General features: G+C 42.2%; 6 protein-coding genes across 8 annotated transcripts; 2 read left to right on the top strand and 4 right to left on the bottom strand.

The window, feature by feature from the left end:
- Positions 1–25251: 25251 nt before the first annotated feature.
- On the bottom strand, positions 25252–26190 carry LOC127229858 (olfactory receptor 10K2). Its single transcript, XM_051194909.1, has one exon. The coding sequence runs from the start codon at positions 26188–26190 to the stop codon at positions 25252–25254; it is 939 nt and encodes a 312-aa protein (XP_051050866.1).
- Positions 26191–91951: 65761 nt separating this feature from the next.
- On the top strand, positions 91952–119016 carry Scoc (short coiled-coil protein). The gene is made up of 5 exons (XM_051194712.1): positions 91952–92130; positions 112520–112740; positions 115381–115452; positions 115909–115992; positions 117490–119016. Exons 1-5 carry the CDS (start codon positions 91952–91954, stop codon positions 117630–117632), a joined length of 699 nt encoding a protein of 232 aa, XP_051050669.1. The 3' UTR covers positions 117633–119016.
- A 7291-nt stretch (positions 119017–126307) lies between these two features.
- Clgn (calmegin) lies at positions 126308–161597 on the bottom strand. 2 transcript variants are annotated; one of them, XM_051194896.1, is made up of 15 exons: positions 161441–161597; positions 155247–155399; positions 154028–154104; positions 148444–148502; positions 146089–146230; positions 138444–138525; positions 137026–137218; positions 136319–136508; positions 132621–132734; positions 132353–132503; positions 130829–131044; positions 129301–129426; positions 128848–129010; positions 127982–128085; positions 126308–127154 (listed from the first exon to the last, which is right to left on the bottom strand). In XM_051194896.1, exons 2-15 carry the CDS (start codon positions 155388–155390, stop codon positions 127074–127076), a joined length of 1842 nt encoding a protein of 613 aa, XP_051050853.1. In that variant the 5' UTR covers positions 155391–155399; positions 161441–161597; the 3' UTR covers positions 126308–127073. The 2 variants fall into 2 exon arrangements, with proteins under 2 accessions (XP_051050853.1, XP_051050854.1); XM_051194897.1 differs by lacking the exons at positions 154028–154104; positions 161441–161597 and having other exon boundaries at positions 155247–155382.
- A 9089-nt stretch (positions 161598–170686) lies between these two features.
- On the bottom strand, positions 170687–204569 carry Mgat4d (MGAT4 family member D). Its single transcript, XM_051194915.1, has 11 exons — positions 204387–204569; positions 192331–192489; positions 191220–191357; positions 188957–189090; positions 187390–187433; positions 183874–183978; positions 181589–181664; positions 179971–180085; positions 177273–177403; positions 172705–172812; positions 170687–170714 (listed from the first exon to the last, which is right to left on the bottom strand). Exons 1-11 carry the CDS (start codon positions 204478–204480, stop codon positions 170700–170702), a joined length of 1119 nt encoding a protein of 372 aa, XP_051050872.1. The 5' UTR covers positions 204481–204569; the 3' UTR covers positions 170687–170699.
- Positions 204570–208464: 3895 nt separating this feature from the next.
- Positions 208465–228561, top strand: Elmod2 (ELMO domain containing 2). 2 transcript variants are annotated; one of them, XM_051194911.1, is made up of 9 exons: positions 208465–208608; positions 209713–209860; positions 211646–211674; positions 217980–218077; positions 219311–219440; positions 222049–222182; positions 223911–223979; positions 224617–224750; positions 225095–228561. In XM_051194911.1, the coding sequence occupies exons 2-9, from the start codon at positions 209719–209721 to the stop codon at positions 225238–225240; spliced, it is 882 nt and encodes a 293-aa protein (XP_051050868.1). In that variant the 5' UTR covers positions 208465–208608; positions 209713–209718; the 3' UTR covers positions 225241–228561. The 2 variants fall into 2 exon arrangements, with proteins under 2 accessions (XP_051050868.1, XP_051050867.1); XM_051194910.1 differs by lacking the exon at positions 208465–208608 and adding an exon at positions 208830–208966.
- A 5346-nt stretch (positions 228562–233907) lies between these two features.
- Positions 233908–242058, bottom strand: Ucp1 (uncoupling protein 1). The gene is made up of 6 exons (XM_051194913.1): positions 241824–242058; positions 240932–241130; positions 238205–238405; positions 237999–238100; positions 236925–237105; positions 233908–234101 (listed from the first exon to the last, which is right to left on the bottom strand). The coding sequence occupies exons 1-6, from the start codon at positions 241947–241949 to the stop codon at positions 233987–233989; spliced, it is 924 nt and encodes a 307-aa protein (XP_051050870.1). The 5' UTR covers positions 241950–242058; the 3' UTR covers positions 233908–233986.
- Positions 242059–257241: the final 15183 nt, after the last annotated feature.

Here is a 257241-nt window from a genome sequence, read left to right as displayed (position 1 = left end):
CCAAACACGTTTTATAGGGGTGTTGGTGTGCACGCACGCACCTGTGGAAGTGGGCATATGAGTGCATTTGATAGTCGCAGGTCATTATTCTGGCATTGTTCATCCTGTTTGAGACACTGGGTTTGAACTCTCCAAGTAGGCTAGGCTGTCTAGCCTGGAGATTGGAAAGATTTAACTGTCTGCCTGTCTGTGGTTCTGGAATTGCAAGTATGTGCCACCACACCCAAACTTTTCTTATGTAGGGTTTGGGAACTGAATTTAGGTCTTTGTGCTTGCAAACCTATCCCAGTAATGACTGGGTTCTCCTCTAAGTTATTGTTCTAAAAATAATACCGTTCTGATCATGTTCTACCACTCACACCCACCCTCAGAGTCAAATACCAAGGAAGGGCCAAGCAGACCGGCTGGTCTTGGAAGCTAGGATCTTCCCAGGGCTTCTGAAGGAACCACACTCATCCTTGCTCCCAAGTGTGGATGGAACCTTCTATTGCACCACCTGTCAGTGTCGGCACGCCCCCCCCCCTCCGGCCCGTTATCTGGGATTCAGACTAAAGTGAGGTCCTGAGACAGGGAAGCTTTGCCTTTCAGAGCTTCTCCTTCCTGAGTCCAGACCAAGTCCCCAGGCTGGCCGGTCAGTAAGCCTCAGGGACTGCTGTTTTTGCCTCCTCTATGCTGGGGTTTTGAGCATGGGCTGCCTTGCCCGTTGTTGTTGTTTTCTTTGAGACAGGGATTCTCTATGTAACAGTCCTGGCTGTCCTGGAACTCACTCTGTAGACCAGGCTGGCCTGGAACTCACAGAGATCTTCTCGCCTCTGTCTCCTGAGTTCTGGGATTAAATGCATGCAACCCCTCACCCCCGCCACGCCCCATGCCCTGTGTCTTTTTTACATTATATCTTAGTTAGGGTTTCCATGGCTGTGGTGAAATATCACAACCAAAAGCAAGTTGGGGAGGAGAGAGTTTCATTTTACAGTTTGTGCATCATCCAGGGAAGTCAAGACAGGAAGACAGACGGGCCAGGAACCTGAAGGCAGGAACTGCAGCAGAGGCCATGGAGGATGCTGCTTACTGGCTTTCTCAGCCTGCTTTCTGCCAGCACCCACGATGGGTTGGGACCTCCCACATCAATCAGTACAAACTTTGGCCCTCAGGCCAATCTGGTGGGGGTATTTTCTCAATTGAGTTTTCCTATTCCGAAATGACTCTAACCTGTGTCAAGTTGACGTAAAAACTAGCCAGCACACCCTGGCATCTTGAGGTCACACATAGGTCCAAGGTCCATGTGGTTGCAAGACAGTGCATTGACTGAGCCATTCTCTGTCCATGTCTCTTTGTCTCAATAAATGTTGCCCGCAAACACAACCACAGTTTTTCTCTCCATGCGAAGCTTTTCTCTCCCTGTTTCTACACACACACACACACACACACACACACACACACACACACACGAGTCTGGGCCCTTCCTGGGTCACACATATACACACACTGTCTTCTGTGTCCACACCTTCGTCTCTGTGTCACACTCACTCTGTATTTCTGTTTCATATATTCTGTCCCTGTGTCACACATATGCTTTGTTTCTCCCTCTCTCTCTCTCTCTGTCTGTCTCTGTCACATGCACACATCCTGTCTGCATGTCACACATATACTCTGTCTCTGTGTCACAATATGCTTTCCTTTTCTATCTTTCTTTGTGTGCATCACCACACACAATTCCTGTGTCTGTCTCTCTGTGTCCAACATACAAACATGCGGTCTTTCCCTGTGTTTCTGTTTGTCTCTGTGTTACACATACTGTTTCTTTGTCTCATACTCTCACTTTCTGCCTCTCTGTACCACACACATACTCGTATCACATACATACTGTCTCTGTCTATCTCTGTTATACACATCCTCTCTCTCTCTCTCTCTCTCTCTCTCTCTCTGTATCTCCGTTTGTGTCATACTCTGTCTTTTTGTGTCACATACATGCACATGCACACTTTCTGTATCTCTATGTCTATTTTTCTTCCTTTTTCTAAGTTTGTTCTTTAATTTTTTTTTCAAGACAGGGTTTCTCTGTGTAGCCCTGGCTGTCTTGGAACTCACTCTGTAGATCAGGCTGGCCTTGAACTCACACAGATCCACCTGCTTCTACTTCCTGAGTGCTGGGATTAAAGGCATGCACTACTACTGTTTTTAATTTTTGACTTTCTATTATAATTACATTTCTCCCTTCCTTTTCTCTCTCCAGAGCCTTCCATATACTTCTCAATACCCTCTTTCAAATGAGTGGGGTCATGTAGCTCTGTCAGGTCATTTGAAGTAGGGACTAGGACTTCTCTCCTGTCTCTAGGTTAAGGCAGTTATCCCTCCATGGGGGATGTGTTCACAAGGTCCTTTTGTGCACCAGGAATACATCCTGGTTCCACTGTCTGAGGTCCCTTAGACTGCTCAGTCCTTCTGGCTGAGACCCATATTCAGGGGGGCCTGAGTCAGTCCCATGCTGGATTCCCAGCTATCAGTCTGGGGGCCGTTAGCTCCTCCTGGTTCAGTTCAGCTGTCTCTATGTGTTTCTGCAGCCTGGTCTTGTCTTCTCCCTCTGCATCTGGATTCTAGTTTGACTCAGTGTTTAGTTATGGGTGTTTGCTTCTGTTTCCAACAGGTACTAGATGAGGGCTCCATGATGGTGGATAAGTTAGTTGTTGATCTCACTACGGGGGAGGGCATTTATGGTTGTCTTTCCATGGTTGCTCCAATGTTAGTTGGTGGCAGTCTTTAGGTCCCTAGACCTTTCTGCCGTTTTCTCTTCAAACCAAAAGGCTCCCTCTGTTTGTTCTCTCTCTCTCCTTTCTCTCTCTCTCGTCTTCTACTCCTACCCTGACTCAATCTCCCTAGTTCCACGTGTTTTCCTCTCCCCCTTTCTCTTTCTCCTACTTCTCTCTCCATTCACTGCCCCCCCCCTTCCCCTGAGCTCTGGGAGACTTGTCCCTTCCCCCTTCTGTGAGGGATTTTATATGAATCTCTTAGAATACACCTTGTATCCTAGTTCCTCTGGTGGTATGAATTAGAGGCTGGTGATCCTTTGCTCTAGGTCTAAAATCCATATATGAGCGAGTACATACCATGTTCCTTTTTTGTGACTGGATTACCTCATTCAGGATGGTTTCTTCAAGTTCCATCCACTTGACTGTGGATTTCAAGATTCCGTTATTTTTTTCTTCAGAGTAGTATTCCATTGTGTAGGTGTGCCACATTTTTTTTTTCTGTTCACAACACTTTATAACATAAAGGTTCTTTTTTATTATTTATTTTATATAACCAAGTCCATTTAAATGAAAACAAACATTTATAGACAATATTTGGGAATTTGGGCATCGTTCTTTCCAAACTACTTCCTGCTGGTAAGGGGCGCTGTCATGGGGGATTCGAAGAAGATTCAGAAATCCTGGCTGTAGTCTGTAGGGCTGCTTTGTTCAGCTGTTTTGAATGTAGAATCACCTTGTACTCTGTTTCAGGCAGTCTGGCTTGATCAAACCACATTAGTCTGGAAGGAATCCACAGCTTTTCATTTTCTGTGGAAACAAAAATAGAAATCCTTTTCCCCAGTAACTTGTCCTTGAACTTAAATTTTGGAGTCAAAGCATTTTTTAAATTTAATTTATTATTTTACATGTTGATCCCAGTTCCCCCTCCCTCCCTCCCTTCCCCCCTCCCTCCTTCCCTCCTTTTTACCCTCTCTGCCCCCTCACATGCACCCTAACCACCCTCCCCTCCCATCCCCCACCCCAATTCCATATGTAGGGAAATGCCATCCAGTTGGGGTCATGTAGATCTGACAGGTCATGTGAAGTAGGGACTAGGGCTTCCCTCCTGTCTCTAGATTAAGGCAGTTATCCCTCCATTGGGGATGTGTTCCCAAGGTCCTTTTGTGCACCAGGGATACATCCTGGTTCCACTGTCTGAGGTCCCTTAGACTGCTCAGTCCTTCTGGCTGAGACCCATATTCAGGGGGGCCTGAGTCAGTCCCATGCTGGATTCCCAGCTATCAGTCTGGTGGCCCATTAGCTCCTCCTTGTTCAGGTAAGCTATCTCTTTGTGTTTCTGCCGCCTGGTCTTTTCCTCTCCATCTGCATCTGGGTTCTAGTTCGACACAGTGTTTATGTATGGGTGTTTGCTCCTGTTTCCAACAGGTATTAGATGAGGGCTCCATGGATAAGTTAGTTGTTGATCTCACTATCCGGGAAAGGCATTTATGGTAGCCTTGTTAGTTGGCAGCAGTCTTGTAGTTCTCTAGACCTTTCTTTGTGTTCAATTTTATCTTCAAACCAATATTGGCTCCCTCTTTTATATTCTCTCTCTCTCTCTCTCTCTCTCTCTCTCTCTCTCTCTCTCTCTCTCTCTCTCTCTCACTGTCTTCTATTCCTAACCAGGCTCAATCTTCCTGGTCACACATGTTTTCCTTTCCTCCCCTCATTTTCTCCTACTTCTCTCTCCATTCACTGCTCCCCCCACTTCCCCTGAGCTCTGGGGGACTTGTCCCTTCCTGGTTCTGTGAGGGACTTTATATAAATCTCTTAGAATATACCTTGTATCCTAGTTCCTCTGGTGGTGTGAATTATAGGCTGATGATCCTTTGCTCTAGGTCTAAAATCCATATATGAGTGAGTACATACTGTGTTCCTCTTTTTGTGACTGGGTTACCTCATTCAGGATGGTTTCTTCAAGTGCCATCCACTTGCCTGCGAATTTCAAGATTCCATTATTTTTTTTCTTCAGAGTAGTATTCCATTGTGAGGATGTGCCACATATTCATTAACCATTCTTCAATTGAGGGGCATCTAGGTTGCTTCCAGGTTCTTGCTATTACAAATAATGCTGCTATGAACATAGTTGAACAGATGTCTTTGTTGCATGGATGTGGATCATTTGGGTATATGCCTAAGTGGGGGATTGCCGGGTCCTGTGGTAAACTAATTCCCATTTTCCTGAGGAACTTCCATACTGATCTCCAAAATGGCTGTATGAGTTTGCACTCCCACCAGCAGTGGAGGAGTGTTCCTCTTTCTCCACATCCTCTCCAACATGAGTCATCATTGGTGTTTCTAATTTTAGCCATTCTGGCAGGAGTAAGATGGTATCTCAAAGTTGTTTTGATTTGCATTTCCCTGATAGCTAAGGATGTTGAGCACTTTCTTAAGTGTCTTTCAGCCTTTTAAATTTCCTCTATTGGGAGTTCTCTATTCAGTCTGTACCCCATTTTTTAATAGGGTTATTTGGTGTTTTGTTGAGTAGTTTCTTGAGTTCTTTGTATATTTTGGAGATCAGCCCTTTGTCGGATGTAGGATTGGTGAAAATCTTTTCCCAGTCTGTGGGCTGCCGTTTGGTCTTGTCCACTGTGTCCTTTGCCTTACAGAAGCTTCTAAGTTTGAGGAGGTCCCATTTATTAATTGTTTCTCTCAGTGTCTGTGCCCCTGGAGTTATGTTCAGGAAGCGGTCTCCTATACCAATTTGTTCAAGGGTACCTCTTACTTTCTCTTCTAAGAGGTTCAATGTGGCTGGATTGATGCTGAGGTCTTTGATCCATTTGGACTTGAGTTTTGTGCATGGCGACAGACATGGGTCTATCTGCAGTCTTCTACACACCACATCATCCAGGTGTGTCAACACCCTTTGTTGAAGATGCTTTCCTCCTTCCATTGTATTCTTTTAGCTGTTTTGTCAAAATTCAGGTGTTCATAGGTGTGTGGGTTAATATTGGGATTTTTTATTCGATTCCACTGGTCTACATGTCTATTTTTTGTGCCAAAACCAGGCTGTTTTCAGAACTATAGCTCTGTAGTAGAGCTTGTAGTCGGGGATAGTGATGCCTCCTGAAGTTCTTTTATTGTACATTGTTGTTTTTGCTATCCCGGGTCTTTTGTTTTTCCATATAAAGTTGATTATTATCCTTTCAAGGTCAGTGAAGCATTGTGGTGGGATTTTGATGGGGATTGCATTGAATCTGTAGATTTTTTTTTTTTTTTGGGCAAGATTGCCATTTTTACTATGTTTATCCTACCTATCCAAGAGCATGGAAGCTCTTTCCATTTTCTGGTATCTTCTTTAATTTTTTTCTTTAAAGATTCAATTTTTTTGCTATATAGGCCTTTCACTTTTTTGATAAGTGTTACCCCAAGATTCTTTATGTTGTTTGTGGCTATTGTAAAGGGTGATGTTTCTCTGATTTTTTTTTTCTCAACCCCTTTATCATCTGCATATAGTAGGGCTACTGATTTTTTTTTTTTTTAATCTTGTATCCTGCTAACTTGCTGAAGGTGTTTATCAACTGTAGCAGTTCCCTGGTAGAGTTTTTTGGGTCATTTATGTAAACTATCATATCATCTGCAAATAGTGACAGCTTGACTTCTTCCTTTCCAATTTGTATCCCCTTGTTCTCTTGTTGTTGTCTTATTGCTTTAGTTAGGACTCAAGTACAATATTGAAGAGATATGGAGAGAGCGTAGGCAGCCTTTGGCTTGTTCCTGATTTTAGAGGAATTGTCTTTGTTTTCTCTCCATTCAGCTTGATGTTGGCTGTTGGTTTACTGTATATTGCTTTTATTATGTTTAGGTATGCTCCTCTTGTACCTGATCTATCCAAGATCTTTATCATGAAAGGGTGTTGGATTTTGTCAAAGGTTTCTCTGCATCTAATGAGATGATCATGTGGTTTTTCTTTTTCAGTTTGTTTGTGCGGTAGATTACATTGATAGATTTTCATATGTTGAACCATCCCTGCATCCCTGGGATGAAGCCTACCTGGTCTTGGTGGATGATTTCTCTGATACGTTCTTGGATTCAATTTGCCAGTATTTTATTGAGTATTTTTGCATCAATGTTCATGAGGAATATTGGTATGTAGTTCTCTTTCTTAGTAATGTCTTTGTGTGGCTTGGGTACCAAGGTAATTGTAGCCTAGAAAAAAAGAGTTTGATAATGAACCTTCTGCTTCTATTGTGTGGAACAATTTGAGGAGTATTGGTATTAGCTCTTCTTTGAATTTCTGGTAGAATTCTGCACTGAAGCCATCTGGCCCTGGGTTTTGTTTTGGTTGGGAGGCTTTTGATGACTGCTTCTATTTCATTAGGGTTTTCAGTCTATTTAAGTTGCTTATCTCTTCTTGATTTAATTTTGGTAAGTGATAGCTATCCAGAAATTTGTCCATTTTTTTTGAATTTTCACATTTTATGGAGTACAGGTTTTCCAAGTATGACCTGAAAATCCTCTGGAGTTCATCAGTGTTTGTTGTTATGTCCCCCTTTTCATTTCTGATTTTGTTGATTTGCATGTTCTCTCTCTCTGCTTTTTGGTTAGTTTGGATAAATGTTTGTCTATTGTTAATTTTCTTGAAAAACTAACTCTTTGTTACATTGATTCTTTGTATTGTTTTCCTAGTTTCTACTTTATTGATTTCAGCCCTTAAATTGATTATTTCCTGGAATCTACTACTCAGAGGTGAGTTCTAAGGCTTCCAGTTGTGCTGTTAATTCTGTAATGTGACTATCCTCCGTTTTCTTCATGTGGGATATGAGTGCATGAACTTTTCTTGTAGCACTGCTTTCAAAGTGTCCCATAAATTCGGGTATGTTATGTCTTCATTTTTGTTGAATTCTAGGAAATCTTTAATTTCTTTATTTCTTCCTTGACCCTAGAATGGTGCAATTGTGCATTGTTTAGTTTCCATGAGTTTGTAGGGTTTCTGAAATTTGTGTTGTTGTTGAATTCCAACTTTAAAACATGGTGGTCTGGTAAGATACAGGGGGCTATTCCAATTTTTTTGTATCTGTTGAGGTTTTTTATGTTGCCTAATATGTGGCCAATTTTAGAGAAGGTTCCATAGAAGGTTCCATGTGGAACTGAGAAGAAGGTGTATTCTTTTGTGTTTGGATGGAATATTCTATAGATGTATGTTAAACCCAATTTGGACATAACTTCTGTTAGTTCTCTTGTTTCTTTGTTAAGTTTCTGTCTGGTTGTCCTGCCTAGTGGTGAGAGTGTGGTATTGAAGTCTCCCACTCTGAGTGTGTGAGGTTTTATGTGAGCTTTGAGTTTTAGTAGCATTTTTTTTTTTTTTTTAATGAGTGTGGGTGCCTTTTCATTTGTGACATAGATTTTCAGAATTGAGACATTGTACTGATGGACTGCTCCTGTGATGAATATGAAATGGCCTTTTCCATCTCTTTTGATTGATTTTGGTTTGAAATCTAACTTCTTAGCTATTAGAATAGCTTCACCTGCTTGCTTCTTGGGTCCATTTGATTGGAAGATCTTTTCCCAACCCTTTCCCTGAGGTAATGTCTGTCTTTGAAGCTTAGATGTGTTTCTTGTATGCAGCAGAAGGATGGATTCTGTCTTCGTATCCATCCTGTTAGCCTGTGTCTTTTTAAAAGCAAGTTAAGACCATTAGTGTTTAGGGAAAGTAAGGACAATTGATTGTTAATTCTTGTTTGTTGTAGATTTGTTGTTGTTGGTGGTATTGTAAGTATATTTGCCCCACTTTTTCTTTTTGGTTCTAGTAAAGTGGGATTATCTATTGCCTATGTCTTTTTGAGTGTAGTTAACTTCCTTGGGTTGGAGTTTTCCTTCCAGAACTTTCTGTAGGGCTGGATTTGTGGATACGTATTGTGAAAATCTAGCTTTGTTATCGAATATCTTCTTTTCTCCATTTATAGTGATTAAGAGTTTTGCTGGGTATATTTGCCAGGGTTGGCATCCGTGGGCTCTTAGTATTTGTAGAACATCTATCCAGGACCTTCTGGCCTTGAGAGTTTTCATGGAGAAGTCAGGTGTAATTTCGATAGGTCTGCCTTTATATGTTACCTGGCTTTTTTTCTTCTCGGCCCTTAATATTCTTTCTTTATTCTGTATGCTAGGTGTTTTGATTATTATGTGGTGAGGGGACTTTTTATTTTGGTCCAGTCTACTTGGTGTTTGGTATGCTTCTTGTACTTTCATAGGTATGTCCTTCGTCAGATTGGGAAAGTTTTCCTCAGTGATTTTGTTGAATATGTTTTCTGCTCCTTTGAGTTGGGCTTCTTTGCTTTCTTCTATGCCTATTTTTCTTAGGTTTGCCTTTTCATGGTGTCTCACATTTCCTGGATGTTTTGTGTTAAGGATTTGTTGGATTTAAGATTTTCTTTGGTCCATGAATCTATTTCCTCTAGTTTATCTTCAGGGCCTGAGATTTTCTCTTCGATCTCTTGTATTCTGTTGGTTATGCTTGGTTCTGTAGTTCCTGATCGTTTACCCAGTTTTTCTGTTTCCAGCACTCCCTCAGTTTGTGTTTTCTTTATTGTCTCTATTTCAGTTTTCAGGTCTTAAACTGTTTGAATTGTTTCCTTCATCGGTTTGATTGTTTTTTGTTGGCTTTCCTTACTTTCTTTAAGAGATTTGTTCATTTCTTGCATTTTTTTGGCTTGGTCTTTTCCTCTATTTCTTCCATTTTTGTTTGTTTGTTTTTTCTTCCATTTCTTTGAGTGATTTTCTCATATAATCTTTGAGGGCCGCTATCATTTTTATGAAGTTATTTTTAAGTTGTTCTCTTCTTCATCTGCTTTTGTGTGTTCAAATCTAGTTGGTGTAGAGTCCCTAGATTCTGGTGGTGTCATACTTATCTTTATATTGTTTTTTTTTTTGGTATTGTTGTCTTCCCATTGCTTCTTCCAGTGTGTGCAGGTGGAGTCTCTCTCTCTCTACCCTACTCTACCGGTGGGCATAGGTGGGTAAGGAGTTCAGTGTCTGTAACTCTGGATGATCCAAGCTGTCTTGGAGGTCTCTCCTCTGGCAGAGGGCCAGCGATGGGGTCCAAAGATCAGGCGAGTGTAGCCTCAGGGTTGTCAAGAGTAGATAGGTGGGTTCAGTGTGCTTAGAGCAGACCCAGGAAGTTTCATGGAGGTGGAAGGGTTGTTGGACCCGAATTCTGGCCAAGTGCTCATCTGGAGCAGTGGGCCGGCAGGACAAAGGGTGGGGGGATGGCAGGGTCTGGGTGGTGTATGGAGCAGAGTACTAGGACTGTACTATCTGGGGCCAGGATACAGAGGGGAGCAAGATGCAGAGCTAACCCAGGGAGTTCCCAGGAAGGATATGGGGGGAATTCAGCCTGAACTGGTCCCAGACTCACCTCTGGCTGAGTGCAGAGGCAATGGGGTTCAAAGGTCAGGCGAGTGGGGCCTCAAGGTGGTCCCGTGTGGATAGGTGGGTCCAGTATGCTCAGCACAGACCCAGGAAGTTCCATGCACATGGAGGGGTTGTTCGATCTGCACTCTGGCTCAATACTCACCCTGGGCAGGGCCCCAGCAAGACAAAAAGTGATCATGTGTTTTTTGTCTTTTAGTTTATATATGTGGTGGATTATATTAATTGATTTACATATGTTGAATTATCCCTGAATGTTTGGGATCTAGCCAACTTGGTCATGGTGGATAGTTTTCCTCCTCCTCCTTCTCCTTCTTCTTCTAATATGTTGTTGGATTTGGTTTCTAAATATTTTATTGAGTAGTTTTGCACCTACCTTCTTAAGGGTTATTCATCTATAACTTTCTTCTCATTCTTCCTCCTCCTCTTCTTTTTGGTTAGGTCTTTGTGCTAGGTGGTGGCGGCACATGCTTTTAATCCCAGAATTTAGGAAGCAGGGACAGGTGGGTCTTTGAGTTTGAGGCCATTCTGGTCTACAGAGAGAGTTCCAGGACAACCAGGGCTACATAGAGAAACTTTGTCTTGGAAAAAAATTAGGTAATGTTCCCTCAACTTCTATTTTGTGGAATAATTTGAGGAGTGTGTTAGTGTTATCTCTTGGATGGTATGGTTGAATGCTGCCCTGAATCCATCTGGTTCTTAGTTTAGTTTGTTTGTTCGTTTGTTTGTATGTTAGACTTTTAATTACTGCTTCTGTTTCCCTAGGGGTTGTCTGTTTAAATTGCTAATCTGATCTTGATTTAATTTTGGTGAATTGTATATATCAAGAATTCATCCACATGCCATGGTGGTGCATGCCTTTAATCCTGGCACTTGGGAGGCAGACAGGCAAATCTCTGTGAGTTCAAGGTCATCCTGGTCTACAGAGCTAGTTCTAGGACAGGCTCCGAAGCTACAGAGAGACTCTTGTTGAAAATTCAAAAAAAAAAAAAAAAAAAAAATCATCCATTTCCTTTAGATTATTCAGTTTGATGGAGTATAGATTATTTTCTTTTCTTTTGAGACAGTGTTTCTTTGTGTAGCCCTAGCTGTCCTGGAACTTGCTCTGTAGATCAGTCTGGCCTCAAATTCACAAAGATCAACTTACTCTGCTTTCCAAGTGCTGGGACTAAAGGAATGTGCCACCATGCCTGGCTGGAGTACAGATTTTTAGTGTCTACCCTAATGATGGATTTCCTCTGTTTCTGTTGTGATGTCCCCTCCCCTTCTCTAGTTTTATTAATTTAGATCTTCTCTTTCAAATTTTAGTTAATTTGGCCAAGGGTTTGTCAGTCTTACAGATTTTCTCAAATAATTAACTCTTCATAGATTCTTTGTACTTTTTTTGCTTGTTTCTATTTTGTTGATTTTAGCCCTGACTATGATTATTTTTTGAATGCACTCTCTTTGAGTGCATTTCATTTTAGAGCTTTCAAACATTAGAGAGACCTCCTATTAGCAATGCTTTTATGTAGGCACTTAGTGGTAAAAAACTCGCCTTAGCACCACCTCCATTGTGTCTATAGGTTTGGGTATGCTGTGTTTTCTTTCTTCCCCCAGAGACAGGGTTTCTCTGTGTAATGGTCCTAGCTGTCCCTGAACTCACTTTGTAGACCTCAAATTCAGAGAGATCTGCTTGTTTCTGTCTCCTGAGTGCTTGGATTAAAGGAGTGTACCATCAATGTCCAACTGTGTTTTCTTTTTATACAATTAAAAAGTTTGTAATTTCTTTTTGAATTTCTGTTTTGACCCATTTCTCATTCAGCAGTAAGTTGTTCAGTTTCCCTGAGTTTGTATACTTTCTGTTGTTTCTGTTGCTGATATCCTGCTTTAATCCACGGTGATCAGTTAGAATTTGGAGAACATTCTATGAGCTGTTGAGAAGAATATATATTCTCTTGTGTTTGGCACATGAGTGAATTGTTCTGTAGATATCTGCTTGATCCATTTGATACATGAAGTTATTTAACTCCAGCATAACTCTGTTTAGTTTTTGTCTGGATGACTGGACTATTGAAGTCACCACTATCACTGTGAGAGGTCAATATATTATTTTAGTTGTAGTTTTTGTTTCATGAACTAGGGTGCCCTTGTGTATGGTGTTTGCAATTATAATATCCTCTTGGTGAGATTTTCCTTTGACCAGTGTACAGTGTCCATTTCTCTCCCTTTGGATTAGTTTTGATGTGAGGTCTATTTTGTTAGGCACTAAAATTGCTACACCAGCTTTCTTTTTAGGTCTATTTGCTTGGGATACCTTTTTTCATCTGAGGTGATGTCTTTTTGTTTGCTTGTACATTTTTGAGACAGGGTTTCTTTGTGTAGCCTTGGCTGTCCTGGAACTCACTCTGTTGACCAGGCAGGCCTTGAACTCAGAGATCTACCTGTCTCTGTCTCCTAAGTGCTGGGATTAAAAGTGTACAATCACCTGGTTCTGAGGTGATGTCTATCCTTGATGGTGAGGTGTGTGGATGCAGCAGAAAGATGTATTCTATTTTCTAATTGTAATCTGTTACCCTCTATCATTTTATTGGGAAATTGGACCAATTATATTGAGAGTTATTGATAAATAGTGTTTATTGATTCCTGTAATTTTGTTGTTATGGTGTAGTGTTTCTTCTATCCTTTGATTTGCTGTCTTGGGATTATTTATTCTTTGTGTTCTCTTGGGTGTGGTTAACCTCTTCAGAATGAAAAATTCTAGCTAGTGTCTTCCATAGAGCTGGTCTGGTAGATAGAAATTGCTTAAATTTGGTTTTATCATGGAATATTTCTCTTTCCTCTGTTGATTATGGGGAATAATTTTGCTGGGTATAATAATCTTGTGTAGCATCTGTGGTGTCTTAGAGTTTGTAGAACATCCATCTATCCAAAACCTGTGGCTTTCAGAGTCTCCATTGAAAAGTCAGGTGTTATGACATTGTGAAAATGGAGGGGGAGAGTCATAGGAAAGACAACTGGAATCAGGGATACCTCTGGGATGAGCTAGAATCCTAGTGCAATGGAAACTCACAGGAATCTATGAAGATGAACCTAGCTAAGACTCCAAGCAGTGGGAGATACAGAGCCTGACCCAGCCATCTTCTGTAACCAGGTGAGACTTCCAGTGTAGGGATTGGGACCCCAACCCCAACCCACATAACCTCTGACCTACAATTTGCCCTGCCTACAAGATATGCTGGGTCAAAGGTGGTGCAGAAATTATGGGGGTGGCCAAACAATGACCAGTCCAGCTTGAGACCCATATTATGAAAGGGAGTCCACCCCTGACCCTGACAATGGCTGGAGGACCAAAAGCCAGAGACTGGACAGCCTGGAGACCTAGGATAGAAATGATTCCTAATGCTATACTCATAGATGGTTGCCTAGTCCAATTGTCATCAAAGAGGCTTCACCCAGCAACTGATGGAAACAGATGCAGAACCTCAGCCAAACATCAGATGGACCTCAGGAAATCCTGTAGAAGAGGGGGAGGAAGGACTCTGGGAGCCAGAGTGGCCAAGGACATTACAAGAAAATCCACAGAATCAACTAACCTGGGTTCATGGGGACTCACCGAGATTGAACCACTAACCAGAGAACTTACATGGGATTGATCTGGGCCCTTTGCACATGTGTGGCTTGCTTTTCTTGTGGGACTCCTGGCAGAGGGAGTGGGGGCTTTTCTGACTCCGTAGCTTGCTCTTGGGACCCTTTCTTCCTGCTGGGTTGTCTTGTCCAGACTTAATAGGAGGAGAGGTGCCCAGTGCCCAGTCTTGCTGCCGCTTGATATCCCATGGCTGGCTGATATACACGGGAGGCCTGAGCATTTCTGAAAGGAAGGGAGAGGGAGTGGATGGGGGAGAGGGGAGATTGGAAGGAGGAGTGGAGGAGAGCGGGGAGGGAGGGGAGTCTTATTGGACTGGGAAAAAATGAATTAATTGATTAATTAATGAAAAATCAATAAAGAGAATTTATAAGAAAAGCCAGGTGTTATGCAAATGTGTCTGCCTTTACATATTTCTTGTTTTTTTTTTCCTTGCAGCTTTTAGTATTCTTCCTTTGTTCTGTAAGGTTAGTGTTTTGATTAATATATGTTATGAGGAAATTCTTTTATGATTATTTCTGTTTGGTGTTTTGTTTGCTTCTTGTACCTTGATTGGGACATCATTCTTTAGGTTGGGGAATATTTTCTTTGCTTTTGTCCTGGGTTTCTTCTCCTCCCCCTACTACTACCATTCACAGATTTGTTCTTTTCATACTGTCCCAGGTTTCTTGGACAGTTCATGTCTGGATTTTTTCTTTAATATTTTCTTTGCCTGAGATTCTCTCTTACATGTCTTGTAACTTGTAGGCAAGGCTTACATCTGAGGTTTTGTTTGACATTCTAAACTTTTCATTTCCGAAAATTTGCATTTTCTTTGGTGATTCTATTTCTTCTTTCATGTCTTGAGCTATTTTCATTATTTCTTCAAAAATTATGTATTTTTAAATTATGTGTATGTATGTGTAATGAGGGGAATCTGCACATCAGTGTGGGTATTCATGGAGGCCAGAGGCTAAAGTGCCACCTGATGTGGGTGCTGGGGATCAAACTCAGCTTCTCTGGAAGAGCAGTGCATGTTCTTAACCACTGAACCATCTTTCCAGCCCTCTTTATTTCATTCAACTCTTTCTTTGTGTTTAATTATGGCATTTATTTGTAGCATCTTTAAGGTCTTTAAACACATTCGTAATTGCTATTTTGAAATTCTTATCTTATAATTCAGATATACTGCATTTCCCAGAGCCTACTGTAATAGGTTCACTGTGTTGTGGTGGAGACATCCTGTTTTGGTTGTTCAGGTTTGTGTTTTGGGGCTGATGTCTAGACATCTGGAGTTAGGATGTTTGAGGTGTTTGTTGGTGTTGCTAGCTGATCTTTTCTTTCTGGGAGGGTGTTCATTCTCTGGTTGCTGTTGACCTCTTGGGATCATAGACAAGTGTGGTGGTTGTGGGGTTCCTGGTTGGGTGTTTCTGTGGGTTGGATGGTGGCAGAACTATGAGGAAAGTCCAAGAAGGGCTGTGGGAAGGAGCTGGTGTCGTATGGTATTTTGATCATGTTCTGATAATAAAGCTTGCTTGGAGTCAGAGGGTGAAGCTACCCACTAGCTGAACAAAATTAACCATGGATGTTTGGAGGACTTTGGACATATAGGAGACAGGAAGCTGTAAGGTGGGGCTGAGAGAGGATCTTGGCCTCTTTTGGAGGAAGGAACAGAGTCGGTAGGAGGTGACTTGTGGCCTCTCTGTTCACGGATCTCTCAGGTTCTTATCCCCATATAATCTGACTCCCAATTTTTTATTGATAAAGAATAATTAGATTAAGGCTTCAAGCTAGGGGAACCAAGAGGTAGTCACAAGGGATGTGTGATGGGAGGAGGGGCTTCTGCGAGCAGGTTGCAGTAGGTCTTAAGAGACAGGGAGAAGAGGACTAGGAACCCTGGGTCCTCACCAAGAGGTGAAGTTCCCAACGGATAGAGTTGGGTGGGGATGAGGGACCCCTGCAAGCAGGCTGCTACAGGACTAAGAATAAATCTATACAGAGTATGATGGAGCACAGGAAGGACAATCAGGATCTCCTACCTAAATACCAGCCCATTGTGGGCACTAGGGTCCCTGGTAGAAAGTATTTCTGGGTCTGGATTACCTCAATCAATTTGATCTCAAGTTTCATCCATTTATCTATTAGTTTCATGATTTCATTATTCTTTATAGCTCAGTAGTATTCCACAGTGAAGTAACTTATTTTCAATATTCATTCATTGGATGAAGGGCATTAGGGTTTTTCCCATTTTCTATAGAAAATAGAGTATGAATATGTCTGAGCAAGTATCTCTGGAGTAGGATGCTCCAGAGGTATGGTTGGGTTATATGGTAGATTTATTTATAGATTTTTGATAATTCTCCACACTGATTTTCAGAGTGGAGATCAGTTTGCAATCCCACCAACAATGAATAAGGGTTTCCTTTCCACCACACCCCATATTTCTTTGTGTAGAATATAGGTCACCCAGGCATTCTTCCATCTGCATTAGCATGTCTATTGTTCTTGTTCAGCTCATGTTTAGGCAGTCATGTTGGTGAGACTTTATGGGTGTGGCATTATTGGGAGACACAGTTTCACAGCAAACTCCCCCATACTCTGCCTTTTACAGTCGTTTTTGTCACTTCTTCTGCCTCCCTCTGAGCCTTAGATGTGGGAGCAGTTTTGTAGTTATAGCCATTAGGACTGGATACAAAATACAACTTTGTATTTTGGTTGGTTGTGGTTTTCTGTAGTAGTCTCTGCCTGTTGTAGAGAAGTTTCCTTGATGAGGAGTGAAGACTTCACTTATCTGAGAGTGAAAAGATAAATATTTAAATCATTGTTAGGGATTGTGCTGATTTAGTGTAGTGGCTGTAGGTTCTCTGGCAAGGTCCATGACTTCACTAATCCTGGGTGGTTGGCTGGTTTCTAGTACCTGGCACGTTTTCCCTTTTATGCAGTGGATTTTTTCTTATTATTATTTGGTTTTTCAAGACTGTTTCTCTGTAGCCCTTGGCTGTCCAGGAACTCACTCTGTAGACCAGGCTGTCCTTGAACTCACAGAATTCCACTTGCCTCCGCCTCCCAACTGTTGGGATTAAAGGTGTGCACCACCACTGCCTGGTGGATGTGGTTTTCTTTAGACTGTTTATATGGTGGAAATACTTTCCTTCTCTCTTGGTCATGGTGAATGGTTTTCTGTGTATGTTGCTCTAGGCTGATCTTTTATGGCATGGAGTTCACTTCTCCAGGCTCTCCTGGCTCTCATAGTTTCTGTTGAGAAGTCTGCTTTCTCTGATGGGTTTCTTTTTATGTCGTTTTTTCTTTCTTTCCTTTTCCTTGGAGAGTTCCATATACTTTCTTTGTTCTGTATACTTAGAGTGTAAGTTGTGATATGCCAAGGGGATTTTTTTTTTCTAGTTTTGTCTGTTTGGTGTGCTGTGCGCTTCTTGAATCTGTATGTTGTGTCCTGCTTTAGTTTGGGGAAAGTTTTCTCCTATGATCTTGTTGATAATTTGGCCTAGGCCACTGACTTGAAATTCTTCTCCCTCATTTATGCCTACAATTTTGAAGGTTTGGGTTTTTTTTCATGATGTCCTACAGTTCCTGTTACTTTCCCATGTTGATTTTTCTTGCATTCTTTGCATATTTCTTGTATTCTTTGCATATTTGCTCTAGATGCCCTACCTTACATTTTAATCATGATATTCTGTCTTCTGCTTAATTTATTCAGTGTGTAAGGTGTTCCTACGGGTTTTAGAGTTGAGCTGTTGGGCCTCTAAATTATATCTTCATTTTGCTTGAGGCCTTTCCAACGTTTCTATCTCCTTATTGAGCTTCATTCTTGGTTTAGATTGTCATTGTCATTTCTATCAGCCCCATGTTTGTGTTCTCTTGGGATCACTCAGGTGTTTATTCTCCGCAATCTTTTTCTCCTTAATTTTACCCAGCTCTTTTTTTTGTCTTCTTTAACTGCTGTCTTCTTTAACCTGTTGATGAAGTGTGTCACTGTTCTTTTACATTCTGTGTCTGAGGTTTGGTTCAACTAGGAAATTCTCACTATCAAACTTTTCTACAGGACTGGTAGGTTTGGAGAGAAGATGCCCAAATGACTTTTCACCTTATTGGTATTACTGCAATGAGATATGAGCATGTGGATTACTTGACAGTTTTCAGGCTGATATGGATACAGCAGGTTGAGACAGAGAAGAGGATATGAGGGTTGGTTGGGCCTAATGGTTGGAAATGGCTTATATGAGATGAAGTCAGCTTTGACGGAGGCACAGGACTCATGTACAGGATGTGCCTCCATGTCTAAGACTGGAGTATGGGAGTGAACCTGAAGGGAAGGAAGATTGGATGTGTCATGGGAGAGGCCTGCTGGATTGGGGATAGAGAGGGAGGCTCCTGGAAAAGGAAGGTTGCAGTACAGGAGGGGTGACCAGTCTAGGCCAGAACACTGGATAAGGGTCTCAGACTAGTTCTGGTGGGTTGGGGAGGTGCGGATGATCCTGGAAAATGACATCAAGATCTGGCTGGGAGCAGAGTTTGGGTGGGACCTGTGGGTGGTGGCAGGTAGCTAGTGGTTGGCTACAGGGTAGTCAGGGTATCCAGATTGGCTGGGACACTGGCTGTGGGATCTGGGGTAGATGCTGTGGGTTTGGGGATAAGGAGAGGATGGGGAGAGTTAAGGAGACTCACCAGGCTGGACTCTTAAGAAGGATGTAGGAGGTCTGGCTGGTGGAGAGGTTGGATGCAGCACAGATGGAACCTGACTGTCTCTTAAAATAGTTGTCTTTTGTAGGAGGCTCTGAAGTCCTTTGTGTACATGCCCAGGAGTGGTATATGGTCATGTGACCATTCTATTTCTAGTGTTTGGAGCTCTAAGATGGATTTCCAAAGTGTCTGCACTGGTGAACATTTCTCCCAACGGTGTGCAAGTGCTGCTTTATACTCTCATAGACCCCAGGTTGCTAATGTTTGTGTTCCCAGTGATGAGTGGTCTGATTAGGTGAGATGGCGATTAGTAGAGTTTTAGCCGGAATTTCCCTGATGACTAAAGATGCCGAACACTTTTAAAAAGTGCTTATTAGACATTTGTTTCCTTCTTTTGAGAATTTCTGTTCTTTTACATAGCTCATAATGCTGGCTAGGCTTAAGTCAACTTGATACACAAACTAAAGTCATTTGAAAGGCAGGAACTTCAATTGAGATGTCTCTATGAGACTCAGCTATAAGGCATTTTCTTAATCAGTGATTGATAAGGAAGCACCCACCCCTGGACTGGTGGCCCTGGGTTCTACAAGAAAGCAGATTGAGCAAGCCATGTGGAGTGAGCCAGTAAGCAGCACCCCTCCATGGTCTCTGCATCAGCTCCTGCCTCCAGGTTCCTCCCCTGTTGGGGTTCCTGTCCTGACTTCCGTTCACAATGAACAACAATATGGAAGTGTAAGACAAATAACCTGTTTCCTCCCCAACTTGGTTTTTGGATATGGTGTTTCATCACAACAATAGAAATCCTTAGACACTATTTTTTCAGGGTTGTTTATTTCCTGATGTTTAAATTTTGTGGACATTGTATATTTGGGATGTCTAAATCTGTCAATCTGTGGTCCTGTGATGACTTACAGTTGCTCCAGCATAAACGATTTCACTCCCTCTGAAGTGAGAGCTGTTTTATTTTTTGTGTCCACACAGCCTTACTATCCTCCTCAGAGGGATAAGCCTCTTGCACATCATCCTCCTGGGTAATTTAGGGTCCTTTCCTGACCCCATTGGGTATTTCTCATTTGTCATTTAATCAACTTGATCAACTGCCAAGCTCTTTCCCCTCCTGAGATCTTCCAGTGTTAGATCTCCAGAGTCTCTCCATTACCTACCAGTTTCTAACTTGTTTCCTCATTAAAGTGTGAGCATTGCAGCCCATCCCTTTGATTGTAAATATGTATTTCTTCCTTGTTCTTCAGAGCATCCATGCCCATACAACCATTTCCTGGTGCTGACTGTTTCAAGGCGCTGACATCTGTGGCTTTCTTAGCTGAATTACGAGTGCAACAGCCAACAACATACCAGGAAATAACATGCCATAGCCTCTTGAGTAAATATCTGAGACCTCTGTCATCCTATGGGACAGACAGAAGACTCACTCTATGACACTGTGCACAATAGAGTAGAGATGTAGAGTCAAGAGAAGTAAACACACAGCAGGCTGAAAGACCAGAGAGTGGCAGTCCATATAAAGAAAGAAATGTGAAATAATGTTTGTAGCAGATGACTATATTTCCACAATATGATGTATGTGTGTAACTGTTGCCACCCCTGCTTGTTCTAACTGAGGTGCCCTGATTTGTGGATGGCCATGGAGGGTTGGCCCATTTCTGAACAGAAACCGAGGAGGAGTGAATGGGGGAACAGATGGGAAGTGTGGGGGGGAAGGACTGGGAGGAGAGGAGGGAGGGGAAACTGAGGCCGGGATGTAAAATAAATAAGTTTAAAATAAAAAATTGGAAACAAATTAAAACACTAAAACAATAACCCATTAAGAAATAGGTCTAAGACCAGAATAGAAAATTTTCAAAGAAACAAAAACTAAAACACAAACATACAAAAACCTGTCTACAAAATATCTCAAAAAAGGGTTCATTGTATTTAGTCATTAGGGAAACGCAAATCAAAACAACTTTGAGATTTCATCCTACCACCATCAGAAGAGCAAAGATCAACAGAACAACCACAACAAATGCTGGAGTTGATGCAGGGAAAAGGGAACGATTGCTCACTGCTGGTGGGCTTGCAAACAGATGCAGCCACTCTGAAGCCAGCATGGAAAATTCTCAAGAAGCTAAGACTATGACCCAGCTACACCAGTCCTTGGTGTATGACCAAAAGCCTTGACATCCTACTCCATGGGTCCGTGCTCAAGCCATGTCCATTGCTCTGTTCCGGTAGCTAGGAAACGGAAGCAACCTAAATGACCTACAGCTGGTGGATGAATACTGAAAATACTGAGTGAGGCAAGCAAGACCTGCAAAGAGAAACGATGTTGCACGCTCTCTCTCCTCTGAGGCTTCCAGCTCCAGATCTTCAGACACAAGAACACAGCCCAGGGCAACTGCAGAACCAGGAACAGAAAACAGGACCATTGCCAGGATGGGGGAGGTGAGGAGCAATATGGGGTAGTGACAGAGGAGTTGGGGTGGATGGGGGTGGCAGGGGCTTGGGGTGCCATGGGGGGGGTGACAGGGGCTTGGGCTGCCATGGGGGTGACAGAGTATAAGTGATTGATCAGAGAGGTGAAAGGGTGGCTTTTTAGGGAGGGTGGGGAGGTAAATACAGAGAAGGATGCAGGAGGGGAAATAACAAGGATCTCTGAAAGAGCATCAAAGAGTCACACTGTGAGTGTTACAGCTCTGAAGGAAAGGTGTCCTGGCAGCCAGAAGTCAGGGGTACCCCAAAGTCACACTGCACAACAGACCTCACACAAGGCACTGGGAGGGAGACAACCAGGAGGGCGGCTGCCTCCGCTTGGGAGACAAGCAGCAGCAAACTGAACAGATACAGAGCTCATACAGAGCTTCTTGGGAAGGGGAGGAAGTTTTGAGAGTGGAGCTTTCCAGGGTGTGGATTGGTGGGATTTCATGCCCAGAGACTGGGCTTTTTACTGTGTAGGGTGGGGGCAGGGTCCTGTCATTAGGGCAGTTAGAGTGTTATGTTGGTAGAACCTGGCAGTCAGAGGTCCTTGGGGGCGTGGCCTGGCCATTCTGGTGGCTAAGAGGGGCTTACACAATTAACTGTTTACCTAAAATAGTAGAATCCAGTTGTAGAGAGGGAGGAGTGATGAGCAAAAAGGTGGAGACCATGCTGGGGAATCCCACAGAGACAACTACTTGAGCACGTGGGAGCACAGGGAACCAGACTGGGAAACCAGCATAGGACTGAACCACGCTCTCTGAACGTGGATGCCTGTTTGGGGGCCTGGCAGTCTATGGGGCCTCTGGCAGTGGAACCAGTATTTATCCCTAGTGCACGAACGGGCTTTGGGAGCCCATCCCTTTGGAGGGATACTCTCTCAGCCTGGATACACAGGGAAAGGCCTAGGGCCTGCCCCAAATGAGGTGACAGACTTTGATTGTCCCTTATTGGGGGCCTCACTCTCCCTTGAGAGTGGATGGTGGTGGCGTGGGATGGGGGTTGGTATGTGAAATGGGAGGACAGAAGGGAGAGGGAACTGGGATTGGTATGTAAAATAAGATTATTTTTTATTTAAGTAAAAAATAATAAAATGCTATAATACACATAATTCTTTGTGTAATATATAAAGTTTTCATTGACTTTTCTCATCTTGGCTGCTGGTACTCCTTTTTAAGGGCCAAATATCACCAGTTTTAGTTAGGGTTTGTATTGCTGTGATGAAACACCATGACCAAAAGGCAAGTTTGGGAGGGAAGGGTTTATTTCCAACCACTACTTTACGAAGCCAACATACTTACTTAACAGCAATATAGAGCCTTGCAGTGGTGGTGCACACCTTTAATCTGAACACTAAGGAGGCAGAGGCATGTGGATTTCTGTGAGTTCAAGGCCAGCCTGGTCTACAGAGTTTGTTCCAGGACTACACAGAGATTACACAGAGAAACAGACAAACAACCTACAATATAAAACAAAAAAACCCAACAGCAATATATAAATATTTTTCCTCATACCTACAGAGAAAAGTAGTCCTCATTCTTAATCAAGGATACTTCTCTTTGCCACAGACAGAGACAATTACAGAAAATCATAGCTATCAGTGATCATGTCAGAAGAGGTACAGTTAGCAATGGAGCTCATGGAATACAGCAACGCTGCTCTGCTGGGGGCACCCTGGAGAGGCAAAGCCCTATGAGGATGATTTCCAGAATTCTCCTTGTTTTGCTGTGCTTCCTCTTGCTTGCTGCTGCTGTGTTCTGTGTTTTGGCATGGTGTGACAACTATGTGAAAGGACCTTACTGTATATAGTATAGTATGATTGTTTCTTGGGAAAATTCCTCTCCTCAGTAGGCAATTCACTTGCAGATCATAATGGGTATGATTTTTGTAAGAGCAATGATGATTAGCTAGAGCTATGATTTAGTTAGCCCAAAGTATGTAGGTGGCTAAGACAGTAAAGATGACTAGGGAAATGGTTTAGTTTATTCTTCCAATTACTCAATACAAAAAAGACAAAAATAGTCTAAAACTCACCTTCCCCTTTGTTGGATGTGAGATTTGCAGAGGATGGAAAATAAGAACAGGGAAGTTTCATGCATTATAGACCCATGAATTCTGCCCAATTATGTCCCTACACTCAAGATTAGGCCTGAGTACCTTGGTCATGTAGCTTACAAAATTAACCATAGGCCCTGGTATGTACCCTGAAAAAACAAAGTTGTGAAAGCAAATTAAATGGCCCTATTGTGTATAAAGAAATTTGCTACATTGTAACTGCAAATAACTGCCAGCCAGTACAAAAGAAGTGGCTGAAATACACTTGGCTTGTTTATTGTTAATCATTGCTTGGGGGTGAAGATATTATGGTGGGGAAACTAATACAAAAAATGTTTAACTACTTGTGGGCTTCTAAGAAAAACATGTAACTTGGGATTATGTGATTTCTTCCTTTGTAAAGATTTTAATTTGTTTTTGGAAACTGCAGACTTGTGGTTGTGAGATAATCTTTCCTTGCATAGAATTTTTTCCCTTAGAAGATATAAAAGGGATAAAAAAAATAAGTGAAGAAAAGGAAAATGTCGGGATGATATAGAAGGAAAACACCAGGAAAGATGAGGAGGAAAACACCAGGAAAGATGAGGAGGAAAACACCAGGAAAGATGAGGAGGAAAACACCAGGAAATATGAGGAGGAAAACACCAGGAAACATGAGGAGGAAAACACCAGGAAACATGAGGAGGAAAATGGAAGAAACAGAATGGGACAACAGGGTGAAAGAAGAGAACAGAGACAGAAAGAGTAGGAGCAGAAGGAGAAGAATGAAATGAAGAATTAAGCTTGGCCCTCAGGAAAGGTCTGGTGGGTGTGTGCAGTTGTGCCGAGCAGTAGTTCACCTGCTCTGCATCTCCTCTCTAGTGACTCTGAGCTGCTGAGACCATAAACAATTGATATATTAAAGGGATTCATAGTAAGAGTTATGAATCCATTTTCTTTTCACGAGACAACTTGAAAGGCCAGAAGAATGAGGTCATTATCATGCAAAAGAAAGGAAATCACTTAGCAGCTACATAAGTTAATTGGAGTTTGCTTTAATACTCATTTTCTTCAAGCCCTATCCATATACTGTCTTAAGCTTTAAAGATAAGGAAGAAATGAAGTTGGCTGACACCCTAGCAGAGCTAGCAGAGTGGAACAAAAGGAAAGCAGGAAGAAAAAAATGAATTAGAAACCTTTATTCACAAGCTGACCCCAGAAAGAAACATGAACAGACATCTGTATCACAGAGCTCCACGTGTTTTCCAGTCCTTCATAAAGAGGTAAACAAGATGGCCTTCTCTGGTTCAGGTCCTAACCCTCTGTGGACCCCTGACTCACATGAAGAACAGACACTCATGACTCTGCCAGAGCTTTCCACTTGGTGAATGTTGAGTAAAACAGGTTTTTAACTTTGATTTGTCCCAGAGCATAAACATTAGAAAAGAAAGTCTTATTCACTAGATACTTTGACTGGTAGTTGTCCAATTACCTCATTAAAGTTGTAATTTAATTATATTGGAATAACACAATTCAGAAATTACTCAGAAAGAGCACAGCCTAGAAATAAAGCGCTTCCCAGTGCATCAGACAGGGTTCCCTGGGGGACAGAGTCACTGGAGTGGTCCACACAGGAGGGACTGACTACATAGTTCAGTAATGGCTGTGTGCATATTGCAGAGGCTGACAGCATTAGAGGTGCTCATTCCATGAGACTGATTTCTCAGCAGTCAAAAAGTGTGTGCTAAAGGCCTGGAAGGTCCCTGGAGATCCACTTGTCCTCTGTCTGTGTTGGGATTCTAAAGCAACCATCAAGGGTGGCAGCAGCAGCAGCCACAGCAACAACACATATAACAGACATAGATGTACTATGGGGAAGCAGGCAGGCAAGCAACACCTCTTTACATCTGGGCTACGTGCTGAAAGGTTCTGCTCACTCTGAGGGAGGGTCTCCCCTCAGCTAATCCCTTCTGGAAATGTGTTCACACATCTGCCCAGAAGTATGTGTCTTAGCTGACTCTAGCTCCTGTTTGAATCGCCAGTTGAGATCAGCCGCAACACTGGCCTCCTAAAACAGAAATGGTTTCATGTAATATTCTCCAGTGGCCAATATTTCATGTCATGAAGGCAAGAAACTGTGTGTTTCTGAATTTTATATCGGAAGTGAGGGGAAATATTCTCTTATTTGTGAACACGATGCTCAACTGCTTATTTATTTCCACATAGAGAATTTCCCTCTGTGTGCATTATTTTTAGTTATTTGAAAAAAAGTCAGGATACAGATTAGCATTATCTTAGGGTAACTGTTCTTCCTATAACTCTATGAAGAGCTGATTTGAACTCTTTGTTTCTTAAGCTGTAGACAACTGGGTTGAACAACGGAGTCAGGATAGTGTAGGATACTGATATCAGAGCATCCTGGCTTGAAGAGTAGTTGGACTTAGGCCTTAGGTAGATAAAAGAGGCGCATCCATAGTGGACTACGACAACAATGAGGTGAGAAGCACAGGTGGAAAATGCTTTGTACCTGCCCAATGTGGAAGGAAACTGGAGGATGGCGGAAATGATGTGAATGTATGACGTCAAGATCAGCAGCAGAGGGATAACTAGGACCAACGCACAGAGCAGGAAGATGGTGATCTGAGTGAAGTGGGTGTGGTGGCATGCCAGCTTGAGAACAGGGGAGATGTCACAGAAAAAGTGACGGAGCTGGTTGGAAGTCTGGAAGGGCAGGTGAAACACCAAGGATGTGATAATCTGTGCCACAGTGAAGCCACAGACACAGGCAGCCACTACTAGCCCTACACACACCTTGTGTCCCATGAGCACTGTGTATCGCAGAGGGTGGCAAATGGCCACGTAGCGATCATAACCCATGGCTGCCAGCAGGAAGGAGTGGGAACAACCAAGGAAGAGGAAGGTGAACATTTGGATGGCACAGCCGAGGAACGAGATGCTCTTCTTCCGAGCCAGCAAGTCAACCAGCATCTTGGGCACAATGACAAAGGTGTAGCAGGTCTCGGAACAGGAGAGGACAGAAAGGAAGAAGTACATGGGGGTATGAAGGGCCCTGTCTAGCACAATGGTGGAGATAATCACAGCATTGGTGCTCAGAGTAAACAAATAGAGGAGCAGGAAGACGATGAAGAGCAGCAGCTGCAGCTCGGCCAGAGATGAGAAGCCAAGGAAGACAAACTCCTTCACCACAGTCTCGTTTATACACTCCATGAAGGACCTATCATCAGGGTTCAGTGCCAGGCAGGGAGGGGGGGGGAATGTCCTTACACGTTAGCAGAAGCACAGAAACTGACAGGGGCACTGCCTGTGCTTCCAGGTTTTATTCGAAGCTCGCCATTCCTCCTTCTTCCTGTTGTTCCATGCATTGCAAGCTGGAAATCACGCTGTGGTCCATGAGAACTCTCTTCACAGTAGTTCTGGTAACCCAGCCCCAGGGTTCTTAAGTTTTGGGCCGAATTGTACTTTTATCTTCATCCTGTTGGTAAGGCTCGTGTTTGGATCCTTGGCCATGGTAGCTCTCATCCACCTGGCAGACTTGCATCCAAACTCTCTCAAAGAAATCTTTCTACAGCTATAAAATAAGCTCCTGGAATCTCCGTGCTGGTCTATTGTTCATGTAATGCTCGCTGGTTTTTTATTCCGTGCACATCTAAACTCCTACTCCCGATACTAATTTTTCCATAACACATACCTACATACTCCCTATTTTGTTTGCCTTATTAATTTATAGTAGAAGCCATAAATTCTGCCATCGCATGCTTTTGTCATAGTGATCCTTTCTTCTGTATTTTTATTCTGCTCCAAAGTCAAATTCTGGCATGGATTTTCCTCCTTCTCTCTGTTTATCCATTCCAAGAGAGGATGTTCTATCCACACTTCAGTCCTTGTCTGACCTTTTCTCCTTCAGAGAGAACCACAGTCTTTTTAGAGGGTTCTGGCCAAACTCTACACTTCTCCCTGATTCTCCGAGTCACTCCATGACTGTGTTTCATATAAGTCTTCACCACATTGTCCTCCTGTGGCAGATTAATCTTCTTGTATATAAGATAATACAAGTATAAAATAAAAATATAACATAAAAGCACTACAATATCGCTACCCTCATAAAGATTTTACTCATGGCTACTGCATAGCTCAAACTCCTTACACATTTCAAAGTGTTTAATTTGAAAAGGCAAAACCTCTGCTGGCCACGCTGTTCTGAACATGTGTATCCCACAAGACAGCAAAGAGGGATGTGCATCCTTGCTCTATTATATGTTTAAGTTAGCTCATTCATATTTTTATTCATAGGTGCTTTGTAGTTAGGCTTCATTCAAATCACACATTCAGGAAAACTGGTTAATTTCTGATAAAAGGAATTGTTTCTTCCTTAGAACGCATGTAAAGAATTGAATGAAAAACTTAACATGGCATTCCCTTGATTTTGAAATACTGTATTGCATTGTTTTCATAGCTTTCTTCAATACATTAGTATCCTTGAGACAAAGATGTGAATTTGACAAATATTGAACCCTATTTTCCTGTGTGTCTAGGACCACATTATGCACTTAACAGCTTCTTATAAGTCATTGTTAACTATCTGCAAGGCTAAACTGTTGCCAGTGGCCTCAGGTCTGGATGGGCTCCTATAAGAACCTAGAGTCACAGCGTCCTCAGGGTTATTTCTTCTTGGGCACGACGATTGCTTACTTCATTATATTTTAAGGATTTCTTTGCCACATGGCCTAGATGTTACCCATGCAAACCTTAAAGACAAATTTAGTTTAAAAATTAGGAAAGCTGGGCAGTGGTGGCACATGCCTTTAATACCAGCACTTGAGAGATAGAGTTTGAGGTCAGTCTGGTCTACAAAGCAATTTCCAGGACAGCTAGGGCTATACAGAAAACCTGGTCTCAAAAACAAACAAACAAACAACAAAAACCTCAACAACCAAAAATCAAAAACCAACCAAACAAAAAATCCCTACAAATAAAAATTAGGGAAAAGAGGGGCTGGAGAGATGGCTCATGGTTAAGAGCACTGGCTGCTCTTCCAGAGGACCTGGGTTCAATTCCCAGCATTCAGACCGCAGCTTGCAAATGTCTGCAATCCAGATCAAAGTGATTTGACACCCTCATACAGACATAAATGCAGGCAAAGCACCAATGCACATAAAATTAAAAAAAAAATAAAAGTAAAATCATCTTAAAAATGAGGAAAAGAACCGAAGAGAATCTGGGCTTGGAATTGTGTTGTCTAGAGTTATTCTAAGCTTGAGTGCACTTGCTGTTCTCTAGATCATAGGAATCTAAGGAAGTGAGAAAGGTATACAAATATGTCATTGTGTGTATCACATTTAAAAACAATTAGAATCATTACTTTAACTAATATTAATAATAAAAAGGTTGGCAATATTGCCTACCTTAGGAGGGATATCAATCAAAGCCATCAAATAGTAACAGGAAATACCTAGCTGTGTGATTACAATAATTTTTTTTAGGCACTAGATGTGCAGTAGTAATAAATACATAAACAGGTTCAAGGCTAGACATCTGTTTGCTTAGGGTGGAAAGGTAAGACACACTCAGTAGAAGAGATCATTGTTAAAGTTGTGATGATTGAAACATAGATACATGTTGAAGCACTGGTTACTTCTTGGAAAACAATGTTTTCAACTTATCTCAGATTCTTTTCTTTGTTATATGACCAAGGCACTTTGGGAACAAAATTCATGAAACTGGGCACTTTTTAGTATTTATAATTTTAATCCAAGCAGACAAATAATTCTAGTGAACACCATGGCTTCCCCTTGCTTCCAGAGGAGAGCTATCTTGCTTCTGGTACATTTTGTTATGTATTTGTTCTTAGCCTTCCTCAGGCCTGGGAAGGGACAGACATCCTTTACTTCCCCCCACTTATTCTTCTGGTTATTTGCCCAAAGCCTCACATAAAGCATTTACTGACTGATAGTCTGGTAAAACTAGTCTCAATTCTAAGTCCAGTTTTTAAATTCTTGGCCTGCTTGTGATTTCTGCATGTCCTCATGTGAAGTTAGATAACATTCAGGCAGATATTGGCTTTACTTTTGATGCTGACCTGTTGGATGTAAATTCTGTAACTGATTTTTTTTTTTTTTTTTTTTACTGTTCTGGTGAAGTGAGCAATTACTGCTTCTGAAGGCTATTAGGGGTTAATAGAGATCACAACACACACACACACACACACACACACACACACACGAAGCTAGTTCTATAAACAGAAAGTAAATAAGTGTGGGTGAGTGATGTGGCACACACCTGCAATCCAAACACGTGGTGTGGTGGATAGGCAGAGGCAGGAGGATCACTACAAGTTCACAGCCATAGGGAGCACCACAGAAGCTCAGCACAGGCGCACCATAGTGAGACCCTGCCTCCCACACAGGCCATGCTAGCTGAAGGTGTGTTTGCTTCCCAGGTATCCCTGCTCTGCATTGTGACAAGGCAAGTGCTCCCTCCAGCCACCAACATTCTTTATCTGCTCAGAGCCACACATGCAGGTTTTCTACATGTGGTAGACAGCAAAGGAGGTGTCCAGGTTTTCTACTTGGAGGAAGGAGATGGAGATAAACACTGAAGATCAAAACATAGATGATCTTGAACATACATACACATCAAGTTAGAGGATTCTCATTAAGAGTGGCTTATAATCCTTGAACACATATATGATAAATTATGTGTCTTTTTATGTGTTTACTTCAATAGTGTGTGGAGCTTTTAAAGACGGGGAAAATTGCTTAATAATTATAATAGTTTATCATCACCTCACCTATCATGTCATATTATAGATATAAATATTAATTAAATTTATGTTCCTTTCTCAGATAAGAGAGTACAGCTATAAACATTGTGAGATAGAGCATTATAAGAATTTAAAAAGACATTTCAAGACAAAATTCCCTGAAATATCTTGAGAATACAGTAATTAATTTCAAAATTAGCAGTAAGCATGTAGACATTTTGATTGAGCTATTTAGCTATTTCCTTGTTAACTGGCCATTGGAAATTTAAAAGAACTCTAATGTGTTGCTGTGTACACATGGAAATAGCACATTTACTAAAGAGAAATAGATTGAGATAGGCCTGTAAGACAAGAGGCAACTTTCTCCCCAAATTTTTTCTATTTCCTTACAATAAACTTCATGGTGAGGTTGTAAAATCACAGCAAGCATCAATACTGTATTTTAGGAAATTCTAACAGTATTATATACATCATAAAAACAAAGCTATGTGAAATGGTACATATTAATTATCTGTATTGATTACTTTGCAAGTATCTTCAAGCTATTATTTTTGTACATAATAAATATAATTTGAGCTTTCAGCTCACAAAATAAATAAATAAATAAAGCAGGCGATGTGGCACACTCCTGTGATCACAACACTGGGGAGGCAGAATGTTAACTACAAGTTCAAAGCCATCCAGAGCTATGTAGTGAGACCATGTCTCAACAAAAAAAGAAAAAGATAGATAGACTAGCAAACAAGTAAACAGCAACAACAACCAAACCTCAAAATATGAGTCCAATCAAATCTCTGGCAAATATCACCCCAAGGCTATCAGTTGATCAATATTATTTGTGATGTTTCCAGAAAGAAAAATTATAGAACTCAATTTTACTGTCACTTTCTCTTCCTTCCTTCCTTCCTTCCTTTCTTCATTCCTTCCTCTCTTCCTCCCTCTCTCCCTCTCTCCCTCCCTCCCTCCCTCCCTCTCTTCCTCCCTTCCCTTCTTTTTTCTTGTTTTTTGTTTGTTTGGTTTTTGAGACAGGGTTTCTCTGAATAGTCCTGGCTGTCCTGGAACTTGAGCTGTAGACCGGGTTGACTTTGAACTCACAGAGATCAACCTCCCTCCTGAGTGCTGGGATTAAAGGCCCTGGCCACCATCACTCAGTGTCATTTTCTTAACCAGGATTTGTATCTGTCTTGTAGCAATGAAACAGAATTGGTGTTTATTATGTAATCTCACTTGGTCCCTCACAACAGCCATGCACATCCAATATTTCCACATACAGATGAGAACTTGGAGAACCATCCAGGTTCACTCTCAAAGCTAATGGAGCCAGGGTTAGACTATGCTGTATTTTGTGTGAGTGGCGCCATGGGGGAGGGGCCAGGTATTCCTTCACTCTCCTCCATTGTATTTAAAGGAAAAGGCACCCGTGCAATCTGTCGAGATATCATCTCATCCATTTTACCTTGAAAGTTAATGCATGCTGGAGCTGGGACTAGGGTCCAAACAAATTTTGGCAGATGTCCTTATCTGTAAATCTCCATCCAGAGGGACAGTGAAAGGGTACTGCCTTCTTGTCTTGACAAAATACCAGCATGGAGAGGGGAGGTGGGCACAAGTCGCACCTCTAGCCAAGGAGGTATTGAATTAATACCTTTTGGGAGTGAAGGGTCAGTTTTAAGAATGAGGCCTGTGGTGGCTTGACCGTCCCCCAGTGAGGGTCACACATCCAAGAGTATTTGGGCAGCATAAATTGGAATTGATAGGTTAAAAAGTGGCATAGTTGGGTGGGTTGGGAAGAGGAGTTAGATCTGGGGACAGTGAGGTAAAAGGTGAACACAATATGTTGTATGAAATTCTCAAAGAACTGATAAAAATGAGAAAGGTCAGGGTAGGAGAGCTGACAGCTTGGAGAGTAACTTGCACATTGCCTTTTGCATTTCTGTTGGTATGAGAAGAAAACCGACAGGGTAAGCTTGATGGTTAATCTTCACAGCCTCCCCGCCTAATCCTCTTCACTTACCCAGAGGCTCTCTAGGAAGTCAGCATTGTAAATGTCACAGCTGTGAACGATCTTAAGGATCTAGCCCAGAAGACTTGGCTGATAGACAGAGAACTGGAAGGTAGTAAGGCCAGGAAGCAAAGTGAAGGCATTGGCAACAGCTCTGTGCTTGGGGGAGTGTTACCCATCAGTATGGAGATAGCGCTTTTTACACACCAGTTTCTCTTGTGTTTTATAGTTGTCTCCCTGTTCTCTATGTGTTTCTGCCACTGTTCTTGACTGTTTGTAGTTTTGAATCTCCAGAATGCAGGATTTCCTTACACCCTTCAGCTGCAATTATTTGTACATTTACTGAATTATCAACTCAGTGTTAAGTATTGTGATTTTTTTTTCTAACTCTTACTTAGCACCTCTTAGTTTTAGTTCATTATTTAACTTTTACGGTTAAAATGCTATTGAGTGACTTGCTGAATTAAATCAGAATTGAATGAAGAGATCTATGTAAGTTTAGGCAGAGCAACAATTAAGTTAATTTAGAACAGTTATGAAATGTAAACATATAGCTTTGTAGATATTCACTTTAAGCTTAGCTATTCCTGACTGATGTTGTTTGGAACCTGTGACCTTAAGTGTGGCTTTCCTTTTTTGTTATTGGCAGGGCTCTAGGTTGGGCCCATCAGCCTTCTCTGTTACTTACCTGAGTTATGAAAACCTATGTGCTGTTGGAGGTAAGTGTTTCCTCTTGCTTCCCAGTGCTAATAATATCAGTTGAAGGTAGACATCTGCTTTCCATGGACAAGCTCCTCTTTCCTTTTTCTATTTTCAAGAAAGGCCAGAGACACAGAGACAACAGGATAGAGACCACACTAAACTGCTAGAAGGAGAGAACCGCTGAAATGAGCTAAAGTCTGTGTACACTCAGAGTCAGACATGGAATCGTGGTCTAGAGTCTGTGACCCAGACCAAAATCAAACGTAATCAACCTTCTTATGCCCTTTTATATTAATTAACCAACTAGCACAGGCACGGCTAATAGTGACCATAAAGTAGTTACTTTTTTTTTTTTTTTTTTTTTTTTTTGGTAGTACAAGGTCTTCAATGGGTCTCCTGATGCCAAAGTCATTACCATGGAGATGCTGCACTGGGTTTAATTAACACTTGGTTGATTGTAGAAAATAGACACAAGTCACCAAACACTAAGTTGCTCAAAATTGGGCCCAGGCATTAGGGCTCAGGGCACAGAGTCCTCTGAGCTACTCTCAGATGCAACAGTTTTAGAAAATGCAATCAATTTAGTTTGCTGCGTGTAAAACCACAGAAGATTTATGCATATAACAACCATTCCAACCTCCAAGTTAATGTTGTTGCTCTGCTTCTTCAGACATAAAATAATTGTGTGTCCTTATATACAGGAAACACTGAATATGTGCTGAGTGCTAGGAAAGTAAGTGATTACAGGTGGCGATAGTCATCTCAATGAGATAAGCATCCCTAGTCTAGGCATCTACACACTGCCTTGTTGGGTCTGACTCAGGACTCTAACTCCATGCCACCCTTGTCTACTCCAAACCTCCAGGCCCAGACTCAGGTGGAGTCACATTTGCAAGCTCTCTCCTCTCAGTTCTGTCTCTCACAGAGCCCAGCTACATGTTCAGTCCCACTTAGGATTCTAGTTCAGGATTGTCATTCATCCATGTCTCCCCTCCAAGCCCAGACAGGAGTGGCATTGTGGGCTCTCTTGCCCCAGGCCCAGGCTGGATCCAGATCTGTGTGCTCTTTGGCTGAGTTTGACCAAAGTCCTTGGACTTCTGCTGCCTTCCAGTTTTCCCTTATATCCATTTACCACCTTTGGATCTCATAGTCTTTCTGCCTCCTCTTCTATAACGATCCCTGAACCTTTAGGAGTACGATATATATGTTCCATTTAGGGCTGAATGTTCTATAGTTTCCTGTTCATGGCCAGCTGTGGGTCCCTATGCTAGCTATCATCTACTGCAAACAAAAGTTCTTATGATGAGCACAGAGATGTGCTTGAATCTAGGGATGAAATGATAATGCATGAGGTTTAATATTTATGTCCATTTAGCAGAATAATAGTAGTATGTGCATGGATAGAGCTATTCTAAGGTACTTGTATAGTAGTTTCCAAATGACTTTTTTGAAAAATCTTTAATGTTACTTAACCCTTTCAGTTCCCCTCTTCTACCCCGTCCTCTCCTCTTGCACACTAGTTTTCCCTTCCTGTTCCACAATTCCCTTTTAACTCTTTTAAACCAGTACATTCTCTCCTCCCTTGAAAGACCCTTACCATGGCCACTTTGTGATTTCCTGACCTCTATGGGTATTTCAAATCCAATAGTGTATAGCTAAAGAGTCAAAGCCCACACCACAAATGAGAAAAGGCATGCTGTTTCTGTCTTTTTTGGGTCTTGGCTACCTCACTTGGGGTGAATGTTTCTAGCTCCATCCATTTTCCTATGAATTTCACACTTTCATTTTTCTTAATAGCTGAGTAATTGTATAAATGACATTTTCATGATCCATTCATTAGTTAATGGAAATCTATCCTATTTTAATTTCCTAGCTATTGTAAACAAAGCAACAATGATATGGATGAGCATATTTCATACTTTCTAATCTGTCCAATTTAGGGTATCAGGTCTTATGTTGAGGTTCTTGATTTGTTTGGAGTTGACTTTTGTGCTGGGTGAGAGATGAGAATTAAGTTTCATTCTTCTTCATGTAGCTGTTCAGTTTGATCAGTACCCATTTTTAATGATGCTATCTTTTCTCTAATGTGGATTGTTAGCTTCTTGTAAAAAAAAAAGTAGCTGTAGAAGTCTGGGTTTATATGAGGTCATTCAGTTGCATTCTGTTGGTCCCTGAGTATATTTTTATGCCAGTACCATCAGATTTACATTTATAGTTCTGTAATATAGCTTGAAATCTGGAATAGTAATACCTCCATCAAAACTATTCATGCTTTTCAGAATTGTTTTGTAGCTGGGTAGTGGTAGCCCAGTGCTCTGGAGGCAGAGACAGGCACTCTGAGTTCAAGGCTGGTCTGGTCTACAGAGCAAGTTCCAGGACAGCCAGGGCTACACAGAAACCCTGTCTCAAAGCAAAAAATTGTTTTGTCTGTCCTAGATTTTTTTTGTGTTTCTATATGAAATTAAGATTGTCTCTCTGTTGAAACTGATTACCAAAATAAAGCTTAAAGTTTTTGTCAAACCATGAACAGATAAAATAGATTTGACATATTGAATTTTGTTTTAGAGTGGGTGATTTAAAAGTGATGTTATTTAAGTGCTAAAAGAAAAGGGTTTAGACTTTGAATTTGAGTCAAACAACCACTTTGGCAAATAAACATGATAAAAATACTTAATAAAATACTGGCACATTGAATCCAAGAAAGCATAAGAGAAATCATCCACCATGACCAAGCAGGCTTCATTTCAGGGATGCAGGGATGGTTCAACATATGAAAATCTATCAGTGTAATCCACCATATAAACAAACTGAAAAAGAAAAACCACCTCAATAGATGTTGAAAAGGCCTTTCATTATAAAGGTCTTGGATAGATCAGGGATAACAGGAACATACCTAAACATAATAAAAGCAATATACAGTAAACCAACAGCCAACAACAAACTGAATGGAGAGAAGCTTAAGGCGATTCCTCTAAAATCAGAAACAAGACAAGGTTGCCCACTCTCTCCATATCTCTTCAATATTGTACTTGAAGTTCTAGCTAAAGCAGTAAGACAAAAAAAAAAAAAAAAAACAAAAAACAAAAAACAAACAAACAAACAAACAAAAAAAAAAAGGGATCCAAATTGAAAAGGAAGAAGTCAAAGATGATATGATAGTTTATATAAGCAACCCAAAAAAACTCTACCAGGGAACTCCTACAGCTGATAAACATATTCAGCAAACTAGCAGGATACATCATTAACCAAAAAAATCAGTAGCCCTACTATATATAGAGGATAAAGGGGATGAGAAAGAAATCAGAAAACAACACCCTTTACAATAGCCACAAACAACATAAAGTATCTTGGGGGTAATGCTTACCAAACAAGAGAAAAGACCTATATAATAAGAACTTTGTGTCTTTAAAGAAAGAAATTAAAGAAGATACCAGAAAATGGAAAGATATCCATTCTCTTGGAAAGGTAGAGTAAATATAGTAAAAATGGCAATCTTGCCAAAAGCAATCTACAGATTCAATGCAATCCCCATCAAAATCCCAGCACAATTCTTCACAGACATTGAAAGGATAATACTCACCTTTATATGGAAAAACAAAAGACACAGGATAGCCAAAGCAACCCTGTACAATAAAGTACTGCTTTCAAAGTGTCTCATAAGTTTGGGTATGTTGTGTCTTTATTCTCATTGAATTCTAGGAAATCTTTAATTTCTTTCATTATTTTTTTCTTGACCCTGGAATGGTGCAATTGTGCATTGTTCAGTTTCCATGAGTTTGTAGGGTTTCTGCAATTTGTGTTGTTGAATTCCAATTTAAAGCATGGTGGTCTGATAAGATACAGGGGTCTATTCCAATTTTTTTGTATCTGTTGAGGTTTGTTATGTTGCCTAGTATGTGATCAATTTTAGAGAAGGTTCCACGTGGAGCTCAGAAGAAGGTATATTCTTTTGGGTTTGGATGGAATGGTCTATAGATGTCTTTAAATCCAATTTGGACATAACTTCTGTTAGTTCTTTCGTTTCTTTGTTAAGTTTCTGTCTGGTTGTCCTGTCTAGTGGTGAGACTGGGGTGTTGAAGTCTCTCACTATGAGTATGTGAAGGTTTTATGTGAGCTTTGAGTTTTAGTAGCATTTCTTTTATGAGTGTGGGTGCCCTTGTATTTGAGGCATAGATATTCAGAATTGAGACTTGATGCATTTTTCCTGTGATGAATATGACATGACCTTCTTCATCTCTTTTAATTTATTTTGGTTTGAAGTCTAACTTGTTAGAAATTAGGATAGCTACACCTGCTTGCTTTTTGGGCCCATTTGATTGGAAGATCTTTTCCCAACTCTTTACCCTGAGGTAATGTCTGTCTTTGAAGCTTAGATGTGTTTCTTGTATGCAGCAGAAGGATGGATTCTGTCTTTGTATCCATTCTGTTAGCCTGTGTCTTTTTTTATAGGTGAGTTAGGGCCATTAATGTTGAGGGAAAGTAAGGATCATTGATTATTGTTTTAGATTTGTTGTTGGTGGTGGTATTGTGAATACATTTGCCCTGCTTTTTCTTCTGTGTTCTGGTGAAATGGGAATATCTAATGCCTATGTCCTTGTGAGTGTAGTTAACTTCCTTGGGTTGGAGTTTTCCTTCCAGAACTTTCTGTAGGGATGGATTTGTGGATATGTACTGTAAAAATCTGGCTTTGTCATTGAATATCTTGTTTCCTCCATCTATAGTGATTAAGAGTTTTTCTGGGTATAGTAGCCTTGGCTGGCCTCCATGGACTATTAATATTTGTAGGACATCTATCCAGGGCCTTCTGGCCTTGAGAGTTTTCATGGAGAAGTCAGGTGTAATTTTGATAGGTATCTATCTGGCCTTTTTTCTTTGGTGCTCTTAATATTCTTTCTTTATTCTGTATGTTAGGTGTTTTGATTATTATATGGCGAGGGGACTTTTTTCTTTGGTCCAGTCTATTTGGTGTTCTGTATGTTTCTTGTACTTTCATAGGCATGTCTTTCGTCAGATTGGGAAAGTTTTCTTCAATGATTTTGTTGAATATGTTTTCTGTACCTTTGAGCTGGGCTTCTTTGCTTTCTTCTATGCCCATTATTCTTAGGTTTATCTTTTCATGGTGTCCCACATTTCCTGGATGTTTTGTGTTAAGGATTTGTTGGATTTAAGATTTTCTTTGGTCCATGAATCTATTTCCTCTAGTTTATCTTCAGGGCCTGAGATTTTCTCTTCGATCTCTTGTATTCTGTTGGTTATGCTTGGTTCTGTAGTTCCTGATCGTTTACCCAGTTTTTTCTATTTCCAGCATTCCCTCAGTTTGTGTTTTCTTTATTGTCTCTATTTCAGTTTTTAGGTCTTGAACTGTTTAATAGTTTTTTCTTGGATTTCCTTATTTTCTTTAAGAGTTTCCTTCATTTCTTGCATTTTTGGCTTGGTCTTTTCCTCTATTTCTTCAATTTTTTAAAGGATTTTTTCATATCATCTTTGAGGGCCTCTATCATTTTTATCAAGTATTTTTGAAGTCATTTTCTTCTTCTTCATCTGCTCTTGTGTGTTCAGGTCTAGTTGGTGTAGAGTCCCCAGATTCTGGTCATGTCGTACTGGTCTTTCTATTGTTGGGTGTTTTCTTGTATTGTCATCTTCCCATTGCTTCTTCCAGTGGGTGCAGGTGGAGTCTCTCTCTCTCTCTACCCTACTCTCCTGGTGGGTGTAGGTGGGTTAGGAGTTAGATGTCTGTAACTCTGGATGATCCAAGCTGTCTTGGAGGTCTCTCCTCTGGCAGGAGGCAGGCAATGGGTCCAAAGATCAGGCAAGTGTGGCCTCAGCATGGTCCCGCGTGGATAGGCCAGTCCAGTGTGCTCAGAGCATCCCCAGGAAGTTTTACGGTGGTGGAGGGGTTTTTGGATCCACACTCTGGCCTGATGCTCACCTGGAGCAGTGGGTCAAACAGGACCAAGTTCGAGGGGAAGGGAGGTTCTGGGTCCCAAGGGTAAGGGGAAGGAAGGCTCTGGGTCCTTTTTGTACTTTCATTGGTCTTTTTTTAGGTTGGGAGTTTTCTTCTGTGATTTTGTTGAATATATTTTCTGCACCTTTGAGTTGGGTTTTTCACCTTCTTCTATACCTATTATTATTAGGTTTGGCCTTTTCATGGTGTCCCATAATCCAGGATATTTTGTGTCAGGGATTTGTTGGACTTAAGATTTTGTTTGGTCGATGACCTATTTCTTCTAGTGTATCTTCAATGCCTGAGATTCTCTCTTCCATCTCTTGTATTCTGTTGGTTATGCTTACACCTGAAGTTCCTGATCAGTTATCCAGCTTTTCTATTTCCAGCATTCCCCCAGACTGTGTTTTTCTTATTGTGCTTTCAAACCTTGCACTGTTTGAATTATTTCTTGCAAGTTTTGGTTTGTCCTTTCTTCCATTTCTTTAAAGGATTTTCTCATTTCCTCTTTTAGGGTCTCTGTCATCTTAATGAAGTTGTTGTTAGGGTCATTCTCTTCTGCTTCATCTGTGTTGGAATGTTCAGGTATTGCTTGTGTGGAGTCCCTAGACTCTGGTGGCGTCATATTGATCTTTCTATTGTTGACTGCATGTTCATCTATCCATCTCTTCTTCCAGTGCATACCAGTGGGGTCTCTCCCTCTCCTGGTGGTAGGGGCCAAGGTTCTCTTCTGGTTTGGGCAAGCAGGTCCAATACTCAGATGGCTCTCCTCTTCCAATGGGTGGTGGCAGGACTAGGGTGCTGGCAGACTTTGGATGGGCTGGTCCACTGGGACGGGTTACCTAGTGGGCAGTCCCTAAGCCTCAGGAGGCTCTGAGCCGGGCACTGGGAGGTGGGCCAGAAACAGGCCCACGCTTACCCCCTTCTGTGGTTGGAGGTGGGACTAGGACAGGCTCCCCATGCACAGTCCCCAGTCCCAAGGAGACTACCATCAGCTTATTGTAATTTTTCTAATGTCAACAACTTTTATGGTTTTTTTCTGTAAAATTTGTAATTATAAAGGAAAACCTAAACATATACTAATGATAATTATGGAAGTAAAAATAGGTTGTTTTTCAATTTCTCTGAAGAATTGTATTGTAATTTTAAAGATTATGTAGAATCTGCAGATTACTTTTGGTAAGATGGACATTTGCACAATGTTAATCTCACCAATCAATGAATATGAGAGGTCTGTCTGTCTCCTGGTATATACATCAACTTCTTTTCCAGTGGCTTACAGCTTTCACTGTATTAGTCATTGGCATAACATTTACACCATACCACATTGACTTATAAGGCGAGTGAGTACTCACATAAATTAAAACTGTTAAGCTAGCCACAATTCTTTTTAGTTCATATGTACTTAAAGCTCTAAAACAAGTGGTGTTGGTTCTAGCAGCATCCCCAAACTCAAGCTTTGCACAATATACTAATTAATGAAGCAGTAATGACAATAAAAAAAAATTGTTTAACCAGTTAGGCTGACTACAGATCTTTTCTTCTCCCTCTGTTCTCCCAGATCCAATTTGTGTGATAAAAGGGCCAGCCAGAGAACCCTACCTTGACCAACTGACACTAGAGTACACTATGCCCCTAACCAACTGAATCACAGAACCAACCAATCCTTAAGCACCTTGAGCAGGAAACCAACCAATCCCTGAGTACCTTGACTCTGAACCCAGAACCAGTGAAAGAAACACACTCTTTTAGAGCCTAAGGGCTAAATTTAGAGCCAAAGGGCTAAAAAGACCAGTGAAAGAAACAGTTCTGCCCTGACACCAGGGCCATTTCTTCTGACCAACTAAACCAACCCTGAGAAGGAAAACTAACCAATCCCTGAGCAGAAAAACTCTCCCTGGGAAATCTCTGTCCCCAAGAAGCCCTATATAACCTCCTCTGCTTGTTCAGTTGTGGGCTGTCCTTTCCCACCCTGGCAGAGGAAGCTGCTCTCTCGGACTCCTCCTTCCCAAATAAATCTCTTTTTCAAAAGAGTCTTGGGTGAAGATCTTCATTGTTGAAGAAACTTACTGGGATGTTTCTTTGGGGGACTGAGCAAGGCTGAGAACAGAATAAATTTTCTGGGACATTTGGGGGCTGAGTAAGTCTGTAGCATAAATGTAACAACTTTTTGCCGAAGCCAGATGAGACTGCTACGTTTCTGCAGTAGCTTCACCTTCAGCAGACTGTAGCAAAAGCAGCAGCGGCGGATAACTCTGCTAGGACGTTTCTTTAGGGGAACAGAGCTCAGCTGTAATGGCTCTCTTGGAGAGCAGGATTGCTACACCCTGCCGGGAGACCAGGGTAGAATAATCTTTTTGTACACTGTGGAGGTGTGTCACTCTGATTAGTTTAATAAAAAGCTGAACGGCCAATAGATAGGCAGGATTTTCAGGCACAGAGGACTCTGGGAAGAAAAAGAAGGGACATTCCAGGACACAGCAAACAGCATGAGAACTACAAAGTGAAGCTATACTGAGCCACATAAAGTACATAGATTTAAAGATATGGGTTAATTTGTTATAAAAGCTGGTTAGAAACAAGCCTAAACTATGAAAGCCAAGCTTTCATAATTAACAATAGGTCTTCATGTCATTACTGGGAGCCAACAGTCCCAACAAAAAAGTCTGATTACAGGTGAGCTTTTACAAATGAGGGTGCCCCTGTATTTGGTACATAGATATTCAGAATTGAGACTTCATCTTGAAGGATTTCTCCTTTGATAAATATGAAATGACCTTCTTCGTCTCTTTTGACTAATTTCAGTTTGAAGTCTAATTTGTTAGATATTAGGATAGCTACACAAGCTTGTTTCTTAGGTCCATTTTATTGGAGAATAATTTTTTCTAATGTTTTTTATTTAAATTTACAACAAGCATGTTGTAAATTTCCCTCACCCTTCCCTCCTCCCCTGGCCCTCTCCCTACTCCATCCCATCCCCATTTTGCTCCCAAGGGAGGGTAAGGCCTTCCATGGGGGATCTTCAAAGTCTGTCATATCATTTGGAGCAGGGCCTAGGCCCTCCCCCATGTGTCTAGGCTGAGAGAGTATTCCTCCATGTGGAATGGGTTCCCAAAGTCCATTTGTACACTAGGGATAAATACTGATTCACTGCCAGAGGCCCCATGGACTGCCCTAAATAACACCTATGTCCAGGGGGTCTGGGTCAGTCCTATGCTGGTTTCACAGCTATCAGTCTGGTGTCCATGAGCTCCCCCTTGTTCAGGCCAGCTGTTTCTGTGGGTTTCTGACCACTTTGCTCATAATTCCTGTCTCTCTGCAACAGGATTCCAAGAGTTCTGCTCAGTGTTTAGCTGTGGGTGTCTTCTAGTTCCATTTGCCTGCAGATTTCAGGATTCCATCCCCCCCCCCCACTGAATAGTACTGAATAGTACTCCATTGTGTAAATGCACCATATTTTCTCCATCCATTCTTCAGTTGAGGGGCATTTAAGTTGCTCCCAGATTCCGGCTATTGCAAATAATTTAGGGCTGAAATCAATAAAATAGAAACAAAAATACAAAAAAAAAAAATTAATGAGATAAAGAGCTGCCTCTTTGAGAAAAACCAACAAGATAGAAAAACTTTTATCCAAACTAACCAAAAGACAGAGGGAGAATATCCAAATTAACAAAAGGAAATCAGGTCATACTTCAGAAACCTGTATTCTAGAAAATTGGAAAATTTTCTGGATAAGTACCACATACCAAAATTAAATCAAGACTGGATAAAAAAATTAAATAGACCTATTGCTAGGAATAAACCCATATTGGGTGAGGGTGACTGAGGCGGAGGGACAAACATGCCAGGCAGACAGAACTTAAGTGAGAAGTTTTATTAGAAGGAGGAGGGACTGGGAAGGAAAGAGAAAAGAGGTAAAGACACACACACATACACACACACACACACACACACACACACACACACACACGAGAGAGAGAGAGAGAGAGAGAGAGAGAGAGAGAGAGAGAGAGAGAGAGAGAAGATAGAGGAGAAGAGGGAGATAGGAAAAGTCCTGTCTGCCCCAGGGGATGGGAAGAGAGAGAGAGAGAAAGAGAAAAGCAGAAAGAGAGTGGGAAAGAGAGCATACATGGGCAGAGATTTTTCTTTTGAAGGGGTCATTTGCACTTGAGTGCAGCTAGTAGTCATGGAACTCTGGGCTGACCAGAACACTTCCTGAGTGCATTCTGCCAGGTGACAGGGGCAGGCCAGCATAATGTCTGAAGCCTTAGTCTCCCAACTAAAATCACCCCAGGGCTAGATGGTTTTAGCACAGAATTCTACCAGAACTTCAAAGAAGAGCTAATACCAATACTCCTCAAATTGTTCCACACAATAGAAACAGAAGGAACACTGCCAAACTCTTTTTACAAGGCTACACTTACCTTGATGCCAAAACCACACAAAGATACAACTAAGAGAATTACAGACCAATCCACCTCATGAATATAGATGCAAAAATACTCAATAAAATACTGGCAAACTGAATCTAAGAACACATCACAAAAATTGTACTCCATGACCAAGTAGGCTTCATTCTCAAGATGCAGGGATGGTTCAACATAAGAAAATCCATCAGTGTAATCCACCATATAAACAAACTGAAAGGAAAAAAACTACATTATCATATCATTAGATGCTAAGAAAGCCTTCAACAAAATTCAGCACCCCTTCATGGTAAAGGTCTTGGAGAGAATACAGATACAAAGAACATTCCTAAACATAATAAAGGTAATGTGCATCAAGCCAACAGGTAACATTAAACTAAATAGAAACTCAAAGTGATCTCACTGAAAGCAGGAACAAGACAAGGTTGTCCATTCTCTCCATATCTGTTCAACATAGTACTTACTATAACAATAAGACAACAATAGGAGACCAAAGGGATACAAATTGGAAAAGAAGAAGTCAAACTTTCACTATTTGATGATAATATGATAGTCTACATAAGTAACTTGAAAAACTCTACTAGGGAATACCTACAGCTTATAAACACCTTTATCAAAGAGGTAGGATACAAAATTAACTAGAAAAAAAATCAGCAGCCCTCTTATATGTAGATGACAAATGGGCTGAGACGGAAATCAGAGAAATAACACCCTTCACAATAGCCACAAACAACATAAAATATCATATGGTAACTCTAACCAAACAAGCAAAAGACCTGTATGACAAGATTTTTAAGTCTTTGAAGAAAGAAATTGAAGAAGACATCAGAAAATGGAAAAATCTCCCATGTTCTTGGATAGGTAGGACTAACATAGTAAAAATGGCAATCCTATCAAAAGTAATCTACAGATTTAATGCAATCCCCCTCAAAAATCTCAGCACAATTCCTCATGGACCTGGAAAGAATGATACTCAACTTTATATGGAAAAACAAAAAGCACAGGGTAGTCAAAACAACCTCGTACAATAAAAGAACTTCTGGAGGCATCACCATACCTGACTTCAAACCGTATCATAAAGCTGCAGTAATGAAAACAGCTTGGTATTGGCATTAAAATAGTCAGATGGACCAATGGAATGGAATCAAAGACCTACACACCTATGAACACCTGATTTTTGACAAATAAGCCAAAAGTATAAAATGGATAAAAATCATCTTCAACAAATGTTGCTGGCATTACTTGATGTCGGCACATAGAAGAATGTGGATGGATCCATATCGATTGCCATGCAGAAAATTTATGTCCAAATGTATGAAAGACCTCAACATAAAACCCAGCACACAAAACCTCTTAGAAGAGAAAGTGGGAAGAATCCTTGAAGACATTAGCACAGGAGACCACTTCTAACTATAACACCAGTAGCACAGGCACTGAGATCGACAATTAATAAATGGGACATCCTGTAACCAAGAAGCTTTTGTTAAGCAAAGGACATAGTCAACAAGACAAAATGGCAGCATACAGAATGGGAAAAGTTCTTTACCAACCCTACATCTGACAGAGGACAGATCTAAAAAATATACAAAGGACTCAAGAACTAGACATCAATAGACCAAACAATCCAATAAAAAATGTAGTGCAGATCTAAAAAGAGAACTCTCAACAGAAGAATCTCAAATGGCTGAAAGACACTTAAGGAAATGCTCAACATCCTTAGTCATCAGAGAAATGCAAATCAAAACAACTCTGAGATACCATCTTACACCTGTCAGAATGGCCAAGATCAAAGACTCTGATGACAGCTTGTGCTGGAGAGGATGCAGAGAAAGGGGAATACTCCTCCATTGCTGGTGTACAGCTGTTTTGGAAGTCAGTATAGCGGTTTCTCAGAAAATTGGGAGTCATCCTATTTCAAAACCCAGAAATACCACTTTTGGACATATACCCAAAGCATGCACACTCACACCATAAAGACATTTGCTCAACTGTGTTCATAACAGCATTATTCATAATAGCCAGTACCTGGAAACAACCTAATATGCCTCTCAACTGAAGAATGGGTAAGGAAAATGTGGTACATTTACACAATGGAGTACCACTCAGCAGTAAAAAAAAAAAAAAAAAAAAAAAAAAAAACAAGGACATCTTGAAATTTGTAGGCAAATAGACAGAATTAGAAAAAGCCATCTTGAATGAGGTAACTGAGACCCAGAAAGACAAATATAATATGTCCTCACTCATAAGTGGATATTGACATAAAGCAACAGACAACTAGACTCCAGCTACAACACCAGAGAACCTAGGTAACAAGCAGGACCCTAAGAGAGACATACATGGATCTTCCTAGAAAAGGGAAAAAGACAAGATCTCCTGAGTAAATTTGGAGCATGAAGGCAAGGGAAATGGTGGAAGGGAAGAGGGGAGGAGGGAAGGTTAGTGGGGATAATGTATAGCTCAACTTAAAAAATTCTCAAAAAATATCGTTGACTTTGTTTTGTGTTGTAGATCTACTGCTGGGCATGAGGCCTGCCCTTAAATGTGGTTTGTATACCAAGTGAGATACTATTGGAGAAACTATTTTTTTCCTATGTGAATGGTTGTAAATTGGAGACAGCATTTTGGTAATAGATTGAAGCTTGTGCCCACCCCCACATCTGGCTTGTGACCCCATCTGTGCAGGCCGTATATATGTTGCCACAATCTCTAAGTTCACATCTGTATTAGTTCTGTTGTGTCTAGAAACACTTTTCCTTGGTGTCATCCATCACCTCAGGCTCCTACAAATTTCTTATCCCCTCTTATGCATAGCTTTTTGAGCCCTGACGGGAGGGGTTTTATGTAGACATCCCACTTAATTGAACATTCCTCAGTATCTTGCTCTCTGTCTATTGTGGTGGGTATCTGCTTTAGTCCTATTTGTTACAGGAAGAAGCTTGTCTGATGCTTGCTGAGTGAAACACTGATCTATGAGTATAAGAGAATGTGGTTAGGAATTGTATTAGTCAGGATTCTTTAGAGTAACAGACTTACAGAATGAAGGTCTCTATATAGAAAAAAGGATTTATTAGAATGACTTACAAGCTAGTGGTTGGCTATGAATAGAAAGTCCAAGAATCCAGTAGTTTTTTGGTCTATGAGTTTGGATGTCTTAACTGTTGTTTAGTATACACTGGAATCCTGAAGAAGTAGATGCCACTGTCAGTGAAGGAATGGACTTGCTATCAAGACAAGAGCAAGCCAACACAGAGTAAAAGCTTCCTTCTTCTATGTCCTTGTACAGGCAGTCTTCCAGCAGAAGGTGTGGGCCAGATTAGAGGTGGGTTTTCACAACTCAAAAGACCTGCATTGAAGGTGTGTCTTCCTACCTTAAAGATTGGATTAGAAGTGGATCCTCCTAATTAAAAAAAAAAAAATAAATAAAAACTAAAAAATCCCCCACAAGTGTGCCCTCTGTTTTGGGGTTTTAGTTAATTCCAGATGTAGTCAAGTTGACAACAAAGAATTTTTTGTCATATTATTGCTATGTCCCCTTAGTAGAACAATAGTATTTAAATTTCCTCTAGCTCTATGGCCTCTCTTGTCTCAGGTTCTTGGCTACCCAGATAGTGTCAGGCATGGGTTCCCTCTCATGGAGTAGCCCTTAAGTCTGATCAGATAATGGTTGGTTACTCTCACAACTTTTGTGTCACCCCTGTGCCAGTGTATCATGCAGGCAGGTCCCTCTTGCAGATCACAGGGTTTGTAGCTGTACTGGTGTTTAACTTTTTTTCTGGTAGCATGTGGGGTGTCTTCCAGTACCATAAACCCTAGCAGTAGGAGCAACATTTCTAGTTAGGTACCAGCTTGACTTCTCAATATTCAGTGAGTAATGTAAGGTGTTGTCTTCAGCAATAGGACCTTACTATCAGTTTGTGGGGAGCAACCAATAGCCGTGGTAATAGACAGTGACTTTTCATAGGGCCCCTTTGATCAACTCAATTAGATGTAACTCATTTCTAGAATTGGAGGTCTCAGTTGGTGGTGAAAGGTATGTAATTGGGGCTTTGTCTCCCCTGTTATTTGATGACTTCATTTAGATCTCTTTCATGTGTGTATATATTTTAAGAAGCTTCTACTGTAATAGGTTTTCATATGACCCTCAAATGATCTTTAGCGTTAGCTATATATCCCCAACCTCCCCTATCCCCCCTCCCTTCCCATTCCCATTTAATTCTTACATTCCCAACTGTCTCCCCTGTCTCTGCATAACTATATATCCTATTTTTCTACCTTAACAGTTTCTTCACTCCATCCTAGTACACCCGTGGTTATATGGATTATAGCAGGCCTACCAAAGACTGAAAATCTAACATCTACATATAAGAGAATATATGTAATATTTGTCTTTTGGGTCTGGATTACGTCACTTGATGATTTTTTTTCCTACCCCCATCTATTTACCTGCAAATTTCATAATTTTGTTTTTTTAAACAGCTGAGTAATATTCCATTGTGTGTAAATAAACCACATTTTCATTATCCATTCATGTGTTGATGGACATGTAGGCTGTTTCCAAGTTCTGGCTATTATGAATAGAGGATCGGTGAACATGGATGAGCAAATGTCTCTGTGTAACATGAACAATAAAAAAACAGAGACAAATATTGGGGTTCAAGCTGAAGATGAGAAAAGCAAAGCAGCCGCCCACTAGCTCTCACCTCTACCTCAGACTGAAAGGGCTGTCCTGTCCTCAGCACGGATGGAGAATCAGTCTGAGACTGAATACTGACTGCCTCTCTAGAGCTAGGATTAAAGGGGTGGGATCCCGAGTACTGAGATCTCCTTTGTGTGAGCTGTTTCTCTTTAACACTGATTCACTCTCATGGAACCCTGGGTGACTCACAGAGATCCATCTGCCTTTGTCTCTCCAGGCTTGGATTAAAGGTGTGTGCCACCACTGCCCAACTTCTATAGCTAACTAGTGATGCTGGTTGGATTAAAGGTGTGTATCACCCTGGCTCTGTGTCTGTGGCTAGCTTTGCATTTTGATCTCCAGTGGCTTTATTAAGTCATAAACAATATATCACTATACCTCCTCTTTGGGTATATGCCCAAGAATGGTGTAGCTGGATCTTGGGGTAGATTGATTCCCAGCTTTCTGAGGAACCCCCACATGGTGTTCATAGTAGTGGTATAAATTTATACTCCCACCAGCAATGAATGAGTGTTCCCTTACACCATATCCTCACAAACATGATCTGGCCATTGTGACTGGTATATTTGCATTTCCCTGATGACTCAGGACATTGAACATTTCTTTAAGTGTTTCTCAGCCATTTGTGTTTCATCTTTTAAGAATTTTCTGTTTAGATTTATTTACCATTAAATTATATATTTTCTTGCAGTCCATGTCTTACTTAGTTCTTTATATATTTTAGATATTAGTCCTCTATTAGATGTATGATTGCAAAGATCTTTTCCCATTTTGTAGCTTACTACCCTGTCCAAATGATGGTGTCATCTGCCATACAGAAGCTTTTCGGTTTCATGAGTCACACTTATTAATTTTTGGTCTTACTGCTTGTGCTATCAGTGTCTGAGAGCTTATCTGATTTTGATTTAATCAGATAAGGTCATATATATCCACAAAGAGATTTATCCTCTTCTTTTAGGTTTTTCCAGTTTAGTGGAGTGCAGATTTTTAAAGTATGTCCCAACCCCCATTCACTCCCCAGGGAGAGTGAGGCCTTCCATGAGGGGTCATCAAAATCTGGTAAGTAATTTGGGGTAGGGCCTAGGCCCTCCCTGTGTCTCTAGGCTAAGAGAGCATCTCTCCATGGGGAATGGACTACTGAAGTCTGTTCATGCACTGTGGATACATCCTGGTTGCACTGCCAGAGGCTCCATAGACTGCCCAGGCCTCCCAGCTGACACCCACGTTCAGGGGGCCTGGTTTGCTCCTATGTTGTTTCCCCAGCTGTCAGACAAAAGTCCATGAGTCCCTACTTACTCAGGTCAGCTGTTTCTGTGGGTTTCCCCAGCATGGTCTTGACTCATGGAACCCTGGGATGACCAGAGTACTGCTGTATGCATTCTGCCAGGTGACAGGGGCAGGCCAATGTAATGCCTGATCCTTACAGTGACAACCTCCCTCCCACCTCTCCCATGCTCCCAATTTGTTCAGGAGCTGTTGTCCTTTTCCCCTTCACCAGGGGATTGTGCATGTCTCTCTTATTTCCTAGCTTCCTGGAGGTGTGGATTGTAGGCTGCTAATCCTTTCCTCTATGTCTAATATCCATATATGAGTGAGTACATACCATGTTTGTCTTTATGTGAGTGGGTTACCTTACTTAGGATGGTTTCTTCTAGTTCTATCCAGTTACCGGAAATTACAAGATTTTATTTTATTTTTCCCCTGATGAGTAGTACTCCATTGTGTAAATGTACACATTTTCTTTAGCCATTCTTCAGTTGAGGGGCATCTAGGTTGCTTTTAGGTTCTGGCTATTAAAAAAAATATGAACATAGTTGAACAGATAGATGTCTTCGTTGTATGAATGTGCATCTTTTGGGTATATGCCTAAGAGTGGAATTGCTGAATTTTGAGGTAGACTGAGTTTCATTTTCCAGAGAAGGAGCCATACTGATTTCCAAAGTGGCTGTACAACTTTGCACTCCCACCAACATTGGAGGAGCATTCCCCATTCACTACATTCTCTCCAACATAAACTGTGTTTGGTGTTTTTAATTTTAGCCATTCTGATGAATGTAAGATGGTATCTCAGAGTTGTTTTGATTTGCATTTCCTTGATGGTTAAGGGTTTTGAGCACTGTCTTAAGTGTCTTTCAGTCATTTTAGATTCCTCTATTTACAATTCTCTGTTTAGTTTTGTACCTCACTGTGTCATTTGCTTTACAGAAGCTTCTCAGTTTGAGGAGGTCCCATTTATTATTTGACAATCTTAGTGTCTGTGCTACTGGTGTTATGTTCAGGAAGCAGTCTTCTGTGACAATTCCTTCAAGGGTACCTCCCACTTTCTTTTCTATGAGGTTCCATGTGGCTGGATTTATGTTGAGGTCTTTGATCCGTTTTAACTTATTTTGTGAATGGCAATAAATATGGATCTATCTGAAATCTTCTACATGTCTGAATCCAGTTTTGCCAGCACCATTTGTTGAAGATGCTTTCTTTTTTCCATTGTATAATTTTAGCTTTTAAATCAGGCGTTCATAGGCGTGTGGGTTAATATCAGGGTCTTCAATTAGACTCCATTGGTCTTCCTGTCTGTTTTTGTGCCAGTACCAACCTGTTTCCACTACTATAGCTCTATAGTACAGTTTGAAGTCAGGGATGGTGATACCTTCAGAAATTCCTTTATTGTACAGGGTTGTTTTGGCTATCCTGAGTTTTTTGTTTTCCATATAAAGTTGAGTATTGTTCTTTCAAGGTCTGTGAAGAATTGTGCCAGGATTTTTATGGGAATTGCTTTGAATCTGTAGATTGTTTTTGGCAAGATTGCCATTTTTACTATGTTGATCCTACCTATCTAAGAGCATGGGAGATCTTTCCATTTTCTGCTATCTTCATTAATTTCTTTCTTTAATGACTCTAAGTTCCTGTTGTAGAGGTCTTTTTCTTGTTTGGTTAGAGTTACCACATGGTATTTTATGATGTTTGTGACTATTATAAAGGGTAATGTTTCTCTGATTTCCTTCTTAGCCACTTTATTATAGTAGGGCTACTGATTTTTTTGAGTTAATCTTGTATCTTGCCACTTTGCTGAAGGTGTTTATCAACTGTAGGAGTTCCCTGGTAGAGTTTTTCAGGTCACTTATGTAAACTATCACATCATCTGCAAAGAGTGAAAGTTTGATTTCTTCCTTTCCAATTTGTATCCCCTTGATCTCCTTTTGTTGTCTTATTGCTTTATCTAGAACTTCAAGTACAATATTGAAGAGATATGGAGAGAGTGGAAAACCTTGTCTTGTTCCTGATTTTAGAGGAATCACATTGAGTTTCCATTTAGTTTGAAGCTGGCTGTTGGTTTACTGTATATTGCTTTCATTATGTTTAGGTATGTTCCTGTTATCTCTGATCTATCCAAGACCTTTATCATAAGAGGGGTGTTGTGTTTTGTCAAAGGCATTTTCAGCATCTAGTGAGATGATCATGCGGTTTTTCTTTTTCAGTTTGTTTATGTGGTGGATTACATTGATGGGTTTTCTTATGATGAACCATCCCTCTCCTCTCTGGGATGAAACCTACTTGATCGTGGTGGAAAATTTTTCTGATGTGTTCTTGGATTTGATTTTCCAGTATTTTATTGAGTATTTTTGCATCAATGTTCATGAAGGATATTGGTCTGTAGTTATTTGTCTTAGTTGTGTCATTGTGTGGTTTGGGTACCAGGTAATTGTAGCCTGGTAAAAAGAGATTAGCAATTATCCTTCTGCTTCTATTGTGTGGAACAATTTGAGGAGTATTGGTATTAGCTCTTCTTTGAATTTCTGGTAGAATTCTGCCAATCCATGTCCTCTGCATCATCTCCTGCCTCCAGGTTCCTGCCTTGTTTGAGATCCTGTCGTGTTCAGCATTGTTGAAGTGTAAGCCAAATAAATCCTTTTCTCTCCAGCTTACTTTTTGGTAATAGTGTTTTATCAGAGCAACAACTAAAACAGGTGATATTTGGTTCTTAGAAGGAGCACCAGCAGCCAAGATGAGAAAAGTTAATGAACATTTATATGTATATTACATAAAGAATTATGTATATTATAGCTTCTTAGGGAAACAGTTAATAGTGTGTGTAAGCCCCTCTAGCCACCAGAATGGCCAGGCCACGCCCCCAAGGACCTCTGACTGCCAGGATCTACCAACATAACACTCTCACTGCCCTAATGACAGGACCCTGCCCCCACCCTACACAGTAAAAAGCCCAGTCTCTGGGCATGAAATCCCACCAATCCACACCCTGGAAAGCTCCACTCTCAAAACTTCCTCCCCTTCCCAAGAAGCTCTGTATGAGCTCTGTATCTGTTCAGTTTGCTGCTGCTTGTCTCCCAAGCAGAGGCAGCCGCCCTCCTGGTTTTCTCCCTCCCAGTGCCTTGTGTGAGGTCTGTTGTGCAGTGTGACTTTGGGGTACCCCTGACTTCTGGCTGCCAGGACACCTTTCCTTCAGAGCTGTAACACTCACAGTGTGACTCTTTGATGCTCTTTCAGAGATCCTTGTTATTTCCCCTCCTCCATCCTTCTCTGTATTTACCTCCCCACCCTCCCTAAAAAGCCACCCTTTCACCTCTCTGATCAATCACTTATACTCTGTCACCCCCATGGCAGCCCAAGCCCCTGTCACCCCCCCCATGGCAGCCCAAGCCCCTGCCACCCCCCATCCACCCCAACCCCCTGCCATCCCCATCCACCCCAACTCCTCTGTCACTACCCCATATTGCTCCTCACCTCCCCCATCCTGGCAATGGTCCTGTTTTCTGTTCCTGGTTCTGCAGTTGCCCTGGGCTGTGTTCTTGTGTCTGAAGATCTGGAGCTGGAAGCCTCAGAGGAGAGAGAGCGTGCAACATCGTTTCTCTTTGCAGGTCTTGCTTGCCTCACTCAGTATTTTCAGTATTCATCCACCAGCTGTAGGTCATTTAGGTTGCTTCCGTTTCCTAGCTACCGGAACAGAGCAATGGACATGGCTTGAGCACGGACCCGTGGAGTAGGATGTCAAGGCTTTTGGTCATACACCAAGGACTGGTGTAGCTGGGTCATAGTCTTAGCTTCTTGAGAATTTTCCATGCTGGCTTCAGAGTGGCTGCATCTGTTTGCAAGCCCACCAGCAGTGAGCAATCTTTCCCTTTTCCCTGCATCAACTCCAGCATTTGTTGTGGTTGTTCTGTTGATCTTTGCTCTTCTGATGGTGGTAGGATGAAATCTCAAAGTTGTTTTGATTTGCATTTCCCTAATGACTAAATACAATGAACCCTTTTTGAGATATTTTGTAGACAGGTTTTTGTATGTTTGTGTTTTAGTTTTTGTTTCTTTGAAAATTTTCTATTCAGGTCTTAGACCTATTTCTTAATGGGTTATTGTTTTAGTGTTTTAATTTGTTTCCAATTTTTTATTTTACATCCTGGCCTCAGTTTCCCCTCCCTCCTCTCCTCCCAGTCCTTCCCCCCCACACTTCCCATCTGTTCCCCCATTCACTCCTCCTCGGTTTCTGTTCAGAAATGGGCCAACCCTCCATGGCCATCCACAAATCAGGGCACCTTAGTTAGACCAAGCAGGGGTGGCAACAGTTACACACATACATCATATTGTGGAAATATAGTCATCTGCTACAAACATTATTTCACATTTCTTTCTTTATATGGACTGCCACTCTCTGGTCTTTCAGCCTGCTGTGTGTTTACTTCTCTTGACTCTACATCTCTACTCTATTGTGCACAGTGTCATAGAGTGAGTCTTCTGTCTGTCCCATAGGATGACAGAGGTCTCAGATATTTACTCAAGAGGCTATGGCATGTTATTTCCTGGTATGTTGTTGGCTGTTGCACTCAAAATTCAGCTAAGAAAGCCACAGATGGCAGCGCCTTGAAACAGTCAGCACCAGGAAATGGTTGTATGGGCATGGATGCTCTGAAGAACAAGGAAGAAATGCATATTTACAATCAAAGGGATGGGCTGCAATGCTCACACTTTAATGAGGAAACAAGTTAGAAACTGGTAGGTAATGGAGAGACTCTGGAGATGTAACACTGGAGATCTCAGGAGGGGAAAGAGCTTGGCAGTTGATCAAGTTGATTAATGGACAAATGAGGTATACGCAGTGGGGTCAGGAAAGGACCCTAAATTACCCAGGAGGATGATGTGCAAGAGGCTTATCCCTCTGAGGAGGATAGGAAGGCTGTGTGGACACAAAAAATAAAACAGCTCTCACTTCAGAGGGAGTGAAATCGTTTATGCTGGAGCAACTGTAACTCATCACAGGACCACAGATTGACAGATTTAGACATCCCAAACATACAATGTCCACAAAATTTAAACATCATGACAATAAAAAACCTGGAACAATGTGCTATGGAAATGAATGCAAATTCTTAAAAGAAAAAAAGAACTGAATGGCTAATAACCACTTTTAAAAGTGTTCGGCATCTTTAGCCATCAGGGAAATTCAAGCTAAAACTCTAGTAATACCCATGTCGTCTAATCAGAACAGTCATCACTGGGAATACAATCATTAACAAGTTGGGGTTGATGTGAGGATAAGGCAGCACTTGCACACCATTGGGAGAAATGTTCACTAGTGCAGACACTTTGGCAATCCACCTTAGAGTTTTTCTAAACACTAGAAGTTGAACAGCCACATGACCAGATACCACTCCTGGGCATGTACACAAAGAACTTCAGAGCCTCCTACAAAGGACAACTATTTAAAGAGACAGTCAGGTTCCATCTGTGCTGCATCCAATCTCTCCACCAGCCAGACCTCCTACATCCTTCTTAAGAGTCCAGCCTGGTGAGTCTCCTTAACTCTCCCCATCCTCTCCTTATCCCCAAACCCACAGCATCTACCCCAGATCCCACGGCCAGTGTCCCAGCGAACTACCCTGTAGCCAACCACTAGCTACCTGCCACCACGCACAGGTCCCTTCTTAATCACCCAAACTCTGCTCCCAGCCAGATCTCCATTGTCATTCTCCAGGGTCTAACTTCATTTGTCTGACTATCTACACCTTCTCCCCAACCTACCAGATGTAGCCTGACACCCTTATTTAGTGTCCTTTTAAGGTCTGTAAAGAATTGTGTTGTAAATTTGATGAAGACTGCCTTGAATTTGTAGATTGCTTTTGGTAGAATGTCCATTTTTACTATGTTAATACTACAAATCCATCTTCAATGGAACACTCCTCTACTTCTGATGGGAGTGCAAACTTGTATGACCACTTTGGAAATCAATATGATGATTTCTTGGAAAGTTGGCATTCTCTGCCTTATGACCCAGCTGTACCACTCTTGAGCATAAAGCCAAAGGATGCTTGTTCATACAACAAGGACACTTGTTCAACTATGTTCATAGCAGCTATATTCATAATGGCCAGAAACTGGAAACAACCCATATGTCCTTCAACTTAAAAAATGGGTAAAGAAAATGTGGTACATTTACACAAAGGAATATTATTCTGCCTTTAAATAATTACATGAGATTTTCAGGCAAATGTATGGAACTAGAAAAAAATCACCCAGAGTGAGGTAACCTAGATCCAGAAAGACAAATATGGTATGCATTAACTTATAAGTGGATATTAGTTTTTAAATAAATAATCTACAGACCTAGAGAGGTTATTAAAGAAGAAGGTTAAAGGCAGGAGTGGTGGTGGTGTGTGTTCATGAATCTCCATGGGAAGACGAAATAGAATAGATTTTGTTGAAGGACTGGGAGTGGGTGGGGTTGGAGCATAAAGGATTGGGGGTAAGTGATGGAGGGAGAGAGTTTGGGGAAAGATAGCTGGAACTGGGGACTTGGAGGGTAGTGTGTAAATACAGCACAGTAGAAACTTCCTAGGATCTATGAAGGGGACATTAGAGAAGACTCCTAGCAATGGAGGATATATGAGTCTGAGCTCGGCACTTTTGTAGACAGACAAGGCTTCTAATTGTTGAATTGTGTTGCTTTTGATTGAATTTTTGATCAATGTGGTCCCTTGGCTGATGCTAGGACAGAGGGTCACTCTGTAAACTGACAGCACAACTCCATTGCTGTGGAAACATCCACATAGCTCATAGAATGTAGAGATATTGAGTAGGTACCTGCTTGCATGGGGCCTTCATCCCTATTTTCTAATCTCTTTGGTAAGAGAATATATTCTTCAGGCTAAAGAAAGAGGAACCTGAACCAACCCAGCCTCAAAACTCTCCACCTACAATCTGTCCTGCCTGCAGGGGCAATGGTGGCACAGAACTTATGGGAGTGTCTTGTTAACTCGAGGGCCAAGCCACAAGAGGAAGCCCCATGCCCTATACTACCTGGATGCTCAGGAATCAGAGGCTGGGCAGCTTAGAGGTCTAGGGTCCAAATCCAACTGGAAAAAAGAAAAAGGATTCCTAATGAGATTCTGCTATACTCAGTTTAGTTATAATCAGAAAGGCTTCTTCTGGCAGCAGATAGGAGCTGGTGCAGAGACCCACCTGTCAGACATTATGTGGAGAGAGCGTCTAAATTGGAGGTTTCCATGAGGCCCCTCCCTTCAGAGCTGGAGAACCTTGTGGAAGAAGGAGAAGAAAGATTGAAGGAGACAGAGGGGACGGAGGACACCAGGGAAAATGGCCCACTGAATTAACTAAGCAGGGCTCATAGGGGCTCTGAGACTGAAGCAGCAAGCACACAGAATGTGTGTGTCTGTATCAGGCTCTCTTTCTCTCTCTCTCTCTCTCTCTCTCTCTCTCTCTCTCTATATATATATATATATATATATATATATATATATATATATATATATATGCTGTGCTGTTAGCTTGGTGTTTTTGTGGGACTCCTGCCAGTGGAGGTGGGAGTATCTCTGACTCTTTTGACAGCTCTTGGGACTCTTTTCCTCCTATAGGGTTGTCTTATCCAGCCTCTATTTAAGGGTTTTAGCCTTGTTGTATTGTGTCTTGTCTTGTCTTCTTTGGCTGTTGTCTCTTGGAGACCTGATGTTTTCTGAAGAAGAAAAAGAGGGGAAATGGATCTTGGGAGTTGGAAGGTGGGGGATGTCTTGGCGGAATGGAGGAAGGTGAAATTGTGGTTGAGATTATTGTATGATAGAAGAACCTATGGGAAAAAAAAGAAAGAAAGAAAAGCCAAGCCAGTATCTTCTCTCCAGTGTCCACCAGTCTTGTAGAAATGTATGAGTCCCAATGTAAAAGAATAACCATTAACTTTACCAAATAATACAAGGAGTTTAAAGAACACCCCCATGCCCCCCACAGAGAGAGAAAGAGAGAGAGAGAGAACCAAACTAAAACAACAACACCATGAAATTAAGGATAATGAGCATAAGAAGAATAAACATCTGAGTAATGCCTAAGGATACACAAACACGAGGCTGATGGAAACACCAAAGACAACCCAAGATTAGAAAATTGCAGTTTACTAAGGAGATAAAAATGCTGAAGAGGGATTAAACTGAAATTAAGATGGAATAAAAACCCAATAGTTCAACTCAAAGGGAAGCCTTATACATAGAATAAATCAAGCAGAAGATAGAACATCACAACTCAAATATAAAGCAGAGCATCTAGAGTAAATAAGCAAGGAACAGGAAAATATTAAACACAGGAAAGGAATATACAGGAACTGTGGAATATTATGAACAAAAACAAATCTTCAAATTATTGAAAAAGCTCAAATCAGTGGACTAGACCAGATCTTCAACAAAATCACAGGAAAAATCTTCCTCATTCTAGAAAGACACACGAGATAGAAGAAAGCATACAGAAGACCAAATAGATAACAACAGAAAAAAAAATCCCAAAAACATATCATGTTGAAAACACTAAGTATACAGAACAAAGAAAGTGTGTGGAAACCTCCAAGACAAAAATGCAGATGACTTAAAAGAAAACCCATCAGAAAAACAGCTCACTTAACAGAAACTGTGAAAGTGGAAGAGCCTGGAAAAGTGAACTCCAAGTCCTAAAAGACCAGTCTAGAGTAACACACCCAGAAACCCACCCACCATGACTGAGATAGAATGAACACAAGCTGAAAAATTTATATCCAAAACATCCAAACCTAAGGAAATACAAGCTGAAGAGATGAAGGAGCAGAATACAGAGACTGTGAGAGAAATACAAAATCATAATTATTAAAACACAGGGACACAAATAACAAGTCAAAAATCAAAGACACAATGACCATGATTAACACACACACACACACACACACACATTTCAATTATCACATTATCAGTGGCCTTAATTCTCTAATCAAAAGAAATAGATGGATTAAATTGATAAAGAAACAAAAATCTACTGGTTGGCTACAAGAAACACATTTTAGCTTTAAAGACAGACACAGTCTTATGAACACAAGCACTTCAATCAAATGTGTCTAGAAGAAAAGCAGTTATCACTATTCTAATATTTCAAATTAAAACCAACCAGAAGAGATAAAGAGGAACATTTCACCATCAAATGGTGTTGGTAAAACTGATGGCTGCATGTAGAAGTATGAGAGTAGAACTCTACTTAACCACCTACATAAGACTCAACTCCAGATGGAACAAAGACCTCAGCATAAGGTCTGACACACTGAGTCTGATAGAAGAGATAGTAGGAAATATTCTTAAACTCCTTGGCACAGGAAAGGGCTTTCTGAACAGAACACAGGTAGTGTAGACACTGACCAATAATTAATGGGATCTCAAGAAACTGAAAAGCTTCTGTGTGGCAAAAGACATCAATTCTGAAAAAGTGGCAGGCTACAGAATGGGAAAGATTTTTACCAACTATATATCCAGTAGAGACTAACCAGAACATATAAAGATAAAATCTTGAGCATCAAGAAAACAAATAACCCAAATAAAAATGTGATACAGAACTAAGCGGAGAATTCTAAGAAAAGAAAACTCAACTGGCTGAGAAGCACTTAAAGAAATGTTCAACATCCTTAGTCAACAGGGAAATGTAAATTAAAAATACTTTCAGGTTTCATCTCACACCAATCAGAATCCAAGATTGATAAAATAAAAGATATCTCACGGTGGTAAGGATGTGGAGTAAGGGAAATTCTGATGCATTGCTGGTGGGAATACAATGAGTGGGAGTGAAAATCAGTGTGGCTAATTATCAGAAAGATGGTAATGGATTGACGTTAAGGTCCAGCTATACCACTCTTGGGTATATACTACATCTCTAATAAACATATAAATTCATCCTTTAATCCCAGCACTTGGTAGGCAGAGGCAGGCAGATCTCTGAGTTCAAGGCCAGCCTGATCTACAGAGCAAGTTCCTGGATAGCCAGAGCTACAAACAAACAAACAAATGAAAACATACAAATTCACAGAGATTAAGCAATTCATTACTGAATGATGAATGGGTCAAAGAAGAAATCAAACAAAAAACTTCCTGAAACTAAATGAAAATCAAAAAAGGACACAATAAAAGCCCTGGGACACGTAGAAAGCACTACTATTAGGGAAGTTTATAGTTCTAAGTACTTATATCCAAAACTTTCTTCACAAAAAGCACAAATTAATGGCTTAATAATACAGTACAAGAATTTGGAAAAACAAGAGAAACCATATTCAAATCCAGTTGATGGCATGAAATCATGAAAATAAGAGTAGAAACCAAGGAACCACTATAAAGAATTAGTAAACTCAAGAGTTTGTTCTTTGAGAAGGTGAAAGAAATGGAAAGACCCTTGACTCTAGTAACTAAAAGAAAGAAAGGAAGGAAGAAGGAGAGGACCCAAATCAACAGACTCAGAAATGAACAGGGTCAGATGAATTCACAGCAGAATTCTACCAGACACTCAAAGAAGATATACAGTAAACCTCTCTTAGATTATTCAAAAACAGAACCAGAGGCAGCACTCCCAAACTCCTGTGAAGCTAGCATTACTCTAATACCAAAACCAGATGACGATACAAACAACCAACAACAAAACCCCCAAAACTACAGGCCAATATCCTTGATGAACATAGACTCAAAACTGCTCAAATAATACTTGTATACAGAGTACAGAATACATCAAAAAGATTATATGCTGTGACAAAGTTGGTTTTATCCCTGGAATGCAGGGATGGCTCATCATACATAAGCCAATAAATGTATTAGAATTCATAAATGGACATAAAGACAAAAGCCACATGGTTATCTCAAGTGTTGCAAAAAAGCCTTTAACAAAATTCAACATTTTGCATTATTAAAGTCCTAGAATGTAGGACTAGAGGGACCCTACATCAACATAATGAAAACTATATATGAAAACAAACAGCCAAATGAATGTCACTCTAAATGGTGAAAGGCTCAAGGAAACCTCACTGGAATCAAGTGAGACAGAGATGTCCATTACCTCCAACTCCTTTTCAATAGTGTGCTTAAAGTATTAGCTAAAGCAATACAACAAGAGAAGGAAATTAAATGAATACAAGACTGGAAAGAAGACATCAAAGAATTCCTATTTGCAAGTAATGTTATACCATACATTTACGGGGTTCTCTAACTCCCTAAATTTACCAGAAAAGATTTAGAAATTATAAATCAATTCATCCATATTACAAGATACAGAAAACTTGCATATAAAGAAGGAGAAAAATAAAATATCTAGGAATATACATAACTCAGGAACTGAAGGGCCTCTATAATGAAAACTTTAAACCCCTGAAGCAAAAGATTGAGATATTTATGGATTGCTAGAATTACTATTATGAAAATGACCATCCTTCCAAAAGCTATTTACAGACTGAATGCAGTCCTAATCAAATTGTCCATTTTATTCTTCATAAGAATAGGAAAATATCCTAACAATCATGTGGAGCCACAAATGACCCAGAATACCAAAGCCATCATGAACAAAACAACAATCCTAGATCTTAAGCTGTATTACAGTGCCATAGTAGTAAAGACAATATGGTACTTGCACAGACTGAGCTGTAGATCGCTGGAACAAAATCAAAGACCCAAACTTGAGTACGTGATGGGAGATGTCATTCTGTAAATATGTTTCTTTTATTGGTTAATGAATAAAGCCCTGTTAGCCAATAGGATAGCAAGATAGGCAGGACTAGGAGACAAGGTGGATACTGGGAGAGGTAGGAGGAGAATCAAGATGTAGAGACTTGAAAGAAGAGGTCTGGACCCTCTCTCTGGTAAGATAAGACCACATGGAAACATTTAGATGGATAGAAATGGGTTAATATTTAAGACAGAGCTAGCCAATAAGAAACGCTAGTGACAGGCCAACAGCTTTATATCTAGTACATCATCTCTGTGTGTTGTTGGGGGTTGATACAGCTGTGGGACCAGGTTGGGGGGAAAACTTCTTGTAACAAATACATATAACTTCAGCTGCTTAATATTTGATGAAGTTACCAAAAACATAAGGTAGAGAAAAAAATGCATCTTCAACAAATGTTGCTGGGAAAATTGTATGTCCACATGCAGAAGAATGAAATTAGACACATGATTATGAACTTGCACAAAAATTAAATCCAATTGGACCAAAGACCTAAATGTAAAACCAAAACACAGAAACTGCTAGAAGAAAACATAGGCAGTACCCTACATGATTTAGGTGTAGGAGAGGGCTCCATTTGTCCAAGAATTTAAGACAACAACTGGCAAGTGGCATTTCATAACACTAAAAAGCTTCACAGCTAAAGAAAAGAAATTATCCAAGTGAAGAAGAACCCTGCAGATGGCAGAGGATTAATACCAGAATATACAAAGTATTCAAAAAAAAAAAAAAAAGTAAAAAAAGACAAATGACTCACACAAGAAATAAGGCCTGCGACCAGAATAGAGTTCTCAAAAGAAAAAAAAATGATTAAGAAAAATCTCAAAAATGTTCATCATCCCTAGAAATTAGGAAAATATAAGTTAAGGCAAAAGAATGTTCAGATTTCATCTCATACCAGCAAGAACAGATAAGATCAACAAAACAGTGGACCACAAATGCTGGAGGGTGTGTGAGAAACCGTTGAGATTACACTGTTGGTGGACTGCAAACCAGTGCAGCCACAAAACAAAACAAAACAAAACAAACAAACAAAAACAAAACAAAAAAAAAAAAACAGTGTAGAGAATTTCAGAAAGCTAAAATTAAATCCACAGCATGCCAAACGACTTGACATCCTGTTGTACATGTTTTTTTTTTTTTTTTTTCCTTTGGGCTGGCATCTCACAAATAATGATACGGGGACTTGTTAATAATGAAAGCTTGGCCTTAGCTTAGGCTTGTTCTTAACTAGCTCTTATAACTTAAATTAACCCGTATTTAAAATCTATGTTCTTTTACTCTGTACTGTCCTGCTTCTTCATGTCTCACTGGCAACCCACCTTTCTCTGTTCCCAAGTCCTGCCTAACCCCTCCTTGCCTAGCTAATGACCATTCCGTTTGTATTAAACAAACCACAGTGGCACATCTTTACACAGTTTAAAGAAATATTTCACAACATCCTGCTTAATAGCTACCATGCTAATGGACGCCCTACTGTGATAGCTAGGAAATGTATATGGAATACTAGTAAGCTGTAAAGAAAGAAGAAATCATGAACTTCAAAGGTAAATAGATCGAACTAGAAAAGATTATACTGAGTGATGTAACCCAGACCCAGAAAGACAAACATCACATGTTCTCTCTGATTAAACCCTTCTAGCTTCAAATCTTCAAATGTGAGAACATAGTATAGAATTACTGCTAAAAGCAGTAATGCCAATTGGGACCATTGCTGGTGTAGGGGGATAGGGGAATGATAGAGAGTGGAATAGCAGTGCACACATGATCCGATTAGGGAAATGGAAAAGGGGGTGCTCTAATTAGGGAAGGGGAAGGAGATAACAGAAGGAGGAGAAAGAAGGTAAAATAACACTAAGGATCTCTGATAAAGTCACAAGGAATCATTCTATTCAATATTCACACCTTAAAATACATTTAAGTCTCTGTATAAATATACACATACAGTATATATAAAAATTTCTCCTCTGACCTAACAATGCTCCCTCCAAGAGCAAAAGACCACCTAACAAACCCCCAACACCAACCATGACAAGCCCTCTTTCGAGTTGTTGGTCAGAGTTGGTTGTCCAATAGATTGTTAGTGCCCTGCCAGGACACCTGCTGAAGGCCCCATGCCCTTCAGACACAGGGCTCAGAGGCCTCTTGGCTGGAAATGATCTGAATACTCTTTCTTCAGGACTAGATTTTGTAGTACTAGGAAGTTCCACATAAGCTTCCAAAGGAGGGGAGCAAGCAACAGTCCTACCCAGCCATGATGTCTGTGAGCCACATCAAACTCCAGCATAGCCCCACAATCCTAATGGTGCAGTAGTGACATGCATACCTTAGAAGAAACCAACACCTCTCTAATTGGACTTAAGACTCACTTAACAAGAAGAAATACATGCCTGGTACTGGAAACCCAGCTAGCTTCCCAGAGCTAGTGAAGTCTTAATCACCAAGGAGAACCTACAACCACCACTTTAGTAAGCCAGCATGATATCTAACTACACTAAATATTCATGCTTATGTCCACAGATAAATGTAATAACCCTCATCCAGGTAATCTCTCTTTGCAATAGATAGAGACCATTACAGAGACCCACAACCAGTCAGAATGCAGAGTTGTGGAGCCCAGCACTGAGTTTTGGTGCCCTGTCTCAATAGAAATTTATCTACAAATCATCCCACACCAGAGACTCAGTGAACATTGCAGAAGAGAGGAAAAAAGAGTAAGGGTCAGGGGGATGGGTCAGAGAGTTTTCAGTGAGACTGTGTCTACTAGTAATTCCAGAAACAACACCCATAAACTCTCACCAACCCGACTGCTTAAACATGAACTGAACAAAAACAACAACAGACAAGTAATGTTGACAGGGAAAAGCACATGAGGTCTTCACAATCCCTAAAGAACTACAAGTAAATAAGGAATGCTCCAAAATGGAGAAACCGTCTTCCCCCAAAAAGGGCACATCAATTGGTTGTCCAATAACAAATGGTGATCCCTGAAAACATATACAAGTAACATTATACAGACTGAGCAGGTTATATTCAGGAATGTATATGTATATATACATAACTATATGCATGTCACAACAATAAATGAAAAAATAGACCGTGAATATAAAAGAAGGAGTATATGGGAGAGTATGGAGAAAGGACAGAAAGGAGACATAATGTAATTATAATCTCAAAAATAAAAGAAAAAATTTTTACTAAAATGTTTTTACTCCCCTCAAGAGCAATTCCCTGACACAAACAACACAGAGCAATGTAATGACATATGTCCCAACAGAACAAAAAGCAAGAAATAATCTGCATCTCTTGATCAGTTTTGTTTTGCAATACTCTAAAATTTAGCAACAGTGAATATTGGCTTGCCCAGGGCTCTGCCTCTTGGTGCATACCCAGCCCAGCACTTCCTAGCAGATCCTCTCAGTCTTTCCTTCTAACCCATCTCTACTCCCTTTTGTCAGCTGCCGATCCTGGTAGAAATACTTTCTACCAGGGACCCCAGTGCCCACACAAGGCTGGTAGTATTTAGATATGAGATCCTGATTGTCCTTCCTGTGCTCCGTCATGCTCTGTATAGATGTATTCTTAGTCCTGTAGCAGCCTGCTTGCAGGGGTCCCTCATCCCCACCCAACTCTAGCCATTGGGGACTCCACCTCTTGGTGAGGACCCAGGGTTCCTAGTCCTCTTTTCCCTGTCTCTCAAGACCTACTGCAGCCTGCTCACAGAAGCCCCTCCTCCCATCACAATCCACTCCCTTGTGACTACTTCTTGGTGTTAGATCTTCCTAGCTCTTTCCCACAGCCCTTCTCAAACTTTCCACATAGTCCATCTCCATTACTTCTGCCACCATCCAACCCACAGTAGCACTGTACGGGGAACCCTACAACCACCACACTTGCCTAGGAGCCAGAGAGGTCAACAGCAACCAAAGAATGGAACATCTTCCCAACAAAGAAGAGATCAGGTATCAACACCAACAAACACCTAAAAAAAATCATAACTCCATATGTCTAGACCCCAGCCCCAAAACACAAATCTGAACAACCAAGACAGTATGTCTCCACTACAACACAGTGAGTCTATTATAGTAGGCACTGAGAAATATAACATATCTGAATCATAAGACAAGATTTCAAAATAGTAACTATGAATTATCAATATGTTCAAGAACCTTAACACAATATGATTCAATCCCATAATAAACACAAAGTAACAGCTGAATGAAAGAAATAATGAGGGCTGGAGAGATGGCTCAGTAGTTAAGAACATGCACTTCCAGAGAACATGGATTAGATTCCCAGCACTCATGTCACATGGCTCGTAATAACACACAACTTTATCTTCAGGGCATGTGTGGCCTCTGGTCTCCTTGAACACTTGCACTCATGTGCAACCCGCCCCCTACACACATACATATAATAAAAAGATCAATAATTAAAAAGAAGTAATGGAAAGAATTCGACACACGAAAGAAGAAATGGAGTTGCTAATGAAAACCAAATCTGAAATAAAACTAGAAACGAAAAATTTAGGATGTCAAGCAAAAAAAAAAAATCTCAGAGATAAACCTCAGCAATAGGTTATAAGACATGGAAGAAATCCTCTCAGTTGAAGGGAAGATAGAAATAATTGATAACCCAGTTAAAGAAAATGCTAAAGAAAAAAAATTATATAGGCACAAAACATCCAAGAAAGCTGGCACAAACAGAAAGATCAAATCAATGAACAATGGGGATAAAGGAAGAAGAGACACAGGTAAAAGTAAAGTATTTTAAACAAACTCATAGAAGAAAAATTTCAGAATCTAAAGAAGGAGGTCACAATTAATGTATGAAAACACAGAGAACACCAAATAGATAGGATCACTGTGTTGTAGTGGAGACATACTGTCTTGGTTGTTGAGATTTGAATTTTGGGGCTGGGGTCTAGACATCTGGAGTTACAATTTTTTTAGGTGTTTGTTGGTGTTGATACCTGATCTCTTCTTTGTTGGGAAGAAATTCCTCCACAACACAATAATTAAACCACCAATTTTACAGAACAAAGAAAGGATATTAAAAGTTGCAAAGCAGAAAGAACAAGTTACACATAAAGACAAGCTCAGTAGAATTCTGACTCCTCAATAGAGACTCTCAAAGCCAGAAGGGCCTTGACAGATATATCCCAAGTCCTAAGAGACCACAAGTGCCAGGCTATTATACCCAGTGACATTTTCAGTTACAATAGTTGGAGAAAGACATCCCATGATCAAACCAAATTTAAGCAGTATCTATAACTCTAGTCCTATAGAAGGTGCTAGAAGGAAAACTTCAACCTTAAGAGGCTAACCACACCCAAGAACACTAAGTATAATTTATCCCAGAAGAATAAACTAACAGTGCATGGTGGGGAATGTATACCATAACAACAAAATAACAGGAATCAATAAACACTACTCATCAATAAATCTCAATATCAATGACCTCAAATGTATTAAAAAGACACAGACTACACAGGCAGTGGTGGCACACACCTTTAATCCTAGAACTTAGGAGGCAGAGGAAGGAGTTCAAGGCCAGCCTGGTCTACAGAGCAAGTTCCAGGACATCCAGGGCTACACAGAAATACCCTGTCCATGAAAACCAAAAGCCATAAACCAAACCAAACCAAACCAAAACAAAACAACCCTCTGCCACAGACTATCATATTGAGTTAAAAAATGGGAAACAACTTTCTGCTGCATACAAGAAACACACCTCACTATCAAGAATTGACATATCCTCAGTGTAAGCAGATGGAAAAAGATACTCCAAACAAATGAACCCAAGAAGCAAGCTGGTATGTATCTATTTTAACATCTGACAAATTAGGCTTCAAATAAAAACAAATTAGAAGAGATAGGGAGGGACACTTCACATATTGACCCTCACATAGGGATAGTAGATGGTTTTTCCACAGCTCACTCTCACCAATGGACAGGTCATCCAGACAAAAAGGGTTCTGAAAAAATGCCAGAGTTAAATAACATCATAAATCAAATGGACCTAGTTGACATTTACAGAACACTTCAACCAAACACAAAAGAATATGCCTTCTTTTCAGCACCTCATTCAATAGGCCCCCTAGGTTGCCAGAGCACACCAGAGGATATATAGGAATAGGTAGTGTGTGATATAGAAGAAGCTTCATATCAATACAGGTCAGCTATGCCTGTGTGATGGCTTGGTTTGCTAATTGCAGTACCCTTTGACCCTCAAGAGTAAGCTATCTAGGAAAGTAGGAGTCATTACCCCGCCCTTAACATGGAAAATAGAGGAGTCCAACCTTTTGTAGTAAGTTCCGGGAAAGGTCTAAGCTAATTAATGTCTCCTAGCATCTTTTGAAAGCTGTTAAGTGTTAGCAGTTGATCCATGTACCTTTGTTGGCATATGGTGCATTCTTCTGTGATATAACCTAAATAAGAAAATGGAACTTTAAGTTGTATTTTTTTTTCTGGAGAGCCTGGGGTGAATGAAGCTGCACAGTGAGAAATAATTGAATTAAGACCAGAGAGTAGTGGTGCACATATTTAATCCCAGAACTTGGGAGGTATAGGCATGTGGGTCTCTGTGAGTTCAAGGTCAGCTTGGTCTACATTTTGAGTTTCAGGACAGCCAGGATTATATAGGTGTAGAATGATCCTGTCTAAAAACAACAACAACAACAAACCCCTGAGTTAATAAACCCTCAGTAGGTGCTAGTAAAGGTAAATCACCATGTAATGAACAACCATAAGAGAAGGGTGCATTTCTCCAACCAGGAGGAAAATTTGAGCAATACATTTTTGACATGAGGTGAGGCTATTGGCTGTATTTTGTGGCAGCATCTTCCATTGACAACTCTTTTGTGGGTTCCTGAAAGCTAGAAGAAAGACTAAAAGCAAAACAGGGAAGATCCAGAGGACCAAGCAGAGTAGTAAGGAACACATCCTTCAAGTCTGATATCATAAGGTGCCAAGGAAAAGGGACAGCAGAGGGAGAAGGGAGACCAGGTTGTAAAGCCAAGTAGGCTGTATCACCTCATCGACAGACCTTTCCTTAATGAAACACATAGCATTTCAGAGACTAGAACTAGGCTTACAATGTTCAGTGAAAGCTGCCCTTCAACCAACCATGTAACTGTAATGGGAGACTTCTCTGTCTATCCTCCATCTAGTCTATTCTTCACCCACTGGGTCCCACAGCCACTATGAAATGACCACTCAGAGACTTAATACATATTTATATTTGTTTGGCCATTGACTCAAGCTTCTTACTGGCTAGCTCTCTCAATCAATTTCTATTAGTCTGTGTGTCACCATGTGGCCTTGACTTACCTAGCTGATGTCCTGGCATTCTGCCTTCCTGGTGGGTACATGGTGTTTGTTGTTGACTTCCTTGTTCCTGCCACATTGTTCAGAATTTCTACCTGGCTAAATTCTGCCTGTCCATTGGTCAAAACAGCTTTTTCATTGACCAATAAGAGAAACACATAGTCATGTGGGACATCACCAATCATGTAGCAGCTGCTAGTTCCTCCCATGTAAGTGGCCAGTGATTCACCCCAAATGGCTGTTCAGTGAGTCATACAATAGGCTCTGCATGCTGGGGTGGTGGAGATACAGGTGCCCCATGGGAAAACCTGAGCCTTCTCTAATAGGATTGGGGGAAGGCATAAGGAGAAATCATTTCTTTACCTCTGCCCCACCCTGCACTGGGGTGAGGGGGTATGGTGGGGGTGTGGTTGGGGGTGTGGTGGGGCGTGGGCACATATCCTTGCTGGAGCATTTGGTGAGCAACAGTAGGCACTTTCCCCATCAATTCTTAGTTGCTGCTCAGGATTTTGCAGCCTCATCTGTTATATCCAAAAGGCAGCATCAGAGGAACCAAAATATTTTGCTCCCCTGGGAAAAGGGGACTATAACCAACATAGTTATAGGTTAATTAAAGCAAACTGTAGAAATTCCTTGAGGAGAGTGAGACATAACTTTAATTGCTAGACATGGTCACAGCTAGGCCTGCATTTAGTTTCTTACCAGGGGTGGTCCTGAATCATCAGTCCAAGAATTCAGGAGCCCAGATGGTACATGTGACCTCAGGAGTGCTCACTCTTTCCTATCTGGATGTTTAGAGGTGACATTCTACCAAATATCTGTGGCATAATTAAAGCACCATGCCTTCTAGTTGCCAGCATTATTCCCCATTTTGTACTGATGTTCTTGTATTATTTGTTGAGGTGTCAATCCCTTAAAAGCCAAGGCAATAGCCTCCCCTTGCATGTGAGAGGGCCCAGTGTCCAAGCACAAGCAAATATAATCAGATATAAAGGGCCATATGGTGGCCTGATGCATGGTATTGGCATTCTCATAGGCCAGCTGTTGGACTAGTCCTGCTTGTGAATAACAAGCCTGCTTCCATCTTAAGCTTAAAAGCCATCTTACAGTAAAGACAAACTAGGTTCACTCCTGTTTGTGATTAAACCTGTTTCTCAAGGATTGGGCTATGCCCCACCTGTAACCTCAACCACAAATGGTTCTGTACTGCGTGTTCCAGGAATGGCAATCATGTCTTTGTTTCAAAAAGTTGTTTATAGCCATCCTGCAACCATACCTTTGTTTCAAAAGATTTTATGATCATCTACAACTGCCTTGTTACACCCACCTTGCCACCCTATCAGGAGTCTGTATAGGATTAACTTGTTATGCTTATGTTCTGCCTATACAGCCCCACCTATTTTCTCCACACACCCCCCCCCAATTTGGAAACTCTTTACCCCTGAGCCATAAGAGCTTTGTCTTCTTCACATCCAATATTGACCTCTCAAGCCCCGCCTTAGGGGAAGCAGCCCATGTACCTGAATAAAACAGTTTGCTTTAATTCATTTGGCCATGATGATTTGGGTTAGTACTCTTTCTCCTCCCATCTTTGGGATTAACACTTCTCCATTAATGATTCAACTCGCTGCCTGTAAGAGGCAAGAAACAAAGTCTTGAGAGGGCTCCCCTGGACCCTGATAAACCTTTGAAAGTTCCTCAGAGCCACTGGCCTGTGGTGAACAGTCTCTGTTGAGCAATGACATTAGTTGAGCATAGGCAGCCAAAGGGCAATTCAGTTGATTATTAATATCTGGAAAATTTCCTTCCCTATGTACTACACCTACCCTGACAGCTTCGAGTAGAGCATTACCTAAATTTCTCTGAGTCTGTTTTATGGCACCCTCCATAGATTCACTTTTCCATAACAGATAATCACCCTCACATAAACAAACTTGGGGAGTTTGTCACAATCTGCAGAAATTGTCCAACAGGGAAATAATAAATGGTGCAGTGGATCCACACTGTGAAACCACCTGTTTCAACTTTTCTATTGTTTTAAAAAGCATAGGCTGATAAACATGGTTAGCTCCTTACTGTTCAATGACAGGAAAGTAGTGAAATTCTGAGGTGTTCTCCTTTCCCCTCTTTGCCTGTTGTAGTGGGTTAGGTATAAAAGGACTAGGACAATTTTTAGCCTAAAATGCTTTACAAGGGGGCTCAAGTTTACTTGACTTCTGTAAATGAAGACCAGAAGGATTTAACAGGTGATCTGACAATCTCTTATATGATAAAAGAGGAGAGGCTTTTGGTTCAGTTAAACCAGTAGGTGTCACTTCAAGCAAGTTTATAATTGCACCATCAAAGAAGAAGAAAAAGAAGAGAAGGAGAAGAAGAGGAAGAGGAAGGAAGGAAGGAAGGAAGAAGAAAAAGAAGAGGAGAAGAGGAAGAGGAAGAAGGAAGAAGAGAAAGAGGAAGGAAGGAAGGAAGGAAGGAGGAAGGAAGGAAAGAGGAAGAAAGGAAGGAGGAAGGAAAGAAGAATAAGATGAAGAAGTATCATCTTCAGAGGCATCATGAAGCAAAAGTCATTCCAGAACTGAAGCCGTTTCTTCATCCTCAGCACCTGTCTCTATTTATTGACTTTCTTTTTCTATCTTTTTTTTTAAATTTTATTTAATTTTATATAACAGTCCAATTAAATGAAAACAAATATTTATACACAATATTTGGGAATTTGGGCGTCGTTCTTTCCAAACTACTTCCTGCTGGTAAGGGGCACTGTCTTGGGGGATTCGAAGAAGATTCAGATATCCTGGCTGTAGTCTGTAGGGCTGTTTTGTCCAGCTGTTTTGAATGTAGGATCAGCTTGTACTCTGTTTCAGGCGGTCTGGCGTGATCAAGCCACATTAGTCTGGAAGGAATCCACATCTTTTCATTTTCTGTGGAAACAAAAATAGAAATCCATTTCCCCAGTAACTTGTCCTTCAACTTAAATTTTGGAGTCAAAGCATTTTTTTTTTTTTTAGTTTAATATATTATTTTACATGTCGATCCCAGTTCCCTCTCCCTCCCTCCCTCGCTCCCTTCCCCCTAGCCCTCTCTCCCTCCTTCCCTCCCTTTTGCCCTCTCTGTCCTCTCACATGCACTCTAAACATCCTCCCCTCCCATCCCCCCACCCCAATTCCATATGTAGGGGAGTGCCATCCAGTTGGGGACATGTAGATCTGACAGGTCCTGTGAAGTAGGGACTAGGGCTTCTCTCCTGTCTCTAGATTAAGGCAGTTATCCCTCCATGGGGGATATGTTCGCAAATTTCTTTTGTGAACCAGGGATACATCTTGGATCCACTGTCTGAGGTCTCTTTGACTGCTCAGTCCTTCTGGCTGAGACCCATAATCAGGGGGGCCTGAGTCAGTCCCATGCTGGATTCCCAGCTATCAGTCTGGTGGCCCATTAGCTCCTCCTTGTTCAGGTAAGCTATCTCTTTGTGTTTCTGCCGCCTGGTCTTGTCCTCTCCATCTGCATCTGGGTTCTAGTTCGACACAGTGTTTATGTATGGGTGTTTGATCCTGTTTTCAACAGGCATTAGTTGAGGGCTCCATGGAGAAGTTAGTTGTTGATCTCACTCTCCAGGAAGGGCATTTATGGTAGCCTTTCCACGTAAGCTCAACTTGTTAGTTGGGAGCAGTCTTATAGTTCTCTAGACCTTTCTTTGTGTTCAATTTTATCTTCAAACCAATATTGGCTCCCTCTTTTATGTTCTCTCTCTCTGTCTCTGTCTCTCTCTCTCTCTTTCCTATCTTCTATTCCTAACCAGGCTCAATCTTCCTGGTCACACGTGTTTTCCTTTCCTCCCCTCATTTTCTCCTACTTCTCTCTCCATTTGCTGTCCTCCCCCACTTCACCTGAGCTCTGGGGGACTTGTCCCTTCCCAGTTCTGTGAGGGACTTTATATGACTCTCTTAGAATACACCTTGTATCCTAGTTCATCTGGTGATGTGAATTATAGGCTGGTGATCATTTGATCTAGGTCTAAAATCCATATATGAGTGAGTACATACTGTGTTCCTCTTTTTGTGACTGGGTTACCTCATTCAGGATGGTTTCTTCAAGTGCCATCTACTTGCCTGCGAATTTCAAGATTCCATTATTTTTTTCTGCAGAGCAGTATTCCATTGTGTAGATGTGCCACATCTTCATTAACCATTCTTCAATTGAGGGGCATCTAGGTTGCTTCCAGGTTCTTGCTATTACAAGTGTGCTGCTATGAACATAGTTGAACAGATGTCTTTGTTGCATTGATGTGAATCCTTTGGGTATATGCCTAAGAGGGGGATTGCCGGGTCCTGTGGTAAACTAATTCCCATTTTCCTGAGGAACCGCCATACTGATCTCCAAAATGGCTGTATGAGTTTGCACTCCCACCAGCAGTGGAGGAGCGTTCCACTTTCTCCACATCCTCTCCAACATAAGTCATCATTGGTGTTTCTAATTTTAGCCATTCTGGTCCGGGGTAAGATGGTATCTCAAAGTTGTTTTGATTTGCATTTCCCTGATAGCTAAGGATGTGGAGCATTTTCTTAAGTGTCTTTCAGCCTTTTTGATTTCCTCTATTGAGAATTCTTTCTTCAGTTCTGTACCCCATTTTTTAATAGGGTTATTTGGTGTTTTGTTGACTAGTTTCTTGAGTTCTTTGTATATTTTGGAGATCAGCCCTTTGTCGGATGTAGGAATGGTGAAAATCTTTTCCCAGTCTGTGGGCTGCCGTTTGGTCTTGTCGACTGTGTCCTTTGCCTTCCAGAAGCTTCTAAGTTTGAAGAGGTCCCATTTATTAATTGTTGTTTTCAGTGTCTGTGCCCCTGGAGTTATATTCAAGAAGCGGTCTCCTATACCAATTTGTTCAAGGGTACCTCCTACTTTCTCTTCTAAGAGGTTCAATGTGGCTGGATTGATGCTGAGGTCTTTGATCCATTTGGACTTGAGTTTTGTGCATGGTGACAGACATGGGTCTATCTGCAGTCTTCTACACACCCTCATCCAATTGTGCCAGCACCATTTGTTGAAGATGCTGTCCTCGCCCCATTGTATAATTTTAGCTGTTTTGTCGAAAATCAGGTGTTCATAGGTGTGTGGATTAATATCAGGATGTTCAATTCGATTCCATTGGTCTACCTGTCTATTTTTATGCCAATACCAGGCTGTTTTCAGAACTATAGCTCTGTAGTAGAGCTTAAAGTCAGGAATGGTGATGCCTCCTGAAGTTCTTTTATTGTATTGGGTTGTTTTGGCTATCCTGGGTCTTTTGATTTGCCATATAAAGTTGATTATTATCCTTTCAAGGTCGGTGAAGAATTGTGGTGGGATTTTAATGTGGATTGCATTGAATCTGTAGATTGCTTTTGGTAAGATTGCCATTTTTACTATGTTAATCCTACCTAACCAAGAGCATGGGAGATCTTTCCATTTTCTGGTATCTTCTTTAATTTCTTTCCTTAGAGTCACAAAATTCTTATTATATAGGTCTTTTACTTGTTTGGTTAGCGTTACACCAAGATACTTTATGTTGCTTGTGGCTATTGTAAAGGGTGATGTTTCTCTGATTTCTTTCTCCGCCTCTTTGTCGTCTGAAAAAATTAGGGCTACTGATTTTTTTGAGTTTATCTTGTATCCTGCTAGTTTGCTGAAGGTGTTTATCAGCTGTAGGAGTTCCCTGGTAGAGTTTATTGGGTCATTGTGCATAGATATTAAGAACGGTAATGTCTTCTTGCTGAAGTTTCTCTTTAATAAGTATGGAATACCCTCTAACTCTTCTGAATAATTTTGGTTTGAAACCTATTTTGTCAGATATTAAAATGGTCACACTGGCTTGCTTCTTATTTGTTTGAAATAATTTTTTCATTCTTTTTCTCTGGGGTGATGTCTGTCTCTGATATACAGGTGTGTTTCTTGGATGCAGCAGAAGAATGAGTCTTATTTTCTAACCCAGTCTGCTAGTCTGTGTCTTTTTATTAGGAATCGAGTTAAGAGTTATCAACGAGCAGTGTTTGTTGTTTCCTATTGTTTTGTCATTATGACATAAGGTTCTTCCTTTTGATTTTCTGATCTGGGTTAATTTATTCCTTGTGGTGTTTTTGGTAAGGTTAACTTCTTTAGGTTGAAATTTTCCTTTTGGAGCCCTTTGTAACTCTGGATTTGTTCATAGATGGTTTTATTGTGGAATATTGTTCTTTCTCTATTGACTGTGATTGATAGTTTTTCTGGGTATAGGTGTATGGGCTGGTATTTGTGGTCTCAGAGTTTGTAGAATGTCTCCCTAGGCCCTTGTGACTTTTAGAATGTCCATTGAGAAGTCAGGTGTTATTCCAATGCGCCTGCCTTTATAAGTGACTTGGTCTTTTCCATGCAGGTTCTAATATTCATTCTTTGCTCTGTATGTTTAATCCTTTGACTGTCATGTCCTGAGAAGAATTTCTTTTCTGGTCCAGTTATTTGTTGTTCTACATGTTTCTTGTACCTTGACAGATACCTCATTCTTTAGGTTAGGGAAATTTTCTTCTTTGATTTTGTTGAAAATATTTTTCTGTGACTTTAACTTGGATTTCTTCTTCCTTCATTCCTATTATTCATTGATTTTTGTCTTTCCATGGTGTTCCAGATTTTTCTGCATGTTCTGTGCTTGAAATTTTTAGACCTAACATTTTATTTTACCAAGATCTTCTATTTTTTCCTCGATCCCTGGGTTTCTGTCTTCCATGTACTTCTTGTACTGTCTTGGTAAGGCTTTTACCTCCAAGGTTTTTGTTTGATTTCCTGAATTTTTCATTTCCAGATTTACCATAATTCAGGTTTTCTTTAGTGATTCTAGTTCTACTTTCATGTCTCAAACTGTTTTCATCATTTTATCTCACAGTTTGTTTGCATTTCCACAGCTTCATTGAGGGATTTAGTCATATTCCCTTTGAGGTCCTTGAGCATATTCATTATAGGGATTTTGAAATCCTTGTCTTATACTCCAGCCATACCATATTTCTCAGGGCCTACTCTAACAGGGTTGGGTTCTGGTGAAGAAATACTGTCTTAGCTGTTAATGACTGCATTTTTGTTCTGGTATCTACCACAGGGCTTTCAGTGTCTTAGAGTGTGGTAGCTGTGGGTTGCCTGGTAGGGAGTGCTTCTGAGTCCCTGAGGGATGTGCACACTGGGATTTCTAGGTGGAACTTGTTTCTAGGTACTGGGTACTGGCACAAATGGGCTGGCTTGAGTGGCATGGCTCAAACTATTTACAGGAAGAAGGAAAGCTGAGTCTGCCACGAGGTTCACTTGAATCTCCCAGGAGTGGATTCAGAGATGGAGGAGGACAGATCCATGCAAGTGATCTGTTACAGAACTGGGGATGAGACTGGGGGATTTGAGAAGGAAGACAGGAATCAGAATGAAGATCACCTACTTGATCCCCATGCCAGAGTGGCCAGTGTGTTCTGGGGTAGAGAGTGCTTCCAGGTATGGGCAGCTGATGCACAGGTTCGGGGTGAGGAAAGGAGGTTGTGTCCCCTAAGAGGATCTGTGGAGACCCCAGGAAATGGAGACAGAGAATAATGTAGTGAGATATTCACCTTGTCCACACCTGTGGCATAGACCACGCCCATTGGGGGTGGAGACAGGGCTGGATGTGACCTGGGGGAACGAAGGCTGAGGAGGGGGCTCAGAGAGCTCTCTTGCTTGCAGTACAGGGACAGGAGAACATCCAGAGGCATCCTTGGGAGCAGGAACCTGCTGGTATTCATCTGTCTATGTTGTGAGTTATTTCTCCCTGAATAAACATCTATTCAGTCTATTTGTTTCTCCTGATCCTTCTTAAACATCTATATCTGGTGTCAGAAGCAGGATCTGGATTTTCACTGGACCTGGTTTTCACCCAGGCGGCAGACACCGCTCCCTTCCCCCACCATTCCCGAACAGTCAGGGACTCTTGCCTAACCAGGTGGACACACCACAGCTTGTGGGACATTTGCCTCTGCCCTACAACTCCTTTACCTCCACAGCAGCCCTGAGAAGGCACTCGCTGCTTCTCATCTTTTGCCCATTTCCCCACTTTGCATTCGCACAGAGCCGCATGGCACCTGCTGTGCTTGTGTGTTTCCTGCAGCCCAGTGGAGCCAGCAACACCTGTTAACCCTGCTCTCCCAGCAATTTGCACAAGGCTCCTTTCACTCATTCATTTAACAAAATTTCGCTTGCCATAGCTTGTTAAGAGCTATTCTACAGGGACCAAGATTAGAAAGATTGTCTGCTGCTGGATAATATTTGGTGGGACCTCCGGGCATAACTACCACAAGTTGAGATCTACAACTAAAACTATCAAAGTTCCAGGACAGCAGAATTACACCTAAGGGAATTGCAACATTCTCCGCGATTTAAGTTGATATAATATCTGAGATCAATAGTTCCATACCTATGGCAGATAATCTTACAATGCAGGACTTTAGGAATTCTTTTACTTCATATATAGAAGGAATTTTAACAGAAGAAAATCATGACTTAACCAATATATACATTTTTTAATAGCAAAGGGTTTCATCATTATTATGATATTTTTAAAGAAATGTTTTGAGATTAGATCAAACTATAAAGAACTTGTACAAACCATAAGAGACTTAGTAACAAGGATTCAAAATATAGAAAATGACAATAGAGAGCTAAAAAACAGAATGCAGAATATTGAAAATGACAATGGAGAGCTTAAAATTAGAACGCAAAACAGAATGTTTAGAAAAAAAGGTTCAGAATACTGAAAATGATAATGGAAAGCTGAAAATTAGAACACAAAACATAGAATGTTTAGGAAAAAAGGTTCAGAATATTGAAAATGACAATGGAGAGCTTAAAATTAGAACACAAAACATAAAAAGCTTAGAGGAAAAGGTTCAGAATATTTAAGATGGCAATAGAGAGCTGACATGTAGAATGCAAAACATGGAACATAAAAATGACCAAGTAGAAAACAGAATTTGTTCCATGTCTGATGCCTCAAAAGCCAAAACAGAAACAATGCAGTGCATTAACATGCTAGCAGAAATAGCTCGTTCCTGGTTGGACGAATCTACTAATAAGGTTAAAAAATGGAACATCAGATGGAAAGATTAGCAGATAGAATCTGTTCCATGTCTGAGGATAATGGCAAGCTAGTGGATAGAACATTGTTTCTGCAAGGCAGTTTACATGCCATTCGGATAATATCTAAGGATGAGAATCATTTGTAGTTGGAGAAATCAAGAGAACTGACTGATTCAATGAAGTCCCTAGAAAGTTATATGAGTCAAGAAGTTCAGACACTCTAAGAAACAATGGTGAATAGATTTCAGGCCTTAGAAGACCTTCAATCTGATACATCAAAAGAAGAACTACAGGGAACAGGGCATGAAAGAGACTTAAATTTTTCTACACCATTTAGGGTAAGGGGAGGTTCCCTATATCTATTAGTGAAAAACCAGCAATGAAAAAACACCCAAAAGGTGTCATTGCATATCAGTAGGAACCAATACGTATGAAAGATTTAAAAGGTATATAGGAAGCAGTAGTCTCTTATGGCATGCACTCATCTTATGTGAAGCAATTAGTAGAATCATTGGCAAGGAATAACAAGGTAACCCCTAAGGATTGGGGTCAATTAATATCAGCTGTCCTTGAAAACGCCTTTCAATTAGAATGGAGAGCTTTATGGAGAGAGGAAGCAAAAGTTCTTGAAATATGGGCTTAAAGAAAGGTTATAATCTGTAAGGTGTAAGGTTTTTCTGCCTGCCGCTGCTGGTCTTGTCCCGCCGCCGCGCCAGCCCCAAATAACACACAGAGACTCTGTATTTGATACAATGCTATTGGCCAGATACTTGTTTCTCATCGGCTAGCTCTGTCTTAAGTATTAACCCATTTCTGCTGATCTATGTATTTCTCTTACCGGGGAGCCGGCCGGCATACTGCTTTCTCCAGACTCTCCATCTTGACTCCTTCGTCCTCCTTCCTATTTCCTCCTTGTCTCCTAGTCCCTCCTACCTTCCTTTCCTATTGGCCAACAGTGCTTTATTCATTAACCAGTATGAGAAACATATACAGAATGACATCTCCCATCAAAGCTCCCCAAGATAAAATTCTTGGTGAGGGTCTTTATGCTGACCCAGAAACTCAAGCTGACTATGATGACCACACCTTGTCTCTATGCAGTACAGCAGCCTTGAATGCTTGGGATAAGGTTCATGAACTAGGAGAGAGGATAGAATCCTATACCAAGATAAGGCAAGGACCAAGAGAATGCTTTTGTGTATTCCTAGAAAGATTGTCTAGGGCAGTACAATTAGAGGTAGCAGACCCAGATTCTAGGCAAATACTCATAGAATCATTAGCTTATGAGAATGTGAATCCACAGTACAAACAGGTGCTTTGGCCTTTAAAAATCAGATCAGCACCCTTGGATGAATGGGTCCTATATACATCCAACATTGGGTATAATGACAATAACACTGAAGCTTGGGTAGGAGAAGCCATATCTAAATGTATGAGAAGACATCAAGATAACAGAGGTCTTAACTATGGTGACATAGAAGCTTGGGTAGGAGAAGCCATCTCCAAAGGTTTGAAAAGATATCACAATGTCAGATGTTTTAACTGTGGTAGGATAGGACATCTAAAAAGAAATTGTAGGCAAATTGTTTCTAGAAATAACACTCCCAGGAATGAATCAAACAGAAGGCCTCAGCCTTCTGGGTTATGTAGAAGGTGTGGCAAAGGCCGACACTGGACCAATGAATGTAGATCGACCAGAGGCAAGCAAGGAAACCCTTCACAATCGGGAAACTCCTTGGGGGACCTCTCGAAGGCCCCCATGTCAAAGGTGGTCCAGACATTCCCAGTCACAGTGGAGGACAATCTCCCACAGGATGATTAGAAAATCCAGTGCGTTTCCTCTCCTCCCCTTCTCTTTCTCCTATTTCTCTCTCCATTCATTGCCCCACACTTCCCATGTGCTCCGAGGATCTTGTCCCTTCCCCCTTCCGTGAACGACTTTATATGAATCTCTTAGAATACACCTTGTATCCTAGTTCCTCTGGTGGTATGAATTATAGACTGGTGATCCTTTGCTCTAGGTCTTAAATCCATATATGAGCGAGTACATACCATGTTCCTCTTTTTGTGACTGGGTTACCTCATTCAGGATGGTTTCTTCAAGTGCCTGTGAATCCACTTGCCTGTGAATTTCAAGATTCCATTATTTTTTTCTTCAGAGTAGTATTCCATTGTGTAGATGTGCCACATCTTCTTTATCCATTCTTCAGTTGAGGGGCATTAGGTTGCTTCCAGGTTCTTACTATTACAAATAATGCTGCTATGAACATAGTTGAGCACATGTCTTTGTTGCATGGATGTGGATCATTTGGGTGTATGCCTAAGAGGGGGATTGCCGGGTCCTGTGGTAAACTAATTCCCATTTTCCTGAGGAACTACCATACTGATCTCCAAAATGACTGTACGAGTTTGCACTCCCACCAGCAGTGGAGGAGTGTTCCCCCTTCTCCACATCCTCTCCAGCATAAATTGTCATTGGTGTTTTTTATTTTAGCCATTCTGGCAGGAGTAAGATGGTATCTCAAAGTTGTTTTGATTTGCATTTCTCTGATAGCTAAGGATGTCGAGCACTTTCTCAAATGTCTTTCAGCCTTTTTGATTTCCTCTATTGAGAATTCTTTCTTCAGTTCTGTACTGTAGGGCCCCAAGGCACCTTGAGCTAGCCTGAAGCTGTTGGCGGGAACTCCTTGCCCCAAGGCTATTGTTGGTACTCTTCTCGTGACACACACCTCGTGACAACACATCTTGTGACACACATCTTGTGACACACATCTTGTGACAACACACCTCGTGACACACACCCTGTGACAACCATACCTCGTGACAACACAGGGAGGAGCTAAGCCAAAAAATTCCTGTAATTTTCCACTGTGCTATAAGTCGGTATTTAAGCCCATTCTTGCCCCTCAATAAACGGCATTCGGCATTTGGTATTCCGACTTTGCCATTGAACAAATGACCCGCTGTCTTGTCTTTATTTCAATCTCTAGGCCTTTGCCCGACAGATTGTAGTGCGGGCGCTACACTGTACCCCATTTTTGATAGGGTTATTTGGTGTTTTGTTGACTAGTGTTTTGAGTTCTTTGTATATTTTGGAGATCAGCCCTTTGTCGGATGTAGGATTGGTGAAAATCTTTTCCCAGTCTGTGGGCTGCCATTTGGTCTTGTCCACTGTGTCCTTTGCCTTCCAGAAGCTTCTAAGTTTGAAGAGGTCCCATTTATTAATTGTTTCTCTCAGTGTCTGTGCCCCTGGAGTTATGTTCAGGAAGCGGTCTCCTATACCAATTTGTTCAAGGGTACCTCTTACTTTCTCTTCTAAGAGGTTCAGTGTGGCTGGGTTGATGTTGAGGTCTTTGATCCATTTGGACTTGAGTTTTGTGCATGGTGACAGACATGGGTCTATCTGCAGTCTTCTACACTGCCAGCGCCATTTGTTGAAGATGCTTTCCTCCTTCCATTGTATTCTTTTAGCTGTTTTGTCAAAAATTAGGTGTTCATAGGTGAGTAGGTTTATATCAGGATTTTTTATTTGATTCCTTTGGTCTACCTGTCTATTTTTGTGCCAATACCAGGCTGTTTTCAGAACCATATCTCTGTAGTAGAGCTTAAAGTCAGAGATGGAGATGCCTTCTGAAGTTCTTTTATTGTACAGGGTTGTTTTGGCGATCCTGGATCTTTTGTTTTTCCATATAAAGGATCACGTTGGTAGATTTTCATATGCTAAACCATCCCTGTGATCCAGGGATGAAGCCTTCTTGGTCATGGTGGATGATTTCTCTGATGTATTCTTGGATTCGGTTTGCCAGTATTTTATTGAGTATTTTTGCATCGATGTTCATCAGGGATATTGGTCTGTAGTTTTCTTTCTTAGTTGTGTCTTTGTGAGGCTTGGGTACCAAGGTTATTGTGGCCTCGTAGAAAGAGTTTGGCAATGAACCTTCTGTTTCTATTGTGTAGAATGATTTGAGGAGTATTGGTATTAGTTTTTCCTTGATTTTCTGGTAGAATTCTGCACTGAAGTCATCTGGTCCTGGGCTTTTTGTGGTTGGATGGCTTTTGATGACTGCTTCTATTTCATTGCGGGTTATAGGTCTATTTAAGTTGTTTGTCTGTCCTTGATTCAATTTTAGTAAGTGGTAGTTATCCAGAAACTTGTCCATTTCCTTTGAATTCTCAAATTTTGTGGAATACAGATTTTCAAAGTATGACCTGAAAATTATCCGGATTTCCTCTGTGTCTGTTTTTATGTTCCCCTTTTTGTTTATGATTTTGTTAATTTGCATGTTCTCTCTCTGCTTTTTCATTAGTTTGGATAATGATTTGTCTATCTTGTTGATTTTCTCAAAAAAACCAACTCTTTGTTGCACTGATTTTTTGTATTGTCTTCCTGGATTCTATTTTGTTGATTTCAGCCCTCAAATTGATTATTTCCTAGCATCTACTCCTCCATAGTGAGTTTGCTTCTTTTTGTTCTAAGGCTTTCAGTTGTGCTGTTAATTCTTTAATGTGACTATCCTATGTTTTCTTCATATGGGCACTTAGTGCAATGAAATTCCCTCGTAACACTGCTTTCAAGGTGTCCCATAAGTTCGGTATGTTGTGTCCTCATTCTCGTTGAATTTTAGAAAGTCTTTAATTTCTTTATTTCTTCTTTTTGCAAACCACTATAAATAGTCATAGGCTTAGATTGATAGTTAAAATGAATAACAGACTGTTTGGAGGGATTGTATTTTTAATTGTGATTCTTATTTAATAACTGTTGTGTGATATATTTTGCTATGTTAAGGTTAAAACCCTTCTTTTTATTTATATAGAAAAGAGGAGATGATGGGAGATGTCATTCTGTAAATGTTTCCCTTATTGGTTAATAAATAAAGAACTGTTGGCCAATAGGAAGGCAAGATAGGTGGGACTAGGAGACAAGGAGGATTTGAGGAAGTAGTAAGGAGGAGTCAGCATGGAGAGAGCAGAACACCAGCCCCTCTCTCCAGTAAGATGAGACCATGTGGAAATACTTAGATTAGTAGAAATGGGTTAATAATTAAGACAGAGCTAGCCGATAAGAAAGTAGTAACTGGCCAACAGAATTATATCAAATACAGAGTCTCTGTGTGTTATTTGTGGCTGGCGCAGCTCTGGGCCCAAGTTGGCAGGAAAAAACCTTACTCCTAATATACTTTAAAGGAAATGCTCCATAAACAGGCAGGAGGAACCAAGACACTCAAACACAGATTACATAATGCTTTATTAACGTTAAACTTTCTTAATGCTAATGAAAAAGGACAAACAGCTGCAGAAAGACACTGGAAAATAGAAAAAACTTCTGAACTAAATCAGCCGGTATACTTCAAGGATGTATTGACCTCAGTATGGAAACCAGGATATGTGTTACGTTGGGGGCAATTAGCTAGCTGTTATGGTGCACCTACTTATTACATCCTGACCAGAATTTCAGATAGAACTCCAGTCAAGCATTTCCTGCACACAATGACTAGCTACGCATGTCACAGTTAGTCCTGTAGAAAATTTGTTGCTAAAAATTTAATTCTTACAGGATCCCATAGAGCAATCATTGTCCCAATTCAGCAGGAAGTAATCTTAAGATAACAACGCCCCCTTTCCCTACTCTTGGCATTTAGGGATAATATTCATCTTCTTAGGGTTGAGTATGGAAGGTGATGCTTAGACTCAGGTATCTCTTTTAGACAGGGATAGGGTATGGTTGGGAAAGGTATGGTTTAGATGGCATATGCGTTAGATTAGCCTATCTTCTTGTGAATTATTTAGTAATAGTGAGATATTAGTATTATATAGCTTACATTGTTATATTTTCTTATTTGTGGTAAACTATGTAAAATTAAGTTTATTCCTTTCCCAGAATTGTGTATAAACTGTATATTTTGTCATATTGTGAAAATCTTTCCAGTTATGATGTTTTTGCACAATATCCTTACCATATTCTATGTATGTATACTTTTACTTATGTTCAAGACATTTTTGTATATCAATACAATTTAGGATATCTTTATCATCCTGCACTTTATAGTTCTACCTCTGGTCTAGACATTTCTACTCTACCTCTGCTTTAGGGAGTTACATGTATATATATTCATACATAGTTATATCGCTTGGGTATATGTCCCTGCTTTACTCAGGGAAGTTTCAATCAGTATTATAGCTAGGTTCCTGAGTATTACAGATTATCTTCATCCATGTTTCCTATACCTATGAGATTAGTCAGAGATAGATACTAAATCTTCAAAGACTTCATAGACCTGCAGAACATGGCATTTAAAAGTTTTAATATTAGTACTCCGTTGACATGAGACACTATTGCTCCTGACAGCACCATGCACCTTCCCGAAAATATGTTGGACACTGTTGTCGCTCCTTCTGAAGTCCATCCTCGCTTCGGCTAATGGCCTCTCAGGCAAAGAACTGCCCCCACCTTGACCACTGATTTGGATGTGCAGTCCTATGTGCTTGCAGGAGACAAACATAGAAGACTGCTGAACCTTGCCAAGTCAGGGTAAGACAGCCTTTCTACCTCCCTGTTTTTGTTATGGTCTGTCAGGTACTCTAGGCCTTAGCCAATATTGGCTGTACCAATGTTTCTGTGAGACCTTGGGTGACTGTCCAGGTAGCATATTGTTTCTGTCCTTGCTGCACCTTTTGGAAGTTGCCCATCTGCACTTCCTGTCTACCCTTGTATTATTATTTTCCTTCTCAGGTTTTTGATGAGGTTGAAGATTAAATTATCACAACTATTATTGTCTCTTCCTAGTTAGGTATATTAGGTACTAGACTTAAGCTTTCTAGCTTAGGACAACTCTATTGTAAATCCCGTTTTGACTTCACCCTAGGACTAGATAGTTAGGTCTTAAGTTTGTATGTTCTCGATTTTCCTTTTCTTAGAGCACACTTGTTATTCACTGTTTTGTATATAATTTTTGTGTCTAGCCCAAATTGTTTCTTTAGACTAAAATGAGAATTGTAGTGAGATATTCACCTTGTCCACACCTGTGGCATAGACCATGCCCATTGGGGGGGGGGATGAAGACAGGGCCGGACGTGACCTGGGGGAACGAAGGCTGAAGAGGGGGCTCAGAGAGCTCTCTTGCTTGTAGCACGGGGACAGGAGCACATGGGGAGGCATCCTTGGGAGCAGGAACCTGCTGGTGTTCATCTGTCTATGTTGTGAGGATATCTGTTTATCCCTGAATAAACATCCATTCAGCCTATTTGTTTCTCCTGATCCTTATTAAACATCAATAGAATAACAGACCCCTACAAGTGGTCTCCTACAGTGCTGGGGATGAGACTGCTTTTCTTATGTGCATATTCATTTTGTGTTCATAATCAAGTGTGTATTCATTTGTGCACGAGTATTTTTCATTCATATCCTTTTTTGAGCTTATGCTCCCATGTGTATGTTCATATGTGCATGTAGTCTTTTTGTGAATGGATATATCTGTATTAATATGTTCATGTGTGTGTTTATATAAGCTTGTGTATATATGTGTGTGTTTTAATTCAAAAGTATATGTATGTGGGATCATACATGCATTTATTTCTGTGTTCATATGTGTATGTTTGTCATATATGATTATGTGTCCATATATGGAACTGAATGTCTTTGCATTTATATATACATCAGTTTGCACATTCATGTATTGAAGTGTTTGTCCATATGTGCATGTGTGTGTTCATATGTGCCTTGCGTGTATATTATTCAGTTCATGCATGTGTGTATATGTGTGTGCTAATATGTGTATGTGTGTTGTTATATGCATATGTGTATGCATAGGTGTGGTGGTTTGAATGAGAATGTCGCCCATAAACTCATAGATTTGAGTGCTTGCTCACCAGAGAGTGCACTATTTGAAAGGATTAGGAGATGTGTTCTTGTTGGATGAAGTGTGTCACTGAGGGTGGGCTTTGAGGTTTCATACACCCAAGTCCAGAGTCACTCTTTCCCAGCTGCCTGAAGATCTGGCTGTAGACAGAACTCTCAGCTACTTCTCCAGAACCATGTCTGCCTGTGTGCTGCCATGCTTCCTGCCATGATGCCAATGGACTAAACCTCTGAACTGTAAGCCAGTCCCAATTAAATGCTTTAGTTTATAAGAGTTTCCATGGCCACAGTCTCTGTGCAACATCAGAGGAACGTCTGAGCTTCAACCCCAGAGCAGCATCAAGGGAGTCATCAGCCCCAGACCTGGGAACAGTGTTGGAGGGAGGCCCCAGCCTCAGGCCCAGGAACAAGGAATGATCCAGGGTTGAAACAACAGCAATGGTTTCCAGCAGTAGCTTCCAGAAAACTATTGAAAGAAATTTCTCTGGGAAAGAATACCTGTGTCCCAAACAGCATCCACTTCCATTTCTTGGTTGGTGATACCCCACTACTACATTGACTCAACCCCACCTACACCTCCAACAGGAGGAAAGTCCACCAGAGCTGTAGCCCCACCTGCACCTCAGGACTGACCACCTGAGCATTGGGCCCCCTTCCACCAGGACGAGTGTTCACAGGAAGCTCTGCTCTTCTTGTGCCTAAAGGAGCCATCAATGGAGCCACAGCCCCCAACTATACCAATTGGAGGAAGAGAGACCTCCTGAAGCACAAGCTCCACCTACACCAATCAGAGCAAGAGATGCATAGATAACAAGGTAAGGACACACTCAACAATATAAAGAGCAATATGGCACATGGAAATTGAACAGTGATCAACTGAATTACCACTGAGTCAAGGAAGAAATAAATAAAGAAAAGAATTCCTAAAATTTAATGAAAATGACCACACAACATACCCAAACTTATGGCACACAATGAAAGCAGAGCTGAGAGGAAAGTTCATAGCACTAAATGTCTACATTGAGAAACTGGAAAAAAAACCACACTAGTGAATTAACAGAACAACTGAAAGAGCTAAAACAAAAAGAAGCAAACTCACCTAGAAGGAGTAGATGGCAAGAAATAGTCAAATTGAGGGTTGAAACCAATAAAACAGAAACAAAGAAAACAATGCAAAGAATCAAAGAGACCAAGAGTGTTGGTTCTTTGAGAATTTCAACAAAATAGACAAACCTTTATCCAAACTAACGAAAAGACAGGGAGAGAATATCCAAATTAACAAAATCAGAAACAAAAAGGGGGACATAGCAACAGACACTGAGGAAATCCAGAGAATCATCAAGACATACTTCAAAAACATGTACTTCAAAACACTGGAAAACTTAAAGGAGATAGACAATTGTCTAGATAAGAACCACATACCAAAATTAAATCAAGAGCAGTTAGACAACTTAAATACACCTATAACTCCAAAGGAAATAAAAATAGTCATCAATAATTTCCCAACCAAAAAAAGCCCAGGCCCAGGTGGATTCAGTGAGGAATTCTACCAGAAATTCAAAAAAGAGCTAATACCAATTCTCCTCAAATTATTCCACACAATAGAAACATAAGGAACACTGCCAAACTCTTTTTATGAGGCTACAGTTACCCTGATACCCAAACCCAACTAAGAAAGAGAATTGTAGATCAATTTCCCTCTTGAACATACATGTAAAATACCCAATAAAATACTGGCAATCTAAATTCAAGAACACATCAGAAAAATCATCCACCATGACCAAGTAGGATTCATCTCAGAGATGCAGGGATGGTTCAACATATGAAAATCCATCAATGTAATCCATTATATAAACACACTGAGAAAAAAACACACACATTATCATCTCACTAGATGCTGAAAAAGCCTTTGACAAAATTCAACACCTCTTCATGATAAAGTCTTGGAGAAGAGAATAGGGATACAAGGATCATACTTAAACACTATACTGGCAATATACAACAAGCCAACAGGCAATATCAAACTAAATAGACAGAAGCTCAAAGTGATCCCACTGAAATCAGGGACAAATTAAGGCTGTCCACTCTCTCCAGATCTGTTTACTATAGTACTTGAAGTTCTGGCTATAGCAATAAGACAACAAAAAGAGATCAAGGGGATACAAATTGGAAAAGAAGAAGTCAAACTTTTACTATTTGATGATAATATGATAGTATACATAAGTGACCCCAAAAATTCTATGAGGGAACCCCTACAGCTGATAAATACCGTCAGTAATGTAGCAGGATACAAGATTAACTAAAAAAAAAAATCAGTAGCCCTACTATATACAGATGACAAACAGACTGAGAAGGAAATCAAAGAAACATCACCCTTTACAATAGCCACAAATAACGTAAAATATCTTGGGGCATCTCTAACCAAACAAGTGAAATACCTATATGACAAGAACTTTAAGTCTTTAAAGAAAGAAATTAAAGAAGATACCAGAAAATGGGAAGATCTCCCATGCTCTTAGATAGGTAGGATCAACATAGTAAAAATGACAAATCTACTCAACATCTTTAGTCATCAGGGAAATGCAAATCAAAACCATTCTGAGATTCCTTCTTTGATCAGAATGGCTAAAATCAAAAAACACCAATGACAGCTTATGCTGGAGAGGATGTGGAGAAAGGGAACACTCTTGCACTGCTGGTGGGAGTGCAAACTTGTACAGCCACTGTGGAAATCAGTATGGCAAGTTCTAGCAGAAAATTAGGGATCAACCTACCTCAAAACCCTGCAATACTACTGTTGTTCTTATACCTAAATGAGGCACATTCACACCACATGGACATTTGCTCAACTATGTTCGTAGCAACTTTATTTGTAATAGTCAGATCTTGGAAACAATCTAGATACCCCTCAATTGAAGAATGAATAAAGAAAATATGGATATTTATACAATATATATTTTGTATATTTATAGTATAGAATGATATACTACTGTAGTAAGAAACAATGACATCCTAAAGTTCATAGGCAAATGGGCAGAACTAGAATAAACCATCCTGAGTGAGGTAACCAAAACCCAGAAAGACAAATATAGTATGTACTCACTCATAAGTGGGTACCAGACATAAAGCAATTGACAACCCCAGAGAAGCTAGAACTCTCTTCCAGAAAAAGATGGAAGCAGATGCAGAAATCCACAACTAACCATTGGGCCAAGCTGCTGGAAGTGAGGGAGGAGCAAAAATATGAATATAGGAGTCAAGACCATGATGGGGAAGTCCACAGAAACACCTGAGAGATCACTGACTCAGGTCTGACAAATGGGGAACCTGCATAAGACTGAACTAGACTCCCATAGGTGATAATAGTGCGACTGGGACAATATATAAGGCAGTGGGTCTAAGACTTAACTTTAATGCACAGCTGACTTAGTGGAGCCCATTCTATATAGAGAGATACCACACCCAGCCTAGACACAGGGGTGTGGGGATGGAGAGATGCCTTAATCCTGCCTCAACAAGATGATGGGACAGACTTAGTAGACATCCTAGGGTAGGCCTTATCCTCTTCGAGGAGCAGATGGGGGGAAGTGGAGGGCAGGAGCTGGAGGAAAGGATGGAGGGGGGATCTGGGATTGAAATGTAAAAAACAAATTAATAAAAAATTTAAAAAAAACAAAACAAAACAAAAAAAGAGTTTCCTGGTTTATCTGTGTCCATATGTCCATGTGTACATTTAGAGGTGCATACACCTCTATGTGTGTTTATATGCTCATGTGTGTTTTTATATGTGCAAATGCCTCTGTACATACATATGGGAATGCGTGTGAATGCATTTATATGTATTGAGAGCTGGACCAAACAATCCAAGTCTCTCTCAAAGGCCTCTATGAAAGGACAAAAGGAACCTAGTTCTGTGTCTTTGCTCAGATTGAACTTGGCAAGGACAGTCTGGGACTGGGGCTGGGCTGGGGCTGGGGCTGGGGCTGGGGCTGGGGCTGGGGCTGGGGCTGGGGCTGGGGCTAGGGCCTCAAATGAATTAAGGTTTCAGTTCCTGAGAACTTGGTCTTTCCCCTTTAGAGAGTGGAGTTATCAACTCCATGGCTCAGTCTGTGACGCAGTTAAGGTGTCTCACGTTTCCTTGTGTACCATTGCTTGATCAGCCTCCAGTTGTGTGATAGAGTCCACGGACTCTGCCCATTTCTTTCCTGGAAACAGTGCACAAGGTGCTGTACTTCTTTTTAATGAATGAAAGGTTTTTACTTTTTATTTTAAGCTTAATTACACCCCAACTTAAGTTTTCCCTCTCCTCCCAGTCCCCTCTACTTCCTCTGCCTCCCCTACATCCTGTCGTCTACTCCTCCTCTGTTTCTCTTCAGAAAAGGGAAGGTTTCTTACTAGTATCAGCAAAATATGGTATATCAAGTTGCAGCTTAATACAAGCACCTCGCCTGTATTAAGACTGTGAAGGTGACCCAGTATGAGGAGCAGGGTCCCCAAAGCTATTGAAAGAGTCAGAAACAGCCCCTGCTTCCACTGCTAGGAGTCCCACCAGAGGATGAAGCTACACAACTGTCACACATATGCAGAAGGCCTAGCTCAGTCCCATGCAGGCTCCCTGGTTGTTAGTTCAGTCTCTGACAGTTCCTCTGAGCTCAGGTTAATTGATTTTGTGGCTCACTTGTGATGTCCTTGAGCCCTCTGGCTCCTACAATCATTCCTCCCCATCTTCAGCAGGACTCTCTGAACTTGACCTAATGTTTGGCTGTGAGTCTGCATCTGTCTCCATCAGTTGCTGGATGAAGCCTCTCTGATGACAACGGAGTGAGGCACCAATCTATGAGTATAGCAGAATTTTGTTAGGCATTGCATTGACTTTATTTTTCTCCAGCCATGTTTGACTCCGTCCTAGGTCTCTGGGCCACCAGCCTCTGGGTCCTGGCTCTCCAGGCAGTGGGCTCACTCTTATGGCATAGGTTTCAGGTTGAACCAGTCATTTGTTGGCCTCTCCCACAATCTCTGTGTTATCCTTACCCCGGGTGCTATACTTCTTAAGGTTGCTTGGCATAAGGTATAGCTTGAACAAGATCTCCCAACCCCAAACGTTATCTTCCCTGTCTTCCATTTTCTTATCTTCTGACATCCTGGTGCTCTCTCTAAGAGGAATGACCTGCTGGTCCAGGTCACATATGTGTGTGCATATTGACGTATTCACATCTGCATGTAGATGTGTGTGTTCATATGCATGTGCTTGCATTCATATGAGCATGTGTCTTCATCTGCACATGTGTATATCCATATTCACATGTTCATGTATATGCTTAGAGCTGAATCTGCATGTGTGTGTTCATATGAGTATCTGTGTCCATATGTACACATGCATGTGTTCACACATGTGCATGTATAATTGTGTATCTATATGTACATGCGTGTGTTCACATGTACATGTTTGTATTCACATATGAATGTGTATGGTCATATGTGTCTATATGTGTCTATCAACATTAATATGTGCATTTGTCATATGTGTGAGTGTATATGTGTTCATATACACAAATGTTTGCACTCATAATACACATCTACATTCATATGCACACGTATGCATCCACATATGTATGTATGTTCATATTTGCCTGCTTATGTGTGTGTTCATATGTGTATGTGTGTGCTCACATATGCAAATGCATGTTTATATGTCCAGGTAGTGGCTTTTCCTGGGCTGCCTGACCTGCCAAAGGATTGCTCCCCAAAAGGATCAAGCATTGTCTTAAGTTCCCTCCCCATGAATTTGTCAACCAGGAAAGGACAGGAGGCTAGAGGCTGAACCCCGCCAAGAAGGACTGACCCTTCTTCTGGGGACTCTGAAGACTGTGTGATGAGACCTCCAAGGCCACCATCAGTCACCAGAGAGTTCTTCCTGTGTCCTCTGATAACTGGGGCTATGCCATTCATCCCCAGTCCTCCCATGGTTCAGGCACTATGTAAGTATCATCGTCTAACTCTTTCTGTGTTGAGTCTTGAGTCTGTGGGACTTCAAGAAAACATGTAAATCTAGTATTTAATTTGTGTCTTGGCCAGAAAATCTGGAAGAGTAGAATGAAGCCATTTTTTGTTGTTGTTGTTGTTATTGTTGTTGTCTCCCTCACTGGTGACACACTGAGAGGAAGGTTAGCACGAGAAGAGTGTGGATTATACCGTTAGTTCTTGTTACCGTCATTCTTAGTCGTTAGCTTAGTCACTCATTTCAAATTTTTGCTTTAAATTCAACTAATTTTCAAGTTTCTGAGAGACAAGTACCACAATTTACTTATCTGTATTCAGGCCAGGACTACTCTTGGTTGTCAACTTGACTGCATCTGGAACTAAGACCCCCAAATTGAGGGCACACCTGTGATGGAGTTTTTTTATTTTTTATTTTTAATTTGACGTAGGAAGACTCACTTCTAATCTGGAGCTTTGAGGAGTTATGAAGATCCACCTTTAATATGCGCCACACCTTCTGCTGGAAGAAGGAAGCTTTTTGATTTTGACTACTTGCCCTCACCTTGCTAGCAAGTCCATTCCTTTACTGGCATTAGAGCCCGCTTCCTTGGACTTCCCAAGTATACTGAAGATGAGCTGAGATATCCAGCCTTGTAGACTGAACAACTACTGGATTCTTGGGCTTGCTGTTCATAGTCAGCCATTGTTAGATTAGCGAGACTGCAGCCTGTAAGTCATTCTAATAAATATCCCCCTCTCTATAGAGATTCATCTTTAAGTTCTGTTATTCTAGAGAACACTGACATTCAAAATACTGGCTAACCCTTCTAGCCATCTAATGGGTTCCAGGTAAAAGACTCTGCCTTAAAAACATAGGATGGAGACAGATTGAGCGCATATGAGCGCTCCAACATGACAAATGCCATGTATCAATTTCATGTTGTGTATCAGCCACTTTTAATCCATTCCTTACAATGGATTTAGCCTTTTGCTACATGCAGGTTAAGTTACTTTTCTCCAGGTCAGCCACATTCCTTGATCAGGCCCTTGAGAAGTTTATGATAGGTATCCAAAAGATGTCAATCATATAAGCTCAGTCTCTTCCCTTCAATGTCATCCCAGTGCTTTCTGGATAATTTCTGTAACCAACCCACATAAACTGTGAGTGGGGACTGACGGCATGGCGCCATTGGAACCAGGCTACAGCAGCAGCGCCTGTCAGCATCGGGTGAAGGGCTGTAACTCTTTAACTTGGGTCCGGTCTCTGGCTGAGAATACAAAGCTCAAGTGGTACAGAGAGGCTCACAAGGGTGGAGAGCCAGATAACACCTGCTGGCTGCTCATTAATGATTCAACAAGGTGAGCACGTAGGGCAACCGCCACTCAGCACAGGCACGGCTCGTGAACAAGATGGACGGGTTGAGCACAGAGGAGGAAGATGGCATGTTCACCAGCATTTCTCTAGCAGACATAGGTAAGGAAGGTGTGGATGGATGCTCAGACAGTACTGTGACTGCCAGGTGGTTGAAAATAGAATCTTTATTATTATCTTTATTATAACGACAAAACTTATATTTGTTGGAGAAGATTTGAAAAAAATATAGCTACAAACGCCTTTCCTTCTTCCTTTTAAATTGATAGCCAAAGTTTCCATGGTTACATTAGATAGACTTTTTAAAAACTAATTCAACAAATAAAAATATAAAGTGTTTATTTTCTAGTTCAGGAAGCATGACCTCAAAGTTGTTGATAAATCTATGGTATTGATCTTTTTGTTCATTTCTTCTCTACTTTATCAAATAGTTTGTATTTTTTTTCCTGAAAAATTACCTAGAATATGCTCCAGCTAGCTTTAAGACCTGTGTCAGAAATTTTTATCTTTAAGCGAGGATGATATTTACTGAATTTAACATGGGAGAAGGGAACCCAGAACTTTCACTCATCCAACATCTCAGAGAAAACAGACGTCACTGAACTTCGAATTGCCAGTGTGCGTGTGCGCGTGCGTGTGCGCGCCCTTATGCCCTTGTGTTTGTGTGATGGTTTTCAAAGTCCCTGTAGCACAGTCAGGACCACAGCTAAGCCAGGGCGGTTACTGCATGGGAGCGAAGCATAACACTTAATGTCAATTGTCTTTCACGCAGCCAAACTTCTCTACTTTCTCCCTGAATACTCAAATTCAGAATGTGTCTTTTTCTGATATGTGCATCCAGCCAGCCAGTTAACACGAACTGCCAGTGGCCTGCGGCGTGGGGGGAGGAGGGGGTAGGGGAAAGGGAACTGCGTGGGGGGGGGCAGCTGTAAATGTGCTGGGGTCGTGAATTCAAGGAGTATTTCCAGCCTGCTTATGAGAGGAAAGGGACAAGGTGAAGGGATGGGACTGACTGGGTCCTGCTTGCTGCCTTTCACAGCGCTAGGGCAAGTAGCTAAGGAAACAGAAACAGAGGGGAAGCCCATTTCTTGGCTTCCCGAAGTCTGGATGACAGTGATGGTGGCCAAGTTCTCTGTTCCCGGTTGGGGGAGGGCTGCTTTGGAGAGCCTGGACGGAGCCAGGCTACACTCTAAAGTGTGCTGTGAAGCAGGCTGAAAGAAGGGAGGCTTTCTGAAACACCCTCTCTCTTTATTTGCCTACTCAGCCACACTCTAATTATGTACAAATAAAACAGTACATAAACATGTTAAAAACTTCAGATCCTTAGTGTGTTTTTATTATGAGAACACTTAAAACCCACCCTCTTAGTAATTTGGAATATATAATATGTTGCTATTGACTACAGTCAGCATGGTCTTCCCTAGACTTCTTGAATTTATTTGTCCATTACTTACATTTTTTTTTTTAAGCTTTTAACCAGCATCTCCCCGAGCCTTCTGGCTTTCAGTCTCCGTTAACTCCCATTTCTGTTCTCTGTTCCAGTAAGCTTGACGTTTTTAGGTTCCCTCTACAAGTAAGAGAGGGTAGCATTTGTCTTTTTGTGTCTGGCTTATTTCACTCAACACGGTGACCCCCAAGCTCAACCGTGTTCTCACAGTTGGAGGACTCTCCTTCCCTTCTCAGGCTGAACACCGTTTCATTATTAATGTGTGTCCCCTTAATTAATTTGGCTGCCAACAGTCCTGGCTGTTAACTGGTCCTCATCTCTCAGGTCCTTTCTCAGTTCTGACACTAATCCTGGCAGAGGTCTCCGCACGTCCTCAGCCACCCGCTTCTGCGTAGACACACTTTCGGCTGTCTGCCCCAGTTCAGCTGTCTGCCCCGCCATCCCTGCCAGCTGAAGTTCAGCACAGTGAGTTGTTTCTCAGTTTCTATTTCCTGGCTCCATCTGTCCCGTCAGGGTCATTTCCTGCCACTTTATATGGGCTCAGTGGATACTTAGTATTCCCTGTACACAACGCCTATTTCATGTCTCTAGTAGTTCCTCTCACTGCTTAAAACAAACCACCTGCCTCTGTCTTCCCGCCTCCTCCAGTGCCTCCTCCAGAAAGACCTCCTTGATCTCCAGCTGGCTGTTTTCCTCTTTTCTCTGTAAGGACCTTGCAGGCACCTTAGCATTGCTGAGTAGCATTGTGACAGCCCTGCCAGGATCTTGACCCACCTGTGAGACAACCCTCCAGGCATCCCTGAGGGAGTTTCTAGATTGGGTTAACTGATGTGGGAAATCTACACGTGGTGGCAGCATTCCACAGTCTGGTGTCCCAGACTGGAGTCAAAAGGAGAAAGTGAGCTGAGCACCTGTCTGCTCCCTGACAGCAGGTGCCACGTGATCAGCTGCCTCCTGTCCCTGCTGCTCTTTCTACCATGGTTTGCTCAGAACAGTAAGGAAAGTAACCACTGTTATGATGTACTGTGTATCCCATGCAACAGGACTGTGGGCATCTAGAAGACAACCGGGCTTTACGAGTCTGTCCCTCAGGCATGTAGTACAGTGCCTGGCACTTAACGGGTACACGTGTCTGCCACGACATTCAGAATGCACTCCTGTGTGTTCGATTGAGAAGTTAGGCAGACAGCCATCCTAAATTATTTCTGTAATTTTTTTTTTTTTTTTTTGAGCTTCTCTCCTATGCTTACGTTTGGATCAGTTTGGCTCTGCTTTCAGGAAATACTGAGTATCTCATCAGTGGATGGGACCCGCTTAGCTGAAGAGCTGGCACAGGCTGGCGCTGCTGGGAGGGTCTGTGCTCTGGAGTAGGCCATGCCAGGGTTTGACTCTGAGGCTCTGAGCAGTCGGTGAACATTGCCAGCTCTTCGGATGCAAAGTGACCCTGGGAAGATGCCTCAGAATCCCTTTGACGATGGAGGAACCCATGGAGGTGTCTTGAGTTAGCATGTCACCCAGCATGTCAGCTCCTCTGCTCCCACTTCAAGGAGCTCTCAGCAAAGTTCCCCAGCTCTCGGGGTAACCTTGGTGTGGTATGGACGTTGTATCGTACTCTAAGTCTGGACTGGTTGTGACTGGTCCTGATAAAGAGGTTTGGGAAGGGACCGAGGAAAGGGGCATGAGCTCTCCACACAGGAGCTCAGTTCTTTCCCACAGCCCTCTCCCTCTGCCCATCGCCATCCTCTGTGTACTTTCTCTGCCTTCCTTTACCCCTAGGCCTGCTTTCTGAAACCTCTCTTGAATCATATTCAAAGCTGCTTCCAGCATCAGCCTATGAGCCCCCAGCGCCAGGTTGCACTGTGCTTCTCAGACAGTGACACAATAGCTAGGTGCTTTTTATTCCGTGCCGCTTCCTGCCACCCTGCAGAAAGAGCTGCTATAGCTCCTCAAGACTGTTCAAAATAGCCCCGTTTTGAAAGCTTTCAGGTCACCTGCTGTCTCCTTGGTCAAGCAGAACAGACATTAAAGTTCCAAGAAAAAGGCACCAAGGGGTCTGGGTTCCTTTTCATCTCCTCTGCCATTATAATACAAGCTAAAGAGGGAAATGGATTTGTGGCTGTCCGGCCTAGCACGATCCCGAGCCCTAACAGGAGTCCTGCTCACCCGGGGACCCCCCCTTCTTCCTGGTGCTAAAGGGGGACAGTATTTGTGCCAACATGTCTCCCATGTCTGTTGTGTGGCTGTAAATGGCTTTGCTGGGTTACAATGGGCATCCTGGGAGTCAACTATGAGGAGGAGAACTCTGGAGTGAACATATTATTGAACAAGTACTTAAGGGTGTGGAGAATGTCATCCATGTGCATGCACATGCACACGAGTGTGTGACAGGGTGGGATGCTGCCAGAATTAGTGGAATTCCAGTGTGTTGCCTCTGTTTATATCACATTGTGAATTTGGCTTGAACAGTAACTTAAAAGATCATTCAGCCGGGGAGATGGCTCAGTGAGTAAAGCGATTGCTGCATGTGTAGTTGTTAGGTTTTTGGTCAACTTGACCCAGAGTCACCGGAGAAGAGGGACCCTTAATTGGGGAACTGCCTCCATCAGATTGGGCTATGGGCATGTCTGCAGGGGCATTTTTTTTTTTTGACTAATGATTGGTGAGGGAGGGTCCAAACCACTTTGGGAGGGAGGTCCAGACCACTGTGGGTGATGCTCCCCTTAGGTGGGTCAGCAAGCTGTGCACTCCATGGAGAACAAGTCAGTAAAGCCCCTTCCTCTGTGGTTTCTGCTTCAAGTTCCTTCCTTGAATTCCTGCCCTGACTTCCCTCAGGAAAGGACTGTGACACAGAAGTATAAGCCAAGTAAACCCCCTTTTGAGTTGTTTTTTTCTCAGTGCTTTATCATAGTAACAGAAAATAACTAATACACCATGCAAATATGAAAGTCTGAGTTCTGATTCATACAGCTATGTAAAATACCCATGGTACTGGAGCCTTTAATTCCAGTTCTCAGGAGACAGGCGGATCTCAGTGAGTTTAAGGCCAGTCTGGTCTACATAGTGTGTTCCTGGGCTACACAGTGAGACTCTGCCTCAATAAAAAATAAATAAAAAATAAAAATAAAAAGCCAGATAAGACAAGGCAGCATGGACTCATAACCCCAGAGCTGCAGAAACAGTGGGGTCCTTGAGGCTTGCTGGCCAGCTAGTCTTACTGAATAGTAAGACCCTGCCTCAAAACATAATGTCTAACATTGACCTCTGACCTTTACACTCATATGAGCACACATGTGTGTACACATATATGGAGATTACCCAGATATCCTTAAGGGTTTCAGAAAGACTTTCTGTTCTATGGGGGAAATGCTCTCTTGGAGACAAATGAGTATATTCACGCATCCAGCATGGCAGAGAGTCTCAGCATGCTCAACTGGCATCTGAGTCCCTCTTTGTATGGATGGTGACATCACCACAGTGAGACATTTGTCCCTCCAAGCTGAAGATAATATGGACAGTGGATTAGGAATTCCTCCCCAAGTCTGGAAAGAACATGTCTAAGAGACACAGCACAAAGCATTTAAGGAGTTAGCTGGCTGCCAGCAGCTCTGAGGGCACCCTGATCTGGGTCTCTGATGCATCACTATGAGCTGTTACATTCTCTGCAGAAACATCTTCAATCAGAAAAGTTCTCGTGACTGAAACAAATGAGTTACACACACACACACACACACACACACACACACCAGCTTAATAAACAGGCTTAAGACACAACATCTAAATGTTTTCAGTAATCTAGAACATTCCCTCATCTTGTCACCAAAAGATAAATATTAATATTTTGACTTTTCCTTTAAAAGACAAAACCACCCATCAGTCCCCTCACAGCACAGGGTCTTTTATTCTTCACTAGATTAACAACAACCAACAACAAACAGAAGCAGAGCTTAGATTTCTTTTCATGTTGGTTTATTCAGACTCTTTGACAATTGTGGGAGATCCCCACAGATTATAGTTTTATTTACTTCAATATATCCACTAACCATGCTCCTGGGTCTTGGGTGGAGGGACAGAGGGAGGGAGGGAAAGACAGACAGACAGACACACACACACACACAGAAAGAGAGAGAGATGCTAAAAGTTTCTTCAGAAAGTGTTATTTATTTATTTATTTTTGGCTTTTCAAGAGAGGTTTGGACGGGCCAGGTTTTGTGTGTCAACTTGACACAAGCTAGAGTTAACCCAGGAAGGAGCCTCAGCTGAGAAAATGCCTCTGTGAGATCCAGATGTAGGTATTTTCTCAATTAGTAATCAATGGGGGAGGGCTCAGCCTACTGTGGGTGGGTCCATCCCTGGGCTGCTGGTCCTGGGTTCTATAAGATGGTGGGTTGAGCAAGCCAGGGGAAGCAAGCCAGTAAGCAGCACCCTCCATGGCCTCTGCATTAACTCCTGCTTCCAGGATCCTACCCTGTTTAAATCCCTGTCCTAATTTTCTTCAGTGATGACCAGCAATGCTGAAGTGTAAGACAAATAAAACCTTTCCTCCACAACTTGCTTTTTTGGCCATGATGTTTTGTTGCAAGATTAGAAACCCTAACAAAGACAAGATTTCTCTGTGTAGTCCTGGTTGTTCTCACTTTGTAGGCCAGGCTGGCCTTGAACTCACAGAGATCTGCCTGCCTCTGCCTCCGGAGTGCTGGGATTAAAGGTGTGCACCACCACTCACTACCCAGTGGAGAAAATTGTGTTTTGCTACCGTAGATTCTATTATTCATTATGAACCCTTAACCGAGACACAAAGGGTCTTTTGACAGCCAGCAGAGTGGGATTCAGAGAGCCTCCCACTCCCCTTTCTGCCTGAATGAACACATGCATGGCTCCCTTTGCTTTTTATCTTGAGCGCTATGGAGGCAGTTAGGAGTATCTTATGCTTTTCCCTATCCTACAGAGGACCTTCAGTGCCTCTAGGGTAGACAAAGGGCTCTGCAGCTATTCACTCTTCTGTGTTAACATTTAGTGCAGCTTCCTGCCCAGCATCACCATCAAGGTCATGCTAGGTACTCAGAAAGCTTCCTTTGTTTAAAAGAAAAACTACAAGATTTTTTTCAACCATGTTTCTTATCACTGTAATATTCTTTTGAAGTTCTAAGTGGCTTGTATTCCCTGCTATTTCAAACCCCCTTAAATAGCACCTCCTGGTGGATTTCTGTTCTTGCCTTGAGCCCTTTCACAGATATGATTCTGCTGTCTCCGAGAGACTCTCCAGTAATTAGTGACTGTTGATCTTACAAAAAGCAAATTTCCCAGCCAGTATGTGTCTGGAAAACTGCCCAGGGTGAGGGTATAATGGGACCAGTTGCATCACTTGCCTCACCATGATGGGCTTCCCCTTGAATCGAGAACTGAAATAAACCCTTGTTCCCATAAGTTGTTTCTTATCAGATATATGGCCATAGCAGAGGCAAAGTAATGAGTACAACTCCTGACCTCAATCTTCCCAGTGCTTCAGGCCTTTAATACCCCCTTAATACAGTTCCTCTGTGTGACCCCCAACCATAACATTACTGTAATAATTACTGAAGTAGCGACTTCATAACTGTAATTTCTCTAGTTGTGGATTGTAATGTAAACATTTGATATGCATGATATCTGTTGTGACCCACAGGTTGAGAACCACCGTCCTAAGGTATTGATGGTCCCTAGACTTAGGAATAAAGAAACACTGGACTGATCCCAGAGCAGTAATTTTGAGGAAGAGTTTTAAATTTATTTTTTTAAAGTGCTGGCAACTAAGCCCATTAGCTAGTCACATCACTCCAAGGCAGATGTTTCCACTGCCCATCGTTTGGTTGTGGGCTATGCCTTTCTGGGGGAATCACTGAGTAATAACAATAAATACAAGAGCTGAAGTCGGGGTCCTTGGAAACAAATCCTGCTCCACTAGCTGTGACAACTACTGTTGGGAAGTTACTCAACTGTTCCTTATGGTAGTTCCTTTGTCCAGCTGACAACAGAGTTTCATGGCGTGGTTCTTCACCAGTGTCTTCTAGTCCCTCTCCCTCCGACACAAGTGCGGAGTAAGCCCCTCAGTGGCATCAGCTGTGTGCAATGGTTTAATTCTCTTGTTGAACCTAGGAGGGTTCTGGTTACACAGCACCCCCTGGAGGTGACAAAGAATCGTTTTCTGTCTTTGTGATTTGTTTGGTGAAAGCTGATTGAAAAAGGATGTGCTGGCTATCACACAATCCCAATTAGAAACTGCAAGGAGTCCTCTCTGCCAGCTTTCCTAAAATGATGAGTCCATCTTAAGAGGGAAGAGAGGCAGTGAATTAATTTCACTTACAGTGTCTGTCTATTCAGCCAGATCACTTATATTAAAAGCTACTATTACCTATGATTGGATCAACAGATTATGCTAGTGTTTGAGAGGCATACATCATTCTGCATTTTCATCTGGTATGTTTACAGAACGAGGGAAGTTTTGTTAATGAACTTTTTTTGTTCTGAATATTATTTCTGTGTAGCAACATACTATTTTATGTATAAGAGTATGAGTTCCTTACTATTATAAAGCAAAACCACTGCAGGTAGCATTCAGAGATCTGGGAGCTGTTTAGCTGGACAATTCTCTCCAGCCAGTGGCTGCAGCCCTGGCTATTGTTATCTGAAGCTGGATGGGCATTCATGATGGCGTATATACAGCCAGCAATGGATGCTGATGTTGCCTGGTTGTTGATCTGGGGCTGTCATTCAGAGCCCTAAACATGGCCTCTTCAGGACAATGGTTTCTGGGAAGTCCTGTTTCTTCTTTGTTATGAGTCTTCCCCACAGTGAGTCCATGGGAGGAATAAATCCAAGCCTGTTCAGATTCAAAGCTGACAATGCTTGAGAGGATGCCAGAGAATTTACTCTCCTATTTAGTTAGTTGGTCCTCTAAACATGCTGAAAAGGCTGTTTCTACCCTTCCAAATTCAGAATGCACTCAGCCTCTTAAAACAGCCTCCATCTGAAGTCTCAGGTAGTGTGATATCATGTGCAGGCTCAAGATGTTGGGCCGTGGGTGCATGGCCACTGGCATGCACACTCCTCGTGGCTCAGTCCAGACGTGTTAGTTTATCTACCAGAGGATCTGTGAATTAGAGAAACAGATTTGTGCTCCACTCACACATACAATAGTGCCACCAGGAAAGGACAGTGGCAATAGGCTTGCTTAGAGCAGACCTAGAAATAAGGTCATTCTCTCCAGCAAGCATCTTACAGTAGCTGGCAAGTGTTAGCCACAGTGGAAGAATGGTTAGACTCTGAAGGGCTTCAGTCTTCAGTCTCAATCCTGAAGAGAGGGTCAGGAACTTTATTCCTCTGACCTCCTTTACACAGGACAGATAACAGAAACAAAGAAGAAGAAGGAAGAAGGAGAAGAAGAAGAAGAAGAAGAAGAAGAAGAAGAAGAAGAAGAAGAAGAAGAAGAAGGAGAAGAAGAAACCCAAACCCCACAAATCTTTTTGACAATTCTTCAGCTAAAATATGCTATGAGAAACGACAAAATCATTGTTTTTCAGCATAAAAACCTGATTTTGAATAAATTTCACCACTAGAGGTCACTAGTGTACCATCTCGAGAAGACAAACAAGTGGCCTTCTCTAAATTGGGCGCAGTGGAGCACCTATGCGGAGATCATAGGGATCTTCCTTTCATCGAGGTTATCTGGTTATCTTTTTGCGGTTGTTAGAGACTAGCATGAGGAAGTGCTGCTGGTTGTCGCTCTAGGTGCCCTTCCAAGAGTGCTCTGTGATGTGTGGAGAACCGTCACACTAGAGCCACTTCCGCGGGAGCTCTGCCTCTGCCAGATGTGATGAGAAGCAATGAGATATTGGTAGAAAGAAGTTTGAACGCCGAGGTGAAGACACGATGGTAACCCAGGGCTGTCCTTTCATGGCAAACACATCTGCTTCTCTCAACACAGAAAAGTGGAGATCCCAGGGAGGACTATACAGCCAGCCAGAGATTACATCTGGGCATGGTGCTGGAGCTTCATTTATGGTCAAAAACAGTTGCTATCCTCAAGGAATACAAGAAGTCAAATGCACGGAATTTCTACTCAGCTCCAATCGGTACTTATGCAAGCCAGAACCTTTCCCTCCTGCTGGTTTTTCTCATTGTCCTGCAGACTCACGGGGCAAAAGCGGAATTCTGTTTTTGTAATCAAACTCGCACAGTGCAGCAAAGGCCAGTGAGCTTCTTGTAAGCCAGGGTCTCATGATGCAGCCCAGGCTGGTCCTGAGTCTGCTCCCTCCCTTGCTCCTGCCTCCCGGGTTCTGGGGTTACCTCATGTGTCTGCCTGGGGCTGTCATTCTCTAATATGGTACTAAGGGACATCACAGGCCTTTCACACCAAATCTAAAAGAGAACCACAAAGACATTTACATGAAATGTTAAAATGCTGACCTGACGGTGGTCTATGAGGTCTGTTAGGATATATCTATTAATATTTTTTTTTGGCACAAAATTGTCTGGATGGAAAAGATCCACGAAGATGTCCTCTGAAGGGACATCTGTGAATGCAAGAGGCAGAGCTCCAGTGTGCTTTGGGAACTTGTGTTAAATTTCTTCCCAATGAGAGCTACTTTTTTTGTAATCTACTTCATGCCATCACAAGGAAAGTGACTGTGGTTGGGATGGAATCAGAAACATACCTGGCTCTGTGTATAACCTCAATAGTTGTATTTTCTCATAGCCTAAGGTCCCTTAAACCACTGAAATTAGTTGCCACTGGCTTTTAACCAGCTCAGTCCCCTAGTGGCAAGGCTTTTCAGAATGCTTTGCCTTCCCAGGACAAGCCAAGGGGGCTTTGGCCCTGCTTCCCTGTGACAAATGCAATTATCTTAGAAAATACCAATTTAGCCAATTATTTCCCCCACCGTGTGTGTGTGTGTGTGTGTGTGTGTGTGTGTGTGTGTGTGTGTGTGTTGCACATGTGCTTGCAGAGGCCACAGGTCAACCTTGGGAGTCCTTCCTTAGGATTCTTACCCTACCTTGTACTTTTGGGACAGGGTCTTTCACTGGCCTGGGACTCACCAGTTCAGTTAGACTGACCTACAAACCCTGGAGTTTTGGTCATCTTTACTTCCCCAACAAGGGAATTATAAAAGCATTCACCAACAACCATATCTGGATTTTTTTCACCTGGGTCTCAGGAATTGAACTCAGGTCCTCATACTAGCACAGTAAATGATCACCTGAGCTCTCTCCCCAGCCCTTGCTCTTACTGGGAACTGTGGAGAAGTTAGGTTAAATGGTAAAACAAAAGGTCTGGAGTAAGCTGCAAAACACCCCATTGATGCCGTAGACATCCTTCAAGTGTCCCAACTCCTTCAGAGGCTCATCAGCCTGCAGTTGTGGAGTTTTCTTCTCTTTTGATCAGAAAAAACTCCCAGGCTTCCTGTGACATTTCCCTAGAGATGTTATATAATGAAGGGGGTGGGGACAGGAATTTGCCCCAGAACTGAAGACAACACAGGTAGGAAGTTCCTGAGAGAGACGTTGCCATGGACCCTGGGGGGGGGGCTGTATTTTTTGTGGGCGTGCCAAGAGTGTGAACCCCTTTCCTGGATTTGATGGAGTGTGATTTCAGCACACCAGTCCGTGCTTGCATAATTCTGGTCCTGGTCCAGGAAAAACTTGCTTCACTTTCCATAGAAGCAATAGATTTTCAGTCTCCACATTCTGCCCCTTTATCACAACATGCTGCATATGTAGGTTACTGCAGCCTCCCCACACTCTGGGACTCAGGGCAGGGCGGGACAACACTGAATGAAGTTCATGCAGGAGTGAGGTGTGAGTGGTAGAGGCTGAGATTCTGACCCAGGCATCTCACCATCTGTCAACATCTGTAAAACAAGTTATACATCGGCTTGCAAGTGCTTGAAGATCCCAGATCCTGACAGAAAAGGAACCTAGACTGATCCCTTTATCTTAAAGGGTTACTGGGAGACAGACAACTACCAGAGTTAGGGCAATCTGAAGAAGACCCTTTAACAAGGTAGTGTTTTAGAGCTTGCTACACTGGAGGCCATTCTGTTATAAAACTGGAACTCTGGCTTCTCTGTGCTCTTCAAAGCATCACTTCCTACTTTTTGTTTGATTTTCTCTGTGTAGCCCTAACCTTCCGGGAGCTGGCTCCACAGACCAGGTTGGCCTCAAACTCAGAGATTCAGCTGTTTTTGCCTCCCTAATGCTGGGATTAAAGGCATATTCCACCACTGCCTGGCTACAGTTTATGCTTAGTAAAAACAGAATTTCCTCTCTCTCTCTTTTTTAGAGACACAGTTTTTCTGTATAGTCCTGACTTGTCTTGGAACTCATTATGTAGACCAGGCTGGCCACAAACTCAGAGATCTACATGCCTCTGCCTCCCGAGTGCTGGAGTTAAAGGTGTGGGCCACTGACAAAACAAAACAGAAAACCCAGAATTTACTTAATGCTACTATACTCAAATGATTAATCTTGACTTTAAAGCCAGATTATTTCTATAAGACTCAATGGAATGTGCTACCCTCCTGAAATTATTTGTATGTTTGTGCGCACATGTAATTGTGAGAATTACAGGGTCATGAAATTCTGAATTGTGGAAGATAACTTTCTGAGGAGGAAATATGCTCAGGCTTCCAGGCTGGACTGGAACTTATTATGTAGCCCAGGCTGGCCTCAAACTTGGAGCCATCTTCTTGCCTGTGCCTCCCTCTGTGGGATCACAGACACACAATACCGCAGCAGCTTTGTTGCTATGCTAATCAAGGTTTTTCCAAATCATCTATTTGAATTCAACATTGACATTATTGTAATAATATATTAACCATTGAAGTAATTAATGAATTTGGCTTTGTCCTAAGCAGGCATATCTGCAAATGAAGGAGTGATTATGTTATTTTTATATTTTATGCTATAACAAAACATGTTGTGTTTGTTATACAGATAAAGGTAAATAAAATAAAATCTGGTTAGAAAACACGTGAGGAAAAGTCAACATAACTGTATATTATTTTCTTTCCCCCCCCCACTAAGGTACAGAGTTTAATGCCATTAAAGATCTTGAGATCTTTAATTCTTTGAGAAGCTCTCTAAAAAACACAGTGGCAACCTCTATACATGTCCAGAAAAAAAGAAAGAAAATGACTCATAAATTAGCCAAACTTGAGAAAAGTACACATAACTAACTTAATTTACCAAATGGCAATATGGCTCATGCTAAGTATAGTACTCTATTCCAGAAATGCTATTAGGTCTAGTTTAGAAATCAACTTTCAGTAAGCAGGACACAGTCTTCAGTCACGAAGTTCAAGACAGTGCTCATTCTCCAGAGAGTTCAGTAACCTTGCAAGGGACAAAGAATTAGCAAAAGAGAAAATGTGAGTTCTTATCGAGAAACAAGATGAAGCAGGGTTTGGGAACGCATGAGTTTAAAGTATCAGGGAACACACCAGGCTCCATTTAAAAGTACCAAAATGTTTCCCTTTAGCATATTTCACTTTAAAGCATCCAGCATAGTTAGGATCCCTCTAATTAACCGAAGGCATGTTTTTGAGTGCATCTTGAGAGTGCATCAGCCTGGCAGGTCAGAGTGATTTAAAAACAAAAGATTAATTATTTTTGTATATGAGCATTTTTCTTGTATGTGTGTATGGGTACTGCCTGCATGAAATGTCCATGGAGGACAGAAGCTAGTGTTGGATCCCCTGGAGCTGGAATCACAGGTGTCACAGGCAGTTGTGAACCTTCTGCAAGAGTGGCCAGTGCTCCTAACTGCTCAGCCAACTCTTTAGCCCCTGATGACATGAGCTCGGAACTTGTCTGTTTGATTCTGAATCATTTCTTCTTCATAAAGCACATGATCAGATCCTGTTAACAGCTTCAACTTTGGCTTCTTCTATTGCAAACTCAAGCTGTACGTTACATGATATACTGCAAATATTTTCAACACTGTGAGCTTTCATTTTCATTTTCCAATTGGTATTTTTTCTATTTTTTCCAAAGAGCAAATATTTTAGTTTTTGTCAAGTTAATTTCTATAGCATTTTATGATTTTAAAAGTATTTGCCAATTCAAAACTGATAAAGATTGTTCTGTCTAACCTTCCATTTTAGACAATGTTCATTTTGTATTAACACTTTGTGTATGTTGTGAAGTCAGAGTTCAGGTTTATTCCCCATGTTCATATCTAGTTATTCAAACACTGCTGTTGAAGATAAACTACTCTCAATGGTACCACAGTGAAAAATCAGTTAGCCATATGAGTCAATGTGTGGGCTTCTTCCCAAACCTGTCCTGTTTCAGTTAACTGTGCGACCTTCTTTATAGCAGCACTATTATTGACTTATTGGTTTGGCTTAAAAGTAAGCATTGAAGTAATATTGGGTATTCCCTCTGTTCCTTCACAAGTTTCTACTTTGTACCACAATAAATAAAGAACCCAGAGACTGATATTGGGGTTCAAGCTTCAAGCTGAAGGTCAGAGAAGCAAAGTAGTAGCTGGTCACTAGTTCTTACTGCTACCTCAGGCTGGAGGCCGATATTGTTGCTTCTCTTCACCACTGCTAGAGAATCCTGAGACTGAATGTCTTCCTATCCTCAATGTGGCTGGAGAATGAATGCCTGATACTGAGACCTTGCTCCTGTCTTCTATACCTCCCTAATGCTAGGATTAAAGGCTCGTGATCCCAGGTGCTGAGATCATCTTTGTGTGGCTGTTTCTCTTTAGGATTGGATCAATCTTGTGTACATCTCGGTGGCCTAGAACTCACAGAGATCCATCTACCTCTTAATCTTCAATCCTATGATTAAAGTTGTGTACCACCACCTCCTAGTTTATGGCTGCTGGGATTAAAGGTGTGTGCCTGGCTTCTATGGCTTGTGGCTGACTTTGCTTTCTGAATCCTCAGGCAAGCTTTAATAAATCATAAATAATATATCACCACAGCATGCCCTGGCAGGAATCCCAGAGGTTCTGACTATCTACCCGCAGGACTTCCAGATCATTTGTCAAGGCCTTTTGTGTCTGCTCAGCTTTGTGTCTTCCACAGCAGTTCTTAGAGGAAGGCTGGCCTTATAGATTAGTTGGATCATGGCCTCTCCTATTGTGTTTCCTGAAAAAGTTTGTAGAGAATTGAGTTTTACTAAAATATTTGGAAAATGTTACCACAGATCCTCCTGGATCTTGTATATACTTTCCTTAACTATGGGAACAGTTTAAAATAGAGATAGATGCTCTAGATGTCATCTGTTAATGTGAGCTTTTGTATTGTGTTTTCTCACAAAGAACTGTCAGCTTCCTAAGTTCTGCACCTGGTGCTAAGGCTGCCATAGCCTCTGTATAACCTCTAACGTCTATAGGACAGACAGTGAGGCCCTGTCTTCCATTCTTGATGTTGGTGATTTGCAATATTCTCCTCTTTCCTTCTGGATAAATATTCCTTGAGTTTAAACTTTACCATTCTTTTGTTTTTTGATCATTTTTAAATTAATTTTTTTTTACATTACAATCCCAGTTCCCCCTCCCTTCTTCCCTCCCAAACCCTTCAGTCCCCCCTCCTCTCCTCCCATCTGCTCCCGAGAGAGGGTAAGGTCTCCTCTAGGAAGTCTACTAAGTCTGTCCCATTGTCTAGTTGATGCAGGAACAAGGCACCTCCCACCCCCACACCCCTGTGTTTAGGCAAGGTATATCTTTAAAGAGAATGGGCTTCACTAAGTCAGTTTGTGCATTAGTGTTAGGTCTTGGACCTACTGCCAGTGACCTCTTTTTGTTCCATTCACACCATTGTCACCTATATTAAGGGAGTCTAGTTTGGTCTTATGCAGGTTCCCCATTTGTCAGACCTGAGTCAGTGGTCTCTCATTAGCTCAGGTCAGCTGATTCTGTGGGTTTTCCTATCATGGTCTTGACTCCTTTGTTCATATTATCACTCCTTCCTCACTTAAATTGTACTCCGGGAGCTTGGTCCATTGGTTAGTTGTGGATTTCTGCATTTGCTTTCATCTGTTTCTGGAAGAGGGTTCAAGCTTCTCTGGGGTTATGGATTGTAAGCTGGGTACCTTTTGCTTTATGTCTGGTATCCACTTATGAGTGAGTAATACTATATTTGTCTTTCTGGTTTTGGGTTACTTAGGTTGGTTTATTCTAGCTCTGTCCATTTGCCTTTGAATTTTAAGATGTCATTGTTTCTTACCACTAAATAGTACTCCATTGTGTAAATATACTGCATTTTCTTTATCCATTCTTCAGTTAATGGACATCTAGGCTGTTTCCAAGATCTGGCTGGCTGTTACAAATAATGTTGTTATGAGCATAGTCCTTGTGGTGTGAATGTGTCTCCCTTGGGTATATGCCCAACAGTGGTATTGCAGGGTCTTGAGGTAGGTTGATCCCTAATTTCCTGAGAAATTGCCATACTGATTTCCATAGTAGCTGTACAAGTTTGTACTCCTTCCAGCAATGGAGGAGTGTTCCCCTTTCTCCACATCCTCTCTAGCATTAGCTGTCATTGGTGTTTTTTATTTTAGCCATTCTGATCAGTGTAAGATGGAATCTCAGAGTGGTTTTGATTTGCATTTCCCTGATGACTAAGGATGTTGAGCATTTCCTTAAGTGTCTTTTTGCCATTTGAGATTGTTGTGTTGAAAATTCTCTATTTAGATCTGTAACCGATTTTTAAATTGGATTATTTGGTTGTTTGATTTCTAGTTTCTTGAGTTCTTTTTATATTTTGGAGATCAGCCCTCTGTCAGATGTGGGGTTGATGAAGATCTTTTCTTATTCTGTAGGGAGCCCTTTGTCTTATTGACTGTGTCCTTTGCTTTACAGAAGCTTCTCAGCTTCAGGAGGTCCCATTTATTAATTGTTGATCTAAGTGTCTGTGCTACTGATGTTCTATTTAGGAATTGGTCTTCTGTGTCTATGTGTTCAAATATATTTCCCACTTTCTCTTCTGTGAGGTTCAGTGTGGATGGACTTATACTGAGGTCTTTGATCCAATTGGACTTGAGTTTTGTGCATGGTGATAGATATGGATCTATTTGCATTCTTCTACATGTTGACAGCCAGTTATATCAACACCATTTGTTGAGTATATTTTCTTTTTCCATTTTATATTTTTAGCATCTTTGTCAAAAATCAGGCGTTTATAAGTGTGTGGGTTGATATCAGGATCTTCATTTAGATTCCATTGGTCCACCTGTCTGTTTTTATGCCAATACCAAGCTGTTTCTGAGACTATAGCTCTATAGTAGAGCTTGAAGCCAGGGATGGTGATGCCCCCAGATGATCCTTTATTGTACAGGATTGTTTTGGCTGTCCTGGGTTGTTTTTTTTTTTTTTTTTTTTTTTTTTTTTTTTTTTGGTTTTCTAGATGCAATTGAACATTGCTCTTTCAAGATCTGTGAAGAGTTGTGCTGGGATTTTGGTGGGAATTGCATTGAATCTGTAGATTACTTTCGGTAGGATTGCCATTTTTACTATGCTGATCCTTCTTATCCAAGAGCATGGGAGATCTTCCCATTTTCTGGTATCTTCTTTAATTTCTTTAAAGACTTGAAGATCTTGTCATATAGGTGTTTCATTTGTTTGGTTAGAGTTACCCCAAGATATTTTATTTTATTTGTGGCTATTGTAAAGGGTGATGTTTCTCTGATTTCCTTCTTAGCCTATTTGTCGTCTGTATATAGGAGGTCTACTGATTTTTTTTTAGTTAATCTTGTATCCTGCTACATTATTGAAGGTGTTTATCAGTTGTAGGAGTTCTCTGGGAGAGTTTTTCGGGTCACTATCATATCATCAGCAAGCAAATAGTGACAGTTTGACTTCTTTTCCAATATCTATTCCTTTGATCTCCTTTTTTTGTCTTGTCGCTATAGCTAGAACTTCAAGTACTATGTTGACTAGGGATGGAGAGAGTGGAAAGCCTTGTCCTGTTCCTGATTTCAGTGGTATTGCTTTGAGTCTCTCTCTAGTTAGTTTGATGTTGGCTGTTGGGTTACTGTATATTGCCTTTATTATGTTTAGTATGGTCCTGTTTCCCTGCTCTCTCCAAGACCTTTATCATGAAGGGGTGTTGAATTTTGTTGAAGGCTTTATCAGCATCTAGTGAGATGATCGTGTGTTTTGTTTTCTTTCAATTTGTTTATATGGTGGATTACATTGACAGATTTTTGTATGTTGAACCATCCCTCTCTGGAATGAAACTGACTTTGTGATGTGGATTATTATTCTGGTGTGTTCTTAAATTTGGTTTGCCAGTATTGTATATTTTTGCATTTATGTTCATGAGGAAATTGGTCCGTGATTCTCTTTCTTAGTGGTGTCTTTGTGTGGTTTGGGTATCAGTGTAATTGTAGCCTTGTAAAAAGAGTTTGGCAATATTCCTTCTGTTTTTATTGTGTGGAATAATTTGAGGAGTCTTGGTTTTAGCTCTTCTTTAAATTTCTTATAGAATTCTTCACTGAATACATCTGGGCCTGGGTGGCGGCAGCAGTGGTGGCTTCTTCTTCTTCTTCTTCTTCTTCTTCTTCTTCTTCTTCTTCTTCTTCTTCTTCTTCTCCTTCTTCTTCTTATCTTCTCTTTTTCATTTTTTTTTGGTTGGGAGCCTATTGATAACTGTTTCTAATTCCTTAGAGTTTGGAGGTGTATTTAAGTTGTTTATCTGTTCTTGATTTAATTTTGGTATGTAGTACTTGTGTAGAAAATTGTCCATCTCCTTAAAGTTTTCCAATTTTTTGGAGTGCATGTTTTTGAAGTATGACCTGATAAGTCTCTAAATTTACCATTATTTAAAATAACTACCTTTGCAATTCAGTGGTAGAGGACATGTTTAGCTTATGTGAGGCATTCACACAAGTAAGTTCAGCATCAGGACACACACACACACACACACACACACACACACACAGAGAGAGAGAGAGAGAGAGAGAGAGAGAGAGAGAGAGAGAGAGAGGAGAGAGTCTTTGAATGAGAATGGTCTCCATACAGTTGGTGGACTGGTTTAGAGAATTAGGAGCTGTGTACTTGTCAGAGTTTTGTCACTTGGAGTGGGCTTTCCAAAAGCCTCTTGCTGTCCTCAGTGCATTAGCTGCTCAGCCTTCTCTAGTGCTATACCTGCCTGCCACCATGCTCCCCACCATGTTGGGGATGGACTCCTACCCTTCAGGATCTGTAAGCTCCAGATAAACTCTTCCTTCTATAAATTGCTTTGGTCATGGTGTTTTGTCATAGTGATGGAAGTAACTAAGATGCCATCTTTCTGTCCCATATTTTCCCCTGTTGATGTTATGGTTTTCTCATAGGAGTCTGATAGGGGATCCTGAAACAGGATCTATGCAGCCCATACTGAGCTTCTTCAACTCACCAGCCTCTTCCTCCATCTCCTGGATGCTGCAAACTTAGTTGTATGCCAGCAAATCTGCAACAAGAGGTTTGACTTTAGATTATTTCCTTTTATCTGCTTGTTCTCAAAATGTGTTCTTCTTTTCCTAATTTCTTAAAGAGAATACTTAGTTTATTGACTTGAAATCTTTCTTAACTTCCCAGATAAGCCTATAATAGTAAAAAAGTTCCTAAGCACTCCTCCAGTTGAATTCACAAATTTTGATGTTTACAATTAAAATATGTTGGTTGTTCACATTAAATGTTTTCTCTTAATTAAAATATTTTCTCATGACTGTCCATGTGATTTATAGTTTGTTTGAAGTAGTTTGATTTCCAATTATTTAAGAATTTCAAAACATCTTTGCCTTACTGATTTCAAATTTAATTTTCTGGTGGGTAGAGAAAATAATTTGTATAAGTTTAATTATGTAAGTATTTTAAATTTATTGATGATTCATTTCTGGCAAGAGACCATTTTTGGGGTCTGAAGAGATGGTTAAGAACTGGGCTGGAGAGATGGCTCAGCGGTTAAGAGCATTGGCTGCTCTTCCAGAGGACTTAGGTTCAATTCCAAGCACCCACATGGCAACTCACAATTGTCTGTAACTCCAGTTCCAGGGAACCTGACATCTTCACACCAATGCAACATACCTCTTGTAGAGAACATGAGTTTGGGTCACAACACCACAGCTGAACCCAACAGCTCACAAGAACCTGGGAGTTGTAGAAATGGTTCAGCACTTAAGAGTATCCACAATCAATCAGCTGCGCGCACACACACACACACACACACACACACACACACACACACACACACACACACACACACACACGGGTGGGTGGGCGAGGGAGGCAGGGTAAGGGGGGAAAGGTAGAAAAGGAATAAGGAGGAGGTGAGGAGAACCGGACAGAAGTATATGTAAGCTTGCCTCAATACTCAGGTTTTGTCAATGTCAGCTAACTGCAAGATACTTTGTTTCAAAGTTTAGGTTAGAATGAGAAGACCACAAGGCAACCGAGTCAGGTATGTAGTCTATTTGTCCCTGAATAAAAAACACGCTTTTAAGTCTCAGGTTTTCTGTGAGATCGAATGAGATCAGGCGATGATGACCTAAGGCATCACAAACTGATCGGGCGAACTGTGAGCTTAAAAATCGTTCAGGATTCAGGGGTACGAAGAGAATCATCCATTAATGGTACATGTTTTATGCGTTTTCTGATTTTAGAAATTAAAAAAAGAAAAATGTGCTTTTAGAATCGAGGGACGGCAGACTGTATTGTTCTGCTCACTCTGTTTTGAATGTGAACGAATATCTTTCGTCCCGAGTCTGTTTGTATCAATCTCCAGTATATTCTATCACCTAGAACGGCTCAAAATCACTTTCCAGGCTCGGGGCGAGACAAAAGCTGCTCAGCCAGGTCCGCTTTTTTTGGAGCAGCATCTCTTCTACGTTGTGATTGGTCATTGCTTTTCCAGGACACACCCAACAATCCTGATTGGGCGTCAATGCCCTTTTGTTAGGGCGAAGGTGAACCCCGGTGCTCCGCCAGGGGCGGGGTTGGAGCGGCCAGCAGCCAACGCGCAGGCGTGCGATGTCGCATTAGGATTGGTGGGAGCCCGCCTCCTCGCTCAGCGCACGCTCCGTGGGCGGGAAGGGCGGAGCTGCAGCTGTCAGTTGGTCCGAGAGCCGCGGCCTGAGGCGACTTACCCATTCCGCCCCCTCCCGGTGCCTCAGACGCAAGGTGAGGCGGCCCAGGGTGGCATGGGCCGGGGTCTCGGGACCGCCGGGGTCCTGCAGGCGGGGCGGATCGGGGCGGGGACCGGGGCAGCGGTCTGGGCACTGGATCGCGGGGCCGCGAGGCCCGATGCCCCGCCGAGCCCTGCGCAGCCACCTTTCTGGCTGCACGCAGCGGGACCAGTGCGAAGAGCCTGGCGGTGCCGACCTGCACCCTGTGGGGCAGTAATGGGACCCAGGTGGCGGGAGAGGATGCACTGCAGCCCGAGCTACCTTTCAGCTCGCAGCAATCCTCCTGCCTCAGCCTCCCGAATGCTAGGATTGGATTACAGGCGTGGTGGCCCAAGCCTGACTGGGGTGGGACATCCTTGCTTGCGCCTGGGTTTGTGTCTTTGTCAGCTGTTCTCGAGCATCCTGTGGAACAGATATTGGGGAATAAGGTTTGGGAAGGAGAAGGCACACGTTCCCGAAAAGCCACGCTTTCTGTTATATACTGCCAGACTCTGATGGTGTAATAGCTGTAAGGACAGATGTTCCCAAACCGTTACCTGTTTCTGAGGCCCAAAGCTGTGCTTAGGAATCCTGGTGCCTGTATGCTCCAGTGATAAACTGGATACAGCTAGCTCGCTGGAGATCTAACTTAAACTTGAGATCCTTATTGACCGTATGGTCCCTCGATTTCCATAGAATTTGAGACCCAAAATATGTCAAAGCAGAACATGGACAGATAGAAACAAATCGAGTGGATGCAGCTTGAAGCAAATGACATTTATCTTTAGTTGCTTAGTTTTTGGAAATGCCAAAGAATCAGGACCTTAATTATGTCTTGGCTGTGAAATGGGAGGCAAGGCCCCTGACCTTTATAAGGCTTAGTATCCACATCTGTGAATTACAGTTTCCTTCTGTTTTGATAAAACTATATATGTGAAGTGTTTAGCTTGTTAATTTAGTGCAACACTAGCTCATTGGTAAGTAGACAGCAGATGAAAAACATCAATTGCAAAAGCAGAATATTCCCGTGGTTGTGTTTGGAGGTGAGGTGGAATGGCAGGGGAATACAGACTGGACATGACTGTGGATTAGATTCTAGTGATGTGGATTAGACCATTCTCAGCACTGGCCCTGAGGTATCTTGGCTACCTGGATTTTCTAAAGTTTCTTCTGTGGTCCAAACAAGAACATAGAAATGGGAGGGTAACAGTGAACATCTCTTGCATGCTTACTAAGTATACAAACACATTTGAATTAATTAAATACTCAGAACCACGAAATGCACAGTTATTAGCTCTATTTCATGGATGAAAATACTGTGGCTGAGACTTTTAAACCTGACCAGAGTTCTGGAGCTTGTGATACAAAGTGAAGGTATAAGTAGTGATTAGATCTGTGTCTAATCCACTGTGCTAAATATCTTCCTGAGAAAAGGTCTTAGAAGGTGCAGTGTGAACATGCAGTGGTTGTTTAAGTCAATCCTGCCTACTGTTTGCCATATCCCCTAAGCCTTATTCTCTCTATTCTTTCCACTCCTGGATTTAAAGTATAGAAGGTTACAGACTAATCACTAACCAGCTAGGTGCACATAGGCACTGACATTTCCTGTGCTTTTCAAAGAAAAGTTTTTAAAAACTCTGACATGGAGAATCTCAGAGCTAGGGCAGCTGGTAAGTCAGAAACTAACTGTGTAAGGGGTGCGTGTGCATATACATGTGCTGCCTTCAGTGACCCTACAATTCACAGGCTTGACACTGTGCATGTATTCCCAAGCACAGTGCTTGGGAGGTGGATTGGACTTCTGGAGCTTGCTCTAAAACCACACTGATGGACTCAGTGAGTTCCAGGTTCAACCAGAGGCTTTGTCGAAAGAAAATAAGGTGGAGAGGAACTGAGGGGAACACCAGAGTTGACTTGTGGCCCCCACATGCACATGAAAATGCAAACAGACAGACAGACACACAAAATAGCTTTATGCCATTTTAAAACTTGAACATGTTTAAATGGAGAGGGATATGTTTTCAAGAATTACCATGCAGTGTAGTTTTCTTACATTGTCATAAATTTGTTTGGTTGATGAGAATTTTTATTTGTTTGTTTGAGACAGGTTTTCTCTGTGTATCTTTGAAGCCTGTCCTGGAACCTGTTTTGTAGACTAGGCTGGCCTCAAACTCACAGAGACCTGCCTGCTTCTGCTTCCCCAGTGCCGGGATTAAAGGCCTGCACCACCACCATGTGACTTCTTAGTCTTCAAATACTATATAACAGCTTGAATAACTTTTAAAAAAGAATTTTGAAAAAAAAATCTAGTAATTCACTTTCTCTGAAATGCAGACAATCTTTGAAAACCATGATGGAAAGCATGAGAAAGCAGGCTCTCCATGCTGCTCAGTAGCATGCTCGGTTTTCCTGTTCTGGAGTAGTGTCATGTAAGGATACTCAGTAGCTTTCATACTGAGAGCTTCAGAGAGTCTGCTTTTCCATTTGTACACTGGGCATTCTGTCTCTGAAAGATTTTTTTTTTATGTGTGTATCTTTTCTCCTTTTTAATTGTCCTTAATAAAAGGATTTGCAGTGTTGCTTATCTACCCATGAGCACTTCTATGCAACAAGGCCTGAAAAACAAGCTTACATTTAACTGTTTTTCTTGTTGCAGACTATTCATCAAAGGGTGTGCATCCAAGAGCTGAAAGTCTGTTACCCAAGATGATGAATGCTGACATGGATGGTAAAGTCTTTAATCTTTTTTGTGCATGCTTATGCCTTTCTGTATGCTTTTGCTTTATTAAGCAATGGAAAGAGCAGAGAAACAGTCTTTAGAAGGTGTAGGTTAGCTGGGCAGTGGTGTGCATGTCTTTAATCCCAGCACTCAAGAGGCAGAGGCAGAGGCAGATGGATCTCCAAGTTCTAGGCCATCCTGGTCTACACGGTGAGTTTCAGGACAGCCAAAGCTACACGGAGAAGGTTTAGGTCTTGATTCTCATTTTCCCATTTGCTGTAGAAAGTTGCCAAGGTGACTTCCATTCTGTAACTGTATGGCATGCTCAGCCCCATCTACCCCAAGGTATAGGTTCTGTACACAGAATTATTAAGACAGTGGTTATAAAATGTTCTGCAGAATTTTAAGTGCTGCATGTCAAAACTGGCATAGTGTTTATTAATAAATGTTAACACTTTCTTACAGCAGTTGATGCTGAAAATCAGGTGGAGTTGGAAGAAAAGACTCGACTCATTAATCAGGTGTTGGAACTCCAACACACGCTTGAAGGTAGAGTAAATTTGGTGAATGACATACAGTTAACTTCAAAGTCCATGTCAATACTTGGTGGGTTTTTTTGTTTCGTTTTGTTGTTACTTTGTAAAAAAGAAAAAAAGTCACTGTTTTTGTAAGTGTGGGTGGTGTTTGTGCTGGGGCACTCTGTGGAAGCCAGAAGCTGATGTGTGGGAATGTCTTTCCTTCACAGGGACCTTGGAACTGAACTCAGGTCATCAGGTTTGGGTTGCAGGTGCCCTTACCCAGTGAGCCATGTTGCTGAACCCAGTCGGTTTCTCTTTCTGGCTGGTGGTCTAAAGGACAAATAAGCCTCAGATGGGTCACTCAGAGCATCCTCTTTAAGGTGTTCACAGGATGCTGGCTTAGCATGGGAGCTCTTTTACTCTGGTAGGGTGTTATTGAGCATGTTTCAGGAAAGCTCTGTTAAAATGAAAAGAAACATGACCTCCAGAGATTCCAACTGATCACAGATTTATTTTTTGTTTTCTGACTTCCTTCCATACAATTTTACTACCACTGACATGGCTTCTGATGTTCAGTGTTATTAAATATTGCTTTTGTTATTAAATATTGCTTTTATTGCACAAAGTGTGCAATAGCTTCTCATTGACAGTAACTGTCAACTCTACCTCAGGTTACCTGGTGGTTCCCTCTGATTTAACTCTCCTGCTTTAGTTACATGTCTGTGGCTCATTTCCTCAGTTCCTTCAGGCCTTGTGTCAAATTACCCTTAGCAAAATAGTTAACTCTAAAAAAGCACTTCTCATCTGCTTTTATGACCCTTAGTCACTGTGCTTTTTTCTCCAGAAAAAGTGTGACATATTGTATATTGACATGCTTAATGTTTATTTCTGATACCTGGGTGCCTGTGTTACCGAATGCATATGTTCCCACATATAACCTTGTTCGTTATTGCTTCTAGAATTGTGTCTGTTCCTGTTGATCATTAGAGATTTTTAAATGTGTGAATGGAGATAATTTTTTACTTGTTCGTGAGGACCTGCGTCTTTTGAATTTTTAAGTAATGCTTAACCACCGCTTGGATCTCATATCCAGCGTAAGAATCCAGTTGTGTTAAGATGCAGATCTTAAATATTTGTGTAAAGACATTGTAGTTTCATGTGATAGGACATGGACCCTTTATAAATACAATGTTTTCTAACCATTGTAAGAGTTAACATAAACGCTTTATAGACTGAGTCCCATGGGAAACTCTGTCAACATTCACCATCTTTACTTAATCCTTTACCACCACCACCCCTCCAGTAATCTGAACTGAAAAAACAGAAAATTTGCAAATTGTGATATTTATTTATTGGTAGTGCTCAGTGTCAAATCCAGGGTTTCTCACTTGTAGGCAAGGGCTGCACCACTGGGCCACACCCTCAGCCTGGTCTCAACCTTTTGAATCTTTTGAGTGAATCTTGCATTGTATAATATGGAATCATTGCATGTTTTTATTGATAATTGCATTTTTTGTTTTTTATGTAGATCTTTCTGCAAGAGTAGATGCAGTTAAGGAAGAAAATCTGAAGTTAAAATCGGAAAATCAAGTTCTTGGACAATATATAGAAAACCTCATGTCTGCTTCTAGTGTTTTTCAGACAACTGATACAAAAAGCAAAAGGAAGTAAAGGGCTCACCCCCCTCTCTTCTATGGGGTTGCTGCTTTTTTTTTCCTTAAAGCTTGGATATGATCCAAAAGTTACAGTATCCTTTGCTTCCTTGAGTATTTTATAAAGAGTATGTCAGATCTAGGTAATATTAACTGCTTAACAGGAAACATACCCGCATTAATGTTATATGTATTACATTAGTCTATGAAAATCTGCAAATGTAGAGACTTTATAATTAGAATGACAGATATTTATGAAACTTGAAGATGAATGTTTTGCCAGTTTGCTTATATATCTATAGGTTTAGCACTGTCTTTTATCATATGCCTAACTAGTAAACTATACAAGAGAATAACCATGTGTGAAAAGTGACCAAAACCATGTACTGAATGCATAGCTTCTGTACCTTGTCCACCATCGTGTGCCTCTCCTCCACCTTCCTCTTCCTCCCCATCTCCCTGACAGTAACTTCAGTAGTTGTCACTTACCAGAGTAACCTGAACTGTAAATGTTGACACTTAACCAAAACAAGATACTTTCTTAGCTAAGGCTTGCCGTTTGTGATATTTGTAATAAGATAGGATCGATGGTTTCTCTTTAATCAATTGAAGATAAATTGAAGCTATCAAAAACCAAGGGTATTCTTTGAAATGTAAATTGTCACATTGAGAAGCTAAAAACTCCCTTTTACACAAAATAGCCCATTTGGTGTTGAAAAGTGCTGGTCACATGTATGGAGAAATAGAAAATCTTGAAGAAAGATAGAAATAGGGAGGGAAACTGGATAACAGAAGTAAACAACTCCAAATGTTTTTCCTCCAGATGTGTTACCTCTGGCCCAGAGCTGCACTTTTAGGACAGTATGAAATCGGACTAAGTCTGATATAAGCAGGTTAAGTAACATGTCAGAGGGACCAGTTAAGAGCTTGGTCTCAAGGTTTGTACCCAGGAGATAAACTTTTGCAAAGTTAATTGAGAGTATATTAGTTTATGAATCATGAATATAAGAGAGCTTTGTATATGTGATAATTGTTAACCTTAGTATTTTATCTCAGTTGTTTTCCCAGAATTTCTGTAAATAAAACTACTTTGTTTGCAGAATTTTAGTCATTTCTTTTAACAATTTTAAAATTGTTTGGTTTGTAGCTTCCATTTGATAAAGGAGTTGATATCAAAAATAATATTAAAATGTTACAATAGGAATGGTCCACTAATGCAGCTGATGACTCTTAGGTTGGGCTGTGTTGACATGTGGGATCATCTAATGTATTAGTGACATTAGCTACATGGACATGTAATCCTCACATGGCAGATATTTTGCAACCCGTTTGTGACTGTGTTACAAATATTTAAAATTGTGTTTGAGTTCTGCTTTGCTGTTTAATAAAAAGCTATTTCAGAAGATGTGTGTGTGTGTGTGTGTGTGTGTGTGTGTGTGTGTGTGTTTTGATACAGTTGCTAAGTAAATGTTCAGTTTAGGTATCCAGGGTTTGCAGCTTCACAGTGTGTAGTGTATCTTATTTAAGCATCCAAGACTGCTACTGTAGGAACCTTTTATTAACATAATGTTGCAGGAGCTTACTCATCTGGTTAGAGTCCAGGGAAGGGACTGTGTGTGTGTGTGTGTGTGTGTGTGTGTGGATCAGGCTCCTCACCCTCTATTGTCCCCAGGCTAGTGGGCTCTAATGCATAGTTTGCTCTGTCATTTTCAGCCATGGTTTCTGCATCACCAGTTACACTATTCTGTCTGCAGGGAAGCGAATGGGAGTGCAGAGTCTAGGTGTTATGGGCTCTGCCTTGAAATGGCCCAGGCCTCTTTACATCCAAAGCCTAAGATGACTGGTAAATGTGATTTCTTGCCTGGGAAGCCACATGTGCCTACAGCTTATCCCCGTGGAAGGAGGTGAAGGACTGTCACTAATAAGAGCTCCAGCCACAGCTTGATCTTTTACTCCGAAGTATCTGGAACTACTTTCCCTCGAAGAGAACACATTGCAGCTCCACCCCCACCTCCCATCCAGTTGAACAGTAAGCTCGAAATCCAAGATCTCTCTTGAGGTCGCTCAGTTTTCCCTTATTCCCTGGTCTAGAGTATGGTGGGGCAGGATGGCCAAGAAAATGTTCTCAATGTGGAAAGTTGAGTAGAAATAAAATTTCAGGTTTGAGACAGTGGTGGAATGCGACTTGGAGACAGGTCCCTGGCTGTAGACCCTGACTGAGCAAGGTTTTCCTCTTCTTTCCACTCCTGTGCTTCCCCTCTCAGAGGTTACTCCATACCCACGCTGCCTCTACCCCTCAGGCCGTGGAAACAGCTCACTGGCTGGCAGGAGCTTGGTGCCATTATTTTAAGTTTTGTTTTCTTTTTGCTGCTTCTTTTTTTTTTTTTTTTTCTAGTATAACTTTTTTGTTTGTTTTGTTTGGTTTTGTTTTTTGAGGCAGGGTTTCTCCCTGTAGCCCTGGCTGTCCAGAGATCCACCTGCCTCTGCCTCCCTGAGTGCTGGGATTAAAGGTGTGCACCACCACTGCTAGGCATATAACTTTCTCAAACAAACAACTCCAAAGCCTCTTACCTAATTCACACTTACTCCATCTGTGTGTTTGCTTGCACAGAGGTCAGAGGACACCTTCGACAGCAGGCTCGGGGTCAGGTTGTGGAGCCACAAGTCCTGTCCCTTTGGTGCAACAAGTACCAGAAAAATACTTTTCCTTTTCTTTCCATTTTTTTTTAAATCTTTTAGATTGAAAACCCATACAATATATTATGATCACACAGTTTTTTTTTTCTCCCCCACCTCTGAGGTCCTCCACCTCCCCACCCATCCAACTCCATACCTTTTTCTTCAGAAAACATTTTCAAAACAGGCAAATAAACAATCCAGAGTAGTAAAACAGCAAAAAAGAAAAAAAATAAGTATGAATAAGCATGGAGACCTGAGTGTGGAACCCTAGTATCCATGTAAAAGCTAGACATGATCAGGCATGTCTATAAGCACAGCCTTACCGGTGGGGGACTGAGCAGACAGAAACTGTTAACCCCAGGCACCTGGGTCAGCCAGTCTATTCTAGCCAATAGACGGGTTCTAGGTTCAGTGAGATAACCTGTCTCATAAATAAGGAAGAGAGTGATAGAGGCAGACACCAAGCATCGACCTGTGGCCTCTCCACATGCATGCACACACTGCCACATGTACATACTTGTACACCACCCACAACATAGGAGGGAAACCATAGAGTATTTCTCACCCAGACTTTTTTGGTTCAATGGCCAACAGACCTTCTGAGTTCTCATCTAACTTATCGTTTTTCTGCCTAGTGCAGCAGGAATTCTGCTAAGTCAGTTCAGAGAGACTCCCTCACCTGCCATAGGTAACCACCCTGGCCTGTCAGATGCCTCTGTTTAGTATGTTTCCATTCGCGAATCCTCCAGCTCATCAACCTCTGTGTTTGCCTTGCTAGTAGCTGAAGGTTTTTCTTAGCAATTGCAACACAGTCTTGACACCCATCGCAGCAAGCCTGCACACTTGTGTTAGAATAACATTGTCTCTGCTGCTTTCTAGCTCTCCTTGCTGCTGGAGTGATGCCTGTTAAGGACCAAAATGTGTCCTCCACAAATACACTGAAATCCTAACACACAATGGGATGGAATTAGGCCACGTGGCCTTGGAGAGAGAATCACATGATGAAGGTGGAGTTTTCACCTATGGGATTATAAAAACACCGACCCCACCGAAGGACCCATTTGGGAGGAGGGCCCTCATCAGAACCCAGCTGCAAGGCACCTTAGCCTCCAGAGCTGTGAGAAATTTTTGTTGTTGTTTTTGTTTAGAAGCCACCTAGACTGTAGTATTTTGTTATAGCAGCCAGACAGATGGTTCTTCCACCCAGGTCCCAAAGAAGAGCTTCCTTTAAAACCCACACTGTCACTCCACTATTTTTGTAGGATATTTCAGCCCCGTATTTGGACCTTATAGGGCCAGATGCTTCAGAACTTGGTATTTTTCAGATTTTATAAAATGTTATAATTGATATACTGGCACAATTTGGGGCAGTTTGTTTATGCATCAGAATCTATGAGAATTAGAGATAAATGGAATGCAGAGTGAGCATAGTGCATGCAAAAGCTCATTCCCCCCCACCCCCTTGGAGGTCAGGTTGGCCAATTGAATTTTGGTGTCAAAGTGGTAAAGTTCCTTGTGCAGAGATTGACTTTTCCTCCTGGAAAAGAAACACACTCTTGTTTTCTAAAAGCAACTGATGTAATGAGCATCTCCTTCCACAGCTCATAACGCCTTACCCTTATTCCTGGCCAGTTCTTTCCCCTTTAATATGTGGTTCTTTCATAGAATAAAAGTGAGACTAGAATTTTAGAACCTAAGATTGATTTTATGGTCAGAAGCAAAGAAGAGTAGGTCTTAATTCTTTAGCTGTAAGCTTTACTTTGATAGTGCTATGAGTTAATCTGGAGTTAACGCTCACTCCTGATTGTCGCCAGGAACTTCTTAATGCTGTCTTAACCAAGACGACCAACAACTATGAGAGGTTGTTTTCATAAGATTGCTTGTGAAGATAGACTGTCACATGACAACTGTTTAAGACATTGACAAAAGAATGATACCATTGCCTCTCAGCTACTTCATCCAAAAAACAAACTACAACTGGCTCCACTAAAACCAGAGATTAATGGAATTCAAGTGACAAATTTACTATGACAGACTTATGTTGACTATGATAGGGTCCATCTATGTAGTCTTGGCTGGCCTGGAACTCACTGTGTAGACCAGGGTAGCCTCACATGCACAGAGATCCACCTGCCTCTGCCTCCCAAGTGCTGGTATTAAAGGTGTGTGCCACCACACATAGCCCAGAGTTTGTCTTATGACATAAGAGGAGTTTTGATTAGTGATGACAGGCGGAGGCCATACACTAATCAGTTAAACGGTGTTTATCTTTTTTTAAGTTTTCCAGAAGACTTATCAAATATTTGCTATGAAAACTTGAAAATACCCAGGAGATCTTGTCTATTTCCCCTTCTGGGGTGGGTATGTCTATGTATGCCTTTCTTAGAGTCCTCCTTGTTTCCTGGCTTCTCTGGGGACTGTAGGCTGGTTATCTTTTGTTATATGTCTAATATCCATATATAAGTGAGTACATACTGTGTTTGTCTTTCTGAGTCTGGGTTATCTCACTCAGGATGGTTTCTTCTAGTTCCATCCGCTTGCCTGCGGATTGTAGGTTGTCATCCCACCCCCCTCCCCCACCCCCATGAAGTAGTACTTCATTGTGTAAATGTACCACATTTTCTTTATCCATTATTCCGTTAAGGAGCATCTAGGTTGCTTCCAGGTTCTGGCTATTACAAATAATGGTGCTATGAGCATAGTTGAGCAAATGTTTTTGTGGTATGAGTGTCCATCCTTTGGGCATATGCTCAAGAATAATGCTATTGCAAGATCTCCTGAGTAAACTGGGAGTGTGGTAGGGGAGTGGGGAGGAGAGAAAGGGAGGGGATAGGAGAACATTAGGGGTCAGGCAGGTAAAGTTGGGGGAAGGACAGAGAGAGAACAAGGGAAGAGATACCTTGATAGAGGGAGCCATTGTGGGGTTAATGAGACACCTGGAACTAGGGAACTTCCCAGGAATCCACAGATGACCCCAACGAAGAATCTAAGCAATAGTGGAGAGAGTTCCTTAACTGCCCTTCACCTATAATCAGATTGATGACTACCTTAAACGCTATCAAAGAGCCTTCATCCAGTAACTGATGGAAACAGACTGCGGAGATCCACAGCTAAGCACTGAGCTGAACTCCTGGAGCCCAGTTGTAGAGAGGGAGGAGTGATGAGCAAACAGAGTCAGAGTCAGAAACAGCTCACCTGTGCAAGTGGGAGCTCATTGACTCCAGACTGACAGCTGGGGAACCTGCATAGGACTGAACTGTGTACGCTGAATGTGGGTGACAGTTGAGAGGCTTGGGCAGTCTGTGGGGCCACTGGCAGTGGGATTAGTAATTATCCATAGTGCATGAACTGGCTTTTTGGAGCCCATTCCCGATGGAGGGATGGCTTTCTCAGCCTGGATGCAGGGGTGAGGGCTTGGTCCTACCCAAAATGATATGACAGACTTCGATGATTCCCCATGGGAGATCTCACCCTTTCTGAGGAGTGATGGTGATGGGGTGGGGAGAGAGTGAGGCAAGTGGGAGGGGGAAATGGGATTGGTACGTAAAATAAGATTGTTTTTAAAATAGCAGAAATAAATATAAAACAAAAAACTTGAAAATAACCTCAAGTTTTATCAAAACATATATAAGATACTGTGGCAGGCATGTAGAGATGGTTTTCTAGTTGTCCTAGTGCCTATGATCATAACTGCTCTTACTGTTCTGTGCACTGGGATCTTAGAGATAGAATAAATGTTCCCAAAGGGGATGGAGAGAAGGTTTAGTGGTTAAGTTCACGCCATCCTTGCAAAGTTCCCAGCACTTGCATGGGATCTCACAACTTCCTATATCCACAGCTCCAGGGAGTTCCCAGGTACATGTTACCCCATGCAGACACACACATAAATATGTTTGCAAGTTCATGTTTTCTCCCATCTGGTTGCCTCATCTAACCTGTGGTGGTTTAAGTGAGAAAGGCCCCCATCAGCATTCATGTTGTAATAGTTGGTCCTCCGATGGAGGATCTCAGAGCCTCCACTGAGGAAATGCTTCGATGATCTAGCCGTAAAGTGTTTTCTCATTTAGTGATCAATCGGGGAGGGCTCAGGCCATGGTGTGTAGCTCTATCCTTGGCTGCTGGTCCTGGGCTCTATAAGAAGGTATGCTGAGCAAGCCCTGGGAAGCAAGCCAGTAAGCAGCACCCTCCATGCATCAGCTTTGCATCAGCTCCTGCCTCCAGCATCCTGCCCTGATTTCCTTCAATGATGAACAGCAATGCCAAATAAGCCAAATAAACTCTTTCCTCCCCTACTTTGCTTTTTGGTCACGGTGTTTTATCACAGCAATAGAAACCCTGACTGAGACATGTGCCATTCCCAGTGTATTCTAGGCCTCCAACTTGCAGATCAAGATGTAAGTTCACAGCTGTTCCTACTGCCATGCCTTTGCTTTGCCATCATGGACTGTAACCCTCTGAAACCCTAAGCCCAAATTAAATTTTTGTAAGTCTCCTTGATCATGTCTTATCACAGCAGCAGAAAGAAAATGAAGACAGCTTCATTTCTTAAACTCCTTACACCATAGGAAAGTATGGGACCTATATGCCTATACGCTTTGGGATTGTCTGGATTATTTGGAATGATTGGATTGTTTGAAATACAAAGAAATTGTCTAAGCCACCTGATATCTCATCTTTTCATCTTGCTAAATGTAAAACGGACAAAATCTAAAAGAGACCTCACAGGTGGGTGCCCAGAGTGTAAGTAATATTGACTGTTCTGAACAGTGTCTACTGCATACTAAATCTTTTCACACACACACATTCATGAACACACACGAGCATGCCTCTTCGAGGGACAACTTTGGAGCTCAGATCTCTCCTCCTCCTTCCACTTTTAGATCCTTGGTTGGACATGGGTCGACATGCACACATGGCAAGCACTTTTTACCCACTGAGCCATCTCCTTGGCCTAATGAAACAATTTTGAGAATTCCGGACTTTCTGGAACACTGAACCCATAGCAGTGGTTCATCACACTAGCACATCCACTTGTGTCCCTCCAGATGGAGATTGACACTAATCCTAACCGACACTGACATCACCCAAGAGAAATGGCCAATGGAAGTGAGCCTCACAGTAGAGTGTTTTCAAGAAAAGGAACCAGAGGCTGGAGAGCTGGCTCAGCCATGTACTGTGTACAGTTGCAAGAGGACCCAAGTTGAGTTCCCAGGACCAACATGGGAAGCTCATGACCTCCTTTAACTCCAATTCCGGGGCATTCAGTTCCCTCTTTGGGTTTCCATGGGCACCTGAACACATGTTAAAAATGCACTAAGAGTTTATGAGCATGGCCATGGGGGAAACAGTCACTCCACTTTCACAACACTCTGAAAAGTGCAAGCAATCTCACTGGCTCTGCTCAGTCTCCTATAGGAGGTGAAGCTAGGGTATATTTCTAGTGTGTGAGTTCTGAGCACACCTATGCAAGGGAACTGTCGAAAGGTGGGGTGTGTATGTCCAAAAAACAAATCACAACTCATAAAAACTTCCACAGGGTCTCAGTATTAAAGCCATTCTCTAGTCTTCACGGGACTTGAATGGCCTTTCAAAGGGTTGACACATGTCACTTAAGTGTAAATGTTCTTCAATAAAACATTTTAAGTGGAATAATGCCGATGCAAAGGTAGCTTATTTGGGCACTCACTTCAGATGCAGCTGTAAGGGTAACAACAGACTCACAATACACCTGACCTCTTAGTAGAAAATCATGGCGGAAAGACAGAGTTGAAGAATTGGATTTAACCATTAATAAACGACACCTCCCCAGCAATGATGAATATAGAGGGTATACTTTAAATGAGAAAAATAGTGTTGAGCAGTGGTGGCACACGCCTTTAATCCCAGCACTCAGGAGGCAGAGGCAGGCGGATCTCTGTGAGTTTGAGACCAGCCTGGTCTACAGAGCTAGTTCCAGGACAGCCAGGGCTACACAGAGAAACCCTTTTTCTTTTTTGAAAAACAAACAAAAAAATGAAGTGAGAAAAATATTTAAATTTTATTTTCAAGAGCAGTGTGTGCACACAGTTTTGTGAATGAGGTAAGCCATTTGGGCATGAAGTGGCTACAAAAGCTTGAAAAAAATCTATACATTATTTGGTTTTGACAAGCCTATTATCTTGTGTTCACATGTAGAATATGCTTGAAAATTACCCAGTGATTGCATGAGTGACACAGTTGACACGCTTGTCAACACAGCACCTCTTCAAGGAATCTCTAAGCGAAGTGACCCTAACTATAGTGGAACACAGGCAAGTATGTGTGGGTCACATACAGCACGTTAAAGTGCTGATGGCATCAAACGATCATACACAAACTCGGTGACCTTCAGTCTGTACAACAGAACATACCTGAATTTTATTATAAAACTAACCTGTATCGGGTGAAGTGGGAAGTCCAAGAGTTGATTTTTTTTTCCAATAGCAGGTGTGATGACTACATGCCATTTTGCGGTACAAAACCAAAACTATCTTCCAACTATTAAAACTGTAACCTCTAAGGATATTAATCTCTTGGATCTCGTGTAATGTGCCACTTTCCTTTTATTCTAAATTCAAAGACCAGTTAATTTCAAAGTTACTTTTCCCCCCCAAAAGAAAGAAAGAAAGAAGTATCTGAAAGAGTACCATTGCTAGATATGTAGAAAGGGTTTCTGCAGTTGGAATCACTGTCCTCCCGGGCACACTAACTTTAGAGTGCCAGGCCTCTCTCTCAGGGGCTTGCAATGAATACTTGTCACACTTCAGTCCTTCCGCACCCTCCTCTTGCGTAACGACTTCGCTGGTGCATCTCCAGACCCTGTGCTCTCATCAGCTTCTTTCATCTGGAAAACAATGAAAGGCAGCACGTTCCCTGTCATGTAACCTTAGCTGGCTTATTTCTCTTCCTTTAAGCCCTGTGCTCTACCCATCCAATGCTGTTACTCGACTCCTGCACCTTGAGAAGCTGCCATGATGTCTTATTTATTTACAGCTGGTCTGATGGCATCTTCAAAATAACCCTCCTCATCAAATAAGCATGTGGCAAAGACCACTGCTGTCCACCCTGCAGCATTGTGTTTGTGACTCAGAAGACGGTCTCGGTCTCCTCGAAAATAGTGGGATTCCCACCATGGGAGAAAACAATTCATTCCACCACTTCTGTGAGTAATGACTCCTGAGCTGGTTTTACAGAGACTATTTCAGAACTTCTGGAATGAAAGCCTCCAGGAAAATTAGAAGAGAGGAAAAAACAAAATGTCCCCTCCTTTCTTTACCTTTCAGAGTGCGTTTGTCCCTAAAAGCAAACTTTAAATGCATGCATGAAGACATTATGCAGCTAAAGTCACGTCACAGCTATACATTCAGCAACAAAAATAATTTGGCTTGCTGACTAGAGTGTGGATGGAGACAACAGACTTTTCAGCAGGAGGAGGCCTGCATTTTAAACCCTCAGTGACCTCTGTACATCTTCACCACTAGAGTTAGACTGCTTTTGTCAATGCAGTCTACCTTTACATTGTGAGTGGCTCAGGTGACGCGCTCCTCTATCAGATGTGATGACAACATGTCTTCTGCCTTCTCTATCAGTTTGTCTAAAAGTGTCATGCAGGCACTTACTCAAGGGAACGGAGGGAAGTATGGCGGAAGCCCGTCCCTGTACCGAGCTTACCTCGTCCTCTGATGCAGACTTACTCAACTTGCTCACTTCTTCCTGCCCTTCTATGGCTTCCCCTTCCTCTTCACTCTTTTCTTCCGGCTCGCCAACTTCCTCTTCTAGAATGCAGATTTTATTAAAGACAGAGGCCCCATAAGTTAGGATTTTGCTACTGAAAAGTATTAAGAACAATTAAGGGAGATTAATTTAAATCCCACAATTAAAGCAACTTCTATTCTTCAAAACTGAAATGAAAAAAACCTAGCTCATTGCAAATACTTATTATTTTTCACATATAAAAAATCAGTTTTTTTGAAGCAAAGGGCAAGTTCCTAAATTATGATTATATAATATACAAAGTCCCAACGATTCTCGGCTCTCTGGTATTCACAGTGACACACCTCCACTTAGCGTAACCTCTGTATTCTCCAACCTGTATTGCCATTTGTCCTTCCTTTTTCTCTGACTCTCCTATGGCTTCTCTTTAGCCAGATCTCCAACTTTGTCACTGTCTTTATGAAACGACAGGGAGGGAGTGGGGAGAGAGGGGAGGAAGATGGCCCATCATGCTAGACTTGGGGGGATGTTGTAGAGGCCCCAGTGGGATGAGGATATGTTTGGTCACACCGCAACTGTGTATAAACTGCAGCTCATTTCTACTCTTGGCTGTGGCCTAGGGACAGCAATGTAGACAGGCTGGCTGTTCACAGGGCTGGCCCTCTCAGAACACTGACAATCCACATTGCGGAAATCACGTGTTCTTGGCAGTTCCCAAGTGCAGGTCAGACACTGAACAGGGCAGGAAACTGCAGGTCGGGGCGGGCGGCTCTCAGTCAGTGCCGGAAGGACGGGACTGTCACAAGTCACCAGCACAGCCTCACCCTTTTCCACGATGACTATGTCACTGTCACTTGGCTTTTTCTCCTCTTCCAAATCTTCTGGCTTCTCTGGAGCCTTCTCCTCCTCTACCCCTTGTTCCAGAGCTGCCTTAGTCTGTGCTTTACATATGTCAGTTGTCTTAGGACCCATGTCTTCATATTTTTTCTGTGGAAGTTTAACAAAGGCTGTTTTTACTAAAAGCAAAACACTATTTTTACTTTATTGTTTTAGTGCACAGACACTATGCATTGAAATGGACAACAATGCATCCTCTTCATCTTAACATCTATCTGCCATTTTTTTTTTTACACTCACTGATAAGGTACATAATAAACTCTCAGTAAATCTTACAGGAAACTGAATTAATTGCATTTACATTGCATTCATTACACAGTTTGATTCTGGAAAACAAGCAAATCTGAAAAACAAAGTTGAAAAAAGTGTGTTTTCTTTACCTTTACTTTTCTTGGCCAACAAAATGAAGTAAGTAATGCTATGGGCAACCCAGCCATCACAAGGTACATAAGCCAGAGCCATGGTCGCTCCTCTGCTGCTATCGTTAGCTGTCTGAATACACCAGGCTGTGGGAGAAATCAGCACAGAACACTTACCAACTTCCACTGGGAAATACAGATTATGTACATTTTATACCGTACACACACACACACACACACACACACACACACACACTCCTAATACACACTACACACATACATACACCCAATACATACCACACACATACACATACTACACACACACTATACACACACACCCCATACACACCATACTCACACATATCCCATACTCACTACCCACACACACACCAAAAATGAAAAAGAAAAAAAAGACACCTTTGATAATATGTTAATAATACATTCTGTTATTTAAAGAATTTCCTAATAAAATCACCCAGGGGTTATTGTTTTTTCTTCTTCTTTTATATGAGCAATTTCATAAGTGGCCCTTGTGCATGAATTTTATTTTAGTAACATAAAATCTAAGGCCACAACATATTTTACTTGTAACAATCAAGTGTCTAAAGAAACCAAATGGGGGTAGGTGAGTGGTTTTGCAGATAAAGGTGCCTAACATGCAGGTCCAGTGCTGGCACCCACAAAACGCTGGCTGTAGTGGCCTGCCCTACAATCCCAGAACCCCCATGGTGAAGCGGGGTGAGGTGGGAGGGAAGTAGAGACAGTTGGGAGGCTCTCAGGCCAGGCCAGGCCAGGCCAGGCCAGCTAACCTGGAGTGCACAGCACTGCAATTGAGGCAAACAATAACGCTGAGTTCTTGGTATTTCTCTAAGAGAAAATATTTGACATGCATAAAGGTCACTGTTAAAACTCAGGCTTGCACTGCCGACATGAAAACACAAAGTATTTCTTACTGCTATGAATCACAAGTAGGCTTTGGAGCTCATTAAAGCTACCATAATTTAATGAATGGGATGAGATCATAGGCATCTTGATGCCGAGTTCTGATGGGAGATGTCATTCTGTATATGTTTCTCATACTGGTTAATGAATAAAGCTCTGTTGGCCAATAGGAAAGGAAGATAGGAGGGACTAGGAGACTAGGAGGAAATAGGAAGTAGTAAGAGGAGTCAGGATGGAGAGCCTGGAGAGAACAGAACCGCCATTCCTTTGCTCTCGGTAAGACCACGTGGAAATACATAGAAATGGGTTAATAATTAAGACAGAGCTAGCCGATAAGAAACTAGCACCTGGCCAATAGCATTGTATCAAATACAGAATCTCTGTGCATTATTTGGGGCTGGCGTGGCGGCAGGACAAGACCAGAGGCGGCAGGCAGAAAAACCATACTCCTTACAGAGTTCACCATATAATATGCAGAAAAGCTAAATAGTCTGCCTGCAAAATGTATTCCAGTCCATCTTCCTGGCTTTTAGGAATCATTGCATCTGTGCACACCCCACAGCCGAGACTGGGGTCCCATGACTCCCACCTATAGTAACTATCATACCTCATTAGCATTTGCCACTATTATCTTCAGTCTCCAGCCATCCGCAGCCCAGCGATCTGCTACCTCCTTTTCTGAGCAGATGATAAAATTATCGAAGTAGATGTTGGGAGTCATGGACCATAGCTCTAAGCCCAGAGCACTGAAAGAAGTCAGAAGGAATGGGTGGTCATCCTCAAAATAATCTGGGTTAGGGATTTTCTGAGGGCTCCAGATTCCCTGCAAGAAACAACAAACGAAGCAGATGTTAGATGAAGTGATGACATTAAACAATTAAAAAGGAATACAAGAACCTTTTCTAAGGGACAGGGAGATGGCTCGGTGGGTAAAGAGCTTGTTCCTGCGGAAGATCTGAGGGCCTGAGTTCAGTCTCTAGCACCACTTAGAAAGCTGGCCTGTAATCCCAGACCTGAGGAGATGGGCATGGCCACCCCGAGGTTTGCTGGCAGCCAGGCTACTTGAATCAGAAAGCTCCAGGTTCAATGACAGGCACTGTCTCAAAAACAATAAGATGAAGGGCCACCTCTCACTCTCACATACACACATGAGCTCACTCATGCACATGTGCACACCCTTTGTAATAAATGCTATGAAGAAATGCTACAGTGAAGAATTAATATAACCACATTTGAACAGTGCGAGAGACATCAATGAATCATTACAAAGGCACACTAGAGGGTAAGATGACTAACGGAAGCAAAGCCAGATCACCCCCAAAATGTTTGCCAGCCTAAAAATTTTGAATTTTGACAATGTTAAATAAATAAGGAGTTCATGAAACACAGACACTAATTATTGAAATGGACAGCGTGAGTTCTCATTGAGAGAACTTAAGTTAAATCAGACACTGGTTGGCCACTCCCATAAGTTTTGTGCCACCACTGCCCTAGAGTATTTTGCAGGAAAACAGATTTGCAGGAAAACAGATTGTAGGTCAAACGTTTTATGGCTGGGTTGGTATCTTTGTTTCTCTTTCAGTACCATGCAGAGTACATCTCCCCACCCAGACCAAAGGCTCCGTGTAGGCAGCAGCTTGGCTTCTCCATGTTCAATGAGTTGTGTGGGTGTTGTCTCCATATTCCCCTTGGCCAACAACTCAATTGAATGTAACTTACACTGGAAGTCTTGCCTGGCCACAAGGGATGACCATTTAAGACTCTGTGTCCCCATTACTAAGAGTCCTTATTAGGATCACTTTCATACATTCTAGGGAGTTTCCATTGTACTAGGCTCCCAACCCTCCCCCCCCACTACCCCCTAATTCCAGTGGTCTCTCCCTGAATGTTCTTCCTCTACAGCACCTCTGTCACACCATGATCCCCAACTCCCATGCCCATCCACCCCCAGTCACTCTAAAAATCTATCCTACTTCCCCCTCCCAGTGAGACTCATGCACTCTCCCCATCCCTCCTTTTTTACCTAGCCTAAATTAGACGACTTTCTTTGACTTCATAAATTACAAATTGAACTTCTAAAAATAGAGAAAGCAACTTGACCTGACTACGGAGCCAGGACAGTGATTATTACCTGGTAGCTAGGATTATTGATCATTGGCGGTTTCCAGACTCCTTTGTATTTTGGGTTATCTATCATAGGAGGTTTCCACTTGCCACATCCAATTTGACAGGCTGGATTAGGCATGTGTGGTGCCTCCCATTCTCCATCCATGTCGTCATTCCTGAAGTTATTGGGGTCAGAGGTAATATATTAGTCTCCAGTCTTTGCAGGGCACAATAAAAATTCATAAATAGTCAGGATACACTTGGGACCTTTCCTGGAATTGAAGAATGCTTACCAATCATCAGGTTTCTGAGCACTAGGATTGGGGATAAATTTTGGTTCATCATCAAGCCAGCCATCAGGTTTAACAGCACTTGAGTCTTCTATTTGGGCGGGCTCATTTTCATCCCTGTAAATGCATTATTACAGTGTATTTATTTACTGTTTTAGGAAGTTCTTAAATACATATGTCAACATGTCCAGAAGGTTCTGCAGCACTAAGTCCTATTATTTGGTTTATGTGCCTACTAAGGTCACTATATACCCCCCCCCAACATACACACTTCATTTGCCTGTCATATGGTCTCGTGCTCTATGAAGATATGTACACAGACTTTTTTTTTTTTACATAAATAATAGCATTGCATACATGGCATGCTGAATCTTGTTTTTATCATTTAAACTCAGTCAATAAAAATGATGTACTGGATGACTGCTGATATGGTTTGGACTTTATGTGCTGAAGGCTTGGTCCCCACTGTAGCTAAATTCGAGTGAGGTCTCGATGATGAGGGCTTTGGTTTCATTAATGAATCCATTTCCAGATTCCCAGCCTAATGGATTTCAAGCCGGAGATTCTGTTATAAAGTTATTCCCCTCTGTTTCCAGGCTGAAACAATGTGGGCAGCTTTGCTTCATAACATGTGCCTTTCCAAGGCATCCTGATGGCAGGTGCTGCCCACCGGCAATGGAGCCAGGTACCATGGATGAAAGAAACCTCTGAAGCCGAGCCCAGTCTTTCTTCTTATGTGTTGATTCCTGGGGGTTTTCTGTCACAGTGAAGGAAATCTAACACAGAAACTGGTACCAAGGAATGTGATCACTTCCATGACCAACCCTGGCCATGTGGTACTGAGGCCTTTGGAACTTTTATGTGTGGGGGAATAGCTTGGGAAGGTCTGGAGACTAGGACTACAAAGATTGGAGGGGGCTGGAAACAGAGCTCAGTGGGCAATCCTGGTGATATCTCAAGTGAGGCAGGAGCTGCCGAGAGGAACACGGACAAAAGGCCTGCCTCCAATAGCCAGGAGTTGGGTATCTCCATCCAAGCTAGGCATAGACAGCAGCCCAAATACACATGCAAACCATTCACATCTCTTTTGGTAGCTTACTTCTTTTACATTAAGAAATTAGCCATTTGCTGGTAAAAATCTTTCCACTTTCTACTTTCTCAGGGTTTAAAAGATTCCCATTTGTTTACCATTTCTTTCCCTATGTGCATGCAAACACATATGCACATGTATGTGCATGTGCTCTTAGCCACAGCACACAGGAGGTCAGAGGACAAATTGCAGAAGTTGACTCTCTCTTCCCTATGGGCTTAGAGGTAGAATTCTGGCCATCCATCAGGTCTACTGGCAGGCACCTTTACCTGATGAACCATCTCACCAGCCTCATGTGTTTTTAAATATATGGCTACTATTATTTATGTATTTATTTATTTTCTATGTAGCCAAGATTGTGACACTCTAACACTCCTGCTCACATTTTCCAAGTGCTGAGCTACAGGTTTCCAACATGATGCCTGGCCTTTAACACATGTCTGCTGTTGTTCCTTTTGCCATATGCAAACCTCGGGATGTCCTGACTTCTGCATAGGCATTGTGGGCCTGGCACACACATACATACAAAATAATGTAAAAAGAAATTTCTAAAACATTTGACAAACTTAAGATGATACTTCAGCAAGGAAGTGATATAAACGGAAGTAAAAAGACCAGGTACTAAGTGAGAGTTGGGAAATGTGAGTTAAAACAGTAGGATTCCACTGCAAACCTTTTAGAATGGCCAAAAAGACAAGAAAAATGGGAATAAAATGTTCTAAATGAAAAGCAGCTGAAACCCTTGTATGAGGCTTGTGGGGATGCAAAATAGCATGGACCTCAGGAAATTCTGGCAGCTTCTCATCAATTCACCCATATATTTCCTGAACAGGACAGTAAATCCATTCCTAGGTATTTACCCACGATGTGGGAAATTTATGTCCAGCCAATATTCTACCACATCCAGTATGTCTACCACACATTTACTTGTAATTACAGGAAACTGGAAAATCTTGCAATTTCCCATCAGTTTGTGAACAGGTGAACCAGTAATGACACAGTCCCAGCACTGTGCAACTGCTACAGTCGAAGGCACCAATACAGGGTACAGGGCAGGCTCGGGAGGCGGGTGGAGAAGCCAGATCCTATGAGTCCATTTTACACAGTTTTTGCCAAGCTACAGAAATGGAAGCCTCATCGGGTGTAGAACGTGAGGTCCTCCTGGCAAGATGGAAATGCTTCTGATGTCTGTGTGTTCATCAGAGCCCACTGAAGTATGCAAACAGCAAGTGAATTTAGCAGCAAAAAATCTACACTTCAATGAATCTGAAAAAAATCCTAAGTAGAACCCAACAAAAGACATAAAAAAGATAATGATAGTGCCGAGCAGGTGGACTGTAAGTCAACGTTAGATAATCAGCCACTATAATTCACTGTACTAAGAAAACAGGAAGAGGGCAGTCATTTCAACAAGTGTGTAAAACCATTTTATACTCTCATAGGAGTCAAAGAATTTTTTTTTTCTCCTGGTATTTGTATCTACACCTTGGTGAAGTCTCCGTCTAGCTAGGATAGCAGGTGGCAGCATGCTATTTCTAGACCCAGTTATAAAATATCATGCCAATTTCAGGGGGGCTGTCTCCCTTTTTAGATCACTACTTCTGAGGTGTGATCTAAGATGCCATGAACACACCCAAAGGGAGCCTAGGTAGGGAAGGATGAAAACCTCCTGGGATCAGACACTTGAGCTGGTTAGGAAGTGGCAGCATCTCCTCAAAGTCAGAGTCCCTCCACTGGGCCACCTCTACATCCCTGCCTCAACCCAGTGAAGTGATAGGCAGCATGTGTTGCCTGTAAGCTTGGGGATATTTGTTACACAGCATAACCTAACATGGTGGTTAAATACAAAAAGAAATATATTTAGCAAACCTTAATTAAGGGTTATGCAGCCAGCAAGAAAATGTTTTGTAGGAATAAAAGTACATGGTCTTACTGTAAAAATCACAGAGCATATCTGAAGGACAAAGACTAATTCAGCAGAAAGACATACAATGGCTTTCGAACCACCCTACCTCAGCCTGTACAAGGACTCATCAACTGAATGCATTTCAGTTAAAGAAAACCTCTAGTCCCCACAAATGGAAAACAACACAAATACATGGCTTGTAAAGAGAACTAATGCTTCAGGATGATGACACCATGAATCCCACAAAGGCTTTGTAAGATGCTGACAGTAAGGCCACCTAAAGCCAAGTCATTATTAAACAAATGATCAAACAAACAAAAACCACCAGCCAACCAAATAAACAAACAAACAAACAACAACAACAACAACCAAAAAACCAATCTGCACCTGTAGAGAACACCACACACATATGAAGAATAAGACAGGAATTAAGATGAAAGTCATGATGTTTCAAACTCATGGATCTTCCCATAGAACTGCTATCATTAAAATATGAACACATGATGAAAAAAAGGGAAACAAAGTGAAAATATTAAAGAAAATTTAAAATTGAGAGAGAGAGAGAGAAATGCAACATCCATTTCTGAAGATTATTCCATACTAAATCATCAAAGCAAACAGTAAGCTGTTAAAAGTTTCATTGGCTGTAAGTGTCACTGACCCATCCTGGGACCGTTCAGGCCAGTAGCTGAGCTCTTGGCTTACCAGTCCTCTGGCTTGACTGCGGTGGGGTCGGGGATTTTGGCTCTGTCATCCCACTCATCTGGCTTCTTATCACTGGGATCATCGATTTCCCTGGGTGGATTGACAGGTGGGACCACATCCTCTAGCAAACTCCCTTGGTTCACAATTTTCTGATCAACGAATATTTCAAATGTATCATCTGGATTCATCACTAAAGAACAATGTCAATATATTATAGTTAGTATTCAGACAGACATTGCAGAGATAATCTTCTAAATACTAAAATGACCTGAACTGTATGGACACAATTTTCTCCTAACGAGGAAAAACCAGTGTATTGGATCACTAGCTACATATTTTCTAATGATAAAATTTATTTTAAACTCATTTTTAAATAGTAAAACTTTACATTATTTCCATGGTGGGGACTCATGGCTACAAAGTGTCCCCCTTTACAGTTACAGAATATAAGCCAATCTTCCTCACATTAAAACAAAACCCTCAAACTTAGAAGGTTGCAAGAATATTACAAAGAACTCAAGCTGTTTTAGAACCACTTGAGAGTTCCTGACCCAGTATCTATCATTTGTAAAATTGGATTTCCTACACTCGTATTTTCTATGTAAATCCCACTCAACAAAGTAGAATCACTGCGTGAATTCCATTTCTCTTCAGAACTCCCCCCCACAATTGGGCACTTTTTCTCCCTGTGTTATGGAATGGTATACCAAGGGTGTAGAGGTGAGTCTTCCTGTCTGTAAAGAACTCTTTCAGATCAACATCTGGAGGTTTGGCATGCTTTTCTTCAAAAACTCCAGTTTTGGGATGTTTGTGTCTGAAGATGAAATGAAGTTTATAATCTTCTCCACACTTGTCTGGTCCAAACATGATGGTATAGGATGTTTTATCATAAAAGTTTTCCTTCAAAGAGAGATGACAGTCTAATTAGTCCAGAGTCACACCACAGTCTGTGACCCTGTTCTGTCCAGTGTGTGGCGTTCACAAACGACATCAAATGCCAACTTAGGAATTAACACAAATGACAATAAAGGATACGGCAAAGTGAAAACTTTGGTTTGGGAGTCATCTGTTGTTCCTTTAGAAAGTCACATGCTGCTTCCCTCCTGAAGGTACAGGAGGAGCAGGGGCCTCGGCATCAGAACACACTTTGCCCTTCTCCCAAATATGTGCCAACAGTTCACAGGAAATGAAGCACACATACGACCTTAGACTAAAGTGACTATTCATTACCACTGTTCAGGAGCAAACGGGAAAATGACCCTTAGTAAAATGTGCTCGACAAAGAGAGGAACGCCCAGTGTCATTCCCTGTGGGATGTAATCCTCCAGCACGTAATTCTGCACTCAGATACTGCAGCTCCGAAGCACACACCAAGCGTGTGTGGCTGAGAGAGTTTCTGAACCCTCTGAATCCCTATGCCATCACATCTCAAATGTGGAGGTGACAGTTTCTACCTCAGAAGGGTTCTCTGAGGATTCATTGAGTCCAATGAAGTACTTAAAGGAATTCAAGGCCACCCTGCCACTGAGACTCACAAGATCTTCACTAACTATGTCCTACAAATGGCCTCTCTTTCGCCTGATCCTAAAGCCAGCAGCTCAGAGGACGACCTCTGATGTCCACCTCACAGCTTGCCCACAGCAAAGCCATTTCAACAATAGGTGATGTCTCTACAGAGCTTGCACTTTTCCTTTGCAGAATGCTATAAGAAACGTCCCCAACCTATCAGAACTATAAACTTCAGTTTTTTTCTGTGTATTGGTGACATTTGAAACAGCCCAGTCTCTAATGTGGGCTTCAGGCCACGTTTACTTGTGCTTCTCTTAACAAACTTGTGAAGAACTTCAATTGACACATTCCTCATCAGTATCTCTAAGCACCTTCACGTCTATTCTTATACAGGACTCAGTTATTAATGTTACTAAAGAGTACAGAATTGATGTTTTCATCAGGTAAGGCAGCTGTGTTATAAACCTTGAAGGCATGTAAAGATCATGTAGACTCAAGTTGGAAAAAGACATAGTTACTTTTTTCAATTGAAAATGAACTTTTCAGTTGTGGTCAACCACTCCTTAAAATACTTACTGACTTCAATAAGGTGTTCTTAGATATTAAAATGTCATACCAGAATCAAATCATCAGTGTCTGCTAGCAGTTTAATGTATGCACCTCCACAATCAATACCATCTTGAAAATTTACTTCATATCTAAATGGAGGGAAAAAGAACCATACTGCTGATAAATACATTACTTGTGACTCTGTAAAGTATAACAAATTACTCTCAATTCCTTTAAGCAGAATTACTTTATATTGCTACCAAACTCATTCATATAAAGAATATCCACAACTTATAGGAAGTGAGCAGAAATGCTCATCTAATACTTTAAATCATGATGTTAAAATATGAAAGTATTTAAAAATAATTACAACCAACTATAGACAACCACCTCATTTGCATATTTTCCCCAGACAGTATTAAGGTAAGAATAAAGAGATTTTTAACTAAAACTGCAACCATGACTCCAAACAAGCCGGGGAAGCACTCCATGACTGAGCCAATCCCCAGCCTTTGTGTACTGAATGTTTCTAGAAACGGACAGAGATTCGGAACCCAGCACTAATATTTATTTTAATTCAATGACACCAAACCATGCTCAATAGTTTGAATTTATTGATTAAATTTCTCTAAAGAGGTTTCAGATTTTCACTCAGTAACTTGGGGTAGTTCACACCAAAATAGCCATGAGGAAGGTAAACGTCCACTATTTAATGTGACAGCTAAACACGTAAGTCTGTCATAGATTTATAACATACTAGAAGTCTCAGCCAAAATTTTTTCTGTTTTAGGTTGTTTTTAAAGAAATAGTAGCCTAAAAATGATAAGAGCAAAGCTTAGATGTCCAATAAATTAATTACTCGTGTGAAAAAAAAGTAGTTGCCAAGTGAAAAACGGTAAAAAAAAAAAAATATGGAGAAAAAGGTTTTGTTATGTTAGGTGAAAAAAATATAATAAGAAACCATATGCAATGCTGGTTATTTCATGAGTGACTATAGCTTTAAATGTCTCCCAACGACTTCAGGGAGAAGATGGAAAATAAAAAAGCATATACAACCTGCCAGCTTAAACTCAATTGGTACACACATTTGAATCAAAAAGAGAATAAAAAAAGAAGGGAAGAAAGGAAGGAGGGGGAAGGCAAAGTGTGAGTGATTCTGCAAAGCCTGGGGGCGGGCAATTCCTGCCTTGGCTCTTTCCCACTGTCCACAGAGGGCTCTAGGCACAGACTTTTAAGTGGGAAAGCCCAAACTGCTTCTTGACCCTTCAGGCTGCCCCACTGACATCCTGTGTGAGCACAAATCATTTACTAAGTGTTGCTTCTGTTTGCTCACCTATGATGTGGAGTGTGGCCCTCACCTACTTGTAGAACTTTAGGTGATTTTGATGATAGGGAAATAAAGGCTCAAAAATGTCACATTCTGTTATGGAACTTAGCAAAAACATTTTTTAAAAAGTTTAAAAATAAAGGAAAATTTATTCGTTTCCCCTAAAGCACAAGTTTTACTTAAAATACAAGTTGACGGTTTCCGCATGGGGCTCACTCATATCTTTGAAGAAAAAAACAGAAGACATGGTGCCTGGTGCAGCTTAAATTTTTAAAAGACATTGCTGTATTTCAGGTGACTTAAGGATGAAGGGTCCTCCAGGAAGTGTAAATACTGGGAGAATGCCACAAACTGGCTCTGTCAACAGGAGCATGGCTCTGCTGTCCCACCGTGCTGAGGGTCAGTCACTGTTCCTGTCTTAGCCTGCAAACTTTCTGTTTCTGAACACCAGCTCTGCAGGGCCTGCCTGCAGAGGCTGTAGTCTCAGATACTTGGGAGGCTGAGACAGGAGGACCCTGAAGGGAAGTTCAGCCTGGGCAACTTGGTGAGACCCTGTCGAAAAATGAAAAGTACAAACAGGGCTGGGGATCAGAGGCAGAGATTTGCCCCAGCACAAGCTAAGGCCTGATTGCCTTCCATCCCCAGGACCATGAGAAACAAACCTACAAGCAAAGCATACATTAACTTGCTAGTATAATCATACATAATGCATTGGAGGCTCAGCAAAGCATCTCTCGTCACATAAGGAGACTGCTGCTAAACATTAAGCCAACAGGAAACCAGGATACAGACACCATCTGTGCTAACTTGGGTTTCTCAGGAGAATGTTACTACACTTTCTAGGAAACAGTTAATGGGAGAAAACTAACTTACATGGTCAAGCACACTTGGGGAAAACAATATTAAAGCTACAGATGTTTTTTTTATATGTGGGACTTCTTAAAATCTTTCATGGGCTAATGTTTTCTTTGAGAGCCATGCATGAACTTTACTACTGGGTTTCCTCAGTCTGAGATCTGAAATGCTCTAAAACCCACAACACTTTGAGAACCACTTGGTCAATCAAACTATTTAAAATTCCAGAGCAATAGGTAATTGTAGGCACTTTCAGAACGGAGAGAAATTTAAAACAAACCAATAAAAAACCCCAAACAAACAACAAAATTTATTGGAGTTTTTTGAGGGATAGTGTGGATTATACTAAAGACACAATAGAAATGCAAGTAGAGACGTTGGGACAGCCTCAGGAAGGGCTGAAGCACACAATGTCCAGCATCCCACCTCTCAAGCCAACACCAACTTAGAATCCAAAGGGGCTTCATAAAGTGGAGAATGAGGCAGTAGGAAGCTTCCAACAGTGCCAACTAATGCTGTGGGCACTGACCTGTTTGCCACAGAAGCCCACACACAGATTTCATGACCCCAGCTCAGCTTAGGTCACTGACAAGAAACCCACACCACTGAATTATCTTAAAAAGGTGCCCAGCTCATACAGTGCTGGGCCTCGCCCAGACTCCTGCTGAGCAGCTCCATCCTAGAAGTAGTGGTTACACAAAGCAGGCTACCCTCATCCAGGGAAACATAAAGAAGCCTGCCTTATAAGGGTTGGTCCACCAAGGCTCCAAACAAGAAGTTGAGGCAAACAAAGCAATCCTCAGATCTTGGAAGGACCCTGGTTTTCCTATCCACAGTAAGCACCCACCTCAGTCTGCCAAGGACTTTCAAAGGCAATGGTCAAACATGGACACTGGTGAGCATTCTACACCATAGCCAAGAACATCCCACTAGAACCTTCCAGACCCTCTAGACTACAGACTCTGTATGACCTTCAGATATCCACACATGAGCATGACCTATGCTAAGCCCCCAGAAATCAATGTTTCCCCTGTCCCCACTCCTGGGAGTGCTATACCATGCCACCCTGGACAACCCCCCACAGCTGCATGCAGTGACAAACATACTCCATCTGAAAGAGCTGCATTCAAGCTGATAGACTGACCTCACAAACCGCTGTTATCTGAGTCACTGAGACACCTGCAACCACCGGTTTTATAGCTAAACATGCTGCATGATAACACACTACTATGTCCATGTAGGACTAAAGCTAGAGTGGCCTACCCAACCAGCACCTTGGGATTCATTGCCAGGAAGAAGTAATTTACTGTGAAAGACACTGCATAAAGCTGATAGAGGCAGCTGATCTCAATTCTAGAATGCTCATACGACTCCAAGAAAATCCAACCAAAGAAAACCATGTCTGAAACATGTGATACTTGAATTCTGAAACATCTGAGGAGGACCATGAGAGAAAAGTATTGTCCATGGCAGGAAGCAGATATTGTAGGAGAAACCATACAGGTTCAGAAAATAAATGGGAGAGTGAACTCACAGAGGTTACAGAAATAAAAATTAGGGGACTGGAGAGATGGTTCAGCAGTAAAGAATACTGACTCCTCATCTGGAGGTCCCAGGTTCAATTCCCAGCACCAACATGGCAGCTCACATCTGTCTGTAATTCCCATTTCAGGGGATCCAATATCCTCACACAGACATATATGCAGGCAAAATATCAATGCACAAAAATAAAAATTAAAAAAAGGAAATAAAAACTAAAGACTGGCAATTGAGAACACCTTAGCTAGCAAAGGTAGCCTTTTAAAACAAAGGAAAAATAATTTCTTCCTAGGGCAAGTAAAACCTCTGTCAATTCAGCACCAATAGACTAGCCTTGCGAGAAATTCATAAGGGGGTCCTACTTTCAGAGGCAAAAAGGACAATAGCTACCAACACAGAAGCACATTAAAACATAAAACTCAGACCACACACACACACACACACACACACACACACACACACACACACACACACACACACACACACACACCCCATCAGGGATGAACACTGAGAGAGAAATCAAACAATAAAAAAACTTACAAAACAAAAACATAGTGATAAAATTAGAGAATCCCCTGAATTAACAACATTTTAAACTAAATAAAAGTTATGCTGGCTGAGTGAAGTTAAGAAAAATGAACTAAATAAATAACAACAAACCCCAACAATACAAGAAGAGGAGCCAATCATTTTTCTGTATACAAAGAGATTCACAGAGGTAGGATGTGAAGTGACAGACAAAGACTTGTCATTCAAATCCGGTAGAACAGACTTGGTCAAAAAAGGTGAGAGGCCCAAATCACTAGGATGATAAAGGGGTCAGCAAAGAGGATGCAGCCCCAGTGCAGGTGGGGACCTGGGAAGGGAGCACCTGTGTGTGAGAGGTGAGCATGACTAGACTTAAAAGGAGATCCAGCCATCATGGGGAACCCAACACCCTCCAATTCAACAATGAACAGACCATTTAAGCTGAGAAGCACTGGATTCAAAGTATTCCAGGTCAGCCAACAGGCACAGAGCGCATCCTCTGCAGGTGCACCTTCTCCCAGGGGGACCCAGGAGAGACCACATGCCAGCACAAAGGAAGTTGCACAAACTAGAAATAACTGATTAATATTCAGACTATATGAAATACTTCAGCAAAAAAGAGAAAAATCTCAAAAGTCCTATTAGAAATATGTGCAGCACTGGGGAGGCAGAGGCAGGTGATCTCTGAGTTTGAGGTCAGCCTGGTCTACACCAGTCAGTCAGGGCTACACAGAGAAACCTTGTCTCAAAAAACAAGAAATGCAATAGGTTTACACAGACATTTCTCAAAAGGCCATACATATGAACAAAGTGTATTAAAAGACATGTTCTATCATGAAACAGAAAACACAACCAAGCTTTACCCCAGGTGCAATGGTTTTAATAAAAGAAAGAAAGAAAAAGACAACCAAATAAAAAACAAAAACAAAAAAATAACACCCTCAAACAAACAACAACAAAGCTGCTTATGATGTCAAAAAGGTAATTCTTATATATTGATGATGGGGCTATAAATTAATACAGCCATTATGAGGAATGGCAATAGATTTCTCAAATGAAAACCAGAAGTACACTCTGAGCCATTTATCAGCTCTCCCAGTATTAGAACATATCCACGGGAAGTATAGTGGTCCATGAGATGCCTGCACTTCTGACGTTTACTCAACCCCATTCTCAACTGCCACGATGTAGAAGTAACTGAGGTGACCACTGAGGTTTGGATAAGGAAGAGGTGGTCTATATGCCAAATGCAACCCTGTTCAGCCTCTTAAAAAAGATTAAACTTTAAATCATAGAGACATGGCTGAGGCCATGGAACATTGCATTAAGTAAAATAATTATAGCAAAAATTCTCAGGACATACACTACGTGTTCTCACTCCTTTTGGAAGTAAAATACTGACGTTATAAAAGTGAAAAGGAGTCATTAGAGGGTTGGAACTGAAAGGGAGAGAAAGGAAGAGAGGGAAGACAAACATCAGGGGGCAAAACTACACTCAGGAAGGAGGGACACTCTCTAGCGCCCTCAGGAACAGCAGGTGACTACAACAATTTATGTTCTAGAAAGTGCCAGAAGGAAGGGCCTCACACAAAGAAAGATGTGATAAGCATTTAAAGAGACAGAAATGTGAATCTCCATTACACACGGACAGTAACACACATACTAAAATATCAAACACCACACAGAGAGTACATATGCAAAATTAAAATCGGAAACAAATACTGAACAGAAACAGTAGTACAAAATTGTTGTTATATGAATGAGTAGTCACAAAGGTTGGAAAAATGTTCCAAATTTCAAAGCATTTCAGATCTCAGAATAGGTGTGCTTAACATTTTTTGACATGTACACAAACTGGAAAAGGCACATAAAAACCATGTGCCAATTATAGCATTTAACATATTTTCACTTCAGCCCATTGTTAAGTTCTTGATTCTCTTTATTTTTTCAAAACAATCATTTCACAGTTGTTTTGGAAATTTTTGGACATATTTTTCGGTTTGCTTCTCATTGGGCAAGGCATCGTTTTCTTATTAGTGGCTCCCAGGGAAACGCCACATTTATCTTATCCCTGACAACTTGTATTTTGTATTGGTTTCCTGCCAACCCTGTTCAAACCAATAGTACACTTAGAAAGTGACGCTATACACACCGAGCTTTTAAGAGAATAATAGTAAGTTTCAAGGAAGGACTGGGAGATGGCTCAGTAGCTAAAGTGCTTGACACCAGAGTTCAGACCTCCAGAACACATGCAAAATGCTGGGTGAACACAGAGGCCAGCCTGTAATTCCAGCCTCAGAAGATGGAGGCAGGGGGCTCACCGAGCAAGCTGGCTAGAGAAGCATGTTGTAGATTGAGAGACTGTCTCAGTGAATAAGGTGCAATTACATCCACATGTACACACACACACACACACACACACACACACACACACACGTACGCGCACACACACGTATGCATGCACGTACGCATGCACGCGCACACACAAACACACAGCATCAACCTCAGGCCTCCACATGTACACATACATACAATTGCACTCAACGACCCTGACCCCGGCCACCTCCACATACCACAGACAGGAAAAAAGAAAACAAAGAAATTATCAGCAAAACAAAAATCAGACCAAATCCTAATTAGCAATAAATAATACCAATGTGGATATTGGTCCCACTAAGTATTTGTAATGTTATTTTAATTATTTCAGATAACAGGGAACCCCTCCTGTCTTTACTTGGTATTGAATAGCCAATAGCCACTGAAATGGATTCATCTAGAATACGACTAATCCCAGGAAGGAACGCTGTTCACTGGGTTGGCAGAGAACTGAGTGTCTGGCAGGGCACTGCTGCTATTTCTGTAGGACACATTCACTCGGGGCGGTTTCAGACAAAATGTAACTCCCCAGTAACACACGCACATGCCTTTCTTTTATGGGAATCATTTTGGTTTCACAGCTCTACAGATGAGAGAAGGCTGGGAATTTATACCTGACCTTGGGGCAGTGTACATGCAGACCACGTGGGAGATGTATGTGCAGGAGAAGACATGACAGCATGGGGCTTTTAAAAGAACTCCCTGCTTGAAAGACCCCAGCCTGCAGACACAGCTTAGGTAGACTCAATCTGCCTCTTTGAGTGGCTAGGCATGAACAGAACTATAAACTGGCCATGTTTATGGTTCTGCTCTGAAAGTCCTGAGGTGATTATCTTATCAGCAAGGAATGAGAAAAACTAAGGTTTCATGGTGACAGACTTGAGCATATAAGACATGTGATGTGTAGTTTACCACTAAGCTGTTGGCCCCCAAGGCCCGGGGTGTGGTTATGTATATGGGCATTTGTATAAGAACCTGGAAAGGGAAATGTGGAATTTTTTTTTTTTTGTACTCAGCACCAAAACTAACACATATTCAGATGCCAAAGTGATACCAAACTAATTCAAATTAAAGTCTTAACACTTACTGAATTATCAAAGGTTTATCGGAGAAAATAAAGGGCTTTTCAAGGATGGCAGATATTGCGTGGTGCTTGGCTTTAGACTTCAGAACCAGGCCTCGGTCGCCAGGGACCTGGTCTTCCTTCAGCTCTTCTATTTCCCATCTTCCTGAAAGAGGAAGCAAAGCAAGTGAGCTAAAGAGAAGTCACAGAAAACCGCAGCCCAGCAGTTGTTAGCAGTGAATTTTGCCATGAGAACTGAAGAACACATCAGGAAATAATATCTGCTCCTTGTATTTCCCTTCCTTTGCCCTCTCCTTCCTCCCATTCCCCACTTCCCGTTTCCATCTTTCCCTCCCCCTTCTCCCCATCCCTCCTCTTCCTTTCTTCCTCTCTCCTCTCCCTCTTTCCTCCCTGGTCTCCCCTGAGCCCCCCTTTTCTTTTCCGTTTCATTTTTCAGAAACTGATTTCATTTCCTTAACCCAAACTCAGAAGACTAATAAATAACATGGGAGGTACACTTCTACAATAGATGCAATTAGGTTTTCTGGACATATTTTCAATAAGATGAATTAACATGGTTTGTCTCATCAATTCTATCAATGCTGACTTTAAGAAAGAAGATATAAAAGCAGTGCCCTTCCTCTCTGTGGAGTCACTCTTCCAAGTGCACCCTCTTGACCAAGAGCAAAGTTTACCTTGTCCAGACACTTAAAATAAAATGAAATAAAAACAAGATGAGACAGTTAAAAATGCATATGAGACAGAGTGCATCTTTAACATAAAGTCTGCCCAGTAGGTTGAGTTTACTAGGAAATGTAAGCACTCTGCAAGGATTCTCACAGCATTCGGTAGGTACTTAATTTGCATTTGAAGACTAGCTCATCACACAAACCTTTCTGCTTTAAGCCTCATGTCTGGGAGAGCTTTGGGCCAGGAAGCAGCCACACCCCAGAGAAGCACTAAAGCCATGGAGCAGCAAAGCCTAGGTCTCTGGGCTGTTCCTGCAGGGAGACTGTGGGCCACACAGGCTGTGAGCCAGGTGGGCAACTGGAGACCCAGAGTTCTGTGCTGGACATCACTCTTTTAAAACAGGAAAAAAATCAACTTATGTTTATTTCAAAATTATGTTTGAAAATTATATATGTGTGTCTAACTAAACGCAATCCAGCAAAAGATGGTTATTTTGCCATGATGTTTCAACTCACAATTATTTTTACAGGCACATTTAAATCACTAATGCTCTAGGCTGCTTTTTTTTTTTTTCTAAAAACAATGAAGTTATCACAAGTCTTATGATGAAAGCAGCTTGAGTTTCAGTCTGTCATTTGTGACACTATTGGGACTGCTGCCTTCACTGTAATCACATTGCCACTCGGATAGCTAAGGCAGAAGGATGACAGGATTGAGGGCCACCTGGGCTACATAGCAAGGCCCATCTTAAAAATAAATAAATATTTGCAGGTTTCCATAAAGCATACCCCATGTTATATTTTTTCTAGACTGAACATTTTACTTGGTTTAAAAAGAAGACTGAAGGGCTTAAATCAAACATTCTGGTTCTTAGCGGTACAGGGTTTATTTGGGTCAATTTTAGCAGTATATTCCTTGGACTCATTGTTTCTTTGAGGTGAAGAATTCTGTAAATGGCTTTACACTGGTCCACACATGGTCTCATGTGGAGTGTATACACATGTGTGGCAGGAGGACTTGCTGGGAAGGAAAACATGTAAAGAGGAAGGCAGGTGGGTGTGATCTCTAGCTTACACAATTACAGAGGCTGCTGGGCTGTGGCCTCCAGCTGAGTCTGAGGTCTCGGCCTTACTTATGCTTAAGAGTGTGAGGACCTCCTAGACAATGAGTTTCCCCTCCTGGTTCCCTGCAGCAGTGGATATATGATGCTAGAGGAGGCAGCTTTTAGACCAGAAGGGAGACATTATTTTGTCATTCTCTAAGGTGGTCTTTCTAGGGAAGAAAATATACCCTCAAAGTTACTTCCATAGCCAAGCCTGAAGACAACCCCATCAGGGTCCTGTGGATAATGGTCAAGGCCTGAGGCTGTGGCTACAGAGGTGGCCACTATCTTACAGTGCTTATTAACACACCTCTGCTCTTATCTATGAGTGCCCAGGCTTGGGGGAATCACCTAGAACAGCAGAGCAAGCTAACGCCCTGGGGTCAAAGTCCAACTATGATTTAAGAGTCAGAAAACTGGCTCAATCCGGCAATCCCTGAAACAATGAAGAGGAACAGGGTGAAAATGGAACATTTCATGGTGATAGCTGGTTGGTCCTTCTGGTCAACGTAATTTAACAAAAATATAATCTCAGAGGCTAAGTGAACGTGAGTTATTGTTATCTAATATTTGAGTAAGTATTTTACCATCATACATGGAAAGCTCTGAATCCATATCATCCTTCTTTGCTTTTGACAAGACCCACCTGTAAGTAAAGATATTGCCATTGAAATAATATTTGCAATTTACAGATAAAATGAAAGTAAATATACAAGAAGATACCCAACATAATCAGTTTTCATTAAAAAATGAATTCGTGCCAAGAAATTAATCAGTTAATCTAGCCTTGCACAATCCCAGGAGGCTCAGAATCTATCCTTGAGTATTGCTGTGGGAGTAAGTTTGCACACTAGGCCACCACTTCTCAGGGAGGAAATGAAGTACATATCTAACCACTAGCAGAGGGTCTGGAGCATAATTGTCAGTAGGTGTTAACTGCTACAGATAGGCATACCATCACTGGCTGCAACATAACTCAGTTGTCTTGTGCATTCCCACTGTTAATATTGTAAGGATGGAAAAATACAGCCTAACTCTCCAATGACCCCAGGAAGCTAGAAGTTTAAAAATACTCAATATCTTAAATTCCAGAACCTGCCCTCAGCCAGTAAATAGGCTATAACCCTATAAAAGCTGTCTCAAGTCTACTCAGGGTCCTCAGTCCTCTACCCCTGTGTGGCACACGACTGTGGACCCCAGTGCACTTGGAATATAAAAGACCTCATGCTTTTACATCAAGACCCCTTCTTGTGAGTGATTTGGGGGTGTCACCTTTCCTGAGTGGGAGCCTGAAGGTCCACGCTCTGCAGGTCTTTCATTTGGTGCATTGGCTGGGAATCTGCCACCACCCCTCTCACCATAGAACTGACTTGGAGGTACGGGGATCCACACTGGTGTGTGTGTATGTGTGTGTGTTGGCCGGTGTCTCTGTTTTGAGTGTCTGTTTTCTGGTATCTGTATTCTGGAACGCGCATTCTCGGTTTTGGTTTGCATTTGTCCTCTTGGGCCCTAAGGACCAGAGGACTGTGATCAGCAGACCTGCTAGGGGGATCACAGGCTGCTGCCCTGAGGGACCCCTCAGGGGGGGTATGGGAGCCACGGGGATGCCTGTGGGCTCCTTCTGCCCATTGGTAGGACCGAACTTTGTTGTTGAAGTATAAGCTTCCTCCGCGGCCATTCAATTCTTTAGCCTGCTTGTGGAAGACGCAGATGGGTCACCTGTGTCTGGATCTGTTAGTTTCTGTTTCATGCATTTTCATTCTGTGTGTCTTTGGTGTCTTTGTCTGATGACTTCTCTTAGTTTCACTCTTGACTACTAGACTGAAGTTAAGTCTCAGGCCCATAATTTGTCAGTTGAGGTTAGGAAGAGATCTGGCAGACTTTTTGTACCTCTGAGTGGCCGACATGGCCACCAGAGGAAACCCTTTTAATTCTGAGATTATCCAAGCTGTTAAGGCAACTGTGTTTTCAGACTAGACCTGGCTCTCATCCTGACCCGCTGCTCATGAGCACTGGTGGGGCCATCTTCAGGGTCAGGAGCCCCAGCGAGACTGTGAGCAGATGCATCCCCTGACAACAGGAGTGGGGTGGGGCTACCGGAGCAGCTGCAGCCAATTGGCCATGGGCTGGGGCGGCAGGGCGGAGCCACGCCAGAATGGACAAACAGGGTTATGACCCTGCGGCTGCGCACATTTGGCCCCCCAGTGTCGGATGGGGGGCCAGTACTGGTCCTTCTCCTCCTCAGATCTTTATAATTGGAAAACTATCCACCCCCCTTTCTCAGAGGATTCCCAGTGCCATACAGGGTTGGTGGAGTCCTTTATGTTTTCTCAACAGTCAACAGCTGCTGCGGACACTCTTCACAACTGAGGAGCAGGAGAGAATACTATTGGCTTGGGATTCCCCTTGACTCTCCCCATTTGGGACTTCAACAATGCTGAAGGTAGGGAGAGCTTGAAAATCTATCGCCAGGCTCTGGTGGCGGGTCTCCCAGATGCCGTGAGATGGCCCACCAATTTGGCTGAGGTAAAGAGAGCACTCCCTTTGACCCTACCTCAGAAGCCCAGAGAGCTTCAATGGCTCTGGCCTTCATAGGGCAATCTGGCCCCGGATATTAGAAAGAAACTCCAGAGATTGGAAGGGTTACAGGAAGCCGAGTTATGTGATTTAGTGAAAAAGGCAGAAAAAGTGTATTACAAAAGGGAGACCGAGAATGAGAAGGAGAGACAGAGAAAGTGTACTGAAGGGACAGAGAAGAGAAGGAGAGAGAAGAGAGAGAAACAGAGAAAAGAGACAGAGAAGGTGTATTGAAGGGACAGAGAAGGAAAAAGAGAGAGAGAAAAGGCGTGACAGAAGGGAGGAAAAGAATTTGACTAAAATCTTGGCCGCAGTGGTTGAAGGAAAAGATAGTAGAGAGAGAGAATTTAGAAAATTTAAAACAGGGGACCTGGGCAGCAGGACCCCGCTCGACAAAGACCAATGTACATATTGTAAAGAGAAAGGACAATGGGCAAAGGACTGCCCCAAGAAGACAAACAAGTGATGGAAGGTCCTACCTAACCCTGGGGAAAGATAAAGATTAAGGGAGATGGGGTTTGGACCCCCTCCCCGAGCCCAGGGTAACTTTGAAAATGGAGGGGAAACCAGTTAAACTTTTGGTGGATACTAGAGTGGAACATTCTGTGCTGATACAGCCATTAGAAAAATTAAAAGACAAAAAATCTTGAGTAATGGGTACCACAGGGCAACGGCAATATTCATAGACTACCCAAAGAACAGTGGACCTTGGCGTGGGCCAGGTATCCCACTCATTCGAGATTACATCCCACCAGCCAACCGCTTTTTGCCTTTGAATGGAGAGACCCTGACAAGGGCAGAACTGAGCAGCTCACCTGGACCCGACCGCCCCAAGAATTTAAAATTCCCTGACCATCTTTGATGAGGCCCTTCATAAAGATCTAATACCCCTAGGTGACCCTCCTCCAGTATGTAGATGACCTACTTCTAGCGGGAGCCACCCAACAGGACTGCTTGGAAGGAACAAAAGCACTGCTGCTGGAATTGTCTGACCTAGGCTATTGAGCCTCAGCCAAAAAGGCCCAGATTTGCAGAAGAGAGGTAAAGTCCCTGGGGTACAGTCTACAGGATGGGCAACGATGGCTGACGGAGGCTCGGAAGAGAACTATAGTCAAGATACCGGCCCCAACCATGGCCAGGCAAGTAAGAGAATTTCTGGGAACATCTGGGTTTTGCAGGCTATGGATCCCGGGTTTGAGACCTCAGCAGCTCCACTCTACCTGCCGACTAAAGAAAAAGAAAAATTCTCCTGGGTGGCAGAGCATCAGGAGGCATTTGATGCCATTAAAAAGGCCCAGCTGAGGGCACCTGCTCTGGCCCTCCCTGATGTAACTAAATCTTTTACCCTTTATGTGGACTAGCGTAAGGGGGTCGCCTGGGGAGTTTTGACCAAATCCCTAGGGCCATGTTAAAGACCCGTTGCTTATCTGTCAAAGAAGCCTGATCCTGTAGCCAGGGGATGGCCTGGCTGTCTAAAAGCTATCACAGCTGTGGCTGTACTGGTCAAAGAGGCTGACAAGTTGACTTTGGGGCTAAAAGTAACTATAATAAGCCCTATGCATTGGGGAGCATTGTCCAGTAGCCCCCAGACCGATGGATGACCAATGCCTGCATGACTCACTACCAAAGCCTACTTCTCACCAAGAGGATTACATTCTCTCCACCAGCCACCCTCAACCCCTGCCGCTCTTCTGTCTGAGGAGACTGAAGAACCAGTGACTCATGACTGCCATCAACTGTTGGTTGAAGAGACTGGGGTTCACAAAGATCTTATGGACATCCCACTGGCCGGGGAGGTGCTGACCTGGTTCACTGATGGGAGCAGTTACGTGGTAAAGGGTAAAGGAAGGGCAGTGGCAGTGGTGGATGGAACCTGTACCATCCAGCAGCCTATGGAAGGAACCTCAGCACAAAAAGCTGAGCTCATGGCTCTTATGCAAGCCTTGTGGCTAGCCAAAGAGAAGTCCATAAACATTAGACAGGCAGCAGGTATGCTTTTGCAACTGTACATGTGCACAGGGGCTATCTATAAACAAAAGGGGCTGCCTCAACCATGGTGGCTAAAAAAATTACTGAAGAAAAATTTTCATAGATTTTAAATACCTAAGGTAGTAAGATCAGATAATGGTTTAATTTTCGTTGACCAGGTAAGTCAGTGATTGGCCAAGATATTGGGGATTGATTGAAATTACATTATGCATGCAGACCCCAAAGCTCAGGTAGAAAGGATAAATAGACCTTCACTAAATTGACCGCAGACACGGGCATTAATGATCAGCTAGCTCTCCTACCCTTTGTGCTTTTCAGGGTTAGAAACACCCCTGAACCATTTGGGCTGACCCCCTATAAATGGCTCTATGTGTGGGGGGCTCCCTCTACTGGTGGAAATTGCCTCTGTACAGAGTGCTGATATGCTGTTTCCCAGCCTCTGTTAGCTAGGCTCAAGGTGCTGGAGTGAGTGAGACAGCGAGCAGAAGCAGCTCCGGGAGGCATACTCAGCGAAAGGAGACTTGGAAGTTCCACATCGCTTCCAAGTTGGAGATTCAGTCTATGTTAGATGTCAACACACAGGAAACTCGGTGAAAAGGTCCACTTTGCGGCCGTTCCAGAATATGTCCTCTTCCCCTGGACCCACCCCCCCCCCACACACACCACTCGAGGTTATAGGACCCAGGGACAGCCTCTTACAATTGCTCATTTTTATTGCTCTCTTGTTGGTTACTGTTGAAAAATTGTTACTTTTGTTAAGGAACAAGTGAGTGCAGTCCAGATTATGGTATTTACAACAGTACAAGAGCCTTCTGAGTCAAGAGAAGGCTGCCCTTTAGTCCTCCCAGTTCTAAGATTAGAACTATTAACAAGAGAAGAAGTGGAGAATGTAAGTATAGCCTAACTCTCCAATGACCCCAGGAAGCTAGAAGTTTAAAAATACTCAATACCTTAAATTCCAGACCCTGCCCTCAACCAGTAAATAGGCAAAAGGTCACGCTTACCTGATTTTGTAAACTGTTTGGGAAACCCTGCCCCAGTGACCTAACCTAACTGCCATTTGTCACCCCACCTAGGAGCCCGCACAAATGCAGACCTCCAGGTCTATAGGAAACTGATTGGTCTATAAAGTGTGGGCTTGGATGGTTTAAATTGATTGGTCCACACCATGTGGGCTCTGGATGCTATGAGATGATGATTGGTTTACGATGCGCGGGCTTTGTTGTAACCCTATAAAAGCTGTCTCAATTCTGTACTCAGGGTCCTCAGTCCTCTACCCCTGTGTGGCACATGACTGTGGACCCCAGTGCACTTGGACATAAAAGACCTCATGCTTTTACATCAATACCACTTCTAGTGAGTGATTTGGGGTGTCACCTTTCCTGAGTGGGAGCTTGAAGGTCCATGCTCTGTGGGTCTTTCAATATTTACCCTAGAGAATAAGGAAATGACATGTGCTTCCTTTGCATTCTGAATTTGTGTCTGTCTTTGTATAAATACATAGCTTTAAACTATTTCACAATCACAGGAGAGCTAATTCTCACAGATCAATAGCTTCAGAAAACCCATCAAATTGAAGAAAATGTGCTTTGCAGGAGTACTCACCCAGCCAGCCTTCCACTGTCAAATGTTTCTGTAAAATATACTTCTCCTATAGGTTGAGGTGTCTTATATTTAATTGTCTAGAAAAGAGATTTTTTTAAATCCAAAGTTACTCATTTTTGCAAATATCTGAAGTCACCATGATTGTTCAGAACCTAATACACAGTGCTCATGGGCAGGAGAGATCCCGGATGATATGGGCTCTGGTTGCAAAACTCATGTCTTAGTAATATCATAATGAAACCTGTTATTTTGTACAACTGATGTCTGGTAATGAAATTTTTAGTGTTATTTCCAACTACTTGTCATCTCACCAAATATACTTATGAATGGTGAGCATGTGTCAGTTTTTTTAAGTGTGAACTTTTAAAGACCCCTGTAATGCCCCAGATGACAGTTTATCAAGCATTACTTTATAAATCATAGAACTAAGTTTCAAAAGAGATATCTTTGTGGAGATTGAAATTTAAAGGGGAAGCAAAATATTCACTGCAAACAGATAACAACATTTATCTGCATATTAAAAACCCAATGAGATGAGATGAAGCAAAGGAATCTGTGAGAACTTCCTATGTATTACTTGGCCCTTTAAGCAGAAACTAGGAAGGATGAATGATTTCTACTCATCACACTATTAGATGTGAATGCACTCAATATGGAGGCTCCAGAGGATGGTTAAAATAGATCAACCAAAATCTCTGTAAAGTTCCCGGGTTCCCATCAGTCACCTCTCAGGACAGACACCCACACTGCTGAGCCAGAGTCCTGGTTCAGCCCAACTAAAGCCAGCCTTGTCATGTTGTCCGTTTCCAATCCATTATCCTTGTGTGCATTTTCTACCCACAGAGAAACAAACAAAAGCTGCTTCCTTTACTTCTCAAAGAACCACAAGTTATGGCATCTTCCATTTTGTCTGGAAAAGTCTGATATTATCAGAACTAGGACTAATGGCCTTTGCCTTTGTGAAAGTACTTGGTCCTCTTTAACTAGTGAAGTCCTGCTTTGGTAGCAAAAACTTCCCACATACAGAGCACAACCAGAGTATGTGCAAACAATCGTTAGCTGTAGGTGCTCTAAGAACACAGTTGAAAAAAAAATTTTTTTTTCCTATGCATTGAGAAGACTAACCCTGTCAGAGAGGAAGAAAACCTATCTTGAGGGACCTGTCACTCCTATGACCATGGGAAAGAATAGCTTATAACTCACTTCTCAACCGTCTTACCCCCGAGGAAGGGTCGTCTTCTTTAATAGAACTCTCTTCTGGATTTTCACTCAAGTCTTCCACCTCAACATCATCATTCATAAACTCTGCATTAACGGTGATGCACAGAAGACCCAAGCATAGTCCAACACCTCGGAAACGCATATTGACTATCTGTGGAATTAAAGCAGTCAGCAAAAAATCAGGCAAGGGTACCGTGTGATAAGAACCATAGGGAGAAATCATTTCTCCTTTATTCTGGATGTTTGCATCACCAGCAACATTATATAAATTAAGCCTTGAACAAGTAAAACACCAATTTAAAATCTGCAGTTTTAAGTCTTCTTCCAAAACCAAACAGTTAATGGTATAGAGACATAAAGATGTCAGCAACAAAGTCTATCAAATGCAAATAATGTTGACTCATTGAAAAGAAAAAGAAAGCTATCATGATCCCTGTATTTTCACTTGTATTGTTTTAAATAATGTAAATTAAGTATATACAAAATTAGACATTTTATAATTATAAAGCTAGAGTTCACTTACATCTAAACACCAAAAACTAAGGGATTTTTAATCATACATTTAACATAATAATATTTTGCCAAATCAAACCCCATGCTGTAGAAAGCTTTTACTGGAGCTCATGTTCTTATGAACTCATTGTTCCTATAATTCCATGAGCATCACATGATTATCCAACCACATGTCTTTTCAAACACTGCATAACTGTTGTTCCTTGTGCTAGAAGAAACGCCAAATACAACCAAGTTGTTGTCCTCTTAGCAGAAATGATTTATTCAATTTAATTAATATGTTCTCACCCACTCTTATTAGTATATACTAAGTCAAGATCTCTCCTGTGGTGCCAACAGACTTTCCAGTAGTGTTGGGCACTGAAACAGTTCTGTATCATTGGTTCAAAAGTGGTCATATAATAATAACACACCATCATCATCATGTATGCTACTCTTTCCCCAAAGCTAACATTAACATGGGAACTTTTTTATATTTATTATTTTTTCTTATTTTACATATCGATCCCAGTTCCCTCTCCCTCCCTCCCATACTCTCCCACCCCCTTCCTATAACTCCTCCCCTCCCCCCGCCCCGACTCCACAGGGAGAGTGATGCCTTCCAGCAGGGATCATCAAAATCTGTGAAGTCATTTGGAGTAGGGACTAGGCCCTCCCTCCTGCCTCTAGGATAAGGGAGTATCCCTACATGGAGAATGTGCTCCCAAATCCTTTCACGCACCAGGGATACATCCTGGTTCCACTGTCAGAGGTCCCTTAGACTGCTCAGGCCTTCTAACTGAGACCCACGTTCAGGGGGTCTGAGTCGTTCAATGCTGGTTTCCCAGCTATCAGTCTAGGGGTTCATGAGCTCCCCCTTGTTCAGGTCAGCAGTCCCTATGGGTTCTGTAGCCTAGTCTTGACCCCATTTTCTTATCACTCCTCCCTCTCTGCAACTAGATTCCAAGAGTTCGGCTCAGTGTTTAGCTGTGGGTGTCTCCTTCTGTTTCCAGCAGCTACTAGATGAGAGCTCTATGATGGCATATAAGGTAGTCATCAATCATATTAAGGTAGCCTTTGCACTGTTGCTCAGATTGTTAGTTGAGGTCATCCTTGTAGGTCTCTGGACATTTCTCTAGAGTCACCTATAATGGCTCCTTCTATTAAGGCATCTCTTTTTTTTTCTCTTGTCTATTTGTCCCCCAACTCAATCTTCCTAGTCCCACATGTTCTCCTCTCCTCCCTTCTTTCTCCTAACTCCCTCTCCACTCATTGCCCCACTGCCCCCACTCCCAATATGCTCAGGAGATCTTCATCAAAATCCCAGCACAATTTTTCACTGAACTTGAAAGGATAATACTCAACTTTATATCAAAAAAACAAAAGACCCAGGATAGCCAAAACAACCCTGTACAATAAAGGAACTTCAGGAGGCATGACCATCCCTGACTTCAAGCTCTACTATAGAGCTATAGTCCTGAAAGCAGCCTGGTATTGGCACAAAAATAGACAGGTAGACCAATGGACTCAAATAAAAAAATCCCGATATTAACCCACACACCTACGAACACCTGATTTTTGATAAAACAGCTAAACGTATACAATGGAAGGAAGAAAACATCTTCAACAAATGGTGCTGGCACAATTGGATGATGGTGTGTAGAAGACTGCAGATAGACCCATGTCTATCACCATGCACAAAACTCAAGTCCACATGGATCAAAGACTTCACTATAAATCCAGCCACACTGAACTTCTTAGAAGAGAAAGTGGGAGGTACCCTTGAACAAATTGATACAGGAGACTGCTTCCTGAACATAACACCAGTAGCACAGACAACAATAAATGGGACCTCCTCAAACTGAGAAGCTTCTGTAAGGCAAAGGACACAGTGGACAAGACCAAACGGCAGCCCACAGACTGGTAAAAGATTTTCACCAACCCCATATCTGACAGAGGGATGATCTCCAAAAGATACAAAGAACTCAAGAAACAAGTCACCAAAACACCAAATAACCCTATTAAATGAGGAGTACAGAACTGAATAGAGGATTCTCAATAGAGGAATCCAAAATGGCTGAAAGACACTTAAGAAAGTACTCAACATCCTTAGCCATCAGGGACCATCATGGAAATGCAAATTAAAACAACTCTGAGATACCATCTTACTCCTGCCAGAATGGCTAAAATTAGAAATACCAATGACAGCTTATGCTGGAGAGGATGTGGAGAAGGGGAACATTCCTCCACTGCTGGTGGGAGTGCAAACTTGTACAGCCATTTTGGAGATCAGTATGGCAGTTCCTCAGGAAAACGGGAATCAGTCTACCACAGGACCGGGTAATTCCACTCTTAGGCATATACCCAAATGATCCACATCCATGCAACAAAGACATCTGTTCAACTAGGTTCACAGCAGCATTATTTGTAATAGCAAGAACCTGGAAGCAACCTAGATGCCCCTCAACTGAAGAATGGATAAAGAAGATGTAGTACATTTACACAATGGAATACTACTCAGAGGGAAAATAAAAACAATGGAATCTTGAAATTCTGAGGCAAATGTATGGAACTTGAAGAAACCATCATGAGTGAGGTAACCCAGTCACAAAAACAAAAGCATGATATGTACTCACTCATATATGGACTTTAGACATACAGCAAAGGATCGCCAGCTTATAATTCACACCACCAGAGAAAGTAGGATACAAGGAGGAACCTAAAACATTCATACAAGGTCCCTCACAGAAGGGGAAAGGGACAAGATCTCCTGAAGATTAATCCTTAATGAAGACAACACTGCCCCAGGCCAGGGCCCTGGACTGAAGGAAAGGAGGTAGTGGGCTGAGCAAAAGCATGCTTCTCTCTCTGCTTCTTGACTGCAGCTTGCTCTTCCTGCTGCCATGCCTATGCCTTCCCAGTGACACGGACTGTGTCCCCTCAGACTGTAAGCCAGAATAAGCCTTCTCTCCTTAAGCTGCTTTTATCCAGTGTTACGTCTTGGCAACAAGAGAATTAATAAAACGGGTATACTGATCACTTGGTCATATAACAATTCTGTTTTTAATTTCTGAAAGCCTCCATAGTACCAAGGGATCCAGGGGTTATCTCTGCCTCCCAGCACTGGGATTATACACGCACACCACCACATTGCATTATCTTCCTAAACATACTTTTTGCTTCTTCCTATAAAAGCTATCTGAGGATTTCCAGACCTTACAGTTCAGAGAATACTCTTCAGTTTTGAGGAATTACTTACTCTCAAAGATGACCCAACACCTTCCTTAATTTAAATTTTCCCTTTCCTCTGAATTGGAATATGCTTATTATGCCCATCAAGATGGCCTAAGGAGCTAGGTTAATCCCCAGGACTCACATCAGTGAGAACTGATTCCCAAAAGTTGTCCTCTGACTGACACATGAATGCCTTAGTGTTTGACCATCCCAACCACAAATAAATAAATATAACTTTTAGTTTTTATTTTTTTGAGACAGGGTTTCTCTGTGTAGCCCTGGCTGTCCTGGATCTTACTATGTAGACCAGCCTGGCCTTGAAACCACAGAGATCCACCCGCCTCTGCCCTCCCTAGTGTTGGGGTTAGAGGTATAACCACTATGCCTGGATTATTTCCCCTTTCTCTTAACATCACCTCTAAGTCAACCACAGTGGTCCTAAGTGTATGGACTTGGGCTGGGAACAATACAGTGCCTTAACACTAGCCTGGCATGCCCAAAGCCCTGGACTCACTACCAGAAAACAAAACACAGCTAGACTGAGCCACTGGTCCCCTAGAGTCTCTGGTAACTAAACTCATTAGGAGGGCTTTTACGGAATGAACACATTTTCACCCCTCAGCCTTCATTAGGGACATGACCTTCCTGACAGATGTTACTAGTTGTCACTGTGTCACTTCTACTCTGGTTAACTGTCACAACTGACCCTTGCCCTCTTGCAAGCCTGGTATTTTCTAACAACAGCTCTTAGCTTGGAAACATTTTCAGCAATTCTTACCATAGATTGCTTCTTCTGCATATTTTTAAAGGCTTTATGTATATGTGTGTTTTTCCTGTGTGGTTATGTACACATATACGTGGGGGCCAGAGGAAGTCAGAAAAGGGCATCAGTGCCCAGGATCTGGAATTACAGGTGGTTGTGAGCATCTGGTGTGGGCGCTGGGAACTGGATCCAGGGCCTCTGCCAAAGCAGTGTGTGTTCTTAGCCACTGAGCCATCTCTCCAGCCACAGTATTTCCCTTGTTAACACACCCACACTCCTGTAAATAGCTCCTCTGATTACTGAGGACTTTTGCCTATGTTCAGGTCTAACACTGACTGAGGTATCAGATGTCATGAAAGTGATGGCTGAAAACTGATTCTTTCATGTGGCCTCAGAAGCTCAGCTACAGAACAACAGTGGTCAAAACTTCCTGAGCTCCTGCTTTCACAGTGGCCAGAGCTGTTGCCCAGAGGTGAACTGAACTGGGCAATTGCTCTGGGCTTCTTCTCACCTATGAAGTGAGAGAGAGGGTTGAGTGACATGAGCTAAGTCCCAACGAAGCTGACAGGTCCAGTTTTCTAATTACAGAATTAAGAAGGAAAACATATTAGGCACCAAAACAAGCCCGGGCACTATTTATAGCACCCATCAGTGCCTGTATATCCATCAACGCATGCCACCATTTACCACAATAAACCATCCTGAGCAGATAGAAAAACAGGACAAAAGAAGACTATTTTATGTGCCTAGTTAGCCACACCAACAAAATGTAGACTAGAAAGTCATCACAATTGCAATTACCAAAAAGAGGGCTACCTAGAGAGATGTAAAACTTCAAGGCAAGCAAGTCAGCCAGCCAGCCAACAAACCAACAAAAACACGATTTACTATTTCCTGCATCAAAAAAGTTTTAACATAAATTGATCATGTTCCACAATGTCTTCCCATTAACTGTGTTATTTTGCCTAACTTGTTTGTTTCTGTTTATACCTTTTGTCTCCAGTTCCCAACTTCCTAGCTATTTTTTAGCTCCAGCAAATCTCTGCAGAGTCTCTTCCTCCTGGGTGGGGCAGATGCCATTTAAATGCACTAAAGTATCCGACTGATTGTAAACAGGCTCTAGATAATGAGTCTCTAGTCATTAAGGTTTAGCTGAATTCAACACACTTTGGCTCCATCCCCAGTGGCGCCCTCTAGGCTCCACCCAAGTGTCTAGGGAGTGGCGGGACTCTGACTACCTTCGCCGGTGATGGTGGAGGAGGGCGGGAGTCCTTTTGGCTTATCAGAGATGGATTGATTGCACAGGGCTGCTTATGAGGAGCTCAAGTTGATTTTGTTTGCGTTTTCTATAAAGGTGAGAAGTACTCTCCTAGGAATATATGGTCGGGGCTCCGTGGAACGGGGTCACAATGGCAACCGCTGGGATAACGGACTCCAGGGGCTCTAGGATGAGCAGGGCACCCGGCCTTACCCAGCGTTAGCGCAGCAGGTGGAGGACCCAAGGGACTCGAAGTGGCGTTTCCCTCCACTGATCTGTCCCCGAGGCTGGCAAAGCCCACCCAGGAGGTGCTCGTTGCACCTCCACCCTTGAACTCAGCCTCCAGCCTCACCTGGCCGCACCCAGTTGAACCTTCTAGTCTCAGGATAGGGTGGGCCCGGGCATCCGGACCCGTTTCCTCACCCCGGCCCCGCAGTCCACACACCTGTCCTACGGGCTTGTGTCCGGCAGCGGCAGCTCAGGTGTCCGACTGGCCGCTACTCGGTCCCCGGCGTCTCCCCAGACCGATCCCGCCGGCAGCCGCCCAGCAGCCACTGCTAACTGCGCATGCGCGAGCGGCCGCCGGAGGCTGCTGTGGCCGCCCAGGTGCGCGAGCCACTGGCTCAACTGCCGCTGGGGACCCAGCGACCGCGCGGAGACCCTGGGGATGAGGTGCTCCCAACGTCAGTAGCTTCTCTGGAGCGCAAGCTGCCTGCTTTGCAGACTGCCCGGGTCTACGTGTCACTCCTTAATTGGCTCCTGGATGTATGGGATGGGATATATGGATGTATCTAACTTAGTTTTCTTTTTCTTTCCTTTTCTTTTTTTCTTTGTGGTTATTCTGTTCTATGAACAGGGTGGGGAGGGGGGTCCTATCTAGTCCAGTCTGGCTTCAAACTGGTTGTTTAGTCAAATCTTCTTTCCTTTGCTTTCTGACCTTTGGGCCACCGTACTGTTAGTGCAGCTGTGTACTAGCCAAACTTTATATCCCCTGTTCCCCGAATTTTAGCTCAATCACGGTTTTAGAAGATTGTCAAGATAGGCGTGCCAAATTTCATACGGTAGATATTTTTTTCCATATTTTTGTATTTTAACAGCTGAATGCTCATGATTACCAGTCAGGAAGCTTCCTATTTGACATGAGACATGTTAAATATTAACATTATGAATGAAATTATAATTTTTTTTCATTTTGGCAATATTAATAATTTTCCAAAGACACATAATTGGTTTTATTAATATTGAACACCCCTTGCTAATTTCTTTCCCTTCTGTATGCTTCCGATTCTGTATGTTGTTTGTATCCAGTATTAGTAAATGTATGGTTTTCTGTTAATCTGTGCTCATTCTGCCCCCTTGATTTAGAATGTATCAATCAGTTTTGCTTGAATCAATTTTACTAATGGTTTCAATACAGTAACTTTAACCCATTTTCATTCTTTATTAGGCACAAGCAACATTATATTTTAAAAAATTTATACATCTCCACCCACAAATCCATTCTATCTAAGCATAAATTCATACTGTTTAATTCAGTCACCACGCTCTGTTATTGCAGTACCCAATTGCCCTAGGTTTAACTGAAGGATGCGTCTTCAAGTCGCTTCTGCTTCTCTTTGGACATCGTTATATCATTTTTTAATTGGTTCTTTGGAGTATGTTTTGTATACAATTTGCTGACTTGTGGGATATGCAAACACCCGAAGAACACAACAAATAAAGGAACATGTCACTTCCAAAAGCTTTATTGACACCATCCCTAGCAACCATAGGCTTTTTGTGGAATGTGATAGAAATGGCACTTACACTGCACTTTTTTTCCTGGCTCCCCGCCAGCCAGCGTGACTGAGATTCATCTGGGTGTCTGGACACAGTGTTTTCACTTCCTTACTGCTGTACTTAACTGTACTTAGTGATGTACAGCTGTTTACAAGTCTACTTTTAGGTGGAAGCTTGGATAGCTTCCAGTTCAGAACTAATGCAAATAAAGATGCTAGACAAGTCTCCTCTTCAGTAGCTATGAGCAGAACTGGCGAGAAGCTGGGCATCTGTTTAGGAAGATTCTTAGTTGCTTGTTGCAGTGTGGCAATTGTTACAACAAGAGTTGTTACCCCATCACTGTTGAGCATGGTCAGTCTATTCTGAGCCTTTTAGGTGGTCCTTAACACTCTCTCACAGCTGTTTACTAAATCTGTTCTGTTCTGTCAGTCTATTTGTCTTGTTCTCATAGGGAGTGTAGGGGAGGAAGTACATGTCAAAGAAGTACCAGTGTACACATGCGCTGCAACATCACACCCCTTTTTTTTTCTCCTGCGGGGTCATGGATTTTCTATGGGGCTCTGCCCCTGAGCTCTATCTCCAGCCTCTTTCATGTTTGTATGAAAGACATGTTGAATTTTTTCAGATATCTTTCTAGCTTCCATGAAAGTAATAAAATGATCTTTTACAAAACCTGATCATTCAATGTAATAAGTTTCCTAACAGGTCCCTGGGGTTCATACACCCTGGATGTAAACACCAGGGCAGTTTGCTGTGGCTTTGGTGTATGTGGACAGCTAATATTGAGGAGTTTTCCACCAGTCAGCATTTATTGCTATGCAGTGTGTGTGTGTATGATCATTATCCAGATTAGAAACTACATTTACACCATTAAAGAATTTGGAAATTTTCTATGATCGGAAATAACTCAGAAATAGTGGACTATAACTATTTGGGTTTTTAAAACTTTACCTTCCTCGTGGAAGAATTATATATCAAATCTAATTCCCTTACATAATCATATGATCACCTGATGGTGCTTTGTGCTTTTTACTTTCCATCAGTTTTTTTCTGTTTTTCTATGAAAACTGTCTGGCTTAAGCTATATGTCTGACATCCATTTTGATGAACTTTTTTAAAATTACACATTTTATCTGAGCTTATAGAAAAAACCCTAAAATCAGCAAAATAAAAATAACTCATATAAATGACTACCTCATTAAATGGCAGAAGTGGCTAGTAAAATCAACAAAGCATCTATAAGTTGATGCCAATAGTATTTTTTAAATGTTTGAGAAACAAAAATTGTGTTCTCAGGAAAAAACAGCTGTCTAGATTTGGGCATCCATTATTTGTTGTTTGTTGTTCATTATTGTCATAATTCTGTCACAGAGTAGGAGGTGTTTAAGTATACAATCTCTTGACAGTTTTCCACACCAATATTAATGCAGGCATCTCTGTCTCCTCTATCCAAGGACGAAGAGACATTTATTCTCACTATTCATATGCAAATACACTACTACTAGACTCTGCTAAAGCTTAAATCTGGACTGTTCCCCTAGAGGTCCAGGTGTTGCAGGTGTGTGAGGGTTCCTGCAGGTGTCCCACAAGGAAGCAAACCACACAAAGAGATGGGAACAAAAACCTGGTGTGGATGGCTCCATTAACTTGGATCAGACTTCGGGGAGTCTAATGCCAGGCATTTCACTGTAGGCATATTTGAACACAATAGAATTTGGGAAAGGGTCTCTAGACAACAATAATTCCCATAATTATTCCAATTCCAGGCGTTCAATAAATAGACAAACATAAGAGAATTATAAGAATAATTAACAAAGGACCCAGGAAAGAGAAAGGCCATCTTTAATTTACCAATCTCTTAATTTTTGCTAACATTTTTTGCTGTGAGCAAAGTGGGTGTAATATGGCCTATTCCACATAAACTTTATAAACAACCCTTAGCATGGCAAAACAATATCCTATGTGCCCCCCCCCCAACAAAAGGCATTTGGATTCCCATGGACAAGGATTAACATGCAACACAGTCATTAAACTTAACTGTCATTTTGGGGTTAACTGTTGTTCTTTAAAGTCTCCTCAAGTTTTCAGCTTAAACTCCCTCTTGGGCTATCTCCTTTGGATGGATTTGTCTTATAACTCACTTATGCATGCCTATATTAATTAGATGAGCCACGGAGACAATGCATCCTGCCATGACCTCTATCAATGGTCACTAATTTTTCCTTAAAGATTTAGAATTGGAGATGTAAGGGCACAAGGGTCTTGTACTCATAGAGGAGCACTAAGAGGAAAGAGTGTGGAATAATCAATCATTCTGGGGAATTAGGGTGAGGTCTGTCCCTTCAGAGAGTACAAATGTCACCAGGTTGGTAACAACCTCCACTCTCAGTTTTCTGGATGGAATGCAGGTGTTGGGTTTTCTCTCCCCCATTGAGGAGACACCACTGTGTGATTAACATTCCTGGTTCTCTCTGTGTTTGGTGTATGGAAGATAGAGGAAGTTTTAGGAGCTGGGACCCAGTGGGAAGCCCTCAGATCACAGGGACAATGTTAGGAGTTGGGACCCAGTGGGAAGTCCTCAGATCACAGGGTCAATATTAGAAGTTGGGACCCAGTAGAAAGTCTTCAGATAACAGGGGCTTGCCTGTAAAGAAGACAGTGCCCCCTTTTCTTCCTTTCTGTCTTCCTGGCCCTGCGCTGATAAGCTCTGTTCTGCCATACACTCACACAGGGATGTGATGCCACAGCCCCCGCCCCCAAGACAGCCCTGGACCAGGAGCTCCATGGTTATAAGCCACAATCGCCACATTGTAAGTTGATGGCCTTAGGTATTTGTAGCAGGGATGGAGAGCTGACTAACATTAGTAGCAAAAAGTGCAGTTGGTGGCATTTTATATCAATACTTGAGAGAAGTTTGGGCAACAGGAAGCATGGCACTCATATTCCCACAGTCTGTAGAACTTAAGGAAGAATGTTTGTTAAAGACCCAGCAAATCTAGTTTCTACAATACCTGCTGCAATACTCAGCAGTGATTTTAATAACATAGACTCAATACTATTGCTCTAAAGCTAACTCCCAAGCCACCAATGAAGCAATATGTGTTCTTTTATGCCCCCAAATTGGCACCAGAATCCTAAAGTCTCCTGATACCCTCTGAGTCTGAGATCCTGAGTGGTGAGCCTGGTCCATGACTCCTCCCCCAATTTGTGAGCAAGAATGGACACTGAGGGCACTCCTCCTCAGTACCAGCACCCCAAACTTTGCAAATCATTTCTTTAAGGACAGGGTAACTAGTTTTGTTTGTCTGTTTTCTTCTTCCTTCCTGTTTCCTTCTAGCTCCTGCATGTTCCCGGGATCCAAGCTTGGTTCGAACGGCCCTTTGAGCATCAGGACATCTGCCTTCTGCCTCCAACTGGGCTGACTATCAGTCATTTGGTGCCCATAGCAGCATCAGGCCCTAACCTTCCAACCTTCTGCTTCAGGCTTGGATGACTGGTTTACTGGTCCCAATAAGCAAGGTTTGAGGAACCTTGCTTCTTGAGAAAAACTGCGCTTTGACATTTTGTGCTTGCTTGGCAAAGGCATGAGGAGACAATTTGAATCCTAGTGTATCATAAACATTTATGAATATCAAGTAAAATATTTAGTTAAGACACTACAAAAGGTAGAATTTTGAGCTCTTTGGAAGCTCTCCATGCCTGGTGTTCTTCTCAAAGGAGAGGGGGAAATGGATACAATCGCTCACTGTCTGCAGTCTTTTAAATTATTGTGTCACAGGTCATGCTGAGGTGAATGTGTGTGGACTAGCTAGAAAGCTTAGCCACCTGACTAAATTGAAGAACCCCAGGTCCCAGGTGGACGGCTACTGAGGAATGCTGCCCAAGGTTGACTTTTGGCCTCCACACAAATGCACATATATGAGCATACACACCTGCACATACATGGGCATCTGCCCACACAAGACCATGCACATGTGCCTGTGTATAACTTATACACACAAAATTAAGACATAACATTTGGTTAAAGTATAAGAAAGACAATTATTTGTTGCTTAAACTATATAAAATAAATGGCATATTATACTATTGAATAACTGACTTAAGAGATGCCTATAAGAGCTAGTGGCACACACCTTTAATCCCAGCACTCTGGAGCAAGAGGCAGGCAGATCTCTGTGAGTTCAGGGCCAACCTGATCTACAGATTGAGTTCCAGGAAAGGCTCCATAGCTACACTGAGAAGCCTTGTCTCAAAAACAAACAAACAAACAAGCAAAAAGGTGCCTATAAGAAACTGATGGATGCAAAAAATTGTGAGTAAAAAGACTTAAATATCAGAGAACTCTGCATCCAACAATTCAAAATACTGTAAAAAGGCATTTTTACCGGGCGTTGGTGGTGTACACCTTTAGCTCCAGCACTCTGGGGGGCAGAGGCAGGAGGATCTCTGAGTTCAAAGCCAGTCTGGTCTACAGCATGAGTTCTGGGACAGCCAGGGCTACACAGAGAAACCCTGTCTCAAAAAACAAGCAAGCAAGCAAACAAAGAAAGTATTTTTAACTTACAAAATCAGCATCCACAGAAACAAGTGAATGCAATGTTTGAAAGGGCAAGTTCAGGGAGCACACATTCTTGTCTAAATTACAGAACTCTTGAATTCACAAGAGTCCTTAGATATTACCACATGGATAAGCTCATCCTCACAGCAATGCAATAGGAAATCAAATAAAGACAAAAAGAGAACTTGTTCCCCAAATAAACACTCCCAACAATTCATAGATGCCATACCATGACAGAAATTATAAGGATGGAAAAATACAGCCTAACTCTCCAATGACCACAGGAAGCTAAAAGTTTAGAAATACTATCTAAAAAGCCCTAAAAACCTCAAATTCCAGGCCCTGTCCTCTGCCAGTAAATAGGCAAGGTCACATACTCCTTGCTGTTTACAGCAAGGAGTATGTAATCTTGGCCTAGTCAGATAACAGAAAATGAGCTAACTAACTGCTTGTCTGACTTCGTAAACTGCTTGTGAAACCCCTGCCTTTGTTGTAAACCCTATAAAAACTGTCTCAATTCTGCCCTCAAGGTCCTCAGTCCTATGACTGTGGACCCCAGTGCACTTGGAATAAAAATTCCTCATGCTATTTGCATTGAGACCGCTTCTCTTGAGTGGTTTGGGGAGTCACTTTCCTGTGTGGGAGGGTGAAGGTCCACGCTCTGCAAGTCTTTCAAAATGAATGTCAATCAAAAATATGTCACATATCAAGGTATGTGTGATTGATTCACATGGCGCTAGGGTGGGTTTATAGCTGAAATGTATTTATTAAAAGGCAGCTATAAGACATGGTGGGACAAGCAGACCCAGGCGGGTTCTATGCTTGATCACAGCATACATGTCAGTTCCCACAGAGCCTGTTCATGAGAGCAGAACACTTCTGAGCGGTTAGCTATTTCTGTGTGATGGCCTTGCTATATACACCAATAAAATACAGTTCTTAAATGTTGGTAATGTCTCTAATTGTATTGTTTTAAAATTCAACTCTTCAGACTAAAATTATCCCTGACAAAGCTCTGTTTTTGTCTTGCGATGAGAAGTCACTTAATGCCTTCAAGTACTGTGTTCACTGTTCTTTCCTCTTCTAGATAATTTATTTATCCTACTCTTCTGGCTTCTGAAAGATACCATTAGAAACCAGCATATCAGAGGATCAGGCATGACAAAGCTTAGTCTTGTATTGTATTATCTTCAATATTCCTGAAATAAAAAAGAAACCTGTAACATCCAGAAAGAACTTTTTAATTGGTGAGTATATAATCACTTCTGCATTAATTTCCTGACTTACTCACACCACCTCCTTGAAGCAGAAAAGATAACTGGGCACCGACAAAGCCTGTAATTCCTCACTCGAATTGTAGGTAATGCCAATGTTAATTTGTTTGTGCTGTTAGATTAGTGAATGTAGACTTCATCTGTAGGGCTCCTGGGAAGCATATGTATGAATGATCATTGCAGCTAAAGGAACCCTGTGGGCCATGTGAAGTCACTTTGATATGTGTCACTAAACTAGAAAAGAGACCATGAAAGGACAGGAGTGATTGGGGGGAGAGAAGATTATGACCACGGGTGACGTGAGAGCAAGAGGGAGGGGCAGGGGGAAGTGGGGAGGGGGCAGCAGGACCAGCCCGGGGCAGGGGGAAGTGGGGAGGGGGCAGCAGGACCAGCCCAAGGGCTGCAGGGAGGCTGGGGAGGAGGAACACAGACAACAAAATATGTGTAAGATGCCATAATAAAAACCATTATTTTGTATGCTAAAGAAAAAGAAGGCAGGAAAATCACATTTAAAACGTAAATATATCTGTAGAAGTGCCAGGGTAACCAAGAGTGAAAGCATACACGACAAACCTTTTATAATAATTTATGAGATTCTGAGATTGAATATAAAATTTAATAAGCTGCAGAAATTTAACTATCAGTATAAGATAATGTAGGTATTTCCTTTCACATAAAAATAATTTTGAGTTGGGTGGTGGTGGCACACACGTTTAAACCTAGCACTTGGGAGGCAGAGGCAGGTGAATCTCTGTGAGTTCGAGGCCAGCCTGGTTTACAAAGTGAGTTCCAGGACAGCCAGGACTGTTTCACTGAGAAACCCTGTCTTGAACATCCCCCCCCATTTTTTTTTTAAATTTTGTGTAATAGTAGCAAAAGCAGCCCATGGGCCAAAAGACATGCCTTTTTTTGGGGGGGGGGATAATTTTTCTACCCTCATATTCTAAGAAAATGTTGTCATACATATTTTTAAATATAAAAGAAAAAGACAAGGCAGTTTTGAAGGAAAGACAAAAAAGTACATGGTTCTTTAATAAAAGTCAAGAACAGAGTTGTAAATAATTATTCAGCTAATTCACTTTCATGGGATATCCCTTCCTTCCATTACCTCCTGCCTGTAAGACAGCAGCAGCCACAGCAATGCACGCAGCAGTGCGGCCAGAGCATCTCTTTGAAAGTTATTGTTGGTCTGGACAGATGGCTCAGAAGTTAAGAGTGAGAGCTGCTCTTCCAGGGGACCAGCACCCACATCATTGTAACAGCAGCTCTGGAGGGGCCTCAGGCACCCGCACTCTCTCTCTCTCTCTCTCTCTCTCTCTCACACACACACACACACACACACACACACACACACACACACACTCCCTCTCTCCCCACAATGCACATAAATAAACGTGAAGAAATTTGAAAAGTAAAATCACAGTTGTTGCTAGCTGCACACGATGATGCTGTCCTGCAACCCTGGCACTCTGCAGACTGAGACAGAGGGATTGGACTTTGAGGTCAGCCTGGGCTGCATATTGAGACCCTGTCTCAAACAACAATAAAATCATTGCTGAGTGCAGCACACGGCACAAGAATGAGAATGGTTTCCCACAAGCACCACATTAACAAATTATAGAAAAGCACTCGCCTGTCCACCAAAAGGCACACTCCCTTCTGAGTATTTTGTAGTAATTTAAAGAAATTGCCATTCCATTAACACAAAAGAACAGTTTTTGTTATAAACATATTATAGGACATTTATTAAATTTGAAGGCCTAGTCAAATTTTGGACAATTTCAAAACTAAGGTTCATCATTAAAAGGACATGATAATTTTTTTGTGATATAACCTGGTGACCACAGGTGAGATGATTTCTTAATAAGTCTACAGTGTAGCTCTATTGTACATAGTGTGCTTTGGGAACTTACTTCATAACTGTGCAGACAGATCAGATTGGTACACTCACTTTATTACTGGAGGATTGATTTTAAACAATATGACGTAGTCTCTTATCCAGTGTGATCTGAGAAAAATCTGATTCTTGCTGTGCCTTTTCCCCAGAAACGAGTCTGATAATTTTTGAAGAAACTGTGAGATTTAGGAAAATCCTAGTAAAAAATATCCTGTCAGAAATGTAAAAGAAAAAATTAATATACTCACAGAAGGTTGAGGGCTAAATTGTTACTTATGTCTGTCTTATTGCTGTGAAGGGTAAGAGAGACAATACCAAGATTATCTAAATATAAGATATTATACACTCACTTATTTTAATCCAACATGATTGACCAAGGTTAGATTAAAATATCTTTTTTTTCTTGTGCAGCCCTGGTGGTCCTAGAACTCACGCTGTAGACCAGGTTAGCAATGAACTCAGTGATTCACCTGCCTCAGCTGGGTTTAAAAGAATGCACCACTACGGATCGGCTGAATTCAAATATTTTCCCAGGCAAAATCCATAACCTGAGGAAAGGATCCCATTATCACTCCACCCAAACCGAGATCGCAGAGACAAGTTTCCTTCTGTGTCCCTGCTGCTGGGCTTTGTGTATTTGATGGTGTTACCATTTGCATATGGATTCACAGCACACCATTTTTGTTGTTCCGGGATCTTCTTAGTGTGGTCTGGTCTTGATTTTAGATTTACCTTCCCTGACAGGTGAGCCCCAACACTGTCCAAGTCCACTCCCTGCAACAAGTGTAGTACAATTCCTTGCCATAGATAGCGAGAGAGAAGGACAGGCCTGAACGATGGCTGGATAGATGTGTATACTTCTATTTCAGCTGACAAAGAATCTGTGTAATAATCTCCTTTGGTGTGAAGACACTAATGGCAGAGATGCCGGCAGCGTTTCAGTGGTAAGGAGTCTTCTGGATGATTTACATTCTTGGGTTCATAGATGAAGGAAGAGGAGTGTGATGCTCCCCAGGATCACACATCCACTCTGCAGTTGCCACGACTAAACTCATGCTATTTGGGACCTGAACTGTTTCTCCTTAGCTATCTAGAAGCCATGATGGTTTGGGTAAACACCCACAAAGACGTGCTGGGAACTGGGAATCTCCAGCCTCAGCCCCATCCCAAACCCTGGCCAGGTGTTCCACTGGGAACTCAGCCCCAACTCCTCCCATTCCAAGCCTTGATCCTCCCAGAAAGTCGCCAAGGGCCAGCTCCTGCCCTGGAACTACTCAGGACCCTGCCCCTAGACTCCCGGAGAGTCTCCTGTTTCTGGGAATAGCTTTGTTCAGATTAAACCCGGTCTTATTCATTCGGCTTGATTTGATTTATTGCATCCATGGGGAAACCCACTATTAGGGACTTCAAAATGTTTATCAGTGTGAAGCTTTAGTCACCAGGCCCTGGCAGCTAGAGAGTGGGGACCTATAACACACAAAACCCAAGGGAAGAATTTGGTATACTTTTGACCTTCTCTCTGCGCTCAGTTTCCCTGCCCTCTGTTTTGTATCATAGCATGTTTGCACTGTGGACCCAAAGCAAGAGGGTTGAGCAAGCCTAGACTGACCCTGCTGCAACTGTGAGCCAAGATAAACCTTTCCCTGGTGTTGTTTGTCTCAGATGTCATGTCACAGTGACAATAACTGTTTCTAAAACTGATGTGAAAGTTAAGAATGCCTAAACACTACACGATGATGACTTTTCCCCTCTAGTCAATAGTTATTTCAATAAACATACTGATTACATTTACAAGGACTTTCCATTTCTGAAATATCCTTGCTAATGATGTTTATTTTCAGACTAAAATAGTGACATCTGCTGTGTTCCTTCCTTCTTTCCTTCCTTCCTTTCTTCCTTCCTTCCTTCCTTCCTTCCTTTCTTTCTTTCTTTCTTTCTTTCTTTCTTTCTTTCTTTCTCTTTCTATTTTCCCTCCAAAACACTTCTTGAGTCTTATTTGGATTGGACAGCTAAAAAGAGTAAATGCACATGGACCAAATTCTTTTTTACTGTAGTAGATGAGTTGGGACCTTGGAAGATATCTCTAAAATCTTCACAATGACCGACTTCACAATGACCGAATCACAGTTGTCACCTCCCTTTTCCAAAGGTCTCTAAATTCATTTAGGCTATGTCACTGCAGTCCCATTTCAGAGCCTTACCTTGAGCTGCTGTTTCCGTTCAGGAAATGATGACTGAATACCCACGTGCTGAAACAGAGATGGTCTGTACTGAACCCGGGCTTCCTTCTTTCGATACATACAGTGCCTCTGAGGAAAGAGCAAGCAGACATCTTCACACAGACCACCTTCTACCACCTTCTATCACGTTTACTACCCAGAGGGTCTTTTTAGATTGCTTTTGTTCAGATTTCTATATTAGTATTTAAAATTTGGCATAAAATATTCCATTCTGGGGTCTTCCTACATAACAATAACCCAGCAGAAGAGAAGGGTATGGAAAAGCTTCGTGGAGGTGTGTAGTTTCACGAACTCACACAAAGCCAAGCTATTCTATCAGTTTTCATTTTCTCTTCCTCTCTCTTTTTAAAGGACTTTTTATTTTTTTTGGGGGGGGGTGTAGTTGTTTGATATTTTTGAGCCAGGATCTCACTACTCCATAGCCCAGGCTGCCCGATAACTTACTATATAGCACACCGACGCTGAGGTCAAGACAGTCTTCCTCCCTCAGCCTACTGAGAGCTGGGGTTGTGGGTATGAGTCACACAACTGGCCCTTCTCTCTTTTCATTTCAATAGCTTAAATGATTTGGGGGGAGGGAGTCTCTTCCTGTCTATACAATCCTGTCAGAGTATATTATCACACCTTCGTCTTCCTGTATTCATTAATTCTGTATCAAATTAGATCCTTCAAAATCTCTTCAAAAGTGGAAAAAGAATGTGATTACAGTACAAAGTCTATACCATACTTAATGGAAAACTGTTTAAATGACCTTCGTAAAAATATACTCAAAACAAATCAGAACTAAGGCATGGCCCAGAGGTGGAGGGCTGGGCTGGCATGGGCCAGTCTTGGATTACATCTATCCCCCCAGCATCCAAAAAAAAAAAAAAAAAAAAAAAAAAATTCCAAATGATCATGACTATGAGTCTATGATTTGAGAATCATTTAATCATTTATTGTCATTTAAGTTAGAAAAGTCAATCTCAAATTTTCACATACAAGTGAAAAAGAATCTAGTAACTTTACTTAAATATGTTTCTACCCAATACTACTGTATAAGAAAATACTTTATCAAGGAATCTAACAATAATGGAGAAGCCATTTAATGATCTGTTACTTCAGCTTGAAATTAAATTAGCGTGGAATAAAATTACTCTAATAGTTAAAAATGTTGACAGATATGAAATATTTGACGTAGTTTTAGAAAATTTCCAGTAGGAAAGCAATGTGGCTTGCCTGCCTCCTCCCCACCTGTCCCTAATCCCCAGCACAGCTTGCTGATAAGCAGGGCTGCATCTGTTACACAGGTAGTAAGAGAGAGTAAATGTCTTGGTTACCTTGGGCTTGTCCACGTTTTCAAAGATCTGTTTTATTTTACATGTCTGTTTCAGATGCAGGTGCATGCAGTGCCCAGGGGGGCCACAAGAGGGCACTGGATCCCTGGACTGTTAATGACAGGCCATGTGAGACTCGTGGGTGCTGGGAATCAAACCTCTGCAAGAACAAGTGCTCTTGACCCTGAGTCATTCCACACCATCTCTCCTAAGCCCTAAACCTTTTTTACAAATAGACTTTTTATTGAACTGTTATTAGCTTGTAGGAGTCCTTTATATATTGTGATATAAGGGAGGCTTTCTGGCTTACAGAAACCTTCCTGCCACACCCTCCTCTGGAGAGCCCCTTTTTATAGCACAGGCATGTGTCGTTTCTCATTTGCTGAAGCCCAAACTCTGCTCCACTCCCATTTGTCTGAAAGCTAATCTTATCACGTGATTTTTGCATGTTGTTGGACATTAGCATGTGCCTTTGTTCCTTAAGACTGCTTTTTGTTTGGTTGGCAAATTTTGGATTTTGCTGTGTTGTGTGGCAGGGTTGGTAAGGAACCTAGGGAGTTATACATGCATGGCAAATGGTCTGTCACTGAATTATTTTGCCAGCCCCTCCTTAAAAATTGAAATACATAGATTACATTGCATGTAGTTTTAATTTAATTTAAACTCAAATTCACCAGTTTGTTTTAATTAGCTTAATTCACTGTCATTTAGTTGGGAATTTTTGTAGATATGCTTGTGTGGAATTTACCATTTTTATCTTGGTTCACCACTGTCACTGTGTGTGTGTGTGAGAGAGAGAGAGAGAGAGAGAGAGAGAGAGAGAATACGTGTTTGTGTGTGCGTATGTGTATGAATATGTGTGTGAGTGTGTTTGTGTATGAGTGTGTGTGAGTGTATGTGTGTGAGAGTGCATGAGAGTGTGTGTGTAAATGTGTGAGAGTGTGTATGTGTGTGTGTGAGTGTGGGTGAGAGTGTTGAGTGTGTGAGACAGTATTGTGTGAGTGTGTGTGAGTGTGTAAGAATGTGTCTGTGAGTGTGTAGGTTTAAGTGTGTATATGTGTGTGAGAGTGTGTATGTGTGAGCTGTGTGAAAGTATGTATGAGAGTGTGTGTGAGTGTTTGTGTATGAATGTGAGTATGTGAGTGTGTGAGAATGTGAGTGTATATACGTGTGTGAGAGTATGTGTGTGTGTCAGAGGATTATGTGAAAGAATGTGAGTGTGTGTGAGTGCATATGTGTATGTGTGTATGAGTGTGTGAGAATGTATGAGTGTATGTTGTGAGAGTGTGTGTGTGTCAGAGTATGTGAGTAAGAATGTGAGTGTGTATGAGAGTGTGTGAGTGTGTATGTGTGACAGTGTATTAGAGGGTGTGTTTGAGTGTGTGTGTGTGTGTGTGTGTGTGTGTGTTTGCCTCCAAGTCGTGGTCCTCCTGCCTTGCCCTCCAAGTGCTGAGCCCCGGCTTTCTTTCCTGTGTCCCCTTCGGTTTTTATGTCAAGCTCATGCTGGCTGTGCCTCCTCTTACTCCGCTTTTTAAAATCCTGGGGCTGATGTGTCTCTGAGTTCAGCTGAGCACCGCCTGGGTCCGGCACTCAGCACATCATTCAACGTCCCAGGCGCTTCTGGATCCACAGACTGCTCTGCAGACATGGCCAAGAACCACACCACACATAACCAGTCCCCAAACAGCACCGGGATCGCATCAGGAAATCCCAGTCACTAAGAAAGGAATCCCTTAAGGAGGTTGACCCCAAGTTCCTGGGGAACATGTGCTTTGCCAAGAAGCACAATTAAGGCCTGAAAAGGGGGCAGACAAACAATGTGAAAGCAATCAGTGCGTGTGCAGAGCCAGAAAGGCCCTTGTGAAGCCCAAGGCAATCAGTTAAGTCCACGATACTGAAGAGCCCAACGTAAACTCGGCCATCTTGTTTTCATCGCTCATCCCAAGTTTGGGAAGCAGATTTCCAGCTACTGGCCAAAGGTTTCAGACTCTGCCAACTAAAGCCCAAGACTCAAACAAAGGGTGGGGCTGCAGGTCCAGCTCAGGTTCCCAAAGGTGCCCAGGTCCCTTCAAAGGTCCCATAAAGGCTTCTGCTTGCAATGTGAAGACAAAGTGGGTGGTGTGACATACCTGCACACTCTCTGCAGATTTTTGTGCTCTGTGGTGTTTTTACAAATAAACTTGAGGCAAGATATATTTTTTAACAAAGTAGAAAAATGTGAAATTCATTTGTTATTATTTGTTTGTTAAGTGTTTAGATAGAACTTACTTATAAAACCACCAGGACTTGGCCATTTCTTTCTCAGAGGGCTTCTATATTTTTACTGAACTTTCTTACATGTAGACCTACTCAGGTAATCCGTTCCATCACAGATGAGTTTTGACAGCGTGTGAGGCTTGCAAGCAGCCATTTACTTTCTAAGTTGAGGCTACATGTATGTAATCGTGGCATTCACTTTCCTATTAAGGCATGTGAATTCTGTCACCACATTTTCTCATTCTAAGTCTGGTGCCTTTTGTCTTTTCAATTTATTGGAGTTGTTAGTAACTTATCAAGATTAGTTCTCTTTTTAAACTGAAGTCTGGCAGTCCCCAGCGGGACATCCGTGGGACCATGCAGGGCACTTGATGATCTGGAGCAGCATTCCTGCTCTGAGGTGCACTGTAGAACCAACTTTCCTGGGTGGCTTACACTATGCGTCATCTGCCTTTTCCCACCTATGACTTAATCTGCACCCTACATTTGGACTGAACACACACACACACACACACACACACACACACACCACCATCTGTAATTTAAAAAGATTCTAATAATCTGTTTTGGTACATTTGGACAATTTACACTTAACACAGATATTGAAATGTTTGGATGTATGTCTTATTATTTTTTAGCTTACCTCTGTTCTTTTTGTTGTTTTGCTTTTTTTTGTCTGTGTTGTAGCTTTTCCCAGCATTAGTTTGGATCCTCACTATTTCATTTAATATTATGGAGATGTCAGCAAAATTCAGCAGAAGCTTAATGTTTTGGTACATTCATCAGATCATTATTTTTGTTAATAAAAATATTTCAGTGATAGTGTGACAGGATGGTATTTTTTCAGTCTGGTGTTTCTGCAGGGACACTCACACAGGGTGTACCCCGTTCCACACCCTCACCGGGGACACTCACACAGGGTCTCCCCCGTTCCACGCCCTCGCCGGGGACACTCACAATATGCTCTCCCCAGCCGCACATCTTCACCAGGAAAATGTCGTCTAAAAGTATATCTATGGGCTTCACTTTGTAGAACATCAAGAAAAAATGTACGAAGTCAAACAGGTCCTTTGATTGAAAGAGTTTTCCTGTGGAGAAAAATAAACTCATGGGCATGTGTATGACGTGAGCCTTGTGTGTTCCATTCAAAGGAGCAAGCAGAACTTAATCACATCACCTAGGTTGGAGACCACAAAGCATCTTGCTTGCTTCAGACTGCGGGTCTGTGAGCAACTTCACACTGGGCCACTCTCTCTGGGAAGCATTTTGAACTCACCCTCACTGCTAAGGTGACAGACCACTCTCTCAGTTCTACACAAAGGATCTTCACATGACCTTGGCAAGCACTCAATGGACCTACTACACAGTAACCTTTAGTCCTAATGTTTTACTAGAATATTGAATGTTTCAAAATTTGAAAATTGTTTAACCAGGCATTTATAAGATAGACTACTATTTTAGGTTCATGTTTCTTAAAGACATATTGTATTTTTAAAAATATGATCAACTAGTCCCAGTTAGTTTTTTCTTTTTAAAACTCTGAGTCCTGAATTTTAAAATGAAACTGAATGGAAAAGATTCAGTTGGATGCTTGATTTAAACTATGTAACATAAAATAACTTGTCCTATTTAGTAAGTTAGATGGACACATACAGTTTTCCCCCCTTTGGATTTTGAGGCTATGTGGGTCACTTAATATGAAATGTACAGTTGTATTTTAGCTACTTGCTGATGTTGAGATGAATGATGAAAATGATTATGTCCTCTTCTGTTACAAGCAAAGTCCTATTTAGCATGGCCATGCTTCTGGCTGCTGGAGTAAGGAAAATTGAGGCCCCATGAAGTAAAGGTCTTCACTGAAGAAAGGTCTTCAGTGTCACACATGTGAGTCTTTCTCTCTCTCTCTCTCTCTCTCTCTCTCTCTCTCTCTCTCTCTGAAGACACTTCCCCACTCAGCTCTCTCTCTCTCTCTCTCTCTCTCTCTCTCTCTCTCTCTCTCTCTCTCTCTCCTGTTCTAGCAGAGAACTGTCAACAGTAAGAAGCTGATTAGCTGATCAGAGATGGGCATTGATCAAGATTTTGAGAGTTTAGAATGTAGCCTTGAAGGTAAAAACTGTAAGGAACAGAAAAAGGCTAATTAATTATATTATGTGAAAGTAAGAGCCAGGGCAGGGGCAGATTCTCTACTCAGATTTGTTTCAGTTTCCAAGTCAGTTCTGAACCTGTCACAATCTAAAACTAATTAGACAGTCAAAGTTAAAGTAGAAAACCGGGATTTCTTTTTTTAAGAGTAAAATAAGACAGAATGTCCATCAGACTAACTAATGTCAGGCCCCTGGAAATGAGAGGTAACCCAGCTTGAGACCACAAAGCTCAAAGGAGCTAAGGGAAAGGTTGTGAGGAAGGAAGAAAAGGGGGTATCTAAAATGGCTGCAGGAACTGAATTATACCGTAAGCACTGCCACGGGAACTTTTCCGTGGCCGGTACAATTCACACACCATTTCTTTTTTGTGTGTTGTGTACATGTGTGCCTATGAGTTATGCAGTACACATGCTTCCGAAGGCCCAACGTCAATATTTGGGTGTCTTCCTTGATCATTCTCCACCTTACATTTTTCAGAGTGTCTCCCACAGCTAGGTTGGCTGGCCAGTGAGCTCCAGGATCTGCCTCTCCAGTTTCCCCAAAGCTGGTCTGGGTGCTTCCACCATGCCTGAGTCCCTGTGCTTACACAGCAGGCTTTTTACCGTCTGAGCCGTCTCCCGGCCACGAAATCATTTCTATTAAGAGTAGCAACTTTGACACATTGGACATCAGACACTCAAGTACCACAGCCCTGAATTCTTTTTCCCACAACTTCACTTCTCTGAGAATCAGCTGGGTTTTTTCATTGGTCAGTTTGTTGGTCGAAGTATCAGGACAGGATTTGGAGTCTAGCCTGTACTGAGCATTTACGGTCCAACTAGGGTATAACAAGGGCCCCTTAGTTCTTCTACATAAAGAAAGGATAGTACACATCTGTCACCGTACATGTGCATACTCATAGCACCCAATTGTATGTTTTTATAATGTGCATGTATACATTAATTTGCTCACTTATATTGTCTACCTAGAAAAAAAATGATCAAAATATGTTACCTGTAATTCAAGTGCACAAATTTGGCTTTTCGAGACAGGGTTTTTCTGTATTGCTTTGGAGCCTGTCCTGGAACTAGCTCTGTAGACCAGGCTGGCCTTGAACTCTCAGAGATCTACCTGCCTCTGCCTCCTGAGTGCTGGGATTAAAGGTGTCTGCCACCAACGCCTGGCCCAGTCTGGCTTTTCTAGGTCATATTATCCACACAGAAATCAGGCTAGGTCTTTCCACTAAGTATTATAGCAAACAAATTATTTGATATGTTCTTAAAAAGTTTTAAGACTATGCTCTGCTAAACAGACAGACAGACTGACAGAAAAACAAATTCTTACTCTAAGCAGAGGATGTTGGCATACCCATAATCTCAGTACTTGAGGATGAGGCAGAAGGATTAATATTTTAAGGTGGAGTCTGAACTTAAAAGAAGGAAGGAAGGAAGGAGGAAGAAAGGAAAGAAGGAAGGAGGGAGGGAAGAAAGAGCTTAATCCAATGTGATTTAACACAATAGACTATGGCTTACCTATAAGTCCAAGTACTGAAAATTCAATAAAAAGCCAATTTTTTGAAGTGAGGCTGTTTACAAAATCTTTCATTTTTGTAAAATACATTTTTCTTGCTATGATATCATCTTCTAGCTAGAGAAAAAATCCAAATACAAAAAAATAGCATTAATACCTCCAGTTATTCCATTAAATTAACATTATATCAAAGACAAAAAAATACTACCAATAGAACACACTGGAAATGTCTTTGGCAAGATGATAATCTTTGGTCAATTCACTAAGGCTATTCTCGGTCAGATTTATTCTCTGACTATGATATTAATAAAACCTAAAGTGTCTTTTATTTCTCCTAAATGCTGACTAGAACATCCCATTTAAGTCCTCTTCGAGATTCCATTTAATCCATTTTAATTGTCATCAACATTTCAGCTTTAATTAAGATGACGGCTGTCTAGCCTGGTTGTTATAACAGGATTCCACAGGCTGGCTTATCCACATCAGTGAAGTTGGTGAATTCTAACAGTTCTGGACTCTGGGCCGTCCAGCATCCAGGTGCTAGTAGACGAGGGGTCTGCTGAGGCTCAGTCTTCATGGAGGTCTCTCTGTGTTCTCTGACAGAGAGAAGAGGCCTTCTGTATGTAAACACTAATCCCAGTCATCAGGACTCTGTCCTCAGGATCAAGCCACACCCAAAGGCCCTACCTCCTCAGACCACACATCTGAGAACTAGGACTTCCACATGGTAATTTAGGATGGAAACACAAACATCAAGAAGACAGCAGACAGACTTGCTCTGCTCCTCAGGTAATGCTGCCAGGTTCTATCTGTAGCTGCTATGGTCCTTGGTGAGAGGTGGCAGGAAGGAGCTGGCCATTCCCACCCACACCTGGCTGGTCAGAAGGACCCTTAGAAGGAAGCTCCCTAGGGAAAGGGGTGAGGGTGAGAGCCGTCCTTGATTTATGTACAGGATGTGATGTCCTTAGACTGTGGCGCTTCCCACATCAGCCACGTCCAGGGGCACAAACACAAGACAGAGCTGGGAGGCAGCTGACATCCCTCTACTCCTCTGAGCTAAAGGAGTTGTTTGTCTTTCAGTCTTGGGAAGAGATCTTGCTTTCAGCCTTTCTCGGCTTTCTCTCTGCCCTCTACTGGTAATTCTGAAAACTCCATGAGGGCACATTTTTCTTTGAAGTGAGGTGTGTTGCTTATTACAGGAGACACACCACTCTCATCTGGTGATCTGAAGGGACCGAAAGGAAACCAACACCTATGATGGACACATTCTACAGCTTCACTATGCAGTAGTGAACAGCGCCACTCACAAAGTGAGAGGCAGTGAGGGATGGCAGTCTGCGTAGGTCCACAGCATGACCTACCATGAGGCTTAGACATGGACACAGGGCAATTTCTATGTACTTCCAGGAGCTTTATTTTAGATTTTCTTTTCAGTTTGGACTTCTCTCTGCCACAGTGAACACAGCAAGAAGATACATTCAATCTTAAGCTTCAGCATATTGATTCATAAATACTTCCCATTTGTTTGGCCATAGAGCAACACACGGAGAAAGGAAGGGACTAAAGGAAGGATTGAAAAAGTAATACTTGGCTTAAAATTCATGTATACCAAGTTTTTACCTGTAAATAATACGTGGCCTTGGGTTGGGCATACAACATCAAAATACAAAAATCCAATGTTTGCTTCATTTGCCAACTAAAAAACAAAGAATAAAATCTCTTAATATTCATTATAGCACATTCACTTATAAGGCTATTTCAGTAATTAAATAACACTTTTACATTTTCTGACAGAATGGTATAGACAGTAAATAAAAAGGAATGTGTTTATACTAAAGTTATACTAAAGAGCTTCTCTATTGAGTGGGCAGTACCTGCCTCGGCTAAACTAGAACAAGCATGGACTAGGTGTTTTGCATTTCAGCCAAATTTTTATTGAAGTAATAAGTTACCATCTATGTGGCTAGTTTATTGTCAGCTTGACAAAAACTGGAGTCACTTAGGAAGAGGAGCCCTCAACTGAGGAATTGTCTCCATCAAATTGGTCTGTAGGCAACTGTGGGGGTCTTTTCTTGGTTAATGATTGCTGCTGGAGAGCCCAGTCCACTGTGGGCGGTGCCACCCCTGGGCAGGTGGTCCTAGGCTGTGGAAGAAGGTAGCTGAGCAAGCTTTGGAGATGGAGACAGTAAGCAGCATTTCTCCATTGGTTACAGCTATAAGCTGCTGCTTTGAAGTCTTGCCTTGGCATGCCTTGGCCATGGATTGTGATGTGGGAACCATGAGCAAAAGTAACCCTTTCTTCCTCTAAGGTGCCTTTGGTCAGTGTTTTATCACAACAACAAAGAGCAAACTAAAGTAGCCTTTCTTGATCACATGAAAGTGTTCAGAAATCTTATTGTACTTTATCAGCAAATAGGACACTAGGCCATGTGCTGGAGATACATAGAACAGGACACGGCAGTTCTTGCCCTGGGGTCTCACTATTAAGAAAATACACACAGAAATGGGAAAATTAGAGCAATTAGATTGTGTTGGGTAAAGTCGTCAACAGCGAAGATCATTATACAACAAGATGGGGAGGGAGAAAAGTGGGACAGAAAGATCCAGGGGACTTGCAGCTGTAGCTGCAATCCAGTGCCCAGGCCTGAAGCCTGCAGGAGCTAGACACCTCAGCTACAGAGCAGGGGAGCGGGGCCAGGGAAGCGGGGTGCTGGAGACCAACCATGGCATGAAGGACGTCGTTTTAGGACATGTGGGCCACACTGGACCTAATCTCATATGAAGGCAGAGACTTCTGACCCTGGAAAGTGAGTCTAAGAGAAGGCAGAGTGAGCCAGCCCACGGCCGTGGAGTTGGGGTAGGGAGAACCGTGCATAAACCTCAAGGGACAGGACAGAGGAAGAATGGCTGCAGCACAGCAAAGGTCTGGGGCAACTTCCTGAGCACAGAGTAGGACACTAATGCAAGGATGGACAAAAAGCCTTATGTAGTTTGAGATTCAAACACACCACATATGATATATGTTCTCAGGCATATAATAGGTTCTCAGGCAAGGGATCTTCCCTGGGATTTCTGGCAAGCCTTTCTTTTTATTTTTTTATTAACTTATTTAATTATTTCACATCCCGACCACAGCCTCCCTCCTCCTTTTCCTCCTGCTCCTTCCCCCTACTCCCTCCCCCATTCCCTTGTCAGTCCACCCCTCCTCTACATTCACTCAGAAAGGGGCAGGCCTCCCATGGGTGTCAGAATTTTTTTTCAATAAATAAACTCAATACATTCCCCACAACAGCATATTTACTACCAGAAACATATAATTATTTGTCTGCATATAAAGGTTTCAACATTCTAATGTTCTTTCATAAATACTGCCATGTTTTGGTCTTATAACTTCCAAATGATCTGGTTTGTCTATTAAACATTGTGTATCTATACTATTTCATTAAATGTATTGGCAAGGTTGAGGAAATCAAGGAGAAAAGGCCAATTTACCTGTCTAACATGGCTAGGGAATAGGAAAGCTGGGAGTAGCTTCCAGGAGGAATGAGCTCAAATCCAGGCTCCCCCCACCTCCTTCACTGTGTCTCTACTAATCATTGTCTGTAAACACAGAGAAGCATCTTCAGCAGTATGCTGGCAAAAGCTGCCAACCTACTCAGCATGGTAAGGACGATAGCTCCTCATATGTATCTTCTGCCCATTGTCATGGAATAATGCTTTGACTGATTTCATGCTACCAGTGAAATGTCATTGGACTAGGACTCAGAGCTAGGACTCTGATGACAACCCGAGTGAGTCAGCAGGAGCGCTCCCCCATGTTGCTATATTGCAGTTATTATTGCTGAGGTCCATGTCCCAGAACATCCTCAGGATGCAGGCTATTTCAGGTCCATTCTTTGACCTACCTGTCTGAGTCCTCTATTGTTTTCTTGCCCAGTAATACACTTGGATAGAAAAAGGTGGGTATTGAAATGACTTCCAAGGACCCAGACTCCACCTGTCTTTTGAATCTAGAAACAGAAGTAAAGGGAGGCTGAACACTGATATAGTTGAATATCTAAACTTACCAAGCTAATGTAAATACTTAAAAATACCTTCTTTGTATGTGTCCACATAACATATTAGTTTGGATTATCTCACAGTTTGCTACCTGATACCAAAAACATGTAAGTACTATTTCCTAGTCAAAATATTTATAAAGTAATGAAATATACAGAAAAAACAAACAAACAAAAAACCAAAAATCAAAAACAAACAAACAACAAAAGACTAAAATATATGGGCCAGCAAGATCGCTCAGTGGGTAAAGATACTTGTCCCACAAGTCCAGTGATCCAAGTCCCATCTCTGGAGCGCACATAAAAGTGGAAGAGAGAACCAGTTACCACAGAGTTGTTCACTAATCTCTATGCCCAAACTGTGGCATGCATGCCCCCATATCATGAACACAGGAAAATAAATCAAACATTTAAAAACTAAAATGCAAATTGTTAAACAAATTTCTCACAGGATTTTATATATACTGTGAATTTTCTTAAGATAGTCAAAGGCATCTTTTGACAGTCAGGAGGAGAGAGAATAAGCTAGATACAATATGAGAGCAGCTATGAGAAAACAACTTTGTGAGATCACTTTCCGAATGGATACATTTCCATTTAGTCGGAGCCCTGCTCAACAACAGTAGTTTCTGAAGTTAGGCTAAATGGCTAGCTAGATGTGGCCTGACTTGCTTCTACTGCCCACTGAACAGTGTAGATGTTTTAACAATAACTATGGCTTGATGGGAGATGCCATTATGTATATATGTTTCTCATACTGGTTAATGAATAAAGCACTGTTGGCCAATAGGAAAGGAAGATAGGAGGGACTAGGAGACTAGGAGGAAAGAAGAAGTAGGGAGGAGGAGTCAAGATGGAGAGTCTGGAGAGAGCAGTACAGCAGCCGGCTCTCCGAGGGTAAGAAGAGAACACGTGGAAATGCGTAGTTTAACAGCAATGGGTTAATACTTAAGACAGAGCTAGCTGATAAGAAACAAGCAACTGGCCAACAGCATTATATCCAATACAGAGTCTCTGTGTGTTATTTGGGGCTGGTGCGGCGGCGGACAGACCAGCGGCGGGAGGAAAAACCTTACTCCTTACAATGGCTGGCCCTCCTGCCTCTGTCTCCAAGTACCAGGATTATATAGTCTGCTGCTCCACTCACCTTCTACTGTAAACTTAAAAGAATTAATTCTAGTATCTTCTCAAAGAGTGCAAACTACTGGTACAGGAGAAAAGAGTGGGGAGCTACATTTGGCTGGAAACAAAAATAAGTAACAGAGTAATTTTAAAATGAAAATATATAACTTAAAGGCATATATAGGCATTGAGTACAGTAGAGGCAAATAAAGACCTGCATCCACACTCATGGAAAATCTTGGACTGTGGTGATACAATTTCCCTTTACTGATAGAGACAGATTTTGCGGTCCTGGGTGGTGACAATTTTCTAGGATTCTTTGAAACATTTCTGGATTGTTACTTTATGTTATTCCAAAATTGACAGTCACTATTATAAGTGAATAGTCTTCTTCATAGTGATATGTAAGGGAAAACCTTGAAGCAATATGGTTTTGTATAAAATACAGTTATGTTCAGTCCCAATAAAGTTTTATGTATAAATATTAGTGCTTTAAAAATTATCAAGCAGTTCCAAATTTATGGTCAATTCAAATCTAACACACTTCCTCATTACTCTGGAAGGTCTGGACAAGATGCTTCAGCTAAATATTATGAAATCAAACGTGGATTGAAATTTATACATTTACGTTAACTGACATATAACACTGGGAAACAATCGCTTAGACAAATTTTAGGGTTAGAGATTGAACCTAGGACTGCCAACAAGACACAGTGCTTGTCTCATCACTACATGTCTGAAATCACTTATTCTTTAACGTGTTTGTCTGAGGCTATGGAGTTGAGCTGGGGGATGGATGGTTCACAGGGTAAACCTGCCTGCTGTGCAAGCGTGGCCATCTGTTCCAGAACCCACGAAAAGCCAGGCATGGCTGTGGGCATCCCTGTAACCCTGGTGCTGGTGGAGGACAGAGGCAGGAGCATTTCTGGCCTTCCTGGCTGTCAGTCTAGCTCCAGGTACAGCTAAATGCCCTGTGTCAAAAGGAATAAGGCAGAGAGGACAAAGCAGGGTACAGCAATCCTCTCCTGGCCTCTGTACTCGTACACACACACACACACACACACACACACACACACACACACTCACTTTAAAAGTAATTGTTCAAAGTGCCCTCTGTTAACATCAACACTTTTTCAACACTCTGAAACATCTCACATAATTTTCTCATATTCCTCATTTTCAGCTATAAAATACAGCGATTCCTAAAGCCACTGATTTTTACATGTGTATGCTGTGTTTGTGTGTATTCATGTTCCTATGCTTGTGTGTGTTAGTTGGGGCCGATGTTAGTTGTCTTCCTTGGTTTCCCTCCACCTTATGTATTGAGGCAGGATCTCTCTTAATCTTAGAGAACTCACCAGCTCAGCTAGTCTGGCCAGCCAGCTTGCTCAGGGTTTGCATCGTTACCTCCGATGCTGGATTATAAGTGGTTTGTGGGTTACTATGCCCACATGGCTTTTTTTTTTTTTTTTTTTTAACGTGGGATCTGAACTCTGGTCCTCAGCCTTGCAAGGCAAGTGCTTTACCAGTCCATCCATCTCTGCTGGCCCCCACTGATGTTATCTGTGAAACGATATAGCAAATCCCAAGGGTTTGAGTGCATTGTGGATAATGTTTTTCTTTTTTCTTTTCACTCCTGATCTTGACAAGTCCCTGTCCACTTGTTTTTGCCTTATCCACTACTGAGTAAACCAAAACAGAATACATCACTGCTGGCTGCACTCCCATTAGCCAGACCCAGTTCAGTGGCCAGGGTTACCACCCTGGTCATTAGAAAATTGCCAACTCCTTCCTACAGGTCTCTGCATAGCTATCATACCTCCCTTCTTAACTTCATGGATCTATGCTCCAAATAGATTGGAAATTCCAGCAATCCTGCACATTGCCCTTTTGACCTCTGTGTCTTTCCGGAGGATTCTGTGCCAGGCATGAACTTTCTACTCCTGTCTACCCCAGGAAGTCCACTTACACCATAGAGCTGACTTATCCCTGCCTTCCACTATCTGCAGGTGAAGTGTAAGGAAATACAAATTCCAAAAAGAAGTCTGCAGACTCAGGAAAAATTCTGTGCTATACATGTATCTGTGCTAATTCACAGATTTAAAAAAGCCACAGGCTCATTTTTCATGGCTCAGATTCACTAAAGAGAGTAATCAATACACAATAATACTATTGGACAGAAAAGTGCGTAACATAAAAATAAAGAGTGGCTTATGTTGAAGTTTATCAGAAAGTACTTACTTTGTTTTAACCATGTCAACAACATAATTTAAATAATCATCAGTCTGAAAAGAAGAAGAAAAAAAAATTACTGAAATTAAGGATACCTAGTGATCTTATCAATACAGCACTTTTGCTACATGGAATTTGTGTGTGAAATGTCATCGTGATCTAATAACATCTCCGCAGTTATTTTAAAGAACACTCACTTGAATACAGAAGCTACTGCACACTTCTCCATGTGTCAAAGTATGGGACATTAGTACATTAATCACACACATTTAAATGAAACCGCTTAGAATGAGAGTGTCTGACACTCACTCAGCCCAGTAGCACTCCAGGAACAGACATTTGAAGTGCTTCAGCCAACACCAGCCTCACTCCGATTTTACATGAAGTGTGGCTCAGAATTGCTCACTGAGCTGCCAAGGTCACGTGGCAGGAAGCAGAGCAGCTGTTGCTGGAGATGACCACACAGGTGCTGTCTGTGTTCTTGACTAGCCTTCTGTGTCACTGTGTTCAGACACTTGCCTATCTCTTAAGGACAAGTTCTCAGAATTTAAATTTTAAATTGTGATACATGCTGGCAGCTCCTTCCCCCAAAAGTCTGATTCTAATACACAGTTCTATATGGTTTTACTCAAATTTTCAAAATGATGAGTGATTACCAGTATGTGTTGGGATGAAAAAGAGAACGGATGTAGCCATTGGAGAGACCTACACCTGAATCTATTAATTACTGAGCAAGATGTCTTCTTTAAGCTCTCATTCTTTCGTTCATACCCCTCCTCAGAGCTCAGAGGTTCCTTCCCCGCAAGAGGAGGAAAAGGTGTACAAGCCAGAGAGGATGGAGGACAGCAAGGAAACAAGGCCCTCTAAATCAACACGAGCAAAGTTTGCATGAAGTCACGGAGACCGAGGCAGCACGCACAGGGCCTGCATGGGTCTGGACCAGGTCTTCTGCGTGTATCTTACAGCATCCAGTTCAGTGCGTTTACAGAACTCCCTAGTGTGTGAATGTGTGGGTCTCTGACTTTTGTGCCTTCTCTTGGGCTCTTTTCCTTCTGTTGGTTTGACTGGTCCAACTTTAATGTGATAGTTTTTGTTTTATCTTATTATATTTTGTTATTTTTTTTAAATAAACGAATGAACGAATGAAAGAAAACCTAGTGACTAGGGTAAAGGTTAACAGCTGAACTGTCATGTTTACCTGATGGGAAAGGTAAAATCAGTTTTCTCCAATGAAGTGACACTGGGTATGTAAACCACTCCAGACCAGGCCCCATGTTCAGGAGTAATTGACCAGTATATTATGGACTACATATAGTGTGTGTGTGTGTGTGTGTGTGTGTGTGTGTGTATACGTACATATGTGCACATGTGCGTGTGCACATGCTTTTATTTGATGTTATTTATTTTGGGGTGGTGGTGTTTTATTTTGTTTTCTTGGTTTTGGGGGTTATTGTTGTGTTGGGCTTTTTTCATTTTTTTGAAAAAGCAAAAGCAAAAGCATGATGGAAAAGTGGCTGCTGTTGAGGGTTTTGGAGGCTGCAGAGAGGTATAAGGGGACCTTGTTTCTCATACATACATCAGCGACAGAGACAATCACCACAGAGTCCTCCTCTTCTTCTGGTGTCATCCTGGACAGAATGGATGTCAGCGTTTGCTTCAGGTAGGTGTGGTTCCTTCTGTCAATGGTGGTGATTCCCAGTGCGAAAGAAACTGCAGGCGGGGCACAGACATGGAGCAAATGTGCCTCACCATCAGACCACGCTTACCACTGCCAGTGAGTTATTGCGCTTGCTCTTGCCAAAAAGAGCATTTTGAGCCATGCTACCAAAATACTACACAGTGTTACTCTGAGTCCTGGTTTTCATTTTCCGTTGTTTGCAGTACACTGAATATGTGCACTAGATTCCAGAGTATTCTTATGGTGGAGAATTTGGTTGTAGAGAAAAGAAAGTGAAACATTTTCCATTCATTAATACAGCATTTGCTTATCTATCTCAGTACACATCACCCCATAATAGCAGGTTCTCTCATCTTCTTCCTGAAGAGGTGCTGGGGTCCCAAGCTGAAAAGACACTCTGGAAACCATGAATGAAGTAATTTATAAATGGTTTGATGGAATAAATATTTATCTCAAATGTAACAAGTAATGTATCGAGAGTCACAGGCCCCACATAATCTAGACAGGAACTAAGCTTCCATGGGCATTTTGTTCACCCTAGTGTCTGGCTGTATAAGTCCCATAACTGTGGTTTCCTAACTTGTTTATTTATATATATATATATATATATATTTAGGTTAGACTACCTTTATTCTTCATGCCTAATATCTTATAGTTCCTATGTATTTTTACTGTTGCCTTACAACTTCTACTGTAAACTATAGTTTACACACACACACACACACACACACACACACACACACACACACACACACTGCTCTGAAGGCTCTGAAGGGGGATCCTGATGGAGTTAGAGATATTTTCAATTTGAGCTCAAAACCCCTTTCAGTGTCTCTCAGCCTCCATTTCCTGGTCTAAGGTAAGGTAGATGGTAATCAGCCTCACTGCACTGGGTTCTGGGGACTAAGCAGAGTAAGAAAAACACATGCTTAGTTTGGGAAACACAGTAAGAATTTAGTAGATGTTAAACGATGCTTGGAAGCACCACTATCTCCACACTCCAGGCGTGGGCAATGTCAGGAGCGTACGATGCTCACTTATTTCTGAGGAACTAGCTTGTCCAGGGACTGGCAATCCTTTTCTTCGAAGGGTCAGACAGCACAGACTTTTGACTGTTGTGACACACTGTCTCTGTTGCAGCTACTCAACTCTGCCAATGTAGTGCAAGAGCAGACATACATGAACATGGCCATATGTAGCACCTGGCAGCCCAGGAGACTGACCCCAGGTGACCCTCTCACTGGAACAAAAGAGACTTGTGTCAGACATTCTAAGATTTGGCCCTGTGTCTCTGCTTCTAGCTGCATGACTGTGTTTCGGTCTGTTATATATGATGAGCCTGAACTCAAAGCTGAGCTTAAATGGGCCCTCTTCTACATGGGGTAGTGATGCATGGCTGTAACCCCAGTGCTCAGGAGGTAGAAACAAAGGCATTATGAGTTCATAGTCAGCCTGGGTTACATAGTGAGACCCTATCTAAAAAGAAAAGACCTGAAACCACAAATAAATTAATAACCATCCTCTTTTCCATCTTTTGCTGATATTGGTCATAAGAAGGTGGGAAGAATATGAGGATCACCAGGTAACAACAGGCTTTTCCACGCAAGGAAAACCCTTTGCCTGGCATTAGTAGATGCTTTATGTGTACTGGACATATGTCATACAGGCTTCATATATGCTGGACATATGTCATACAGGCTTCATGCGTGCTGGACATATGTCATACAGGCTTCAAGTGTACTGGATATATGTCAATTACTTTTCCAAGCATCTGAAATGAAATTGAACTTAAATTCAAGTTATTAAATAGAATGGTTATTTTCTTCAAAATTTATACCTAATGGCTAGAAGTCTACATATTACTTACTATCTTGAAACTTCAAACCCAAAAACTTGACCATGAAATTTCTTGACATATTAATTGAAGGAAGGGGAAGGTGGGAACTGCTGAGAAGGGGGAGGATGGACAGGGGACAAATATGACCAGATAGAGGTGATAAGCGCACATGCATACACACGTACACACACAATGACACACATATGCACACACACATATCTCACGATGAAACCCATGATTTTGTGTGCTAACTGAAAATTTAAGATATAGATCCCCCCAAAGATAAAAATACTTGAACTTTTCCCCAGTTCTAACTGTTCTTACCGCCTGCTTTCCCTCTGCCAGTGGCTACATCGGGGTAAATTTTTCCTGTTGTCTTTAGATGAGGAAGGAAGAACCTTAAGTCTTCAAATCTGTTAGGAAGTATTTCGTTCTCATTCAGTGAGCTCGCTTCCCTCTCAGCTGGGAGAGAAAGAAAGGAGGCCCCTAAGTTCACAGCAATATGCTTTACATTTTTATTTGTGAGGCACAAGTGGGGGATGGCACACCCTGGCAGGCATGTGTGTGAGGTGCCTGCTGGGACCTTAAGGTGGATATGGTCCCCAAGCTGGAGTCACGGCTCCTGAGGCAGGTGTTGGGGACAGAGCTCTGGTTCTCTGGGAGGACAAACAGCACATGAACTACTGAGTTAGCTCTCCAGCCCGATACAACTTTCTTTTTTTTAAGTTTGTGTGAATTCATCCACAAACTTAGTGCTCAAGGAAACATGTGCAAATAACTGTTATCATGATTCTATATGTCACAGTTCAGTGGTTATTGATGAGTATCTATTTTTAAGCCAGTGTTTAATTTCAGCCCTGCACTGTGAGCTGTACCAGAAACCAGCAGAACTGCCAGTCCTGGATGGAGGAGCATGGAAAGGTAAAGAAGTGTTGGGACTGGTGCTCCTGCTACTTTGATTGATGACAACCTCATTAAAATTTGTAACTTCATAATTTTTTTTGTAGCCCCTTAACATCCAGCAACTCTATTCACATCATTCCTAAATGATTCCTTCTACAGTTTTGAAAAAGATACACAGAGTAGGGCTCACATTGATTGATAGCCCCAGTGTAGTAGAGATGGTAAGGGAACACTGGGATGGCCCTCCGGCACAGGGTGATGAAGGCGAAGAGGCGCGAGGGATGATGCCGGGGATAAGGGATGCTTCTACTGAGTTGCTCATGGAGATGGTAGAACTCAGAAAACGTGGGGGTTGCTGCCATGGTGTCTTGCCCGAGTGCTGTGCTGCGTATCTCTCAATAAAACACTGCGCTAACTGGACTGTTTGCTGGGGGGGGGGCGAGTAACCTAGAATCAGAAGCACCTACATCTAAGTCTCCAAGTTTATATAAACAGATGACAAACCATTCACAAAGGTAAAAGCAACACGCACCTACATTTTCTGATGTGCTAGCCGCCTGGGTAATTTCATACTTCATTTGATTCATGACTTGCACTAGATTTTGATGATAATTTTCACTTTCGTTTTTTAATCGTAGCATATTTTCCTTAAGCCCCAAAATATGGTTTCTGCAATTATTCAGCTCACTGCCTGCAAAGGAAACAGAAATATCTAGTTTATGCATATAGTGGGCAAAATGAAGTCTCCCAATAACAAAGGATTGTATGTAGCACTATACATGAGGTTTGTACATGTATGGTACTCTATATAGGTTTATACATATATGACATTATATGTATGGGGCTGTAAGTGAATATATATCATAATACACATATAGCATATATAAATGGCTAAAAGAAGAAAATGTTATAAAACAGTCATGTGTGGGAAATGATATCAATGATAATTTTTCTCTTTTACTTTGTATTCTATGTTTTCTAAATTTTCCTTATTATGTGACATTCAGTTTGTAATTATAGAGAAAACTCATTGATCTTCTTGTAAATGGATGCTTCAGAATTTATCTGTGGGAAAGTAAACAGAGAGCCGAGAATGTAGCTGAGTGGGGCTTGCCTAGCATGCACTGGGCTCTGGATCCCAGGCCCAGCATTGCCAGAGCAAACAAACATCTAAAGAGAAGTCTGGCACTTGGGAAATCTCCAGAGATCCACAAGGATGACCCCAACTAAGAATCTAAGCAATAGTGGAGAGGCTACCTTAAATGCCCTTCACCTTAAATGCCATCCTAGAGCTTTCATCCAGTAGCTGACAGAAGCAGAAGCAGATACCCACAGCTAAACATGGGCTGAACTCCTGGAATCCAGTTGCAGAGAGAGAGGAGTGATGAGCAAAGGGGTCAAGACCATGCAGGGGAATCCCACAGAGACAGCTGACCTGGGCAAGCTCATGGACCCCAGTCTGACAGCTGGGGAACCTGCATAGGACCAAACTAGGCCCCCTGAACATGGGTGTCAGCTAGGAGGCCTGGGCAGTCTATAGGACCTCTGGCAGTGGAACCAGTATTTATCCTACCTAGTGCACAAAGGGACTTTGGGAGCCCATTCCCATGGAGGGGTACTCTCTCAGCCTAGATACAAGGAGGAAGACCTAGGCCCTACCCCAAATGACTTGGCAGATGTTGATGATCCCTTATGGAAGGCCTCACTCTCCTTGGGGAGTGAATGGGGGATGGGATGGGGGGATGTAGGGGTGCATGGGACAGATGGGAAGGAGAGGGAACTGGGATTGATATGTAAAATAAGATTGTTTGTAATTTAAATAAAATTCATTAGAAAGAAAGGAAGGAAGGAAGGAAGGAAGGAAGGAAGGAAGGAAGATAGATTTGAGGATGTTCAATTTTGGCAGGCATAGAAGCCGGTTAAGGAGACTGAGGTGGCTTAGCTATGGAGGAGGGAAACATTCCAGGCACCATGTGAGGAGGGTGCCTCATGTTGACTAAATATCTTATTTAAGGTGACGATTGCCTTGATGAAACACCATGACCAGAGTAACTTATTTGGCTTGTGTTTCCACATTGCTGTTCATCATCAAAGGAAGTCAGCACAGGAACTCAAACAGGACAGGAACCTGGAGGCAGGAGCTGATGCAGAGACCATGAAGGGGTGCTGCTCACTGGCTTGCTGCCCATGGCTTGCTCAGCCTGCTTTCCTCTACCAGCCCAGGAATGACTCCACCCACAGTGGGCTGGGCCCTCCCCCATCAATAACTAATCAAGAGGATTCTCTGCAGCCAAATCTTATGCAGGCATTTTCCTAACTGAGGTTCCCTTCTCTCAAAGGACTTTCGCTTGTGTCTAGTTGACATAAAACTGTTCAGTACACTAAGAGTCAGTCAGGTGTTGACAGGTGGACTGGAGTGGGCCCTGGCTCTCTGTGAGGAGATGAAGGTGAACACCGTGCTGTGGATTCAGAAAACAACAGAAGGGGAAATATGACAGGAAGGATGGACAGCCCTCTCTGGGAAGTTTTCCTTGAGAGAAAGTTTTAGAAGCTATTGTGTATTTGTGTGTGTGTGTGTGTGAGAGAGAGACTTTTTTTTTACTTTTCTTTAAGAAGAGAAAACCAGCCTTCGTGTGCTGATGGATATGACTCAGGAAAGATGGGGCAAGTGATGAAGCATGTGAAAATAGACAAGAAGCATCCGAGTGAAGAGGTTGCTTCCAACAGGTGCGGCTTTTGCACAGGACAAAGCATAGGCGAGACAGGCACTTATGGGATTTAGGCTTTCTGTTAGGGATTGGGCATTTAGAAGCTTTTTTTTTTTTTTTCTTCTTTCCTGAGACAAGGTTTCTCTGTGTAACAGCTCTCTGACTGTCCTGGAACTCACTGTGTAGACCAGGCTGACCTCAAACTCACAGAGATCCACCTGCCTCTGCCTCCCGAGTGCTGGGATTACAGGTGTGCACCACCACCGCCCAGCTAGAAGCTCTCTTTTTAATGTTTGTGTTTCCCAGTGAAATAGCAAGCCTGCCGTAGTCTGAGAATGAGGTCCTGGAGGCTAGAAGAGATGAAGGAAAAAATAAATAATTTTCTAAACTGAAAGAAAGGTGACAAGTGACATGATCTTAAAGAAACAATGGCTGTGCTATCGTGCTTTAATTATCAACTGGATACACCCTAAAGCTGTCTGAGAGAGGAATGGCCTAGATCAGATGGACCTGTGGGCAGATCTTCAGAAAATTATTTTTATTACTGATTGATGCAGGAGAAGCCCTGCTCACTGTGTGCAGAATCATTACCTGGCTGGGTAAGAAAGCCAGGTGAGAAAGGGTCAGGGACTGGCCCAGCATCCTGCACGATCCCTGCTGCACTCCCTTGGCTGGGAGGCTGCATGGGATAGGAAGTCCTACCTGACTTTTCTCTTTTTTCAGTAATAGACTATTATAACCCAAAACTGAAACAAAGCCATTCCTCTTCCAAGTTGCTTTTGGCAAGAGTGCTTTATCACAGCAACAGAGAGCAAACTAGGACAAGGTCTTAAAGCTGAGGCATCTTTATAGCGGTTCTTTCCATCGTTTCCAGTCACCAGGTACAGGTTCTGGGAAAGGAAGAAATGGATGTCATTGAGGCAGGGATTCGATATGAGCAGGCATGTGCTCTTTCTAGACCCCACACTTAAAGACGGGTACCAAGATTTTCCCTTCTTCCTTGTATCTGTCCCTCTGTTGTGAGCATGGCTGACCCACACTGGGTCATGCGGGTGAAGATGGTACCCTGGAGTAAGAGGGTATCGATTGGGAAGGAATGCAAAGCCACTGGTTAAATCATCTCATGTAAGCCATCATTCTACATCCTTCTCAACATTAACACGTCCACATGCATCCAGGCTGAATGAGCTTCCAACCACAGCTTTCTTGTTACCATTGTTAGATGTTAGTCGGGAGTGATTCACAGCTGAAAAAAATCTTACAGACATACAGAAGAACAAATATTAATTGAAATTCTGCTTTAAAAAATCTCAGAATGCAGAGGCAAGGGGATCTTTGTGACATGAGTCCAGCTAGCCTGAACTACATAGTGAGTTCCGGGTCAGTCAGGGCTATGCTCCGAGGCCTTGTCTCAAACATCCACCACAGAGTGCTTAATACCTTACATTATATGCTCCAAGCATTTGCCTTCTTCTTTCTCATTTTGCCACATAAGTATCAGGTAAGTACAGGGAAGTAATTCACTGAGTGGTTTGCTTTATATCAGAAAATGTGAATTTCTGTGATAAACAATTCCCTCTTCTTTCTTTCTTCCCTTCCTTCCTTCCTTCCTTCCTTCCTTCCTTCCTTCCTTCCTTCCTTTCTTTCTTTCTTTTTTTCTTTCAGCCAACATGATGGCTTAGCAAACAGAGAGTTCTCTAGAATATAAGCTTAAGAACAAGATATTTGGGGTGTGGGTTTATTAAATTCCAGGTATCTGAAACAGTGACTTCCCTCTCTCACACAGATGCATGAATGAAGCAAATGGAGTTACCACATAAGAAGGGATTTTAGTGATTCTTGGTATGAATTGTGTTTTAGTCAAAAGAAATGAACCACCCATGTTCATTTCATGAATACTGTCTGAGGTGTGGCCTCAGTGTACACTGTGTGTGATCAGGGTCCCCTGCATAATTCTTTGCCAAATGAACATGTGTTAGAGTTGCTACATTGTGGGTGATGCAATCTTCCTGAGACAGTCCCCTAAAGACCAATTTGGTACACATGAAAAGAATGTTCTCTGGAGAGCACTCCTCATAGAAACAGAAGTGTTCACAGACACAACTGACAGTTGGCCCTGCCTCTTGCATGACCTCTGTGATGAGTCGAGGTACTCAGCTATAGTAAGAAGCTCGTAGTACTAACCCATTCACTCAGGCAGTGAGTAGGAATAGTGTGACACAGAATTAATGTGGGAAACCTGAGTTTAATAGTAATTATAGACGTTGGCCTTCTGAGCATCACTGTGGAGCTGTGGGGGGAAAAACCCAGTTTATATGTAGAATGAACCAAAGTGACTTTTATTTTTGATGCAGATTCTCTCTACATAGCCCTGGCTATTCTAGAACTCCACAGTCTAGGCTGACCTTGAACCTCTAACCCACAGAGATCTGCCTGCCTCTGTCTTCCGAGTGCTTGGATTAAAGCCATGCACCACTGTGCCTGGATGGTGACTTCTATCTACTAAAAGCAAGCAAATAAACAAAAACACCAAGGGGCTGGCAGGAAAGAACACTTGCCACAAAGCCTGAGTTCAATCCATGGCAGAAGAAGAGAGCTGAACCCTGAAAGTTTTTTCTGACCTCCACGCCTGCACCATGCCTCCCCAATAAATAGATGAATGCAAAATAATTAATATAAGGTCCCAGAGCTGAACTACAGCTCAGTGGTAGATTCCTTACCTAGAACAAATGCTGCAAAAAATATTTAAAAATGTAAAAAGCTACATTTTTTTTGTAGGATATGGTCCTAAGTATCATTGATTCTCACAGAGCTATGAATTGCTCTCAGATTTTTTTAAAAGGATAAAACTAAGTGTGGGTGCATACAGTGAGTACCCAGGATGTTGTGGGATATTTGTACACTGTGTGAAGATGAAGTGCTGTGATTGGTGTAATAGAAAGTTGACTGGCCTGTCGGGGACCATTACCAACCTCAGGTATCTGAGATAGAAAATTACTCTCTCCTAAGAAATAAACAGGATGTTCAGCAGAACATTCCAAAGTACAAGCTTGTAGTTTCACAGCCAGCTGAAGACACAGCTCAGGGCTATCTCTTCTGCTGCAATTTACAGCCAATTACAGATTAGCTAAACAACTTAGGGCATTCCTTCTACTGACCTTCTCACCCTGGCTACATGCCAGTGCCCATGCCCTAGCTACGTGCAAACCCTGCTCACATCCTGCCCACGGTCCTATATAAGCCTCCCCTGAGAAAATAAAGTTTGTCAGCTTGATCAGGACATTGTCTTGCTGTCCATTCTTTGTATCCCTCACCCCCATTTTCTTCTAGGTGTTCTCGGGTTCGTCGTTGACTGCCCCACAGGTCGGGGCAATGGCCAATGACTAGATAGGAGGTATAGGCGGGACTTCTGGGCAGAGAGAGAACTCTGGGAAGAAGAAAGATAGAGTTGCCAGCCAGATATGGGCAGAATACAGGAGGTACAAGATGGAAGAGAGGTAATGCCATGAGACAAAGTAGATGAATATAAATTGGCTAATTAAATTATAAGAGCTAGTTGAGGCAAGCTTAAGCTAATGGCCAAGTTTTCATAATTAATAATAAGTTTCCATGTCATTTGTGAGCTGGTGGCCCAAAGAAAAATCCGACTGCATCAGAAGGTGAGGCAGGAGGGCTGTGGGATTCAGGCCAGCCTGGGCTACCTAGCAGACAGTCTCAAAAAGGGGAAAGGGACCAAAGGAATCCACAACCATATGCTTAAATTTCCTCATAACTGCATTTTAAAAGAGAAAAAAGAAATAAGTAAAAGTAATTTTACATGTTATTTAATTTTGAAGATAACCAGTGGGATATTTTTCTTTTTTCAGTGAGGTCTAAGCTGTGTGTGTGTGTGTGTGTGTGTGTGTGTGTGAGAGAGAGAGAGAGAGAGAGAGAGAGAGAGAGAGAGAGAGAGAGAGACACTTTTCCCTCACAGCATCATTATTCAGATGCTGAAGATGGGTAATGAACAGAAACACTTCCACAGCCAAACAGGAAAGCTTGGCAGAGAGATGGTACACACTACTCAGACGGTAAGTGTAAACCGAAACTACTTAAGGTTAAGGGACAAGTGTGGCCTCAGTCTCACAGGTCATATTTTATGGCCACAGGACTGCAGTGTCAGGCAGCGTGAGCCTCCGTCATCAATTGTGTACTCATTGGAGTAGATGTCTCTGGGACCTTCCACCCCAGGCTCACTGAGTTAGAAAGGGCATTTAGTAAGACTCCCAGCCCATGGTCACCTTAGGACCTGGGAAGACTGGTCACTGGCCCCTGCCATAATTTTACCTTTATTATCACAGATGCTTTAGTGCCTTGGGTTGTGCTATTTACCTCTGGATTTGGCCCTCAAGTCCAGTTCACCAGTCTTCCAGAGGACCCCAGAGGGTTACTGAGTAAACCTAAACTGTCTGTCTTGGTTTACAAGGTCCAACACAATGTAGCTATGACCTGACTCCACCTGATGTCACTCACCCATGTAATGACAAAAGGCACTGGATACAGGTGGTACCTTGTGCCACTTATGGGACAAAGTACAGGAAAATAACCCTGGACAAGTTTATTTTCTACTCTAAGTTGGCAATCTTTTTTTTTTAATTAAATTATTTATTTTACAACCCAACCACAGTTTCCCCTCCCTCCTCTCCTCCTGTCCCCTCCCTCTTAACCTTCCCTTTATCCACTCCTCTATTTCCCTTCAGAAAGGGACAGGCCTCCCATGGGTATCAACAAAGCATGGCATATCAAGTTACAGTAAGATGACACACCTCCCTTTGTATTAAAGCTGGGCAAGGCAATCCAGTTTGAGGACTAGGGTCTCAAAAGCCAGCCAAAGTGTTAGGGACAGACTTGCTGTTAGGAGACCACAAATAGACCAAACTACACAACTATCACTTAGATGTAGAGGGTCTAGGTTGGTCCCTTGCAGGCTCCATAGTTGTTGTTTCTGTGGGTTCCCTTGTGATGTCTTTGACCTTTCTGGCTCCTACAATCCTTCTCCCCTTTCTTCGGCAGGATTCCCCAAGCTCAGCCTAATGTTTGGCTCTGGGTTTCTGCATCTGTTTCCACCAATCACTGGATGAAGGCTCTTAATGACAAATGGGGTAGTCACTAATCTGACCACAGGAGATGGTCATCAGTTCAGGCTACCTATCCACTACTGCTAGGAGTCTTAGCTGGGGTCACCTTGTAGATTCGTGGGAATTTCCCTTACATCGGGTTTCTTTCTGACCCTGAAATGCCTGTCCCCTCCAGTCATCTCTTTCCATACTCTCCCCCTTTATCCATCCCCACCCACTATTTCCCCTTCCCAGGGAGATCCAAGCATCCCCGTTTGGGCCTTTTACTTTACAGCTAATATCCACTTATGAGTACATATCATGTTTGTCTTTCTGGGTCTGTGTTACCTCACTCAGGATGATTTTTTTCTAGTTCCACCCATTTGCCTTCAAATTTCCTGTCATAGCCTTTGGCAACTGAGTAATACTCCATTGTATAAATGTACCAAATCTTCTGTTGAGGGGCATCTAGGTTGTTTGCAGTTTCTGGCCATTACCAACAAAGTTGCTATGAACATAGTTGAGCAAGCGTTCTTGTGGTGTGGTTGAGCATCCTTTGCATATATGCCTAAGAGTGGTATGGTATAGATGGGTCTTGAGGTAGATTGATTTCTGATTTTTTGAGAAACTGCTATATTAGTCAGTGTTCTCTAGAGTCACAAAGCTCTCTCTCTCTCTCTCTCTCTCTCTCTGTGTGTGTGTGTGTGTGTGTGTGTGTGTGTTTCTCCCCCAGTAAGCAAGCTCCAATGCCAGGGAAGGAAAGGATGTGCTGACGAGGCAAGGGCAGACATGTGGAAAGAACCAACCCTCCCTTCTTCCATTGTCCTGATACAGGCTTCCAGCAGAAGGTGTGGCCCAGATTAAAGGGGCACCTTCCAGCCTCAAGGTCTGGACCAAAGGCATAATGTCTTCCAGCCTCAAGATCCAGATCACATGTGTGCCCTTTGTTTCTGAATTATAGTTCATTCCAGATACAGTCAAGTTGATATCCAGCACTAACCATCACGACTGCCATATTGATTTCCACAGCGGCTGTACAAGTTTCATTCCCACCAGCAGTGGGGGAGTGTTCCCCTTTCTCCAAATCCTCTCCAGCATAAGCTGTCATTGATGTTTCTGATCTTGTCCATTCTGACAGATATAAGATGGTATCTCAAGAGTCGTTTTGATTTGCATTTTCCTGATGGCTAAGGATGTTGAACACTTCTTTAAGCATTTCTCTGCCATTTGATATTCTTCTGTTGAGAATTCTGTCTAGGTCTGTACCTTATTTTTTAATTAGATTACTTTTGATGTATAGTTTCTTGAGTTCTTTATGTATTTTGGAGACCAGCCCTCTGTCAGATGTGGGGTTGATGAAGATTTTTTTCCCATTCTGAGGGCTGGCCTATTGATAGTGTTCTTTGCCTTAAAGAAACTTTTAAGTTTCAGGAGGTCCCATTTATTAATTGTTGCTCTCAGTGTCTGTGCTCCTGGTGTTCTACTCAGGAAGTGGTCTCCTGTGCCAGTGCATTCAAGGCCATCTCCCACTTTCTCTTCTATCAGGTTCAGTGTAACTGGATTTATGTTGAGCTTTTGATCTGCTTGGATTTGAATTTTGTGCAGGATGATAGATGTGGACCTATTTACATTCTTGTATAAGCTGACAGTTACACCTAAGCTGGCAATCTTAGTCAACTGATTATATTTGTTAAAATGGAGTCATCCCCAAACACCTGAGGACCAGGGAGGGAGAGATAATAAACTCTGGGAAGGGGGCCGGGAATCCAGGTAGGAAGGATTTTAGAGCTCTCTCTCTCTCTCTCTCTCTCTCTCTCTCTCTCTCTCTCTCTCTCTCTCTCTCTCTCACACACACACACACACACACACACACACACACACACACGGTGTGGGGGAGGGAGAGGGAGAGACAGAGAGACATTAGCCTGTGAGAACAGAAATTACCATATACCGTTGGCCCTGATGTGCCCAGGCCTTGGTGGAACCAGGGTGGAGCAGCTGGGAAGACGAGCAAGCGAGTCACGGTGCTTCAGTCACGGTGCTTCATCAAAGAGCCTGAATGAATTGTTTCCCAGGGGAAAGATAGCATAGTGTTTAAGAGTCTTTGTTCTTCTTCTAGAAACTCAGTTTTGATTTCCAGCACCTACATCAGATGGCTTACAGCCGCTTAGAGCTTCAGCTCCAAGGGATCAGACACCTTTTACTGGCCTTCTCAGGAGCCTACACACATGTTATACATGTACTAAGACACACAGATAAATAAAAAGTCTTTAAGAAATCAAAATACTCTGCAATGGAGGCGGTTCCACAGCTGCTGGAGTTTCCCGAGTTTATTAGACATTTCTGCTCCATGTTCTTGCTAATATTAATGCAGCTCTATCAGCTTCCCCTTGCCTCAGGTTGGGGGGTGTATGTTCTTCTAAAGTCCTTCCGGCATTCCTGTCTTTTAAAGGTGCTTCTTGTGAACATCATGAAGTTGTTTCACATCCACTCAGGAAGTATTTCAGCTTCAATTTGGAGCTTCAATTCACTATAATTGCTGGTTCAGTTTCATGCATGCTATTTTACTATGTTGTTAGTGTTAGTCTACAGACTTCAACATGAACCCTTGACTTATAGCATCTAGTACAAATTCTTATATTTTCACTACCCTAGTGCTAAAATTGAGTACAACTTATCTTCATTCCCCCTTTACCTTCCTGTGAAATGGTCATCCCACACTGTTGTCCTGCAAATATTATATATTTTAAATTCCAGATGGCATTCCCATGACGGTCTTGAGTACTCTCCCACTTGGACATGGGGGTTCTTCTCCCCAGATGGGCTCCATGGTGGCAATAACAATGAATAAGTTTCTCATATTTCCAGGAATTCAGATGTTGCTGGGACTTAATGTTCTTTCCTGTTTGTGTAAGTATGTAGGGGGATCCTCCCCTTCAAAGAGAGCCTTGGAGAGATATAAAAGGGTGCTTTAGGGTCAGTCTTTTCTCCCCCAATTCAGCCTGAGGTATATTTCTCTGAAAACTGCAAACCATTGGGCCAAATGGAGAGGAACAGGGATGGAGACATCTGCAAAGCAATTTGCCAGGCAGACAAGCTGAAGGGGCATGGATCTCCAGGTAGCTGTGACTGGAGACAATATTGCAGGGTCACCATAGGCATGCATCTGCTTGGTGAAGATTCCTAGCTCTGATGGGCTAAGGCAGAAAAACAGCTCATGGAGACCATAGGCCACATCAAGGGATGAGTGGAGACCCCAGCAAGACCCAAAAGCAGCCACAACTGAATATGGGCCACAGAAGTATCATCCAGAGAAACCAAACTACCTGAGACCCCAACCCTCCCCCACCCAAGCCCTCCCAGGGCTTATCAGGCAGGGAAGGAGCAGAAAGTTGCAGGTGGTATTTGTCAAAGGCGGCACAGTGGTGCCTCCCCATCAGAGTCTTCTGCAATGTGACCTCTTCCTCCAGGCATCAAGTGGCTGGGGACCAGTCTGTGCATCTACCCTGTGGCACCTCCACAAGGACAACACGGCTGGAGCCTGGTACTGTCTTTTCCTGTCCCAGCCAACATCTGAGCTCATGCAGAGAGTCCTATGCTTTAGCTATAGATGTTGTTGCTGTTATCCCCGTAATCAGTGTGGGAACTCCATGGATAGGGGTAATTTCTGTCACGGCCATTGTCGTTGATCTAATGTTTACGGCAGAACACTTGCCGACTCATTCACTCATTTACCCAATCATTCTTTTCAAAAACTATTGGGTGCTTGCTCTGTGCCATACACATTTTTTCCCTGAAGACTGGGTTCACATCAGGGGACAAAACTATTGAGGTTAACTAAGGATCAGGATAAACAAATAGGCCGAATAGATGTTTATTCAGGGAGAAATAACTTACAACCTAGACAGATGAACACCAGCAAGTTCCACCGGATACTCTCCTGTCCCAGTCCCACCAGCAAGAGAGCTTTTTGCGGCTCTTCCTCAACCTCCTTCCACAGGTCACTTCCGCCCATGGCTCCACCCCCAATGGGCGTGGTCAGTGCCACAGAAGGACTATCTCACTACACAAAACAGACAAGAACAGACAAACATCTTCATCTTCACTGATTTTAAAATCTCTTCAAACAAATTAATTAATACCACTAACTTACAGAAAAACAAAAAGGCTATCTACCCATAAAATTAGTTGTTATTTATTTTCTGCGCCTATGTAACCCTGGCTGGCCTCGAACTCATAGAGGCCTGCTTCTGCCTCCCGAGTGCTGGAATCAAATGGCAGCTAATTTTTAAAGGGAGAAAAGACTAGGTACTAGATCTGGCAGTCTCCCTGTACGTGTTTGCAAATTCTCACCGATAATATATAAACCTATTGGGAAAAGAGGAAAGGTTCTGGCGCTCTTGGGATGTCTGGAAGAAGGAAGATCAGGAGAGGACAGGAGAGGAGCCTCTTTGGAGGGACTGCCAGCATGAGGCTAGAAGGGGATCCATCAGCCAGTATCCCACAGTGGCTCCGAAGTTCCGTTACAGCCCAACCGTCAGGGGACATGGGATTGTGCGCTCCACGGAGTGAGTGAGTGTGTGTGTGTGTGTGAGAGAGAGAGAGAGAGAGAGAGAGAGAGAGAGAGAGAGAGAGAGAGAGAGGGTGCGGAAGGGACAGGGGACCGCCAAGGTGTCCCTCCTCTCCCTTCCTTCGGTCTTATAGCCGCGATATCGGGGTAGGGCTCCCGAGTGAAACAGGATGGGGGCCGATCGTCCCTGTCACCTTCCCGTCCCTGGGCTTACTGGTTTGGTTTATCCTGGAGATGCAAAAACAGGAAAAGCAAAAGAGCAGGACCGCAACGGAGGCGAAGAGCAAGTTCACGTTCTTGGCCTTCATCGCGCTGGCGTCACCGCGGGTGGAGGCGACCGGCGTCGCAGCAGGCTGGGGGCTGCACCCCGAGGCTGGCCAAGCAAGGCGCCTGCGTCCCAGACACCCGCGCCTGCGCCCTGACCCACCTGGGCAGTCGATGGGTCCCTGGGCCCTTTGCCTGGTTAGATCGCGGTCCCTTCTTCAGTGCACTTTATAACCCTCTGGATATGGCTGAGGGGTGGTTAAGCATGAGAAACTGTGAGCGAGCCCAGGGCTGCCTGGCCCTGGCTAGATTTTTTTTTCCCCCTTAGAGTATTCACCAGTATTTCACCAAGGCACAGCCGCTGGGCCCCTTCATCTCCTTCATCCGTGTTTCTGACTTAGCCTTTTTCACTCTGAACTCTCTTGGAGACTCGCGGGCAGTGTTGTGTGATAAGCAATTTCTTTTCTGCAAGCGAACTCTGGTTTCTGGCCCCTTTGAGAGCTTAAAGAGATTTTGATAGCCCCCTGCTTGAGAATGTCGTCCTGAATGCTAATGGGAGTTGTGATTAGCGAGATCCTGAGATGAAGATAAACACTTCACCTTTCTGCTTTTCCAGCCCCTCTGTTTCCCAGGCGTTTGCTAAGCGCTCTTGGCAGCCACAGGGTAAGCAAACCCTGCCAGGTCACGCACAAACTTGCCAGACCATAAAGCCATGGAGAACACCCATACCACAGAGAGCTGAGAAAAGGAAGACATTCGCAGAAGCACATCACAACAGCTTCTTGTGCTCATTGGAGCATCAACTAATCTGTTTTTGCGTTGTTTCTGCTCGGATGTCTCACCTCAGTGTGTCCAAGCATCTCCCTTGAGAGCTCTGTATCTACAGAGCTCTGTCAGTTTTATCAATGGCATTAGACTAATCGGACTCACTGATTTTACACCCCACCATCTATAAAATGTCTACAATCCTTAGAAACTTCTTTCTAGACACGTGTTTCTGTTGTTGTCGCCACGTTGTGGTGGTGACATTCAAACTGGTCCCACTATAGCATCCACTCTGCGGCCCACACTTCTTCCACTAACAGACGGGTGTTCCGCCCATCATGCCTGTTTGAGTAGCTCCTCTCTTCCGTGGTGATAAAGCTCAGGCAGGCTCTTCAACTGGTAACCAACCAGAAAATGAGTATTGCTGTAAATGCAACACAAGAGAGGTATCAAACTGCCAGCCTCCAGTTTTCTGTCAGTTACTTTTTAAGCACAAATATTCAGATTACCACCAGATGGCAGCATTATGTGTCAACCAAACCAAACAACAAAAACCCACAAAAAACAAAAACAACCAAAAAAGCAAAGCAAAACAAAAAACCAAACCAAACCAAAATAAAAAGGTAACAGAAAATTCCCAAACCCTTTGAATATGCTGGAATCCCTGGGTACTGATACACACTTGGATCACTGTTCTTATATATTTTCATAGCTTGTTAAACAGACTCTTGGTGTGTTTTCTTTCCATTGGCAGAGCCCTTGAAAGGAGTGTGTTTTATTGTTAACAGACTAACTGTGGAGGTCCAAAATTAGTTTTAGGTTCATGGTATTTAGCCAAAGTTAAATAGACAGGGATGGGCTCTGACTCCTAGTTAGATGACCAACCAGCTGGCTAGTCTTCCTTGTCACTACAACTATCAAATCCTTCCAAAGGGCTAATCACCACAACACCTTCATCAACATGATAAACACAGTCAATTTTTATAGTAACCGTGTTTAGATACAGTCTTGATAGCTGTGATGAAATCAAAGAGAACAGATATCCTTGGGGAAAAGTCATAAACACACATTTGTATAGCCAACCTTGCTAGACTTTATCAGGGAGTTAGAGTTAGTCTGATTTATCACTCAGATACAGCCCATTAATTTTGCTGGACTGCCTGTTCAGCTTACAACAGTCATTTTCTTAAAACCACGATAGTCAAGAGTTATTTGTAAGAGCTGCTGTCTTTCCTGGGCTACCTAGGGTCACAGAAAACACAGAGTTGGGGATTTGTGCTTTCCATTTTTTGATAAGGAAAGGTGAGATCTCCAGTGTTCTCCAGGAGTTTGGTGCTACCTGGCATTCACTATAAGGGACCACTGGGCTTTCATTTTGACACTCTCCTTGAAACTACATGAAGGGCAGGCACTTCTCTGTCTCATTTGACTTCAAGATGTTATGACAAGGACCTTAGCCATGCTCATTTTAATTTTGCAACCGGTAAAATCAAAAGCTAGATTTTTAAAATATTTCTTTCTTGACATTGTCATAGTGATTTGGTGCTAGCATTGTATCTTTTTCATATCCTAAACTTCTATCTTTATACCTTAATGTTGCACTTTTCCTGTCTTTCTGGGATGTGAGCATATTTTCCACCATTATTATGGTCTACTCAATAACTGCAAAACATTTCCTACCATCCTTCCCACCTCAACACCCTTGGACTCTCCACACAAGTCAAATGATCATTTCTTCTTGTCTTGGTTACTTTACACATTACATTGACAAAAAACTGGCCAGAAAAACATAAAAGACAAAGGTTTGTTCTGGCTTATAGTTCCAAGGGGAGAAAGACCATCTTGGTGGAGAAGGCAGGGCGGCAAGAACATGACTCTGGGCTTTGTCATCCTGCAGGTTCAGTGATCTGCTAGAGCTGTGTGCTTTCAGGAGCTATAACAGCTGTACTGAGAGTTTGAAGGTCTTCACTTGAATAGTAAAATCCTACATGCCAATGTGTCCAAACTAGTTTTTATTTTGTTAAAGCTGTTAATCCTAGAGTGACAATAGAGTACTCTTTGCTGTCTGCCTACTCCATTCTTGGAGGAGGGCTAGACAAGAACTTGATTGGGGACAGGAGGGAGATGGTCTCCACCAAAAATATTTCACTCCTGTTGGGCCAAAGATGGTGGTTTATGTGTCTTTCACTAGTTTATATTCTACAAGTTGTGGTAAAGTGTGTACTGATCATGTAACTCCTTGAGTTAACAAGGAGATGACTGGAACACAGAGAAGACATTGGCTTGGATGTTTCTGGAAGTATAAGGTACAGATAATGGTTGCTTCTGAGCAAATGAAATGGGATCAGGAATCTTGGTTGGGTGGGAGGATTCTATTTATTTATTTATTTATTTATTTATTTATTTATCTATTGAGACAGATCTTATGTTGCCAGGCTGGCCTTGATCTCCCAATCTCCTGCCTATATTGCCCTCTGGCTGGTATTACAAGGCATGCACTACCATGCCCAGACCTCTAGACCCTATTATTGTTCACAAGGGTCAGCCTTCCTACTGAAGCTGTCCCAGCATACTCCCTCACTTCATCCAGTAAAGCATCTTACTTTGCTGACTCCGCTGTATGTAACTCCTCCCCCTAACTCCTAATCCCCTTTATCTAATCCTCCTAATAGTTTTGTTAAGCAGCTTCACCTGATAGTACACTATGTTTTTGCCGGTTGGTTGGTATGTAGTCCCTTGTAGAAGACAGCCTGGCATAGTTTACTAGCTAATCAACCGTATGTTTTGAGGTTTTAAAAAAAATGTGCACACACTATTCCTCCAGTAGAAACAATAATTAAGAAATGAACGTTTAATGAGCTGATCATTCAATGTTCATTTTTAGAATAAAAAGTTCAAACTTCATAACTTCGCATTGCACACATAGACCATGCAAATTCCTTTGCGTCATCAATAAGGTCCCTTTGAGCCAAGTTTCCTTTGTGCCTCATGGAGGATAAAATCACTTCACAGATTAGGAAATGTAGGTGAAAGTGCGGGGGAAGAGTCTCCAAAAGCCTGGAACAAAGTTTCCAGGGTGCGTCCGCCAGGGACCACGTTGGCGCTGGGCGTGGCAGCCGGCCCCCGTTGCCAGGGGAACCGTCCGGCGTCTGGTGCACAGGCCCGCAGGCCTTCCTTCCGCGCCAGCGATAGGCAGGAACGCAGACCAATCAGAAGAGGGAGGGAAGGTGGGGCTCGGAGCCGGAGACGCCTCCTCCCTCCCTCACGATCCGGCCTCCGGTCCTGACTTCCGGGTCGCGGTCCTTGAAGGGAGCGCTCTGCGTCAAGCGTCGTTTCCGTTGCTGGTGTTTGCAGCTGGGGGAAACCGAGGCAGCGCCAGCTTCCCCTAGTTCTTCCGCTCCTATGAGGTGGCTGCTGTTTTAATTTTCTCTCACCCCGCATTGCTGGTGTGCGGCCGCGCAAGCCTCACGGGGTCCTGCGGATAATCCGCACGGTGCCGGGGCCGTCGGGGCTTTGTGCTGCGCTCCCGCTCGCGAGAGGGGCGGGACGGCGCGGGGCCCGAGGGGCTCGCGCGCGACTTCCTGGGGCCCGCGGCCGCCGGGACGGCCTGCCGGTGCCTGGCACTTCTGCCACCTTCGTCCCGACGAGCGCGGACCGGATGACTCATTTTAAAGATCCAGAACCGTGCTTCTGGCACCGGCACCCAGTGCCTTGCCCCGCGGAGATTTCGAATTTGACAGCTGCTCGGGCCCCGGCGCACAGAGGGTGTGTCTGCAAATCCCAGGGCTGGAAGGCAGGCGAGGAGCGGTTTCCTTGCGGTCCCCGGCATCCATCCTCCCCTTCGTTTAGCACCCGAAGAGTTTTCTTCTAAGATCCAGTTGTACCAAGTGTGTAGGTTTTGCGGGATTTTTTTTTTTTAACTTTTTTGGTATTTCTGCTTTTTACCTGGAAAAATCATGAGTTCGCTAGGGTGCCATCTGCTCGGTTTTCAACCTGTATGCTTCAGTTTGTAAGCCACTTGTAGTGTTCTCATTTGTCAGCTGACCGAGACAGCTGGGACAGGCTCTGCGCCAGGGCTAAGAGCTCCTTTTTGGGGGAACCACATCTGATGTGGTTGACTTGAAATTGTTGCTCGGTTGGTCCTTTTATTGTTGAACTGTTCAGTTCCAAGAATGAAAAACAGAAGTAGGAATTCAAAATATAAAATATTTGGAAAAAAGTAAGGTTGTTATTTTTTTTTAAGCCATTAAATAATTTGGCCAGGTTTTTCCTACTTTTTTACATTTTTGTTTTTTAAAATGACCATTTGTCTTAGAGATAAATTGAACTTTTGGTTGATAGTATTTAATCTATGTTGTATACTGCTTCCTTGCCTGACTGATTAAACACTGTCACAAAATAGATTTTATTCTAATTTGGGATTTGGGGAGTTGGATCAACTTAATTTGTTTTTCAGTTTTAAAATTCCAGTATAAGGTCATTAAGCTTGTGTTCTTAAATCTTTTTTCCAGGAGAACATGTTTATTTCTTTGTGGGAATTCTTTTATGGGCACTTTTTTCGATTTTGGATGAAATGGGTCTTACGACAGATGACTGGAAAGTGTGAGTTGCAGCGAATTTTTGACACCTATGGAGGTGCCCAGAGGACGTACAGGATAGGTAATGCTATTCAAAATCTAAAAATTAAAGGTTAATAAAAATGTAATTAATGCTGTCTGTCCACCCAGTGGTAATGTACTTGTGTGTTCTGACTAAATCATTGCAACTGAATTTCTTAAGCTTTGTGGACTTTGAGTCCTTTTTAGTGTACTACTGACTACTGCACATTGAATAATTGTATATAAAACACTCTTATATCTGCATATATCTACCCAAAGAATAAATCTTTTGAGTTTAAAAAGGTATTATCAGCCTGGCGTCGGTGGTGCACACCTTTAATCCCAGCACTCGGGAGGCAGAGGCAGGTGAATCTAAGTTCAAGGCCAGCCTGGTCTATGCTATTTCCAAGACAGCCATGGCCATACAGATAAACCCTGTCTTTAAAAAAAAATCAAACAAATAAAATATCAGTTATTCTTCGGGTTATATGTGCAATTGTTTACTGAAAAGTTATTCTTTCTTCCGTTTGAAATTTTTACACAACTATATGATGAAAAGATTGGAAGAGTCAGTATCTTTTCCTACTTTGTGGCTTACTTACCAGTCTTCTCACTTCTTACTCTCATTTATGATGGCTAGACTGCTTATTGTCCCAGGGAATTAGTAGAGCCTGCCAGGGCTAGTGCCGTAGTGGTAACCACATGAAGCATGCATGGTGTCAGCAAGATTTGTGTGAAAAAAAGTGTAAAGATGTCATAACTGCATTTATAACACATTGAAGTGATAATATTTTGGATCTGTGAAGTTATTGTAATGCAAATTGTATTTCTTTTTAATTTAATGGAGCTGTGGAAATTTTTATGGGATGCATGGGGCTTACTATGGCTTGTGTTATATTTCTGCCAAATGACAGTTTTTCACTGTTTAATTGAAAATGTTGCTCTGACTTCAAACCCAGATGGTTGAGAACTGTGGTTTGAAGCCACTTTAGGTGTGGTAAGAAAGACTAGGCAGAGCCACAGCTCGAAAATTGATCAAGAATGCCTCAAACAGGAATTAGTACCCTTAGGGCCAAGGAGTGAGGCACGAGGCATGAGTGAAGGGCCCTGTACCCAGGTGGCATTGGAGGAATGGCAGAAGCATGTCCTGGCCACTGGCTGACTGAAGCTTAGTGTACACCCTTTGATTTTTCCCTCTTACCTGTTCAGAAGATCTAGGTGCCCCTTGACTCAGGTTTCCGCAGGCTGTACTCATTGGCCCGTAACAATATGTGGGAAAAACATACTGAAGGGGTTACTTTGAGGCATAAAGGCATTTTTTTTTTTTAATCCTCAAAAACAGAGCATTCTCAGTGTACCAGAAACTTTTTATTTTTAAACAGACCATCACAAATGTTCTTGTCATTCTTAGAACAAAAGCCAGGAATGTAGAGTCTGTTTGCTCTTTGCTTGGGGGAGCAAAGTTGGCCAGACGGTCTAGTCTCGGCTGCTTTGTCCTGTGGTGTTCAGTTGCTGGTCACTCGGGCTAACAGTGAAGAGAAAGGAGTAGAGAGCCCTCTTCAGATGAATCTCTGAGATTGGAGCTGTTGGCAGACACCCTCCTGTGGGTACATAGAAACAATGTTCTGGGGAAATTGACATCAGCTTGGTACTGTGTTTCAGGGGATATCATTCCAGTTTCTTCTCTGTCCTATAAGACTTTGAGATGATTGCTCTGTTGTTCATGTAGAAATTATATTTTACACTGCAAGAGTGACTTATCATTGCTTTTATATTTTTACTATTTGATTTTGGTCTAATTCAGAAAATATATTCAAGTGGTAACTTTTTTTTTTTTAAATTTCAGAAAATTCCTTGACATATTCCAAGAGTAAGGTAAGGGCACATTAAAATGCTAATTCTAGAAAACTTAGCCTAAGCATATTTTTTTTTCTTTAAAAAGAGCACTTTGATTTCAGGATTATATTTACCATCTTTGCTATGAGAAACCGTGAGTTAAATTTTCTCCTTTTAGAAGTGGTGATTCTGTCTTCAAAATACTTTTTCTCTGTGTTCTGATGGACAGAAAAGTATTTCAGTTCTGTGTCTTATCCTGAGGCTTTACCTGTTTATTTTGCAGTAGCAGTTTGTAGCTTTTGGAGATCAGTGTCTTAGGGAAAGCCCTCACGTGGCCATCTTCTTAGGGTAGGTTGTGTGAGAGAAGAGCAAAGCAATTTTAGGTGGAGAAACCCTTGCATGTTTACCTTTGGATCCAAAGTGAGTCCCAATGTGGGCCATGTAGCTGTCAGCATTTGCTGTGTAAGAAACAAACCTAAAGCCGCAGGAGCATAAAGCCGGGTTACTGTGTGCTTTTGCACATGTGGCCGCTGCAAAGGCCCTTTACCAAGTTGGTGTCACATTCTTACTTGTCCACATGTCTTATTGTAGGCTACAGGTATGGAATTCGGTGGGCACAGAGGGAATGGTCTTATAGTGACTCAGTTGTAGGCCCAGCAGAAGTGTTATCTCCATTTGCATCCACTGGTTGAATGAGTGGCCAAGTGCAAAGCAAAGAGTCCTCAAATGCATTAAGTATACCCTCAAACCAGGTCAGGCAAGTGGTTGCATAACTGACTTGCAGTCGTGTAAAGTCAGGACCAATATGGCTGTCTACCACATGTTAGCCACAGCATTTGATGCTGTGTTAATTGGAAAACCAAGAACTAAGCAGCTAGGATTAACTATTAGGTCACAGTGTTTTCTGTATAAGAATTACTGTAGTGCCGGAGACACTATTGGAAACTGTGTTAATAGATAATGACCAGCATTACATAGTGACAAAGGGGACAGAAAATACTTAGAAATGATTGCTCACAATAAGATTAAATATTATTTTATGACATTTTTAGTTCAGTTATCTATGTGTACATCTGTTTTATAGATAGCCATATATATGTTTGTACTTGGCCATAATGAAAACTGAATCATAATAAGCACATGGACGTGACTGTGTCTGCCAGTGTTGATAAGAGTTGCTGACTCACACTGGAAACAGAGAGTGTTGGATTCTACAGGCTGATACGTTTCTTTCTGGAGAGTTACAGCTAAAGTGGTGCTTGCTAATTTAGGTATAATCTCATGAGTTAACTGTGTAAGAACAACTCAAACCACATAGATGAACACCTGGGAGGGTATGGTTATCTTTTATTCAGAATCCTAAAGTGATTTGCTTATTTTTTTTTTCTCATGAGAATGTGGCATCTGAAAATTTGAAAGTTTCTGCTCTAGTTCTTTAATTTACATACACCTCACTCACTCACTCACTCACTCACTCACTCACTCACTCACTCACTCACTCACTCACTCACGTAGTTCCTGCCATTGAAATGTAGCAGGCAGAGCCCTACAGCAGTCTGGTGCATTGTGGCAGACCTACATGGGCACATCGTATTTCAGAACTGTTACAACAGGTTCAAACTCAGCAGCTCCAGCCCTCGGGAAGCTTGTTGGAATTTCTGGGCCCAACTCCAGAAATCCTGATTCTGTTTCTGATGTGTTGCTTTTCTGGTGACATTGTCTTTTCTGGTGACACTGTCCTGCGGCTCAGGGCCCTGCTTGGAGGGACAGCCCTACATCCTGACTGTTCCCATTCTTTCTGTAAGGAGTTGTGTATTCCACAGGGACCAAAGCAAGTTGTGTTTCTTTGTGTCATAATTCTGGGGGTATTTGAGAATGAATCGTGCTTTGACAGGTGCTTTCTTGTGGCCTGGGAGCCAAACTGTAGAAGTGTAAGAGTTCCTCATACCACACCTTCAGACCCAGCATGTGTCCCAGCTTTTGAGGAGAATGTCCTTTCTACTGCTTTGACACTTGCCTGCAGCACTATCCACTTGCCCTGCGTGGCTTGCTATTGCATCGAACATGGCTCTTGTCTCAACCAAAGCACCACCTTCCACCCGGCCTATGTGCCACGAGAGCCAGAGTATTCATTCTCCCATTAAGAGCTTGTCACATCATCTCCAGTTTTGTCAGTTGTGGCCTCGTGAGCACTCTGACCACTCTCTGTTTCGAATTGTAACTTTTATCCGCCTGTCCTTTTGCCTTGTTATGCAGTATTTTACTTTTTTATGTCTCCACTTTCTCCTGCCCCACAATGAAGTGTAGTGTTTGTCCTTTACATCTGTATCCACCAGCTCCTGAATGGTTTGGAAGTGCAGGGTCTCCTTTCTCACATGGAGCCTGTAGGATTTGCTCTCTTTGCTACTGCCAATGGAGAAGGCACAGAATCTGAACTCAGCACCTGGGCATCAGCAGAGCCACTGAACCAAGTGTCAGCTGCAGCTATGTCTTATGGCCTGGGAAGTCATCAGTGAGATTTTATGTGTATAAAACTGAGATAAATGGAAGTCGGGTAGGAGATAAGATGTCGGGGAGCTTAACAAACATTTGGATTTGATGATGACATTTCAGCATTCTACCAGGGTCGTCAGTAATGGATAAAGAAGTAAAGTGGATGTTGTGTAATTATCAATAGGAGAAGTAAAGAGTGACACAGGGAAGGAAGGGTAACAGGGCGTAGACCAGTGGTTTTCATCTTCCTAGTCTGTGACCCTTTAATACAGTTCCTCATGTTGTGGGGACTCCAGCCACAAAACTATTCCATAGCTACTTTATAACTGTAGTTTTGCTACTGTTATGAATTGTAATGTAAGTGAGACACACAGGATACCTGATATGTGACCCTTCTGAAAGGGTCATTTGACCCCCAAGGTGGTCGAGACTCCACAGGAGTCTATGAAATAAACAGAAAATAATATGCTAATTTTGAAATGTAAATGTTAAAGTTGTATTATGATCTCACCATTAAAAAAGTAAAATGCTGCTGGGTGGTAGTGGTGTATACTTTTAATCCCAGCCAGAGACAGAGGCAGGTGGATCTCTGTGAGTTCCAGACCTGCCTGGTCTACAGAACGAGTTCCAGGACAGTAAAGGCTACACAGAGAAACCCTGTCTCAAACAAACAAACGAAAAACCAAAACAAAAGTAAAGTAAAATCGTTATGTTTTATAGCACACTATAAAGTGAAAAGCTAACAGTGCTAACAAAGACTCAGTTAATCATAGATGCTTTGTTTTCTTGAAGCCTGAAGTCAAAAGCAAGTTTGTTAATACATGGAGACGGACTTGGCAACTCACACATGCAATTTGTACATATTTTTCACATTATATTTACTTCAAGAGAAAAATCTAATTCTGATCTTATGGTATTTCCATTGGCTACCTCTGCATTTTATTACATGAGATAAAACTGGAGAAAAAATTCTGATTTTATTGCTTCCTACTTGTTTGACTTTTTGCAATTTGTTTGTTCCCTTATTGGTACCATATGATGGTTTTAGGACTAGAGACTTTATATGAAGGCAGCATAAGAGAACACACTGATAATGTCGATGATGATGTAATTAAGCCAAAGGACACTACAAGAATTAGAGAGAATTAAAGCATTCACAAAACCCTCTTACATATTTAAATACTTTGCATTTTCAATGCTTCTTGTGACTAACAGCAATTTTAATCTATTAAGGCTTGTCCCCAACAGTGATCTCAGAGTATGGTTGTGTGGGTTGTAATTTGCTTGATAGTTGAAACTTCTTTGATTGTTAAAAATTAAGTCTCAGTTATAGACTAGGGACAGTTTATAAATTACATCCTATGGCTGCTAGAATATGAAGATTCCAATATTTGGACTATAAACTAGCCCAGGGGTCAAAGAATGTGGTAGGAGACAGAAAGAAATTGGAGTGAAATCACAAGAGTCAACATTTTCTTAGCTTACCAAACAACTTTACACACCTAAACCATTTATCTATATTTGCGTCTTCAGAAACCGGAGAAGAAACTAAGTCCAGACCAAATTGAGGAACTTATAAAATAAGGCAGAAAATTAATGAAATAGGGAAGCAGACAAGAGTAGATACTACCAACAAACCCAGAAGCCAGTTTTCTTTTTAAAAGAGTAATAATGTCAATAACCTCTAAGAACTCATCAAGTATGAGAGAAAACCAAGATTCTCAGTGTGAAGAAAGGTAGAAAAGCAGTCACCATAGCCTAGATTTCAAAATTCTTTGAGCAACTTCCTGCTGGTGGCTCCTGTAGCTTAGATGCCATGGAAAAGATCACTGAAAGCATAGTCTATCATCTAATATGAAAATAAACAAAAAATCTAGGTGGCTATATATTTAAAAATAATAGAGAGAGATGAAATCTCAATTTAAAATGTTTTCAAAAATTTCCAGCATTGGCCTAATTAATTCTCTCTTAAAAGATTTTGAGCCTTTGTGTCATATTTTATGAGTGTTTGCCTGCATGTATGCATGTGCACCATGTATATATACGTGGGGCCCACGGTGGTCAGAGCAGGGCATCAGATCCCATGGAGCTGAGTTACAGATGGTTGTGGCCTCCATGTGGGTGCTGGGAACCAAACCCCGGCAGGTCGTCTGTGAGAGCAGCCAGTGCTCTTAACCATTGAGCCTGCCCTCCAACCTGGCTGAACTGATTTTTATCAAACATTTACGGGAGAAGATACAGTGCCACTGTTAACAGTGAGTCCTAGGATATAGAGGTGAAAGAAGTATTTTTCTTTCTTTTCTTTTTTTGAAGACAGACTAAAATTAAAACCAAGTAAAGACATAAATAAAAAGTACAACTCAGTGCCCTTTATGAATGTGATAAAAGAATCCTTACAAAATATTGGCAAATTGATACTAGTAACAGATAAAAAGGATACTATAATTGGAGTTTAAAATCAGTGTTATGATAAAGCGTGTGGGGGACCATGACGGATTCCATGGCAGGTGAGGGTGACCGAGGCAGGTGGTGGTGGGGACAAACATGCCCCGCAGACAGAGCTTAGTGAGAAGTTGTTTTAGAAAGAGCAAGGAGGGGAAGGGAAGAGAAAAGAGGTAAAGAGACACAGAGACGGAGAGAGGACAGAAGACAAGACGGAGACAGGAAAAGTCCTGTCTGCCCCAGGGGAACAGTGGGCAAGAGAGAGGGAGAAGACGGGAAAGAGACCATAAGTGGGCAGGGGTCTTTCTTTTAAAGGGGTCCTTTACCTGCGGACAGACTAGCGTCAGGGAACCCTGGGCCCAGGGTACTTACTGCCTGAGTGCATCCTGCCAGGTGACGGGAGCAGGCCAACATAATGCCTAAATCCTTGGAGTGAGTATAACGTATTACAACATTAATAGAGTCAGAAAAATATGATCATTTTGAGAGATATTGAAAATCTGCCCGTGATTAAAAACTCTCCCAGCTAGAAGAGCAGACCACGCAGAATGGTCACCATTTTAATGTGCTGACAAGTGCATTGTGGGAAGAGAAGCTGCCAGAAGGAGCACTGGAGAACTGGATATGGGAATAGGAGGTAGGGTGGGACAGGAAGACGGTTCTTAGAGCCTGTTGCTGCTCCTCCTTTTAAAATTAATTGTAAGTTTCTAACATCTCTTTTAAACCTTTTTTTATTGATGTCCTTCTTACATTCCAATCCCAGTTTCCCCTCGCTGCGCTCCCCCTGCTCCCCCACTTCCCTCTTTTTTGACAATTTCATAAGTAAGTAGTGATTTGTGGCCGGGTTTTTCCCGACCTACCTTTCTCCCTCCAGAACATGCTGGCTCCCCCAGCAGCCCCTCCACTCTCGTGACTTCTTCACTTTTCACCACTGTGGTTAGGAGGCTTTTAGACAACCACACTGTATACATAACTCCAGCTCTCGGGGAGATCTGACGTAAACCTGACTTCTGTTTTCTCTTTTCTTACTTTACACATCAGTCCCATCCCAGTTCCTTCTCCCTCCCTCCCCCTACCCTCTTCCGTCCCCCCACTCCACAGGGAGGGTGATGCCTTCCAGGAGGGATCAACAAAATCTGTGAAGTCATTTGGAGTAGGGCCTAGGCCCTCCTTCCTGCCTCTAGGCTAAGGGAATATTCCTCCTTGGGGAATGTGCTCCCAAATCCTTTTGTGCACCAGGGATACATCCTGGTTCCACTGTCAGAGGTCCCTTAGACTGCCCAGGCCTTCTAATGTAAACGTGGTTTCTTTTTGCATTTTAATATCTCCTTGGTAAAGTTGATGAAATGTCTCAACTTGTATGTCAACTCTCGGGGACTTTTCTCATCCAGCTGTATCTCGACAACTAGGTTCTTCAGAATGCAACACGAGTTGCCGAGAGCGAACTGGACAGGTGTGTAGCGGACATAATGAAGGAAAAGAACATCTGCCCTGAGAAAGACACCAGGTGCGCTGCTCCCTCTGCAACTGAATCGTGCACCGTAGCCTGCTGTGCAGAGCCCTGCTCAGATGGACTGTAGTGGGTGATGTAGCCCTCTCCTCTCACCCCGTGAGCACTGAGGTCCAGTATGCTGGTAACTGCGCAGGGCTACAACTGCATAAGACTGAACCAGGTCCTCCCGCTCAGCCCCATGCTAGTCTCTTGAAGTTAAATAACTTTGGCCACTGTCCTTCCTGCCCTTCAAATTTTGTTTTTTGTGTCTTCTTCAAGCCAGCTCCTCCCCAGGCCCTCCAGTGTGTGTCACTGGTTCTGCCGAGCCCTCACACTGCTCTCTATCCTCATGAGCAGGCTGCACTGTGGCCTTCTGTGGCCAGTGTAGTCCTGTTCTACAAGAGTCACCACGTAGCCAGCTAGATAGGTGATAGGCACACTGAAGGGCAACGGTACATCAAAGGACTAGATGTCTTCTGTGTAGTTATATGTGATATCAGTAGATACATATGTAAGGGAGGTGAAGGTGGCATTGGGAATGACAGTGGGTAGGAAATGAACCCTTGGGGTAAGAATCATCAAAGCCATAGACCATACTGGAAGTTGGTGCCTTATGGATTGGTCTGGCGGCATTGCAGGGATGGACAGGGTAAGGCTGTCTTCTAAATGTTGAAGGATTGAACTTGAAGTGCTGTGGCCCTTGCTAGAGTAGAGTCCCTGAAAACATGTTGTCTTAAGGACAGTAAGCTACTTCATTTGGGGAAACATAACTTGTGGGTTGTTTTGTATACACTTCAATAGTCACATTGCTGTGTGGCAGTAAAGATGGCAGATGTGTGGACTGCTCAGAGAACATTTGTGAGTGAGTAGTGGAGCCAGTTTTACCATGGTCCCGTGTGATCCCCTCCGGGACACAGTCCCGTGGATGCTCTGTGGGACACAGTCCTGTGTGATGCTCTGCGTGACATAGTCTCATGTGATGCTCTGCGTGACATAGTCTCATGTGATGCTCTGCGTGACATAGTCTCATGTGATTCTCTATGGGACACAGTCCCGTGTGATGCTCTGCGTGACATAGTCCTGTGTGATGCTCTATGGGACACAGTCCCATGCGATGCTCTGTGTGGCCTTTGGTGCATCTTGTGTTAAATTGAAAGCCAGGAAACACCATCTAAGTGGATGTATGAACTACAGGCTTTGCTTTATTGTGATAAGAGGTCTGATGTAAACTAATAATTATCCTTTCAGTTTTCAAATTTGTATGAGGACGTGCTTACTGCAGATAACTGGCTATAAGCAGCTCTACCAGGATGTAGAAAATGTGAGGAAAAAACCCTATGATTCTGGCAATGCACAGCACGAGAAACTGCTCCTCAAGGTAAGTACTAGTTCAGTGTTCCGGAAGTCAGCTTCAGCTGTGAGAGCTGTGTGGACTCTCAAGGTTCATGTGATCCACCCATGTGTTTGCCTCTTGGAGAATTTGTGTTAGATTTCATTGATAGGGAAAGATTGTTGGTCAATAAGTCTTACTTGATAAGCATCTTTTAGAATCTATTCAAGTAAATAATGCTTCTGAGATAAGTTATCCATTCATAAAAGGGGATCTCTTCCACCTCAAGGCAGGGGTACCTGGGCCCTATCTAATTTCCTGTGGAGGTTGCACTTTCTCTTAGCAACACAGAAGCTATGAAAGTAGATATCCATTTTGCACGGCATTGTGGGACTTCCAGGAAGGCATCAGTCGGTAAATAGTAGACTCCAGTTGTAAGGAAGGAGAGAGGCTTCCTGTCACCTGCTTCTGGTGTGTAAATGTGTGAGGGTGGTGTACTGATGTGTAAAGGCTGACACCTAGAGAAAGTGCTGTGGACCGTTCAGTCTGGCCCTTCTTGTGGGGAAGAGGATTCCACCCCCCCCCCCCAGGATGGGCTGGGTTGCTTCTGGTTCTAAAGCTCTAGAGCCTGGAGCTGCTTTCTGCCCTTCTTCTGCTCCAGTCCACACTGTGTTCAGGAGGGCTACAAGGGTGGTTTGTAAAATTTTTCTTCCCCTCTCCCCCCTTTTCTTCCTTACCCTCTCCACTTCTCTCCCCCTCCCTGTTTTTGTTAGTGATTTCCTGACATTACATGTGGCATGCTTAGTTTTGGTTGACCCTCCCCGCCTCCTCTTTGCTCCCCATCCCTGCTTAAACCCTTCTGTCCCAGACTCCCCTTCCACTCCGTCTCCCATGCATTCATTCCATTAGTTTAGGTTGCACTTGGAGTTAGGCAGGACTTGACAGAACCAAAAGTCCTATGGAAAGTAACACTGGGGACATCTAAGTGAGATCAGCTGCTTACACTCAGCAAAACTGCCATTGCAAAGGACCTGGTTTCAATTCCCAGCCCTGGCATGGTGGATCACAACTATCCATACTTCCAGTTCCAGGGGATCTGACACCCTCTTCTGGCCTCAGAAGGCATGAGGCACACACATGGTGTACATAAACACATTCATAAACATAAAATGAAAATAAATCTAAACAACAATAAGACCTTTTTTTAGGAAAAAAATGTAAGTTAACACTTAATTGCAAAATTAAAATAAAGCGTTATTGTGTAGGTTGAGCTTACATTTGAAGTGATTAAAAGCAAGCTAGATGGTTACTTGACATCTTCACTCACCGCGATTTCAGACACCCTCTGTGTAACAGCTGACTTCCCACAGGGGTTAAATACATGTCCTAGCATCCTGGTCTAGGCTACTTCCCCCTTGGCTGTCCCTTAAGCACTTCAGCTCTGGAGGTGGAGTGACAGTTGCTGGCTGTGACTGACTTTAGCTCAGCAATCCTGCTGGGAAGAGAACTGCAGAATTGGAGTAGTTTCAGTGGAATCCAAAGAAGTGTTCACCAGCTTTTTCAGCCTACATTTAGGATTCAGACTTCACCGTAACCTTATGAAACCAGCATTTCCAGGCTGCAGCCCATAATGGTACTTATGGATATTAAATTTTGAGTATTAAAAGCTGAATATGATGACATGTACCTACAACCCCAGAATTCTGGAGAGTGAGGCAAGAGGCTGGGGATTCAAGGCCATCCTGGGGTACATAATGAAATGCCACCTCCACAAACAGACAAATAAATAAAAATTAAACAGTAGTGGTTTTACATTGCAGCCCACACACCAAAAGCCTTATTGCTATGGTCACATTTCTTGTTGATATCAACAAGCTGTATGGGTTGCTAGTAAGAGAGTGGGCAAGATAAAGCCCAATCTAATAATTAGAGTTAGCCTCAGGGCCAGAATTCTGGAAGGCCACAGTCTTGAGTGTTTATTAGGTGACAGGATATGTTTCCATCACTCAACAGGGCCTCATGTTGTAACGAAAAGGGTGTGTGCGTGGGGAGGTAAACATTTCTGTTTTGCAAATCTTTTCAGTTTTTAATCAATGTCTTCAAGTCTGTGTTGACTGATGACTTACATTGTATCTTGAAATTAACTAAATTTTCTTGATTATTTTTCATTGTTTCTATCTAATGAAGGGAAAGATTGTTGGTCAACAACTTTTGATAACAACTTAGTGTTTATTAATGTTATTTTTTTCATGGTCCCCTCCCTCAAACCTGTTTTATGTAATTGGATTAAAGATTAATCACCCAATGTTACAGCAGAACCTATTCAAACCAAATTTGGGTCTGTTTACACAAGACTGTTCTTAAGCAGTTTAATTCTAGCAAATATACACTTTTTTTTTTTTTTTTTTGCTTTAAAAAAAAAGATTTCTATGGTTTTTTTTTTTTTTGCTTTAATAAAAAGATTCTTTATAATAGTTTTTCTGGTTGGAATAGATACACTATGTTTTAAATACAGTCCTTGTTGGTCTTAGAATTTGTCTAAAAGTTGTTGAACTGAAAGTATTCAATTATGAGTTACATAAGCTGAGAAAAAGAAGATGTCCCAATAAACCAAGAACATCACTATTATTTGTAACACAAAAGCATGTTTGTGCAGCTTTGGAGTCTTCTGATGCCTACGAAAAAGTTGAAGGCCCGGATCTCCAAGCAGTGGGCAGACATTGGTTTCCAAGGTGATGATCCCAAAACGGACTTCAGAGGCATGGGCATACTCGGACTAATCAATCTTGTGTAAGTGAAATAAGTTTCCTTTTCTCGGCTGACTGAAATTCTGCGTTATTTCCAGTCTCTTTTCATTCTACTGAGAATTGACTGTTGTTCCATATTGACTAAGGTTTTGTAACTGCAGCGCATATGTTTGCTAGGGTGCTGGCAACATTAGAAGACAAAATGTGTGCATGTGTGCATCACATCCATCTGTGCTCAGATTTGCGGTTCCTCCCCAGTGTTCACAGTGCATGCCTCCGCTCACCCTTCTCTTTCCAGCCTCAGTTCTGACACCTGCTTAAGAATATGAGCACTCTGTTGTGTTTCCACCCTCTTGCTCCATTATGTGGCTCTGATTCCCTTTGGGAAACCAGAAGCGGGTTAGGTGACATGCTCCTCACTACCTCTGTCTGTTGACGTGAATCCCCTCTTATGGCTGTGACAACTTAAGCCATGTGCATGACATCCCAAAATATGCAATATAAGTCACAACTGATAGTCAGTACTATTCTTGTAAGTAAACTGGAAAATTGAGTTCTTATACCAATGGTTCTCAGCATGTGGGTCACGACCCCTGTGTGTGGGGGACACATTGGATATTTACATTATGATTCATAACAGTAGCAAAATTGCAGTTATGAAGTAGCAACAAAATAATTTTATGGCTGGGGTCACCACAGTGTTAAAGTTACAGGGTGGCAGCACTAGGAACCCTGGCATACAGGTCTTCTATGGATATGCAGGGTTGCAGACTTCAGTGTTTCTGTTTATCTTTAAGTAATGTAGAGAATGGGAAGCTAATAATTTCTTTGTATGATTTTTGGGTTTTGTTTTGTTTTGTTTGAGAGGGTCTCTCTGTATAGGCCTCACTGACCTGGAACTCACTCTGTAGACCAGGTTGGCCTCAAACTCACAGAGATCCATCTGCCTTTGCCTCCTTAGTGCTGGGATTAAAGGTGTGTACTACTACCCAGCTCTTTGGATAACTCTTACTGTGAAAAAAATTGAACTAACCTAATACTGAGAAAAAATATTTAGGTCAGTATGGATAAAGCTACTGGGGGGAAAGATATGTCATGATGAGATTTCACAAAATATGTTAAATTATAAAAGCATGTATATTTTGGTAATGTCTAAAATCTTAAAAATTCTATATAATTCTGTTTTCTGAGGGTCTTTAAGGAGTGTGAACAACTTCCCCTCCTCCGTCAGAGCGGAGTTTAACTGAGCCTGGGGCTTGGGTAGTTTAACCGTCTGACTCTGGACTGTTGAGGGTCTGGATAGGTCTGTAATGAAGCACAGTCGTCTTCACTGTAGTTAAGGCATCAGCTGATGTGAAGATGGACTCACACACATCTATAATGTCTGCTCATCAGCAGTGAGTTAGACGTACACACTCCAGCAGTGGCAGGGAGAAGACTGGAGGGCAGCCCCACAGGGCCCCTAACAGGACAAGAGTTAGCAGGTTTCAAACCATTTCTCCCTTTTAAGTAAATAGGGAATCCCTTTGTAGGTGAGCACTCTGTTAGAGCGCCCCAGTCTGCCTGTGTTCCTTATTCAGAGGCTTGGCTCTTTAGGGTTAAAGTTGGACCCAGAAACCTTAGTGAGCCACTGAGGTGGCTCTGGAAGCTGGGGTGACTGATGGTGGGAGTGAGGGCTGTTGCTTTGACAGTGGTAGTTGCTTGCACTGAACTTTTTATGCTACTTTCAAGTGGAACATCTTTGTTTTATCATTTTTCCTGACTTGTTTAGGTATTTCAGTGAGAATTACACCAGTGAAGCACATCAGATTCTTTCCCGTTCAAATCACCCCAAATTAGGGTAAGCTGGGCAAATAGTAAAAAGCTAGAATCTTGCAATGAAAATGAGTATATAAATCTGAAGATATTTCAAAATGTATCTTAAAATGTTGTTATTTTAATGAGTGATAACTGTAGAAATATTATAAACTATTTTAAAGAAAAATTATCATAAATGTTCTATATATTCCAATAATTTTATCATATGGTATAGTTTACAAAACAAATATGGGGGGCTCATTTTTTTTTCAAAAACTGTTTCAAAAGTAGGAGTAAAAACTAATTGAAATAGAAAAATCAGAGTTAGCCTTGAAAATGATAAAGGAAATGCAAATTGAGGTCTTGTTATTAGCTATATATTGCTTTATACATAATAATTGGAACAATAAAGCTTGGTAAATGTAGATTTCCCTCTATTGTTTAGATGTCATGTGGTCAGAACTTTTATTTTTACTTCTTAGCTTCTATCCAGAAAATTAACAGTCTTCAAAAAACAGACACTTTGGATTTTTCTGACCAACTATAGAGAGATTATCAAAAAGCACGTCCTGTGTTTAGGCGAGCAACAGAACTGTTTGAGTGAATTAGTAAGTTATTTATGTACTTGTGTAAGCTTGAGCTGTCTGCCAGCTGTATAACTGGTGGTGTTTCTGATGTAGGTATTCTTATGCAATAGTTGGAATCAATCTTACAGAGATGGCTTATAGCTTACTGAAGAGCGAAGCCCTGAAGCTTCATCTCTACAACTTTGTTCCTGGGATACCAACAATGGAACACTTTCACCAGTTTTATTGTGAGTATTAGAAGGAGGCACACCAGACATGACCCAGAGCATCGTTAACTCTCAGCCAAGTACAGTGCACAGTTTTTAACCTAATGCCTGGGAAGTACAGACTTTATGCTTATCCTTTTACTGTTTAAAGTCTTTGAAATCCAGAGACATAATGGGAGATGGCTCTCCTAGTGCACTTTGTACTTTCTGTATTTGAACTCAGGTTGCCAGGAGTGCATGCCAAACAGCCTTATCCACTGAGCCATCTCCCTGGCCCAGGGTGGATGTATACTTTCTGAAGATGAGATGGTCTAAATATGATTTTATTGCTGTGGACAACATGTTTGTGTGGGCTTTAATTGCAGGTTACCTGGTCTATGAATTTGACAAGTTTTGGCTTGAAGAAGAACCAGAAAGCATCATGTACTTCAACTTGTACAGAGAGAAGTTTCATGAGAAGATTAAAGGACTCTTACTGAACTATAATACTGTACTCACTTTGAAAACATGAAACATCCAGAGCATCTTCTCTTTCTACCACGTTTTGCACACACAGCAGAATTTATATGTTATAGAAATTATCTGATCAACTACAATATATAATTTCCTACAAATACTTCAGAACTATTTAAGAAAGCTAGTGGACAATCAGTGTATGTTTACAGTTGTTTGTACACTGTTCTCCACAGGTTCCACACCCTTCCAAAGAGCCCTTCTGCAGTCACGTGAACTACAGTTTGGAACTTGGGACTTAGCCTGTTAGTATAAAAGTATAAATCAGGTATATTTATATTTAGCCAGTTGATTAAAACGTGCACGAATCTCATTTTTATGTGTTGTACCTCAAGCTGGTGTCATTTTCAAAATTTCACAATTCTCCAAGATTGATTGTTCAATCTGGAAGTGGCTTTTGAATGTGCTTTGTCTTTTATTTTCAGGCAGATAGGCTCTGGGTGAGTGCTAAGGCTTTCTCTGTGTCTCTGGCACTTGTCAGGTGTCCTCGCCGTAGAGCAGGGGGGGGGGCACTTCTCTGTCACAGAGGGTGAAGAATCATGGCTTCCCTTATGGATTCTTTGAGGAAATGAGAGAGGATGGTAGTGTGGATGACTGGCTTTTTATTTATAAATATACTTCGGAGGTCTCATTTCGGGGTTTCTAGGCATTCACTCTTGCTCAGTATTTGCTTTTATCAGCTATATAAAGAACCTTCCTTGGAGCTCCCTTGAGAGGCCCACTAAGAAAATCCTGGTTTTGGAAGCATGGTTTCTTTTAAGATAAAACTGTCTTTGAAATTTACACAGGGAGAAAACTTAGAGCTTCCTGGAAGTTTCTGTTCTCCATCATTGGCATTTTTGGCCTGCAGTTCACTTTTGCTTGTCTTTGCTTTGGCTCTGGTGTTTCTGGGTAATGATGTAGGGACCTGCCTAACAGGCTGTTGGGTGGCATAGCGTAGACCATGACTGTGCATTTGTGTAGCTTTATTCCCCCAAAATCTCAGGAGGCAGCAAGTACTGTCGAGGATCATACGTGATGAGATTCTGATAGGATGGTTTCCTCTTGGCATGTTTTAGAGATTTGTTCTCAGAGCAGAATTAAAAGAGCCTAAAGATAGAACGATTATTGGATTGTGAAGTAGTTATAAGTCCTGTGGAAACCAGTTCACAATATCATAAGTTAACTTAAAACATGGTGATATTTTGCACATCTTTTAATACCAGGTATTTAAAGACTAGCTTATGCGATAGAGGAAGATTTGGTACTTCCCAACAGTTGTTGGTGTCTTTTGACAAGCCCCTGTCTTTGCGCTGGTCAAAGAGAACGAACGGTACAGATGTCCCACAGGAGAGCCACAGCTGTAGTGGTGTGTACCACGCGCATCACTGTGCATGGGTTAGAATAGCTTCTCCTTAAGGAAGATGAAACTTTTTTAAAAAGTAGGTTTGTTTTATAATACTAGAAAGGACTTAGCTTTTCAGTATTACAGGAATTTAGCAATTAATTTCTATTAGGGGACTTTCTCCACCCTGGTAATACACTCATTTTGCTTTTGAAAAACTTTTTGTCATCTAGGTTTTATGATTATTGTAAAGCAAAACCCTAACAAGGAGCACATGCCCACCATTATTGTATTGTAGTGTTAACTTTTCCATGGAAAGCAGTTGTGTAAGTCTTTAACTTTTGCACTAGAAATACCATTGTATTTTAATTTTTCAACAGCTTTGATCTTGACCTGATTTAGCTCTTTGTCACCATATTAATAAAAAGAGTACTTGAAGTGTGAAAGAAGAAACTTTTAAGTGGTTAAGCATTTCCCAGCAGAAAACCTCTAGTGATGTTAAGATCATTTTTGTCATAGATTGGTTAATGTCATAGCCTTTAAATTCTCCTTCATTTAAATATTACAAATATTGTTTGTTTTTTATTAAAATTATCTTTAAACATTTCAGATAATTTTATAGTGAGCTGATCTGTAAGTCAATGACAGCTTCAAAGTTCCAGAATTTGACTGTTAGTAGTTGTGTGCACTATGAACCGACCCTCTGGCTGATGGGCTAGGCATATACAGGAAAGAAACCGCACAGTCAGTATCCTTTACTTTCAAAGATGTAATAATTTATGTAGTTTTAAAATCCACCTGTGTCTAGAACTATTAAAATGACAGCGTAGCAATCGATAGTCATGGCATTGAAGTAGCAGGAAAATTATGTTAGTTTTAGTATTAATGAATCAATGTGGAGATGAGTTTGTATGTGTGAGGTTGAAGAGATTTTACCAGTCACAAGAGAAGCATAAAAATATAACTACAACATTTCCAGTTCAAATGCTTTGAAAGACAATCTTTTTAAAAATGGGGGGGACAGTGAAGTATCACTGAACCTAGGCCAGCCTCTTTGTAAATAAATGTACTCACTGCAACTGAGTATAAAAATGAATTCCAACAATACAGCTGGATATAAAAATGAATTTCAACAGTGCAACTAGGCATAAAAATGAATTTCAACTGGCACCGTTTATAGTTCAGACATCAGATTCTTAAAAATCCCTACCCTGTTTTTTTTTTTCTTTCTATTTTAGGAATTACTTGGATCTGTATGTATTTCTCTATGAAAATGTATGTGCTCATTTTTCTTCCTCCAGTGTTGATCATCATTTATATCATTCTGTTCTTTAAGAATATATTCAATGAAAGAGATGTAGATTAAAAGTTTGTCTCAAAGGGGGGAAAAAAAAACCATGACTTGGGTGTGACAAGTGTCTGCTCATTTCTGCTGAAGAAAGGGTATTGTGGCATCGAAAGGGAGGTTTGTCTGGAAGGGTGATAATGTTGATTCTTGTGATCATGACTGAGGGCCAGCAGCTGAGGCCTCAGGATAGATGCTGTATTCTAATCCATGAGAATCCCGTGGCTGGGAAGGCTTTGTGTCATGGTCATGTTTAGGAGTCTCTCCACACAAGCAGCATTTAGATGAAGATGAGTGGACTGGTTAATACTCTGAGAAATATCATATTTGTCTTTTTGCTTTTTCTACTTCCAGTTTTTTTGTTTTTGTTTTTTTTTTTTTTTTTGTTTTTGAGAAAAAAAATTTAAATGTAGCATAGGTTGGATCCAACAACCACATTAACTTTGGTAGGGTAGTCCTATGTCTTTCTTAAATTACAAATATTTAAGCAGTAATGCTCCCTAGAGAGAAAGTACTGGTTGGTAACTTAAATTTTTGCCTATCTTGCATCAAGCATTTGAGTTTTGAGTAAAAGCAATAGTGTGAGATGTGTTGTCCTTTTGTTTGTGATGTTAAGTGAGAAAATAAACACACAGCAGAAACTGTTGTAAGCCTTTCTGTGGATGCTTGGGCTGTCATTGTGTTCCCTCCCCCATGTAAGCCTTTTGCATTCATGAAACAATGCTTCCTTATTTAAATTACAGGTAAGTTGTAACCCATGGATTTGTGACTTTTAACTCACTTTGTAATTATGTCAGATGCTACTGGATGAGAGTAAGTGGTTATGAGACTAAAAACATGCTTAATTTTATAAGCAGCCACCCAGTTTTCATCAAGGGTAGAAGTGACTCATTTTTTAGGGTGTTTCTTGGTTTTGTTTATAGATTAAGACTAGATTTTTATAATTGTATAGCATCCCAGTACGCAGTTTTGTAGATACATTTTATTTGGAAATAAACTATGTAGAACAATCTGGATGAAGCTGCGGCAGCACTCATTGAAGTTGCCCTGCCTGTAAATGCAAGATAGAAAGGGTGAAAATGGAAGACATAGCATCCAGCTCAAAGGTTTTCATAGACAAAAACAAAATAGGTGACAATAGAGAAAAAAACTGTTAAGAAGAAGAATGTGAACAGTAGATAGATTATAGGTGTGCTATAGAATTTGATGTCAGTAGCTAGGATTGGCTCAGGTGTTTCCAGGTTCTTGGCATCTCACTCAGCATTCCCAGTTAGCTCTCTCTTTCCCTGAAACTGTAAAGAAGCCCAGAGCTTCTTTTTATAGGATCTAAAAATGAAAGGCCAGGCTGCTAAAGTGTATAGTTTGTTTGCTTCTCTCTTGATTGACAAGTTTAGATTACAGAAGCCTTTGCTCACTGTGCATGCTCCTTCCTTAATGCAGCTAATGCTTTTTAAAATATTTTTTAAGATTTATTTTTTACATTCCAAACCCAGTTCCCCCTACCGTCACTCCTCCCAATCCCTCCACTCCCCCCACCCCCATCTGCTCCTTGGAGAGGGTAAGGCCTCTCCTAGAATGTCTAAGTTATTCCATCATCTCATTGAGGCAGGAACAAGGCACTTCTCCACCCTCCACACCCCTGTGTCTAGGCTGAGCAAGGTATCTCTCCATATAGAATGGGCTCCACTAAGTCAGTTTGTGCATTAGAATTAGATCTTGGACCCACTGCTGGTGGCCTCATACATTGTCCCAGTCACACCATTGTCACCTATATTAAGGGAGTCTAGTTTGGTTTTATGCAGGTCCCCCATTTGTCAAACCTCAGTCAGTGATCTCTCACTAGCTCAGGTCAGCTGATTCTGTGGGTTTCCCCATCATTGTCTTGACTCCTTTGTTCATATTATCGCTCCTCCCTCACTTTGATTGTACTCCAGGAGCTTGGCCCATTGGTTAGTTGTGAATTTCTGCATTTGCTTCCATCTGTTCCTGGGAGAGGGTTCTAACTTCTCTGGGGTTGTGGATTGACAGAGGGCTGATCTTTAAAATATACAAAGAACTCAAGAAACTAGACATCAAACTACCAAATAATCCAATTAAAAATGGGGTACAGATCTAAACAGAATTTTCAACAAAACAATCTTAAATGGTATAAAGATCCTTAAGGAAATGCTCAATATCCTTAGTCATTAGGGAAATGCAAATCAAAATCACTCTGAGATTCCATCTTAAATCTATGAGAATGGCTAAGATCAAAAACACCAGTGACAGCTTATAGTGGAGAGGATGTGGAGAAAGGAACACTCCTCCATTGCCGGTGGGGGTGCAAACTTGTGTAGCCGCTATGAAAATCAGTATGGCAATTTCTCAGAGAATTAGCAATCTACCTACCTCAAGATCCTGCAATGCCACTTTTGGGCTCAACTGTGTTCATAGAAGCATTATTTGTGATAGTCAGATCTTGGAAACAACCTAGATGACCTTCAACAGAAGAATGAATATAGAAAATGTGATATATTTGTGCAATGGAATACTACTCATCAGTAAGAAATAATGACATCCTAAATTTGCAGGCAAATGGACAGAACTAGAAGAAACTATCCTGGGTGAGGTAACCCAGACTCAGAAAGACAAATACAGTATTATTCACTCATAAGTGGATATCAGACATAAAGCAAAAGGTGCCCAGTTTCTAGTATTAAGCATCTTGTTTTAGTCACTGTTGTATTGCTGTGAAGAGACACCATGAACAAGGCAACTTATAAAAGAAAGCATTTAATTGGGCACTTGTATACAGTTTCAGAAAGTTAGTCCATGTTTCTCATGGCAGCAGGCAGACATGGCACTGAACAGTGGGTGAGAACTTACATCTGATCCACAAGCACAAGAGAAAGAGAGCTAACTGGGAATGCTGAGGGTTTTTGAAACCTTAAAGCCCACCCCAAGTGGCATATCCCCTCCAGCAAGGACACCTCCTAGTCTTTCTCAAAGCACTTCCATGAGCTGCAGACTGAACATTCAAATATATGAACCTATGGGACCATTCTTCAAACAACCACATATACACATGCCCAATTATGTGTGGGTGTAATGGCAAAAATAGGTTATCCCTAAAATTTTACTTAGAGGACACAGCCCTATTGTTCATGCACACAAAACCAGTTTAGGTCAGAATACCACTCCCCTCATACCTGAATGACTGTAGGTGCAATTGAATAGACTCTAAGAGGTGGTTCAGAGGAGGAGGAACTTACTGCATTGTTTGGTGGGGTGTGTGTGTGCAGCTTGATGCAGGTGAGGATCCTAGGTCACTAAGGGATTACCATTGTTTATAGTGGTGTGTGTGTAGCCAGAACCAAGTGGAGTCCTAGGTTGCTAACTATTGCCTATGTTTGTGCTTTAGGACCAACACTTGTTAAAATGTTTTTGCTTTTTAAGCCCAAATGCTAATGAACTGATGATACTAAACAAGAATAAAAGAAAAGAATGTCAAGAATGAAGTATGGGACATTACTACAGATCCTACAAATGGTAAAATGAAAATATATGAAGAATAATTTTGTCAAAATTTGAAACTTAGATGAAATACAAAAAATTCTTTGAAACTGTAACTGGGGCTAGAGAGATGGCTCAAGTGGTTAGGAGCACTGGCTGCTCTTCCAGGGGACCTGAGTTCAATTCCCGGCAACCACACGGCAGCTCACAACTGTCCAATTCCAAGGGATCTGACACCTTTACACCAATGCCCATAAAATGAATTTAAATAATTTATTTAAAATATCTGTAACTTACCAAAACTGCAAAAAGGAAAATAATAGTCCTAGAACCATTAAGCACAGCTATCAACAAAATAATTTAGCTTTCTATTGAAAACTCTGCCTGATTGGTGAATTAAATAATACTTTAAAAATAATATTAACTAAACAAAAAACTGCTACAAATAATGTAGAGGCTGCAATTCATGAAGCTGCTGTAATGTTGATGCCCAAAGAACAGCACAAAAAGGATAACTAATGTGAAAATATGTTAGATGAAATAATCCAAAATTAAGTGCTAGCAAACAATTTTAAAATATACTAAATATTTCAATTAATGACATTTTAATATGTGACAATGGCCCAGTTCAGTGTATGCCTAGGACAAGGCCAGTATAATTTCCCATATTAGTATTTGTAAGAGTTGTTTGATGGTCTTGGGTACTGTAAAGTGCTGACAGAAGTCTAGCACCCTTTTGTGTTAAACAGACAGACAAACAACAACAAACACCTAGGAGGCTGGAGAGATGGCCCAACAGTTAATGCAGTAACTGTTCTTTCAGAGGGTACAGGTTTGATTCCCAGTGCCTACATGGTGGCTCACAACCACCCCAGTTCCAAGGAACTCAGCACCCCTCTGGCAATGTACACACATGGCACACAGACATACATGCAGAAAAATATCCGTCCACATAAAATAAGTACCTTTAAAAACATGAGGGCCAGTGAGATGGATGAGAGGCTCCCACCACTAAGCTTGATGATGGTCCCCAGATGCACATGGTGGAGGAGACCTGACAAGTTTCCCTGATCTCCACAGCTGCTATGGTGTCAGTATACCCACCAGCACACACAACACAACACAAAATATAATGACGTTTTAAGATCATTAAGCCAATATGTTCATAGTGGCTATCTTCATTTCTAAAACATACAAGTATGATAAGCCATTCAACAGGGACCAAATTAAAAGAATTGCCTCTATTATAATTTGTGTAGGTCAGCTGATGTCACAATAGTGTTGTGTAGCAATCAGCTGCAAACGAAACTCCTTGATGGCACACCTAACGTGTGCACTCATGCCAGTAGGCTAGCTAGTCAGCCATGATGGTGTTTGGATTCTTCTTTCCTTAAGTCAGTACCACCAGTGACATCATCCACAGTGGGCTAGGCCCTCCCACATCAACCATCAACCAAGAAAATGACCTACAGGCTCATCTCCAGGCCAATTCTATGGCAGCATTTTCTCAACTAAGATCTTTCTTCCCAGATCACCCTAACTTGTGTCCTGTAGACTGAAGTTAGCCAGCACAGTTCTAGGTAATTTTAGAGATCATTAGACATTTTTGAAGCTTGTCTAGCAGCTTTTTGGATGGCATATTAAAATGTAATTTTAAAAAATTTTGACTCCATTTGAGTCATTTCTGCATTTTTATTTTTCTTTTGTTCTATCTGTATGCTCAAGGAAGCAATTTCATGGGTCACCCATTCACTACAAAGTACATTTCCCTGCTGCATCCACACTAGGCTTGGCCGTGTGATTTGCTGTGCCCAGTGGCATATACTGTGAAAGGCTCAAATATGAGCAATTGGACTTGTTTGTGTTCCTGAAATCCCTGTAAGGATATGCTCAGGTTAGTTCAGTCAAAGCTTCCTTTTAAGTGGTCTTTTCTTCCTCCAGCTCAGTAGCCTGGCCAATAGCTGAGCTCTTCTGTTCAGATACAGATGATAGAAAATGTGGACTCCAGACATCTGCATGAACCAAGTTATTCTGTGCTTTTGATTCCAAAGATCTTCCCTTGCTATGGGTACAATTCTATATTCTAATTGAACCCAACATCTTAAATCCAGTTACAGACTCTAAAAGACAAGTTTTGGATGGAATTAGCAATACTTTATTGATTATATTAGTTGTGAATTATGGTTAATAAATAAAATATTTTCTTTGATAACTTCATGTTTGTAAGTGTTTATGGTTGTAAAGTCTTCCTTTCCAACAGTCTGACCTGTAATTAAAATTACTTATACCCATACAATCCCACCCCTGTAAAGGCAGTTAAACGCAGTACCTTATGTGTCAGTATTCTGTCAGCATGTATACATGATGCCATGCTTTTCTCTCCTTATGACCATGAGGATAAAAATCCCATGTTTGTGTTAGTTCCCCTTTTAAAATAAATTAGGAGCAGTTTCACAATTCTCTTTGAGAAACAATCTTTTAAGGTAAATAAGTGACTAGAGCTGTTTGGTTGGTTGGTTTGGTTGGCTTTATTTATGGTCTCCAAGCATAGGGACCCACTGTTGTTCATTTTCTCCAAGCTGCTTATGTGGTGCAGTCCACCGTCTGTCTCGACTTCATCAACTCTTTCTTCAGCTGTTCAAAGCACACAAACATGATGACATTCCAGGATGCCAGTCGCAGGAAAGAAGGCACAAACCTGGGGAAAACACAGGACACAGCTGGTTAGCTGTTCGAAAGTCATAACGCCTGGGTGCCATGAGCAGCTAATGAGTCATAAGACACAAAGAATAAAATAAAGTAAGTACTTGACCCTCATCTTCCCTCTACTAACAACCAGGTTGCCTCTAGGCATCTTCTAGGTCTGTGGCTTCACTGCAAGGTTACACTCACACCAGTCTTACCTGTCTCCCTCCCACAGAGCTAGAACAAACCTCCTGAGATGGCAGTGTCCAGCAACACCTCCCTCCCTTTTGGGGAAAAGAAATGTCTGTTTCACTTTACTTCCTAAACAGGAAGTAGGAAACGGTTAGGAGAAGAAGCAGGGGGAAGAAGCGAAGTGCTCAGCCAGCATGCGGATCGCAGCCAGGCGGGGAGCCCAGCATTGTCTCCCCTCACTCCCCCACAGCACTTGAGAGACTCTCAAAGCCTGAATGTGGCTTGGTCAGTCCCAGGTTTGGGGAGTTCCAATAAGGCAAACAGAACAGCTTTTATATCAGTGGATTACTGCAGAAGACAAATGTGTTGACATTTAAATCTACTATGAACAGATATTTTAGAAACAATCTTGTGTGACATTATTTAGCCTGCATGTGTGCATCATGTGCATGCCTGGTGCTTGGCAAGGCCAGAGGGGCATCTGATCCTCTGGAACTGGAGTTGTAAATGGTTGTAGATGGTTGTCACCATATGAGTGCTGGGAATTGAACCCAGGTCTTCTGGAAGAACAGCTTGTGGTCTTAATCACTGAACTATTTCTCTGGCCTTGAATAGACTTTTTTTTTTTTCAATTAATTTTTTAAAAGAAGCCTTTCTTGCAAAAAGTATCTCCCAATGAGCTTTGTTTTTATTATTTGTTTTGTTTTAGTTTTGAGAGATGGTCTTGCTGTACAGTCCAGAGTGGCCTGTGTGGCCCAGGCTAGCTTCAGACTTCTAGCAATCAATACTCCTACTCCTGTCTCCCCAGTGCTGGGCTACATGCCTGTGCCAGTGCTTTCAGCTTCCCCGGTGAGTTTTCACTCTTCCAGGTTCTCCTTATTCCCAGATGCGTGTTTTTTTGTTTTTTCTTGGGAAAAGATAAAAGTAACATAAAATTGGCATGTCAGCCATTTTTCAGTGTAAAACTCTGTAGCATTAAGTACATGTACAATGGCTGGGCGGTGGTAGCGCACACCTTTAATCCCAGCACATGGGAGGCAGAGGCAGATAGATCTCTGTGAGTTTGAGACCAGCCTGGTCTACATGAGCAAGTTCCAGGACAGGCTCCAAAGCTTCATGGGGAAACCCTGTCTCGGAAAAAGAAAGAAAGGGGAGGGGGTGGAGAAAGCAAACAAATAAGTACATGTACAATGTGTAGGGATCACCACTGTCAGACTCCCGTGGCATTCTGTTTCCTCGGACTCCTCAGCCTTTAACATTAGCTCCCCGCCTCCCCTGTCAATCCTGTCAAAGGTGCGTCTCAGCCTGGCCATCCACCCCCACCCTTTTTTTGAGACAAGGTTTCTCCCTGAGATATGGAGCTCAGTTATTAGACCAGCCTGGCTGCCAGCAAGCACCAGGGAACCTCTTGTTTCTGCTTGCCTAGCACTGGGATTGCAAGCATGTGCCACCATGTTCGGCTTTCTATACAGGTTCTAGAACTGCACTCCAGTCCTCATGTGCATGTGGCCAGTGCATCACAGAGTGACCCATCTCCTCCGTCTTTGTTTTAATTTTAGAGACAGGGTCTTTTTATGTGGCCTGGCCAGTCTGAAACTCACTCTGTAACCCGGGCTGCTCTTGAACTCACGGCAGTCCTCACATCTTAGCCTCCCATGTTTTGGGATGTACTCATGCCATCACACCCAGTGCAGCTTGCTCAGTTTAGCACTATCTGTCAAGACTATCCCATAGTAAAAAGTATTTTAAATTTTGAAAAGCAACATTTAAAATTAAATTTGCAAAACATTAAATTATTAAGTGGTTAAGAATTTATAAGATATATCCATTTTAAGTTAATTTTATCTTTTTTGTTTGTTTGGTTGTTTTTTTGAGACAGGATTTCTCTTTGTAGCTTTGGAGTTGTCTTAGAACTCACTCTGTAGACCAGGCTGGCCTCAAACTCATAGAGATCCACCTGCCTCTGCCTCCCAAGTGCTTGGATTAAAGAATCGTGCCACCACCACCTGGCTTAAGTTAATTTTATAATGTTTATTATTTGTATTAATGTATCATAAGAACAGATAGACTTGGATTTTATATAATATGCATGATACATTCATATTTTATTTATAAATCTTGGTGCATGGCTTTGCAATTCAAAAGGTTACAAAATATTACTATTTTATATTATTATAATACTTGTTGAATGTATTTAAAAACTATGTCATACTGTATTTTATTAGGGAAGTGACTTCCAATATAATATAATATAACATCACTTCATGGGAAAATGTGATTTATGTCTCAATAGTACTTTTGACATGAGTGTTATCTAAGCAACATCTTCTGTGGTTTTGATTTAAAAGAAAATTTAAAAATTAGGCTTCGGACATAGCTCAGTGATAGACACTTGCCTGGCACATGCAGGCTCTGGGTTTAATTCTCTTCAAGCATTACAAAAAAGTGAGTGATTCACTTTTATTTTCTGGCATAATGGGATTGGTGGATTGAAGACGTTCATGAAAAGGAAAAGACATAGTTTGAGGCCATTGCATGGACCAGGCCTGGTAGGCTAAATACCAATTGTTTTGCTGAGACAGTGTTCCCATGCCCTACAGGCACCTTAAACACAACTGTATAGACACAGAAGTTCATAGCCTACCCTTTGAAAAAAGCTGTTGGTCCTTCCTTGGTGAACATGGTCATTGCGCAACTGGGGACACTTGGGTACTGTCCTGGTAGAGAGTTGATGAATCTTGTTTTTACCACATCTGCTGGAGAGGCCAGGAGTGTGGTGCAAAAGCCGGCGACAAGAGCTGACAGTAAGTGGCATGGCACGTCATCTGAAAGGGACCAGTGAAACACATCAACACCACACTTAGAGTTGCCTGTAGCTGTAGTTACCTGTGAAGCACTTATAAACCTGTTAGTAACAGGAAGTTAATATGATGTATTATAAATGGATTAACATATAAAAAGCAAGTGCATACTTGTGCTAGAAAAATGTGGCTGATGGTAAATGGCACAATGACAGCAGATCTATTTGTAGGTGTGTTACTTTAGGGTAGCACTGTTTTCTTTCTGCCTTGGATCTGGTGTCATGCCTGGTACATAAGCATCCAATACTGTTTCATTGAACTCAGTCACCAAAGGAGACTGTCTGTGTCCATGAAAACAGTTTGGATATGATTTATATGAAATCAGTGATTAACTCTGTGTGTAAGCCATTCCTGACTGACTGCCGCTTCTGCTGTCTAGGGAGAAGAATCATCCTAATACAAGTTCGCTTCTTAGTATTAACGGAGAATATCGCCACAACATCCCTTTGCACTTTTACTGTTTCCAACACAGCTTTTAAACTTTAGGTCTTTTTTTTTTTTTTTTTTTTTTTTTCCTCTCCCTTAAAGATTACATTTGCCAGGTGTGATGGAACACATTTTTAACCCAGCACTCAAGAGGCAGAGGTAGAGGCAGGAGGAATTCAAGTTCATGGTCTGCATACTGTGTTCCAGATCAGCTAGGTCTGAGAGCCTCTCTGTCTCTCTCTCTCTGTGTCTCTGTGTCTGTCTTTCTCTTCTCTTTTATCTCTCTTCTCTCTCTCTCTCTTTCTCTCTCTCACACACTCATACACACAAGTTTCTAAAGATGGGATTAAGGAATTAATTAAGGATTAAGGCTTTAGGACCCCCAGCTGAGATTGGAAGGTGTACACATGCTTGTTGTATCTGGGAAGTACCTGCCAGTATTTGGTTGTTCACAAGGGCCCCCTTCATGAGGTCATATGTTACCAGCTCTGTACAGTTGATGATGACATTCCTCAACAGATTAGGGGTCGTTCCTGGAGAGAAGCAAGACAACATTTGATAAATGAAGTTTATGATAAGGTGCTCATTGGGTAGATGGGCCTTAATTACTATGAAAGTCCACCTGGTAGTTAGTTACCTTTCCAGAGTGTTGACAGGCTTTCTGTTGTGGCTATAATTCTGTAAGCATTGTAGGTACCCGTGTAGCGGGGTTTGATCCCATGTAGGTGGCTCTGTGCCTGGAGTCTGACTTTCACAACCTCAGTAGGTTGCCCGATGAATACTGCCACACCTCCAGTCATTAAGCCAGCTGAGATCCTGTTTCCCAAAGTGGGAGGAGCTATCCAGGAAGAATAAAAGATTGATTAAGAAAAGAAAATCAAGACCACCCCCCCCCACTCATCCACATATCTTTTAAATTTTGTGGTCAGTCTTTGTGTGTGTGTGTCAGAGGATAACCTCTGCCCATCTTTCTTCAGGAAGCCATTGTTTTGTTTTTTTGAGACAGCAACTCTAATGGGCAACTAGCAGACTAGTCTGGCTGGCCACCATGGTCCAGTACTCTGAACTCACTTCCTGAGCACTGGGGTTACAGGTGTTTGGTGTCACCTGGATTTGGGGTAATGGTGAAAGTTCCAGGGATTGAACTTGGGTCCTTGTGCTTGCCAGAGTTACTGCCTGAATTTCTCCTAGCTCTAGTTTGTTTACACTGTGTCTTTTCATCTTCCCTAGTACTCAGTCAGCTGTGGAACATGAATGTCTCCCAGCTCCAGTATTAAATTTTTGAAAAAAAAAAAGTCTGTTGCTAAAGACCGATATCATTTAATAAAACTTCAATGAATCCTGAAACCCAACATTCATTCCTATAGTGAAATATATATATAGTCAGATTTGAAGAACACTCACTTATTAAGGCCTTCTGTGGTCTTTCTACTTCTATAAAGCAGGGGTAATAATAGCACCACACTCACAGGGTGCGTGAGTTCATATTGATAAAGCTCTGGGCAAACAGAGCACACACAGAGCTGGAGACAGTGGCCCTTTTTAGTTGTGATATGGCTGTACTTTTCTCTCATTGTTCTCAGCCAGGAGCTGAGAGTGTAATGGACAATTTTTAAGTAGGTGACATTATCTGTTTGCAGTCGCCTTCACTGGGGATGGCTTTCACCAGGGGTTGGATGCTTCTAACACTGCCTTCATCCCCTCCCTAAGACAGTTTCCCTATTCTCTCCCACAAGAAATGTACTTATTCAGACACTTGAAAGCATCTTGCATTCCTCCTTCTATGTTAAGCCTTACTTCTAGTTTTCACCAAATTTAGTCAACTGTATGTTTTTAAGCATTCTGATTGGCACCTTGGTTCTTCCCTGTATGCCATAGGGCATACCACAACCGTTTCTGACTTCCTGACATAACTTTTATATACATATTTTCTACTGCTGCCAAAGTAATCTTTTGCAGTATAAATATGCTTATGACACTTGCTGAACTTTTATTTGTCATGTTGGAAATTGAACCAAAGGCCAAGAGCTCCACCACTGAACTCTATCCCCAGCTCCTTATTTCTTTTTCTTTCTTTCTTTCTTTCTTTTTTTTTTTTTTTTTTTTTTTTTTTTTTTGAGACAAAATCTTTCTAGGTAGCTCAGCTTGGCCTTGAACTCTGATTGTCTTGTCTCTGCCTCCCAAGTTCTGAGATTCCAGGTATGTGCTGCCTCTACAACTGATGGCCTGCTTAGCATTCAGCCTTTCAGTGCTTTCTCAGCACTGTATGGGTAGAATACAAACTCCTTAGAGGGAAGAGTGAGGGAGGCCCTTTGTGTCTAGTTCCTGTTTTCTGGACTTATCTGTCCCTTCTTACCCATGCACCTCTTCTCCCTGCCCTGAATCTCTACTCAGCTTCTCACTGAGATTTTTGTATAGTCTTCACTTGTCTGGAAAGGACAAGTCTTGTCATGTTGCTCCTGGCCCTAGAAGTCTCCTACTGCTCTCCCAGGACTCACTCCAGATGTGGACTCTGAGAGTCTTGCATGACCATGCCTCTTGCCTGTGCCCATTCTTCAGTGACTTGCAACACAGCATATGTCATGGTTGTGTAGTCAGCTGAAATGGGGCTCCTGTCTAGAGTGACAACTATCACTGGCCAACCTAGCACAGTTTCCTGCCCATGACAGTACAACAAAGCTTAACAGAACAGATCAACCAAAGAAGGATAAAGCATAACACTCTCAGAATATATCTGCTTAGTTTAGAGCCTAGCAGGCCCAGTGATTGATTAAAACATTTGCAGAAAACCACCTGAATGGGCCATTCTAGGTGTGTCTCCTCTTTTTTATCTCTAGAAATATGACAATGCAATGTTATCTAGAAACACCTAGACCTGAACATTGGGTGTTCTGTATGGATGAGTTTTACTTAGACACGAATGCAGACTTGGGGAGTGTGGTGGTCTCTCTTTGACTTTGCACAAGCTCTCTAGGCTTCTCTGGGACTCTGCTGTTTGGGGAAGTGTGCACTGAGCATTGTTTTACAGCCTATCTTTATTATCTAGGTGAAGAGACACAAAGCTCCCCTCACTGGCAAGTTGATTTTTACAAGTGTAAACCTGCATGTGAAAAACAAATTTACATATCCCCTTTTCTTTCTAGGGGGAAAAGAGACAGTGCAAATATTCACTTTTTTTTTTTAACTGACAATTTGTTATGAATGCCAGCACACTCAGCACACTTTGCGTTACTTTGGGTAAGTTTGGGCTGCTGGGATGGAACCAGAGCCTAGCCCATGCTAGGCAACTATACTATTGCTCATTTTTCAGGTTTTGAATAGAGTGTGGTCTGGCGCACAGCCCCCATCCCCCGGCACTCCTTACTTTCTTTCCCTGAAGAGAAGTACTCTTGGACAGTATCGTAGAGGCCAATCCTGAGAGAGGCAAAGCTGATTTGTCTCTGGATGCCAGCAGGCAGACCACTGTACAGTTTCGGCAGCCCTTCTGTTTTTGCTAGGGTGGTGATGGTCCCAAGCACGCCTTTATACCTAATGGTACTGGAGGTCTGGCCTTCGCCTTGGATCTGGAAATCAGAAAAGTGCAGGTCAGAGGGAAGTGGCTGTCCATTAAGGAAGGTGCCATATCCAGTGAGGACTGAAGACTATGGAGATATCCTAGGCAAGGCTTGCCGGTTCTTGGCTCTTCTTAAAATTGCCTTTCTCAGCAACCTTTCCAGCATGCAACTGCATCTTTCTTTCTTTCTTTCTTTCTTTCTTTCCTTCCTTCTTTCTTTCTTTCCTTCCTTCCTTCCTTTCTTCCTTCCTTCCTTCCTTTCCTATCTATCTATCTATCTATCTATCTATCTATCTATCATCTCTATCTATCATCTTTCTTTCTACCTGTCTATCATCTATCTATTTCGGGGTGGGGCTGGCTACAAAGCAGGCTCTGAACATCTGAACAAGGTATCCCCAGGAACTTGTCGCAGACCCTAAGCATAGATTGGGATAGTACCTCGAAGAATCAAAGAAAGGTAAAGCGCCAAGCTTGAAAACTCTGAGGGTACCCTACCTGCTCCAGACACCATAGCTATTTTGAGGGTTTGACAGAGGTCACTGTCAACCCATTCCCTGCAGCTCTTCAGCAAACCTGGGAAAGGGGTCCCACTTTCTTTCCTATAGCACCCAGCCCCAAGACAGAGCCACATGAGAAAGAGTGGGATGCCCACAGCAGTCCCTCTGCCCTGAGAGCCCTCGGCAACTTCATTGGACTCTACCTGAAGCCGGACTTTGGCCGTGTCCAGCGGGAAGGTGATGATATCTGCCAGGCAGGCCGCCACACCGGCTGAGAAGATCTTGACCCCCATGGTGGGGTGCACTTCGGAAGTTGTCTGGCTCACCATCTTGGCTAGGAGGGCTGAGAGGGCGAGCACAAGAATAGGACTCAGCCCTGAAGGTAAGTTACAGAGGCACTGCTGCCTGGTGTGGGCACCCCGAACTTCTGACTTCTGGGACAGCCACCCGGGGCGGGTGGTGATACTGCGGAGCCGGCACTGCCGCGCGGGGCTCAAAGGTGAGCTGTGTCCCTTCCCCTTGATTGGGCCAGGAGGACCCGCTAAGCCGAGGTTGCCGGCACCTCTGCACTCCAGCCTGCGGGGCGGTGATCTATATAGCCGGATCGCTGGAGGAGGGGCTAGGGGCAAGTGGCTGAGCAGGGTCAAGTCTCCCAAGATCAGCTAGTGGGACTCACTACAAGGGGCGTGCCCTGGGGTTCGGAAGCCTCTAAGTCGCACGCGTCACTCCCGAAGCCTTGGCCCGCACTGCTGGCTTGGCACCAGTCCCCGGTGATACCCGAGGACACACCAAGGAGCCTCATCTCTCATCACTGCACGTGTTGTACCTCTGTTACTCTTCAGCGAAGGTGCAGGCAGCATTGACCCGGACAGAGAGCAGGGTGACTGCATATCCTGCCCCTGGCGCAAAGTCCCGCAGCAAACTTTCCCACAAAAGGCTAGGGTGCAGGACGCACATCCCAGCTCTGGGCTTCCCTTTCTTTTTCAGTTCTGAATGCCCCTTTCTCCACATTCCTTTTCAAATGCCAACTTCAGACTGGGGTGAGCGCGTGCGCTTGTGTATTGTGTGTGATCTGTGCAAACCCTAAATTCTAAACTTGTACAAGAAAGTGTCTTGTGTGATCACTTTTAGCAGGCAGATGTCAGATGAGCTCATAGGCATGCTAGCAAGCTTATTGCCGAACTCTGCAGTCTGAGAAATGACAGCCCTTGATCTTTTGGTTAGTTCTTATTGGGAGTATTGGAAGGGACAAAGGTAGCTGACCTGACTCTGCCATCTGGCCAGCTTTATGACCCTGAGAAAGTCCTCCAGCTTTGGTCTGTGATTGTGTCAAATCTAGTCCCAGATTTGAGATCCTGCTACCTCTAGTAACAGTTCTGACATTGGAATATTGCCTTGTAGAAAGGGTAAGAAGTTTTTCTTATGTCTGTCTTTGAGCAAAGATTTATTTTGAGTATTTATTTATGTGAACAGCTTTTAAAATACCGTTTAAGAAAATGAGAGAAAGAGAGCAGGCTGGGACTCACACAGGGCCATTGGGTGTTATCTGCATTCTCCCATAGTATCCAGGTTCTGCTATTTAACATGGCCCCCTGGAGAGTGAACAGACTCAGGCATATCTCCAGGAGTGGGACATGTAAGACAGAATTCCCCAGACACCACACTTGAGGGAAAAAGTGTGTGTGAACTGAGGGGCTTCCACAATGACACAGACTGCTGGGGCTTGACCCAGGAAAGCAGTGATGAACAACAGAGGCAGCTCAGTGTTGTGTGTAAAGACACAAATACTGGGGGAAGCAGAACACCTTTTGTTGGCCGGGGAAATTGAAGGATGGGGAGAAAGGAGAGACAGGGGCAAGAAGTTGAGAAGATATGTGGATAAAAAACCATAGTGAACAGTGGACTCAAAGAATCTGTAGGTTTGCGTTGTTCCAGGCTTACAGATGATAAAATGCTCAGATGAACGGCACATCTAATCAGATAATACAGAAGGCTTACTACTGAGTCAAATAATGTTTGAAGATGATGCTACATTAAAGAAGATGACAGCTGTATTGGTGATGTTGCCATCTGATTGTCACAAAGTAGTTGGCAGGTTTCTCTTTAACCTTCATAAGATGATAACTTTCCATCTTAGAATTATTTGGAGAAAATGGTGTCACAGTTTTCATAAAGAGCTCCCGTAGGAAACTTCATGCTACTTGCAGAGAATCAAAGCTGAGAGGTACTTGGAGGTCGTCAGTGTGGAGGTAACAGAACCGGGATCTCGTCACGAGGGAATGGGTACCGTGGGATTGAGAAGGGTGACAAGGAGCAAGCCATAAGGAAGCCCTGAGTTATGGTCTAAGCAAAAAGGTACTTGGAGCCCTGGGTCTCCATATAAAAAAAATCAGATGTCCCTGTGGATGTCATGCTCAAGAGGCCCTTCTGCTGTCCCTCACCAAGGCCCCAACAACTCAAGAGCAATCACCTTGGACCTTCAGATACTTAGTTCAATACAACACGTCATCTCTGTTGATGTGAGTAGAAAGAATAACTACCCGACTTGTCCTGAATTACTGACCCTCCCCCAACATGTGGCATGTCGCTGGGTACAAGGCCACACACCTACAATCCTAGTCCCTTGGAAGCAGGGGCAGAAGGATGTTAAATTCAAACACAACTTGGGAAACTCTGTCTCAGACAAAGCAGAACAATACAAAAGTGAAATGTTACATAGTGATCAGCAAGGCAGCATTGGATAGCTAGAGCCCCAGCTCCCCTTGTTTGACACATTGGGAATAGTGTGCATTGCTGTCACCTCCTGCTCAAACCTTCACAAGGGGCACTAGATGCAGTGGGCGTATGCAGAGTTTCTGCACTGGGCTGTAAAAGCAGCTCACAAAACTTTGTAAGAAGCGGGATGTAGGAGGTACTGACTGTGTTTCCATACTGCACCTATTTGCATGTGTTAAAGGTGGAATGGATGAACTAGAGGATGGAGCAGAACACAGCGAGAAGAGGCTCCATTTTGTTACAAGTATGAGAAGACCAGAAGGGTTCAGGACAAGCAGGCAGTGAGGACCAGAGAAGCAGTACAGGTCCCCGAGCTGCAAGAAAGAATGAAAGCATGAACTCCCAGGATGCTAACACCGAGTGATGCTAACACCGGGTGGAAGTAATCAGGAGAGCAGCTGTCAACTCAGGGCAATGATCGTGGAGTGCCCATGATGTGCTAGGTTGTGGGCTGGTGTTGAAGGTCAGAGGGCAAGCAGAATGAAAAAGCTCACAGGAGGAGACCCTGTGATGTCAGTTCAAGACAGGGAGTGCTTCTAGATTCTGAGAGGGCTGATTTTGCTGCCCCCAGAGCCTCTGGGAAGTGGGACAAAGTTTGCCTCAAAATGGAGAGAGCAATAGGAAAGAGGCTGGGATCCCCAGAGAGTCAGATTTCTGCTCTTCTGGCAGAAAGAGTGGAGAGGTGAAGACTAGTTCAGTGTGATCAAGGGTGACTAACCTTCTGTGACATCGCAAACGAGTGGCAGCAAGGTTCCCTTACCAAGTGTCTATGTTCTCTTAAAATGTAGGCCACCGTTTACAAAGGCGGCTGCTCACAGTGTGCTCACTGCAGAATCATCGAACAAATGTGTTCACACAGAAGCAACATGAGGCTTTGCACATGAACAGAGGTCTAGACCCTCCCATAGTGACTTCTTAGCTGTCTCCAGGAGGAAATGCCAGGGCATAGTAATACAGACACTAAACATGCAAGAAGCCACATTTAACTCTGCTAATACAAAAGCGCACAACTTCCCTCTAAGAATACCTTTCTTTACCCACCTTAGAATTAATATAGCACACATTTTTAATTTAGCATGAGAGATATAATTAAATAAATTATTCCTGTCCTTGAAACTTGGAATGTTAAAATATCAGTATTCTGTGAGTGATGGTCTTGTAAATTGATATAATTATTTTGAGAGTGATTTGGCAGTATGCCCTGAGCTATAGAGATGTTTATGTCTTGAGAAGCAGTGATGTTACTTATACCCTAAAGTAACTATCCAGCCAGGAGTTATCACAGCTTAATAATTAAAAGAAAAACAAATGTGAATGCCATCCTCATTTTGCGGTCCAGCGTACATCTCTGGGATTGGCTGAAGTGGTTTACAGTTGCTGGTGAGAGACATTACCATTAGAAGTTGATGCTGAAGTGGGAAAGAAGACTCTCCTGGGGATAGGGAATGAGCAGTAGGAAGACTGGGTCAGATCGACTGGTTCAGTTCATCCTAGAAAGAGAGTATTTATCAAGCTGTACAGAGAGAGCGTCCCATTTCAATTCTGACCTGGGTGGTCTACAACACTGTGATTAACAACAGTTTGTTCTCACCCCATGGGTGGAGATCCCTTCACAGAGGTTGCATATCCTACACACCAGACATTTGCATACAATTCATAACAGTAATAAATTACAGTTATGAAGTACCAACAAAACGTTGTTATGTTTGGGGTCCCCACAACATGAGGAACTGTATTAAAGGGTTGCAGCACCAGGAATGTTGAGAAGCACTGGATTAACAGAACAAAATGCCTGTGTCCAAAGCCACCAGAAATACTGACTGAACAACTAGCATTATATTTTTTGACTTTTATGAAGCTCAAATCCTTTGCTTTGGGGACTAGAAAGATGGCTCAGCAGTTGAGAGCCCTTCCTGCTCTTCCAGAGGACTATTGCCAGCACCCATATTGGGCAGCTCACATCTGCCTGTCATTTCAGCTCCAGGGGATCTAATGCCCTCTTCTGGACTCTGAGGGCACCTGCACATACCTGTTGGACACACCCACAGATATGCATAAAGTTTTAAAAAAGGATTTGCTTCTGCAATGCATTCTCCTGCATCAATTAGACTATTTCTATTAACAAGCCATTTAATGTAAGTACCCGATGTATAAAATATGTACAATACTCATAAATTTAAGAAGTATGTGTTTGACCAACACATATAAAGTGTTGTGCCAATGACAGATACTGTTTTAAGAGTCTTACAAACTGTAGCACTGTTCTCCATGTGTTACATACTGTTAGATACACACACCCTTGATTTACAGACTGTTGTTATTCCCACCTCACAGAGCAGGAGACTCAGGTGCTCAGAGGAGATCAAGTGACTTCTTTTATGTTCCCTAACCAGGATACAGAGCACTTAGGGTCTGTCTGACCAATACTGGATGATGCATGAACTGTTTGCTGGCTATGTTTGTAGCATGCTACTTTCATGTGATTTGAAGATGTATACTAATTATTAGGATTCCTAATGTATTGTTCAATAAGTTACATCAAGTGTATATCTTCATTTGATTTCTTTATAGTCCTAAAAATTTTACAAAGGCCACAAAAGGCACAAAAAACACTTAAAAATCTTTAGTGAGACTGGAGAGGTGATGCAGTGGTCAGGGGCATTCACTGCTCTTCCAGGGGACCTGCATTTGGTTCTCAGCAGCCATGCTAGTTAGCTCAAAACCATCTACATTACACAACAGGTGCATTACAGGTAACAAACACATTGCAGGAAAATGAAACTTATGGGATTTGTGGACAATGGAGGAAAAAGAAAATAAAGGACATCTAGGACAAGATGTTTCTGTCCCAGATTCAGTGTGTGGGGATAGATTTGTTCACATGGAACTCAGGCAAAGGGCTAGTGCAGAGGAGAGACATTACAGGTGTGTGGATCACCACTAAGCATGACAAAGGTGTGTTGGGCAGTGGCCTGGAGAAGACTGCAGCTGCTTGGGGCCATGCCTCTTCTATTGCTGCAGGTATCAAAATAGCATGAATTCAGAGTGTTGCATTGAGTGTCACAACTCTGGTACATATAGACTTGAACCTGCGTTGGCTGTCTGTATGAACTTGGTGAGCCTGGGAAATCTGTTTAATCTTTTTTTCTTTTTGAGGCAGGGTTTCTTTGTGTAGCCCTGTCTGTCCTGGATCTCGCTCTGTAGAGCAGGCTGGCCTGGAACTCACAGAGATCCTCCTACCTCTGCCTCCCAAATGCTGGGATTAAATTGGTGCGCCACCAGTGTCTGGCTTCTTTTTAATCTTTTAAAGTTTTTGTGTTCTTGTCAGTGATTAGAACTTGACAGTAATTAGAACTTCAGGGATATTAGGATTCAGATAAACAACTCTAGCAATGATTTTAGCACAGTGAAGTCTGGGTGTACCTGGAAAGGGGACAAGAAGTAGTTATTACCATCACAGCTTTAACTAGTGAGTTTGATGGCCACATAGTAGGTGTAGGGCAGATAAGCACTGAACTAGAGGTTTCGGCTGACTCACTCCATAAACTCTCGTGTCCTCCAAGGCCAGGTTCTGCCCACCTTCGAATTTCACTCTTAGGTAGAAGAAGCAAGGCCACCTCCCAGATCTCCTTGTGGAGAACGACCAGGAGAACACAGAGGTCAAGCGGGGACATGGCAGCTAAGAGTCAGCCTTGAGGCTTCTGGCACCCAGTGGCTCCTGCTCAGATGAGGACACCGTTGTCAGGTCAGAAGTCGCAGATGTGTTCCAGGCCTCTCTCCTTCCACGTCCCTCCTCTGTAGCTCTCAGACAACTGGAAATTGCAGAATGGTGCACCGTGCCTGGTGGGAGGGACTTGGTGAAAGGTGAAGGGTTGCACCCTGAGTGTGAACGTGACAGGCAGTGGAGGAAGGAGCAAAGAGAAATGAAGGTGACACTGGGAATGTTCTTTGGGGCGTCTGTGTTTGTTGGCCTATTTGGCAGCCTGGGATGAACCAGGTGGCCTTACAGCCTGGAACCGCTCTCTGTGACCAAATCCTGCAGGACCTTGTGTGACCAGTTAATGATAGAGAGAGACTGTGTTCCTGAGGATGGAGGCACAGTGGCTCCCAGCAGCCAGCCTCCTGTAAGGATGACTCCTAATAGATCAGTATCACCTAAGCTGAGTACAGCAGTCTGTGGTGGAGGGCCCGACAACCAGCAAGGTCAGAGAAAGAGCGGATGCAGGCTGAACACCAGCATCCATCTCTTGGATTCCTGACTGTTGACGTGATGTGAGCAGGTGCCTCACGCTCTACCATGCTTTTTATACACCATAACCGATGCTATCCCTTCAAACCACAAACAAAAACAATCTTTCCTGTCTTAAGTCACCTTTTCAGGTAATTTGTCACAGAAATATAAAAAAGTAAGACAGAATAAAACAAAACCAACCAACCAACAACAACAAAAATTTCCTGCTCATCCCTCCCTTTTTAAATAACTATTTGCTTGCCTGATAGAGTCAGGCAAGTCTTCTACTCTCTTTCATCAGTGGAAACAATAAACCCTGTCTTGTGGGCTGTTAGGCAAATTAGAAAGAATATTTCATATGCAGTGTTCTGGGCATCCAGCATCCTCAGAGCAAACGGAAGCTATTATTTTTGCTACAGGTCATCATGTAAGGGCTGTGTCTCCCCAGAACTGTGGGTGGAAAGCAAGTGCTAAGAGGTCGGAGAAACCAAGTTAGAGAAGAATGACCAGTGGCCAGAGAAGCCGCCAATAGCGGGCCACTGGAGGACCAAAGTCCGGGGCGACACCAGCACTAAGGGGACTTAGGGGCCACCGGCTCCTCGATTCTGCCTGTGATTTCTGCTAGGTGTCTAGGCATTGATCTGGCTCTTTCCTAGTCCATTTGATCTTGCCAGGTCAGGACTCTTGCCCTGGGGCTGTCTGACCTTCATGAGTGCTGGCCTTTCAGGCCTGTCCATCTCCTCCAGCTGCTTCTACAGGGAGGGTGGGGCAAGGGGAGGCCATGACAGCCAGGCTCCAAATGGTGTGGTAACTGTGGCTAAGTTTACAAATCCTTTGGGGCTTTCTTCTCCAACTTGCTAAATAAGCAACTACCAGTGTTCACCTTGAAGAAAGGGTAAAAAATCTTTGCTTCTACACAGATTGACCTGCACCGTTTATTGAGAACTTCCGGTGATCTTCATCACAACCTCCGTTGTAATCTGATGTCTACATTTGGCTCTGTTTGTGAGCCCTCTGCTTCTACTCCATGAAGCTGATGTTTTACCCAAGCCTCCACACATCTGGACCCCTGTAGCTGATATTCAGTAGTGCTATTGACTCTGCCCTTTCAGACTTGTTGGCTTTTGAAAGCTCTTTACTTTCTCACTCATTTCAGAACTACATGCCCACTACAATAAGGCAAAATAAAACTCCAGTTGGAGTTAGATTAATTTAATTAGAATTTCATCTAATTAAATCAAGTTGGAAAGAAAATGGACATACTTCTAATAGTGAATCTTAGAGTTTAAGAATGTAATATGTCCCTTGATTTTCTTAAGCTGTCCTTATTTGCTATTAATAATGTTTTAACATTATCAGTGTAGACATTTGAGCTCCTATTGTGCTGGGCTTATTCTGAGATTTATGATATTTCTGATAGTATAATAGCTAGTATGATAATTTTATGCATATGTACATGTAGATACATGTATGTGGGGGGTGAGTGCATGCTCATGTGTGTCTGCAAGTACATAGAGGGCAAAGGACAAAGATGGGTAGCATTCCTCAGGCTCCATCCTCCGATTTTTGGAGAAAGTATCTCTAACCGCTCTGGAACTCAAGTAGATAGCTAGCTGACATTATTATACAAGTGTTCTTTTTATTATTTATTTAGTATTTTTCTTATTTAACATATCAATCCCAGTTTCCTCTCCCTCCCGTCTTCCCATATCCCCCATTCCCTTCCTCCATCCACTCTCCAGGGAGGGTGAGGCCTTCCATGAGTGATCATCAAAGTCTGCCAAATCATTTGGGGTAGGCCCTAGGCTAAGAGAAGAATGGGCTCCCAAAGTCCATTTGTACACTAGGGATACATCCTGGTTCCACTGCCAGAGGTCCCATAGACTGCCCAGTCCTCCTAGCTGACACCCGCATTCAGGGGGCCTGGTTTGGTCCTATGTTGGTTCCCCAGCTGTCAGACTGGGGTCCATGAGCTCCCACTTGCTCAGGTCAGCTGTTTCTGTGGGTTTTTCCAGCCTGGTCTTGACCCCTTTGTTCATCATTCCTCCCTCTCTGAAACTGGATTCCAGTAATTTGGCTCAGTGCTTAGCTGTGGATCTCTGCTTCTGCTTCCATCAGCTACTGGATGAAGGCTCTAGGATGGCATATAATGTACTCATCATTCTCATTATAGGGGAAGGGCATTTAAGGTAGCTTCTCTACTATTGCTTAGATTCCTAGTTGGGATCATTCTTGTGGATATCCACACAATTCCCTAGTGTCAGATTTCTCTTTAAACCTATAGTGCTCCCTCTATTGATGTGCCTCTTTTCTTGCTCTCCTCTATTCATCTCCCCACTTAATATTCCTGATCCCTCATGTTCTCCTTCCCTTCCCACCCATCAGAATGGCTAAAATGAAAAACACCAACTAGTTTATGCTGGAGAGGGTGTGAAGAAAGGGGAACACTCCTCCATTGCTGGTGGGAGTACAAACTGGTACAGCCAGTTTGGAAGTCAGTATGGCGGTTCCTCCGGAAAATGGGAACTAGTCTACCTGAAGATCCAGCAATTTCACTCTTAGGCATATACTCAAAAGATGCACATTCATACAAAAAGGACATCTGCTCAACTATGTTCATAGCAACTTTATTTATTTGTTATAACCAGAACCTAGAAGAAACCTAGATGTCCCTCAACCGAAGAATGGATACAGAAAATGTGGTACTTTTATACAAAGGAGTGCTACTCAGCGGAAAAAACCAATGGATTCTTAAAATTTGCAGGCAAATAGATGGAACTAGAAGAAACCATCCCAAGTGATGTAACCCAGTCATAGAAAGACAAACACGGTATGTACTCACTCATATACAGGTATTAGGCATAGAGCAAAGGATTACCAGACTACAATCCACACCTCCAGAGAAGCTAGGAAATAAGGAGGACCTTAAGAGAGACATACACGATCCCCCAGTGAAGGGGAAAAGGACAAGAGCCCCTGGACAAATTGGGAGCATAGGGGGAGGAGGGGAGGAGGTATATAAGTGTTCTTAAGAATCAATATTTATGTAGGTTGGCCATTTGTTTGCTTATCAGACCTTCCTGCACTTTAAAAAAAATTGTGTGTGGTGCGTGTGTGTGAGTGTGTGTGAGTGTGAGTGTGTGTGTAGGTGTGTGAAGTTGTGCACATGCACAGCAGTAAAGGAGGACCTCAGATGTCCTGATGTATAAATCTCCATCCTATTCCCGAGACAGGGTCTCTTGCTGAATGTACAGTTAGCCTAGCAGGTATGGAGACGCAGTGACCCTGTCTCTGCTTTGTACCCCCCTGCCCACCTGCAGCCCTGTGACAAAGCCTGACTTTTTTTTTTTCAGGGGATCCCTATGCTTCCATAGCAAGAGCTCTTTCCCACTGAGCCATCTCTACAACCCTGTCCTGCATTTTTATGTCTCTCTTTAGGCTGGGCATGGTAGTGCACATTTTTAATCCCAGAACTCAAGAGGCAGAAGCAGGCAGAACTCTTAAGTTTGAGGTCAGCCTGGTTTACAGAGTGAGTTCCAGGCAGCCAGGGCTACACAGGGAACCTCACCAACCAACCAACCAACCAAACAACCAACCAACCAACAAACAAACATAACAACAAAACAAAACTAACCAAACAAAAACACTTGTCTTTAGTATTTCTAAATATTATGCACTGGCAATTGTTACAGAACTCTGATAATTAAACCCTTCCCTCATTTTTAACCTGTGTTATTTTGACGGAAGCGTTGACTGGTATGGAAGTCCAGAAGCCCACCCAAAGCCTTTGGAGAGGTGGGGCACTGGCTACACACACTCCCCGAGCTTTTGTTTGCACTGTGAGGCAGTCCCTGTCAGAATCCCCTACCAAAACAAATGGGCTGCACTTGGAGACATGAGCTTATGTTTGGTGCCCTTCAAGCAAACTGGACTACTTTCCCTGCAAGTAAGAAGGAAGAAGAGTTTCTGCCCCGTAAATAGTGAAAAGTGACAGAGACGATGGTATTCCCATTCTCTAGTGAATCCCAGTGCTTTTGGGGAAGTGATGGCCTGTAATACAGATGGGGCTCCCTCTCCCACTCACTGTCTCAGGTGTCCTGGGAGTGTACTCAGGGCATGCACCTCCTGAGAGGAAGGATGGAAGGTGTTCCCTGTCTGGGCTGTGTGGCTGCTCAAGTGCTGTGAAATCCTGCACACTGGATAGAGTTCAGAGTACACATGAACTCCCAGATTTGGTTTTATTTTATAAAACTGAGTGAGCTTAAATATTCATAGTCTCAAGTTCCCTGAAAAGAAAGTGACTGAATTTGAACTGAATAATCCCTGATATGTTTTGAAATATAAAGACATTGTTCTGTAAATACATATGATTTGGGGATCAAGGCCACCATGCTTGTGTGACAACTATCCAGATCTCATCCTCCTACTAATAAGATCTTGCATTCTAACTATTTGGGCCAAAGTAGGATGGTCTAGAATTTTGGGAAACCGAGTTGCCTATCAACACTTCTCAGTTGCCTAAGGCTGCTCTTCCAGGCAAGATGGCGAGGACCACAAGTAGAAAGTCATTAGGCTCTGCAGAACCGGGAAAGGGCTGAGACAAGATAAATACATGACCAAGATATGTGCTCAAACTGGTGTGCAGGCAATTGTGGATTGGACAGGATTAAGAATTACCATGGAAACATGCCTTGTGATTCATGAGACTACTTCTATACAGGATTAACTGATTAGTGAAGCCCACCCTGCATGTGGGCGGTGCCATTCTGTGGGATGGGGGCTGGGACTGAGAATAAAAGATAAAGCAAGCTGAAACCAGTGCCTGCCTCTCTCTGCTTCCTTTAAGATACAATGTGGCCAGTTTCCTCACATTCCTGCTGCTGTGTCTTCCCTGCCATGATGGACTATACCCTCAAACTGTGACCCCAAATAACCCCTCCTTCCTTCCTTCTTTCTTTCCTTTCTTCTTTCCTTCCTTCCTCCCTCCCTTCTTCCCTTCCTTCCTTCCTCCCTTCCTCCCTCCCTTCCTCCCTCCCTTCCTTCCTTCATTCTTCCTTCCCTCCCTCCTTCCCTCCTTCCCTTCTTCCCTTCCTTCCTTCCTTCTTTCCTTCCTTCCTCCCTCCCTTCCTTCCTTCATTCTTCCTTCCCTCCCTCCTTCCCTCCTTCCCTTCTTCCCTTCCTTCCTTCCTTCTTTCCTTCCTCCCTTCCTCCCTCCCTCCCTTCCTCCCCCCCTTCCTTCCTTCCTTCATCCCTCCCTCCCTCCCTCCTTCCCTTCCTTCCTTCCTTCCTTCCTTCCTCCCTCCCTCCCTCCCTCCCTTCCTCCCTTCCTTCCGTGGCCTTTGTTGGGTGTTCTATCACAACAAAAAGGAAAGTAGTGACTGTATCTGGGGGGCAATGTTGCACTTCCAGAAAATACTAACTCAGGTGTCTGGCACAAGATTCATCTGCTCTCTTTAGGCTATTCCCAGGCTAGAGGGGGAGATGTTTGTTCTCCTGAGTAGGGCTACAGCCTTAGCACCTGTGCCACTGTCCCCCAACAAACACCTGTGCCACTGTCCCGTACCATGCTCTAATCACAGGTCTGACTGGCCAGTCATAGCACCTCCATGAAGCCAAAGACTCTCAGGCTTTAGTGGAGGGGGGCGGCGGGAATGGAAGCCTGGACTTGGAGATGGAGATCGGTATCTGGGTTTCTAGACTGTGGTTGAATACTGATGCCATTCAGGCTGTGGTCCCAGGGTTAGAACTACCGATGACACATCTCATCCACTGCCTTAGTTCAGGACTACATTTAGAGTTGCAGCCCTATTCCAGCTAGATCATGTGTGCTGGGCTGAGTGAAGGCTTGACTTAGAAAGGACTTTATACTAAGACGTTGGTCATTTTCCTTGCTCTCATTTTTGGTTCTTTTGAACAGGACTAGATGTATTCCAAACTGGCTTTGAACTTGCTAGGTAGCCAAGGATGACCTTGATTCCAGCCTTGAGCCATGAAGCCCTGCTTAGTAATTGCTGTCTCTAATTAAAGATTGTTCACTCAGGCAGACCTAAAACAAGCATGTTTCAGTGTGTGGGGAGTACACAGGAAGGTTTCAGAACTACTCTTTTTGTTTGTTTGTTTGTTTTATGAAACAGGGTCTCTGTATTGCTTTGGAGCCTGTCCTGGAACTCGCTATGTAGACTAGCTGGCCTCGACTCACAGAGATCTGCATGCCTCTGACTCCCGAGTGCTGGGATTAAAGGTGTGTGCCACCATCACTCGCCCCAGAACTATTCTTTATCTGAACTCTTGCATCATGGAGACATCCGCTTTAAACACAGTGGCTCCATGAATAATCCTTGCTTCTGTAACCCCCTGTGGACATTTCTGCCCATAGTGGGGATGCCAGCTATTCATGGCTCTGCTCTGGGGTATGAGAGGAAGACTGAATATCCCCAAAGGGACTTGGAGCTGTGTGGGACAAAGTGTCCTGGGTACCAGAATGCAGTGTGAGCAGAAGCTCTAACAGCTCTCTTTATCACCCTTTCTCCTTCTTTGGGAGCAGATATGCGATGGGAGATGCCATTATGTATATATGTTTCTCATACTGGTTAATAATAAAGCTCTGTTGGCCAATAGGAAAGGAAGATAGGAGGGACTAGGAGACAAGGAGGAAATAGGAAGTAGTGAGGAGGAGTAAACATGGGGAGACCAGATGCCTGCCTCACTCCCCGGTAAGAAGACCGCATGGAAATACATAGATTAACACAAATGGGTTAATACTTAAGACAGAGCTAGTCTATAAGAAACAAATAATGGGCCAACAGCATTATATCAAATACAGAGTCTCTATGTATTATTTGGGGCTGGCGCGGCGGTGGGACAAGACCGGGTGGTGGGCTGAAAAAACCGTACTCCTTACAGATATGTGCATAGGTACAGTCAGAGGGTACATAAAACGGGCCCAGTGAAGCAGGGCATCCATGGGCTGCCTGCCCTTAAAGACTGCTCCGAGTCCAACTAGCTCTTTCTGGCGGTTGGATAGTGAGGCTTTCCATGGGGGATCATCAAAGTCTGTCACATCATTTTGGCGAGGTTCTAGGTCCTCCTTCATGTATCTGGGCTGAAATAGTATCCTTCCATAGGAAATGGGCTCCCAAAGTCCGTTTGTGCACTAGGGATAAATACTGGTTCCACTGTCAGAGGTCCCACAGACTGCCCAGGGCTCCTAAGTGGCACCCACTTGTTTATGTCCAGTGCTGATTCCCCAGCTTTACGACTGGGGTCCGTGTGCTCTCACTAGGTCAGGTTAGCTGTTTCTGTAGGTTTCTCCAGCACAGTCTTGACTGTTTTGCTTGTCTTTCCTCCCTCTCAACAACTGGATTCCAGGAGTGTGGCTCAGTGTTTAGCTGTGGGTGCCTGTTTTAAAGTATCATCAATCTCATTATAAGGGAAGGGCATCAAAGGCAGCCTCTCCATTACTGCTTAGATTCTTAGGGTCATCCTTGTAGATCTCTGGACAATTCTCCCTAATGCCAGATTTCTCTTTAAACCTACAATGGCTCACTCTATGAAGGTATCTCTTTTCTTGCTCTCCTCTATTCCTCCCCTGATTCAGTCTTCCTGATCCCTTTTATTCTCCTCCCCCTCCTCTTCTCCCCTTCTCTTTTTCCTACCTCCCTCTCCTCCCCCTCCCCCAGGCTCCCAATTTACTCAGGAGATCCTGTCCCTTTCCCCTTCTCTGGGGACCATGTATGTCTGTCTCAGAGTCCTCCTTGTTTCCTAGCTTTTCTGGTGGTGTGCATTGTAGGCTGGTGATCCTTTGTCCCATGTCTAAAATCCATATACGAGTGAGTACATACCATGTTTGTCTTTCTGTGACTGGATTACCTCATTCAGGATGGTTTCTTCCAGTTCCATCCCCTTAAATGTTTATGTATGCACGCACGCACGCACGCGCGCACACACACACACACACACACACACAATGTGTGTGTGAACCTGTATGTGCAGGTGAACAGATGTAGGTGGGTACACTTGCACATGTGTACTTGAGTGTGAAGGACAAAGGACAACCTTGGCGTCTTTTCTCAGAAGTCATTCACCTATTTTTATTTTTTAAGACAGGGTCACTCTTTGGCCTATAATTGGTCAAGAAGGCTAGACTCACTGGATGGGCCCCAGGGATCTGTCTGTCTCTCACTCCCTAGCACTGGGATTAAAAGTCCTCACCCAGTTTTTTTTTTTTTTCAGTGTGAGATCTGGGGAACCAAATTCAGGTCCTCACACCTGTCTGCCCTTCTTTGCAGAGCAAACTAAAGGGGTCCTCAAAACTCGGTGCTCTGAGGGAGGTACACGATCCTTCAAAGGTCAAAGGGTGGTCTTCCCAGGCTATGATTTGCTCATGATTTCAGAACCTGTAGAGGAAAATCAGCCCCAACCTACCATGGTGCTTCTCAGTGAGACAGCCAGTGGTTTTCAGGGGCCACCAGGGAGTAGTCTGAGTCCTGGCCAGCACACTGATGGGAGAGGGTCACATGTGCTGGCGGCAGAGGAGGACTCTGACTAATGTGGCTTTTTCTGTCAGAGAAGTGGCTTTGACAAGGTCCTGGGAGGAGGGTGGCCAGCTTAGAGCC

The sequence above is a fragment of the Phodopus roborovskii genome, unplaced genomic scaffold, assembly GCF_943737965.1.
Source record: "Phodopus roborovskii unplaced genomic scaffold, PHOROB, whole genome shotgun sequence".
Lineage (NCBI taxonomy): Eukaryota > Metazoa > Chordata > Mammalia > Rodentia > Cricetidae > Phodopus > Phodopus roborovskii.
Note: the sequence above shows the minus strand (reverse complement) of the source record. Positions and strands in the feature narration are given on the sequence as shown.

Excerpts from the sequence above, each read along its gene's own strand:
- LOC127229858 (XM_051194909.1), bottom strand. The coding sequence starts at position 26,190 with ATGGAGTGTATAAACGAGACTGTGGTGAAGGAGTTTGTCTTCCTTGGC.
- Scoc (XM_051194712.1), top strand. The coding sequence starts at position 91,952 with ATGGCGCCATTGGAACCAGGCTACAGCAGCAGCGCCTGTCAGCATCGG. Across the intron at positions 92,131-112,519 it reads CTCATTAATGATTCAACAAG|GGCGAAGGTGAACCCCGGTG; the intron begins GTGAGCACGTAG and ends CCCTTTTGTTAG. Across the intron at positions 115,993-117,489 it reads ACTCCAACACACGCTTGAAG|ATCTTTCTGCAAGAGTAGAT; the intron begins GTAGAGTAAATT and ends TTTTTTATGTAG.
- Clgn (XM_051194896.1), bottom strand. The coding sequence starts at position 155,390 with ATGCGTTTCCGAGGTGTTGGACTATGCTTGGGTCTTCTGTGCATCACC. Across the intron at positions 138,526-146,088 it reads GATAAACCTTTGATAATTCA|ATATGAAGTAAATTTTCAAG; the intron begins GTAAGTGTTAAG and ends CCCTCCATTTAG. Across the intron at positions 127,155-127,981 it reads AGTCTGCATCAGAGGACGAG|ATGAAAGAAGCTGATGAGAG; the intron begins GTAAGCTCGGTA and ends ATTGTTTTCCAG.
- Mgat4d (XM_051194915.1), bottom strand. The coding sequence starts at position 204,480 with ATGAAGGCCAAGAACGTGAACTTGCTCTTCGCCTCCGTTGCGGTCCTG. Across the intron at positions 180,086-181,588 it reads AGGCCACGTATTATTTACAG|CTAGAAGATGATATCATAGC; the intron begins GTAAAAACTTGG and ends TTTTTTCTCTAG. Across the intron at positions 177,404-179,970 it reads TTCAGTACTTGGACTTATAG|GAAAACTCTTTCAATCAAAG; the intron begins GTAAGCCATAGT and ends TTTTCTCCACAG.
- Elmod2 (XM_051194911.1), top strand. The coding sequence starts at position 209,719 with ATGTTTATTTCTTTGTGGGAATTCTTTTATGGGCACTTTTTTCGATTT. Across the intron at positions 219,441-222,048 it reads ACGAGAAACTGCTCCTCAAG|CTTTGGAGTCTTCTGATGCC; the intron begins GTAAGTACTAGT and ends ATGTTTGTGCAG. Across the intron at positions 222,183-223,910 it reads CTCGGACTAATCAATCTTGT|GTATTTCAGTGAGAATTACA; the intron begins GTAAGTGAAATA and ends TGACTTGTTTAG.
- Ucp1 (XM_051194913.1), bottom strand. The coding sequence starts at position 241,949 with ATGGTGAGCCAGACAACTTCCGAAGTGCACCCCACCATGGGGGTCAAG. Across the intron at positions 241,131-241,823 it reads CGGCCAAAGTCCGGCTTCAG|ATCCAAGGCGAAGGCCAGAC; the intron begins GTAGAGTCCAAT and ends TCTGATTTCCAG. Across the intron at positions 238,406-240,931 it reads CTTCTCTTCAGGGAAAGAAA|CTCCTCCCACTTTGGGAAAC; the intron begins GTAAGGAGTGCC and ends CTTCCTGGATAG.